The sequence below is a fragment of the Stegodyphus dumicola genome, chromosome X1, assembly GCF_044657685.1.
Source record: "Stegodyphus dumicola isolate Sdum_Otavi_A_Nest chromosome X1, ASM4465768v1".
NCBI lineage: Eukaryota > Metazoa > Arthropoda > Arachnida > Araneae > Eresidae > Stegodyphus > Stegodyphus dumicola.
The window spans coordinates 16,906,057-17,116,270 of NC_140780.1; the positions used below are offsets into that span (position 1 = coordinate 16,906,057).

A 210,214-nucleotide genomic window follows, 5' to 3' on the forward strand; every position below is an offset into this window, starting at 1 on the left:
GAGAAATACCTTATAATGTTACCGAAGATTGAATTGAAGAAATTTAGTAGTGATGCAAAAGATATTGTGGTTAATAAAAAGGGATTTTTACACCCTCTATCTCTTTTGTTACTTTTGACTCTTGTGCCAGAAGTCGCTTGGCTAAACTTCGAGATTTAGATACTCTGCCTGATAGCAAAATGGACTAGATCTTATACGTTTGCGTACAGGAAGCTTGTATGAAACATTTAAACTAAATGGAAGTAAAAGTATGTATATAAGGTATTTCTCCCACCTTCTTGGCGTGCATTCGTGGTGTAGTGGTTCTGCACGTTGGGCCGGTGTTCCAGAGGTCCGTGGTTCGATTCTCGGCGAAGGCGGTTGCTCATTTTTCCATTTCCTGTGCTTCCAAAAAAAAAATGCCTAATATCTCTCTGTACATGTATAATTATTTGAAGGAGTTTTTGTTTTTGTTATTTTGTTATACTTGACAATACATGAAGTAAACCGTTTTCTTTGCTATGTAGTTATTCAAATATAAATTCATGAGGTTTTGGTAAACCGTAACTTCTCTCATTTTCTTTTTTAACACCAAGTTTTCGAAATATTTTCGGCTAATTTAATTAATCAAATAAATAAAATAAGAAAATCTGAAAGCTTTCAGCTTTTATAATATGCCCACAAGAACGACTTTTTTCATTTACACACACATACACGTTTTGAGAGCATTTGGGCTAACGCCCTTTGAGCTAAAAATATTAAAAAACAGCGTATATTTGGAATTTCCGATAGTCAGTCTCGCGCGCTGGAGATAGAAATGTTTATTTAGTAAAATTTTGCTACTGATAGCTTTGAAACCGATGATTTTTTTAATCAAAAATTCATGAAAGTTTTACAAAATAGGATTTGGATTGGATTGGATTATTTAATTATGGCAAAGCACACGAAGGCTATCTGCCTAAAGGGAGGGATGCCTTCGTGGAGGACTTTATAAGGGAAACTGGCTCGTATACACGTTACCCATGGGGAAAACCACGAAAACGCCCATGCAGCTATCCCGTTCGCGGGATTCGAACCTCGGACTGAACTACCAGAGTTCAGCGTCTTTACCGCTCGGGCGCTGGTGGGCCTTATAAAATAGGAAATAGATAGTAAAGAAAATTCCAGATTCGAAATTCGGGCTCCCAGGTGCACATATTCGGTTGGAGGATTACGTTATATAAAATTTGATAACTCTAGGTACCATTGTTTTTTTTTTTTTTTTTTTTTTTTACGATGCGAGAAGCATACATACATTCATGTAGATTCTTCATTATTTAATTTCTTTAAATATAATATCGGTCGATAATATTTGGAGGTAACAATCTGAAAACTGATTCGACGTTTTTGATGATTCTACGCAAAATGCCGTTTCGAGATTAAACAGCAATTCTGGGTTAACGCCCCTTTGGACTAAAGAGTTGTAAGCAAAACGTCTTTTATATTAAGCGAAGTTTAACGATGCTGTCTTTGGGGGAAAAAAAAAAAAAAACTCCGCTTTACAATTAATTTCTTTTACAAACGATCATCACAATTTGAAATAAAGATTTGAGGCAGTTTCTAATTAAAATAAAGATGCTCTCACGATCTAAGTAGAAACATCTTTTTTAATCAAATGAAACATCTTAGTCATTTAAAACCACCAATGTCTGGGTGATTTTTATTCATTCAGCATTCCTTTCATGTTTACCCATCTCGAATGTCCTTCCGGACACAAATTTCTTTTACTAAGAATCTTGCTTGAAAAAATGTTTTCTTTCAGTTGACAGATAGCTGCAGCACGCAATGATAAATCGCCAATCCTGGGAAGCCAGCTAACAGTTAGTTCTCGACTGGCCTACTCAGCGTTAAGTGATCGCAATGACTTCCCGCTTTCTTTAGCACCGAATGGGTTCAATTTAGAATTGTTCCGCCGGAATTGGACTGAATTAACTATGGCTTACATCAGAGACAGATTCTTGCGCAGGCAGAAAGTATGTCTTGTTGTGTCAGTGTTTTTGCTAATTCTTGGACTTTTGCAGTTAAGTCTTGGTGTTTTGTTTTCACTCAAATCTCATAAACGCAAGTGCCACAAAGTGAAACACATGTTAGTTGGTGTTTATCTTGTAGTAGCTGGGATCAGTGGCATCGTGAGTTACTGCCCACGGCGAGCACATAATCCAAGCAAAATTTCAAGAGCAACTGGATCTAGAGGATCAGTTGCTGTATTTGTTATTTTTTGCGCTTTAGTATCAGCAGTGGTTATTTTGGATAATAATGCGCTGAATTGTGTTTCATCGCATGATACCCATTCCCATGAAGGTAAGTCATTTTTTGGAAATTGTTTTTTTAATTGTAAAGTTGTAATCAATCAAAAGGAAGGAAAACGCATTTTCTGCATTACAATTTATATCGAAAAAAATTTCCTGTTTTTTTCCTTCGTGCATCCTTAACTCTAATTAATTACATTAAATATGATTGATTAATAAAACAGCAAAAGTGCGATTATTGAGAATTCGACAATTCGAAATTTTCAGTAATCCGAACTCTCCACCGACGAAGTGTATTAAAATTAATGGTAACTTTACTCGTAAATTTGAATTTTCGATCACTGAATTCTTTTTCTGCTTCTTTGAGTTTCCGCTTATAGAAATTTGACTGCGTTTCAGAAGTATTTATTTTAAATTTTAATTAAGAAACTGTGAGTTTATCTGCTACATAGTTATGAAATACAAGGTTCTTCTAATGTATGAATAACAATAAGTTAATTAAATATTGTGTTTGTTTCTGTAATAAAGCGTGGTTTGTAAGCATAAATTATCTTGAATGAAACTTCAACCCGAGTTGAATAAACATTAAATTTTTGTCTGATATTTCGGTGATAAATTATAATTGATAATATACAATAAGCTAAGATCCTACGGAATATGAAGGAATAAAAACGAGAACACATTTTATTGGTCCTTTAAATCTGTTTATTATATGTAATATCAGTTCAAGCATTTGGAAGACTCGGTGGCCCAGTGGCAAAGAGCATTGAACACTGGTAGTTTGACAGCATTCGAATTTCTAAGAATGCCTTCACAATATGAAGTGTAAATTCGAGCCGTTAGTTTCGATTAGAAAATCCTTCACGAAAACGTCGCTTCCCTTCGACAAAAATCTCGTCTGCTTTGCCGTAATCTTCTAAAGCAGACCAAATAGAAGAGTTAAGTTACTACCACGAAATGCTTTCTGCAGGCAATATCAATGTGATTTTTCACTGTGCCATCCATGCTGGCATTTAAGAGTTAATAAAGATCTAATTTGTAATTTAAAGTGAATTGTGAACTATTTCAAATACTTTAACGCTATTTCACGCTTTAACTGGCATATTAATTATATCGAACTATGCAGGGATTATATACCTATAGGCAGGATTGCCTTCGTTGAAGCCTACCTAAACTATGGTTTAAGCCATCACCAGCATGAGAATCGTATGGGTTGCCAAATGGTTCCCTAAACCGTAAAGTTCATGACAGAAAACTTCTGGTTCCTTAGGTAACGTTATTTACATAGGAAGGAGAAATAAGTTTACTTGTAGTCACAGGAAACTTTAGCTGGAGGATTATTTCAGGAGAACTTTTTTAAACAATTTATTACGTGCTCCGCCATTAGGCACTACATGGAAATGGAGGGGTGTCTTTCTATGAGAACCGTCTGGTATTCACGTTATACATGGGGAAAATCACGAGAACGCTCATACAGTCAGCCCTTTCCATGAACTCGAACCCCAGACTACCAGTGTTCAGCATCTTTTACCGCAGGGCCGGTGGTGCACCATTTGAGGACTTGCCTAACGTTACGTACAAGTAGAATAACAACGACCTCCTGCTATTCGCAGTTCGAGGTCGGATAGCTAGTCATTCGATGGCAGCGAATCGATTGGTTTGGTTTATTTAATTACGGCAAAGGCTCGAGGGCTATCTGCCTAAGGGAAAGGATGCCTTCGTGGAGACAGCCTGTTCGCGGAATTCGAACCTTGGACCGAACTACCAGTGTTCAGCGACTTTACCGCTCGGCCACTGGTGGGCACCGCTGCGAATCAAACGGAAAGCAAATTAAACAGTCTTTTTCTAGCCTTATCTCATTGTATGCTTTTGGGTGTGAACTGCAACTGACTGTTCCACCAAGGATTAAATTTTTGGAAATAAATTGAAGCTATTTCTATGTCATACTTTTAAATGAACAATAAATTGAAATCGTTTGGTTTCCGTCAGTAGTTTATAAAAGGCTCACTTTTTAACATGTATTATGATATATGTTAGGCCTTTTTTATAGTAGAACATTAAAATGAAAAATATTTATTGAAAGCTCACACTGCAATTTTTCAAATTATAAGACAAAAATAATGAATATATTATTCAAATTCTTTTCATAATCAAACCAAAAAAATTATTTCTTATTTAGCATAAAAATATATAAGTTCTGGTATCATTTTGCACTAGAAATTCCATGGAAAATGCACATATTTTTTTTTTTTTAATTGTCAATGGATGCTGTCTAATAACTTTGAAGTTAATCTATATACAGGTGTACACCTTGCTGAACAGAATTTTGGACGTAGGGTGGTAGAAAAGCTCATGTTTTAGAAGTGTATGAATATAAGGTCTGTGTCACAAATGCTGCAAGTAAAATTAAAGTTTGGAAAACGATTACTTTCGAAGAAAGCCTAATTATTAGGCTTATGTGTAATTATGCTTATGAGTTATAAGGCAGATAGAACTACTTATAACGTGCCACAGTTATACACATTTTAGATCAATAATTTCAGACTCCTTCAAAAGTTTTCAGTATTTTTATTTACGAAATTGCTAGACAACTGCATTTTTATACAAAGTTTATGTGACTAATCATCTGTTAGTCAAAAATCAAATAATTAGAGAGAAATATAAAAATTACCATTACTCTTCGATATATGCATTAAATTATTTTTTAGTGCACATATTACAGTTTATTATTGACTTATTTTATTCAGAAAAGATTTGAAAAAAAAAAATAAGTCTTAGGAAAGAAATATTTCTCTTTCTTCATTAAAATAATGTACTGTCTCTCTTTATTTTGGTTTCATCTCAATTCCTGCAAGCCATTTAAATCACCTATACCGCGCCTTTTCAATTGGAATCGCTTTGTTTATGATTTTAAGGGAGTTTTTCTTTTCTTGAATGATCACTGTTTACCTTTTAGTTTTGATTTCAATTGACATTCCTTTTTAAGCTCAAATTTAAAAGAATTATCTTCTTAAAGGAGATTAATGTGAAGAATTTAGCAACAATTTCTTCAGAATGTATACATCAGTTATACTATTTTCAAGTATAAAACACGTTCTCAGATTTTTAACAAAATATGTTTGAAGAATTTATTCGAATGGATATTACCTTAAGAAAGAATCAAATGCCAAAATTTAATTCATACTTAAAATTAAAGGCAGCCGCATTCACATAGATACCAATTTGGTTTCAGCAGACCTAATTTATTTATTTATTTATTGTTTATCTGTGCCATACTTTTCTTCCAAAAGGAACTACCGTAAATTTTAATAAAGGACGACCGAATGAGTTTTGGTGATTTAAATAGTGATTACGTTTATCAACTGTTTTCAGTTAATTAATGCTGATGAAAATGCTTCAGTACATATGGCTTGTGTAACGAAGAAAGTAACGACTGCAAAACTATTTTATAGAACACAGTTATACACATTTTAGATCAATAATTTCAGACTCCTTCAAACGTTTTCAGTATTTTTATTTACGAAATTGCTAGACAACTGCATTTTTATGCAAAGTTTATGTGACTTATCACCTGTTAGTCAAAAAGAGAGAAATAAAAAAGTTACCATTACTCATTTAATGTTAGCTTTTTTCTCACAAGCCAAGGTGAGCTGTAAACTAATATTACATACAGTGGCATATGATATGCATCATAAAATTTGAAATTTCTGTATGCAAGTTAGTATTTTCAAATCAGTATGTTGTACTTTAAAACAAGGCTCGACAATCCTCGCTCTTCTTTCACAGTGCTTTTCAGCATAGCCAATGCAAAAAACATACGAATTTCATTTGACGGTTTATTTTCTGAACATGAAAATGGGCACAAAGCATTTTTGGCATATTACTCAGCGCAACGATTAACTAATAACAGTGGCACATTTATAACTTCGTCATCAAAAATTGCTGTAGAAATCGCACAATTCTCGTGGCTTATCGACATTCATATCAACGGATGGAGTGCTAAGAAATGAAAACGTTGGAGAATTTTTTAATGTCAGTTTGGCAAAAAAAAAAAAAAAAAAAAAAAAAGGCGATCTAGCTCTTAATCATCATGCAATTTAACTTTATTTTCAGATAATATATAGAAATTTAAAGGGATTCCTGATTTACTGAGTAAATAGTTTTTGGCGTTATTTCTCTCACTGTAAAAATTATTCATAACTAACATACAAAAATTAAATATGTGAATTACATAGAAACAGAACTTAAATCTCCAGTACCTGCATTTAATAAAAGCTCGTCCCGAGTTCAAATCCCGGTGAATAGGACTTTTCGTTGTTTTCCTTACGTGTAATGTAAATAGAGCTTGGTAGATAGCCCTCGAGTTGGTTACAGCCGAAAACATCGCGGCAAAAACATCGCAGACGAAAACGTCGTGCTACAAAACATCGTGGGCGAAAACATCGCAGTTCTAAAACATCGCGGTACAAAATATCGCCGTCGAAAATAAAGCGGTTCAAAAACTTCGCAGTTTAAAAACATCGTCGTCGAAAATATCGTAGTAAAAAATAAAGTATCTACAAATCATCGCATGACGATAACATCGCAGACATACTTTTTTCAGGTTTTAATAATAAATGGATATTCCCGTAATGATTTGTGAGCGCAAGATGGAAAGAAGGATAATTTTTACTTTCATATTTTTTATTAATCAATAAATTTTTTGCTGAGAAAATAAAAAGGAAACTTAAGCATAGAAAATTAATGCAACTTAAAACACTTAATAGAATTTTAAACCGACATAGTTAACTAACAAAGGCCATCAATAAATCGTTTTTTATAAAGTTTTTACTGGTAATTTTTCATGAAAACTATAATCTATAAGTTGCATTTAATTTTCTATGCTTAAGTTTCCTTCTTACTTTTTCAGCAAAAATTTATTAGCTAATAAAAAAATGTGAAAGTAAAAATTCTCCTTAACATCTTGCGCTCACAAATCATTCTGGGAATATCCATTTACAATTATTAAAACCTGAAAAAAGTATGTCTGCGATGTTATCGTCATGCGATGATTTGTAGATACTTTATTTTTTACTACGATATTTTCGAAGACGATGTTTTTAAACTGCGAAGTTTTTGAACCGCTTTATTTTCGACGGCGATATTTTGTACCGCGATGTTTTAGAACTGCGATGTTTTCGCCCACGATGTTTTGTAGCACGACGTTTTCGCCTTGCGTTGTTTTCTCCGCGACGCTTTCGTCCGCGATGTTTTTGCCGCGATGTTATCGGCGGACACCCTCGAGTTCTTTGTCGTTTAAACTAAAGAAGCCAATCCAATAAAACATTTTCGAACTGTTTCCCATTCATGGAGCATCTACAAAATCAATGAATTACAAGCTGCAGGATTTGAGCCTTTTAAAGTGAATCACAAATATAATTTTGTAGATCCCGATACACATACTTAGAATACCGAAAGGCTAAGTTCGGCAAATTGACGCAATAAAAGCCACCGTGTGACCGTTTAGACGAATTTATGTGGCGCCGAATTCGCAAAGATGACGGACTGTTTTGCCGTTATGTTAAATGCCATTAGAGAGTTTTGGTCGCCGGAAAGATTGGCGAAAGTTTTTATGAATTTGTTTGTCAAATAATTTAAACGCTTAAATTTATATTTATTTACGTTTTTTATATGTTGTATCTGTAATTAATATCACTCTGTAACTAAAAGAAGGATGATCTGTAGTTATCTAACTTAAAGAAGGCCATGTGTTCCTTCCAAATTCCAACGGAATGATTGGTACAAATTTGAAGGGACCTCCGCTAGCTTTTATGGTCGACGAGAGGTAATTTTCACTATCAGCTGGAAAACATAAGAACCAAGACATCACATGTTTCGCACACACTCAAAAAAGGGACAGAAAGTTTGTTTTTTGTTTGAATACTACTTTTTGTAAATCAAAACGTAAGGTGTAATAAAAGAAGCGTGATATTCAAGCCACAAATATTTTATTATATATTTATATATATATTATAAATTTTAATATATATTCAAGCCACAATTTAAATATGAGATTCCCATATCACATACGGGAAAACGACCCTGTCGAAAAGCGCAGAATGATCAGCACAAGACCACGACATTCATCATCAAATGACTCTGTCGTTGGCTTCAGCCTTGAGCACCATATAGGTGACAACCCGACTCTAGTTCCGTCCGCAATTTTGAGTGACAGCACCTTGGGGGGATGGGTACCAATGTCTCCCACCCTTCTTTTCCATGGAAGTAGGAAGTTACCTCCATGTTTCCTACCAGCAACCTCTCAAGAGGACTTTTGGCTAGCCGCATAGTTAGAGTAATTCTATGCTATAAAGACACTATACATTAACAAACATCCATGCGTTCTCCGTGATTCAAACCCGGGCCTTCGGGACGGCAGAGTGTTGTAACCAGTATCCTGGCTGGGCAGCTAAAAAAGCGCATAGAACGGGCGGTGTACGGGTGAACTACTAAATAATTAAACTTCAGTAGCAACCTATCAGTTCAAACCTCTATTTCTAAATGATTTAGTGGAGTTTTATTTTCCCGACAGCAACTTTTCTAAAATTTTTGCTGTAAAGAAATCTTTGAAGTAAACTGAAGCTCCAAAAATATATTAGGGGAAGCAAAAATATATTTTAATTTTCTAATTCCTCCTCTTTTCGTGGAAATAAATTTAGTCGGTTACGGCGTTTGATAATATGGACACAGTATAGGTTTGGAGGAAGGACTGTGTGCATGATTTGCCACTATTGGGTCTCTGGCATATTGTAGGAGCTAAACGGATGGAACACTTTATCTCTGGAGCTTCAGTGTATAAGGGATATTCCGGTAGCCCATGGATTGGCAACACTGTGCCAATCCTCTGATTATCGCCCGCAAAGATAGCCTATATGTATTTTGTTAGACCCAACCCACAGCTGTTATTGGTTTCTTCGCTATAAAAATCGAAATGCAGTATGCATTACACAGCTGATGAAAATTCTAAACCATAGTTTCCCAGACAATGAATCGCTATTGAATTTTGCATCAGTCTACACAAAAGCGATGAGAAAGAATTCAAATGATCAAACTAGCGTATGATGAAGAAGGCAAGAGAAGACTGAATGTTCAGTGGACGCTCGTTAATTTGAACTTAAAGATTCTCAGAAAAAGAGTTCGAATTATCCGAATTTCGAATTACCGATATTAAGAGAAAATATAACTTTAAAAGTGTATCCCTGAAGAAGTAAAATCTCCTGGTATGTATAACCCCAGAAAATATATTATGCTATGCTATCAAAATGAAACATATTAAAAAGCAATAAAGACTTACTTTAATCATAAAATGAAGCAGCAGATATGCAGTACGATGTAAATTAAAAAAAAATATATAAATTATAAAATAAAATTAAAAATATAAATTAAGGAAAAAGTGTAAAATTTATGTTTGGTTTTGTTTGTTATGCTTACATTTTTCAGCCAGCTTCTCGATTTAAAGTAAACATTTCAATTTATTTTCAGAGTAAGGTTTAATCTGAATAATAATAATCTTTCAGAGTTTTTACCGAATCCATTAAGGCTTGATCATTAGGACGCTTAACAGTCTCTCCATTATCTTCTGAATCCGACAAGGTCTCTTCTCGGAGCGGTTTTATAATGTTTTCTACAGACTTTTATGTCTTCATCTGCCCTTACATAATCAGAAAAAGTAAAAAGTAACGTTATCACATTTAAATTTTATGAATTCAGGAAAAGCTGCATCAATATTGTCACATTCTTCGACATGATTGTTCTCTTTGGCGTGCATGAATTTAGCATGACGAAAGCAGTTACTAATTGTGCTTTCTTTAACAGCATCCCACGCAGCTTACAGATCATTTAGAGCTCTCGGCAGACTAATGTTGCAGTTTTCACCACCCTCTAAAGAATAATTGATTTGTTGTAAGAGTCTTTTACGATAATTCGTTTTAAGATTCTGGATTATTCTTTGATCCACTGGTTGCAGCTTCACAGTTTTATCTGGCGGCAAATATTCAACTTGTATGGAACTCAAATATGGAAGGTTATTGTGGCAGGTTGCGTTATCCACAAATAAGAAAATTTTACGCTTTTCCTTCGAAAACTTAGCTATTTCTTTTAACGAGTTACTAAAGATTTCTTGAGTCATCCATGCTTTTGTGTTGCATACATAATCAACAGGCAGTGTTCGAATTCCGTTAAAACACAGCAGATTCTTGCACTTTCTAATCCCTAATAATTTAAGCTTTTCGCCCTTATCCATATTAGAACAAACTAAACCTGTGATCCTCTATTTACTACTTTTACCTCCTACGCAAGCGCCTACCAGCGGCCGACCGGTAAAGACGCTGAACACTGGTAGTTCGGTCCGAGGTTCGAATCCCGCGAACGCTGGCTGCATGGTTGTTTTCGTGGTTTTCCCCATGTCTAACGTGTATACGAGCCAGTTTCCCTTAGAAAGTCCTCCACGAAAGCATCCCTCCTTTTAGGCAGATAGCCCTCGTGTGCTTTGCCATAATTGAATAATCCATCCATCGTCCTACGCAAGCATCCCACCAGCAGCCGAGCGGTTAAATTGCTGAACACTGGTAGTTCGATTCGAGGTTCAAATCCCGCGAACGGACTGGCTGCATGGGCGTTTTCGTGGTTTTCCCCATGTGTAACATGTATACGAGCCAGTTGCCCGTAGTAAGTCCTCCACCAAGGCATCCTTCTTCTTAGGCAGATAACCCTCGAAACTTTGCCATAAATAAACCAAACCTACTGAAGCATCCATCCCCTTTAAAATGTAATGTCCTGTTTGGAGAGAGCCTACCAGCGGCCGAGCGGTAAAATCGCTGAACACTGGTAGTTCGGTCTGAGGTTCGAATCCCGCGAACGGGCTGGCTGCATGGGCGTTTTCGTGGTTTTCCCTATGTATAACGTGTATACGAGCCAGTTTCACTTAGAAAGGCCTCCACGAAGGCATCCCTCCCCTTAGGCAGATAGCCCTAGTGTGCTTTGCCGTATTCTCAATACACCAACACCTGTTTGGAGAGAGTTTATAAAAAAATGCAGTTTCGTCTTCATATAAAAAAGTGCAGTTTCGTCTTCATTAAGAATTCGGCAAGTAAGTAGTGAAAAGCTGTAGCAGTTTTTTACTGAAATTAGTGTGTGCGTCTTCGTTTATATCACACCTTTTACCACATAGAGTTTGATAAGAAATAGTGTGTCCTGACTTTAATCGAGAAAGCTATCCATTGTTGCATTTAAAATCTTCAGTACCCATTTCGACTTACCAATTCATCAATCTTCGTCTGAAATAGGGGGCGATTTATTGGAAAATTTTGCGATCTCCTCTCCTGAAACCATAACAATAGAGCTTCTTCTAGACCTTCTTGGGACGTATTTCTCATGCCTTTCCGTCGTCTAGCAAATTAAATTTTTTCCATGAATTTAAATTGATTCATTGTTTTTCAAATAAGTTGACAAGGTATTTTTTTTTAATTCCATAGTCAGCTGCTAACTTTGTTTTAGATTCACCATTCTCTATTTTCTTTAAAATTTCTTTTTCGCCAAATTAGAGTTTTGTACTTTCCACGTGTAGACATCCTGAATTTTTATCCGTTTACACCACACACTGAGGAAGAAAAACTAGAGCACGTTAAATTGTCTGCACTGCAGGGTTAACTGACTCAGCTCTCTAGAGTCTGTAAGTAAAGATTAGTTTTTCTGAAATTTTAAGAAAATTCACAACAAGTAAACAAGTGATTCTCTCCCTACTCCGACATATTCATAAAATTTCTGAATAAATCCAAGGCTACAGGTTAGGCCAAAGAGCTTTGTCCGTTAAACACGGAGATAAGATTTTACTGCAAACAATAGATAAGATTTTACTGCAAACAATTTTAGCCCTTTATTAACGTTGTATTAATTATTAACGGTAAGTTCTCAATTGGTGATTTACCTCATGTACATTTTCATAAACGTGGCTTAGTGAACTAACTCATGTAGGTAACAGTAGGTGCAAATGTTCCAGCTTCCAGTTACTACAGTGGCACTTAATTCACCGGATTCTCTGGTGTATTTATGGCACCGTCACTAAAAGCCTTGCAAAGATAGATATCCAACAAGCATTATGAAAAGTGACTGGACTTCCCAGCTTAATATATTGTCCTAACAACACATTGCTTACTAAATACCACATCATTATTGAAAGTTATTCGGGGTTCGTGAAAGAGCTACACGTTATTACTTAGGTTTCTCCAATATTTTGGTGTTTAAATATAGATGTTAGATTTAAAAACTTGTGTAATGATTATTAATCCGTAGTTTACAACATATCAATCTAATCAGTACGCTATACGCATACTATTTCAATAACAACTGTCACTACCGTTTTAAGTGCAGTATAATTTTCCATTATATCTGTATGTTAGGTAAATTGTCAGTTGACAATTTGTGTGGCTTCGTCCCGGGAGAAACACATCTGTTGTAATGGTGGGTGGTCAATAGCTGGACAACAGAAGAAGCTTCAGTATTTGACTGTGTGAATTTTTTACTTTATAGAAGGAAGCTTAAAATTCTTTTCACGAATTTCTAATATTTTGCTAGTCAAGTTTGGACTATGCAAAAAACAAGTACAGACGACCTTTCTGGATAATTTTACTGAAGTTTGTTCCCTTCTTTTCAAAATAATAATAAAAAATATATATATAGATATATCTGGTGGTGGTGTGGTGTATTTAATTATGGCAAAGCACACTAGGGCTAGCTGCCTAAGGGGAGGAATGCCTTCGTGGAGGACTTTCTAAGGGAAACTGGCTCGTGTACACGTTACACATGGGGAAAACCACGAAAACACCCATGCAGCCAGCCCGTTCGCGGGATTCGAACCTCGGTCCGAACTACCAGTGTTCAGCGACTTTACCGCTCGGCCGCTGGTGGGCCTTATAGAGATATCTGAACTTATAAGCAAGTACTATAATAAATTTTTCTTAATTGCATGAATTGGTGTAAATAAATGGATCTTTATACAAGGTAATAATTTTTTTCCTTAACGATCTGTCATGGAATTTTTAACTAATTCATTCTGAACATTCTTTTATGATAGTTTCAGCGGATTCCAAGCTGTAGTTTTCTGTATGGAATCAGTGAACGGTTAGGTTAGGTTATTCGAATATGGCAAAGCTTATGAGAGCTATCTGCTTAAGAGAAGGAGGGCCTTTGTTGAGAACTTTCTAAGAGAAACTTCTTCATATTTACATTACACGTGGAAAAACCACGAAAACAGCCATGCTGCCAACCCATTCGTAGTAGGACCCAAGCCGGATCGAACTCCTAGTAATCACCGGTTTTAATCCATCGGGCACTGACGGGGGCATCTTGCAGTGGAATTTAAGGTACAGAAATAAAAATGTGGTAATTTTGTTCGCGTCTTCCGATGTAAAATAGAATAAAATATTGTGACACAATTTTGTCATTAAAAAGCATAGTTTTCTTAATAAGCTCTGTTTCCTTAATAGAATTGTTTCGTAAAAATATAAACAAGAATTTGTTTCATAAACAATCCGATGTTTCATTTTTGTTATTTTGTTTTTTTATCTAAGTGCGGACCGTTTCATGATACCGCAAGGAGTTTTTTAGGTCAATCTGCAAAGCAAATATTCTGTAGAATTCCAGTCATCACGATCAACTGGGACTATATTTCATAGTGATAGCTGAACAATCCCTATAACTGTGTTATATATACACACACATGTCCATAAATTAAGGATAATGCGGAGTCACGCGGAAATCGAACTCTAAAATAAACATATCACCTGTAAAATCACTACACACATCTTCAAGAATCATATGCAAATTTCAGGAAGTAACCAAATGACACCGATGGTACGTCACAATGATGAGAGTGTAAGAGAGTGATGTATAAGGAATACAGGCAAAGAAGTAAAATTGTTCGCACGCGCTTTATAAGCATTTCAGTGCAATAACCGAATAGTTATGACACAAAGGACGCATTTGGATGATTTTTTACGTGGTAGAATTATCGGCAGTCTGGAATGTGGGCGTACCCAACTGGAAGTATCAGACGAACTTGGAACTGCCCGGAGTGTCATCTCCAGGCTTTGGCAACGATTCCAAGATTACGGTAATGTGAGTAGACGTTACAGCACAGGTCGCCCCAGTGTTACAACGCCGAATGAGGACCGGTATTTGGAAGTTACTGCCAAAAGAAACAGGCGGAGCACAGCCTCAGATCTGTCTCGTCAGCTCTCTTCAGCCACTGGCACGACAATTTCAAGGCAGACCGTGCACAGACGCTTAGGGCAGATTGGTCTATATGCTCGTAGACCTGTCAGATGCGTTCCACTTACTGTAACTCACTGTCGCCTGCGGTTAGCCTGGAGTAAAGAGCATGCATTGTGGACACCGCAACAGTGGGTTTGTGTGATGTTTTCCGACGAGTCCAGGTTTAGCTTGCAGTCTAATTCTCGCCGGACTTTCATATGGAGAGCTCCAGGTACCCGTTACCACCAAGAAAACATCATTGAACGACACCGCTACGGTGGTGCAGGAGTGCTCGTTTGGGGTGGAATTATTCTGGCTTCCAAAACTGACCTGCTTGTTCAAATTGGAAACACGACAAGCCAAATCGATCGGGACGTCATTCTGGAACAACATGTGCGTTTGTTTCGGGGCGCCATGGGCGCACATTTTGTGTTTATGGATGACAACGCCCGTCCTCACCGTGCACACATCGTAAGCGAATGCCTTCAATCGGAGGATATCACCCGTATGAACTGGCCAGCATTCTCACCGGACTTGAATCCAGTAGAGCACGTGTGGGACATGCTTGGCCGACGAGTTGCAGCCCGTCAACCTCCTCCTACATGTCTACCGGAACCCGGAACTTCGGAGAGCATTACTTTTTGAGTGGTGTAATATCCCCCAAGATCAGATCGATAATTTGATACACAGCATGCCTAGGCGTTGTACGGACTGTATTGCATCGTCTGGGAGACATACAATGTATTAACCATCATACCAACCATGTAATATTGGTTTTTTGTAAATAGGTTTTTTTTTGTAATTTGCTCCAGGGAGAAAAAATCGCTAATTTTTTTAATAATATCAAACATATAGCATCTCTTTTTGCTCTTTACCTTTTGCTTAATAAATAAGCTTTACAAATAAGTCAAATTTGTTTTGCTTCGAACTCTTCCTTTGCCTGATTTTGCATTATCCTTAATTTATGAACATGTGTGTAAAATATAATGCAAATGAGGCATATTTCGTTCGTGCTTTCGTTCGAAAGCATTCCGGTAAAATAAAATTATGAATTTAAAACCCAATCCCTGTGTCTCCCACCCCTGAGGAAAACTGCGACAAAAAGCTAAAGAATTCTTCCTGATTTTATTAAAAACCTTAATTAATTAAACTACGGATATTAGCACCAAAACAATGCAATTAAATTTTTATCAATTGCTTAATTAAGTACAAGATAATGCGCGTATGATTGTTAAAGTATACCGTCATATTCACGTGCTATCAGGATTTTTTCAAATGTGGTGGTCATACAATAACATGGACTGGTTGTGCAATGTACATTAGTTTACAGATCGAGTTTTAGCTAAAAGACATCACTCGCTAGTGAGAGTGCAAACAGTCCAGTGTCTGAATCTTAAAAAAAAAAAAAAAAAAAAATCTTAAATTTTGTTCCTACTAATTTAAAATTTTTCAAAAATAATTATAATTTACATGTTTTAAATAATATACACCAGACTGGATTTGGTTTGGTTTATTTAATTACTGCAAAGCACACGAGGGCTAACTGCCTAAGGGTATCTTCAAGATATCTTCTGCATCTATAACATTTGATTATTTTTAAGTGTTAAATTACAAGCTGCTTTTTTAAAACATCAGTATCTAATGAGAACTAGAAGAGGAGAATCGAAAGACATTTTATTTAATTTTCCATATCTTTATATTAATTAACTTCAAAAACATGTTACAGCTTTTATTACTTCCACGGAAAAAAGAGTTTGGCTCGAAAATTCTTTCATCAAATGATTCTCATCAGTCATTTGTTAATCTTTCTGTTCTATTTCTATTCAAATTTTGTTGATAAAATTATCTTTAAATCTAGATTTTCATAATTTCAAAAATATTTCCTTGTATCTGCTACAAAGAAGGAGATAGTCTCTTTATTAATAAAGTATTTTATATCATAGTACACATTCTACTATTACTTTTCCATTTCTTTACATTTATTATAGGACATGTTATCAAATTAATCCTTTCTCCCAATATGTAAAACTTGGGACTTTCGTGTTAGAAGTCTTCATTTTGAAAGCTTTTCATAGCAACAATTTGATGCTTTTGTCATTTCCTCGGTGGACAGCCTTAAGTCGGTCATATGCCCCGGTTTTAACTTCTGGAGAACGGGCTGGCTGCATAAGCGTTTTCGTGGTTTTCCCGATGGCCAACATGAATACGAGATAGTTTTTCTTTGAAAATCCTCCATGAGGATATCCTTTCTCTTAGGCAGATAGTTCTCGTGTCTGTACCGTAATTAACCCCTTGGGTACGGATTTATTTGAGAAAATATTTGCATGTGGAACGGATATAATTTTTTGTTGCTTGGAGTAGAATGTTAAAAGCAGTACATTTTACGTAAGAATTTATTTATTTCTAAAATATTGTTGACATATGTAGTATTAAGATGTCTTCAAGTAATTAGAATTACAAAACAAAAATAAATTAATAAAAACAAAATAAAACTAAATGAAATAAATTCAAGCTATAACAAAAAACCAATTACTAATAATTATGCAGAGTGTGATATTTTTCAAAGCAAGTAAGTAAATGCAGTGTTACTTTGCATTGTTTGCACTGCTACATAGTCTCTTTCCTAATATTATGCTTATAACAAACACGGCACCTTTTTACAGGGTGTTGCTTGGACTTAGTTGATGGAATGTTCTCAGGAAAGTGTGCCCAATTTTTCGCTGCCAAACGAAATGGTTTGTATCGCTACTTGACGGGCGTCCACGACGTTTATAATTTGGCAATGACAATTGCTCCAGCAATTCTTCGGCAATATCGGCTTGGTTTGGTTGTGCAGTTGATTTTAGAATATAAAACATGAGCATTATAAAAGGCCATATCTATTAGATAAGAAAACATTTTCTTATAACCCTTTACACATTTTCTCATAACTGGGAAGCACGCTAGCAATTGGTCTTGTTTATCAACGCCTCCCATACCTTTATTATACTCAAGCACAGATGCCGGTTTTATAATATTTTCGCTGTCGCCGCCTTCATTTTTTCTCCTTTTGCCTATGTTTATCAAATCAGCATTAGGAAGAACAAGCGAATTACGTCTCTCGGACGTCAAATGTACCCAAGAGTTTAATTTTTGGTTTGACGTCTTAGACACGTCATCTGCTCTTAGGGGGAAAAAAGTGAATGACGTGTCTCAGACGTCAAATGTACCCAAGGGGTTAAATAAGTCAAACTAGTCCAAATCTTTTTCTCAGCAGTCGTTCGTACCTCCTAATAGCTCAAGAGGTGAGAGGAACTGGCACTGATAGTTTGTCCGGCTCCCTATTATCAAAATGGCCGCACGATGTTCTGTTGACGCTCAAAGTGAATGCGAACGAGTTTTTCTCATTAAAATCTTTTCATGAAGGTATACCTTTTAAGATACATGACCCTCTATGATGATGCTATAATAAATGACTCAATATTTGAATTTCGGCGAAGTTTTATATGGGAGCTAACTTTCATTTAGGTGTCGCGAACAGATCGATCCTGAGGATGTCAAATAATGTCGCGGATGTCAGGTTTTATTTTTAAAGAATAACTTATTTAATTTAATGTTTCATGCTTCATCTGTTTGTGCCGAGTCATCGATTAGTTAAACAGTTTTAAATTTTCTGATTTTGATAGATGACTCTTAATTTCTTTTCCAAAAAAGTGTCAATCGCAACAAAAAAACAGGTTGGCCACTCCTGCTGTAACATATTTTGCTGATTACAATTTTTCTAAACTGAGAATTTTATAGCATTGGTTTATTTATTTTTCTTTATGTTTGCAGTCTTTTTGAAACATGCCCTCTCTTAACCTTTCTTTAGTAAAATCAGATGTTTTAAAACTTTTTCATTTGTATTACTTGCCTTAGAATCAGCGTATCGAAATTTTAAGTTATGTTCTTTTATGCCAGTTTTGGCATTGCTCCTAGTCATTCAGATGAGACATATACCTCCCTGCTGTCCTAAGAACATAAAAAGGAGCAACGGGATTCAGCAACATTTATAGCTAGGAAATCTCCAGGGCATTTTATTTGTGTTTAATACTGGTTTTGCATATGACCTGGAGGAATGTAAATATTATATTAATGCAAATCAAGCTGTCAAAAATTTATGATCCATCTTAGAGCTTTATTAGCTAGCAAATACAAGAAAAGATGTTCTATGTAGAAAAGATGATTATTTTATTTTAAAAATGTAGACAGGATATCCATATTCATCAGTAAACTCACAAAATTGTATTAAGGCAATCCAAAATCGATCGAGGATTGAGTCCCATAAAAATTTTGGGCTATTTGTAACGACTCTTACCTGTTAAATAAGCGAAAGCTAGTTTTCATAGAGAGTTCATATAGAAAATCATCCCTTCCCAGCGCAGATAACCTAGCTTGGGAGCGCTGTCACAATCATTTATAGCTTCCAAAGAGTAGACAGATTTTTTATCTATTCAGTTCAGATTTTATTTAAACTTATTTTGTTATGTATTATTCCATTTGCATGACTTTGATAAACTTATATTTTATACTTGTGAAATCCGAGACTGGTATAAAATTACCAAAAGAATATGAAAAAATTAAAAGCAAAAGGAGCAAATTTAAATTTAACCCTGGCTGTGCTAAGATGTGCAATCTTCTTAGAGGAAGTAAGACCAAAAGATCAGATCTAAATACTTTCACGAGGTGTCGGATATCAAGAGCTGCCAAACATTTCTAACTTTGATATTTTAAGACAACTTACAGAAGAGAAACAGCTAATAAACGTTTAGTTTCATAAAATGAAAAATCAGTCTGGTAAATTAAAACACAAATAGAAAAAGAGTTACTGATATGCGTGAGATAAATACGTTGTAGCCAGTCTGAATGAAAACGAGACCTTCAGTTAGCTTGTTTTTGTTGCGTTGTTGAAAGAGCTTGTTTTTCACAAAGAATTATTCTTTGCAAACAAAAAGAAAGTTTTTCAGGACACATAATCTAATTGTTACAAGCGAACAGTACGAAATGTAATATGTGATATATGAGCTTTGTGTAAACTTTTAAGATCTCCATCTCATTATTCTATTCATTGAACTTGTTATTTTAATTTTAGTAGGGCAAAAATTAAAATTTATGGTAGTCTTACTGCACATAAATAATAAAATCTGTATAACAAATATTTTAAAATCCAATGCTTGTATTTTTTGTTATTAGTAGGTATGTGTTTTCTTTGTGCATCACTGCATTTATACATAAAAAGGGAACTTTGTTTCCAATTAAACTTTAATGTTAGCTTGTTTTAAAACCTGCAGGCTACTCAAAGAATCAAGAAATTTTCATTCTCAATTTGCCTTCCTTTTTATGACGATCCTGTTACAAACTGCATTTACGTAAATACATAAGATTCATTTATAAATTCACATATGCTAAACAGAAACCCAAATATAATTTCAGAGTTTAAGTGCAGAATAGGAAAATTGATATTTGGAACGAATTTGAAATACTTGAACAGATATACAGGACCTGTACTTGGATGCTGGTTACTCGAATGCTTGAACAGATAAATAGTTAAAAAAAGTTCTTTTCTTTTCTTCAGAACAAATACGTAAGTCGATTTTAGAAACATTTGTTATTTTGATGAGAGAAAAGAATACAAAGCGGTTTTCTGATCTTCTGAGTTAAAAAAAAAAATGTGATACTTAAGTTTATTTTTAAACGTGATGTATGAATTCAACGTCCAAATCAATCTTTTTTCTAATCGTACGATGATTCATAAATTATTTATGTTCCTACATAAAGTTTAATTGACGATACCATCAAATGGAATCAAATGACAAATATGATTCTTAGTTTTCAGTGAAGAATCAGTCAGTGATGCTCTACTAACAACTTCTGAGCTCTTCTACTGAAATCGGAAATCATTACTTTGTGAAGTAGTTTTCGACTTAATGTAGAACTTAGTAGACTTTCGACTTTTTTCATCTACCACTTGTCCTTTAGGGCTATCAGATGTTAAGTCTTACTAAATGGTACCGGTGGAGTTTGCAGTGTAGAAGCGGCCAGTGTGAGCTTTCCGGATTTCAGAGATATGGTTCGTAAATTTATTCGAGTGCGTATATTATATTCTAGCTAAATTGGTAACCTTTAGCAGCTAGAATCCTTAAGAACAGTTAGTGTCTAATCGCTTGGTTCTAATGCTTCAATAACAAGTCCATAGAAGGGGTAAATTACCCCCTTATTCAACTCAAGAATATTCACAGGTGGCCCTTCTCGTTCTTACAGAAAGCGTGCACTTGGGCTTTAACTTAAGATATAAATAAGAAACAAGTGTAATGCTAGCTAAACTAAACACCATCCAGAGCTTCACAGAAATAACTAGCAGAGTTGGCCCTTATTCAAGTTCACAGGCGAATACTAATATGCACATAAATACGGCCGAACGTAGTAAGATTAGGCAACGACGTGGGCAGAAGACGTTCTACTAAGAACTTCTAAGCTCTTCTACTGAAGTGACAAACACTTCAACTTAAATACTGGTTCTATCTGATTTACATAAAACGCGATCCTGAAAACTCATTCTGGTAGGGAATTGTAAGTAGAAAATAAAAAATTAAAGGAAGGCTGATTCAAAAATAAAAATAACTATTGGGTAATTAAAGTAAACCCCTACAACACAATTGAGAAAGGAAAACGAAACTTACTGACGGAGCCGTTAAAGGGGATAGTTATATCAAAATGAATAACTGCGAAAACGTGACTGTTAAACTTTATAATATTTGTATTATATAACTTAACTTCGGCACTTGGGGTAAGAAGAAAACCATATAAGCAAAATATTTGCAGCAGATTTATTATCTCGAAACTTCTTATTTCGTAAACAAATGCAAACTAGAGACCAGTGGTACCAAACGCATAAATTTGAAAAGTTGATCAATGAAAAGAAGTAGTTTTTTCAGAAGTGACAACCTTCATATTATTTACTTGCTCTAATGAAAAAAACATTCTCAGATGCTTGCGATCCAGACGCTCTGCTTACTACAGCAAAATATGGTTGTTGTTCAGTTATAATTTGGACTGAAAGTCAGCTATACTTTATACTGTGGTTTACGAGTGATCTAATTATTATTTTATCAGAAAGAATGAATACCGGGAACAGCATAACAATTTTAAGCCAATATATCTACTTTAATAGCCCAGGCTCCGTTTCCATCAGGTAAGTACATCTTTCAAGTTGATAATGTCTCCATTCATTGAAGTCGTAATTTCAAGAATGTGAAAATGAAATTGCTCACCTTTTCTGACTTGCATAATCACAAGACTTGAAATATCATCGGACCACTGTGGTTTGTGCTTTTCTCTCCCAATATGCCTCACAGAACTGGAGCAGTTTTCTATAGGAGAATGGTATAAGATATATATTACTGTCATTCAGAACGTACATTTCATGTTTCCATTCTAAAAGGATTTCAAGCAGGTTTGGTTAACAAAGGTGCTTCTACATCGTATTAGGTACACAGTTCTTCTTTTTAGATGTTTCCGTTAGTTTGGATGATTCTTGTATCCAACAAATGCACTGGAATTGACATGTTATGTTCAATATCTGTAAACACGGCTTGTGTGACTTCTTTTAGATATATTTTTAAAATGTGAAATAAATACACGTTTGTATTTAAAAACAGTCCTCTGAAAAAGGTGTGGTATATCAGCGGCTGATCGGTGAGATTGCTAAAGGTTAAATTTGAACAAAGGTCGAGCCATCAAACCTTGGTTCTAATCTTTGTGAATAAGCTAGCGGCACTGGAAATCTTTATAGTTGTTTGGGAGTTTTACCTATATGTAACGTGGATAAGAGCCAGTTCCTCTTAAAAAGTGCTTAACCAAAGGCATTTTCGCTTAAGTAGGTAGCTCTCGCCTGCTTTGCCATAATACAAATAATCTAATCCTCAAAGGAAAAAAAAACTCTGCTTAAAGCAGAGGGTACTCAGATTAGTGATTCTCTACATATATGCCATGACGGTACGCTTAACTGAATAACCGTGATCTTTCGACATATTGATTTAGACTTTCAATTTTTATTACTTTATTAATACTCGCAGTAAAGTTGAGATTTTTTTCTGTGTGTTGTTTATGTATGTTAAGAGGTGACTTTGTAAGCGGCAAACTAATATGCAAACCATCTGAAAAGTGGAACATTTTAATTCTCTATTTAGATTTCATCATTTTCATTGTGCTAAAATGCCGTTCAGCTAATGTCGGACATTAACTTACAAATGATATATCAACGCACACAACATTTTCAGGATGCAGTATTCAAATTTTCTATTATGAGTTTTCTTTTTTAATTTCATTGAACAGTTGCTGGTTCACACTAATATGAAGCTGGAAATGGGAGGAAAACTTTTGCCGTCTTATATTCCACCGATTATAAGATACTGGGATTGCTCATGTATCCCGAACTGACAGTACTGAAGTATCTAAAAATAAGGTTTCCTTAAACAGAATATTTGAGTCTTATGTTCAAAATGAAAATGGAAACTAATTCTTAAGCACTACTGCGGATTCTAACTATCTGGGATTACCTTACATATCCGCGAACGGGGAGAATAAATTAAACATTATTGTAAATGTTGACAGTTTAGTGCAACTTGTCACAGAATAACATGCATTAATGTCTTCATGGTAAAAATACAAAAGGTTTCCGCGTCGAGCCTTATATATTTTTACTATGTAGAACGATATATATATGGTTCTATACTAATATATATATACAGAGAGAGCCAATTTAGGCGGACCAAAAGATAACTCTCCTGAACTGGTGAATATAAAATCAGAGCTGGAGTCGTTTAGAACAATGAATCTATGCTCTGTTCAGAGAAGAATTGAGGTTCACTTTAACAACATATTCCAAAAGCTTTTAGCCCACCAGCGGCCGAGGGATAAAGACGCTGAACACTGGTAGTTCGGTCCGAGGTTCGAATTACGCGAACGGGCTGGCTGCATGGGCGTTTTCCGTGGTTTTCCCCATGTGTAACGTGTATACGAGCCAGTTTCCCTTTGAAAGTCCTCCACGAAGGCATCCCTCCTTTTAGGCAGATAGCCCTCGTGTGCTTTGCCATAATAAATAATCTAAATCTTTTTAGATCAGAAAGGAAGCGCATACACGTATATATAATCCCTGAAGAAATACATAACAGCTTTTGGTAGGTAAAGACTACCTCTTCTCAATTTTGGATAATTTATTATGACTTCATTAGCACAGCCATGCCTTTGATGTTACCAATGAAGAACTTGAAATTAATGTACCGAAAAGTTATATGGTGTTTATATTTGGTTTTAAATACAAAGAAGTAGTGATATTTCAGAAAAGCAATCAATCTGATTTTTTTTCATAGAATGAGCAAAAATCAAACCTAATTGCCACTATCCAATCCAATTTGATCAATCTCTTTTTACGAGTCAAATAATGGCATGAGGCCATACAAAGACGTGATACTGCGAAGTCCATTTCCCATCGAAAGTTTGAAATTTAAAATTTAATTTCAGTGTTCATCGAGTGAAAACTACTACAACCTTACGTAAGGAGGTTTAGATACGAATGTAGGTCTGACTTTTTTTTTGTATGAACGATCACATGCATTCACATTCAGCGAACAAGACTGGTGAATGGCTTGAAACCGGAAGGCATTAAAGCTAATAATGTAACCAGACAAAACACCTGATTTCGATTCAACAGTAAACTGACAGAACTTATGAAGACTTAACGGCCATTTCTCTAGAAAACATGCAACATTTTAGAGCTCCTGCATAACAAAATTCTCCTTCAAAGGTCTCAGTTCCTTTAACATCATATTAGTGAAAAAGTATAACTTCCTCCAAATTTAATTAAGCACTTTAAAGAAAATTACGAAGTCACCTTATGATCTGTGCATTTAGGGATTCCTTTTTATTGTCAAATGCCTACATTTCAACCCAGGTATCTATCTTTAAGTTTTAAGTAATTAAACTTTCATTGCAACATCTTTTACTTTTACTTATTTCATAGTATGGTTTTTGTATCGTATCCGATTTTTTATTTTGTATTTATGTGATACAATACTATGTATTACCTAAAATAAATTCATTCATTTTCATTCAACAGGTTTTACGAAATCAGTGTTTTATGCGTGTAAAGATAATCTTGTCTTTCGCAAGTTGAGCACTAATGTTAAAATGTTAGAAACATTGTTTAGTGTATACAGCTTTTTAGATTTGCCTCAGGTGATACGATTTTAGGTCTGAGAGTTACCGTAAAAAATAAAGATGCTTTTAATGGAAAAAGTAGTAGTCACATTGTGGATGACTCGGAAACAATATCTCCAAATTAAAATAAACGGGGGTCTTTGAATTTGCACCATGGAAAAGTAGTCCAAGGTTCATATGAACGAAAGGAATTTTTAATTTTAATCAGCTTACTTGTTGTTGTGTTCTACGCTAAAATTGAGGTTAAATTTATCATCTAATAAATGTAGACATAAAGTTGCATATTAAAAGAAGTCAATTTTGATTACATAAGAAGAACTTAAATTATGTTTAAAGCCATTTAGATTTCCTCTGAGCTCGAGGTCAAGTTTTCTTGGTAATTTATTGTCTTCCTTTATAATTTTATTCATTTTAACTTACAAAAATTTATTACTCAATAAATACAGAAATTTATTTCTATGTTTATTTTATATTTATTTTAATTCGCTAGTTTGGTTACCATCCATAGTTACCACCAATCATGGCCAATTTTGTTTAGAAACTAGGTTCTAGATCTAGATGCTTTGTCACATTTAAGTAAATTTTTAATAGAAGGAGGCAATATGAATAAAAACAACCTTTGGGCACTTTTTCTAGGAAAAGTGCTTGCGAAGAATGCAACTATGAAAGTATACTTGTAGAAATACACAATACTGTTGGGCTGTCAGGTTTTGCATACATCGTTTTTTGACCTTAAAAAATAGCTGTATTGTAATAATGTTAAGAGTACGTAGTTTCTTCAACGTGAAGTGCTATTTTTTTAAATACTAAAGTATCACTGAATGGATTTTTTTAAAATGATCCTTGTGATCAGAGTCTAATTAAAACATGACACACCCGTAAAGGTTCATATTCCCTTTTTATGAGCGCGTACCCAATTTGCAAATAAAAATATTTTAAGAGGGATATTTATAGTGCACAGATGTGGCCGATTAGGCAAGTGGCCAGTAAACTAACGCTAACGAAATATTTGCAGATTTTGCGTTTTTATTTTTCCCTATTTTCGTGCACTCTAAGGAGGAAGGCTCAATGAATTGTAATCTGGCGTTTCATGGAAAACTAATAATTCAAACTTTTTGTGTATAAAATAATTAATTCACCTGTGACATCCTGTAACTTTTTATAGTAAATATCTGTTTCATCAAATTACTGTCAAGAAAAAAATGTTAAAAGGCATTTCATGAAACAGCTTATCACTTTGTCCATAGTTATATGGTCCTGTTAGGAACTCACTGCTGGTGTTTTTTTTTTTTTTTTTTTTTTTTTTTTTTTTTTTTTTTTAAAATATTAAAACTTTTTAGATATATTAATAAAATCTGAGTTAAAAAAGTAATTTATATTATACAGCTAAAAGCCAACACCATTTTTATGATGATGTAATAAATTCTTATTATATTTTCGTGAACGTGAAAACGAGTAAGAAGATGCAGAACTCTTGCTTTAAAGACGAAGCACTATGTGCAAATATTTATCCAAGAAATATAGTCTTCTTTATTAATATACTGCATCATTGCAATATTACCTCATACCGCACCTTCAATCAATTGACCACACAGATCAGTTTTCTAGAAGAGGGTTTCCTAGCTACGGTATATAAATCATACAGTGAAAACGATGATGTCTCATAAAGGTTCCATTGAGATGGTGTTTAATTTTTCAAATTTTATATACCATAGGCTCTCGCGTATAAACCTCCCTTTTTTTCACAAAAAGCAGATGGAATTGAGGGGTGTCGTTTATACACGCGAATGATTAGAAATAGGTTCATAGAAACGTATGGCCACACAGAGCTTATATAAGCTCGTATTTAACGATTAAGTGTAAAATCCATTGATTGTGGGTGAGCATCACATAGGATTGTACAAGATTAGTTGTAGCTAGTTGCAGATCGTTTGAAGGAAATTGTCTGGCAAACGATTTAGCAACGATGCACATTTTAAACTGCAAGAAGTGCTAATTATATAGGAAGATGTTCCTTTTGACCGATAATGAAAATTCGTTTCAGTGTGAGGTGTGTACTGGTGGTATTGTAGACAGTAGATAAGCTGTCCTTGGTTTATCATCGAGAACCTTTTTTAAATTAAAGGTAAAAATGCCGCTTATACACGCAAGAATCCAGTATTTAAAAAATATATATATATATGTGTCATTATAAGTAGCTTGTATACGTAATTAATAACATAGTACTAAAGTAAATTAATAAAATTATATAAGAAAAATTTCAAACTGTTTTTCTCGACCATACAAAATTATCAAGAGATTTGCATTTTGAGAAGCATTGATTTAAGCCATAGTAAAACAATTCGACGAAACTGCCTTTATTCTAAGCAGTAATTTATTCACGTATGATTCTGAGCCGCTATCTCTTAGCCGCATTACATTTGTTTATGGCATTTTGGGCGATTATCCATCGCAAACCCATATGCTGATGGTATGGTTTATCGCAAACCCATATACTGATGGTACGATTTATCGCAATCCACATGCATTTAGTTATTCTGAAAACAGGAAAGAAGAGATAGAAAAGAACGATGTAATAATAAAATAAAAATCGGGCAATTAAAAATTAGCTGATAATTATAAACGAATTCATAATTATTTAGAAGTACATATAATGATGTAACAAAAACATTAACTTCAAACTTTTTGCTACCCTCAATTTGGCAGTACAATCCTTGGCAATTACCCTCCCGGGCAGTACAATCCTTGGTCAGAAGCATAATTCGATACAAACAAAAAGCAATTGAACAAACAAATAACATAACTAAAGAAATAAACATTTACACTACATACAAACTTTACACAGAAACTAGGTAAGAAAACTCATGCACAAGAATTATGGGTACCCATAAGAATAAGAAGCACTGAGTACTATGGCTTATGGGGCTAACCTGTCATAATGGACGACCATGGGTTTGGAATTGGGGGATTTATGGATTCGTATCCTTTACAAGCAGAAGTATTCGGGTTTAGAATCAAGTTCTTGTATACAAAATCTGCACTATGAGACGCACACTTGGTTTGCAAAGTGGGTGAATTTTCTTGCAATACTGGAGCGCACTGCCTAAGCTGTATATCAGCTTCTTCATTCTGTGCATCACATGCACTTTCAGATGGTTCAATTCTTGCTAACTGCGACTTCGTAATTTCACTATCAGTTTTGCTGAACTTAACAGTCGCATTTTCACTTTCTTCCACTTCCAGCACTTGAGAATCAGGAACTTTATTTACATGAATTATTTCTTCACCTCTACAAACAGTATTATCACCGTCTTCCAGTTCAACTTCGGACACTTGAGGATGAGAAGCGTGTTTCTCGTCATTTTCTTCATCTTTTCGTTCTCTTTCTTTAATCTCGTAAGATGTTTCATCCTTTATTTCTTTAGCTTTTTCGGATACTTCACCAGCTACTTCCTTCATTTCTTCATCCTCTGATTCTTCAGATGCCACACCTATCATTCCCGTATTTTTTTTTATGGCTCCAGTTTCTTCTGTAAGCTCCACTTTCAACTGTTGGAGTTGCTCTCGCACCTTTTCTTGGCCGACATTTAATATAACTCATGAGTTTAATATCATTTTTTATATAACGCTGATTTTTGTTGTTTGACTTCTGAATTAGTATTTGTTCAGCGTGTTATTGTCTTAATTGAAGTTATATATTATCAGCTGAATATTATTTTTTTATTTCCATTGCTGGAAAGGCTTTTGAAAACTTGTCCCTAGGAGATGCAATGGAAATGGTTAACTTCGGTAAAAAATTCTGACCGTTATGCACAGAGAGTTTCAACGTAATTGCACTACTAAATATAAAAAGTTAGCCGTAGATCTATAGGTTCAGTTAATAGGTGCATTGCTTGTTTATAACCTTATGTATAGATAAATTAAAAGAAGCAGATCTAAAAGTGCGCTGAAGATAATGTGTACAAACCTGTGCAATATTAGCAATGTCTTAATGAAAGTATGTAATTTAACTTATATTTCTAAACGGCGGTATTTATTTGTCACAACTAAAATTTTAAAATAACTACATCTGGTAAAATTTTTTGATTCAGGGTAATGGGTTTTGAGATGATTGTGTGATTAAATCCCCCGGGGCGTTGACTCAATAGAATTTCTGGGAAGTATTGGCTAGGATCTGTACTTAAGCTGTTTCAACCACGGGGGGGGATATACAATCTATCGACCTCGACCAATCAGGTGCCCTCTCAAGATCATGTGACTTCTCGGACTGCCTACACGCAAGTGTACTGATCGACGAGTTATGTTTTTAAAGTTTGAACTTTACTAAATTCATGAACTTTCATTGTTATTTTCGCCTTGTGCGATGATGTACAAGTGTACATCTTTCATGTTTTAAACCAAGTAAATGTCTAAATGGTTATAATTTTCATTGGACTTTAAAAACTCTTAGTAGTTGAGGCTAGAAGTAAAGATACGATCCAAGGGTATACAATCAGTCTTCACAGGACTAGAGCCTCCGTTCATTCGGAGGTTGGTTCGGACTTGGGATCGTATTGGTACTGTCGTGTCCGTATCTTCTGTTGTTTGTGGCATGGAAGTAAGAAAGGACTTGCTTCCTACCTTCATGGTTTGTGGAGGTAGATCGGAAATTACCGACCGAGACCTCGGGGTTTTGACCCCATTCAATTCTCGTGACTGGGACTGACAGAGTGGACAGAACACAAAGTCGAATTTATGTTTGCCGTGCAACATAAATTCGAGTGGTGCCCGGCGGCAAAGGTGTGATAGCGTTTCATGTTTTGCATCGTATTTCTTGCTTTGCCCAATGCTTTATATAAAGCCCGGGGTTGCGCCTGCGGGGACGAGGGTCACTGGACCTTAGATATTTTAACCCCGAGAGGCAGTTCCCTTTGAGGACCCAGGACGGGGGTCGAAGTCTAGCGTTCTGCATTATTAAATATTTCTAGCGCGGTTGATCTGCGACGCAAAGTCATAGTTAAAAAATTGAGCCATATAATGCAGCCTTTGTAAATTGATAAAAATAAACGAAAATCTAGCACATTTAAATTTTTGCGCAAGAGTTGTCTAACATATTTAATTAATAAGTCGTTTCTTTTCATACTAAATATCTTCAATAAAAAAGTCTGAAGTCTATAACATGCAAATTTAGCCTTAAAATATTTGTCCAAATTCTAGTGGCTGAAAATACTTTCACCCGATTTTATTACCCGATCGTCATTTCCTCCATAGACTTATCAAATCTCAGAAGAGAGATTGTTAATTATTTGATACATGAAATTGTGGTTTAGGAATATAAAGTGTCACCAGGGTTTAATAATTTCGTAGCGCGCTTGTAAAATTTTCTGGTAGAAAGTAAACTTCTTAAAGGAGTTATAGCATCTTCAATTAGAATTCGAAATGTTAAGCAATCAATAGATCGGAAAATAAAACTGAATCAAACAGTTTAATTTTTGTATATATTGCTGTTAACAAAACTTTTACCCCAGAGCTATATTTGCATTACGCTTTGTAATTGTCAAGAACAGGAAGTCAGTGGATATTAAATACTAACCTCCCGTCTTCAGGAGCCCAACGGATGCCGCCGAGAAAGTCTAGAACAGTAGATGATGTTAGAAGAGAACGGTGGAGTTGCGCTTCTGATGCGATACCGCCATCTTGGAATCGTTTCTTGAATTGCAGTGGAACATTTATTCGTAGTTCATTACTTTAAATTTATTTTTTTCGCTATTTTAGGTGTAAGATTTTTTTCCACATTTCCAGTGAAAGGAAAATTAGTAAGAAAGATTTTGAAAGAGAAATTGGAAAATTGCACAAATATTTTTCCAGTTTCTCTTTTCTCAGTTCTTTATGTTACAAACATAATTTTCGCTATTTTCTTTTTCTTCCCGCCTTTTACTAAATTAAATTTAGTAAATTTCACTCCAAATTTTGTGTTATATGCAAACATAAATTTTATTTTTACATTTCTTTTGTAAAACTTAAAATATGGAGATAAATTTTTTTTTCACTTTTTACTTCAGAATTTTTTAAGTTTAACTTATCTTATTTTGCAAGAGTAATATTTTACAAATTTAAATTTCTTTTAGCTTTTTAGTTAAAAAGTTTTTTAATATTTCCATTTTATTTATTTTACAAAAGTAATATTTATTTTTGTAAGTTTTTCTTTGTTACTCTTTTGTTTACACAAAAGCATTTTTTTTTTACTTTTTCTTACTACTTTTTTACTTCAAAATATTAAATTAAAATTTTTCCTATTCCTTTATTTCTTCTTTGTTTTTATAAATGTAAATTTTTTATAACTGTAAAATTTTTCTTGCGCATTTTTTATTTTACACTAACTCCCCCCCCCTCGTTTTAAGTAGTTTTTTATGCTGCATTTCCATTTCTGCAAAAATAAACTTACACAAGTATTTTCTTTGTCTACGAAATTTAAGCTGGAATTTACATGCTTATCCATTTATTCTACAGGCCTTCGTAGATATTTTCTGTAACTTTAAACAGGTACATGCTCATTCTACACAATTTGGTTGGAAAATTACGTTTCTTATTTTCTTATGCTACTACTATTATTAAATCGGAGACACTCAGAACCTTCTCTATTTATTATATTGTACTAATTACTAATGACTGTAATTTTTTTAAATACTATGCAAAACAACACGTATTCTATTTCACACAGCTTACTTTTGTTCAAAGGATTCACTAACCTGTGTTTACGCAAATGTAAATCTTAGTTTCTACTTTCTGGTTACACATTTTTCCTTGTGTTTAACTTTTATCCTTTTTATTTAACTTATTCTTTTTATTTAACTGAAACATGTTCATGTTAGATTTCTAATTCCATTTTCCGAGAGTAAATACACACTTAGACAAATTTTTTACTATAGATCTGACTCTGAATCAAATTTTGTAATTAAGGAATAATAAATTGTCATGGGATAAAGTCTGCTTAAACCAACACATGTGCATTCCTTCCTCAGTTTAGTTGAAATGTATACCAGAATTGGTTTTTAAAATTTGCTTGGGGGCGCAGTTATTTGGGGATCAATTTAGGACATGTAAAATCTTTAAAGCTTTTATTTTTATTAAAGTCGCTTAATGCTGTACCCATCATTTGCATTTAATGCATGAATTGGAATCTACAATAAAATATTGTGAGTGTGTAGTATATAAGCTAGGAATCAGGAGCTGGTTATTTTATCTCAGTTTCTTTACAGCTTATGATTTTTACCATTTTCAATTTCGGTCATCAGTAAAAGTCCAATATATAACATTTAATATAGTTTGACATAGCCAGAAGCTCCTACGCTAACTTGCACTGAAGTTACAAATTTTTATAGAAAAACTTATTTGAAACATAGAATTAATTTAATTATACAAAATTTAGTTAAATATATCCAATTTAATTTTTTAATGTGATATTTTTTTACAAATACCTTTGCTAAGTAGACTTGGATATTTCTTAAAGAACAGTTGAAGATGTTTACTTTTTGTTAGCTGTTCATAATGTATAGTTATTAGCTAATATTTTATGAATTTATTATTAGCTTTATTTTGATTAGGTATTTTTTTACGATTAAAATTATTCATATTTGCTTAAAATTCTAAGCCCTTCGTGAATTTCGCTGAATAAAATACAGTGAAAGAGGGTGATTAATAAACGCATAAAATTATAGCTGAAGTATTTTAGAAGTTTGTGTTTTCTTCACAAGCATGAAACTTAATGAGAAATGAAAATTTTAAAACATCATGCAACTGATTACAGAATTGAGGTAAAGCATTCTCGGCGGATTTCGTTACATATAAAGCACTAAGTAAGAGCATGTTTTCCACAAGAGACAGCTATTCGCTTACGCGTCAAACTATTACGCTACCAGCGTATCACGGACTCTAAAGAGACTACTATATTCTAAAGTATTCATTTATTTAATAAAACACCACTCAGGTATATAAGATATAATTAATCTTCAGTAAGCCTAACTAACTACAGAAACATATTTTCCTAATTCTATGAATTGCCCTGCTGCTACTTCCAAGAAACCAAACTAACAACAATTATTAGTGGCCAAAAATTAAAAGTAATAAGTATTGTAAAATTAAGACACAATAACACGCCGAATAAATACTAATTCAGAAGTCAAACAACAAAAATCAGCGTTATATTTACCAAATTTTCACAGGACTAGTTTCGATGGTTTTACCGAACCACCATCTTCAGCTGCAAAACCGCAAATGAACCAGATAGGAAATAATGATTAGATAAGATAAGAAAGCCTGGACAAGAATAAGCAAGTGACGCCATCTGTTGGTAAAACCAGAACTAAAACATAATTTCTTTAAAGGCCGAAGGCAAATTTGGATTGGAATTAGGATCGTTAACTAGAACAAAGATTTTTATGAATGTGAAATGCCTCTAGAAAATCCAGTTCTCCAATGGAAGATGTTTTTTGAATAATTTTGGCAGCAGAAAAACTGAAAGTGTGGTTTTCGGACCAACAATGTTGAGCAACAGAAGACTTCTGTGTTTCCTTTTTTCTAACATATGCCTCATGTTCCTTGACGCGAAATTTTAAGGCTCTCTTAGTTTGGCCAATGTAAATTAAACCACACTGGCAAGGAATCCTATAAATACCCCAGGAATTCATATCCGGAATGGGGTCCTTGAGTATGGAACTCGGAATTTTATTGATGGGAGAATAAACAACCCGAAAGTTAAATTTCTGCAAAATATGTGCAACTTTATAGCTAATTGATGGAAAGAAGGGAATGACAACAGAATTTTTATAATCTCCTAAAACAAGAGTGTGCCTTTTAGTGTGTTGAGATGAGAATTTTTTAACTGCTTGATTAATAATGTTGGGTGGAAAGCCCCTGTCAATAGCTATTGCTTTTAAATAATTTAGTTCTTCATCAAGGGCTAGTTTGGAGGAGCAGACTTGAGCATGGAAAACATAGGGATAAAATGAAGCTAACTTTTGTTTAGTCGGATGACATGATTTAAAGTGTGGTGGAAGGCAAACCGATGAAGGTTTACGGTAAACCGTAGTACTGAAGTTGGATGTGTTACGTGTGACCAGAATGTCGAGAAACGGAAGAGAATTGCAAGTCTCAAGTTCAAAAGTGAACTGAATAGCAGGATCAATAGAATTCATTGTTGAAAGAACTTTATTTAAATCATCTTTATTACCTTCAAACAGAGTAAACTTCCCGGCATGGTTCCGCTACGTAGACGATACTTTTACCCTGTTTGAAGGTAATAAAGATGATTTAAATAAAGTTCTTTCAACAATGAATTCTATTGATCCTGCTATTCAGTTCACTTTTGAACTTGAGACTTGCAATTCTCTTCCGTTTCTCGACATTCTGGTCACACGTAACACATCCAACTTCAGTACTACGGTTTACCGTAAACCTTCATCGGTTTGCCTTCCACCACACTTTAAATCATGTCATCCGACTAAACAAAAGTTAGCTTCATTTTATTCCTATGTTTTCCATGCTCTTCAAGTCTGCTCCTCCAAACTAGCCCTTGATGAAGAACTAAATTATTTAAAAGCAATAGCTATTGACAGGGGCTTTCCACCCAACATTATTAATCAAGCAGTTAAAAAATTCTCATCTCAACACACTAAAAGGCACACTCTTGTTTTAGGAGATTATAAAAATTCTGTTGTCATTCCCTTCTTTCCATCAGTTAGCTATAAAGTTGCACATATTTTGCAGAAATTTAACTTTCGGGTTGTTTATTCTCCCATCAATAAAATTCCGAGTTCCATACTCAAGGACCCCATTCCGGATATGAATTCCTGGGGTATTTATAGGATTCCTTGCCAGTGTGGTTTAATTTACATTGGCCAAACTAAGAGAGCCTTAAAATTTCGCGTCAAGGAACATGAGGCATATGTTAGAAAAAAGGAAACACAGAAGTCTTCTGTTGCTCAACATTGTTGGTCCGAAAACCACACTTTCAGTTTTTCTGCTGCCAAAATTATTCAAAAAACATCTTCCATTGGAGAACTGGATTTTCTAGAGGCATTTCACATTCATAAAAATCTTTCTGTTCTAGTTAACGATCCTAATTCCAATCCAAATTTGCCTTTGGCTTTTAGAGAAATTATGTTTTAGTTCTGGTTTCGCCAACAGATGGCGCCACTTGCTTATTCTTGTCCAGGCTTTCTTATCTTATCATTTTTCCATTTATCTTGTTCATTTGCGGTTTTGCAGCTGAAGATGGTGGTTCGGTAAAACCATCGAAACTAGTCCTGTGAAAATTTGGTAAATATAACGCTGATTTTTGTTGTTTGACTTCTGAATTAGTATTGTAAAATTATAAGTATAAAATTAAAAGAAAGTAAATACAAATTACATTGTTTTGAAATTCAACATCATTTTATTTGGCAGATAAACTTTGATTTAAATTCTAAAGTAAAACAAGAATCCAAAGTAATCAGCATTATCCAAATTAAATCCTTATATGATGTCAAAATGAGCTTTTATAGCTATTTATGTCACATTTTGCGTAGGAGGAGTAAAGTGTAACAGGTGAACAATGTATTTTACTGTTCGTTTATTTCAGTTACGATGCAAAAGGCTTTCTGAAACCTTAGTGTCTTTAATATCTTTATTATAATGTAACCTTTTCGCTATATGTTCATTTGGCAATTCAAATGAGATCCGCAGTAATTGGACGGAAAATATAACGAACTAGAAGGTTGATTCTCAATTGATGTACTCATCCGTTGACTCCGAGGCCTCCACAAACTTCGTGTATGGTGGGATTCAAAATTGTGCTACCCAAAGAGGCTGAAAAGGTTGAACGAATACACGATGAACTAGACACTGTTCTTAACGTAACGGGCTAGTTATGGCCGTGCTTATTACGTGACTTAGTCTACGCCGGTGACTTTTAGATAAGAACCAACTACACGGTAACAACTCTGTGCAGTTTAGGCTGTTTAGTTCTATTTAGCATTCATTAATTTAATTTTACATTTTATATTTTAAGTTCAGGCTAAAAGTGTTAGCTTCCTGTATGCCCAAGAGGGGTCGTCTGTAAATATCTTGAATTCAAATAAAAGGGTATTTTAACCCTTCTTCGGAGTTATTACTAACGCAACAAGAACTTAGCTAATAGTCGCTATTGCTATGTTCTAGCAGTTAAAGGATTTTATTTCAGCTAGAGAACATTACAACTTATTTATACTTATAACTTCCACTTATTTATACTTAATTTTATTTTGTAAAAATTAAGAGTAATTTAATTAACAATTTATTGCAAGATTTTGAATTTAAGAGGAGCGCTTTAAAATAAATCTGCAATTCGATGGACTGCATTATTTACTTATGGCAAAGCACGCAGGGGCCTCGCTTCATCCTTGTTTCTATCAAAACCATGAAGGGGAATGGCAATCAGAGGGTATTTTATATGTTTTTCTTCTACTCGTTAGGTTCCACTTCTACCTCTCGATTGAACTTTCGAGTTTTTATGAATAAGTGCCTCCATCTTTACGATTTGGTGAATCATGTTAGAGATTGTGTTGCTAGAAATGGTAATATCAGATATTTTCTTTGGGCAGTGTTGGAGTATGTTCTATAATGACTGTTTTCTGAAATACTTTTAATAAGTATTTCTGAAATACTTTTAATAAGTATTTCTGAAATACTTTTAATAAGTATTTCAGAAAAAACAGCATTAAATTTTGTAATTCGCAGAAATAAATTTTGTTATGCGTCATTATTAATGTCAACGATTTTATTAAGTTCAGGGAAAAGTTATGGACAAATTCAGGAAAAATTCGCTGTTTGCAGTTTCCAAGATTTGAAAGGATTTTTTTTCCAAGAAAACAGCTGTTCATTTGAAAATGTGAAATATTAATGCTTTTCTTATCTTCAGAAGAAAAATATATATTAAATATGTTTCTTGTTTTAATTTATTTAATCTTTAAACGAGTGATGTTCAATTATAATATAATATTTGCATTTCAGTATCCACATTTTCATATTTACTTAACCAAGCAAAACGAACAGTGCTTTGATATTTCCGCAAAACTCAAATTTTTAAAAATACTCTTAAGCAAAATTTGCACGTACAGGTAGTGTTAGTGTTGAAACCGTGCTTCTTTTAATATGCTTAGCGAGTTTGTTCTATTTGAAAATTTCAGAACTATCTTATACTTGTTACAAAGGTAATTTTAATACATTTTCAATAAGATGTAAAACGAAAGTGGGGTTAAACGCTGAAATAAATTGAATACTACTTGGAGATACAATATATAATTCTAAACGCTATGTAGAAGTAACCGTAATATACATTGTTATAAATTTTGTGTTACTTTTTCACGTTTCGTTTTTTATGCAACTGTATGGTAATCAGGATTTACAAAAAAAGTAGATGAGGAAAGAAAAAAAGAATTTTTTTTTTTGGGGGGGGTCTACAATTTCCAATGTGACAAACTTTTGTCCATGTAAAACATTCCACCAACAGTTACCTAAATGTGTAAATTATCTTGTGCGTACCGTCTATCTTTCAAAGGAAGCATTTTATGCGCAGTAACATAAATGCATGAAATCAATATTCAGTTCAGTGCCTCAGCAGTACCAATACATTTATTTCTAGAGCCATTTAAGTGAAGATTACATCATTTTTTTATTAAATGTTGATAAAGTGTGTTACTTATGAAGATACTGAATGTGCAGTGACCGAAGAAGAATAAAAGGCCTCTTCTGATGATTATGTAAACGCCTTTTAACATGGAACTGAAATCGATTTTTGTAACCAAAAACATAATAAGAAAATTCAAATAAGTTTCAGTAGTCCGGAAATTGCACTATATGAGGCAGCTAGATGAGTATGCTATGTCCATTGTAATGTTTTAAAATAACCGCTTTTAAAATTAAATTATTGAAAGATATCGTCGGAATGTAAATGCATCATGAATTTGCATTATATTGAAGGTTATATTTTGTTCTACCGAAATACCATCAGGACATGTGTTGACAAAAATGCATACTTTTCTTGGGTATAAATGTTCACAATGTGAAGAGAGTAACGATGAATAAATGAGAAAATAATTTTCTTTAAAAGAATTTTGAATTTGATATTATATCATGACATAAACGCAGGAAATTATTTTTGTGTTTTTCGAGAAATAAAATAATAATAATAATATATACTCCAGAAAAGATACACTATTACTGACACAACTATTTTATCAATTTGAGGATTTGCAAGACTCGGCAAACAAAATTACTGATCTCCACATTATGAATGTGTGAAACACAATCAAATTAATGAAAACCATCGTAACTTTTCTCTCTCGTTGTTGTTAGGTCTAGAAGCTTGCTTAAATTCAAATCTATCTATCTATCTATATAGTTAAAAAAGTGCCCGAGTCTGATATTATTTCAAAAATGAGATTGCAGTTATTTATTGCTGTTGCATTTTTAAGCTATCGTTACTTTTTCTCTCCCTCTTTTAAATTTTGTTTTATTTCTTGTAAAGAGGGAAACATCGGTAGTTATTCTTTTTTAGAACTGCTGTATGTTTACGTTGCGTCAGATCCCAGCTTTAATAATTCATGAAACGAAGCAACCTCAACAGCGGCGCCTTACAGAGTTTCCTGTATCAGCGTTTTCAGCAAACTTCAAGGTGAAAGACATTTATTTAGCACTTTCTATTGCGTAGGATAGCACACCGACTAATTATGTACCAAACCCGAACTCATCACCTGTTATTAAATGTGCTTCGTTTTAAGATTAATTGATTTATTTCACTTATTCTTTTTGCAGAACATTAAAATCTAGTTTTCGAAATACCCTGTTATTCTGAATTTAGTTTGAGAAAGCTATATATTACCATCCACCGAGAATTGGAGACTGACTGACGAATTAAAATGTTTTATGCAATTTCCGCAAACCCACGCGCCAATATGAATACACTAATACCGATCTACACGTACTCTGAAGCGGATTTCTAAAGAACAAAATTTTAAGTTTTTTTATTCGCTTAACTCATCTAGCTTTCAGTTTAAATTAAGGTATTAAAAGCTTTTGAGGTTGATTTTCTGTTTCGTGGTAGTAATAAAAATTTAAAATGCCAGACAATATTAAGCGTTATACGTTGGATTAAGAATTTCTTCTGTATGGTAACAAATGGTAAAATTATAAATTACTTATTACTCCAAAATCCCGTAGGTGCAGCAATTTTTTACATTAGAAATGTGTAAGTCGTAGTCTTCCCATTTTCACATCCTCTTACGTAGCGTTACCAGGATATGTGCCTTTACGCAGCCTGACAAACTGCTAGTTCTCAACGGTGTTGCTATTCGACTACGACGATGCAACATCGTTGAGATTTGACTTCATTTGACGAGGCATAAAGTCTTTATTTTGTCTTTAAAATTAAAGTTTTAGATTCCTTAAAAAATTAGTTTATTTAAAAGCAACTGTGCTTACTTATTTTTGTTTTATTTATTTACTGATTTATTTTTTACTTTGTTATATTTTTATTTATTTTTGACCCCTCCGGGGTTCATACATTTTTATCCGGGTGAAATCATATTCACCATATAATGTTGGAAATTCCAAATTTTCCTAAAATACTTCCCTTAAAATTCAAAATTACTTGCCTTTAGGTGTTATTAACCTCCGCTATTCCAATCTGTGCAATCTTTAGTTTTCCGAATTTTAAAAGTTTACTAAGAGATATCGATGGGTGTAAAATGCAAGGTTAAGCCTTCAAGGATCAAAGTAGTAAATGTTCTTTCCTCTTCTCTACGGCATTTGCAGAGAGTTCCTGTAATGCATCTAGTATTGTATTTTCTATGCGAAATGCACTTGGACAATATTCTTTCTCAAAAATATCTCTCGAAAATAAGAGCGCGAAAAGTGGGCTGTGGCAAAATATTTGTATTATAATATATTCTAGCAGATAGATCGTGTGAACAATTGTATCATTACCAAATTACCCAATTAAATTACGCAGTTTAGTGCAGAATAATCATTTGCACGCCATTTAACACCGAAATCCTCCGGCTTAAATAAACCATGCACACTGATATTTTATTTCGACAAGTATAGGTGAGTCGGAGATACTTTATATACGAGATTTTTATTGTTGTGGTATTATTGTTCTTATTTAACGCATTGCATGCGCAGCTTAGACGCAGCCAATTTCAATAATATACACTCAAAATTTGAAATTTTATTTTGAGATCAGTAAAATAATGAAATCATTTAGCTTGAAAATATCGAAATTATTTTAGAGAGGATTTTAACATACCTGATATGGCAATTAGGTATTAAAAGTTACTTGCCGTAATCCATGTGACGTAAGATGTTTAAATTTTCATTTCAAAATACTGTTGCATTACATATTACAACAATAATAAAAAATAAATAAATAAATAAATAAAAAGACTCATTTAAAAAACCATGGGAGGAAAAAAAAAAACAAGCTTGATAATGCTTTTCTGAGGCAACATGGTTACTAATTGAGCTTTTATCGTCCGAAACCGTTTTTTGTGCTATTACACATATTTCACATGCTGGTATTCATAATTAAAAGATTATTTCACATGCTGGTATTCATAATTAAAAGATAATTATAAAAGCTGACTGCTCAGATACTGATTAAATTCCCTTGAGATAATCATTTATGCTAATTGTATGCTGCTCAATACAGAATCGTATTGCTACGCACAAGATATGCAAATAAGACGAAAGCGGGCAAATCTTTAAAGGAAGCCTATGTGACGTCGCTCATATACCTTTACTAAACTTAAAAGTTATTGTAATGGCTACGCGGTTAAAAAGGCACAATTTGACAAATGGAAACAGAATATTTATTAAAATAACACTAAGGCAGTGTTTCCCAACCTTTTTTGTGCTATGCTCCACATAATCCTCTCTAAAATTTTTAAGCTCCCCCCAGCATATACATAATTTTTAATATTTAAAAATTGAAATGTTCTCGAAAGAAACTTGAATGATAGCTTTTAGGAAGAAATTATTACGAAATTTTGTGAGCAAACACAGTAAGTGAACTTTAAAAACACGGAGAACTGAAATTCAAGAAAAAACTCATTTTAGTGAAAGTTTTTCATTTTAAGTATTAGTAATTTTTATTATTTAAATTTAGCGAGTTACTTGCGCTTGATACTTGCTGCAAAGAAATTTTATGTCAGGTTCCAATTTAGATAACTTGAGTCTCAAGTGTCTCGGTTTCATTATATCCAACCGATTTCTTTTTTCTTTTTTTTTTAGCAGCAAATCATTTATGGCACTAAATCCGCATTCAGCAAAATATGAAGATGGAAACGGTAACAATAGTTCTCTTGCAAATTTTGTTGCATTTGGATATCTGATTCTGGTTTCCTTACAAAGCTATGTCATCGTTCCTTTTATATTAAATAAAGTTTTAATTGACTCATCATTTTGCATTTCTGCGAGTTCTTTTTACTGCATATTTGAAATATCAGCCAAATCCACTAGCATTGGCTGCATCATCCAACTCGGAAAATCAATTTGTTTTAAGTTATAAAATCTTTTAAAATCAGCCGATAAAATTTTCAGATGATCGACAATAACAAGTACACGTCACATTTTTGGAGCCAATGAGACTTTTCAAAATTTTTGTGGTAAATAGTATATGCCTGACATAATTCAACAAAGATAATGAAACCAAATATCTTCCTTTTGCATCGACATAAGATTTTATTTGCTCCTTGAAGTTGTTTATTTAATAAATTTAATTTTTCAAAGATATCGGCTAAATAACCCACAATTACCTTGTTATCATCCGTTAACGGATTTTTCATTTTAGGTTTGTTTCGGTCCGAGGTTCGAATCCCGCGAACGGGCTGGCCGCATGGGTGTTTTCGTGGTTTTCCCCAAGTGTAACGTGTATACAAGCCAGTTTCCCTTAGAAAGCTCCCCTTAGGCAGATAGCCCTAGTGTGCTTTGCCATAATTAAATACACCAACACCATTTCAGGTTTGTCGCTTATAAAATAACTAAGAGTATCAAATAGTTCCATAAATCTTTCCAAGCAGTTCCCTTTCGACAGCCTTCTTACTTCAGTGTGAAGTACAAGTCTCATATAGTCTTCATTTTGTTCTTCATAAAATAACTTTAAAAGACGTTCACATTTGGTCCTAGCTTTAATAGCACTATTATAACTTTACTTATACACTTTATAACTGAATTTAGTACTTCATTTAGAACAGGGGAATTGTTTTTAGCTAGGGGGTTTTCCCTATGAATAACACAATGCACAAAAAGCATTTCTGAATTCTCATCTTTTATCAATTTTAAGCAACCCTTTTTCTTATTCCGTGTTTTATTTTATTTTTCAACCATCATATTAGGAGCACCATCTTCAGTACAAGATGTATTATATTTTTTATTGGTATATTTTTTATATCTAAGTAATTTTTTAGCTTACTATAAATATCTTTGGAGGTAGTGGTGCTTTCTAATGATTTACAGAAGAACATTTCTTCGGTAGAATCCCCTTTATGAATATATCTTGCATAAGTTACAAGTACGGCCTCACTGTCTCTCAAAGTTGGTTTATCCATTTGCATCGAAAATTTTCTTATTTTCAGCTTTTCAACAAGTTGTACTCGTATTTCAATATCCTCATTTAATCTTTCTTCTGCAAACAATATTGTTATTTAGTGGCATAGTTTTAACATCTGTGTCATCTTTTTCTAGAACAGTTTTAAATGCTGATATTGATGGCTTGATTCAATTCTCCCCTATAGTACGGTTTTTCCCAGATTAAGCGATGAGTAATGAAATTTGATAGCCTCAACAGCACGATTAACAGTTACATTATGAGCTAGAGACTTTAATATTACTCTTTTTTTCAAAAATTTTCCTTAAAGTTTGAAAATAATTCAAATCTGAATTAATATCAGCATTATGTTTCGCCTTCAAATGTGCCTCAAGACGACCTCGTTTCATTAATTCATTGGTCAGGCATTATTGGCATAAAAGACAAAAATTGACCGGGTATGAAACCAAATTTTAAATATTCCTCCGAATACCAACGAACGTTTTTTTCTTGCTTGCACCCCTCATTTCACTAAGGGCTGAAAGAAATAAATATTAGATCAATATAAACAAAGCTGCAAGCAGCTGTTGTTGCCATTCAAGGAAAAATAATATACCGGTTGCCATTCCTGCAGTAAAAAAGTAAAATAAATTCATTGGCTGAAATGTGCGAGAAACGTCTAATGTGTCAGTTATTTCAATGCCTTTAAAAGCATTTAAATGTCCATGTCTACAGCGAGAATTCTTTATAAAATATTTAAAATGCACCGCAATTTAAAAACTTTTTTACGTATACATCACTTACATTTTTCTTTATTTTGAGGAATAAAAAATGAAATTTCGAAAAATTTTGACTTCATGAAGCATATTTAGAATGTCCTTTGTCCCCTTAAACTCTGGACGAGCCCATTTTCGAATTGCCCCCCTTAACAGTCACATTGCCCCCTTGTGGGGCGTGGGCCCCACGTTGGGAAACACGGCACTAAGATATATAATTTAACTCGGAGCAGAAGATCGCTCCTACAGCATAGAAAAGCGAGCATCTCGCTCCTCCGCGGCAAACCTTCAACTACTTTTAAATCTGGAAACCTTTTGGAAAAACAGGCGAAACGCAATAAACGCGCGTTATTGATAGCCAAACAGTCGCCAGGGGCTACATCCCGGTCGTAAGATTGTTGTCGATGCTGCTAACAAATCAATCATCATTCTGGAAATCGAAATTCAACAACTGTTTGTTATCAATGAGAAAAAGGAAAAAAAATATAGATATACATCTTAACACTTTACACTAAAAATAAAATCTCAACTAATATAAATATTTGCAATGAAATACCTACAGTTGCACATAATTTTACTGTATAAACAGAGATAACACATTTTTTTTCTTAACTTGACCTAATGGCTCCAAATATTCTATACCAATATCTATATTATAAGATATCTATATTATAATATAGATTACATCTGTATTATTATTCTATACCAATATCAATATATGTATAAGATATTGATATTCTTATACCAATATCTTAATTCTTAACAAACGAAAACAAGGTGATGTTTTTTATAGACATGTTAAAATGTACCCATGCTAGTATTACTCCAATTAGGAAAGTAAAATTTACATTCTTACTTTTATATATGAAGATCAGAATAAAAACATTATCAAAATTTGTCTGTTCAAACTACTTAAACGAGTATGTAATTAATCCTACGTTCTCGTTTATTCGCGCTTTGGCGAAATAGACTCTTCCAAGTTTTCTCCTTCGGAATTATTTTGTCTAAAATGCCGATGTTAGATTCTTCTCAAGCAGGATTCATTAAGATTTCATGTATTTCTGGAGTTATTAAACGAGACATATTTAGCTTATCGGTCACTGCAATTAAAATGGCCACAAAATTAAATAAATTACTTCCATGATTCTTTTAATAAATAGGCACACGGCAAACTTTTGCTTCAATCATTTGTCCGAAAGCAGCGGTTAGCATGATTTTACTACCTACTCTGACGTCTAAATCTGGGCCCACCAGCGGCCGAGCGGTAAAGACGCTGAACACTGGTAGTTCGGTCCGAGGTTCGAATCCCGCAAACGGGCTGGGTGCATGGGCGTTTTCGTGGTTTTCCCCATGTGTAACGTGTATACGAGCCGGTTTCCCTTAGAAAGTCATCCACAAAGGCATCTCTTCCTTCAGGCAGATAGCCCTCGTGTTCTTTGCCATAACTGAATAATCCAATCCAATCTAAATCTGGAATGAATGATGAATGTACGATCATTATCTGCGTTCCAGAGTTCACGATAGCTTCGATTTTCTCAGAGTTGATAAAAACATCTGCTTTTTGCAATGGTTGGGCGGATACGTTCTTCGAATTCGGGTCGTAGGATGGGATGACTCTTCTTTAGCTACTGTGGTTTCTTCTTTTGATGTTCTGTTTGAATTTCTAGAAAGTTGTCGGATTATCCTTTTCTTCCTCTTTATTGCAGTTTCATTCTTTCTTCTTTCGTCTGGGCAATTTCTTGCGATGTTTTGATAGCTGCCACAAATATAACATTTTTATCTTCTTGCGGAAGATCCTTCTTGTTTTGAGTATTCTCTTCTCATGTGTGGGGAAATATATTTATCTTGTATACATGTTGTATCCATAAATGTGGGCGGTCGTTTAATTTCATTTCGGACTTCCTCGAAATATTTTCCTTTCTCTGCGAAATAGATATCACATTCTTTAGTTAATTCTTGCGGCTTCAACCATTTATTTACTTGGAGTATTGCCACGTGTGCTGCTGTTTCTCCATCTAAAGCTGGTAATAATTTATCAGAAATACTTAATTCTTCGAGTGCTTCAAAATCTTTTACTTCTCTTGATTTACAGTTATAGTCTCATGTGGCGGTCGGTCGTGAAGCAAACTGGATACGCGTTTTGCCGGAATAACATTTAGTTTTAAAGTTTTATAAGCAGGCTTGAAGAGTGGGTTAATATTCCTTCAGAATAAGAGTTTTCACTGTTTCGTAATTTTGCAGATCTTCTTCCTTTACATAAACGAGGACATCTGAAGCTTTTTTTCCAATTAATTTCAATAATATTTCCGCTTTGAGTTCTTTTGGAATTTTCGTGTCATTAAGTTCTCCTTCGATAGATTTCGGCTCTTTAAAAATTAAAATAATTCCTAATGTGTCCATCTAATAAATCAAATTTTTAGCTTGTAAGTAACATTAAAAACAGGAAATAGAAATATATATAGATAATTGCAGTGTATGTATGTGTATTGAGGATCCTGCTATTATTACATAGCTGTATTTTTGATATAAAGTATTGTGTAGAAGCACGGGTTACCAACATTTTTCATGCCCTACACTCTTAAAAACTTTTGAATATGCTGTCACACCCTCTGTAAAAAAGAAAGAAACAAAACCGAAACAAAGTTGTAAAATCAAATCTTATTAATAACCAAAAATGAAACATGGAATTAAAAAATATTACAAAAATTAGCATTTTCATTTAAAATGTGACTTTTTATTCCTTTTTATTAAATAGGAGATTTTCAGATTGTGACATTTTGTTTCTAACAGCAGTTTCCCATATCTGCTTGTGCATGGAAGTGATTTCTGAATTTTATTTCGATTGACAAAAGAGCACTAAATCCAGACTCGCATAAGTATGTCGTCGCATATGGGATGAGCGCAGTTAGTGCCTTTTCACTAAGATTTGAGAATATATTCATTGCCGAACACCAATATTGTTCCAAAGTATTGCTTTCAACTTGCATTTCAAGAACACGATTCGTGCGCAGTTCTATCAGTACTTCATCATCCGATATATTATCCAAATTGAAAGAGTAAAAGTTGATAATCCATGTTTCCGAAGTTTTCACTCTTCCTCCTTTAAAATAGCCATCAAATGACTGATAATATTTCCAAATAATCCATAATTTCTTCACATACGCTTGTAATTAGAGATTTATTGTTATCACCTATTCCTTCAAGTGATAAAAAATTAGAAATATTCTCTCTTCTAACTCAATGACACGTTGTACGTTTTTTTAAACCATTGTATCTTCTCTCATCATGTGAATATGGTTACGTTTTGGCGTTGGATAGATACATTCAGGTCATTCACACGAGTGAAAGTATCACTCAAGCAGGTTAGCATTTGGATGAATTCTTACGATTCTGTTTCTCTAATTAGATCTTACTCTCTTTCCATTAGAAAAGCTTTGACTACTTCTTGCAGTTCAAAAAGCGCGTTAAAGCATTCACGCGCGATAGACAGGGAACTTCCATATGGAAAACCAAAACCGAATGTTCACTTCCAAATTCTTGACAAAACAACTTAGAGGCAGTGTTTCAGAGCACAACCCCTAATCCAGTTGATGGTCTTTGCTGATGTATCAAAAACATTTTTCACCTTTGGAGGTAATGCTTTTGATACCAGGGCATGTCGTTGAGGAAAACAGTGAGCAACTTCTAATTGCGGAATCTCTTGTTTTATCACTGCAAAAAAATTCTGATTTATTTTGAGATATAGCACAGGTACGATCAGTACGAATTAGTAATTTTAGATAGCCAAATCGTACGTCTCATGAAGTCCTTCACATACTGGAAAATGTCTTTTCCTTCTGTGGATGTTTTCACCGAACCGGAAATCTTCCATTATGTGCATACCTTACCAATGCAATGAGCCGACTGCAGTTTGCAACATCAATTGTTTCGTCCAGCTGGAGACAGACTTTTAAGAGACTAGCTCTAATACTAGCGATAACTTGATTCAGAATTTTCAAACTCAAATCACTAATTCAACTATGAATAACATTATATGATAAAAGCCCTAATTTAAGCTTGTTTGAGGCATTTTTTCCCAGAACAATTGTTGCACACGGTTTATTAACATTTCTGCAACTGCATGAGGCTTCTTTTGGCTACTTTATACGCCACGTGATATGAAGCCATCAGCAGTGGATTTTCAGTTGCATAAAACCTAATTTTGGAAGGGTTGCTCGAAAGGTAAATCGGACTTTTTTAGCTTTCAATGATTCAACATCATGGCCTGCGAGATCATGGCCGGTAGTTGAAATGCTCTAATAGTTCAGACGACTTCAGATTTGTGTTTTAAGATAGCGCCACAAAGTATCCACTGGGATTTCTAACATCGCAAGTTGTTCCGGTGCCAAGTGAAACAAAACTTCACACTATCACAATTCCATTTTCTTCTCTTTTGACGTCGTGAATGTTTAGTGATAATTTTAGAAATATAACCTAAAATTATGAATCAAATTAATTAGAAAAAACAACATACATACACATTATTTGTTAGAGAGAAAAAGAGAAAGAGCTGGGTACGAGCAGAGAATCGTTACAGAATACACTCACAATTAACTAGCGTACATTACATTGCAAAATGCGACTGACATTAACAGTATGCAGGTCAAATCTGTTATCGACGCATGCGCTGGAAATATGTTCTGCATGCGCCCCAATATTTCGCGTGTACTTTTAAACAATTATTTATTTTACACAAAATCTCGTAGGCCCTATTGTTTATCTTATGTAAAATCTGACAGGCCGTAGAACCTTGCACACCTGGTTGAGAACCACTGGTTTAAAAGTAAAAGGAATAGAGAAGACTCCTGTAACGAAAATGCGAAGGACTTGGATTACGCTACGTTAAAGTTGGCATTTCACGGTCATAATTGCCCTCTCTTCATCTAGAAGTTTCATATTTTGCTACTTAATAATTTATGTGAAGATAAATAATGTAAATCAGTAGCTTGTAAAAGTGGAACTTGTATTATAAGAAAGACAGAAATTGTTCAGGATTTTAAAATATTTTGCTTAAAAAATGTTAAAAGCTAAATCTAAAAATATACAGGGATTGGAGAATTAAATTTTAAAAACTTAACGAATATAGCACTACGAATTTCAAGTTTACGTGCTCATTTCTGGTTGGATGCCTTGACTGATTTTCGAATGTATCAACAGCAGCAGATTGTGAAGTTTGACTCTGCAGCTATTTCAGAAGTACTAACTTCAAAATTTCAAAATTATAGGGCAGTGGGTTGCATATCAGAACTCAGAAGAGAACAAACTACTGATGCTCATCGAGATTGTGTATCTATTCCCAAGAAAGCAGATCTTCGTTTAGGTACAGAGGCCTATAATGTCCAAGATTGTGTCTGTATACCTAAAAAAGACAACTTTATTCAGTCGCAGTAATTGCCGCGGTAAGAGGAAGTTATGTGAAGTGCATGTTAAGAGTCTAGAAAAGAATTTTATTAAAAAACATGAAACTATCGTAACTCAGATTATAGCAGAAATGAATAGTCTCCTGAACTCACTCACTTTTATGAAATTTACTTGCCAGGTGCTTCACAACGCTCATATTTACAATACGGCATCTATATCAAAATTTTTGATAATCGGTACTCATACTAAGACTAGTTTCAGCGATGTCGTAAACGGAAATCTTAATTTTCTAAAGCAATCAAACAGCGTATTATTCAGAGACTAGATCGCCTTTACTGTCTTCCCAATTAGCGAGCGTTTACTTGCGGAGAACCCCATCAGAGGTGTATGACTTGAGCTGCCTTGTGCTTACAGTGAAACATTGAGATAGACTAGAGGTGGTTTGGGCCGCCACGTCATAGAAGTACTTTGGAATACTGATTATTCTTGATTCACCACTTTCAAGGACACTTTATTTCCTCAAGAGGGCTCAAGAAGATTTGTTCAAATACTTCATCTCGAATGAGTTGCCAGGTAACAGGATAGCAATGCACCACCGGACATTCCAAAATTGGCGACAAAAAGATTTGAAGAATATGAAAAAGAACTTGACTAACTTTTATGTCCTACACAATCCTCTGATCTTACTTACACTACTAACCTGTTTGGAGTAGGTTGGAGGACAAATTTAGAAAATGGTTTCCTCTTTCGTCATCAGGAAGTGAAATAGGCACTGTTTTGCTGAAAGGTTAAAGCGATTATTTAGAATTTTTGGAGCGAGAAACGTTAGAAAGATCAGCTGTGCCTTAGCCGAGATTCAAACTCCGGTTCTTTCGATTGCCAGACGGACATGATGCTAATTACATAACGAAAACACACAGTGGGGAAAACGAAAATTCCTCAATGACTAAAATGTCTTTAATAAGTGTGCAAGACTTCAGTCAGTCAACTTTCAAGAAAAGTAGCTGCAGCGTCGGTTTCGAAAGAGCGCCTATACCGTATTATCAATGAACTCGAGATACAATTGTTTCAGTTTCATTCTCCAGCACCTGTAAGTCAAGAGTAATCCTTCTTTGGCCAATGCTAGCAAAGTTGCTAAAGGTGCGAACCATTGACAGTAGCGTAACTTCTTGGTGTGGAAAGGGCTAATAATACGAGTGTTTTCACAATTTTCTATTTACGTCATATAAATGGAAGCCAGTTTCCTTTACTGTGAACGTACCCCTCCTTAGACTAAAATGTCTTCAGAGCTCCGCCATCATTATCCAACGTATTGTCGTTAGCTGAACGACAGAAAAAGAACTTTGAGAATTTGAATTTTCGATTAAATTTAGTAGTAATAGCACAGCTTGCTGCTACGTTTGTAGTCCATATACTATCATTTTAAAATTAAATATTTACTTTTTCATTTTGTTGTGGCGTACGAAGAATTTTTAAGTATTTTAGAAATTCTCAACCAGGAGAGAGAAAATTTCGCTATATAAAAAAGGATTTTCTCAACGTTTACATTTTTCAGTTTAATAATATAAAGTGCTTACGGTAAGGAGTTAGTATGAAGAACTTATACATCATACCTACAAAAGTCCTTATGCGAGCTTTATTTTCTCACAGTGGTTACACACACTTGCTTTTAATTACAAGACATATTTTAATTGATGAAAATATCTGTTTTAGCATTTTTAATTTTAAGAAATCAATTTTGAAAAATTGACAAAATTTTGCTTTTTAAACGGTCTTCTGATTACTATAGTTAAAGTTTACACTTAGTATAAGAACTAAAACACAAAATGTTTCACTTTCGTACCACAAAAGATGATCGAGATATTTTATTTTAAAATTTGAGATCAAGTTCAGAGGTCGTGCTCAAATTAAAGAGCTCACTGTTTGCATTTGTACGTAACTGAAAATTAAATATCAATTTAGAAAAATGTTAAGAATGGTAATAGGTTATATAACGAGCATTACTACGCAGACCGTCGGGATCAGTATACAAATTTTTAAAGGATTTAGAGATTCTTCGTACAGAATTTGTGCTCTAGAAAACAGTGGCAAGCTTCCATATAGTCACGTAACTTATTAGCAACATTATTTGCATAAATTAAAAATGAAAAATATTTGTAATTTAATTATTTTTCCTATTTCTATGGTGATTCGAGTTTTAAAGAAATAAATAAGTAATGTAATAAAATAAGTAAAATAGGAAAGAACTCATTTATTACTTTAATAGAAACAATTAAGTTATTTATTACTTTAAAAGTAATAATTAGGTAAAGCAATGATTAGGTTTCTAAAATAATGTTAATAACGTATTATTCGTATTTGAAGCTTATAAACTAATAAATGTAATAATTCTTTCGTCATAACCCACGTATTAAAGTTATTAAGGAATCTTATACACTAGTAAATCATAAAAGAATATCACTGGATGACAATAAAGGGAAAAGATTCAATATCGAATTATTAGAAGCCATATAAGACGACAAATTTCTCACTCCTCAGATGATAACTTCACTGATGAATAACTTATATTACCACATTTATGTTTAGTGTTTCTGATACGAGTAGTTTTGCCCGAGATTCATCCAGCGAGAAAAAACATGATCAGCTGTTTCTTTAAAATGCAACAATTTTATTACAAAATGCAGCTGAAGGCTTCCTTACTTATCCTCTATTTTACAAAAAACAGTGAAGAAGCTATTCTTGAAAAGATGGAATGAAGTTTCCTACATCTGTCCATTTTGAAATTATATGTCCTTTGATGTTACACTGCACGGGCTGCTACACGTTTTTATTATGACCATGAAGTTTTCTTTTCAGTGTAAATGATAGTGTGCGTGTGTACAATTGTAAAAGAAAATTCGGTAGCAGAAATGTGTTATGTGCCGTTTAGGTATTTGGAAATGTTGCAAAATGCAACGTTTACGATTACATCGAGCCAACGCAAAAAGAGGGGTAGTTCGCAATTTTTGAAAGTTTGCCTTGAACATGTTTAATAGTACTACTGCATGTTTAATAGTACTTTATTTTCTAACAGTGTTACATATTTTAGACATATTTGTCTAAAAAATGTAACACTGTTAGAAAATAAGTCCGTGTGTACATACTGAAATTTAATACATTTAAAACAAATTCTATTACTTTTTTCCCCAGATGGGTTTAACAAAATAAAATAAGCATAAAATACCCATTTTCCCCCTCATTTGTATGATGTTTCCTGCCTCATTTTGCTTTTTTTTTTCATATTAAGTCTCTTTATAACTAGAGAGTTTTCTACAGATTTTCACGAATGTTCATGTAAATTTCCGAAAGGAAATATTGAATCTCGAGAAGTAAATTAGTAAGTCAGGAATTCCTGAATCTCTGTTCTGAAGCAGGGCTGCTATTGCAGAGCATGTGTAGATAAATACACATGCTAAGAAATAAGTATCACAGCCAGGAAAATACAATCACTTTTACAATAAATAAAATTTGCTAATAAAAATACAGTGGATTTCGGAATGTAAAAGCGAATACCAAATATTTTTAATTAAATGTGTTTTAATTGAAAGATCTGTTTGCTTCCTTAAAGAGTAAAGGTCACAGTTATTAAACATTTTGTATTTTAGTATTACCTAAAGCAATAAAACTAGGTTTTTCTGTTATAAACTATCAGTATGAGAAAAATGTCTTCTGGGGAAATATACAGTGTTTACTCGCGTAATAGTTGCACTTGTTTTTGCTAATTTTTCATTGTGAAAGTCTAGGTTCGACTATTATGCTGGGAAATATTGTACACTGGGAAATATTGTACAACAAAAGTGTACACAACATTGTACACTTTTGTTGATTTTTTTCTCCTTCGAAACGAGGGTGCGATTATTACGCGAGGACGACTATTACGAGAGCAAATACGGTAATAAGCTTTTTTCAGGTTGGTTAAACGATTATGATTTCAGATTGTTTTAACGAATATGAAATCACTTAAGTATGTGGAGAATACACATTCACAAAAACCAGAAAACGGGTGGCGCACGAAAAATCGTGTTCCGTTGTTGCGACTATTGTAGATTACCTTATAATCAGTATAAAAGCCATTAAAACGCAGGTACAAGAAGTATGTGAAGGAGCAGAGTGAGACGCATTCTTGGAAAAAAAGTGCAATGGGGGATGAACGGTGCAGGCAGTCGTGTCGAAATTTTGTTCGTCACTCTGTACTTCTATAGTCTTGCGCAGATTTGACTAAAAGAGGATAATGAGAAATACTTATATAATTGAAGATATGATATCCATTCAAAGCTATGCCAAATACGTACAAATGGAGTGCCAAATACATTACCATCTACACGCTTTCTGTACGCCGGCGATTCTGTTTGATCGAAGTACACCTGGGTCAGATTTGCAGTACATTGCAGTGTATCTTAGTGAAGTTTCAGAGTAAAAGCATTCTCAAAAGGCAATGGTTGAACAGAATCTTATTCTCCAACTTTATGTTATTATATCTGAATTTTACAATGTTTTAAGCTAATAAAATACAGTAATACGTATTTCCCCGATAATTATTTTAATAAATGTTTAATTTATAATGGTTTATTAAAATTTATTTTTAAAATGAAATAATTTAACTTTTGTGGATACATTCACAGCATTAGTACTGGTGTGCAAAATCTTACCTAATGTAAATTTTCACCGAATGAAATCAGAAAACCTGATGTGCAAAATCTTACTTGATGTAAATATTAACCGAAAGTAATCAGAAAAGCGCGAAATACAAACCCTCGTATAAATAAATTTAATTTTAGAACCTAATTTTTGAATGTGCTTGTGTTCCTAATACACGAATAATATATCAAAAAGACGTAGGTCTGATTTAGTAAAATAATTTATATAATGCAGATTATAAAATAATTAATAACTATGTGTTATGTATAATTCAAGCATTGTTTTGTATAAATTTAAGTATATGCTTGAGATGCTAAAAATATCCATTATTCAGTGTTAGTCTGATAGATTTTGTAAGTGATATTATCATAGCTAAAACATTCTGTTGTAGCTATCTTACTGCAAAATCATTCCTGGTAGGGGTTATTTTCCTTTCGTGCGAAAATAGAGTTACAGTAAATTACTCTCTTCCAGCTCAACTGTCTTTACTTTTATTAGATCATTTTTCATTCAAACTTTTCTTCCTGGAATTGATTATCTTGATTCGTAGGCTTCTTCCTTGTCTTGAAGCTTTTCGACTTTTCACATATTCGTATTACTTTCAAATGGTTATCACGTGTTTAAGGATTCTTTATCTCTTGAGTCTGCCTCATCTGTTAGTTGAAAAAAGGAAACGTGACACCGAAAGCAAGTATGAACTTTTAAACAGAGCAGCAGCTCGTTAGAAAATGAGTTCCCCCCTTTCTAACTCTCCATTTCAATGAGAAGAGAAAAGCATTTTGTGGATCTCTTTGCAAAATGTAATTCAAAATTTTTCAGCGAAGACACTACGCGATTATCATTCTATCTCTTACTGCAGCTATTTTGTTTGCTTCGTAAACAACGCATCAGAAGAACCTCTGTCCATTTTATTTAATGTTTTTGAAGGCACAAGTGGACATTTTGCCATTCGATTATCACGTACAGTTGCACAAAATTCTTTTTCTTTCAAACGAACAAGTAACCCATAAGATGTGAAAAAACTATCCATGCATATCCTGTAAAATTTTGGGTCGTTTTCCGTAGCAAGCTTTCCACAGCGCGCTGAGAAAGAGGTTCCTTGCATTTATCTTGAGCCCCTTGATAAGGAATAATATTGAAGGGGTGTCAGCATCCATAATGTGTATCCGTATTTTACTGGTTTATTCTTGCGTGTGCAGTACTATAGAAAAGTTTCATCTGACGTCATAGCTTCGAATGCCCACAGTGAAAGTATTAGGATCCCAGGTCAAAAAGAAACTTTCCAGGCTAATTTCTATTTAGAATGTTTATCTATTTGATATAAAAATAACACCTGCTACTACTATTACCAAGGAAACATCACATGAATGAAACTTCTTTTACTCAGAAAACCCTATTTAGAAGGTTGTGTGAAATTTCTTTTGTAATGTATTACAAAAGATATCCAAAGAAAATTCCAGAATACAGAAATCAGTAAAACGAATCAGTAAAAAGTGTGCTCTTATGAGAGAAACGGTTCGAACTCAAACGTTTAAGCCCTCGGTAAAATTGTTAAAATTACGGTCTTATGGCCAAGATGTTTCGATGTTAGGCTTTTCCCATTTTGAATTAAAAATGCTGTCTTATTCAAAATTTAGTCAGTAAATGCCTAAGAGACTAATGAAGCCTTTATCCCTTGAGCTATCTGCCTAACCGGAGGGGTGTCTTCGTGGAGGACTTTCTAAGGGAAGCTATTCACATTACACATGTGGAAGGCAAGGGAAAGGGCCATGTATCCATCTTGTTCACTGACACATGAACCCGGATCGAGTTGCCAGTATTCACTAAATTAGTACTATACTACTTTGGTAAAACTAATATAAATTGGTAAAATTAATATTATACTAATTTGGTATTTTCATATTAGTGCTTCTCAGACCTGAGTGCATTTGCCTTTTAATAATACCACTTAGGAACGAGTATTTCTTTACCTTTTTTATTAATTTCTATCTTTCTAACGCTGTGAACTAATGTTTTTCTTTTTTCAAAGAAACCGAAATACACATTTGTTCTCTTGACAAATCTTAAACTTTGGACAAATCTTAAACTTTTAATGCTTTAATTCATTCTTATTTAATAAATTTGTAGTTTAATCCATAATACATTCCATGTGACAGCAAAACTCTGTATCAAAATATTTTTTTACATGTTTAGCTTATTAATGTATGTATTCTGTAGAAGCACAGAAAACTCTAAAATGCTGCTACACTGCTCCGGAAATGTAAGAATGTAAATTCAAGATAAATCTGACTTTGAAGATTTAATACAAAGTTTATTTGACAGTATTTTGTATTTAATGAATAAAAAGGAAGAATATTGTATTCCTATAGTAATTATTTGAATCAATTAACTTCTTAGATTAATTAATTAGTGTTAAAATTTTGGGGGCTAACTAACAATAGTGTACATGTGCTGTTAGCCGTTGGTTACGCAAACCTTTAGAAATAAGATTTCATGGAATTCATTTAACAGATAACGCTATGGACTTGGAGAACTTTTTTTTTTTATATATATATATATATATATATATATATGTCAATTTTTATCCAATCAAACTTAGAAATATTGACGTAGAGTTAGGATTACAGACAGACTGTGTGAACAAGTTACCGAAAGGAGAACAATTAGAATGTGGAGAAGGTTGGTAAAGTACTGGTTCTACTACAACTGCTTCTTCGAAGTTAAAAGAGGCCCACCAGCGGCCGAGCGGTAAAGTCGCAAAACACTGTTAGTTCGGTCCGAGGTTCGAATCCCGCAAACGGGCTGGCTACATGGGCGTTTTCGTGGTTTTCCCCATGTGTAACGTGCATACGAGCCAGTTTCCCTTAGAAAGACCTCCACGAAGGCATTCCTCCCCTTAGGCAGATAGCCCTAGTAAGCTTTGCCGTAATCTCAATAAATCAATCAAATCAAATCTTCGAAGATAAAACAGGCGCCCACCAGCGGCCGAGCGGTAAAGACGCTGAACACTGGTAGTTTTGTCCGAGGTTCGAATCCCGCGAACGGGCTGGCTGCATGGGCGTTTTCGTGGTTTTCCCCATGTGTAACGTGTATACGAGCCAGTTTCCCTTAGAAAGTCCTCCACGAAAGGCATCCCTCCCCTCAGGCAGATAGCCCTAGCGTGCTTTGCCATAATTAAATACACCATTACACGAAGATAAAACAGCACGGATAACATAGCCTCGAATAGCACGATACCCTCGAGCCTTACATACCTTACTTTCTGTTCGCTGAATTTTCTAATAGCTGTCAAGTGAGATCTAAAATTAATTAAAATTTCAAAATAAGTTAATATGGCTACAAGAATAATTTTTCGTTCCTTCTGAAAGATGGAAAATATATCCTTTTTAGCATTCATTCAATCATTTTTTTAACATTTCATTTTCAACGATATATTTAAAATAATAACACCCTAGTTATGTAACTGTAACTACTGAACTGGAGGTGAAAAGCATTTTATAATTCTTTTTTGAAATAGAAATTTGAGTTCTAATTGCAGGTAATGACAGACAAAAATTAAGCTAGCATGAAATAAATTGTAATGTTACATATGAAAAATAAAGCTTTTCTAATCGTTTATTTTCATTTCAAAACTTTACTTTCTAAGCTTGGAAAACAACGAGGCTAGGAGCCATAGCTGCGAAAACGCGACTAGTGTTTATACGTGTGTTAAACCAATCAATAAAGCTAAGCATTTCCTTTTTTTAAAATTTTACACTTCTTTAAAGCTTTCGTGCATTATACGCAGGTTTTTAAAAAAAAATTATGAACTTTTTCATACTATGTATGTTTCATATATCGCAAGTGTCAAGTGAAAATCGAAATTAAATCAATGTTTTAAAATTAAGCCAGCATACTTTTCATTGAAAAAAAAAAAAAAAAAAAAAAAAAACCTTGTACGCATCGGTTTTATTTTAATTAACATATTGTTTCTTATGCTAAAAATATTTCCTGCACTTCTACTGTTTTCTTAACGCCACCAGAATATATCAATAAAATAAGCTAAAAATCTGAGAGAGAATTCGAGAACATAATCTGAATCCTCTGTATGATGAAACTCTTCTATTCATCTGCATTTAGGGCTGTTGGTATGAACAGGTGAGTGAGTCTGAGTGAAATTAAGTTAGTAGCTGTGAAATATCGGCTGTTAGGCTTTAGTATTATTAAACTAAAATTATTTAAATACGTAATTTATCTTGGTCAAATTAAAATTTTTAACATATAAATAATTTGAATCACCATTGCTTGGGTATCCCTCAGGCAGAAGTTAATATTCTTGACTCTTTTAGTTCTGAAATTTCAAGTTCAAATAAATAAATCCGTTAGTTGTTTTATATCCGTTGTATTTACTAATTGCGCTCTGGTATGGAAAGATTAGACGGAATTAGTATTTATCCGGCAGTCTAGAAGGTTAGGCCATTGTTTAGATGTTTAGAGTTAGCCAAACTGATTTTAACGTTATACATGTACTGATACATTGCAGGATTTGATTGATTTTAACGTTATACTTGTACTGATACATTGATTTTAACGTTATACATGTACTGGTACATTGATGTTTAGAGTTAGCCAACTGATTTTAACGTTATACATGTACTGATACATCTTAGCTTTTGACATAAGTTTAATTGCAAAAATTATCGCAATTAAACTTATGTCAAAAGCTAAGATGACATTTTTCAATTTGCTTTGACACAAAATACTAATGATCTGATTAAAAGCTTAGAAATTTGCTTCTGAAATGCAATAATAAGAAGCTGTAAATATAATGGGCATTAATTAGTATAAAATATTTTAGTTCGCCCTACTGGTATAGTGGTAAGCGTCGCTGACTGCCGTGCCGAACGGCCCGAGTTCGTATCTCGGAGGAGGCAGGGATGTTTGTAAATGTATAGTGTCGGTGAGCATGGCGGCACTCTAAATATGCGGCGAGCCGAAATTCCCCTCGTGTGGTTTGCTGGAAGGGGAGAGGGGCGGGAGACTCTCGGAGCCGTCCCTGCGGGGTGCTCTCCATCAAAATTGGGGGCGGAACTGAGCTGAATCGCACTGTCACCTGAATGGTGCTCAAGGATGGCAAGGTGTATTCTAGCGCTCCCTTGCCACGAGGAATTTCGTGGACTTGGGCCGACTTCGTCAGATAATGTGAGCAAAACCAAATATTTTAGAAGATTTGATACAAAAGGGAAATAAAACCTGAATTTCTGTAAATTCAAACTCATCGAATAGAATCTAATTGAGGAAATATCTCCTAAGATTTCTCTTTTTTCTGGTCTTGTTTAAAATACAGAGAATTTCAGCAAAAATATGTCATTTTAAAAAGCATTTTCGGTAATAAATTGAATTGAAATATAAAGAGCAGAATAAAAATTTGACATTAAGAAAATCTTCATTATTTTATTATGTTACAGCCAAAGGTCTTTTTTTTTTCACTTTCTCTAATATAAATGCTTTATGTAGAATAATATAAATCATAAATTGATTCAGGTTAATGAAACCTATGTATAAATTAACTGTTTGCTCTTTTTTAATAGAACCAACCAGCGTCTTCGCAATTCTCGGCTTGGTGGAAGTAACTGCAATGCACTTAGGCCACCTCCTAAGCGCTTTGTGCATAGGACTTGCATGCCCCGATCTTCATTCGAATAAAAACGGATGGTCCAACAAGTCGGAAAAGCTCTTGAACAGTAATGTGAAACATAAATCAGCTAAACAGGTATGAAACGTCTTTTTAATTTTGAGAATATGTAGGTTACCCCTTTCAAGACCGCCCACAGCCAGACCTTTCAAGACTTCTGCATAGCCAGATTTCTCACTTGGAATACGTAAAAAATGCCCGCTTGGAATACATAAAATATGCCCAAAGAACTGTACTGTGTGGCTCATAGTTTTCGAGATAAATGCGAAGAAAAATATGACATCATATCCGGTGCAAGAAAGAAAACTTTATTGGAAACATCCAATCCTATCCAATCCAATCAGAACAATGAGATACATTCCGATGACCTCATTGATCACGTGACTTATGTATATCTTTTGTAAACAAACAATGCAGATGACCTCAGAGATCACGTGGCTTATGTACAGCTAATGCAAACAAGCAAGGTCATTCTTCCTCTTCTTCTCTTGCGGAACGTATCTCATTATCGCTGTTACCAGCTCACTAAAATTATCCGAGTGGGCACCTGAGTTTCAAAGTGTCTGGGCAGGTAGTGTGGGGAGGTCCGAGGTGAGAGAAGAGGGAGTAACCATAAGTTACAAGGTTCGGGGAGGAGCTAAAGCCAAACAAATAGCAAACGGGGCGGAGCCTAGGAGCAATTTGCTTTGGAGAGGTCGAAAGCGCAAAGACTACATCCTTAAGTAGTTATTCCTGATAAGTAAGGTCCGAAGACGTGATTGAAATGAAGTAATTGTTAACATATAGCATACAAAATGCAGATACAAATCCACATACATTAAAATACGTTATATATAAGATATTATGTAGTTGTAAATGCATAGCAAGTGAGAAAAGAAAAACATATTTACAGTATATACACTATGTATACGCATGCTATGTCGGGAAGTTTAAGTCGCGGGTGAGGTGAGCGGCTAGTGGTCTCAACTCTTTATCTTCCTCCAGTATCACATAATCAAACACCTTAAGGTTTTTCATATGAGGGCAGTTCAGAGCTCTCGTAAAGAAGTTACGATTCAATTTAGGCAAGAAAGTGAGGATCGGTTCAATTTTCAGGTCTTCGTGCAGAGTCCTGTTCAAGACGAAGAAATGCGCGTTGGTCATGGTCCGAAGAAGTTTATTTTGAGTAATCTGCAATTTTTCTAACTCCTTATCTCTGAAGGCGGCCCAGGCCGGCGAAGCATAGGCGAAGATAGGGCGGATTACTGCAATGTATAAATGTCTCTTCCTTCTTAGGTCCAGTTTCGAGTCCTAGTTCAGGAGTGGCATGAGGCTCTGAATAGCCCTTATCGTCTTGCCTCGAACACTGATGATATGGTCCTTCCAGTTAAATTTTCAATTGATGACAACCCCAAGGTAGGAAGCCTTGTTCACCATTGGAACCTCAGTGTCGAATATTCTAAGTTTTGTCGTTATTGCAGTTCTGGTGTTCCTCTTCCTGATGAGTAAGAGTTGTGATTTTACTGCATTAATGCAAAATCTCCACTTACGACACCAGAATTCTATCTGGGGCATAACTCTTTGCAGTTTCATTATGGCAAGGTTGGGACAAACAGAATTTACCGCAACGGCGGTGTCATCTGCATAATATCCTAAGAAGTAATTGTAATCTAAATTGGTCTTGGGCAGATCAGCGACGTAGAACAGATAGAGTATGGGACCAAGGATACTACCTGGGGGACCCGGCTCTAATTCTTTTGCTGTACGAAGTGTCCTTACCAATTGAGACGTGGAAAGGTCTCCCAGTCAAGAACGAGTGAACGAGCTTGATACGTGCTGGTGAAAAACCAGCGCTAATGAGCTTAAAGATGAGCGCCTCGTGCCAGACGCGGTCGAAAGCTTTCGCCACGTCCAGCATGAGTAAGGCGATGCTTTGACGATTGTGCAGAGAGCTTCCAAAATACTCAGTGAGTCTCACAAGTTGTTTGGTGGTGGGCAGTGATCAGCGAAAGCCAAACTGCTCTGCTGGTAATTTATCTAAGTAGGATTCCATCCGTTTAAAAATGACCCTTTAAAAAATTTTTCCGAGTCCCAGTAGCAGGCTAATCGGTCTGAAACCGTCAGGCTTTGTAGTGTCTTTACCTGGTTTGGATAGGACGCTCATTTTCGCACTTTTCCATAAACTTGGGAAATAGTTAATTGTGATGCAGGCATTTAAGATACCTGTATATCTAGTAATGATACCCGGAGGTAAGAATTTAATTGCAACATTCGTAATGTTGTCATACACCGGTGCTTTCTTATTTTTCAGGTGTTTAATAATGTTAAGTATTTCCTGGGGACTTGCAAGTTCTAGAACATTTGCCTTACTGTTTGCTTGTAACCAGTCCTTAATACAGTATCTAACGTCGTAGGTAAATTCCATATCACATGGATCGTTGTTTGGCTTGAACTGGTCAACGAAGTGCTCAGCTAAAATGTTAGCCTTTTCTTTATTTGTCAGGGCAGTTTTATTATTCGCTCGAATGGGCTTGGAGATCGAGAGTTTGTTCATAAGTTTTTTCACAAGAAACCAAATAGCACTGTTATTGAGTTCAATGTAGCTCATAATTTTTTCGTCCCAAGTCTCTTTTCTGAACTTTCTAATCCGCTGTGTAATGGTCCTATTAAGCTTATTAAGCTTGGCGTGTCGGTCCCATGATCTGTGCCAATTTTTCCTCAGTCTGTTTCTTTCACTCATTAAGTCCCTGATATGCAAAGGAAGTCTGTCTGTACCATGATTTATCGGGATCAACTTTGTGGCCTTATTGCAGGCAGTATTTATTGTATGTTTAAGCTGATACACAGCAAATTCGATACCTTGTGTAGTCCTGAGACTGCAGGCACTGGGCGGATGCTTGGAAAGGTAATTACTAAACATTTTCCAGTTCGTGATCTTACGTTGTTCGGTGTTTAAGTCTTTAGTGGTACCTAAAGTGGCTACGACAGGTACATGATCTGAATTTAGGTCGTGGAAAACTTCAATGTCTACAGGAATTGAGGTTATGGTAATAATTAGGTCTAGAATATCGCCTTTATCTGGTTGATCAGGCAGATATGTGTATTCTCTGGGTGCATAGAAGAAGATGGGATATTTGCAGACAAATTCAAATAGCCTTTCACCATTAGGGTTTGACTTCCTGCAGAACCATTCCTCGTTTTTGGCATTGAAATCGTCAGCCAGAATCACAGGTCTATCAAGCTTCAAAATATCCTAAAGTAGGTTCACGTCTAACAGCCGATGAGGAGGATTATAAAAAGAATTAAAATATACAATACCATAATATGGTAACAGTATAGAAACTGTAATGAGCTCTAGCCCGTTATTCCGGTAATCACTGATGAAGCATGACCGAAGGGTGTTCTTAACGTACATAGCCACTCCGCCACCCCTATGACTTAGCCTGTCGCATCTATAACTCCTGAAATTTGGAATTTTTAAACTCATGTTCGGCGTAGCATGCGTCTCAGTAAGCATAGCAATGTCGATATGTTGCGAGACCAAAATGTCGTTTAACTCTGGAAGTTTACCCTGAATGCTTCTAGCATTCCACGTCATAAATTTAATGGGTGCTCTGAGAGGGGATTTACTCCCCAGTATTAGCATTGTTGGAAGTACTGTTCTCCTGATTAGGTTGCGTGATCTGTCTCACCTGTTGTGTGATATGAAAGCCGGCCTTTTTTAATAACAGAGAATAATTCTGCCAGATTTCCGAAGATATTTTTGGCTTCCTTTATCAAATCGGAATAGGCCCCCACAGACAGGGCTTGTGCATATGTTTTATTTTCGATAACTCTGCTACCGAAAACGTTTTCCTTTCCTTCTTTTTTCTTGGGGAATTTCTCACACCCCCTAAAACTGGCGGTGTGAGATTGTCCACAGTTCACACAGCATAAAGGTACTTCGAGGTTGCCTTTATCAGGGCAGTCTTTGGACTCATGATCCTTTCCACAGCGAACACGTCTGGGTGTGGCCAAAACCCTGGCACCTGAAACATTGGAGTGGGCCTTGACGCCCTTGTATTCCTGAAACCTGACTCTCGTATCACACAAGTATCTTACATTATATGTTTTCTTTGAGCTTTCCGTCCTAGGCACAGAAACAAGAAAAAGTGGGAGTTTCATAACCTCCGCATTACGATGGCGAGACATTTGCTTAATGTCCTCTACTTTGAAATTTGCACTTTCTAAGTCAACCCTGATATCATCGATTACAGTACGGGATGTTAATGCTTTAATCACTACTTTATTATGTTTTTCTTCAGACAAAACGTAAGAGTGATGCTCTACTTTAAGGTCATTTAGTATTCTAACAATTGCTTTATAAGTTTCCGGATTTTCGGCATAAACCAGGAATTCGTTGTCCGTAAAATTTAAGTTTATTTTGATGAAAATGCCTTTTGATATTTTCCCAATACATTGTGCTCTCTTTGAGCGTTATTGGTGGGATTTTAATTTAATGGATAACTCATCCATGACGGCTAAATTATTATTTGTATTAGTATCCGTGCTAACTATTTCATGGTTATTAGTGTCCATATCATGATTTTCAATATGTGTGTTATCAATCTGTGCTGCTAATTGAGTAACCGAGTTGTCAGTTTTGTCACTAATGGGTAAATTGTTTGTCCTGATTTGTGTCATGTTTGTAAATTTAATTTTCTTAACATGGGAATATTTGCTTCTCGTTCTGACTGTCTGATCACCCTTTCTCCTAACTGGGGTTTCATCTTCAGAACTTGTAACCTGGTCTACTGGGGTTTCTTTTTCATTTTCACTAGTCGAAAAATAATTCAGTTTGATTGGGTTTCGCCCACGTTCATTATCCTCAATTGGTTTTCTATGATCATAAACCTCGTGAATCTTTTCCTCATAGCCTGATTTTTTTCGGGATTTCTGTCGTTTTATCCTTAGTTAATTGATCATGAACCGATTGTAGCATTTCTAACATACTGTGTAAAAATTTAAATAACTTACATTTAGTATCCGTGAAATCTCCGTTTTTCACTCTTAAATCCTCTACGTCCTTAATTTGCAGTCTAACCGCTCCTAGTACGGCATCCATGTTCGCAAGCCAAATCCAAAAAATTCAGCGACCCCAAATAAGTAGAGTCCTGCACCCTGGAACCGGGCTTGCTCGAAGGCCTCTTTGGCAGACAGATGTGCAGGCGAAAATCCCGTAAGGCCTCTGACAATCACCTGAAGCGAAAGCTTGGGGGTAACTATACGGGATATCACGACCAAAACCTAAGTAAAATGCGCACTGCAAAAATCACCTAAAATAAGTGATAAGTCAATTAGAATACTTACTAACAGATTTTAAGATTATATTCGTAAAAGCAATAAGGCATATAAATCACCAAACCAGCAATTATAGGCAGTATGGCACAGTCAAACACTAATAATCACATGCAATTACAGCGGTGAAGTAGGCCTAACCAGAACCACGAGGTATGAGGGTAGCTATACTGCAAGTAACTATTTATTCGCTGAACACCTATGCGACTGGGCCAATTTGAAACAAAGTAACAGAGCTTATGCAAAGTGAGACCTTCATGCTCGCTGTCACAGCTCCGAGTATCCTTGGAAACATCGGTATTGGCATATGTTTATATAAGAAGATGTTCAAAATGTGTACCACGCATAGCGAGGCAAGCATGCGCGCGCCATGGAATGACGTCAAGCCGTCGTTTGAATTGTATTTAAAATGCTTCATCTAGCAGTTACCCGGTATCTACTTTGCATTGCCTACTTTGTTTGGACTATAATCATTGTTCGTGCAGTTGCTCTGCCTAGGGCATGACAGATAAAGATTACCTCTACTCAAGATGAATTATTTTACTTAATTGTATATGCAATTTTGTGTCTTTCTTCTATTTCAATAGATAAGGACACAGCCAATCAGATGTCACCACCCGTTCACGTGACTATGGTCACTTCCCTTTACATACATTCTACTGTTCGTCTTGGACTCAGCTCATGTATTAGTTTACCTCAAGGCCCGCAGTGGAACATCACATCAAGACAGCTGGAGCACGTCGTGCAATAGTTGTACGACAATCACTGCATATCAACGGTAGTTGGAGTTGGAGGGCGCTACCGGTACAATGCTCTGATTCACAATTTCATGAACTTAGCAAAGTGCTCCCCGGATTTTGCAAATCTTGGACTGAATATGAGTTTAATTGACTCAGCCAATCAGGATACTGCTCGCCATAATCTCTTTCCTCGCTACTTCATATAGAATGATGTCACGCCTGTCATATGTACTCTGTTTAATGAATTTGTGAATACTTTGTACATATTTTAATGTATGCACATATAATCAAGATTTATTGACTTACGAACCTGTAACTTAATTGTGTATAAGTTGTGAGAAAATGCTATTATTGCTTAAACCTGCAACGGAGGGGTTCTGTTTTGCACTCTCAACGCCTCTTTTTTTGGAAATTTCTTTCAGGAGAATTCATTATTATGAGCCCATAAGGCACCAACTCAATCGAGCCGGAATATGTCGCACCAAATATGTGATATTCTTGGCTGTCAGAGGAACTTGGAGCTACCGGTAATCTTCCCATGATGACAATGTACTTAAGCACGGTACAATGTACTTACCGTTAGTGAATATTGTGACATGTACGTGATTGGCTGGGTATTTAGTACCCTGGCCGCTGGAGTGGACATGGGGATCCGGTTTTATGGCTGCCACAATCATCAGATCCGACACCTTTGGATTTATTCCTATGGCGCCTTCTGAATTGGTCTATCGAGACTTTAAGTACTACAGAAAATAACTTAGTAGCTCGTTTTCATGCTGCTTGTACTTTGGTGGACACGCTCCTGCAATAAGTGCAGTCAGTCATTTTATGACGCGCATCCCTTGATAGGCGTGGTGGACGTTTCGAACATCTTCCTCTACAAACGTATGCAAATACCAAAATACCGTGTTCATATTTCCAATATTTTTTTCTTGCATTGGATATGACGTCATACTTAGCATTTGCATTTATCTCGAAAACTGGGGCCAGTACATTGTATTTTTTTTATGCATTCCAAGCGAGGAATCTGACTGTGCATGGACGGCCTTGATAGTTCGCAGTGTCTAGCATTAAATTATATATCACTTTTAATTTTTATGCTTCACATATTTATTGCAGTGCATTTGGTTATTAGAACGTTTCTCCAAATGAATTTCATGCTCATGTGTTATAGTTTAAGATTTCCATGTAAAGACCAGTTCATTTTAATGCTCTGTGTATTTATATTAGTTAATATTTTCTCATCTATTCATTTCAAATATTATCTAATTTAAATTTACTTTAAAAATTAACATAAAACTCTCCCATTATGACGTTGAATGTAGTTTCATAATTTTCACATTAAAAGCGCAATGGATCAATAAAGATGAATTTATTAAAATAGTTGGCTGGATACAAAAACAGAACTGTGGTCTTTCAGAATTCAAATGTAAATCAGTTATTACGTGCATCGACATTATTATATTACTCAATCATGTAAAAATTAAATATTCAGAGTGAACTAGAAGTCAATAAATATTTTTTCAAAAATTATATTTCAGCAAATATGCAAAGCGTAACGTGCGTAATTATGCATTACAGAAATGTGTATAATTACACGTTACATTAAAAGAACTTGACTATGCAAAATAGTATGCTAGCAGACCACGAAATACCTTTAATAAACGATAAATGTGTAGTCAGTATTATTAGTTATTAAGACGAGTTCATATGTCACAGATAATATGAAAGTCTGTTAACTATTAAATAGCTGAACAAGAAAATGCAATCATTACTTTTAGGAATCACTCATACATGTTCTCGGACAACATTTACCTTTGCCAGTGACGTCTGATGATCTCTTTGTAACCTAGCTTCAAATACACTGCTGGCCATTGAAATTGCAACACGAGGAAGAAATGATCTGGCGAACACCAAAATCACATGAAAGGAAGAAGTTGGGATATGCAAATGATTAGTATTTCAGCGCATTTAGACGATGCAGGAAGGAGAAATGACATCTGAAACACTACATAAAAGAAAAGTTGTGTAGTGGATTTCTTATTCGGAAAGTGCTTTGTAAGGTTGGAGTTTGCTCAGAATATTGTGTTATGCCTCGAATAAGAAGAGGGAATGCTTACTAGTAAGTTTCGGAATTCAATTAGAGGCAGGATAGTTACCTATCTAGAGTGTAGATTATCGTTTCGTGATATTGTCGGTCGCTCTGGTTGACATCCAACCACTGTTATGCGAATATGGTCAACCCTGCAAAACCATATGACCACATCGCGGATCATTATGGGCATGTTTGCAGCACTCTCAGTATTAGCTCGTAAGGTGCGTCGATGTTTGCAGCAGCGTGGACAGCCATTACTTCAGGTTGCAGCAGGGCAACAATTACTTCGAATTCCTTTGATAATGCAGCATAGAGAGAGACGGCGACTAAGGTGCACCAGACGACAAAGCTGGATACAGGAGTAGTACAATTTCGCCTTTTCAGACAAGTCCTGGTTCTACATGCAGTATTCTGATGACCGTATACATGTCTGGAATGTCTGAAGAGACCGCACGTGGCCTGCTTGAATTCGATATCAGCATACGGGCCTTGCACCTAGTGTGATGGTGAGGGCAGCCACTGGGTACACAACACCCACATCTCTAGTTTGGATCTAGGATAATTTGAATGCTGAGGGGTACATTTCTGACATCTTGTGTCCAGTGGTTGTGCCCTACCATGGAGGCCCCCAAACGCCATGTTGTAACAAGATAATGCAAGACCACATGTTCTACATCGTGTTCTGACCTTCCTCGATACACAGGGTATTCGATTACTGTCCTGGCCTGCACGGTCTTCAGATCTATTACCCATTGAAAACATCTGGTCATGGGCTGCTGAGAAACTGGGTCGCCACCCCTCTCCAGCTGATACGGTTGATGAAATCTGGCATAGACTTGAAGCAGCATGGAATGAGTTGCCCATTTCTGTCATCCAAGCCCAGTTTGACTCCATGCCTAATGGGCATAAGGGTCGTTTTAGCTGCCATTGGTGGCAGCTGTTTCTACTAATAAATATCTTTTTTGTATTTGCTTTCCTTCATGGTGTTCAATTTTAATGGCCAGTGGTTTAGCTTTGTAGTTAAGAATCCTAGAGTTTCAGGTTCGAAAACCTGGATGACTGTTCACCGAATGCGAAATTTATTGCTCTAGTATCTCCAAAATTTGAAAGTAAGAGTTCTTTGGAAGAGAATCAATATGCGACGAATTTACAAAAACGTTATGGAAGTCAAATCCAGGTTAGGAATGCAGCTGCTTCGGAATAGTTAGCATAATGGTTATCAGTGGACAATGGTAGATAAACACTTAGCAATATATTTTAAGTTCTAAACTGCAACGCCGTCTAGTGGATATAACTGCAAATAAAATTACTTCAATTAAATTCATTTTCTCCTTAATTTCGTTGTAAATACGTTATAAATTCATTGAAACACAGACGTTATTAGATGTTACTGACATTTTAGGTCACTCTGCGTATTGCATAGTACCATTTGTCCAAACTGATTGCGGTGCGCACCAGCGGCCAAGCGTTAAAGTCGCTGAACACTGGAATCCCGCAAGCGGGCTGGCTGCATGGGTGTTTCCCTCATATGTAATGTGTATACGAGCCAGTTTCCCTTAGAAAGTCTTCCACGAAGGCATCCCTCCCCTTAGGCAGATAGCCCTTGAGGCTTTGCTGTAATTAAATAACCTAATCCTAACCAAATTGATTGCGGTGGCAAAGCTAGTTTACACAATACCTTTTTTTTTTTGGCATGGTTACCATTTTAGGCAAACAAAGGTAAAAATTACCGGAAGCATTGTTAAGCAAAGGTATATTGACATTACATTATACTTACTTCTCCGCATTGTTTAAAGTAATGAGTGATCGTCTTTTTAAGTGTATTTATAATTCTGCTGCAGCTGTTAATTATCTTTTGTTTCACTACTTGTTAAGCGAGGGAGTTTTTGTGAAAATGGTTAAATGCCTCTTTTCTCTACATTTTCATCAATAATGTTACTTTTAAATACATTTTAAGAAATCTGAAAATTTTATTTTCTTTTTTATCACTCTAAAGACATAATATAGAATGATAATTTCAAAAATACATATTATTTTATTTCTATGGCAACTACTATTTTAAATTACTGAAAATAGTGTCCTCTACATGAAGAGCAAAAACTCATGATAAAAATTAACAGTACTGTATTTGAAACTCATAAATATTTACAAAAATGACAATTGCGAAAACACTAAATAAATTTAAAAAGTATAATATCTGATATATAACGGCAAGATCTTAAGTTCAGAAAAATTCTCATGGACGTTGATTTCCGTTGTACGGCAAAACATTGTAAAAATTTTCTAGAGTCTGTCATTTGTATGTTTTTAATAATTTTGCAACTTTCATATATATTTATATAGGAAGATACGTTTTGCAGAATTTTTAATTGACATAATTAATGACAATTAAAATTTGCGGAAAGGCACTTGAAGTCAATCAGTGCATGTAGTTACTTGTAGTCTCCTCTTGTACTGAGATTTATTTCAGAAATTTGTTTGTAATATATCCAGAGATTACATGTTTCAATATAAAATGTATATTTGCTTGTACAAAATTGAGCAGCGAAAAACATTAGTTTAAAAAAGATTTGTAGGCCAGATTTTTGGATTTAACGATCCAGTATTTATCTGCCGATACCGTTAAGCCGGGTTTCGAACAAGCGGGGATTTACTGTGTCAGTCTTTCATTATAGACCTCTGTGGCATTTGGGGTTGATTTAAAAAGAGAATCGCAGTTTTCAGGGAATATCAGTTAAATTTTAACCCTATAAGTTCACGAAAATAAGACACAGGATTCGTTTTGGGAACTAAAATGACATTAAGGGAATACGGGCGTGATCATTCTAAAATACCACCAGCGTAATTTGTATCAGGTTCCCTAAATTAATCAACTGAACTCATGCATCATATCAGCTATAGGAAAACAACTGATACTGATTTTATTTTTGTTAAAAATATCTGCATATATTGGTTATTATGCGGCACATTTAATAAGTGCAAGAAATTTGTCGTAATGCCGTAATACATACCTGCAGTTCCAACAAACTGTTCTGTAATGTTAGAATAATCAACTAAATTTCATACATAGGAATAATGAGTCTACAAAAACCGACCAGTTTACCACTTAGTTCACTTTCTTCAGTATACTGCGATTTCAAAATATGAAAAAACTTATTAAAATCTCAAAGGAAAGTATTATTGTTTTAACTAAGCAAATCCATGTCCTGGTAAGGCCCACCAGCGGCCGAGCAGTAAAGTCACTGAACACTAGTAGTTCGGTCCGAGGTTCAAATCCCACGAACGGGCTGGCTGGATGGGCGTTTTCGTGGTTTTCCCCCTGTATAACGTGTATACGAGCCAGTTTCCCTTAGAAAGTCCTCCATGAAGGCATCCCTCTCCTTAGGCAGATAGCCGTAGTGTACTTTGCCGTAATTAAATAAACCAAACCGACCATGTCCGGGTAAAAAAAGCGCTTTAATTGTGAGAAATATTTGTTGCAAGCCTCGAGCTTAAACATTACGATCCAGTGTGAAAAAAGTGCTCACTTATTTCTTGAAAAATTAACTGCTTTCATTATGAAATAACTGCAAAAATCCGTGGTGTTGTATGTTAGAGCGATACCATTACAAATTCTTTTCGCTACAGTTTTGTATTCTTATTTTGAATATTTCATTTTACGTGCAAGATTTTACATTTAGCATCTTGAATTTCTTGAACTAAGAGGTTTATAGTACCTGTTTCGCTTAATGTTGTTTCGTGTGGTAAATAAGAATCTTAATAGTGAAGGTCACCTTGCACTTTTTTAATGTTTGATTTTTTATATTTTTTGCTTAATTAAGAATTTTATAACTCTAAATTTTTTAGGGTAAACTCTTTTTTGAATGTAATCTGAACCCTTCAGATTGCTATTTATTTTAAGTTTTTTTTTTTAGTCAAAGCAATTCCACAAGAAGGAATCACTTGAATAATTTCTTAAATGCAGTAATACGTTTAATTACCTTAGTTTAAATTACCTTAAGTTAGGAGGGAAAAGAGAATTATGTTTATTATTTCAATTTACGCCGAATTTTGTTTAGCGAAAATCCCTCTTCATCGAAGTTGGTGAAGTAAACTTGGACTGAATCGATAAGAGGAGTTAGTTTCTGTTTTTTAGATTAAGTATTTTTTATTTTCTAATTTCTCAAAAGTTAATGCTTTTTATTGCATAAACTAAAAATGATTTCGAGTATCTATTAAGTTTTTGTAAACCAAGTGGCAGATTTTAAGGATTGCTTGGGGAAAAAAAAGAACAAGAACAATATGTATTTAATCAATGCAATCTTCAGGAATATCAATGTATTGTTGTTAACGTATGGTAAGGTCATTTATCACCACATTTGTAAAAATCAATGCCGCTTGAAGTGATGAATTTCTCCACTGCTGGATAAATTGATGCCTCATTTCCAAAGCATTTATTGAACAAGTAAATGGTTCAAATGCTAGAAAAAATGATAAAGGTTTAAGGAAAAGTCAGGAAAGTGTGGAGAATGAGACACAATTTCTTATCAGAAATTGTTAATTTGCTGCATGGTTAACACTGCCGCATGTGGTTGGGCGTTGTCTAAAGTAATAACTTTCTAAGTCACAGATTATCTTTCTTCTTTAATTGGTTAAGGTACAATTTTTCGTGCATTTGCCGTATATCTGTACAATATTGGATTGCATTTATCATTTTACTTCGTGAAAGGAATGAATAGTAAATAACACCAGCAACATATAGCAAATATCTTCTTTGTAGGCAAAGGTGCCTACGAGTCCTTTCTGGATAGTCTTTTACTCCCAACCTTTGTTGGCGTAATGTGCAAATCTGTCGTAGAATATCCCTTTCTCATCTATTGTCACAGTTTGTTGTAGGAACCTTTCTTGCATTATTCTTAAGAGAGGAAAGTAAACTACCAAGCACCATACTTTGTTTTTCATCTCCCAAACTTCCTTATTTTGCCCTTTTATTGTCATTTGCCATGAAAAAGTTTAAAAGCGTATATGTAGTGACTGGATTATCTCACGTAGAGTTTGTCGTGGATCTGATTCGAATAAATCCCTTAATTTGTTGGAATCAATGGAGGAAAGACATTGATCACAGGGTTCGTTTAGTAGCCTCAAGTCTCCTGAACGTAATTTCCAAACCAACGGCGAGTGGATCTTTCATTAGTTCCCTCTCCACCCAGTGCTTTTATTGATGTTTCTTACTGTAGCCCCCCCTGGCAGAACTGGAACTTTGGTATTATCGCAAACACCTTGGTAGAAGTCCCCACACTGTAGAAAACATGCACATAACAATTTTTAGGTAACCATATCGATAATTGTAAAATTAAATGAGCAACGTCGCAATTTTCGTACATGCTGTTTAGGTTGTATTAGAAGCTTTAATGGCACAATGCGATATTTTTGGTTTTCAGCTGAATTTTGAAATATACGCTTGTGCAATTTGCCTGCGAAGGAAGTGAAACTTTGCAGGAATAATATAGTCAAGAATAGCTTGCCATTTACTACAGATGTCAAATTTATATTCTGTTGGAGTAAATTATCGAGTGTTATATTTTGCTTGAAAGAGAAACGACCGATAAGACTGGAATGACTACACGTGGGAGACACCATTTGTAAGTAGTTTTATAAATTGCTTTCCATAATAAATATCGAATAAACTATGCACATAATAGTATGGATGATATGGAATAAGTAACTGTCTCTGATTAGAAATTACCATTATTCTTAAACAAATCGCCAAATTACGCCAAGGTGGTTGCAAACTAAATTACCCAGAATTTCCTAATTTGAACTCGGCATAGTAGTCCGAATTGATTGCGTTCTGTTACTGACTTGAAGTCTGTAGTTCAAAGATCGTTGAGCGAAACACTACTGGTATCGCTTGTTTTTTGGAAATTGTAAAAACCTGATGTCAACGGCCATTCTATTTGCAGCAAATCCCAATACTTTCATCGATGATGTCAATTAAAAGTGTTCGTTATATACTATTATACTAAAAATTGTGTCAAAGTGTGCATCATACTAAACTGCAAAAAATAGAAGCAACAAAGATTTCGATAAATTATATGTATTTTTAAAAATCAAATCTTGCAATACATGCCAAGAGAATTATCATTCTTTGAAGAACAGAGTAGTTTTTTTATCCAAGACGACAGAAGAAAAATTGACAAAATACCGCTTATCTGAGTCTTCCCGTACAAATTAATTTATTTATCTTGCTTTAATTATACCTTAGGCAACTTGGCTTCGAAAATATACGCATGTTTTTGATTAGCTAAACATACATGTTTTTTGCTGTAATAATCTAAAGATGAGCATTATTTCCTTTATTTGATTTAAGTAAATAATAATTGTAAAATGTAAGTTTTGAAGTTTATTCTTAAAAAAAAAAAAAAAAAAAAAATGTTGAAAAGGAATTTTTAACAATAACAAATCTTGGCATTTATTATTCTAAAAGGTAACTGAATTAACTGAAATGTCTATACTCCATTTAGCTCCGATAAACGGGATTTTAAGTTTAATCCTATTTTAACTGTAAGTATGAAAGCTAATATTTATATTTCGTAAACTGCTCATTTTTTGCAGTTTTAAAAATGACACATAGATTTAAATAAATAAGATAGGAATACATATATATATATAATTTCATCTCGCATTTGAACGGACTAGGCAAAAAGATTTTTCTTCATTTTCTCTCGGTATGACACAAATATGAGCTAGTTTCTGTAAAGAATCATGGAAGAAATCATCACTGCAGTAGGCAATAGCCATCAACTTCTAATTAACCAACATACTCACAATGTAAAATATTAGCAATAAGTAAAACATTTTGGCTTCCGCAAGGATTTTCCAGATGCAACGTACTATCTAAAAACGAAAGCTGTTTCATTCACCAAACAACTTTACTCAAAATACTTACTTTCTTTCGTATCATAGAAAAACTGAAAATTTTCGTTCTACGGTTCCAAGGGATGACCTTTTTAGCTTTATTTTTGTGTGATCAACTATAATCCAAAATGGCTTAAGTTTGACTTCGTGAAATCATGCATATCAACTTAACATTTAATAATATTAAGAATCATAATTATGTATGACTTACTTTATTTGACTGAAGAATAACCAATAATTACTTTATTTAACGTGAATTATATATATTAACAGATGATTGAGCGATAATAATGTATGATTATGAGATAATTGTTCCTTTTTCGTATTTCTGCAGGCTCTACATTTACCTGAAGCTCGAACACACATTCAAGAAGCCGCAGGAACTGGAGATAAAGTAACCGTAGTATCTTTACCTGAAACTGACGGCATAGTATACGCAGTTCCTGAAGAGCAGTATGTCATCAGACGTGGAGAAGCAACCTACATGGCACCACCAGGAAACGTCAACTTGACAGCGTTTTTCCCTACTTACAGGGTTCAGCAAGAATAGCACCTTTTAGTCACTGTTTGTATTTTCATAAATGACTTTACAACAAGGTTCCATTTTTTCTCTCTTCCATCCTTCAAAAATCATAATATTCTTTATGCTGTTTGGTTTCGAACTTTGCAAATTTAGTTACAGTGTGATTAAAGACGAGCGATCAAATTAAGTGCTGCATACCTCAGTCTAAACAGAGAAAAATAATCTTCTTTTTATCTTTTTTTAAGATCTGCAAGTTTCTGAAATTAACTTTTTCACTTACGTAAAAATGTTTATACACCATCTCCACAAAAGTCTTTGTGCTTTTTTTATCTTGGGAAACGTTTGTCATAGTTACAGAAATGTTTCGAATGACGCACATATTTACATTTTTAGATTTATAAAATAAATTTTATAAAAATTACAAAACCCATTTTTTTATATTGCTCCCAGACTTTTTTAAGTTAGTGAAAACTTACTTATTCTGAAAAATAAAACACAAAGTGTTTGTCCTCCATAAGCCAAAAATTGGCCGAGATAGTTAATTTTACTTTCAGATCCTATTCAAGAACAATACATTGTTTGAAGAGCAAAATATATGCATTTGTATGTAAATAAAAATTAAAGATAGCAGTTTCGGAAAAGATAATTTCTGATGTTAATGGATTAAATGCTTGTTAAGACAATTTTCACTGCTATGCAAATTGGTTTAAAAACCTTGATAAACATTTTTTTTTTCCAAAACATTCACAAAATCTTATAAAATTCATTTTCCAGAAAATAATAATAGGCTTTAGTATTGGCACATAACCTAATATGTGATATGTTTTGCATAAATTAGAAAGCAAAAGTATTTCTAGTTTAATAACTTTTTGTATGTCAGTTAGCAATAAAACTGCATGAGATTATAACTGAAATCTTATAAATCACTTGTGCAAAAATTCTTTTGATGTTACCATATTTAAATTTGTAATAAAGAATTAAACTGTAAATTAAAAAATGCTACATTCTACTAAATCACAAAAGAATATCATGTTATGACATTTAAAGAGAAAAAAAAAAAAAAAAAAACCTCTACTTATTCTAATTTTTAATCCCTTCTGGCAAGCTGAAAATATAAGAAATTTTAAATTAAATATCTCAATCAATTTTTGTTGTAAACAAGTCCAACTTTTCTATAAGGAGTACAAGCTTTCACTTAATATAACTACAAGAATCTGGGTGCCATGTAAAAAGTTACATTTCGTAATTTTTAAAATTAAAAATACCTATATGTGAATATCTGCGTCATTTGAAACATTTTTTTATAACTAGAAAGCTATAAACAATTTTAGTTAGAATTTTTATGTAGACTTTTACTAATAAGCTTTTTGAATCTATGATGTACATCATAATGTGTAAATCTATTATATTATCATGAAACACATTATATCCTTACACTTAAAATCGTTGTTTGATTTTAAATTCATTCTGCATGAAGTTTTAAAAGTTTCTATTTAATAACTTCAAATTGTTTAGTTACAAATCATTTTTTTAAGATTAATCATATTACTATCTAATTCTGTCTATCATTAAAATTTCATTGCATGTCCCTAAATGTGATATACTTATATTGTTATTGTTTATGACTATAATATAGCTTCCGATAAAGGATTTATCTAATCAAACTAAAAAATCACTTTAGTTAAACTATTACTAAGATACATTTATGCTTTTGATTGGAATGTTGTCCTTTGAAAGCAAATAGATCAATGAAATGATAATTTAATTTTTTCCCCATAGCATTGCCTCTGTTTTGGATTTAAGCAATTTTAAACATTAATTTAATTTTAAATAATAAATAAATTTAATTTTATTTTGATTACAAAGTTTTATCATGTAACAGTGGCATGGTGGGGCAAGGTGAGACGTCTGTACCCGGGGGCAGCTTTCGAGGTGGCGCCAAATTGATGTTATCAAATTTTAGAATGAAATGTTTTCCATTCTTGGCACACAGAAAGGGGGCACAAAATCTTCAGTTGTCCCTGGGCGCTGAAAACCTTAACTACACTTCTGTCATGTAGACATTTAAATTTAGAAACTATGTATTTCAACATGTTAATTGAAATAAAATGGATTATAAATTGCAAAGAATAGTTTTTAAAATAGCATCATTATTACACTTTGACAAGAGATTAGTTTGAGTAAGTATAACAAGCAACTTCTCAAAAATTAATACTACGTTTGTTGAGTTTTATACAATCTTCTTCAGTACTTGTATTAATGAAAAATACATATTTCTGTAAATTATTGAATACTGTTTATACTCTGTGCAATTAACTTTTAACTGATTGTCTTCCATTTTTTTAAATTTTTAAATATATGTATTATTTTAAATTGCACATATTATACTGAATACATTTTTCGGCCTGTATTTTGAAAAATTGGTGTGAATTATTTTTACTAAATTTATATATAATTATGTGCTTTTACTATCAATAATTGTATGTAAATATATATAATTACATAACAGATTGAAAGCTTTAGAAGTTTTCGCGACTTGGTAAAAATTACTCATCTCCCAAAGCTCTTTTATGCACCATACTTTCGGAACTTCTGGACTAGAGTGCTCAAGCAAGGAAAAAGGTTTAAAGTTTTTTAACAGCAACTTGTTAAACTAAATCCTTAAAAATGCTGGGAATGGTTAAAATTTATAATTCTAAATACTATAATTTAAAATTTACCCATTCAATGTCTAATAATTGATGCAAACACGGTGAGGTATGTAGTATAATGGAATCGACCAGCCCAGATATAACTAATATGAAAGTGGCTACTCCACTCGCAGCTTTAAAATATCTCACCTGGTGAGGCATGGATTCAATGAGATGTTAGTAAAAGTCATTGATATCATGACTGCAATAGAAAACTCTATAGTATTCATAAATATGTAATTAGCGTCAAGCTGCTAGTAATAATCAAATTAAATCAAAAGTGCTCGGTTAGAATCTTGTTCAGCAAATTTCAAGGACTATTAGAAGATATTACTCACTATTCTTGGAACCTTTTGTAAACTTTTATCTCCGCGTCACAAGATGTTGAAAAACACCTTCTCGATCAGGGCAAATTGTATTTTGATTCAGCCATGATGCAAGTTAGATTGATACTTTTAGAGGCTGTAAACACTTAAAAGATTTTGGCACCTCCTGATACATTTACGCCAACATTTTCTTCATTCCTTCCCTCACTGTCAGTTTTGGTTTAGCTCTACCAGGCTTCCATGGTAAAACCAGCAATAGTAATTTTTTTAAGTGCTGTCTTTTTTGAATACTTAAGGACCTTTCTGTCTCACACAATGTCGTCTGCCGGGATTTGTTTTTAAGAGCATGCCAAAGAAGTCCATCAAATGACCTGAACACCAAGTTTATAGATATGAACTTAGTGGTCTATTTGTATTGATTTAGCATCTACCATAAGAAAGTAACTATGAAAAATTAGCCAAACAACATGGATCAATGTCTCTCCAGGAGGCTCACTATACTGTGAAGTCATTGCCATATTGCCATGTCAAGTTACTAGAACAAGCTATGGGTGCCCCCAATAGGTCAAGTAACTGCACCATGATTTCACAACTTTTAGCATAACATGTATACTTCCAATGCAAAATATTGTGTTTTAAAGAAAGCTTCCGTCATCGCAAATGTCATCTGTGCAAACAGTTCGTGGTGGCGTGTTTAATCATATTTTGCCAAAAGACTCTTCGCATTTGAAAGGAAGATATTTGTTTTAAAACGTTTTATGAAATTTGTATAAAAATTATTGTTACCATTAAGTGCAAGGTGTTTGAAATAGAACACATGCCACCAGATTAGAACCATCATTTACTTCTGGTTCTGTTGCAAAAACGTCAGCAACAGAATGTTACCAAATCGTGAACAGCTTTAGGTACTAATGTTGTATCATATGATACTGTGAAGGCTTGGTACCGAAAGTTCAAAAACCAGGAATATGAAAATCAAGAAGCACAGCGCTCCTGCCAGCCTACTGATGTCGATAAGGCCTGCCTGCAAGAACTTGTGGGAGAAGATAAGTAAGCAACCACTCAAGAGCTTGCTAAGATGTTAGACATAAGTGCCATGTCCATTTATCACACTATGTATTACATACACTCGATGTACAAGTTCAATTGCTGCATGCTGCAGGAGCTTACTCAAGCAGATGAGAATATACGTATTTGAGCCTGCACTAATCTGCTCGAATATCAATGCAAGGATGCTATTTCTTGACCGGATTATCACTTGTGATGAAAAGTGGATTTAATTCAACAACACAGGCATGAAAGTCAATTGGCCTGCCCCCAGTGAGCCTGTTGGCATCCTCGCAAAGTGCAGTTTCACTAACAAAAAGATCATGCTTTACATCTGGTGGGATTGCCATATTATCCAGAAAAAGTATCTGGAAAAAGGTAAAATCCTCGACAGTAAGGTGTATTGAGATGCTAGTCTGTGCCAATGCTGCTATCAATGACAAACATCGAACTAAGTTCCAGCTCAAAAAGGTAATGTTCCATCAAGATAATGCAAGAACACGTATATCTGAATTCACTGGCTGGACTCTGTATGCACTTTAACTTTTTTTCACACCTACAGCTACATCTTGCTGGTGCTATCTTCGATTCTGCATAGGATTTCCAAAATGAAGGTTGATCTGTTTTTGGACTCGTGGCCACCAAGTTTCTGGGACAAAGGCTTTGAAAAACTACCAAAACACTGGCAGAAAATCATACATTTGCATGATGATTACTACCTGCACTAAAGGTACTGCTTTTTTTTAAACTTTATTAAGAACATTTTTTGGCAGAAAACTTTCATTACAACCAAAAATTATCATCATAAATAGATCACACATGGAATAAATTCAAGATATTTACAAATAAATCACTTTATTTTGACATATCTAAACACATATACAATAAACATAAGCTTTCCAAAATGTATATAAAGTGAAAGAGATGAAATTTTTATTAAGACATCTGTATACGTATGTATGTGTATTAATATATATAATACACATGTTTATGCATATACATGCACAACAACGAATAACTTCCCAAATTGTCAGACACAAACCTCAATTAATAAGAAATGCATATAATATAGTTTGTGGGACACTTACCTTCTGCTTCATAATTTTCAAATATTTATGGAAAATAAATTTTGAATAATATAGCCTTAGTATTCAGTTACTTATAGTGAAGCTTTTTAAACTGAAAATATGCAATATTACAGTATATTTCCAACATTTAAATATTTCATTTCTTTCACAATCGATTTGTTTGAACTTCAAAATTATATATTTGAATCAGAAATAAACTGAAATTTTACTCATTTCCACATACAGTAAATGATAATCTTATATATAGTATTGAAGACACTTTTAAACTAAATCAATCGGAAAATTTAAAATTTGTAAATGAAAAATTGGTATTGTATAAGCACAGTTTACAAACTGAAAGTTCTGACTGATGATGGTTATAGAATATTGCCAATATTAATCCTGGAGCATGCAGTGATGGTTAGAATGCATCAATTATTGTTAATGTCAAGACAAATTTTTGGTACTTCCTAGATGCCAGGAAATTATGGTCACACTTAAAAATGAGTTTAGACTATAAAGCAAGCATATATACACACAGGGTGTTTCAGCAAATCAGTTATGAATTTTCAGGAAAGATGACGGAACCTAGATGGAAAAACACATAACAATGCACGATCAGAAACACTTTCCTGGTTGAGGTAGTGACAACACAAAACACAAGAAAGGAAGGACACAAAAAGAGTGAGAATAATTATTATGCTTAGTGCAGCAGTGGAAACTAAGAAATAAGAACAAAGACAATTGTCATCAGAGAGGAGTTTGAAATTATTACCTGCACTGTAATGCAAGAACCGTGCATCATGCATTTTCCATGCATAATTCAGATCTTTCATGCACTGGAGATTTGTGAGGCTTGCATGACAGTCCAAGGTCGTAATTTTGAACACCTTCTTTAATGACAATTGGGTTCTGTTTTTGTTCTTATTTGTTGACTTCTGCTATACTAATCATAATAAAACATGTTTTGCCGCAGTGTTCATGTTCTTCCTTTTTTGTGGCATCACAACTGCACCAATAATGTGTTTTGAACCAGGCACTGTTACGTGATTTTCCATCATCTAGGTGTACTCTACTGAAAGTGTGTAACCTATTTGCTGAAACACCCTGTGTATATTACTCCAAAGTTTTATTTCTACAATTTTAAGCACATCAACTTGATTTGTATGGCAAGGTATTAATATTGCAACAAAAACCTGTTTCCTATAACAAGCTTCAAAACAATTCAATAAAACTAGCATTTTTGATGAGATTAGCAATTTTCTGACATATTTCTTTGATTTATGTTATTTGTCTTTATAAGTACATCATCTCATTAAAACAAAATAATGACTATAATCATATAACAAAACAGTGCTCAAAAGCATACCTGCTGAACCATATCATATAATGCATCATTTAGTATTAATTATGTTATACTACTGTTGAGATCAGATTTTGTAGCAATGCAATCTAAGTTCTAATTTTGCAACCACGAAACATTTATAGTTTATAGGTTGAATTAATATTACCATTTCATAATATATTCTAAATGAAAATAATAACATACATGCAATCATTTTAATCACAATTCTCTGCGATACTGTTCCAAAGTCACACAAATAGTATGCCTAATAATGAAAGATCAGGAAAACAAAGCAATACAATCATAAAAATATTCTGCTAAATATGCAAATGTTATTTATAAATCTTAATATAATAAGAACTACATAAAATATTAACTAATAACAATCTGAAGGCATAAATTTTATTTCAATGAAAACAGGATTTATATAAATAAAGTATTTCAGAGTTGAAAACAAAATTCGTAATTATGAAAATAAAGTAAAAAAATAACAGTTCAGTAAACTTAAGAAAGCATATCTATGGCATATAAGACACAAATTAGTAATAATGAAAATTATTTGTGTTATTTTTAATAAATGTTTATTTATAAACATTTATTAAAAAATGAAAGCATGATTAATGCTATGATTACATAATTTCACTCAGCATTACCTTGATATAAATTCTTTGCATAAAAGACAATATACACAAATGCTAAAAGTCATAAGATAGTGCATATTATTCAATTATCAGCAGTAATGATGTACCAAATAGCTTCTAACATGATCATGGCAAACTGATGTAATCATCAGATTTTAAACATGGAATGACACAGCAAACTAATACCGCATTCAGTCACTCAAATTTAAGCAATCTATAAATTCATCAATCATGGCATCGTAAGTATCCTGAGAATACTCACAGTATGAATTACCACCAACAATAGACAGTGCAAGTCACTATCTAACCATTTAATAATTGTGACCCCCAACTTCTTATAAACAAGAACTTAAAATGTCTAGGCAATAATGAGTGGCTATTACGACAGTATGGCTTAACATCTCCATAAGGTGACTTGAACTGACAATGTAGAGTCCATTGTATGTTCATCACATTTTGTTCAATTCAAAAAGGGCCTCGTATAATACTAAGTAAGTACTGCATGACTACTCGCACTTGGAGGCTTTCAATGAATATTAAATACATTCAATTAAATATTACTCCACTGTTGCCAACATAAATGCTAAAGTCAATTGCTGGTGATAGTTTATATTTTGAAAAAATATTTTCTTCCCCATATTCAATGATATAATTTAATGCTTTGGGGTGCCTTTTATTTTTATGGCAGGTTTCAAAATAAATGTCTGATTTTATACGAGAGGCATCTTCCCAAAATGCAATTCAGACAAGCACACACATGTATGTATACACACAATCACTATTCCATACAGATTTGGATAACAGGGAGGGCATCGGTAAGTTCATTATTAAAATATACTAAAATTTTGGGCATTTTACACATTAATTACTTAAAACAAATACACAAAACTTAAATACAAACTATAAAAGCAGTGCATATCTGCTAATAAAGCCACTTTAATTCAGTAGGTTGCATCAAGCAAAGAATATGCACAGTTACTAAAATACAGAAATTCTGAGGAGAGATTAGTCAGATACTGTAAGAACACCTATGTTTATATTTTATGAATGCATCAATGAGTAATTTAATACAAACGGTGATCTTACTAAAATTATTTCATGATGTCACAGAAAACTTTTAAAAGCTAAATTCCACAAGATAGGCTGATATCAATAAAATGGTTGTGTGGAATCCGTCTACACACACATTTATCACAATAAAAATGATGTCACTACTTATCAAAACTACCTGCTAATGACAATTTAAAGAAAACCTGTAGTAACTGCCCATTTTTCATAACATAACGTAATAAAATTGAGCATTTTTCATTAAAACATCATGCTTGCTCTGGCACTAGAATGCTTTAAGATAATTGCTGAAACAAAAGTGCAAATTCAAACATACTTACATAACTTCCATTTTTATGCCAAAAATTACTATATAATGAATATATAACTTTTAGCAAGTTGAATTGCAAACTAAATGAAAAATACCTCTAACATCTATGGCTATCAACAGGTTTCAAATACTAAATACATTCAGTACCTTTTCATATGAAATATGAGCAAATTTACAGAAAAAACTGGGAACTGATAGTTTTGAAAACAGAAACAAATGGAATGATGGATATAAGTTATGGATTTATAATACACATGACACAAAAATAAATATTAAACTGTTAAAAAATTTACTAATTTTTTACAGCTGCTAAACATCATAGATTAGCAGACTGTAAAAAATTCACAGAAAAAAAAAAAAAAAAACAAAGACCACAATGTAATTATTACCACAATCAAGCTATCATTGTAAAAGTAATCACAAATGTACTTAAAATATTAAATGGAAAAAATAAAGCCACCCACAACAACGATAAGAGTTGTTTTGGCACTTTTAATTGAGAAGAGAAATAATTCCTTACCAACTACGATAATAATATATCAATAACCAATTAGAAATTACAAAAAGGCCCCCTTATTAGATGTAAAACTTGCACAAACCCTAATATGTGAATATCCTTAGTAAGCTTAAAAAATTATTGAATCAAAAATTCAACAGCTATATATATAATAAATTCTAAAAATTAGCAAAAGGACTAGATTAGCAATATCAAGCCCTGCAAAAATCAGATACAAAAATAAAACTAGGAAATCTGATATTTTATCATAAAATTTTACTTATGGAAAAGATACCGCTAACTGGTTTGACTACCACTTCAATAAAAGAAAGGAGAAAGATAACGCCTGTTTATTATGTTTGGAAAGACCATTCTACCGTTATATTAAAACTAAAATTTTCATGCTAATTAATGATGAAAAATTTTTTGTAAATAATACTTAAATTCTAACGTGAAGAAATTAACTTTAATTTATATATGGGTGTTATGAATAGTTGTAAAAATAGTTACTGTAATTTATTAATTTTATTTAGTTACCATGATTATATTTACCAAGATTAAAGTAGTATTTCTTTAATTCTCATTAATATTAGATGTTAAAAAGTAAGTGTGTATACTTTTCCATGTAGATATGTGAATGGGTAATTGTAATAATTCTTTAGAATGAGATTATAACTAATGCATATTTTAACATTTTAACAATTTAGGAGATCAAATTAAAATGTTATAAATACGTCATGACATAAGAATGATATAAAAAAATGAGTTAATTGGTTTCAGCATAAAAGATGAAAGCAGGAATCTATTATATTTAATATCAAATAATTATCAGATGTTCACATCATTATTAACATTCCGAGAATAAAACACTATTACTAATGGAAGAAAAGGGGATTTTTAACAATGAGCTAGTTTTAAATTTGGGAAATGTATAATGCAAACAAGAATATAGAAAATAATTTAAATAATGCATTTTCCAGTTTAAATTTGCATACCATAACAGCATATAATACTCTCTATTTTTTACTTGACAATAACATTACATACTGATCCATCAGAATATCATGATTACATGTTTTATTTCCTAAATCCTAAAACAAAGAATTATAAACCGAAAACTACAATAAACTAATGTAAATATTTATAATCTTTATAAAACAAAACATTATTCTAAGTTAGGTTCAAATAACCAAAAATCAACAGTGTAGTAGAAATTGTTTACTATGCTTTTCTTACTTTGATATACATTGGATTTCAAAACTGCTCAGAATAATGATAGTAAGTTGACTATTTGACAAGAATGAATATCCCAGAGACTGAAATCAAATTACACAATCTCAATTAAAAGAATATTTAAGAGAAATCCAGCACTTAATTAATTAACATTAATTAATTAATAACCTTAATTAATAACCATTATATAACAACCAGTATTGTTACTATTCATCATTTTCATGTATTTCCTTTAAAAGCACAAAGGAAACGGTCTAAATTATTTCACATAAAACCTTTTACTGTTGTTTTCAACGACACATGATAATTAATTGCTACTTTTTTTCTATATTAATAGCTAAAACTCTCCTATTGAATATTCTGGGATACACAGTTCTATAACAAAGCACTTGGAAAAGCTCACCTGTAAAAATAATTTAGAAGTTTTAAGTGTTAACTTATCTAAACCACGCATGTGCACGTGTTGACAAAAGCACTTGTTGACTTAACCCAACGCATACAAATTACTACTCAACTGAAGAACTATCAAAGGCTATGGATGCAAATTATATTACATTTGGATCATTTGTGATCAATATACTCACTGCAATGAAATTTTCTCAGTCAGTTTTTACATACACAGCAATGTTTTATTTTTCCTGGAATTGATAAATTTTCATTATGAAAATGGATTGGATTTTGCCACAGTAAAGCCAACCTAGGGGAAGGATCTATTCATAAAGAACCTTTGAAGAAAACTGGCTTGTATTCACATGACACATGGGGGAAAACCATGAAAATGCCCATGCAGCCAGCCTATTTGAAAGGATTTTAATGATGGTTAAAATACCAGCATTCACATCCACTTGACCATTTGTGGACCATATTTTATAATGGGATTTCCTGTTTTATAAATACAAAACTTTGACATAACTTCCCCCAAGACAGTATATATTAAATTGAAATTTAGCATACTTTTGCCAAGATTTCCTATTCCAGAAACAGAAGTCATGCTTTGTTCAGAATTCCTGTATAATAGAAACTTTGAAGTAAAATGCTTCCTAAAACGAGGTTTGAATTTCTTTGATAAAATGTCAGCTTCTTTAATCATAATCATTTCACAAAGGCATATATCACAGATATTTGCACTGCCTGTTAGAGAAAATGAATACATCCAACTTCAAAATGTAATCGTTTTCCACAAATACTTTACATTAGTAATTCGTTGACAACTTTTCATATACAAAATACTTTATTTGACAAAGCATGTAATTAAAGAGATGGTTGTAATATAACACAAAATATGTAAAATATATTTCTCATGTAACATATTTTTGCTGAAATAAAAGAAGACAAAATATTCCACTTAATCACATACGTCCTGATAAAAAGGAGACCTGTATGCTGTCTTGATAGATCAAAGTTGCTCAGCTTAACGGACAACACACTATGCTTTGAATGAAAGTAACAAAGCGTGGGAAATGTATTCTTCCTTGGAAATTCATACAGAAATGAGTCATTTAAATTGCCTTAATAAAAAAAATCTGCATATCTGTACTGTAGATGTCACAGAATTCTTGAATGAGTTTTACCCTATTCCTCATCCAATGATTCTTTACAGAGGCTTGACATTGAACTTCCTTGTGATATTAAAAACTTACAAATGTATAGGTTCTAAAATTCAGTTAACACATCAGGTCAACTCACTGTACTCAGTCCATCCATGATTGGGTGCTCCTAATCGAAGAATTCCAACTGATCTGTCTTTGGAAGCTGTGATTAAAACTTGTTATATGTTAAGGTGTAATTTTGGAATAAAATAACTAATCATAAAATAATCTGAAAATTAATGAACTTGAAAGCCTGCTTAAGTTCAAAATAATAATCAGACTTCTTTTAATTTGGTAATTAGAAACCAAGACAAATTGACAACAGAAAACAAATCAAATAAAATTCAGTGTAATTTCTGCAAACTGAAAAAAATTCAAATGGATGGGAAAGGGGAAATTTCAGAGTGGCTTCAAAAGCAAAATAAATGCTTTTTCTGCATCATGTGATAATGAATAAATGCTTCTCTAGCACCATTATATATTAATAAATAAGTAAAGAAACCAGGTCAATTTCTGCTAACTTCATCAAGATATAATGCAATGTAAACTTTAACTGCTGAAAATGCTTAGTTAAGCAGTATTTATAATATGCAAATACATCTGATTATGGGAAAAATACAAAAATATAAGGATACATTCATCATATGGGGATAAATCCATATCTTGAATATCACCTTTATGTGAATATACTTCCCCAAGGTACATATGATGGTCAGGGTACCTCCGATATCTAATAATACATCAAATAAAGATAAATTTAAAAAACTTGGTATTACTAACATTAACTAAAGCCTGTAAAAAATTCATCCCATGCTATATTTACTCATACGTTCACACACAATACCAATTAATCAATCAGCACATGCAAAATGTAACTGACATTAAAAACTACAAAATATACATAAAATTTTCTAGCGATCTAATTTTGAAAGAGCTCTTTCTTTTAGTTCATTGACAAAGCAGTAGTACTGAAACACGTGTCTTGATTTGTTACGCCAGTTTCAAAGGCCACACACCGGGTGCATCGGCAAAAATTAAGATCAAGCATACCAAAGTATGAAACTAAGTAGCATTACATTTTTTCCCTCCTGTTCCTTTTTTACTCATGATTCCTAACTGAATCACAGCTTCTTTCATTGTGATTACTGAACACACACACTTAAGTTATGCCTTTTCAACTTGGTCTAGTGATTTCTAAAGCAGGGTTCGGCAACCTTTTTTATGAGCAAGGCATAATTCAGAAATATGGGACTTTGGCAAGCATGGCAGGTGCTGTAGGGCAGTTAAAATTATCATAAGAATGAATATTTAAATAAATATATATCAAAACAGTATTCACTTATGTGGATTGTGAAAATCGCAACGTTCAGTCTTGTTACTGCAAAACTGTTCATAAATGTTGCTAGCCAAGCAAAAAAAGTGCAAAGTGTTTAGTTGTGCAACTGAAATAAGTTGTTGAAGCACAAGAATAAAAAAAGTAAATTATTTTCTTAATACCAATCACTACAAAAGCAATAATTGTATCTTTTTGTAATCTTATAATTTGAAGAGAAGAATTTGTATGTTGCTTACAGCTTGAAATACAAATTCAAGAAATAACAAGTTTAAATACAAACAAAGGTTATAGATATAAAGCGTAGTGAGCAATGGTTGGAAACAGTACAGTTCATGTATGAATTTTTACTATGACTTACAATTTTACTAACATTGTTTTGCCGGTACTACATTGTTAACCCTTGTTCTAAACCAAAAGATTTAAGGTAACAACAAAAGCAGAAAATTTGCAGAGCAAAATAGAATTCACTGAAAATAGCAAACACTGAAAACAGCAACAACTTACAAATACAATACACAACATTTTCACATTGAAACATGATCACATTTAAATTGAATCAATTTGCTTGAAACATTTGATCATTAACTTTGTATTAAAAAAAATTTAAAGAGAAATTTGATTAAATGTAGAGTTAGGGCTTACTTTCGGACAATTCCTCCATCACAAGCAGTATAAAGAAGTCCACCATTTGAGGTGTACCTGAAAGTTTAAAAAAAAGGAAATTGATTTTACTAATTCAAACTTTAACCAAAAGCTATTTTTTTACTTATTCATGGATTTTTAATCAGTGCTTTTAATAACTTTTCAAAATAGTACGAACAAGCACTACATGCAATAAAGAAAATGTATTTTACTTGTTTACTTACTTTTTTTTTTTTTTTTTTTTTTTTACAAGAGACTTCAAAGCATCAATTATTTGTTTCAGATATGAGAATACAACATATATTTGATGCAACTTTCATTTAATAAAAAAATTCAGCATGAATTTTGTAAATTTTAATCCCTATAGTCAATGTGTATTTTGCAAACGCCTATAGTTGGTTTTAATGATGATGTACCTATATTGGAAAACATTATACACAAGCTTATACCAACATTAAAAAGACATGCTCTGTTCACAAATGGTGTACTAGCACATGAAAATATATAAGAAGGGATAATTTTACAAAAGAAATTTAAAATAAAGAAAAAGGATGAATGCTTTTACAGAGCTTTTTCAGTGTCAAGTTTGGTTGTCTGAAATGTTATCAAAAGTTACATATCTTGTTTACTTCATATATTTTATTTGTTTACTTCATATATGTGGTCTGGCCTGTAAATAAAAACATTTGTGAACTTGACTCAAATTTAACGAATGAGTTTAATTTTGTTCATAAGTTTTGCCCCATATTTTTTTAATAATTTATTAAAACATTTTCTATATCATTTACAACACATATGGACTGCTATGTTCTAATGTGGTATTTTATCTGGTTTTAATGGTGTCACATATGATTTACACACTATTTGAAATGTTAACATTTTCATACGAATGAATGAATTTCATTCACTTTCAATAAAAGGCAACTTTTAACTATATGTATATGCATCATATGTAGCAAAGTTAATCAATTTCTGTTCAGAACTCTGATCAAGAATATCTGCACAAATAAACTGAAAGACTGGCTTCAGCTCATACACTCCACAAGTGAATTTTACTTTTACTCAATATTATGCAATAAATGCAAACACCATCCCAACTTAACATTCATTTACAACTTAATAAAATTTAATGACTTGTTAACATAATAATGGATGAATTTTTATACATGTTGTTTTTAATATTTATTTAGCCTCCTTGTTATGTCTGCATTTTGTCTGATACCACATACATGGCAGTGGGTGTTTATATGAAAGGCAACTAAATAAAAACTTTATTCACTTAATAGAAAATATCATATTCTAAAATTTAAAAAACTTGTATTTAAAAGGAAATTCCACATGACAATACAAAGACAACAAACTAAAAAATACATTGAAAACAGATGTACCATGAAATTTACAATATTTTAAAGCAAACTATATTACCGTAATTTCCAAATTGGTACATTTCCATGCTCTCTCAAACGCTCGTGCACTCCAACATCTGGTATATAACCTGATATTATATCTCCGCCAACCATCATCCAACCTTGATTTTGGGTAAAGGAGGAAAAAAAGCAATAAAAACTTAAAATATGGAAGGCTGAGCCTCATAACATAAATGCAAAAGCACATATAATATACACAATTTAGGGGGAAAAAATTGGCTGAGAACTGTGTAAAAGAAAACCAATAAAATTATATAGTTTAAAATAAAAATATGAATTCTCTGCATTTTAAATTGTTTCTTCTAGATAGTTCCAAAACTAACTCTTTTAAAAGTATACATATAGTTTCATATATAATTACTTATTGTTATAAACACAAAAAAGTTTTGCTCCCAAATATGAATTTTAACATTTTTGAATTTATATATTTCAAAATTATCTTAAACCAATTTTTTATTAAGGATATTTTTTTTCACATGCTAAAACACATTGCCTATTTATTATCCTACATTTCAGACTCGTCAATTAGTCGCAGCCCCTTTCTCTTTTTGAAGTCTGAGATACATGCAAGTTCTTTCTACAGTTCTCCAATCTACATCTAAATAAAGTAATTCTAGAAAATTAAAATGTAAACTTTTGCATCTTTCTTTAATAAATAAAGCTTTCTAATAGCCAGTAGTATTAATGCAACTGTGTCTCTCCCTCTCAGAGTAATTGAAAGATGATCATAAATGCAACAAAATTCTCTTATCTCTGATTTTTAGAAGTAATAATATAATGATTCAGCTTTTCAAGTTATTCATAATGTGTGTCTCTTCTGTAAAATACCTTTGGTGAACATATTTAATATTACACATGCTTTTATGCTGATTATCTTGAACACCTGATTGACAGGAATAAGTCACAGTGTTTTCTAATTTAATAATTATTGCATTTTTCTTTAATAAAGCAAGAAATTTTACGAATTTATGCATTAGATAACAATAACTGCATTTCTTCCTAATGACAGATAAACGAGCTTACATCTCAAATTAATTTTACACTAAAATTCCCTAATAATAAAAAATATATCAAAGTTCAATGACACGAATTGCCATATACACTGATAGACATTTGCTAAGGGCAGATCACAAACGGCTATATAGCATGTAAAAAAATAAGGGTGGTTGGATGCCATGAGGCAACAGATCATCATTAATGTACCACTAGGCCATTCCTAGTCTCAGTTGGTAGCACAGAATGATGTACAGCCCTTCATCATATAATCCCAGCTCATACGATGGCATTACATGTCGGATATCGGTCCCTTTCTTATTTTCTGGACTATATGCAGTACCACTCTCACACCAGATAAACTGACATCTACAATTCAACAACAGACTCTAGTACACAAGCCCAGGAGTCTTCCCTTCCATTGCAATGCTGACAACACCATTGCAAACAGGCAGAAAAGTGATGTCTAGACCAACGTTTTGACTAATGCATACCATCTAAACAAAAATTTAAAACCTTTAGTACCACCACCACTCTTGAACAAAGCTCAGATTGCATAAATTTTTGAGTGATAGAGAAAAAACTCAATCAGGATGTTGGGGTTTTAATTGTTGAATTTAATAGTTAAAAATACTTTGCTTTTCTGCATACAACCTATTTTTCTCTTGCATACTACAGGTTGAGAACCCCTGGTCGGTCAGACAATGGAATGTGCACAGCAGGATAGCGGGTGTACAGTCAGTCCTCATTGATGCAAAGATGTGGTTATAGTTTTTTGGGAGATTCAGTTCCCAGTAGCAGCAAGAAACTGATTTCCTGCCTCAGTAGATGTGCTGCTCCAGTTCTTTGTTGTCAACAGTACTACATACCTGTCTTCGGCAGGTATCTCAATGTGAACATTTCATCCCCTGTGATATTTGTTGCAAATTCCGTTTATTTGAAATGATTTCCACAGCCTTGAGACACTATGGCTGACAAAAAAATTCCCTAGCAACATCTCTTATTTTTTATCCTTCTTCAATCTTGCCAATAATACTGGCACATGTAAAATCATTTAACTGCTGTTGAAAAGTAATACTGAAAATCGGAAGTTCATCAATTTATCTTTTCCCATTAAATTTTGCTTTTGAACAATGGTCAAATATATCTCAAATCCTTTATATTGCTTATCAGAGCTAACACGGGACAAACAACTTTCACAATGCAAAATTTGCACATGCACAACACATCTTAACTATATCCTACACTTATGCTAATTTCCACATTTTCCTGCCTTCCATTTTGTGGTTGAGATCACTGTTATCGTCATCTGTCCTTAACAATTGCCCACCAATGTACGTATACTGTCTGAAAAGTTTCCGACCTAATAAAGAAAAGATATTTTTTTTCTCCAAAATTACCTTTTTTTTTTTTGACACAGTCTCCTTGTAAGTCCATAAATGTTTTCCAGTGATGCTTCCATCCTTTTAACACACCCAAATAATATGTGGAATCTTTCTATGTAAAATCTCCTAATTTGATGAAAATTTTTGTCCTCCAAGTGCTTCTTTTAGCACTGAGAACAAAAAAAAAAAAAAAAAAAGTCACTTGGTGCTCGGTTTGGTGAATATGGCATTTCAAATCGTGATTCATGGACTTTCGTCATTGCAACCACTGAGGTGTGAGATGGAGCATTGGCTTGGTGAAACAAAATTTTTTCTTTTGCAGATGTGGCCATTTTTCCGCAATTTCTGCCTTCAGCTTGTTAAGTAACGCTACACAGTATGCTGCAGTAATGGTTTTCCCTTTTCAAGATAATCTCATGGCTGTCCCAGAAAACTGTTGCTATTACTTTCCGAGCAGACGGAACAGTTTTTGCCATTTTGGGAGCCAATTCTTCATTTGCAGTCCACTGTTTTAACTGTGTTTTCATTTCTGGGCTGAAATGATGAATCCAGGTTTCATGTACAGTGATTTATAGTCAAAAACATTCCAATTTATTGCGCCAACAGAAGGTGCAAATGTTCATTAGGACACATTTTCGGTCCAGAGTGAGTAAAAGCGGTACCCAACGTGCAAGCTTGCGCATATCCAAATCTTGGTTCAATATGAGGCAAAACAGTCTTTGAACTTGTTAATAGCCTCAGCTATCTCTCTAACCGCGATTTGATTGTTGTCAGCACCATCTGGTGAATTTTCGCCAGCGGTTGCAGTTTTGGGCGCCTAAACATTCATCGTCATCCAAGCTGAAACGGCCACGTGAAAATTCAGCTGCCCAAAGTTCACAGTAGTAAATGATGGTGCAGAGTCCCCATACACTGTGTCCAACTCCTCTTTAATCTGAGTAGGTATATTACCTTCAAAAACATGTATCTAATGACAGCATGATACATGATTTTTTTCCCATTTTTACAAAAACGGCCACATCAACTCACAAACATAATTGTCAAACAAAAAATTCACATTCAAAATAGCCGAAATTTTGATTGGTAGTTATCAAGTGATGCCCAGCCACAACTTCTACCACATTTGCAAAGTGCAATTTCCTTCGTGGCATTTGCCCCCCACCCCGAAATAAGTTCCTCCCCCAGAATTATGGAATACTGCCAAACATTCAGGAATGTAATAATGGTCATATGATGACATTATACACCTATGTTATGAAAGCACAATACTAAACTGTACAGACAAACACTGTGGATATAATTTAGATTTGGATTTTTTGAATAATTGCAAAGCATACTGAAGTATCTACTTTCATGAGAAGATAGGAAACTGGTTTTAAGGTAGTTGGATCCACTTTCCAAAAGCCATGTTCCCTCCCTGCTAGTGCAAGGCATTAATACCAATGAAATTTTTCCAAAACAATTGTGTATGGCAGGCAGTTTGAAATGGCTATTTTACAGAAGTTCACAATTTCAAAATAGGGGGAACGAAAGAAAGAGAAAGACTGTGTAGATAGTTGTAAGAATGAAATGAAGAAATTAATTTAAAACTGGATTCCATTTATAATGGACCTACAATTTACTTACTACTGGTGAAAGGAATACCAGTGACATATCAAGAAATGTTACACAGGATGTTAAAACTACCCCATATTTTGAAATGTTTGAATTATCGAAATAGAAGAATGGGGGAAATGTGGATATATGCCCATTATTGAAAGAATAATAAACTTAAGTACATAAACATATAATTCTCACTTATTTTATTTTAATGACATCTCACTATATTATTCAAAACCCTTTCTTATAATTAACACTAGAACTACATACATATGCAAAATTAACAGAATTTGCCAATTACATCTATTTTTGTGAAATGTACTGAACCAAAGGTACTAATTACGCGGCTAAAGAATTATGCAAATATCCAGAGTCAAAAATATCCCTACACATGCATATCTGTGAAGGTATGATTATGGAGCGTACATAAGCCCTGACGAGTTTCTGATGATTTGTGGCACATACTCCTTCACCGCATTTGTTGCGTTTTTCCAAAGGGTTAAATTTTGGAAGTACTGAAACAAACTGAGTTGCCATGAGTATATGGATGATTGAAAAGCAGGAAGAATTGTTGGCAGATTGGGGGCATGCCAACCACAAGTGCCAGTGGATACAGATGGTAATGTAACGCCCAATGTCATCTGCAATTTGTGGAAACTATTTCAGGACACTGACTCCATATTTGAAAGTCCTGCAGATGGTTGACCAAGATCCACAACAAAACAGGATTGTTATGTAGCATGTTTTTTAAATAATGACCATTTTATTGTATACACTAACAGGTGGTGTGTGCACTGCAGTGAGTGCTCGCGTTGTGTTCCAGGATCCCTTGAAAACAACTGTGCTCAGTAGCAGCTGCATAGGTAACCTATATGGTCTGTTCTGTGTCTTTAAAATGTTCAAAGAAAATCAAATCGCCTGTCCCATGTGAGATACAGTTAGTGATTTTTTTTTTTTTTTTTTTTTTTTTTTTTTGTCGGCAAGAAACCTGTATGCTGCAGACAATCACTTGCAGATTTATGAAGTTTACGGAACTACTGCCATGAGTGGATGCAAAGTGTGCAAGTGGGTCAGAGACTTCAACGCTGGTTGCGACAATGTCCATGATGGGCCCTACTCCAGTCGTCCATCTGTGATATCTGTGACATACAATATGGTGGCTTCAGACGAAGCGAAAATTCTTGAGAACAGATGCCTTACCATAGACACTCTTTTAAATGAATTTCCTGATGCGTCTAGGTCAGTGCTGCACAAGATTATTTCTGAAAAGTTAAGCTTTAAGAAACCATGCTCCTGTTCGGTCTCTAAACTACTAACGAAGGACCATGAAAACATAAGATTTGAGTGTTCACTGCATTTTTTTTTACTTGTTATAATGAAGAAGATTGTTGTTATAGGCCATGTTGAGTCGGATCATAACAGGAGACGAAACATGGGTTTCACATGTGACGGCTGAATGGAAGCAACAGAACATGGAATGGAGACACACATACTCCTGTAAGGATCAAGGCCAAACAGACAGTCCCAAGATTCCCCAGTCATGGCGTCTGTGTTTTGGAATAGACATGGTGTTTTGCTAGATCACCTTCATGCAACACAAAACCACAAATGTGGTAACCAACAGCCAAACCCAGCGAAAGCTACACAGAGCGATTCAAAGCAAAAGATGTGACATGCTGACAGATAGAAATTTGCTACTTCATGACAATGTAAGGATGGCCTCACACCACAGTTCAGACCCGAGCTTTATTGGACTCTTTTTGCTGGGTAGTTTCGGACCCCCTACAGCCCAAACCTTAAGCCAAGAGATTTTTATTTTTTCTGCAATCTCAAGCATCATTCACTACAACAATGATGAAGTCGTGAAACCGGCTGTGATCTTTTTATCAGAACAGGCAGCAACTTTCTATTAAGAGGGTATTCAAAATCTAGTTCTAAGGTATCATAAGCGTTTAAGTATATTGAAAAATAGAGAAACGTATGTAGAATCCAAAAATAATTTTGAGTTTTGAAAATTTTCTTTCATTTGGTTTTTATTTTTAAACGGTCCTTAAAAAACACCCCATGCATTTAGGACTCTCAGTGGAGCGACACAGGAGTGCTACAACTTCACAGTTCTCATGTGAGCTGTATACTGTCACTCGAACCCAGGTTTCACGTTCTATTGTTGCTCGAAGAATTCATGAGAACTGCATGGCAGAAGACCTGCTTTTTGCACTGCAGGACACAACAGAACTCATTTAGAATGGCACAGACAGAATGAGGCTTGGATCAGACTTCAGTTGAGCACCATGATTTTTACAGTTGAGTCAAAATTCAGCCTGGACACTGAATCTCAGTTTACATAACTCAGTATCAACCCTCCCTTATCAGGGAAAAGGATCATTATGATGGTGGAGGTGGAATGGTTTGGACAGGGATTATATTGGATGGCCACATACTCCTGCATGTATCTGGCATACTTCCTGACTACTATAAGGTAAAGAAATGAGACTTTAGAATCTTATGTCCGACTTTTCAGGAGCACAGTCAGGCCTGAATCCCTGTTAATCGATGACAACAATTGTCCACATAGGGTTCAGCTAGTCGATGATTACGCGGACAGTAAAGACATCCACCACATGGATTGGCCAGCCAGATCTGCTGACTTTAATCTTAAAGAACATGTCAGGGATGCTCTTGGGATGCAGTTTTATCTCACAATCCATCTCCAAGAACTATCCTGGAGTTGAAAATGATCTTGGAGGAGTGGGATTGACTGCCACAGGGACTCCTCAAGTGATTTCTGTTCAGTTTGAGCTTTACTGATAATCATGCATATACAAAATGATTTTTGAATGGTAGATGTCTTTCTCTTATAAATGTATATCCACATCAAATTTTAGGAGCTTCACTGCTGTTGATGATAATAAAACATAAAATAATTCTAAAATACACTAATTTTAACACTTTTGAATAAAATATTCGAGTCGCATCAGTAAAGCTTATGTATATATTTCTAAGAAATGGAATTAATGGATTTTTACATAACAATATCATTCAGTTTGCACTACTCAGTTGCTGACTCTCTGAATTATCATGAATAATAATCAAGCTCTGAATACTTCTGAAGACTGGGAAATAAAAATTAATAAATACATTTTAAATTTAAGAGATTTACAATTTTATGGTTTAAATTCATGAGAGTATGTTACTCTTTTTTACAAATATCAATTACGAAAATAAAAAAAAATACTGCAGACTTATTTAAATTATATGGTCAAAAGATTACTGTAATTCTTAGACAAGCTACTCAGTTTACAAATAAATGAACAAAGTTTAATTTTTATAATCATTACTTAGAGCTGTGTGGAGGGAAAAATTAAAAATCATACGCAATAAAATACTTACTAGAAAAACCATCTGCTGCTCCAGTTCCATAGGTTTCAGGAGTAGGAGCTATGGAATTAGCACTGTGGCCAACTTCAAAACAATGCAGATACCGCCCATCTAAGGTAGTTACCTGTAAAAATGTATATATAAAACAAAATACAGTCAGAGTTACTAGGCACAGCTTTCACATAAATAAACTTTCATTTACAGATAAAAAAAAATCAGTATCTTGATATGTCATATCATCTATCTAAACAACTCAATCACTGCTAGAAACTGTAACTGAAATTAAAAAAGAAAACAAATTTTAACTCAGCAGCAATGAAGCATGTATGTAATTAAATAGTACCGCATGTGAAATGCGGTAATAATATAAGTCCTCGCAATTCTGAAACAACTTTCATTTAAAAAAAATTAATCTTAAAAGTTTAGACACATCTGCTTTACGCAAATATGCAGTTAAGTAAATAGGTTGGCCAACACTACAAATTACATCAGCAGCAAAGTGTTAAGTATTTTTTTCACTGCCAGGATAAAGCTGCCCAGCTGTTTATATGCAAATTGATAGGTAGGGTGATTAAGTTGAAATTAGAATGAAGGTTTACTGCTGAAACTGTCATGTCTGCAAAAATAAAAATGCATCATTTATCATGCGACTGATATGTTGGTGAAAAATATAAAGCAAATTCACATTATAGAAGGGTAAACACAGCAAGAGTGATGACAAACAGATGAATTGCGAGATCCACGTCAACCCCAAAAAATGTTTCATAGAGGCACACTTCTGGTAAGTACATGACCCCCTAACACAGATTTTTTTTTTCCTTTAACGTATTATAAATAAAAAATAAAGAATGAACTGAGGAAAAACTCACCCTAACTAAAATATCACAACAATGACATGCATGGCTTAATTATTAATAGGATTTATTTTATATGAACATACTTAAATAAAATTAGCAGGTGAAAATCTAAAAAGCATTCATATTATTGTTTTGAATACAAAATTAGATTATTTCAAATTAAATCAAAACAACTGTTTTCAAGTTTCATATGCCATGTACAATAAAATATATGCACTTTGATGTTTCAGATTACAATACCATTAATGCAAATTATTAGTACTAACATAGTTTTTTTCATTAGGAATTCTTTGCATATGATTCTCTGGTACAAATCACATGTTATTTTGTTTTTACCTCTCCATATATGATCGAACACACATTTTGCTTATTTTGGCATGCATTCTTTCCAATTCAGCTTTATTCAAAAACACACCCCAATGGCTATCATAATAAAATGTTTCGAAGCCTATTAAAAATGAATGCTACGGGTCTTTCTTATGATGAATCTGTCATGATGTTATCAAACTGTATTCTTCAGCATTATTTTCTGGTGATAGAAATGCAATAACATACTTTTCTCTATTTAAAAATGAACTCAAATAAGTTTCTATTAGTCTGAGGTCAAAAAGACTCATTTCCCTGCAGCTACTGACAATAAGATTGAGAGGGTGGAAAAATGTACAGCCACATATATGTCAAGATAAATATCTTGCAAAGAGGAAATATGAACATAGGAAGAAAGTTCTTTTGGTACTTTTAAGCACTTCAGAAATGAGATCCTGTAAAGTACACAATTCTATGACCATCTCTTCAATATTAATGTGCGACTGATGGCTGTTTACTGTACTCTCAGTTACTGTTGTCAGCATTAAAGTAAATTACATTTTTTTGGGGGGGGGCTAATGAGCCCCTAACTTTCCCAGGTCATAAAGAAATGGTCAGTATATGTTCCAAACTATTTGAACTGCTCAAATTGTAGCTTCACTGAAGTAAGCATTTGATATATAACAGGGTTAAATATAGATTTTCAAAGTGCTTCTGTGAACCCATGGGAGCTTTTCTGGCATTTTCCTAATCGAACATTCTTTTCTTTTGTTTAATTCTAAGGTTTAGAAGAAGAGGGAAAAAAAAAAAAAAAAAGGTTCAACATCTATCTTTTCTGTTCATTCCTGGACCTCAAGCATAGTAATGCTTTTGAATCCACTACCTTTTCTAATAATTAGTGAAGAACTCTTCCAAAATTTTTAAAAGTTGGATTGACTCTTTGAGATGACAAATGTGAGTGCTCGGATAGATTTATTTACATTTAGAAAAGAATATACCAAATAACCAGTGAAGTATGAAGCACATAATCTGATATTTGAAATGAAGAGCCTCACATTGTTCGAAATCATTTTTAGACTTGTATTCTTAAAACACATTCATGTCTAAAATAAGTCTCAGAGGAAGACAATTGAACAAACAGATATACAAGGGCAATACCCAAAATAATGACTCCTATATTTTTCGATATACAAACAACCATTTATTTTCTATAATACTTAAATCAATTTGAAGCTTGAAAACTGCCTTATTTTTCTACATAATCGTAATTGCGGTCAATGAACTTTTTGTTGATGCTGTGGCAGTTTTACAATGCTCATGTCACACCAGCTCACAACCATGTCCTTCAGGATGCACTGAACTTCACTTTCACTTCGGTGTCGGGTGCTATGTCCGGACTATATGGTAGATCAATGATGCTGTTCCAACCAAAGTTTACAAGATAGTGACAGTTTGAGGGGCAGCATGTGGGTGAGTGCTGTTGTGGAGAATGGTTATGCCTTTGATCAATGTTCCTCTTTACCAGTTCTGAATTGCCCTTTTGAGATTCTTCAGTGTTCCACAGTAGCTGTCAGCGTTTATTATGTGCCCAGTAGGTTGACAGTCAATAAACAAATCCCCCTATAGTCCCCAAACACAGTTGACATGAATTTACCAGCAGACTGTTTGTTTGAACTTTTGTGGCTTGGGCAAAGAGAGATGGCACTACTTGCATCACTGTATTTTGGTCAGTTGTGAAGTGGAATGTCGAGGTTTACTGTAACCTATGACAATCAAGTCCAAGAAGTTGCCCTTTACATCTGCATTGCAATGAAGAAATTCATGGGAAGAATCAACTTACTGCCAATGGTGGACTTCTGTCAGGATACAAAGTACCGATCTTGCTGTCCCAATAAAATATTTCAAAATTCTAATGGAAATGTTACAGTATCTTCTGATACTGCAACTTTTCCATTCAAATCCTGTGGATGGTGCTTTGGAAAACTGCAGGAACCAACATGCAGAGAGCATCCACACTCATCCTCCAATCTTAAAGCATGTTTTCCTTAACCTTCATGATTTTCTCATCAAAAATCGATGATCTACTACTCCTTTCTTGATCGTGAATTTTGGTATGACTGGCTGTAAATTCCCTACACCATTTGCAAACATTTCTTACATCCATGCATGATCATGCACACACTTCCATAAATCGCTGATGAATTTCAACTGGATGAAACCCTTTACATTTAAAAAGGGTACAACTGTGTGATCTTTGCACTTGGCAGTAGTGTTCAATTGGAGCTCTATCTTGAATGGCTGCAAAGCCGTGACTAAGAATCCCAATGATGAGCATGCATCCTTATTTGGGAGTGCACGAAGAGCCACTCACAACAGTAAGGGCAATAAATGTACTTGAAGTGTCATTACTGCCCCAAACAATAGGAGACCTTATTTTTTGGGATTGCCCACATAATGGAATATAAAACCATGAGTAAATAAATAAAGAAAGGCAAATGAAATGAAAGTAATTAAATTAATGATAACAAGGGAAGTCATACCAAAGATACAAGAAAACTGTATGCATAAAATTTTGAACATTATGATACAATGAAGCTGTTCCCTTATTTTGGCTTATAATTCATTTAAAGGCATTATGACTCAAATAGAATAAGTCTGCAAACACTCCTCTTACTGAAGAGATAAAGAATTGGAGAACATGTAAAACTCAAAATTTGTTCCTCCTGTGCTCAAGTTTATTTATATATTTTGTTCTACATGAAAGTGAAGCATGCATTAAGTAGCCTGAATGAATGTCCCTTTTATTAACTAATAAAATGATATTTTAGTAGCATAATTTTCTACTTATTTTGGGATAAATTTGCAAAACACAGAATCAAAGCTCATCTTGAATCAGTTCAGGTGTGGTGCTCCTGAGATTATCATCTCAGTTTAAATACAGAAAGAGTATTAGAACCAGACTCTGGTAGGCAATGACTGAATTTAAGCCCTGATTCTGAAAGATCAGTGACAATCTAGTGAACATTGAGTATTAGAATATACATATTTTCATGGGTTCAAATCAAGCTTCCCATCTTGTGATGGAGAAAGCAGCTAAGAAGCAAGACCTTCAGCTCAACTTCCTTACTGAGAAAAGACTACAGATACACTGGATGATCATAAACAGAGATACTGTGTTGACGTATCAGCATAACTCAGTCTCAAATTTAAGGAGTGACATCCTTACAGAACATGTAATGTTTCATTATTCAAACTCAATCTACCATTGAAGACCTACTACAGTCAAAAGTCTTTAATCCGGACTGGTCAGGCGATTCCGGATTATAGATCATCAATTTAAATCTGGTAAGATGGCATGCAGAAATTATAAAATTAAAAATATGAAACCATAATTTATGAAATAAAGAGCATCAAAATTTACAAAAAAAAAAAAAAAAAAAAAAAGCTTTATATTTACTTGTTTACTTTATTAAACATCTCTTTCAACGAGCGCATGCGTAAGGCATACATTACACATAGTCAAAATTAGAAAATTGCAACCAGAAAACAATTTGATGTGTATTCGTCATATTTATAATGACGAGGAATTTGATTTAAATCATATCAGAGTACATCGAGATGAAATACTACATTTAGTAAGGAATTATAAGGCGAATAAAATAAAAACATCTGCCCTGAAGATAAGGATAGTGCTGACAGATCAACTTCCAGTTCATTGCGCACCGCGTCATCTCTCCCCCCCCCCCGCAGAGCAGCGTCAAATTTATAAACATATTTCGGAATGATTAGAGAATCAAAGGATATGAATTTATCCATTTTTTGCAGCAATTCCACTTTTTGTTTGATGGACATCGAAAAATGCTTTCGCTCTGTAGATGCTTTGGCAGCTCCAGAATCGGAAATTCTTTTTGACATAATCGAAAGTTCAAGCTTACTTTTATAAAATTGCTCTAACAGTCTGCAAAAAATAATAAACCGGATCCAATTCGAAGATTAAGGAACAACGCAATCTGCAATATTAACTGAAATAGATAATTAGATCATTTTAGCTTAGCTTATACCGTCCGTTATACATTAAACGTGCATGCGTAAACATATTATGCGCATGCCTAGACGCATATGCGCATGCGTAAAGGTATTATGCGCATGCGTTGAAGCATGCGCAGAAAGTTTGTAGCTTTGAGGTCTGGATTATAGATCATTCCGGATTATGGATGTCCGGATTAAATGCTTTTGACTGTATATAATTCTGAATATGAGCCGATCCATGTGTAAGCTGAGAGTGCATTTTTCCTTCAGAAATTCATCCCACATTCAGAATTCATATATAGGCTGAATTTAAAATTCTTGTATACGACCTGTGACATCTCTGTTAGTCTTATTTCCTGTGCCACTTTAATTTTGTCTGAAAGATGAACAGGAATTGAAATTCTTATATGGCAAATTTCAAATTACTCATGATAACATTTGCTGAAAATTGTAATGAAGCGTAGCTGCTTGGCACTTCTCAGTAAATGAAAAACAACTTCCAGAGTGGACAAAGCCAGGTGTAAATTTTGTCAACATTTAATTTTGGTGATGATCGAACAAACCAGCAATACTAACAATTTCGAAAACAACTCATTTTTGTAAAAGAAATATTTAGTTTCATTTAAAATTATTTTTTTTTATAAACTTTAGAAATATAAACTAAAGAAATGAAAAAAAGTGTGATGTTTAGTGATTTTATCACTTGCACATGTTCAACAGAAAAAGGCCCATGTTTTTTTGCGAAAACAGAAAACCCATATACAAGCCGATCCGTTATTTAGTTCTAGAAAAAGTTCCAAAAATTCTTGCCTTATATACACGGAAATATACATTACATGTTTATCTTTCATACTGGCACCAATATCATAAATCTGACCTGTAGAGTTTTCATGAAGATTATTCTAGTTTGAAATTTCCAACAACAGTGATGTTATCCTTAGCAAGTAAAATCTGGGGTTTCCAGAAACCCCATGAAAAACTCTACATGTGTAAGAGCTTTTCCACTTGCTGCATTCATATCTGGCCTTCACAGACATTTATTCCTTATGACCTACATCTGATAGCAGCTGACAATGATCAAATAACAGTTTGTCATAACTACGTAGCATTTTATCTCTTCTCTAACCTATGTTCCTATTAAAATACGAATTTCATTTTGAATTTCTTTCCTAAATGGTGAGCTTGCTTCATTTGCTTTTTTTATAGCTCTTCAGATGTGCTCCTGAATTACAGGCTTAAATTGCCCAAGTAATTCAATGGTCAAGCTGAAGAAAATTTTAATTTCCTTCTCCAAATAATTTGTTGGTGGCTCCATTCAGAGCCAAGCTAGTGATTGCATGATACTGAAGAATTTTCATTAGTCTCTTTAGAACTTATTTAGACAGTTTTGATATCTAACATCTATTTCTAACTGCCACATAAGTGGATTGCATAAATCTTTTTTTGGGGTCTTCATCTCTGTGCTGGAAGCATGATACTCAGATTTGTGCTTTTTCTGGCTGCCTGCATATGATAGAACTTGAACAGTTTCATCAGTGGATACTCAATTGTCATAACATTATACCTGAGATGTTTCCTCAAGTTATTCTCACCATGACGTGCTTTCATCATCAACATTTTTATTTCCTACCATGAGATAAGTCTTCCCAACACTAAACATTCCAAATTTTTGGCTTCCACAAAATGTTTCACATTTTAAAAATGTAGTGTCAGGTAATTTTTTTAATTTCTTCTTCTATCCTATAGCCATATCTAGATGGCTTTATTTTCTTCATTTTATGATTACTCTAGCAATAGTGAGCAAAAGAGGAAGGCATTAATGATAATACAGAAATAGACAGGATCTTCACTTGAATCTGTATGTATTTTTTGTTTAAAATAAGTTGTGAAGAGATTCAAAGACAGTGTATTTAATATTTTACCATACAGCAAAATAACTGTTACAGCAGATTGATGCAAAATAAAAGTAAAGGCACAAACATAGTTTTAGACAAGAAAATAAGATTAATTAAAGTTTAGCTTGGTAAAATTATAGCGATAGAAGATAAACAATCCCCTCTTTAAAGAAAAAACATTTAAATATTCACAAGCCAACATATGTGAATGTTTTACCATGTTTTGCCCTATGCGCTAAGATGTCAACTTCTGCAGGCACAGGTGACCTTCTAATATATGTAATATGTGTTTTTTGTTTCCCTAATGTGACTGGGCTGTACAATAAGTCACTCCTTAGCACACTTATCATCAACAACTGCATTTCAGTTATTGGAGCACTGATCATTATGAGAACTGCTAAGTTAGCATCTCCCAAAAATCACTACCTCAGGCAGTTACCCTTACTGCCTATGCTTGAAGCAAGTTCTGCATGGACATTACCTTAATTCCTTAGCTGATCAACAATGTCTTGGAGAAAAAATACATTCTTACTTGCCTGTGTTCACTAATAAAGTTTTGAAACTGTTCCTTCCATCATTAAATTTTGTGATTTAAACATGGCAGTGAGGTCTGTCTGCCAGACGAAAGGGATATCTTCCAGGATGGCTTTCTATGGTAAACTGCTAATGTTCACAGCAAAAAAAAAAAAAAAAAAAAAAAAAAAAAAAAAAAAAAAAAAAAAAAAGCATGAAAATCCATCATGCAGTTAACCTGTTGGACTTCAAACCCAGGGTGAATTACCAATTTTCAGACGTTTCAACCACTCAGGCACTGGTAAGGCATGTTGTTTTGTGTTTCATACTTTCAGTAGTGTAATTTATCAAAAATATATATCACCGCTATCCTTAAAATAAAGCAAAAAAGTACTACACTGCTTTCAATTATGCTGCAGCATGAGAGACGCAATCTGACTACAGTTTATTGTCAAATGTATTTGCCCTTTAAACGTTTTCATGCCCAGAGACAATCTGAAAGCACTTTACAATGTTCATTAATACTGAAATAATTTTATTCAGCTTTAAAAATAGATTCATTAATATTGAAATAATTTTATTCAGCTTTATAAATTGCCTTCATCTATTCTTATAAAACCAGGATTACATTTTAAAAAGATAACAGAAAATGCAAGACATTTTTAGACAGAAGTTAAAAAAAATAATCAGAAAACTGAAGTAATAGGAACATTTATGTGATTGTAGAGAGAAAGAGTATGTGTGTGTTACTTGATCTCAAGGCAGAAAAAAAAATTAATTTGCAGCATCTAGAGAAACTCATGTTCAATTTTATTAACAGGTCACAGAAAACTAACTGACCAGGTATTTGTTTGAAAGCTTTAATTATAGTTGTATTATGTCACTGCAATGGCTTTGGAAGGACTGAGGAATTAGCCCTTCAAATTAGATATGGTGCTTAAGACACAATTCCTTGATGCATCAAGACAGAAAATATTAAATTGCAAACTTATTAAATAAAAAGCAAAGAGAACATAATCAAGTCTATGTTTGATGAAAATAAGCAATCAAGGATAACATTTAAATATTGAAGGGGAAAAGTTATTCTTAGGATCACTTGAAAAATGCAAGTTTTATAGCAGACAGCAAGGTAGTACACTATTAATAACTGCAGGAGAATTTAGCTTCAATGTTAGAACTCATCCTTAGTTCTTGAAAGCAAATAAAAGTTAGTTAACAAGTTCGCTGCCAATAGATCCATGACATGTAGGGTCATGCACACTGTTAAAAGCCAGCTTCTTTCACTTACTAAATGCTTAAATATGTCAGAAATATTGGTAAAGAGCAACTGGTTTTGTGCATTTGAAAATATTTTATAATTGTGGTAATAACTAAGATTTTCCCAGTACATCAAACGCCATTATTATCAGCTGCTGGCCCTTTGGAACCAAAAATTGTATTTCTGTAAAAAATTCATGATGAAGGCAACAGACAAGGGATTAAAGAAAAACGCCTTTGTTCAATAGAAGAAAATGAAAGAAAACAATTAATGAGTACAAGGATAAACCAGGCCTGTATGTAGAATGTTTTGACAAATACCATTCTTTACCTGTAATAATCCTTTACTTCTTTTTGCCCTCTAGGTGAAAGAATTTACTTATGATAAATAAAGGTTTCATTATTTAATATGCTTAATACTTCATTACTTAATATGCCAACAAAAAAAAGCTTTTACAATTTAAATTACCTTAGAAAACAATGATGTAATAGACTGCAATAGGCAGGTCCTTGCCAGAGGATATAATTATCAAATGTTATCAAAGACACAAATCCTATTACAGCCACTTTTTCGAGAAAAACATTTTACTATTAAACCCATAGATTGCACTAAAATTAATGAAAAAGTATTACTGATATAGACGGTTGTACATTATGCAAAGAAAACCTGATTGGTGACTGGGATTAATCATTTATATTTGGAGGCCCCCATTTAATATAAAAAAACACTCTACAAATATTGTTCTCATTTTGTGGGCCTCTTAATGAGTGAAGATGACGGTTTTAGTATGATAATACCTCTACACAGCATACCATTTCAATTGAAAGGTGGCTTACTAAATAATATGTGCCTGTCACATCTGGACTGGCTAACTCTAAGCTTACCCAGGAACAATCATTTCTAAATCATAACACATAACAGATAGCAGTATGATATTACTACTTTCATTTTAAGGCATAACCACCTTAACTGAAATCATTAGACTTAATCAGAATTTAGAAATATAAAATGCATTAAGCTTTGGCAACCATGTGTATAATAGTTAAATTCAATAAGCAACATCATTTTCATGAGTTATCTTTTGCTTGTTTTCTAAATTCAAAAGGTTTTTACATACATATTACAATAAATTTTGTCTTAATCTCAATTTTAAAATAAGCACTAGTGGAACTGGCCTGCAGTGCTAAGAATTACAGTACAATTTCTCTAAGAATACATTACTTTGCTGCAAAAATTTAAAAAAAAAAAAAAAAAAAAAAAAAAATGTTTTGAATCTATTCTTTAAGTGATAACCATAAATTCAATCAGAACAAAAGGAATGGAAACCCACTTGTACACAGCATTATTATCAGGAAAATTAATTGATTAATTGATTATCAGGAAAATTCCTTAGTTAAAATGCAAAGCATGCATGTAATTTAATTAAGATTTTCTTAATCTGATACACAAAATATCGCAGAATAAGTGTTATTGTACTCTGTAATTTAATGTAGTTTATATAAAACCATTTGTATTATTTAGTAAACCTTAAGAGCTATTTTGTCTAACATCTGCTCATTCTTAATCGACTGATTTTTTTCCAGCTTTGCTTGAAAATAGTGTACAGTTTGGTTTCATATATGTTTAACATCACCCAGACAATACTTTTTTTCTTTCAAATTTCTGGTAGAATCAAACTGTACTTCATAGAAATACATAAAGAGGATTTGTGATTTTTTTTTAATTAAAAAAGAATTAAACATTTCTAGGAATGGGACAATTGAATCCCTGATTTGCACAAATCTTATAAGATTTGAGATTCAAAAGCCTAACTTAAAATATTGTTAAATAATTCTTCATCACAAATTTCTTAAAAAATAAGTTTTATCCAGTGGCATTTGTTTAAAAGAAAGAATGCAACTTTTGCATTTTTATTATATCTGCAATACGAATATAACCTTATGGTGATCCTGAAAGCTGCATTCTTAATTTTCTGGAAAGAATTGGGCACTTCTTATTTAGTGTTCCTCTACTGTTAACTGTTGAAATAATCTTTCTCCTTTAAACTTGCTTTCACTTCAGAAAGACTGTGAGAAAATGTAAAAAACATGAAGCATTATTCAAATATAATTATCTTATTATTCAAATGTTTCCTATAAAATTCAATTGAGAAAATTTTCTTCAAGGGTTGTAATTACATATTTCTTTTACTAAATATCATTTATATTGTTTTGAAAAAAATGCATATATATTTATAACAGCCACATTCTTAAACTGGTTTTTCGTTAAATGTAGATTCTGCCTTGATCAGTAAATTTAAATAAGTTTTCCCCATTTTTTCTTCTTACAAGACTTTACGATTCGGATTCAGATTTGACAAAGTTTTAGGTTTCATACCATCTTTTAAAAATAACATAATTTGAACACAAATTTCTGGAAATAAAAATTTTGGATCCAGATTACCTTGCAAACGCCATCACAAGAAAGGGAAAGAATAGCACTCTGCTGGCTTCTAACAAAGGGCCAACTACTATGGACGAATGTGATATCTCTTATAACATTAGTGTGTAACTGAAAGAAAGCAAGCATGTAATTATTATTCCATTTAGCAGACATCAGAATGCATAAAACCTTTTAAAATACACAGCAAAGCATAAATTTTATCTTCATGCAAAATGTAAACATTATCTGTTACTTGAAAGAGATTACAGTAGTTTTAACAATGCTTAGTAATTTAACCCTTAGCGCTCTGTTGGCTCCGCTATGAAGCGGTCCGTCATTTGTTCCGTAACTCCGTAGGCTCCACTGCGGAGCCGTCCGTCATTTGTTCCATAACTCCATTGGCTACACTGTGGATCCCAATGTTTTTAGCGTGATTAGCCTTAAGATGTTACGGAATCAGCGGCATTGGCAATTGTTATCTGTAGATAAAACATGCTCAGTCTCGCTACTGTTACAACTGAAACATTATTTCACCCATTTTATGGTCAGCAACATGAAGAAAAATAATTATTGTGACGAGAATATAGAGTCGAGTGATAGTGAAGATGTGTTTGATTTCTCATTGTTAGAAGATATTGTGGAAGACAATGTTGATTATAATTCTGACACTTCATGTAGTGGTTCCGAAATTATACTACCAAAGAGACGACGAATAGTAGTTATTGAAAGTGAAAGCGAAGTGTCGCCAGAAGACTTAGATGAATGGCGCGATGTCACAGAAGAATTAGATATTCCAGACAGAATACATTTTAGTGTATCGCAAAGGTCATTGAACCACAAATTCCTACAAATATTGTACAGCCAACACAATATTTCAAATTATTTTTCACAAACGAACTGGTAAATGAGATTATAAAAGAATCCAACAATTACGCAGAAAATGTTCTAAAGAATAAAGAAATATCTAGTAATTCTATTTGGAAAACGTGGCGTGTGGTGGAAGAGGATGAGTTTTGGGCTTTTATTGGAGTTATCATTAATATGGGTACGATAACCCCTGGCAAATATGCAGGATTATTGGTCAGTTATGGAGAATAGTCATATCCCTTTCTTTGGTAAAATATTTACATGAAAGAGATTTATGCAGATATTCTGGATGCTGCATTTAAAAACACCGGATCCTGCGAAAATGTGCCGGAGTTGCTGGTAGGCAGTGGTACAAAAACGTGCGGAGCGCTAAGGGTTGATACAATATATTGGAGTGAAATGGTACACAAAACAGATAATGCACTCCTAAAGAAAGTAAACTTTTCTCATGATTTACATTACTCTCTTCAAATTTTGATTTATCTTGGGCCAAATATGAAATATGTCATAAAACATTAAATAGAAATCACTAAAGTAACAAGTAAGCAAGAAATGTTTCAAATGCATTATCCACAAATTTCTTGCATATCGATGAATTAACGATACACCTTCTTATTACACTGTTTAAATATGTTTCTTTTTATTTAAATAATTAGCCAATTCTTCTTCAGTTACATTACACATTGCATATAAAAAAATTGATAAAGAATCCATGTCTAAAAAAATTTAGCAATTCAACTAATTTACGCAATATTAAGCAATTCAAATTAGCTATTTTATTCTCCTCCCCCCCCCAAAAAAAACACCACATACTGGTAATACAAACCAAACTCATTAAACTTTCAGTTCTGATACACATCCTTCCAAAAATCGTTCTGTCTTACTGTTCTCCCATTTCTCATAAGCTGAAGCATTATTTGAGATCATAATGATTATGGCATCACTTTTTGAAACAATCACAATTAATGCTTTCCTTAAAAAAAATTTTTTTTGCAACAAACATGGTTGCAAAAAATCCTAACTTAACACTTTTGTGTCTAACCTTAATGCTACAACAAAGAAATCACTGATAACTACTCCTATTCCTTTACTACAACCTTGCCAATGAATTCTCAAGCTTAAGCACCTATTTCAAAATACCAAACTGGTTTTTCACTCTAACAAGATTATTTCTTTTATTCAGAATCATTTGAAGAAAACATGCCCTTTTATATTCCTTAACTCTTATACAGAAATATAAAGTCTAGCATTTCAATTAAAAAATATGCTTTTTCTTTAGTCACTAATAAATGCTTTCTGAAGGGTGTTTTTTTTTTTTTTTTTTTTTTTATAATCATGTTTGTAAAGCAGCTGAAGCACAACTTGTATTCATGTATCTGTTTGTAAAGCAACTGATGCACAACTTGTATTTATGTATTTGTTTGTAAAGCAGCTGATGCACAACTTGTAATTATGTATCATTTATGTCTATGATTATTAGAAGGAAAATTACTTTATAAAATAAGATATTCAACACCAAAATTGCACAACTAGCATGAAATTTAATGCTGACTGCAGTTTCCCTCCAACTATGGACCACTTTACAAAGCATTGTTGTTACAGCTAACACTTGCAGAAGTTGTAGTACTTGGTCCAGAGATGAGTGATGGGACTAAGTACAGGTTTCTATGTTTTATACAGAAAATGCAGTACAATCTTAGCAATAAATTCCATGCTTATTTGCACTAATATTCTGAATATTTCTCTTTATCATAACTATTATGCTTCAGAATTTATTAAAATGTTTTCTTTTGAAATCTGGCCACCAGCGGCCGAGTGGTAAAGTCGCTGAACGCTGGTAGTTCGGTCCGAGGTTCGAATCCCGCGAACGGGCTGGCTGCATGGGTGTTTTCATGGTTTTCTTTCCCCATGTGTAACGTGTACACAAGCCAGTTTCCCTTAAAAAGTCCTCCACGAAGACATTCCTCCCCTTAGGCAGATAGCCCTCGAGGCTTTGCCATAATTAAATAACCTAACCTAACCTAACCTTTGAAATCTTGTAGCTTATCTTTTGTAGAAAAACGTTTCATTTGCTTATTTATTTATTTATTTATTCTTTCTTGTACAACTGAATAAATGCACCTACTGAATATTTATCCCATTTCTACTCTCTACAACTTCCCCAAATTTTGTAGTTATATTATACATACACTGATTACATCAAAACTGCCACTTTAATTAATTTTCAGTTACGCATAAGTCTCTCTTTTAATCTGATTATTTCTCTTTTCTATCCCCAAAAGAGTAACACGTTTATAATAATTCTTTTCCAAATGGGTAATTTCAAAACTATTCCCTATCATGATTCTTATATAATGCTAATCATTATATTATATAATCATTATTCTTATATAATGCATTATCTTTTATATTTTAGCATTTTTTATTCCAAAAATTTACTGTTGTTCTATGAAAAAAAGTTCTTGATGGAAATCTCAAAAGTACAGTTGAAAGAAATTAGTCCAGGGAAAGAGCAGTTTGGTTTCCAGTGAACCCACTCTTTGTTCAGTTCTTTCTGCTTTACCCCCATCTCTGCATACCACTCTTGATTCATGCCAGTTCCAATTCATCAAGGTCGCTGTCAAAGAGTGTTGAATCGTTAAAAAGAGCTGATTCACTTCAGTAAGAGAATGCTTCCGATCTGATCCCTTAAATGAGCCGTTTTGTCCATCTCTAATTTGCAGGTTGCAGAGTTCAAAGGTTTGTCATGAACTGTCTTAGAATATAAAGTAACTGATATTTGTTAGTTATTTGGTTGTTCACTGATATATTGAAAACAATCTACTAGCACCTTTAGCCAATAAAATCTGATTTTTTTATTTGTGCTGAGTATTGTTCAGAACTCATGCTCGAAATAGCATAAAACAGACTGTCATATGAACTCTGATAAGAAAGAAGATATAATTGATGATTACAATGTATTACTGCTTATTTCACCATTTTGATTATGATCATACATTCTACATTGTCTGCATGTAGATGCTGTTCTTTGGACTGAAAGAAACCCTTACACTCTCTTTCAGCCTTTTCAAAAAAGGTGAACATGTGTACCCATAATCCTTCGAAGAGAAGACATTCTATGAGTGAAAGCATAGTATTCTATTCCATTTTGGTTGGAAAGGCAAACAGAACCAACAATTCGAATTTTTGGCATCACCTACTACTGTATATAAAAGAGATAATTTAAAGAGCTTTAACAGAGGAGAAAAAGCTAAGCATATAAATATGAGCATAAAAGCTACCTTGAAAATTTTGATATTGATGATATTTCGCCATGTACAGAAAAATTATTAACAGAATTATAGCATGAGAGTTATGCTACTCATCTACCAGGTTTAGTGATTTTAAAAGTAATTAGAGCTCAATAACCCATTAAATGTTTTATAACTGTATATAAAAAGAGATTGAAAGCTTAAAATATCATTTTATGTACATTTATTAAAGTACTATAAAACAATTTCAACAAATAGAATTTGTCAGAATAATGCTAGATTTATTTGCTTTCTCTTACATCATAAACAAAATCCAAGGGAAGTGGCATCCTAAGATCAAACAATGTAAGCCCCTAGAAATAAAAAAAGTAAAAATTAATGCATAGGCAGAAAAATAATTAAAGCAATTGGATTTCTGCACAAGATACATACTTTTCCATTAACACAACTACAGACAGCCATATTAGGACAGACTGGATCTGCAGCTAATCCAGCACGATCTCTTCCATTAAAGGCACCTTTACAAAAGTTTCAAAAAGTGCAAAGTTTTAGTATTTAAGTACAGAAATAATAAGTGAATGAGGATCATTCAAAGAACTTACAGTTATCATAAGACATAACTTGCTCTCCTCTCTCCACATCTATGACAGCTAGTCTTCGAGCAGTTGTAGATGCAAGGATCTGGGAGAATTTTCATTTCGTTATAGATGATACAATGAAAAAATGAGTACACATGTTTAATTGAGAATGAAAAACTAAGCAAATATTTCAGTCCAAAAAAATATTTGAAACTGATACTAATCTTAACTTCAGAAAACAATGACTTTGCAGTAAATTACTATATTTATTATTAAATGCAAAATGGAAAATATTATACAGAATTATGACTGATGAGTTTAAACATTCCATATAAAAAGTTCTAAAAAGCAAAAGTATCAGCCTCCCATAGCAATAAGATTCACAGATGACACCAATATTATGCAGCTACTTGAAATATCATTTGCATCAATACAACATTCTTCTATCAACACAATTCAAAATTATTTGAATAGGTTAATACACCAAAATTTATTGTGCCCACTGTAATGATAAGCCAACATTCATTATAATTAACACATTTCAGATAAAAGCTTTTTAAATTCATGCATATTTGAATTAAATCTAAATATTAAAAATATACCAAGTCCATATTTAAGTTTATAAACACAAGCATGTGATAGCTAATAAAAATTGGTTTATTGTCATAAAATTTTGCACACTGATCCCAAACACTGAGTAACATATGAAAATAAACAAGAGGTAAATGTTTTGTGATATACAGTCAAAAGTCGTTAATTCGGACACCCATAATCCGGACCTCAAAGCTACAAACTTTCTGCGCATAGGCGTTTACATGCGCGTAAGACATTTACAGCTACGAATATGCATATGAGCATGCGCATAATACGTTTACACATGCACGTTTAATGTATAACGGACGGTATAAGCTAAGCTAAAATTATCTAATTCAGTTAATGTTGCAGATTGCGTTGTTCCCTAATCTTTGAATTGGATCTGGCTTATTATTTTTTTGCAGACCGTTAGAGCAATGTTATAAAAGTAAGCTTGAACTTTCGATTATGCCAAATGGAATTTCCGATATATATTTGCTAATATGTAAAGGATCTACAAAGCGAAAGTATGTTTCAAAGTCCATTAAACAGAAAGTGGAATTGCTGCAAAAAATGGATAAAGGCACATCCTTTGATTATCTAATCATTCCGAAATATGTTTATCAATTTCACGCTGCTCTGCGGGGGGAGGGAAACAACGCGGCGTGCAATGAATTGGAAGTTGATCTGTCAGCACTATCCTTATCTTTAGGGCAGATGTTTTTATTTTATTTGGCTTATAATTCCTTACTAAATGTAGTATTTCATCTCGATGTACTCCATCTTTGATATGATTTAAATCAAGTTCCTCGTCATTATAATTCGCTTCCGATAGTGAAAAAAGTGACACAGATGTTATTGAAAACGAAAAAATTTCGATTGACAAATTAGTCGGTATTCTCGACACTGCAATTATAGGACTTGAACAGCGGAACTTTGTAACTAAACAAGAAATTATGTCTGTTTAACAGAATTAAAGAGAAAGTATTATCACATGAAACGAAGCAACTTAAGCAACTTACATTGAAAGAAATGTTTAATAAAGTAAACAAATAAATATCAAGCTTTTATTTTTTGTAAATTTTGATACCCTTTAGATCATAATTGTTCTTTATTTCATAAATTATGGTTTCATATTTTTAATTTTATAATTTCTGCATGCCATCTTACCAGATTTAAGCTGATAGTCTGTAATCCGGAAAAATCGATAATCCAGAATCGCCAAAGTCCCGACGAGTCCGGATTAACGACTTTTGACTGTACTAATAAACCAAAAATGTCAAAACACGATGCCTCTATTTCCAGAATAGTCAACTAATAAGAAAATTGGCCATCTCTACACAGCTTTGCATGCCTAACAGCAGCTCCTCATGCCGTAAATGAGGTTAATCCGTGCTCGTGGAAACTAATTTCACTTCTCAAAAAGCGAGAATTTTTATACCAGAAGGATTCTAGCAGGCTCTGCCTAGACCAGTGATTTTCAACCTACCTTGTTCCATGTATCCCTTTCACCATCACTAGAAAATTATTCCCTCTCTCTCTCTTTTCCAAAACGAAAAATACATATATAATGGTAACAATTAGTTCTACACACCATCTGCATATCACCTTTACGCCTGCAGCGAGAGTGAGGTGAAAGAGGAGAATGACATACAGACAGATGTCGATCCCATGCGAAGGTGGTAACTATAGAACCGTATGATTCCAGGCAGTGGTGGTAACTGAACTGCGTATGATAGCGAGCACGAGTAGGCACCAGGCAGCTATTTAAAATATATAAAAGTTATGTAAAACCTTGTTTATATCCAATGGCACAGTTATTCAGTTTAATCTGTACTTTTTCCGTTATTTTCATTAAATGTCTGTGGTGTGGAAAATGTTTGGAAATGTTATTTACCCTAGGATATCATCTTCAACTTCCCAACCACAAATATATTTATTTAGATTATTTTTTAATGTATTTTATAAATTGAACAACATAAAGTATAGGAAATGTTGATAAATACCAAAACTTAAATAAAAGAATATTTTTGTATTCATAAACTAAAACTTAACCCTTAGCGCTCCGCACGTTTTTGTACCATTGCCTACCAGCAACTCCGGCACATTTTCGCCGCTGAATATCCAGAATATCTGCATAAATCTTTTTCTTGTAAATATTTTACCAAAAAAAGGGATGTGAATATTCTCCTTAACTGACCAATAATCCTGCATATTCACCAGGGGTTATCGTACCCATCTTAATGATAACTCCAATAAAAGCCCCAAATTCTTCCTCTTGCACCACACGCCACGTTTTCCAAATAGTCTTACTAGATATTTCTTTATTCTTTAGAACATTTTCTGCGTAATTGTTGGTTTCTTTTATAATCTCATTTACCAGTTCGTTTGTGAAAAATAATTGGAAATGTTGTGTTGGCTGTACAATATTTGTAGGAATTTGTGGTCCAATGACCTTTGGCAATACACTAAAATGTTTTCTATCCGGAATATCTAATTTTTCCGTGACATTGCGCCATTCATTTAAGTCTTCCAGCAACTCTTCGCTTTCGCTTTCACTTTCAATAACTACCATTCATTGTCCCTTTGGTAGTATAATTTCGGAACCACTACTTTGAAGTGTCAGAATTATAATCAACATTGTCTTTCACAATATCTTCTAACAATGAAAAATCAAACACATCTTCACTATCACTCAACTCTATATTCTCATCACAATAATTATTTTTCTCCATGTTGCTAACCATAAAATGGGTCAAATAATGTTTCAATTGTAACTGTAGTGAGAGTGAGCACAATTTAACTACAGATAACAATTGCCAACGCCGACAATTCCGTAACATCTTAAGCCTAATCATGCTAAAAACATTGGGCTCCGCAGCGGAGCCTGCGGAGTTACGGAACAAATGACAGACGACTCCATAGCGGATCCAACGAAGCGCTAAGGGTTAATAGCTAAATAAAAGATTGAATGCATACCCCCTGAAAATATTAAGTCCCCTCAGAAGTGCATTCGCCCCTGGCTCCTGGCTGACAGCCCATCCTAGAGCATCCTAAACATAATCTATAAGATTCACGTCCAGCTACTTTGCTCACTATATCATACAGTAAAAAGTGTTCCTCCAGAAAATCATACATCAACTGAGTTTCACTGCTCATAAGAATAATCCTATCCAAGAGCTTCCCAGAAAATCTTCACACAAGGTAAAAGAATCTCATCCTTATAATGATGTGTGGTCACAGTGCCCACATAAAACAGATGGAGTAGCATGCAGCTATCCAACATAATGCCTGCCCACACAAAAATTTACCTTCAACAGAATAGGTGAATATTATATATGATACAGGGATAATAGTGAACTCCATGCTCCCTATAAGAGCGACATACTTATTCTGTATATTGTATCTTGATTCATCACTGTAGAGGATGTATCTCTAATCTTGATGTACCCAAGAAAGATGTGCCTAGCTCCATAAAAAGACATCTCTTCAGCAATCTGCTGAAGGGAGCAATACTGCTCATGACTGTATGCAATTTTCTGAATGTTTTTTGTTTGCCTGAAAATTTATGCTCCAGATGAAGAAATGTGGTCTTAAGGAAATTCTAGAACTCATCTCTCTACCAAGGTTTGCATTTAACGTTTAGTTACCAACTGTCTGGCTTTTTGATACTGTTTTTAATATCTGATCCACATTTCTTAAAATGTCTGGAACTTTTCTTAACAAGGGTGTTTTTTATTATCTGGTCAACTCTGCTGTAGTTGAAAGAACACTTTTACTGTATAAGCCATACAAACTTGGCAATACATATTTTAAATCTGAATGCTACTTATACTGTTGTGCAGGTGGAGAAAAGCAGTACTAATACACAGAGCATCTGGTATCTTGATTCGAGACATTATAGTCACAGTGACATGATTTTGATATTTTTATATTTCAGACTAAAGTGTTAGTTGGACACTGGTTAATGGAATTTTCAGGTGTTTGCATGTTTGTATACCTATGTAAAAACTGATTATAAATAACTTGAGATTAATATAATTATATTTTATTACATCTTTTAACATTATAAAATTTATTAGACTTATGATAATTGGATATATTTGAAAGAACATCGATGGCATTTTTTTTTTACATTTTACTAACAGTTAACTTTATGAAGACTTTCTTTTATGGCTCATTTCATCACATACTTGCTCAGTCTAGATCCTTAGTACACAGCAAGCAGATTTTTATGTCGAACGGCATAACTTAAAATAAGAAGTAAAATCATAAGCAGCATGCTTTGTAAAAAAAGAGTGGCTGTTGCAACCACAGCTGCTTGCTTAGAGAGAAACCTGCTGAACAGAACACACCTGAAAGCTTGATGTAGGCACGGTAGGCAAGTCAGTTACACGCTATCTGTTTGACACAGTTAATGTCGTGAGGTTGTAATCCAGTTAGTACAGTTTAAGGTTCCAATAAGCCACTAAAGCACAGAGCTGGTAAATTGTTTATTATAAATATTTAAATATTTAAGGCACACTAGTTACAAAGAATAAGTTTTACATTAACTTTTACATTTTTGTTCTGCATCTTGTAACCATGGTAAGGATTAATGAAAGATAATAACTCACTTCAACATACAGAGGTAACTTTTAAAGGTCAGCAGTTACATGCAAATAATTAAATTTGATAGTTATATATTATTATTCATTATAGATTGACATGGCCACTATTAAATTTTATTTAATTTTTTTAAATATTTCTTAAAATTTATAGAATTTAGTGATGCACAAAGCAATAAAATTTAGAAATGGCAAAACTTTTAGAAAAACAGGCACTGGGAGCAGAATTTAGAAAGACACTAAGCAACAGAATTTAGGTGTGGTGTGGTGTATTTAATTATGGCAAAGCACACTAGGGCTATCTGCCTACAACAGAATTTAGGACCCACAGATATTGCATCAGGTGGGAAAATGCCTAGCACCAGCCCTGTGTGTGATGCACTGAGACCTATCTTTCTTTTATAAATCTTTTACTTTGTCTGTTTTCAATATCTTTAACACATTGAGTCCAGTGCCTGTTCCTGGTGACCATCAGTGAACTTTCCTTGTGGCCTAGAGAGAAACCTGGCACCTGTCCCTAGGGATGGATGGATTATTCAATTATGGCAAAGCACATGAGGGCTGTCTGCCTAAAGGGAAGGATGCTTTTGTGAAGGACTTTCTAAGGGAAACTGGTTCATATACACGTTACACTGCTCGGCCGCTGGTGAACTCCCAATCTCTAGGGACTGGCACTGGAATTTTTGTTTCGCTGGCATCAGTCCTCAGGACTGACAGTATTAATGTTAAAAAATAAATATAGTCTCAATGAAATGTCATCAAATGTAGTTTTAATGAAATTTATTGAAACATTCTAAACAAAAATACGGCTTAGCTTTACACATATTACAACATAACAATTACATGTAACCACTTTTTTCGCAATCTTTGGGTACCAATCTGGATTAAGTAGATTTTGTAACCAAGATAACAGGCTGAACTGAAACGAGCCGGCAGTTGGTTACCAGCTGAACGTAAAGGATAGTAAATTTGGCTGCGAGCTCAACGTGTTAATAGAAAAATTCCTATCCATAGATGCTAGTCCATGTGAGAAAATTAGACACATTTTTGATATTATCCATGCTTGTGTCTAGTGAAAAGAAGAAACAATAATGGGAAAGACTAAGAGAATTAAAAAAAGACCTATCAGAAATAAAACATTCAAAAATTTATGTTTTCATTGGGCTTCCAAATGTTTTCCAAAAAGTAAGAAATTCATGACAAATTTTTTGTAAAATACATCCATTACATGTTAATACCATGAAAACCTTTTTCACTTTGTCATTTTTCTGGAATCTTCTGTAATCATGGATTTAAAATCCTTCTAAACTTTCCATTGAAATTTCTAATATCTGAAAGAAAAATTACCCCTACCATTTCTGTAACAGCAAAAAAAGACAGAAATATTTTGAAAAAAAAATCAAGTGTAAAATTAATTTTATAGAGAAAACTGACATGTTCCGAGACAATTATATGGGAAAACTCTTAACCGTGAAATAATTTGGAAAATGACATTTCTAATTAATTGCATAGCTATTTTGTCTTTGCTAACAATTCTTTCATAAACTGTGCTTTATAAATTTATTATCTTCCTTGTTTTTCAGATTCAAAATACTGTATAATAAGTCAATAAAATGGAAAGTATACTTTATAATGACACCAAAAAATGTTTTATTTTAATGTCATTATATTACCATTATTTTAATGAAATTTTATCAATTTTATGTTGTTTTTTAAAAAAAATCATCGAAAAACTCCCAGATATCGGAATCAAAATTTTCAATACAAATTGATCTTAAAATCGCCAAATTCAGAACCATTTAATAAAAGGATTTCGAAAGGCTTACATTTCATTTCTTGCCACAAAACTTAAGTACTATTTGTACTATTTGTATTAGAGATATGAACAAATTATGGCCCATTCAAAAGATAATCATATTTTTCAATGAATCGCAAAACAATATTTCTTCAAAATGCTCATTCGTACTCAAAATGGCAATCGTAAAAACAGACAGAAATTTTAGATAATTAAAATTAAGGACCTTATCTTGATTTTGGCCAGAAATTAAGGACTTTAGTTCTTAAACTAAAAATCAATTCCAAAAAAACCTAAGGGCTTAGCCCATGTGACCTGTTATATGTAATGTTCATATTGGAACTAAGAATCCTAAGAAAGCTACACAGCCTTTCTGTGCTTTGCAATATTCAAATAACATGACTTCACTCTAGGCAACCATAAAAATTTTTTTGCCTGGCAGCTGATGATGCCAAACAAAACGTCACATCGTATGCCATATTTTTTCTATGCTTTGAATTCACTTCAGCTTACTGGAATTAAACATAACATTCTCTTCCTTACTGATGTCCTTACATAAATGAAAAAAGCACTTAAGTTCTCTTTCTCAAAATAATGCATCTGACATGGTTGGCACATACCTATTGCATAAGATTGCAAAAAAAGTGTGTGAACTGTGCCACATACCAAGAAACTCATCTCAAATGAAGAAAAAAAAATTAAATAACTTTTCCAATCAATTATCTAAAAATTCACCTACTAATTAGTGTTACTTTCACTGCATATTATGGATTAATGCATTTAATATTAGTTTTTGATGAATTTAGTAATGCAGTTCATTTTCTCCATATATAAATGCCCTTTTTAAAGACACATTTCTGATTCACTTTACTTTTTCTGCATTTTATTTTGTCTTAACTTACTACAAAAAAATTAACCTGAAAGCATTCAACATTACAATTCTTAGAATATCTCAGAGTCATAGCCCATGCATTTTTATCCTTTTTGAAATCAAACAAGATCATAAAAAATAAAGTAATTTATAAATCAAAGATCATAACTAGATAATGTAATTTTAGAGTTCTGCTTATGGAAAAGTACTTTGAAAAATATATGTAAGACTGCACTTATTTAATGAAGGGAGTGGGTGCAGAAATTAAAAGAATCTTAGATGATGTTGTTGATATTATAAATCATCCATATAAAATAATGGGCCAAGAGAAAATGTGAAGGAACATAATCACTATGACAATGGATATTTTTAATCCTAAAATATGCTATAAATTTGAAATACAGCAATTTATCAAGAATATTAAAACTGAGTGTATGCTACAGGCTGTCAAATGAAAAAATAAAGAACAACGATGAAATTGTACCTTAAACTCCTATTCAGCTTCATTAATAAAGATTAAACAAAGTATGGAAAGTGAGCATAACCTGGTATTTACACAAATGTTGCCTTAACTTGGTTTTCTTCTAATACTTCCATGCATGTGTCTTCATTCGTATATATATATATATATATATGCACTTTATTCTCTTCAGAAAATAATAAACTTCTTATAAAGAGAAACAGATAATTTAGTAAGAAATTTTTACAGCTTTATAGATTCAATAATTCTACATTATCTTTTTAACAAAGACCTGCATGTCAGCAAGTAATAAAATGTGAATGGTAAATTCAAATATCACATTTTTAAACCTCTTTCAATGATTTTCCTGTAATTCAGATATTATATCCCATTATTTCAATTTTTGTCAGAACACTTTGACAAATATATGTAAATATTGACAAATTTTAAATTAAATAGGCAACTAATTATTAAGTAAGCTTAAAAATGTAATTTTTAAAGTGGCATGTTAAAGTTTCAGAATGATGAAATCTGAATTAAAAACTCACACAAAAAATACAAGTTCAGACACCCACAGTTTCAGTAAAATACCACAGCATTGGTGAAGTTAACAAAACTTCTCACAAACAAACAACAGCATGTGACAATTCACAGATAATTTTTAAAAATAAAAGCTGCTTAAAGCACACACGCACATAAGACACACACAGACTATTTAATAGACAAAACTGAATAGAAGTTTCTTGCACTGAACTTCTTTCAGGCACTTCTAAGATTCTGAAGGAAATCAGCAGATTATAATAAAAACAGGACGATAGTGTCATAAATAATATCCCAATTTTAAAAACTTTCTTAAAGAAATTTAGAAAGCTGTAAAGTTATAACAAATATACAAAGCTGCATTGTTAAAATAAAATAATTATTTACCCTAGATCCATCACTGGTAAATCGAACAGCATTGACATTTCGAGCTAATCCTAATGTTGATATCTACAATAAAAAGAATGCATTACATAACAGTAACATAACATAACAGTTAAAAAAATATTTTTAGTTCTTTTCTGTTAACAAAATGCTACTTAGAATCAAACACAAACTTTGGCATAAAAGCTAACTATATAGCAACTCTAACAATATGTGCAGCTTCATGAAAAGAATGATTTATTTTATTAAATCCAGAATAAATAGAAAAAAAAAAAATAGAGAAAAAATACATAACAGATTTACCAATAATTTCAAATTACACAGCAGACATAAACCTGTTACTGACAAAAATTATATACTTCATTTAATATTGCTGAAAACATCTGAATCTCCATGAAAGAGCCACTACATGAATTTCATTCAATAGAAAATTAGGTAACAGCAGTTAGTGATGCATAATTTTGTCATTTTGTGTTGCCTCACAACTTTACAACAGTTCATTTCTTCAAAATCAAAATACCAACAAAAAAAAGCAACTAAAAAATGTAGTACGGAAAATTACTGGATTGACGTTCATTCTTGCTTTTCATTCAAAGACACTGCACAGCTACTTGTGATGTGATATAAGTACACCTCCACAGTTGGCACTTTAATACACAATTACAGCTGCTGCTTCATTAACAGAAAATAACCAAAATAAAAAATGCAATTCACAAATACCTACATCATATAAAGCATTTTTATAACTGGCAGTATACATCTACAACCAACAGTTGTAAAAATACAGGCTGTATAAGGACTTTTATAGACAATGTTTGTAGGAACAGGCAGAAGCAGGTAATAGGACACCAGAATTCTACCACTGGTCACACAGGTATAGTCACATCACACTAACTATTGAGCAGTTCTCCCTCCAATTTAGAGAGAACACACACAGAGGATGGTGTGGGCCAACAGGTCCCCCATCCCACTTCTCCTACCATCAACATCACAAAAGGGCTTTTGACTTGCTATGTATTTTGAGTACCCCTTGCTGCACAGACACTCAGCAGATGCAAACATGAACACCTTCCCAGGGTTTTGAACTAGGGCCCACTGGTACAGCAGTCAGCATCACCAACTATTAACCAGTTCGGTGGGCAACATTGTTTATAGCACTACCTCCGTTATATAAACAAACCAGTTTTTAAAAGACCAAAGCAGCAGCACTATATTTTAGACAGATGTTGCCTAAACTAAGCACAGTAGAATAATCCAAATTCACCGTGATCATTAGTTTGGCTTATTAGTTGTAAAATAAATAAAATCATTGAACACCAGAGATTTTATGCCCATTTTTATTTCTAGTAGAAGTCTAAGATGAAAGTTTTAAACTAAGCATTAGATACTTAGATTCCAGCCTCATGTGGTTCTATTTAGCACAATTTTTGAGTTAATATAATTTATTCACTGCAACTTGCTTTGACTTAACATTACATAAATTTAAATTACCATAATCAACAATAAGCCTAAATAGAAATTTATCTTTACTGAAGGAAGAAAGGGGACAACAATCACTGCAATTGCACATTCAAAGCTATATCAGATAAAGCACCCATCCACAGCAAAATGCTAGAATCTAATATTTTTATTATTCAGACAAAATTAGATGATTTCATTTACTTGTGACTTTTAATTGTCATAATAAACATTTTGAGATAGTTAACATAAAATAGAAAATTCCAATGAATCAAATTCATTTTCCTTCAATATACAAACAAGCAGAGCACATTTCCTCATATTCATTTATGAAATAACTTTGAAATAATATTTACAATTTATACAGAAACGTAGTTATTTTTAAAATGTAACTAATCAGGAAAAATGTGATAATTTTTTTTTTTACTATTATTATTTCTTCTAAATTACATAATTGAAGGGACAAATATACTCACTTGATAACACATCAATAACTCCATCCTCTGAGCAGAATATAAATTGACCTTCCCATCATATGCACCAGAGCAAAACAAATAACGATCCTAGGTCATTAAAAAAAAACAAATATTCAAAAGAGTTCAACTCATAAATAATATTCATGCATAAACCATCACAACAAAAAAGGAGAGGAAATGCATTGACCTTAATACAGAGTTCCACTGATTTAATTTAGCTGTGTAAATAATTAGCTTTATTTCAACATGTGCATTTTTCTTCCCTAAGGTTTAGGTTAGGCTATGCATATATTTCATAGCATATTAGGACCACAGGCTGAAGGGAAGAGATGCCTTAATAGACGGCTTTCTATAGGGAACTGACTATTATTCCCGTTATAAATAAGTAAACCCTTATAATCAGCTCTGTTTCAAACTACTAGTATTCAGCAGTATTACCTACTTAATTACACTAGGAAGAAGGCTTTTCCTCCCACAAGAGATAAAATTTATTTTAACCCATTAACTGAAGTTGCATTTTCACAACATTAGTCAAAACTTTTTTTCATCTTCTATAAAATGTTTTTTTTTCCCTTATCAGTATTGTATATTGCAGATAAAGCTTCAATGTTTTGTGGAAACAAAATTATTCCTCTCTCTTAAAAACTTTTTATGAAAATAAAAAATCATTTTGGTATTTTTTTGCAAATTTTTTTCTTTCAACTTAGAGTACATCTCATTGAGATGATGATTTTATTATACTTGCCAATTTGATTTCAAATGATTTTATCATACTTGCCAATTTATGACACTCAAAAATCAGGAGATTTTTCACAATGTTAAAAAGACTTTTCTAAATGATAAAAATATAGTTTTTAATAATGAATTAATTTTAAAGTTACTAATTCTTAAATACAGCAACACAAAAATACCTTACACATAAAAAGCATTTTTATTACTTGCATCGTTTAAGAAAACAACAACAACAACAAAAAAAAAAAAAAAAAAAAAGAGACACTTTAATCAGTTTTCGTACAAATGTTACGACCAGTGGCAGATTTTGCTTTCATTAAGAAAGAAACTTCATAATTTTGTTCATAGCAATTACCATGTAGGACTGCTTTCGCTAATAAAAGTTTTTCTAATGTGTCATCACTAATATTAAATCTGAATTTAGTCCTCGTTTTCGCAAAAACACTGAAAATCATCTCACACTCTGCATTACTATGGGGAACTGTAAAAATGGCCAACATAATTCTAGGCAGTTCACTATATTTTAAAATTCCATCAGCACCTTTCAGTTTTCCAATTAAACTCCACTGGGTGTCAATCCTAGCTGACTTTATAACTTCATACGAGTTTTCTAATTGTAAACTGCAAAATTGTGACTGCAATATTATCAGCAATATTATCAGTGGCAACATCAATATCATCATCTTTCATGACTAAATGAAGTAACACAGAAAATCTGATCAAAAAGTACCTTATATAAGAAAAAGATGCATGTGTTAGGTCAGAAACATCAGCAACTTTAGCATGCAAAATCACTTCATTGTTGACTGGAAATTCATGTAGTATATGTAATCACATACTCGACAGAAGTAACTTCTAACATGAAGATAAAACTTATTTTTGTTTTCTGAAAGTTCTTCCACTACTTTTGTAGTTGCAGCTCCTATTACCAAATTGGCCCACCAGCGGCCGAGCAGTAAAGTCGCTGAACACTGGTAGTTCGGCCCGAGATTCAAATCCCGCGAATGGGCTGACTGCACGGGCGTTTTCCCCATCTGTAACGTGTATACGAGTCAGTTTCCCTTAGAAAGTCCTCCTTGAAGGCATCCCTTCCCTTAGGCAGATAGCCCTCGAGGCTTTGCCATAATCACACACACACACCTATTACCAAATCTTCATCTTTCTTCTGATTTTCTATTTCACCATAAATCACATCATACATAGAATTACAAGAAAAACACAGACTGGTTTTACAAACTTTGATAAAATATCTTTAAACAGCTCATAAATCACTGATTGCAAAACATGAATTAATGGAATTCTGCTTTGAAGAACTGTGTTAACATCAAATGATAGCAAAATGAATTGTATAAAAAAGGCAAAAAGCTTTGTTAAGGTCCGAAGGAAAAAACATAAATATTCGTTCTTCAAAAGATAAACTTACAGTAATCGGAAAATGTTTCGTGTGTTGAGCAATTTTTTTTACTTTGAGAGGAATTTGTATCAGCTTTACGCTTATATTTTGCAGTATTATTTTGAGAACTGCGAGTTGAATTGCTGAATGGTACAGAAATTACTTTATTTTTCTCAAACCTATTTTTAACAATGGAAGTAATAATTACATCTCTATTTACTTAAGGTATTTTATAACTTTCAATAGAGCCATTTATCTTAACTCTCGAAGCATTTACTTCTTTAAAAAATGCAAGAAGTGGGTTCCATTGATTGAGGATTCTAGATAAGCATTTCTTTAAAGACAGCCAGTGTGTACAAACGTTTCAAAATTTTTCTCATTTCAGTATTTTGCAGCTGTTGGGAACTGTTTCAATTTTTCCTTCCTTTTAGAACTCCTTTCAAGATAATAATATATATCAACAATGTGTTCATCCACATTTACTGGTAAAGAAGCTGCCCATTTTTCAACTGCTAAATTTAAGAAGTGACAGGTGCACCTCATAATCTGCAAATCTGAACTTTCCTTTCTTAAGATGCCTGCAACACCAGTCTTCAAGCCTACTATTACTGGTGCATTATCGGCACCAAGTGCTAAGCAATTTTCCAGAGGGCCTGCATTTTCTTTTAAAGTTTTAATAATTAGCTGTACTTCCTTCTAAAGTGGGGACAGAAAGTAAACTGCACTCAGTTTCTGAAGAGTCTGGATTAAAAAAAGAAACAACAATTGGATACAGTTTTGAATCAGTATTATTGCTTCCATAATACTGATTCAAACGTATTATGTAGAGAGGCAGAATGGAGCTGTTTTAATGCAACCAATAGCTGAAGATTTATTTTTCAAACCCATTTCTTTAACAATTGTACCTGTTTTGGTCCTTGCAGTTGAGTATTTCTTAGCAATTTCACTATCGGGAAACATTTTTCTAAATAAAGCTGCAGTGTTATCCGATGCATTCAGTGGCAGGTTGTGCTCCAGTAAAAAGGCAGAGAACAGACATTCTGCATTAATAACTTTTTGGTCCTTTGTTTCCGGAGAAAAATTTAATTTTTTTTTTTCAAAACAACTAATGTTGTCCTTGTGTTTTTGTGTACGTACATGTTTGAGAACATCTGCCCTTCCACCTTGCGAAATCGAAAAATCGCAACGACAGGCAGTACACATCGCAAATTTATTACATTTCCTGGAGGAAATAATGGAAGGAAAGTCAATCGTGTACTATTTTTGAAACGTACACGAGTATTTCACCTTTCTCGCGGACATAACAAAAGATGATAATTTATAAAACTATTTCCCAAAGGCATGTGTACTCAGGACAAGATGAACGAAATAACTAAAGAACATCCAAATAACAGCCTTGAGCTTGCTTTGTGCTCATTGGCTAATACATGACAGATGACATGCAGTGGAGCTCGATGCCCATTGGAGGAGAACTGGAAAATGACATTTCTGGATATGTATATGTTCTCATTCTCAGCAGAAATTCTCATCTGATTTGCAAGGTTTTGTTTTAGATATAATTTAGAGAAAATTCATTTGCTTTCAGACGTCCAAAATCACTTTCTTTTTATTTATATAATGAAGTATTAAGCCAAGTTCCATAAAAATCGTGAGAAATTTTAAGAATAAGAAAAAGTCGGGAGAAATATATTATAAATCAGGTTGGCGGGAGAGCAGTCTAAAATAGGGAGTCTGCTACTTAAATCTGGAGAGTTGGCAAACTCTCTTTTATGAACACATGACAGTCTTCTAGAAACATTAGATAATCAAATAGAGTCGAAAGATAAGGTTATTATTTTGTCTTTGCTGGAATAAATAAGCATTTTTGAAAATGTTGCAGAAACGCAACGTCAGTTCAAAGTGGTGTCCTTATGACTGTATACAAATTTCATAGATAGTGATATTTTCTTTTACAGATTCCGCAAAACAACAGTTCCAAAGTAATGGACTTTCAAGACAATGGTTTTTGACATTAAATGAAGCATTAGAATTTATGAAGATGTTACATGAAAATGATACTTCAGAATTTTCATTATCAAATTCACAATGATATAAATATATATCATTTTGATATATACTCAGAAAAATTTGCAAAGAAATTGAATGAACTTAAGCTAGGTGGAGACGTTGTAACGCATCTCTTCAGTGTGGTGGAAGTTCCATCAAATCATTACATATATTTTGACAATTTTTTTATGTTACATATGAGGTTGTTGGAATTGAATGGAGCTGGGACTTCATGCCACTGAAAAAATTCATGAGAACAGATTAGGAAAATGTCCTACTGCATCCATAAACAAAATGAAAAAAGAAGAACAGGGAACATATGACACTGCATTTCATAAGGAGAATGGCATTGTAGTAGTTCGGATGGAATGACAATTCCGTCGTAACTATGGCAACTAATTTTGATATGATCGTTCCACCTTCAGTACATAAGAGGTACTGTATCTATGAAACAACCCAAACTCATCGCAAATTATAAGAAATATATGGGTAGCGTCGATCTTCTGGACAATTTTGTTGTAATGTATAGAATGCAAGTAAAAGGTAAGAAATGGTGGTAACCTATTTTCATGAATTTTACTGATGTAGCTAAAACAAATGCATGGAAACTTTATAATACTGCTGTAGACACCAAAATTTCCCTGTTAGATTTTCAAAGACATGTTGCACTGGCATTGCTGAAAACAAGGGAGGAATATTTTGACAATTTGCAGCCTTCACCTTCATGTACTCATAGTGTTGACCAACCATCATTCTTTCAGATTTTAGCTTTAAGCGAAACAAAAAAGGAATCCCACAAATCAGATTATCGAAAAAATTCAACAAACAATAAACAATAACTGTTTGTATTAAATGTAATGTACCTTTGCACAGCAAATGTTTTAGAGATTTCCATGTATCCTTAAAGTAATCGGTTTTGAATGAAGTTGCGTTTTCGCAATATTTTGCATCTTATGTATAAAATACATATATTTTTTTCCCCGTGACATTTTTTTCTCTTAGACTAATACACCCAAAAAATTATTTTTGTTCATTTCCTTCAAGTGAAAGTTAGTACAGTCATTAATGGGTTAAATATGAATAATGCTATTTATCATAAACTAGTGTGTAAAATTAAAGGTTAACAGAAATCAATACTGCTTGTCAGGTATGAAAAGATGCACTGCTTTCTACACCTGTAACAGAGACACAGGATATTTATTACATGATAAAGAGCTACAAAAAAATCCATAATATACATGTATTCATACTCACTAAAAAGGACAAGTAATTACATCTTGATTACCCACAACAGAAAGAAAAAAACATGTAATCTCCATGATTTGCTATACAAGAAATGAAACTTTTACTGCAGAATTAAAGTGACTCTGAATTCAATCCCATTAATTCATCACAGATATTGTACCAATGGCAATACCTTTAAAAGCTTAAAAATCAAAATATTTTTGATTCCCTTTTCTATCTTTCAAATTTCCAAAAATTTAGCCTTGTATCAAGAAGCACTACAGGAATCTTTACAACATAAAACGAACATGGAAAACTGAATGGTAATGTAATATATAACCTATGTCGATAAACACTATACTTATGAACATATAAAATTAGTTACATGTGAAATGATTTTTGAAATTTAAAAGCACATACAAACAAAGATAGGTGAAATCAATATATACAAGTATAACAGTTTTATTTTAACAAATAAGAAGATAAATAAATTGTTAACACTTAAAAAATATATAAATTCATAAAAAATGTAGATAAATGAAGCTCTGCAATTAAAAAAAGAATTTACAAAATCTACTATTAAATATTACACAACATACTTTTTCATTATCAAAAGTAGCATACAGAATCCTGTAACTGCATCATTTAAATATTTAGCATATATTTATGATTTTCTTTAAAGAACTACTATTCAAGGATGCAAATTAATAAGAACTATTTTATAATTCAAAGCATCACAATTAAAAGTGCAAAATACAGCCAGAGAACACAGACTGTCTTGCTGCTACTTTGATTATTTGTCCTGCTCTAACTCTTTGACAGCTTTCAACCACAAAGATTTTTCAAAATTACTGCAAGGAACTATTTCAAATCAATAAACACTGAAATCAAACCCAGGTGTATTTAAATACCAGTGTCTCGTATTCTATTAACTTACTACCTGAAGGTTATGATAAATGAAGACATACAAATACAAGATAAATTTTGTTTCCAAGAATTACATTAAGTATCACTCTAAAATAGGCCCACCAGCAGCCAACCGGTAAAGTTGCTGAACACAGACAGTTCGGTCTGAGGTTCAAATCCTGTGAACGGGCTGGCTGCATGGACATTTTCATGGTTTCCCCAAGTGTAACATATATATGAGCATATTTCCCTTAGAAAGCCCTCCACAAAGGCATCCGTTCCCTTAGGCAGATAGCCCTCGCAGCTTGCTGTAATCACATAAACAAATCACTCTGAAATATATCAGTTCTTTCTAGATAAAAAAACTGCTTTACTAGTTTCAAATTTCGCATTAAACTTCATATAACATCATGTGAGGGCACTTACCATTACTTACTAATTTACAAAAAATAAATAAATAATAAATAACATTTGCAAAGAACATTATTATAAAAATTTGATAAATGTCAACTTAAATGACTATTTAAAATGGTTTTATTAAAAATTTAACTCCAATTATTTTTTAATGCTTGGAAGATTTTTAATGCTTCCAAGAGATGGGAATTAAAAAGTAACAAAATAATTGTTCAACCTCAGTAAAATTCGACTACTGAAAAACATAAATAATGTAAATGTCATCTTAAAACTAAATCTGTTTAATATAAATTGTTACAACAAAATTCACATCATTTTCCAAAATGAGATTTGCACATTTCTCTTTAATAGTTAAAATTCTAATAAGAGACTGGGGAAATGAAATGTCTTTAGCACAAAAAGAATAAAAAGGACGTAAACATGCATATAATAATTGCCTTCCAAAAACTATACCTAATGCCATTTTTTAAAAAACAAAGGTTCCTATATAAATTTAAATGCTTTAAAAATGCCTGTATTCAAACCACATTTTGATGCTATACATTCAGTAATACAATACAAGTGTTCTACAGGTTAATTTGTATATGCATACTCAAAATTTAGCAGTATTATCAGGTAAGATTAACAACTGCATTACTGGGAATTAAAATTATACTTCTATGATATATCTACCAATGATAATTAACTGGAACTATAGAAATTGAATTATTTAAAGCACAGCAAAGCATTTGAACTAGAATTGTAAAGAAACCAAATAACGGTTACAGTTAGGTATTTATTCTAAGGCAATTCCTTCAGATCATAAAAAAATAAATAAATAAATAAATAAATAAAAATAAAATAAAATAAATAAAAATAAGAACTGAAACTGAAAAGTACTGAAGGAAGACAAAATTTATTGTAATTTCTCCCAAAATAACCTAAGTGAGGAAGAAACTTGTTTTTCTGAAAAAATTCGCTTATAAAATAATTTAAGTGAGAAAGACTAAAAACTCTAAGAAAATCACTTTGCTGACTGGCAAAAGTGAAATCACATTCATTCATTTGCATTAGAGCATTATGTGAGAGTGCAGACTAATTCCCTTCTTCCTTCAAATGAGATTTTCCTTTTGTTTTTGTATGTCATATAGACCTATCGACAAATGGGAATTTCAGCATTTACTTGGAACTACGAATCAATGTTCAAGTTTGTAACTTTGTATCTAAAATGGATGTTTGTGTTCCATTTCAATAAAGTGTTGATATTTAGAACATTATCAAGTTTGTTTCTCTGAAAAAATTCAATAAGATTAAGGTAGTCATCATGAAATTTCAAACCACACCATAAATAAATTAATCCCATTAGAATAATTTTCATGAAAGGCATTAACTTTTTCACATTTTATTAATATAGGTCAGCAATATTTTACTTCCAGACACCACAGATAATTTTTAAGGTATTAAAAAATGTGTGGGAGTATGCTTAAATGTTGCCTCTACATACATTCTAGTGATAAAAAGTTTGCAGAAAAATGCTTACAGGGCATTTTTTTACAGTAAAAAAACATTTAATGACCTATGAAATTAAAAACCATTGGAACAAACAAATACACTTGCTCCAGTACCACATTCCTGCTCCAGTACCACCTCCTGATTTCAAAATTTCAATTCAAATATAATGATATTTATTTAAAAATTTTTTGAAAATAATAACTATTAATTACATTTTAACATCTGCACAAATTCAAAACCTTTAAATATGCTGTTTAATTTCAGTTACTTCCTTTATATTTTATCCAGTGCATTTTGTAAGAATATAAATTATAAAAGAGTACAGGCTATAACGTGTTTCAATAGGTCAGTTCTTGCTTTTAACATTAAAAGTAGAAAAGTTATGGCATACTTCACTACATCCATTTTGGACAGTTTGGTCTATTTCAGAAAGTAAAACTGAATAAAAACTTTTAATTATGAATTATCATCGACCTACAAATCTTGAATTTTACTAAAATGCTGCAATATTAAAAAGAACATAATGGCAAAAGAAAACATTGCACATAAATTTACTTTGGGGATAATAAACAAATTGCAGTTAAATTTCATTCACAACTAATTTATCGGGTCAGTTCATAAGTTCATGCACATTAAGAGTATGTGTGAAGTTCACTATGATGCATTTACTAAAACAGTACAATTTTGAACCTGTTGGAACTTGTCATCGTTTGACTAACATATTATTCAGTTCATCACCAACTTTCGTAAATATTGAATGCATTTTAGTACCCATAGAAGATGAATGTACAATAAAAAATTTTAAGTTGGAAAAACCAGCATTGAGGATGAACCCCGTTAAGGACATTTTGAACTGTTAGAACCAAATCAAATGTATTCAGAAGTTTATAGTGAAAAGCTTTGCCGTCTAAACTCAGAATTGATCAAAAAATGTCCACGATTGGTGAATATCAAGAAAGTGCTGTTTCATCATAACAACACTAGACCACATACGGCTCGAACAACGCTGCAAAAAATTAGTGCATTTAATTGGGAGCTTTTCCCACATCCTGCTTACTCCCCAGATATTGCCCCAAGTGATTTTCACTTATTCCGTGCCTTACAAAATTTTTTAACTGGGGAAAAAATTAAATTCTAAACAGGATGTACACAATGAACTTTCAAGTTTTTTTTTTTTTTTTTTTTTCATCAAAACCAGTCTTTCTACAGCAATGGCATAAAAAAAGCTGCCTGTAAGATGGCGAGACATTTTAGATAATGGTAGAAAATATATAATTGATTAAAATGTTAAATTGTGTTTTTTTATATTATTTAAAAATTTACCAAAAAATGTGCACAAATTTATGGACTGACCCAATAATTACAGACATCATCACTCCAAAATATACAATTAAGGAAAAGCTTATACCATCATTGGTATTCTTATATTTCAAATTTTTTAGCAGATACTTAGAACCTACTTTTACTACATAATAAATATTATACAGTCAAGAAACTTATTCAAGTTTTTTACATTCATAAAAGTCAATCACACTGCTCATAATTATCAACACTGATATTTTTAACCACTTACTTCAGATAAAGCTTTAATACATAATTCATAGTTAATGATATGTTTCATTAAATTAAATATTTCACATTCTGAAGTTTAACTAGTTTTCCACCAAGTGCATAGTTATAATTAAGAGAAAACTTTCTCAAGTCTCAGCCAAAAATGAAACTATGTAACATGTTTATATTAAAGTCTGATAATTTCTCAAATGTTTTGCATTAAGGAACTATATATCCTTAAAGCTGGGATAAAACCAATGCCTTTACAAAACAAAATTTATGTTAATACTCACCCTAGGACTAAAAGCAACACCTCGAACACTGCCCTGATGAAACTTCAAATACTTAGGGGTTCCTTCTTGCTGCATGTTGCTCCAACTTATGCAGTGAAGATGTTTGAGTACGTCTAGAAAATAATCATATACAATAAATTTGTAAACTCGAACCATAAACAGAATACTATATCCTATTTCATAAGGATTAAAATATACTGTGCGCAAAAGATTAAAATAAATTTTAACTTTAATATTTACAATATATAGTTAATATTTCTAATTAAAAGGGGCTGGATATTACAATTTAATAATAACTGTAGCAAACGCTTCAACCAAAATATCATTACTAAACTTCAAAGTTAACATTAGAATAGCATTCTTTGGTAATCTCTTATTATCTGCTTCACCACCTAAAAACTTGCAAACATTATGGCAACTTTGGAGAGCATTCATGAACTTCTTGGTAACTAATTTTTTGAAAAAGTATTGCATGAAAGGCAACAGCCCTCTTCAAAATTGTGGCACATTAAGAATTCCACACAAAGGCACTCAATCATTAAAAAAGTATGAAACATCATAAGCAAAACACTTAATCTTTTCAAAAAAATCCTTTTTTGTACTGTTGTTCTTCCCATGTACACACCAATCTGTTTTAGTTTTAAAAAAATCAAGAGACTTGCAAAAACTCGATATCTTGCAATATCAGCATAGCACATGAGCCAAAACAAACGTAAGTTAAATGTACACCTGCACTGACACATAAATACTTTTTGGTGACATCAACGGGTTGCTACATTACTATTTTGGTGACATGCTGCTTTGTCACATGAATATTTTTATGCAACTTTTCAGTGGGGGTGGGGACAATCGAAAAGAATCGATTGTTTTTAGAGAAAAATGTTCTGCATCCCAAAAGTGTTGCCGACTTTTGAACTACAGATTACATTCTTTTTACATGTAAAATATGTAGGCATGGACTACACAATGGTATTATAAATTTTAAAAGCTTTAAAAATTCAAAATTAACCCAAAAAAGAAAAATTAAATGCTATATAAAAATTTCCAGATAATGAAAAATGCTTTCAGTGAACAAATATGAAAGATTACGAATGAAAAGCACTCTAATATATACAAAAAATGTAACAAAATAATAATACTAAATATACATACTGGAAACAATAAAAGGAATTCAAAAACAACAAAATATTTGAAGTCAGACAAAGGGGAAAAAATTATTATTACTTAATGTCTAATGACGAAAGAACGCTGAAAATAAATAACTCAGGAATGATAATAGATAGAAGTATGAAAGCAGTGGAATGTTAATTAAAAAGCTGTAAGTATATTTATCATATACTTACAGCTTTTTAATTAATTACAGAAAGCTAAAAATCTCAGTTACAAATTGTGCCAATATATGGCACGCATTATTATGCAATGTACATAGTGCGTAATGCAACCTTGTTGCATTTACATAAAAAATGATTAAAAATTCCTTTTACACAATACAGATTACAAATGAAGAATAAAATTGTCAGTAACTCTCTGAAATGTATCACCTGAAATCAACACACAAGCTTGACAAATAGCATCCTCCAATTAAAGTGTTAAAAGGATTGTTGCAGTATACAATATCCTTCAGTGTGCCCCACAAAAGTAGTCACAAGGAAGTGACAGTAAATACAGAAAACAATCCATGCCTTCTCCCTCAACTGTCGAATAGTTCAACGCAATAATTCTGTCATTCAAGTATTAGTCCAAAAAGTCAAAAATATCTAGGAAGAGCCCCATCCTGCATGAATCACGCAGTGGTTGGTCAATTGTCCAACGCTTGTTGAGTATAGAAAAATGTTTTCAAAAGCCCAATATACTGGTCAGTCATTATCATTTTTCACAAGAAAAGAATCCAGTGATGCCTTTGTAGGAGACTACAGCTCAAACAGTAAGTTTTGGGCAATGGAGTGGTCATTTGTGCAACAAATATGGGGTTTTAGTACCCTAAAATTGCCAACTGCGTTTGTTAACACCACCTCCAGATGAAAGTGTGCCTCATCTGTAAACCACATTTGGCCAACATCGAAAACAGAACTATTAACAAAGTCAAGCATCTTATTAGCAAAATTCCTCTTGTGGTGATTCAGCTCGAACTGGTATGGCATGCCTGCATTGAATTTTGTACATGTGTTATGTCTCCCACAGAATTCTGTACATGCTAGAAGGAATGATTTCAGATTCAATTGTAAGTCTGTAGACATTTATTAGGATGATACTCAATAACTGCAGCAAAAGCTGTTACATTTTCATGTCTTTTAAATAGCTCACAAATTGTTTTTCCACTTGGGCATTCTGCGACTTGAAATTGTGTATGAAAACTCCTTGTGGCCCTAGGGTTGTGATTTAATCCGTGGTACACTAAGAGAATAAATGTACATTCCCCTACTGAATATATCACTTCTAAAATTTCTTTCACTATATGCTAATAATAGTCATGTTTCAACAGTGAAATCTTTGATGACTGGTCTCTTTCAGTGCCTAAGCTTTCTTTACAGTGATCTGTAAATCCACGAGCAGCGCCATCTATAGACACATTTTGTAACTAAAATTTTGAGTATCAGATTCTTAGCAGTTTTTTAATAAAGATATTACCCGGTCCATGCTTCTATTTATCACTGTTTCCGAGGTATTTATTTTCAAAGTTAGGGGTCCTTTGTTAAACACCCTATATAAATTTCATTTTTGACATATGAATGATTTTTTTTCATCAAACCATGCAGTTTTCTTTCAAATTCTATAATTAAGAAAACAGACAATTTTTGCACTGTTTTCTGAAATTTATTGAGTGCATGATTAATCTGTACCTGTCTGCAATAATCATAGCATTTGTTATAGAGTTTTGTTAAATTTCATATGTAATGTGATCGAATGAGTGATTAACAACATTCAGATGATGGAATAAAGTACAAAATCATTAGTAGATTAGGAACAAAGCAATCCCAAATTCATGTTTCAGGAAAATTCAGTGTTGTCTACAGTTTGTGGACACCGTTTCAGGAGGATGGATTCATACTAGAAACCCTAGTCAAGGGCTTCTAAGAGCCAACACCTAATAAAAATCAATATTTGGCAAATAAGAATTGCTACAGCCCCATGTTCCTTTGCTGGCACTGAAATCTTAGTTTTAGGGATTATAGTCTCTTGTAGGCTTCATGAAAGATGCTTTTTTCCAGAAGACCTGTTGTTTGCATCTTCATTATCCCCATATAAGAAGTGCATTTGGCATGGTGCAGTGAACATCAGTTGGTCCTAACTCCAATGGGTTTGAATTCTTTTCAGTGATGAGTCTAGATTCAGTCTAGCTATTGATTCTTGACACACCTTCATATCTACAGACATGAAAATTTACACTATTTCTTCAATATCATGGTGAGGGACTACCATGGCAGCAGAGATGTCATGATCTGAGCAGCCATCAAATAGAATGGTTGCACATGGCTACATATTTTCAATACAGGATCCCTAACTGCAAACGGATATACAGAGTTGATCTTAGTTTAATGTGTGTGATTTCTGAGGTATGCTGTTGGCTCTTAGTTGCCTTTTACAGAAGGAAATGTTACATTCATGCAGAACTTAGATGGCAAATGAATATCTTCATGGTGAAAATATTCCGCGGATAGAATGACCAACCAGATACCGACACAAACCCAGTTCAGCATGTCTAAAATCCACTTGGGAGGACAACTGCAATTCACCAATAGCTTCTGAGAAACACCAATGAGGTAACATATGCAAAAGTAATGTGTGCAACTACCACAAGTACTCAATTATTTCATATATACTACAACATGCTGTGCAATCTATGCTTGGCCTCATTTTTAAGAGTGATCTGGGGATATCTGTCTTATATATTCTTACGATTATTAGTAATACCCTCTGCTCCATAGCGCACAAAGTGAAAAAAAAATCTGTAATAAGGGATGAATAAACTTCATTTTATTAATCTACATCTTTGAAAACACAAAGCTGTACTCAATGTAACTTTAAAAATATTATAAACACATTTCAAAAAGCTTCCTTATCTGACACTACTATTCACTGAAAAGGAATGCTGCTTCCCAAGTCACTGATGCTATTTAATGCCCAAATGTCATTTATGTTGAGACCAATCACAAGGCAGAATTTTCCCTATGTTCACAGCATGGCACGGTTGCTTATATCACAGCATGGTATGGCCATTCTCAGTCCATCAGCATGGAACAGTTTCCCTTGCAGCCAGGGCTGTGGAGTTGGTTGCAAAAATGTCAGACTCCTGGAATTTTAAAGACTCCAACACCCTCATACATATGTAAAAATATATACATGGGTTGCAGCTTATTTTTTTAATATAAAAGAAGTAATAGATGTTACAGAAAACAATTCATGGCATGGCAAATTGTTTATATTAATTAGCATTTATTATAAAATGGAAAACCTGGCATTGGTAATTTCTAAGAAAGAGTATAGCTTCGGCAAGATCTTTTACAAAGGACCATAGATCCAATTTGATGAACTTCAGAGCTGAGAAGTCTTTCCACACTGACTTGAGTAGGAGGAAGTGCTGTTATTGTTAGGGATACTTCTTTTAACTTTTCAGGCTAGATTTTTTATAAGTTCCAAAAGAAGTGTCTTGCAAGAGCAATCATATTTCTCTAATCATATTTTCTTCAAAGGTCGTTTAGAAATTTTGTTTGTATTTTTTCATTTTAAATCTAAAGGCTCTTGGTTCTTTATTTTCATTTACTTTGCCTAAGCCTTTTCAGTATAAATATTTCTCAAAATCTAATTCATCACTGGAAGAGGATGTTAGAGACTCAGTTGCAGTTTGACTATCCTGATTTGAATACTCCAATTGTTTTGAGAATAATTTCATTCTTAATGGAAATGCATGGATGGCTTCTTTCTTTATTTATTTTATTTTGTTCGTCATCCAACAAAATTCAGTGTTTTGGATCTACATACATTGAACCCAGCAAGATCTCATTGGCTAGCAAACTAGTTTCTCTTTTCTTCAATGCAGAGAAATGATTCCTTCTGCAATAAAAGAACAGAAATTCCTTCTGCAGAAAGAACAAACATCACATTCTTCCATTCTCGCCTCCTGTTAATTCTTCGGATTGCAGCTTTTTTTGTGGCAGTATACAGTGTAGAAAGATGAGTTTCCAATTCCACAAGATCATTCCATAGGCTTTCCATTAGTGAAACATTAGGGTTATCTACATCTTCTAAAAGTTCTTAATTCTAACAACTTCTATATCATCATATATGTACTTCTCCATCACATTGCTTAACCAATAATTGCTCCTTTTCCTGCTCGCTTCCTAAGAATGGCATCAATTTTGGGAGTTCTTGCTTCTTACTTAAATTGTAACTAAATGAAGCAGTTTAATCAATAATGGCAAATATCACATCTATCCTCCTCCCTTATATTTATTTATTAATATGTCCATAAAATAGAAAATAACTATTTATTAATGTATATAGTCCATAAATAAAAATAATAACTCAGTTTATAATTAAATCTTTTTTCAATTCTCCTTAATTTCATTTCAAATTGAAACTGTTCAACATAAACTGGAGGAGTCAACTACTTTTAGAGACTCCGACTCCTTTTCCCCAAAAATCTGCCTAACTCCGATTCCAGCCCTGCTTGCAGCGAGTACAGACAGCAAGAAAAGTTGCTCATGATTGGATTTGCTGATATGAGAAAGAAGTGACAGAACATATCAGAACAAAAGTACAACATCAAGTAAAGAAGTACAACATCAGAAAGAGCTGACGAATGAAAACTTGAAAGAATTAATTCATCTGCAGAGCAAGATGACGATGAAGAAGAAACTACAATAGAATCAACAACAAGGACACTAGATAACTTCGAGAAATGTTTTGAATGGTCCAGAGGTTAAACAAAAAAGCAACAGATGTATGATGAAACATTAAGTTAGCATTAAAGTTACATGTACAATAACAGAAGCCTTGCAGCCTCTCTAGCGAACATTTAACAAATTGAAAAAACACACAAACACACACACAATCACTCACAATGTCTTTCTATGTAATTAAAAAAAAAAAACAAAAATATTAACCATCAAAGACTCTCAGCTATCAACATGTGCTTGCATGACATCATTCTGCCATTATCTTTTTCCCCAGCTCAGCCTTCTTTAATGTGTAAAATTGATAATTCTTATCCCATTTTCTCAATTTAACGTAAGCACACCATCATTACAATATCTAAGCAATTACCTTACTTTCTCTCTTCATTATAGATATTGTATCAATCTTAAACTGTGGGTCATCAAAAATTTTAGCAGTTTTGATATTTCTTTAACTTATAATAACTTTACAATTACCAAGTATTTTTACACAATGTATCTGAAAATAAAGATAAGACAAAGAAAAAAATGAAAACGTTTCGAAGTATTCTTTTATAATATAAACGTTCATTTTTCTCGCTTTGCACATGATGCTGTCATTTTGCCTGTTACTTATTTTAAATTTTCATCGTTCTTTATCTTAAAATTAGAAAAAGTTAATGACCTAAAACTGCAATAATATATTAAAGTAAAAGTGAAAAAAATTGACAGTTTCACTCGCATGTGTGTTGGATTTGAGATACTTATTTAGATTTGAGATACTTATTTAGATTTGAGATACTTATTTAGATTTGAGATACTTATTATACTTTATACATGTGTGTTGGATTTGAGATACTGTGTGTTGGATTTGAGATACTTGAGATAAAAATATATCCATGCATAGGGTCCCATGCATGGATATATTTTTTGTAAATATTATAGGGTCCTAGGGGCTGCGACTGAAAAAAGTTTAAGAAACCCTACTGTACAGAATAAGAAGTACAGTGTCTTAATTCCCGACTCACCTTTTACAAATCACCTTAAATCTGTAGACTTCCTTATTTAATGTATCCAAGGGAGAGAGCGAAAAAGCATATTGTAAAGTTTGCATTATTGTATTGACAATACATTATATGAAGTGATATAAAGTTCAGTATATTTAATTTTTATTAATGAATATTGATGCCACCTTACTGCGCCAGATTTATTATTAAATGTCATTGTTTTACATATACAGTCCAGAAATCTGCAAAGCTTGGGACCAGAGGTTGTGCGGATTTTAGTATTTTTCGGATTTCAGGACAGAAAAAAATCATAATATTCAGACTAAAAGTGCAAAATAAATAAGGTGTATTAGATATATTTAATTAAATTATTATATACATTATGACAATAATTTATTATATGCATTAAATTATATATATATATATATATATTGATTATAATATATTATTCATTTACATTAGTGATTACAGGGATATTTAAAAGCATTAGGGATGTATTCAATAGACATATAAACATAAGGGATATTAATAAAGCATAATTTTTTTTCCTCTCCATTTTTTAAACATTTTTCTGATGGAGGTTTGTTTTAAAACTTTAATGTGCTCCAGAGTAAGGTGTTTTTTTTTTTTTTTTTTTTTTTTTTGTGTGTGTGTGTGTGTGTGTGTGTGTGTGTGTGTGTGTGTGTGTGTGTGTGTGTAAATTTATATAGAGTCATAATCTCTTGCACTGTGACACAGCTCTGTTATTCTAAAAATTTTAAGTATTTTTCACGTTGTTCCAGAACTTCATTAAAAGATATTTTCTCACTTCTATCAAATTCACTATCTGTGTCAGTGTCAGAATTGTCTTCTTGCTGCGGTGAGTTCAAAACAGAGCCAATGATTTCATCATCGGTCATCTGATATGCTAGTGTTGGCTCATCTGAACACATTATCCATTCAACAATATCCTCTTCTTGCAAAGCCTCCTCATTTATTCTTTCTTTTGTATATAAAAGCAATTCTCTTGCTTTAACCGTTGCTGCACTGATCAGAAAAATCACTGTCATCACTCTCAATTTCAATAAACAGAGAAGATGGCTATACATTACGCCAGGCACTTACTAATGTTGTTTGGGAAACAGAATTCCATAATTCAGCTAACAAATAAATGCAGTCTTTGATGGTGAATTCTTTTTTACAAATCACATAGTGGAATAGAATGGTCACTTGAAAGAATTTTTTTCAAAAACTGATTTATAATGGCATTTAATTCTGTGTATTATGTCCTGGTCCATTGGTTGGATCAATGATGCAGCATTTGGGGGCAAAAAAGGGGCAATCACATTATCACATGTTAAAATGGTTGCATCTGGATGTGCAGAGCAGTTTTCTAACAATAGTAAAATCTTGTAATTTGATGGTAACCACACACTGTTACAATATCTTCTAGCCTTTTTAATGAAATGCTTCATGAACCATTCAGTCAGAAGTTGTTTTGTGAACCAGGAATTTTTATTATTCCCGTAAATCACAGGTAAGGATTTTACTCCTTTCAGAGCTCTGGGATTGGTGTTCTCCGGGATTGGCTCTGGGATTGGTTACCATAATCCAAAGATTAACCCACTTTTCCTTTAGACGGATAGATTTTCTTTTTCTTTGCTTAAACTAAATTCTACATGAGAGAGTAATTTTTTTTATGCTTCACTATGCTTTATAATTTTCATTATTCACTAATGCCTTAGTTTACCACTTACATTGCCTTTTAATTTTATTGTGTTGTGATTAATTTGTCCTTTTATTTACTTTCTTTTTTAAAAAAATTGATGAAGTTGAAAAGACTTTAACATGTTGTAAATTAGACTTACAGAAAGTATTAAATATAAATCAGATTTTGGTTTTAGTCCTGAGGTGGTAATGCTTAGCTCGTAATAATTTTGTGGTATTTGTGCCGGATTGTTAGTTTTTAGTCCAGAGGGGCATTTTGCCGAAAAGGACCATTAATTTTGTTGTGGCATTTTTTATTGATTCACTCTTCAAGTTGTTGCCACCAAATATTAGAGTCTGTATTATAGTTAAAGAAATTAAATAATGAAGAATCTGCATAAATGTATGTATGTTTCTTGCATTTTTATAAAACAACAGTACATAGATCAAATTTTGAATAACGTACATTTCCACCTGAATATGGGTATATGGAAGCCCAAATTTGGAATTTGTTTTATTATCTATTTCATATTTTATAAAACTTTAACCAATTTTTAGTTAACAAACCCGACGATTTCAAAGTGAGCAATAGCTACACTGAACGAAAAAAAAAGTAAAAGGTAGGAATGCAAATTAAATATAAAATTTTGAGTAAAAATATATTTACGAGTGCGGCTTAGCAAAAATTGGTGATTTTTGGCGGTACATGGTTACCGAGTTTGTGCTATTCTTTGACTTGTATTATGTAAGAATAATATACCAATATAAGCGTAGCAATACTTAACTGTATATTATTATTTAGTCTTTGTACCAAAAATTGCCACTACACAAAGAGAAAATAACAAGTAAAAAAATTGTGCAATTTTCCGTTTTGTATCCATGTACACATCGACCTATTTTTGCTTAAAAAAAAAATAAGAGAATTGCACAAACTTGGCGTTGCGCACTCCTTTGACTTTATCGATGTACACAATGTATATAAAAGTCAAAAGAGCAGCCAACAAAAAATATATAATCTCAATAAATTACATTTTAAATCCAGCAATCAAATAACATAAAAAAGGAAATTACATAACAAAACTAGCCTATAGCAAAGCACCAGTTACCATGGGTAAAAATATATTTACGGGTGCGCCTTGGCAAAAATTGGTGATTTTTGGCGGTACTTGGACACCCAAGTTTGTGCAGTTCTCAAAAATTGCCGCTGCACAAAGCCAAAATAACTAGTCAAAGAATTGCACAAATTTGGTATCCATGTACACATCGACCTATTATCACTTAATATCAGAGAACTGCACAAACTTGCCATTGCGCACTCCCTTGAGTTTGTCCATGTACACATCGATCTATTTTCACTTAAAAAGTCTAAGCAGTAGCCAATTCTACACTAGAGCCAAACAAAAAAACATAGAATCTCAATAAACTACATTTTAAATCAAACAATGAAATAACATATAAAAGGAATACACTTACCTTATTTAGAAATTTCTGTGTCTTCAGTCAAGCAAAACTCCTTAACAGCATCCAAAAACTTCCTAAAATTATCTGAACTACACTCATGTCCATAAATTAAGGATAATTCGGAGTCACGCAGAAATCGAACTCTAAAATAAATACATCACCTGTAAAATCACTACACACATCTTCAAGAATCATATGCAAATTTCAGGAAGTAACCAGATGACACCGATGGTACGTCACAATGACGAGAGTGTAAGAGTGTGATATATAAGGAATAGAGGCAAGGAAGTAAAACTGTTCGCACGCGCTTTACAAGCATTTCAGTGCAATAACCGAATAGTTATGACACAAAGGACGCATTTGGATAATTTTTTAACGTGGTAGGATTATCGGCCGTCTGGAATGTGGGTGTACCCAACTGGAAGTATCAGACAAATTTGGAACTGCCCGGAGTGTGATCTCCAGGCTTTGGCAACGATTCCAAGATGATGGTAATGTGAGTAGACATTACAGCACAGGTCGCCCCCAGAGTTACAACGTCGAATGAGGATCAATATTTGGCAGTTACAGCCAAAAGAAACAGACGGAGCACAGCCTAAGACCTGTCTCGTCAGCTCTCTTCAGCCACTGGTACGACAATTTCAAGGCAGACCGTGTACAGACGCTTAGGGCAGATTGATGTATATGCTCGTAGACCTGTCAGATGCATTCCACTTACTGCAACTCGCTGTCGCCTGCGGCTAGCCTGGAGTAGAGAGCATTCATTGTGGACACTGCAACAGTGGGCTTGTGTGATGTTTTCCGATGAGTCCAGGTTTAGCTTGCAGTCTGATTCTCGCCGGACTTTCACATGGAGAGCTCCAGGTACACGTTACCACCAAGAAAACATCATTGAACGACACCGTTACGGTGGTGCAGGAGTGCTGGTTTGCGGTGGAATTATTCTGGATTCCAGAACTGACCTGCATGTTCAAATTGGAACCATGACAAGCCAAATCTATTGGGACGTCATACTGGAACAACATGTAAGTTTGTTTCGGGGCGCCATGGGTGCACAATTTGTGTTTATGGATGACAATGCCCGTCCTCACCGTGCAAACATCGTAAGCGAATGCCTTTAGTCGGAGGATATCACCCGTATGGACTAGTCAGCGTTCTCACCAGACTTGAATCCAGTAGAGCACGTGTGGGACATGCTTGGCCGACGAGTTCCAGCCCGTCAACCTCCTCTTACATGTCTACCGGAACTTCGGAGAGCATTGCTTTTTGAGTGCTGTAATATCCGCCAAGATCAGATCGATAATTTGATACTCAGCATGCCTAGGCGTTGTACGGACTGTATTGCATTGTCTAGGAGACATACAACGTATTAACAATCATACCAACTATGTAATATTGTTTTCTGTAAATAGTGTTTTTGGTAATTTGCTTCAGGGAGAAAAAATCGCTAATTTGTGTTAATAATATCAAACATACAGCATTTTTTTTTTTGCTCTTTACCTTTTGTTTAATAAATAAGCTATACAAATAAGTCAAATTTGTTTTGCTTCTAACTCGTTTTTTGCCTGATTTTGAAATATCCTTAATTTATGGACATGAGTGTAGAATCTGTATACTAGCATCGTCACATAAATTCACAAAAATATCCTCTGTAGTGCCAGTATCCTCTGACGTTCAACCATATGCATTTCCTTTGTATAAACAGGACACTTATAATGGCTACTAAGTGAACCTTCACTTACGCACCAGTCAGTTAATGCTTTTTTTCCCTTTCGTTCCAGATCGTACGGAAATTTCAAATTAATCTTACCATATTCAGCCATTCTACCATCTAAACAATGAAACAAGCAATGTACTTCCTAACCACACACTCCACAAAAGCCCATACAAAACATCCCATGATGCAAAACTTCACAGAATAATGCAAACGTACGTCATAATAGGTTTTCCATACCCAGGCCATTTTACGGTGTAAACTACAAAATAACCAACGTACTTCCTAACAAACATACAAACAAGCCTTTAATTTTTTCCCATCATTCAAGTTTACCGCAATCAAGCAACCAATTATGTCAGAATAGGGTTTCCCTAACATTCAACTACTCAAGTTACCATAAATGAAACAACAACTTGGCCCCCTTTACTTTGATTTACAGATTTTAAACTACAAAGGAATTAAAATCTATGATGAAAGAAGAGGGTTGATCTTTACATTACGGTAACTGGTAGTTTGGCGACATTTTGGAGGCGATAAAGGTTACTACCTGGGACTTTGGTAATAATGTGAGCAGTACTGAGTTCCGATTACGCATTATTTTGTGTGGGGGAAATGAGAGATCATGGGATATGTCATGTGATATTAATGGACGAATTACAGTTCTTTAATCGGAAAAGGGGGGAAATCGGGAAAAAATCTGGAAATTTTGTATTTGGCTTTATTCTGTGTTGTGTGAAATAGTGTTTGTGAATTTTTGGATCCCATGGCCGTAAGTAAAGTGAATTCGAAATGGGTATTTAGTGGTATTGAAAAGGATAGTAAGAAATGTTTTTTAAGGTTGTGTGAGAGAGAAATAAACATGTTTTATTATGTTATTTAATTTACCTGGTATCTTGCTTTGAAAGATAAGTATGATTTTAAAGATTCTGAAAGAGAATGAAGAAAAGTGTATCCGCCACGTAACGAAGATTCTGAAGGAGATTAGGTAAGTTAGTATTTTTAATTATTTTTATGCATTGTTGGAAATGTAAGGTGGAAAGGAATTTGGTATTATTGGGAAAATTGTTATTAGCAATGATTTAGTTTAAAGTAATTAGGATTGTAAGGTAATTTTTATTAATTGAATGTATGTGCTCATGTATATTTTAAGTGGTGTTTTTGAATTTAATTATATTTTAATGAAATGATAGTTATTTTGTGAATTTTATACTTGTAGGAATTTGGTGTATGTTTAAGTTGAAATAAATGTGCATGGAAATAATTTAAATATTTGATAATAAATATTTGTAATGCTTCATGTATGAATTCGTTGGTGACGTGTATAATGTAATAGATGATTTAGAGGTAAAAGTTTTTGGATATTTTATTTATTTTATATGTGGAAATGTTCATATTTGTAAAGGGTAAATACTTTTTCGCGATCATGTAATTTCATATATGTTCTTTTTACCGGGTTTAAAGATTGAGAAAATTGTCATGTATTTTCGTGAAATTTTTCGAATTTATGAGAAAAAAGCAGTGTACATGGATATAGTGAAGAGTGTGCGCAATGCCATTTTTGTGCAATTCTGGGATGTTTTTTTAAGTAAAAATAAGTCGACGTGTACATGGTTCAGTGATATTTTAATGAAATGATAGTTATTTTGTGAATTTTATGCTTGTAGGAATTTGGTTTACGTTTAAGTTGAAATAAACGTGCATGGAAATAATTTAAATATTTGTAATGCTTCATGTATGAATTCGTTGGTGACGTGTATAATGTAATAGATGATTTAGAGGTAAAAGTTTTTGGATATTTTATTTATTTTATATGTGGAAATGTTCATATTTGTAAAGGGTAAATACTTTTTCGCGATCAGGTAATTTCTTATATGTTCTTTTTACCGGGTTTAAAGATTGAGAAAATTGTCATGTATTTTCGTGAAATTTTTCGAATTTATGAGAAAAAAGCAGTGTACATGGATATAGTGAAGAGTGTGCGCAATGCCATTTTTGTGCAATTCTGGGATGTTTTTTTAAGTAAAAATAAGTCGGCGTGTACATGGTTTATGTGTATGTGTTATAATAGAAGAATGTAGATAAGAAGAAAAGAAACATGTCTTTACTTCGTGAAGACAAAATGGCGGCGGGGAAAAAAATAGAGGGTTGCTGTAAGGGAGTTGGTCGCCAAATTTTCGCCAAAAAATCGCCAAGTTACCGTAATGTAAAGATCAACCAAGAAGAGATTTTAATTTTCATTTCATTAAACTCATCGTTTGGAATTCCAACATATCCAAGAAAATTATACTTAATACTATTGATACGCAAATTCTTAGAATCAGAAAAGTTTGCAACGAAACAGATTACCTTTAACCTTTAAGAGACGGGGCAGTTTGGGAAGGTTTCACTTAAAAAGACGGGAAATCCAAATGCATTTCCATTTCCTTTTTAGGTGCCATTGTAAAGGGAAACTACTACTCTTTTGCAACTTTTCCTGTAGGTCGCCTTTGGGGGTCACCTTTGTTAATTTTCAGATAAGAGACTAGGGAATAAAATATAAAAGAAGCTGTTCTCTTTTCTGCTGTTTCTTTTCACTAAACTAGGGAAGATTTTGTAGCTAAATAATTGTCTTGTGTTGGAAAATTAACTTTTGACATTGCATCATAATGAAAATACGCCTTAGCAGCAAATACACGCCTATAATCAGTTCTATGTCTATTCAGTTTTTATTTGTATCCAAACCGAATGTAGTTTAGAATTACATGTACTAATTAACATTTTTAATTTATACTCGAAAATGATGTTTATTTATTTGTTTCTTGTATAAATCGGCAGTTCGCTTTTATTTGTTTCCCAGCATTGGGTAACAGCTTATGTTTATATATCAAACAAATCCCGTAGTAATTTTCTTATATTAGTTTTGTTTACTTTTTTTATTAGTATTCTTATTCAGTTTAATTTATTGATTCCCCCCCCCACTGTATTGTAAGTTATTTCATCTTTCAACTACATTGTTGTTCATTCTTGTAGTTTTGTGATAACCGCTTTTGGTTGATCTTTACAATATGGTAACTGGTAGTTTGGCGACATTTTGGAGGCGATAAAGGTTACTACCTGGGACTTTGGTAATAATGTGAGCAGTACTCAGTTCCGATTACGCATTATTTTGTGTGAGGGAAATGAGAGATCATGGGATATGTCATGTGATATTAATGGACGAATTACGGTTCTTGAATCGGAAAAGGGGGGAAATCGGGAAAAAATCTGGAAATTTTGTATTTGGTTTATTCTGTGTTGTGTGAAACAGTGTTCGTGAATTTTTGGATCCCATGGCCGCAACTAAAGAAAAGTTTATCGGACACGTAATCAAGATTCTGAAGATTAGGTAAGTTAGTATTTTTAATTATTTGAGGATATTATTTTTATGCATTGTTCTAAATGTAAGGTGGAAAGGAATTTTGTATTATTGGGAAAATTGTTATTAGCAATGATTTAGTTTAAAGTAATTAGGATTGTAAGGTAATTTTTATTAATTTAATGTATGTGCTCATTTATATTTTAAGTAGTGTTTTTGAATTTAATTATATTTTAATGAAATGATAGTTAATTTGTGAATTTTATGTTTGTAGGAATTTGGTATACGTTTAAGTTGAAATAAACGTGCATGGAAATAATTTAAATATTTGATATTAAGTATTTGTAATGCTTGCGGTATGAATTCATTGGTGACGTGTATAATGTAATAGATGATTTAGAGGTAAAAGTTTTTGGATATTTTATTTATTTTATACGTGGAAATGTTCATATTTGTAATGGGTAAATACTTTTTCGCGATCAGGTAATTTCATATATGTTCTTTTTACCGGGTTTAAAGATTGAGAAAATTGTCATGTATTTTTGTGAAATTTTTCTAATTTATGAGAAAAAAGCAGTGTACAATGATATATAGTGAAGAGTGTGCGCAATGCCATTTTTGTGCAATTGTGGGATGTTTTTTTAAGTAAAAATAAGTCGACGTGTACATGGTTTAGTGATATTTTAATTAAATGGTAGTTATTTTGTGAATTTTATGTTTGTAGGAATTTGGTATACGTTTAAGTTGAAATAAACGTGCATGGAAATAATTTAAATATTTGATATTAAGTATTTGTAATGCTTGCGGTATGAATTCGTTGGTGACGTGTATAATGTAATAGATGATTTAGAGGTAAAAGTTTTTGGATATTTTATTTATTTTATACGTGGAAATGTTCATATTTGTAAAGGGTAAATACTTTTTCGCGATCAGGTAATTTCATATATGTTCTTTTTACCGGGTTTAAAGATTGAGAAAATTGTCATGTATTTTCGTGAAATTTTTCTAATTTATGAGAAAAAAGCAGTGTACATGGATATAGTGAAGAGTGTGCGCAATGCCATTTTTGTGTAATTCTGTGATGATTTTTTTTTTTAAGTAAAAATAAGTTGCCGTGTACATGGTTTAAGTGTATGTGTTATTTTGAAAAACGCGTAAGGAGTATGGTATTGTGCACTTTTTCCCAATTTTGCAGTGAATATTTGTCATGATTAAGCAGTTTTGTTTGACAAAATTTCTAGCATAAGTGTAATTCGGCTACTAGATTGTTGGAAGAAGTGTTCAGTAGATAAAAAGAAAAGAAACATGTCTTTACTTCGTGAAGAGAAAATGGCGGCGGGGAAAAAAAATAGAGGGTTGCTGTAGGAGAGTTGGTCGCCAAATGTTCGCCAAAAAAACGCCAAGTTACCATAATGTAAAGATCAACCGAAAAGTGTTGTAAGAAAAGGGGATCTACATATAATATGTAGACATCTATATAAATCTCTTGCAGATGCTTAACTGCATAATTAAATGACCTATCAAGCTTTCAAGAACTTAGCAACATTATTTTGATTAATCCATACATCAATGAAATGATTTATCTTAATCTCAAAGCTTCAAGCTGATATGCAATCTAATTTTGCATAACAATCAAACCCTAATATGCTATGTAAGTGAAAATAAAATTTAAATTACTAATGTTAAGAAAACAGGAGAAAGTGTGAAAGACTGAATAAAAAGTACAAAATATCTTTATAAGGACACACTGAATACTTACCTCAACACATGGTGGATATACAAATAAAAGCTAAACTGAAATTATGTCCCGTATTTATCCGTCAAAACAGTGAATTTGCAAACATTCAGGAAAAATAAAAGCACTTCCAGTTTACGAAATATGAAAGTAAAAGTCAATTTGAGTCAGCAAAAGTAATAATGAAATAAATACACTGAAATATTTCTCAACAACACTTGAATGAATTGTAAAACTTACATTCAAACTATAGCAGATACAGCATTACAATTTATTATCTGGCACATTTTGAAGGAAAGTTTCTATTCATAAAAATAGCAAATCAATCGAAGGTTAGCCAAAATGACTAGTCAAAAATTTTCTTCAATTACACATTTCTAAAACTTAGTATTATGACTTATACAAAAAAAAAAAAAAAAAAAAAGAAAAAAGAAAAAAAGAAAAAGAAAAGAAAAACACACACAACAGCAGCTCTTGTTACCAAATTGATATATCGAAATTAGACTTTAAGGTAGATCAGTAGATGTATGTATATAGATAGACAGATAGATGTATCAGAAAGCATATATATGCACACATCAAATCTTTAATATGGAAGCTTAGTATTCAATGCAAGACAAAAATTTCACTTTAGAATTTAAGCATAAACTACAATTAAGAAAAACAACTTATATTCATAGTCAACAAACCGAAACAGTTTTACTTTTCTATCGCCTGTGCAATGTTTTGAAATTACAGAAAATGCTCATTGAAAGCACTTACAGCAGCTGGTTCGTATTCAACACCTGAAAATATGACACTAGCTCATTTATACCAGGCTTCAATTTTCAGTATTGTCATATGTCTGGACAAATTGACTGTGATTAACTTGATGCAACTGTTCCCATTACTCTTCGACTCAGATTAAAATTTATAAATTATGCGTTTATTTCTATTCCATCGTTAGCTTTCGCAACCCTTCGATTACACGTATAGTTTCACTTCGCTTTTCCGCTTCTATAGAGGGAGCCAGCTGTTGTAAACACAACAGGTTTTCTTCTTAACGTGACTAAAATATTCAAGCAAGAATATTTGCGAAATCACTTCCTGGGTAACATTTTTTAAGAATTTGCAGACGAAGAGGAAAGAAAATGTGGGTACGCGTGTTATGAACAACAACGTCCGTATGTGCTGTGTTTACCATGGAGTGTATAGCAGATGTACCCCTAAAATTAATTGATTTTTCGAATTTAAAAATTTACAACAAGTCCAAAAAATTAAAAAGTAGCCTTGGAGGTGTTGATGTCAACAAGAAGTATCTTCTTTTTGTCAAGGAAAAAATGTGAACAATATTTGTTTTCCATGATTGCCTCTTTACTTTATTAGAAATATTAAGTGCATATTAATTAGTTGAAAAATACTCCCGAGGCCTTGAATAACGTTTTTTACACTTTTAAATATAAGCGTAGCAATACGTAACTGTATATTTATGGATCTTGAATATTTGTTCTAAATAACTGAAACAGTCGAAATCATGAAAAATCTGCTTATCAGCATAAAAATTAATTGAAAGCCAGTTTTCTTTATGAATAATAATTTCATTGCTATAGAACATTTTACGCCAATAAACTTTCATTGCTACAGAATATTTCAATTTCATTGCTACAGAATGTTATGCCAATAATTTTATCATGGTGTTGTGAACTCTTTATTATTATTATTATTTGTCCACTAGCCCAAAAGAGGGCGCTACCAGCTTTCTTCCTCTTCTCCACAAGGGCAAAAGTCGGACTGGTTAGTCCCAAGGAGGTTAGAATAGAATAAGGCTCCTATATACCAGGCTGAATCATCAGGCATTCGCTATCCCAAGTGGGAGATTAAATGGCGGCTGTGTAGTTACGGTGCAACAATTTTTTGTGTTTTTTTTTGTGTAAAATGGGCGGATGTGCAGCTATTAATTGTTCAAATCATTCACGGAAAGGTCATACATTGGTAAAATTTCCTAAAAATGAAGAAAGAAGAAAAATATGGGTAAATAATTGCCGAAGAGACAATTGGAAACCTGGTCCAAGCGCTGAAATTTGCTTAGTAAGTATAATGTTAATTACGCCTTGATTTAGAGTTTATATCTTCTCTGATGTTTATAATGTGTAAGTAAAGTGAAATTCTTGTGTACAATAACCTAAGTATCTGCTAATTTCTGTAATAATAGCTATAATTAAATTAGTCTAGGGTTAATGTACCCGTCGCCAAACATCGCCAATGTGGAAAAGAAATCTCTTCTAATATAAAGCGCAAATTTTGTTTTCCTGTGCTAATTGTGGAAATTATACTAATGTAACATGAAAATCATTAGCATATTGAAATTTATTAAAAAACAAATCATAATTTGGAAAGTCAAGATAAAATCTGAATGTTTGCTAAAGATACGAGCGCCATCCAGGAAGTAGATTACGTTTCCGTCTGTGTCCGCTAGGGGCGGGGCTAGCGCGGCCATCTTGGGGTCAGAGCGTTGCGCAGCTCAGTCTGCATCTAGCCGTGCTAGTGAGAGGTTCGTGCTGTGCTCCGTTCAGATACTGTGACGGTTTGAAATGTCTGCGTTAATTGAAAATCCCGCGAGGTGCGCTCAGTAATAAGGTTTCTGACTGCAAAAAACTGTAAACCGATAGAAATCTATCGGCAGCTTCGTGAAGTGTATGGGGACAACATTATCACTGAAGGTGGAGTGCGTCAGTGGGTCATAAGATTTCAAAATGGCCGAACCAATGTTCACGACGAAGATCGAAGTGGGAGACCCGGCATAGTGACCGCCGAACTTCTCGAAAAAGTCGATGCTAAAGTCCGTGAAAATCGAAATTTCACAATAACGGAACTTTCTTTGAGTTTTCCACAAATTTCGCGAAGTTTGTTGCACGAAATCATCAGCGAAAAGCTTGGTTACCACAAGTTTTGTGCAAGATGGATTCCAAAAATCTTGACAGAGGACCACAAAAATCAGCGAATGGCTGCAGCGTTGAACTTTTTGGACGCTTACCATAAGGATGGTGACTCTTTACTCGATCGCATCGTTACTGGTGACGAAACATGGGTGAAACATGTGAACTGTGAAACGAAATTGCAATCAATGCAGTGGGGGCACACAAGTTCTCCCCAAAAACCCAAGAAATGCATGCAAACAATGTCGGCAAGGAAGATGATGGCGACTGTTTTTTGGGACAGAAAAGGTGTAATTTTGGTGGACTTCCTGGAAAGAGGCACTACAATAAACTCTCAAAGGTATTGCCAAACTCTCCAAAAACTCAGAAGAGCAATTCAAAACAAGCGCAGAGGAATGTTGAGCTCTAAGATCTTGTTGATTCTCGACAACGCCCGGCCCCACACGGCAAATGTCACTCGTAAAGTTCTTGAATCTTTTAAGTGGGAGTTGTTTCCTCATCCGCCGTACAGTCCCGACCTGGCACCGAGCGACTTCCACCTATTCCCAGCAATGAAGTGGCTGGCTATGCAGCGTTTTGATGACGACGCACAGCTGCAAGAAGAGGTAACGAAGTGGTTGAAGGCGCAGGCGGCCGAATTTTTCGACGAAGGAATTTCCAAGCTCGTACATCGCTACGACAAATGCCTTAATTTGTATGGTGACTATGTAGAAAAGTAGTATTTGAGTGTGGCTTTCATCTGTATATAATAAAATTTGTTTCCTATACTTTGTTTATTTTTTTATTCCAAAACGTAATCTACTTTCTGGATAGCCCTCGTATATGTAACATTATACTATAGTTGCAATATCGTTGGAATGATATATAATTTTTTTCTTTATTTTATAATCACTATTGTTAAAAAGTTAGATGAGTTTTTTATGCACGGTGCCCACTAATGTTTCTTGGTTAAAATAACTTCCAGAATTTTGACATTGACATCTGAAGTCAATAGAATAAATTGAATAGTATGAGACAAAATATATATAATCTGACTTCAATAATTGCAAGTACCATATATTTATAATCACAGTATTATACAATTTGGCAATGGAGTAAAGATTTAGAAATGAATGCAGAACATTCAAATAAGCACAGAAAACTTGTGAAACTGCATGTGTATTTTTCAAAAATAATTGTAGTGTTTTTAATGCATGTGTAGTGTTTAATGCATGCATAACAATCAAATAAATCTGCCTATAATGATGAATTTCAAAGGCCAAGCCAAAATCCTTTCATGAATTTGATACTTCTAAAGAATGTGATCTCGTCAAATTAAATCCTCATGACATTGATAAACAGTTATTACTGATATGTGTTACAAAGCAGATTTTTATACATGATAAATATTTTCTGAAGTGTTATTTTGTGTTGTCATCTCTAAATAAGAAATTGCCTACAAATTCAGAAAGCTACTGAACTACGTTCTAGAGTTTTTAATAACTTTAATTGGATATGTCTGTGGGGATGTAATTTAAAAAATTGTCGTTTAAACTGGCCTTGATGCTTTTTAAAATGCATGTTGGCACTGTGCTTCGAAATTAGGCCTATGTTTTGAATGATTAGAGAATTAAAAATTAAATATTTCAATTAAAGCAATAAACATTACTACAATTATAACAAGAATCATAGTCTGCTCTAATTATAAATGTATTTATCGGCCTAGTATCTTAAAAGTTGGATGAAGTGAACTCATATTTTCTTATCTACTGTAAGAGCACTATAGCAAGAAATATAAAGTTTTATTTTAGTTGTTTATAATTTTATAGCAAAACACTACTTCATTTAATTTTTGGATAATGTTCTAAAGAACACTTTAAATTATAGGCAAAAAATAAATATTGGATAATTAAATTCTGCCCAAGCTTACAAGATGCTGCTGCTGATATGTTAGACATGGTTTGTTTATTGTTTCAGTTTTTTATAATACTGGGCCTAATTTAATTACCTGCATATTTATTTATTGCCTATACTTACTTACAGTTCATGCTTGCTGCCTTTGGCACAACCTCACTGTGTGAAACACTTTTCTCACATTTCTTTCGTGTGGTTTGTTTTTTGTACTTTTATTTATTTTGTATACTTTTTATTATTACTTTATGTATTTACAGGATCATTTTGAGGAATCTCAATTTGAGTCACTATGCAAAGATAGTTAAAAACTAAGAAAAACTGCAGTACCAACACTCTTTAGCATTCCAAATCCACCACCATCTGTAACTGACAAGAGGATAAGAGAAGTAAGATGTCCTAAGCCAAATACTGAAGTGGTAAATTATTTAATATTCTCTAAAAAAATTGTTGAAAAAATCATTGTTATTACAAATATATTAATTAAGTTAACCATTGTTTAAAAAAATAATCACAGCATAACATGTTTACTATTTCTTTTTGAATTTAGGAAACTCTACCTGCTTCAAATGAAGAGTTGTTAAAAAAAAAATAGAATTCCTTGAGCAACAGCTTCAAGAAAAAGATGCAAAATTGACATCATTTTTGTCCGATGAGCAAGTAGGAACCCTTGCTGTGCAGTCAAAAAGGAACTGGTCAGAAAAGTCCATTATAAAAGGACTGAAGATGCGATTTGCTTTGAGCAAACATGGATATAATTACCTCAGAAGTACTGGATATCCAGCACCATCGTACAGTACCTTGAACAGGAGGATTAGGGACATAAAAATTAATTTCGGCATTTTAGAAAATTTGTTTTTTTTCCTCAAGACAAAAGTTCATTCATTGGATGCTCTTGATAGGAACTGCTGCCTTTTAGTTGACGAAATGGAAATAGCTTCATATCAAGATTTTGATACATCGTCTAAGTCATTCATTGGAAATGTTACGTTAGGAAGCTAAGCATTACACTATTGTAATGCTTAGAGGCCTTAAAACATCATGGAAACAGATTGTTGCCAATGAATTAACAGGGCCTTCAACATCAGGTTCTGACATGAAAGATCTAATTCATAGAACTGTAGTAGCAGCTACAGAAATAGGTTTAACTGTAAGAGCCTCTGTTTCAGATATGGGAAGCAATAACAGAGCAATGTGGTCGTCATTGGATGTGTCTGTCTCTAGGAGAGATAGGAAGACAAATTACAACATTGGAGGACCTGATGTTTTCATTCACAGTATTGCAGATGTACCACATCTCATTAAAAATATGAGAAATACATTTCTTTCAAGTATTATAATATTACCAGAGGAATTTCGCCACCAGCATGCCTTGCCATCGAGGATAGTATCTTCAGTGTATGTGAAACGACTCTGGTCAAGTGAGATAGAAGCAGATGCTGCCCTGAGATCTCTACATCACTTGAACAGAGTTCATCTCTTCCCAACACACTTTTCCTCGATGAATGGGGCATCTGCTGTGCAATTGTTTTCTGTAAAAACAGCTATTGAAAAAGCAGGTATTTTACACCAAGTTGCAAAAGAAGCATTAACTTCTGCATGGTGGCTGAGACTTGTAGCAGAATGGTTTACAATTATGACTACAAGGCATCCAAAAAAAGGTATCACTATCAAAAATCAAGATGAGAAATTTAATATTTTATTGAAATTCATTCATGTGACTGAAACTGTTCAGTTTGGGAAAGCATGGAAGCCATTTCAAACTGGCATTATTATGAGCACATTGAGTGTTGTGAAACTCTCAAAAGAATTATTTTCCGAGGGGTTTACATTTTTCTTACCAGGCAGGTTGACACAAGATGCGCTGGAAAATGCCTTTTCACAGATTAGACGAAAGTTGGGTGCAAAGCCTACTGCTTTGCAAGCCAAGAGAGCACTGAAATTAGTGTGCCTATCACAGTTCATTTCAGATATCAATAATCCAAATTATTGTTCTGAAAGTGACCACAGCCTCTTTGATGCTTCTGAATTAGAGGTTGCTATCAGAAAGGAGGTCTTGCATCCTATCTCCAATTCTGTAGTGCCATCTACCTCTTCTGCAGTGGCAGTGAAACGTCGCTTGCCCTCAGCTGTGGAAGAAAATGATATACATTACATCGCAGGAGCCATATATAATAAGTTGTTGAAAAAAAAAGCGCATGTGAAAATTGTAAAACAGCTATGACCATTTCAGAGGACATGCTGGAACCTGACATACCTGAGCATCGCACAATTCTTACAAAACATAGCAATAAAGGTGGACTGAAGGTCATCTCTTCAGGAATGTATCAAATATGTAGGGAAGCTGAACGAGAATTTCAAAAATGTAAAGATGTACTCCTTCGTTTACAATCAGCCATCACAAAAGAATTAGTTGAAAGAATAATTGATAAATGTACGCATGTGGCCATGCCAGAATGCTGTAATCTTAAGAAAGTAATTATTGATATTTTTTTTATTACTAGATGCAAAGGCCTTACACAGCATCTTATCAACGAAAGAGCCCATAACGTTTCATATTCATCAGCATCGGCCAATAAGAAACAAAAAGTAAAATAATTTTAGAAGGTATGTATGTTTTATATTAAATAATTTATGTGTTTTATGTAATATGTATTACTTTTTCGTAGGCTACGAGTATATAAATTTCTGTGTTTGATGTTATATATGTTACTTTCTGCTAGGCTATGAGTATATTATTATGGTATTATTTTCTTGTTTCTAATATATAGAAATATAGCATATTTTCCAGTATCAAATTTCAGTTCAGTTTTACTTAAAAGTATGGGAAAGCAGATTTGTTTCATGCATGATCTTTATAATACTGGTATGAAATGAATGAATTTTAATCTGTAAACAATTTTTTGTTAATATTGAAATGTGTTTCCTTGGGTACATTTTTAGGCACTTGTGGATCATGTCAGATAACATGCAATAGAAAAAAGATGTCCGTGTGCATAAATTTTTCATTATGTTACTTCATTTTATCTAAATTTCAAGGATAATTCTTTTCATTTTTATATGGCATGTTATTAGTATAAAGGCTAGTGAAAATAAATTGGTATGTGTATCTGTTTTTGAAGTGTAATGCTTAAATAAAAAGATGGTGTGTGTTTCTTCATTTAAATAAAATTTCAAAGATAGTATTTTTCAGCGTTGTACTGTTTATTTCTCAATGTAAAGGGTAACAAGGGGAAAAAAACTGGTATGGTACATCTGTTTTTTAATCATGATAATTTTATTTATTTCTTTAGTGATGCATATATATAGAGAGAGAGAAGGTATTTGGTCCAACTGAAGTTATAATAAATCTAATTTTACTAGATCTCTCCCTCCCCTCAGGTGTAGAAAATTTTCAAATGCAGAAAGTTTATTTGCAGAATTAATTCATTTCTGATAAACTTATTATCATTAATTTTTTATATACCATGTTATTAAGTTACACGTATGACTACTGTGTAATAAACTTGTATTTAGGGCAAAAAATTAACTGTTTTGCAGCTGGTGACTAATATCATATGCTTCTAAGAATATTACTTTAACTTTTTTCATAACTTTTGTATTTCAGGAACATGAAACTGTTATTTTGATATACTTAAATAATAAAAGTGTGTATCTGAATCAATTAATGGATACAAATATTTTACAGTTATTTTTAGAAGATATTTGCCATATCGCTTCTAATAATTCATAAAGTATATTAAAATATAGGTAAATAATTTGGTGCAGAATTCAAATTTAGGGTTTGAAATATAGTGAATCATGAGACTAAATGATTTTTATTGTCATGATTTGCCTGGGCTTAAGAATGTACTTTTCGCTCGGTGGAAATTATCATCAAACTGTCCTGAACAGGCTTTTTGTTCATAATAACTTCCAGGCTTATCAGTACCTCCTTTTGAGTGGAGGGTATACAAATATAGTACCCAATTTAAATTACATTGTGATTGTAATAATATTGTGGTATTAAATAAGTGATTATAATTACAATTTAGATAATTGCTTTGTAATTATATTACATTGTATCTGTGAACTCTTAATTTCATTACTTTATGCAATTATGTTGTAAGTGCATAATCTAATTGCAATAATATAATCTATTCATAATTACAAAATAATTATAAATGCAGTTACATCTTAAATAGAGGCCATTTTAATACTTTTAAATTTTTGCAAGATAACTTCCCATTAAGGTTCATTTGGAGGAAACTATGCAAATACTAAAAAAGAAGTTATGTTAAATTTACATATTTTGTACAGTAGTTTCTTGTTATAATGCTGTTCAATATATCTTCAATACTTTTGTAAATTTAACGACATTCTTTGCAATTACTGTGGGGCTTTAAAAAGAAGTTTCTTAGTTATGCTTTCTAATAAGAATGTGTTAAAAATTAAGTATTATGTATAATAACTAACAATTAAAAAAACTTGACTGCATGAAAATGCTGTTGCTGTGTAAAATAAAAAATAAGCTTTCTTTTATGCTTTGAAATGAATTACATGTGGTTAAGTCGTCCTTTTACAATTTAAGAATGTGGTTAACACACATTCTTAAATTGGACAGGTTTTATCTAAATTATTAGTATAAAATATATAAACTATGCTGAATTATTTTGTAACATAACTCAAATTACAAAATTCATTCTATATACGTTCAAATTTATTATCTTTTATGGAATAACTGTTTTTTAATTTAGGTAAAAATTGGATTTTTAGAAGTATTACAAATACAATGCAACACAAAGGTGATCTGATTGGAGAGGAAGGACTTTTTATTACGGTTTCTAGTTCGTATTTATATTACATTTGATGAAAGTCATCCAAAACACAGAATGCTGTACTTTCTTCTTCCATATATGTTATGAAATATTTCACACATTTAAAAGAAAGTGTTTCTTCAGAGTCTTGCACAATTATTTCCATATACCTCAGACTAAAATGACAACATATTCTTAAGTTATTTTTTTAGTATGAATTTACAGTGTTTTTATGGAAATTTTTGTTAAAATGTCATTAAGATAAATTTATTTGCACACTCTACGCTTTAACTATTTCCCCATTTGACACTATTGAAAGTTTTTATTCATATCTTATTTATTTTAGTCTGCTAACGAAACTGAAACATCTAAAGAATAAGTTATTTTGAATATGTTTACAAAATATACGCGAAATTTTTATTTAAGTGAAAACGTCTATATACTATTCGAGAATTAATTATCCGAAAAGTTTATGTGCGCTGAATGCCGCGCGTCTATAAAATAAATCTTTAAAAAAAAAAAACAGCAGACATTCAGCCAGCGTGTGCGATAAACGCGCCAAAATTGGTAACGCGTTCCCTCCCTCGCCAAGAGAGAAAAGTTGGTGATTCAGCCTGGTTTAGAGGAGCCTTAGAATAGAAGGAGGGAGAGTTCGCAGTTTCCTCCATTATCGGGGAATGAACCTCCACGGAACAAGCAGCGTCCATGTTTGTTACTTCAAAACATTGCAATACGGTAGTGAAACGTACGTGTTTGTAAGCTGTTCTATGCATACATTTTCCAGTAAAAATATGTTAAATTTATAATGAAATGCTTCGCTATTGTTAGTTTTTTGTTTTAAAGTTATAAAGATGATACCTGTAATTTACTAAGTACAGAAAATCATTAAGAAATATTTCGAAATCTAAATGCATGTGCATAACATTAAAGCCTTTAAAAATTATTATTCTGCATAATTTCAAGAATTTGTTTAGGTTTTATTAGCAACTTCTCGGGTGTTATACTTTCCAATTGTTTCTTTAAGAAGTGATATTTCTGATTTATTCGCAATATTATTATAATTTATTAAAGAATCATTTTTACCTGAAATTAATAACAGATAATTATCTAAAAAAATGGTAACATGTTGCTTTTTTTTTAAATGAAAGTTTTAAATCAATTCTTTTCACAACCAATAACCTTATATCAACAAGAAAATAAATATTAATAAAATAAAACAGATTTATGTCAATTCAATGATTTCAGTTTATGCGCGTTTCATATTTATGAATCTCAAAGAAATTACCTTGAAATATCTTTCCACATGTTCAATTGTGTAAATAATTTACTTACATTTATCGCTATACTGCCCAGAAATTTGTAAGCTTCATAATCTTGTAAATCATTTTAACAACAGAACAGTTTATCTTGATCAAATGCACAAATTATATTCGTAACAGTTCACAAAACTTAAGAATGAATAGTAATTAATACATAAAGAAAAGCGTTGCTTTATTTAACACCTTCACAATTCATAAAAATAGTAACAATTGATTTCTTACTTTTCATGAAAATTATAAAACGAATTATCTAAGCGTTCAAATTATACAGTTTAAATTCTAGCATATATCTTTGCATGTTAAGGAACGAAGATACCAACTGTAAGCAAAAACATTAAAATGTATTTAACATGTTTGGATTATTATTAAGTCATTTTTGTCACATCAGGAAAGAAAACAACATGGCATTGTGATATTTTTTAACATATTTATAAAATTCCATAAAAAAAAGAAAATCAATACTTACGAGTGAACAGTAATCCCAGGAATATTTTTCGAAAATTTATTTGTGCATCCATATCCAATATAAGCTGACATGCCTCAAAAAGAGAAGGGAAAAAAATGTTACAATTACAGACTTCCTTGCACAAGTCACAGTGATAACAGTAACATGGCCGTCAAGCTTCACCTTTTAAGTTGAACCTTCCCTCCTTCTATTCTAACCTCCTTGGTTAGTCCAAGGAGGTTAGAATAGTTACCTCCTTGGGTTAGTCTGCTCCTGGCTGCCGTCGGTGAAGCACGCGCTCACCTCTCTTCCGCTTCACTTTCATTACGTGACGTTTCATTCGTGCGAACTGTAATCAATGTGACTGTATCAGTGAATGTGTGTTAAAATATATACCTTTTTCTAATGTTAAAAATCATCTAAGCTATCATCGTTTTATCTGCAACAACCCAAAAATGGCAACCATACACGAAAGCCATAGTGTGTTTTAATATTTTAGCTGTTATAACAAAGTTTTTAATCAACACATATAAATATCGGAAAGTCAATTCTTAATACATTTCATTGTAAATATTAGAGTTAAACTAGATGAATGTAAGAAAGACATAGATCTTCTCATATTCCTTATCAAATTTAATCGATTTTGATGAACTTATCTCACGTCCGTATAGCTGTAATATTACGAGCATCAGTAATACTGAAGCAATGTTTTAATACAATAGGACGTTTCCGTTTAAATTTATACTTAATTTTTATTTTTATGGGAGAGTGCTGAGTTTTTTAAATTAAATAATAAATTATCACGTGTCCTTAAGAGTAAGTTTTCAGAAACACGAATGCAGCCTTTTGTCAATAGATAGCGCCGACCATTGCATTGGACTTCTGACGTCAGAATTACATTTGGCAGCATTCTGCCGGAGGACAAAATGTAATTTTTTGCCAAAGAGAGTTGAAGCTAATGATCCGGGTAACCATAGCAGCACCGCATTAAACGCCTTAAGCTATGAAAGCCAGTTATGAACACCATGTGGAATACTGGAGAATGAAAAAGGCTTTGTATGGGGTGTATCAAGGCCAACTAGAGCAGCAGTGGCGTAGCTAGGGTGGGGTAAGGGGGACATCTGTCCCCGAGCGCAGCATCCAGGGGGCTCCAAATTGATGTTAAGAAATTTTAGAATGAAATGTTTTCCCTTCTTGGCACACAGAAAGAGGCGCATATTTTTCAGTTGTCCCCGGGCGCGGGAAACTCCAGCTACGCCTCTGCGACGCAGAAAGAAAATGCATTTGGTGATCGTCTTAGAAATTACCGTATTTACTCGCGTAATAGTCGCAATTTTTTGCCAATTTTTCATTGTGAAAGTCTATATGCGACTATTATGCAGGGAAATCTACTGCACAATATTTTACACTTTTGACAATATTTGTTCTGCGTCAAAACGGGTTGTGCGACTATTACACGAGTAAATCGGTAGTTGTGCAATGTTAAGCGCTGTAAGGAATTAATACTTTCTGTTTGTTCATTGCTTTTTGTAGATTTATTAAATTTCATTTGCAATATTTAAAAACGTTGATTAACTTTTCGATAGGATTATAAACTCTAGGATAACAATTATTAATAATCGAAGCTATCTTTTTTCCCCTTGGCATTGAGAAAAATTTTATTCTTGTCTTATTCAGGAATTTTGATCTAACATTATCAAATTTTTAACACATTAAAAGCAGTAGGAGCGGTGAAGTAAAGATATAGCTCAATCGTATCTGTGTGATAACTTAAGACGAACACCTCTGGAAATGACCTGTCTTTCTGAAAATGCACATAAAACATTTCTTTGAATATAATTTCTTTTAAAATCGTCTTCACAGAAAACCAAATCTGTTGGAAATGTTGAAGATTGTCTTAGAAAATGTATATTTTATTGTGTAAATTTCTTTAATTTTAATGATAAATCAGAGATTGAAGTAGTCATACATATGTCAGGATTTCGATGTAGCCGAAACTATCAATATTTTTAAGTAGTGGGCCCCTTAAATATCAACTAAGCTGACGAAGCTATCAAGGGCCTGGAATACGGCCGAGCGTAGCGTGTAGCCAAAAGTTGAACGCGCGCTTGACACAATCTCTGGTTCTCTAACGAAGTCTTACCTCATATTCATTAAGTGTTATACGATCCGGAGGTCTTTACCACTCTATTTTGTCCTTTTGGAATCCTAAATGAAAAAAAAAATCGAAATCCAGAAATTTGGAATGCCTGTACACAGCCGTGTTGCATCTCCAATATTGCGTTGAAATCTAATTTTGTGGCAGTGTAGCAATTAAAAGCAATATATTGACAAATCTTGAAGCGCTACGGAAGTAGCGTCTAACTGTTGTGCAGTCTCGACGAGTACTATTTTATCGTAATGTTAAGCATGCAGTAGAAGAATTGGACAATGTTTTAACAAAGTCAGATCAGAATTAGTTGAATGGATAGGCGGTATTTAACAGCTTCTGCTGCTTTGACCGTCGCTTTTGGAAAAATGCCCTAAGGCGTTGGTAAGTAATTAAGGTAATTAGGTGATTAACATCGCGCCGAAATATGCGAAGCTAAATCTTAACATTAAATATCGCGTTACCTCCATTGGTGTTGTCCAGTTCGACAAAATATATGAGGTGTTTTTCATAATTTCTTTCGGTTTTGCGGGTGAATTGCTTGACCTATCTTACGGGAAATTTCCTGTAAGTTAAGTTTTTGAAAATAGCTTCTTCAGGTATTATTTCTGGGATGTTTTTGATAACTGCTTTGGTAGTAAAAATAAAAAATATAAAAATGATAGCTTAATTTAAATTTCGCTAGAGCAGTAGTTATGTTTCGGTAATCTTCAGCATTCTTCGGCAGTGGCGTAGCTAGGGTGGGGCAAGGGGGTCATTTGTCCCCGGGCGCAGCATCCAGGGCGGCGCCAAATTGATGCAACGAAATTTTTTAATGAAATGTTTTCCATTTTAACACACAGAAAGGGGTGCAAATTCTTCAGTTGTCCCTGGGCGCTGGAATCCTAGCTACGCCACTGTTCTTCGGGTAAATAAAAATAAGAGTCTGCGGTGCTGGGCTTCGTATTCTTCCGTACGTATCGTTTTCAAGGTATTATCAAGTTCTAGCCAGTAGAGGGTTTCTTTAGTAATCACTATGGGTGGAATTTTACTGTTGCTATTTAAGGAGATGTTTCAGTTTTATTTTCGAGGGAGATTTCTCAGTTTAAACTACTGAATTGGTTACTCTGAGGGATTTCAAAATTTTGCGTACTAGTGTCCATAATTTTTGCTGTTTTTCTTCGGATCGACCATTCAGAGCTGTTCTCTGCAAGTTTTCCACTACCATTAGTTTCCATGATATCTTGCATCAAATTTGGAGAGATTTTCTTGAGCGATTCCTGTCTTTCTATTTTTGGGCGTCACTCCTTAATTTTTCGCATTTTTTTCTTATGTCTATGCCTAATATACGTTTCTTTTTCAAAAATTTCCTTCCATCTCGGATCGTCCTTGTAATCATGAGGTTTTTTTTTCCATTGCTATAAGTTTCCATAATAACTTCATGAACTTTTGTAAGTTCATGCCATTCTAGTTCACAATTCGGTAAGGCTTCTATCAAGTCATTATTCACTATTTCCATCGGGCTGGTGAGAGCTACTACTTTATCAGGCGGTTCTCTTGCAGACATCATGAGAGAGAATTTGCAACAGAAAATTAAAAACAAACTTACCGCGCTCGACAGGGTGCATCCTTCAGGTACCAAAGCTACCGTCGTAACAAAGTCAGTAGAACTTCGATTTAAATACAGCTCTTACTAATTTGCCTTAACCGCCATTCTAAAAACATATTCTGGTAGGAAATTGTAAGCTGAAATTAGGAGGGCAGGAAAGTAGCTTTAACTAAAAAAGATAACTGTTAAAAACTTAGGATATACGTTACAACTTTATTCTGTTTGTTTTTGTGTGAATGTTTATGTATGGTGTGTGGATTTTCGGCTTTGCATACCGCCAGTCTTACTTATTGTTATGGTCTATTTCGGTTAATAACTTTCTGTGCTACTCGGCGCTCGTATTTGGTTTTTCCTGTGGCTTTGATTTGTCTAATTGCTGGTTGATTTACGTGATGCTTTAGTTCTTTTTTTGAGAAGGGCTGCCGGCTATCTTTTTTTTGGTTGGAAAGGCCACCCTCCATTAAGCCATAAGGCCGATTTTAGTTGGCTAGGAGAGCTGCAACCTTATATACTAAGTACCTGTATTTGAGGTGTATTGCAGATACCTGTTGCATAAGTAATCTTTAATGAGAAAAAATATGTCGTGCGAACAGTTGAGGGAATGTAGAATTTTTAGTCTGTCTCTCCATTGAATAGAATTGAATGTAGATTGTATATCTAGTGATAATATTAAAGAAGTTGATGGTTGGATCTATTAGATTGTAGACCTTCTTGTATAGTTTGTAAGGCTCGATCGACAGATCTGTAAATCCAAATTGGTTTGCATTAATTATTTTATTGTAATGAAGATGGAAATTTAGTCTTATAATATTAATTTTTCCAATAATTTGCCGAAAGCCGCAGGAAAACAGATCGGACGGTATGAAGAAGTATTTTTTTAGGTTTATTTTTCTTATGAAGGAGAACAACTACCTGTTTAAGACGTTCGGAAATGTTGCATTTTTCCAGCATGCATGAATAAAAGGTAAAATCAAATGTTTGCTAATGAAAATTTGTTTTAGTTTAGAAATTCCTGAAAATTCCGGAATTTTATTATCTGGAATCATTTCTTCGTGACGTGGAAAAAATTTTGAAATTATTTGTCCGTAGAGGAAGAAGAATCATGATAATGACAGCTGAGGAGATGCAAAGATTTTATTGTGTGCGATTTTAAAAGCTGATCGGAAAGGTTGTAAAGTTTTTCCGCCTATTTAATTTTTGCGATCCTAATATTTCTTTATAAATGGTTCTTGTTTTGTTGAACTGTTGTTTTATTTTTAATCTTTCCTCTTGTTAAGTACATGCCTTATACTATTTGCTCAAGGGTCTAACTTTGCTTCTTTCAGAGGTTAAATTTGAATTCCACCAGCTGATGTTTAATTGTTTTTTTAAGTAGATCTCAATTTGTATCAAAAACTGCAAAATTCTATTATCTTGACCTCTTTTGAGGAAGCTGTTTCAAATGAGTCAATAAAATCCTTTCATACATTGAAAGTTTTTGTTATAAAACGACCATGACTCCTGTAATTTGTTTGAAATATTCTTTTCATTATGAAGTTTAATTCTGGCTGCAGCTGAAAAGTGATGTATCTATGGTCACTTGGACATTCTTTGTCTAAGATATTCCAGTTATTAAGTAAAGAAATCAGATTCGGAGAAACTAAAATAAAATAAGGCCAATTCAGCTTAGAGCAGAAATGTTGGTAAATGCTGAGTTAAGAATGTTGGTTGACTTTCAGGGTTGTTTATAGTAAGAAGCTATTTGTCTTGAATGAAGTCCAATAGTGCTTTCCCTCTGTTATTTTCCGATCTAAGAAATCCATACCGGACTATGAGCATTAAAGATATGAATTCCATATAGAGATATGAATTCGCTGGGATATTAAGGGGTTCTAGTGCTAATAAAATTTCTTGTATGCCCCCCCTTTTTTTTGAAGGAAGTACGCATACGTAGGTAAAAGTAAACAGCTGATAACGTAAATTTTCCAGCTTTATTGTAGTGCACATTGTAGCACTAACGTTAATGGGGGTCATTGGTCCCAAATAGATTATGACAGCTTTAGTTGAAAAAGATAGTAACTAAAATTGGCCCGACGGTAATTCTGATTTTCTCGGGGCTGAAATGTAAGGTTCTTGGGCAAATATCAAGTCTATGTTTGCATCATCTTCTATTTTTAATGCATGACGTAATTTAATGCAGGCTAACTTGCAAATTTATTTGCAGCATTTTTTGAAGATGAAAACTGAGAAAGAGGAGAGAGCTCTTGAGGTGAATGAATAAATTATGAAAAGTATTGAGAATGCATTAGTAGAGTGTTCTTGATTTTATTCTGTTGACTTCAATTTGATATATACGGCATTTGACATCTTATTCACTATGCTCATAAGCTGTGTTAAAGAACTTGTTATAAACCTGACAATTGACAAATGAAGGATAAGTGGAATTGTATTCTGAGTAGTGGTGGCGTTCCCTACAGTATAAGCAATGTGTCCAATTTTTGCAGGAGAAATCTTGGCAGTTGGTACATCTTTTGATTCCATATAATATTCAGAAAAGCGAATGGTTCTGCAGCCTTGAGACGTGTTATTTATTTAGTAGAAAATCAAAAGTGGTGGAGAGCATTCTATGACCCATTTTTCTGTCTTTTTGAAGTGTTTTTAAAGAAGTGATCTGGGACGTCACCAAGGGAGTATAAAATATTTTAAGCATCCTTCTCAGTATGCTGAGTTGGAATGTTATGCAGATTGCATTTAGGAAGTCCAGGTATAGATATCTTGACTTCCTTGTCTCTAATTGGGCTATTTTAATGAGATATTTTAAAATAATTACATCACTACGATTATGAAATTCAAAGGTGATACCTCTTCCTTTAAATTTGAGTATTTTTTTAACATTGATATGCAGATTATTGAGTGGAATGTGTTTGCCTAAGTTGTCAAAGATTTTTTCTTTAGTATTATCACCTTCTGGAAAAATAACTAAAGCTGGGATATTCTTCTCCTTGCATTATTATTTTCAGAGATGTCTGGTCTTGGGGTAATTATTGTAGGAATGAATTTTTAAGTGAAATCGTTGATTGAACATCTTTCTTTAAAAGATTGTTTATTTTGAGCAACAATTTTCGAATTTAAAGAGATATCTGTCAAAAGACAAGAGTTACAGATAGATAAGTTATCAGTGGTATCTTCTGTTATGTTATAATGATCAAGATGGGTGAAGATGGTGTTTTATTCCAGAAGATGTTGAGTTAAATTAACCAACGATTTATTTATTTGCAGTGACCTATCAACAATGGATTCTTTTCCAATTTGAGCATGAGTTGATATTTATTCTGATTTCTATTTTTATTTATAAGAATTGAGTTCTTCAGAGTGGCATTTTTGAGATTATAAAAGATGATTTTGAATTATCATGGAGTTGTTTGAAAATAAGTATAACTTAATGCGTCGTTATGTAACATGCTCTTTGAAAGAAATTGAAAATCCTTGGCTGCGAAATATTCGCCGAATTTCACGATTTATCTCTCGAGATGTTCCTTAATTTTCAATTATTCCATCCTTCCCGCGATGCCACGAAATATTCAACAAGAAGAGTAATATTGTAAGAATTAATTGAAGAAGCAAAATTTACTTTAACGAATCTTCATATAAAATAACACTATTCCTAATATTTGAAAACCATTTTAAATTCGTTTTAGTTATGCTTAATTTCAATGCATTCAATGAAGTGCTGATCTAATATATAATGAGATTATTCAAAAAATATAAGGTATACGCATTCTTTTTCTATGATTAAGTTCTATAAATTACCCCAAGTAAATATCAGTTCAGCATTCAAGATTTTACGTAGAATGGTTCAAAATTGGTAACTGAGGGAGTTTTAAAGATATCCTTAATGCTCTCTGAAAAAATATAGAATTATTTTACCACATTGAAGTATAACCCTTAGCTGAATATTTATTAATAGTATTAGTCAAATAATTTATCATTTAAATTACACTTAGCGAAGAGCCAAACATTGAGAAATTTTTCGTTGAATGCATTGACTCCTTATGGTGTCCAGACTCTACAGATGGCTGTTGAAAGCTTTCAAGGTTTTGTTGGCTTGATTGGCTATTGAAAGCGGTGGCTTGGCAAATGCGGTCAACAGCAGGAGACTGACATTAATTACGGAAGGGGAAAGTAAACGGCTGTGTCCAGGATCATAAGGGGAGATATATTTAACAAAAAAGTGTTTTTAGGTCTCATTCAGTATCAGTATATCATTAACGTAATTAATGAAAGCCATTTGAAACCAAAATAGGATTTGCATTAGTAAATTATAGTTCAGAATAATGGCCCCCATTGTTCTGATTATTACTGGAATAATTTAAAGATTAAATCCGATAGTATCTTAAGATGTTTTTGCAGTTGGAAAAACAAGAATATAACTCATTTTGATTCACCTTTCTTTTCTTTATGAATGACGAATATCTGTTTGCCATACACGTGATCAAATAGGAAATAAGGGTTTAATCCGTAAGATTATAAGTATTGATTAACATTTCCTATAACTACTTCTAATTGAGGGTTTCTAAGAGCAACCCCCTTAATCTTGAATTTCAGCTTTTAATTTTAGACTAAAATATGAGCACAGAATCTACCTTTAAACAATGCGATTTTTTTTTAACACTGTGGCATGAGAGTGCCTAGTAATAATAGTTTTAGCGTCGCTAAGAATCATTTTCTGGATTCTCATATTGATTTTTTTCCAAAAAATATTAAAAGCTGCAATTGACGAGTATGAGCAATGCATAATACATACATATATAACGTAAGCTTACCATAAAGAAAAATGAACCCACAACAAAAGCTGATCGACTGCTATTAAACTCTAAAGAGGGGTTTATCAGAGGGAAAATGGCAATTAAAATTCCATTTAATTGATTTTAATTATTTATTTACTGTATCGATTTATTACTTATTGTAATGGATTGGAATATTTGAATATGAATTAGCTGAATACTTAAGAAAAATATTATGACTGCGAGAATCGGGAAAAAAAAAAAAAAAAAAAAAAAAAAAAAAAAAATTCTTGAATATTTGCTTTCTTATAGAATGCAGATGAATTCATTTTTACTCAACGAAAATCAAAATTTAGTAGCTAATTAATCTGTCCTATATCGAGCACTTTACTTCAGTGATCCGTATTAATGTGCGCTGTTTTTAAAAAAAATTAAATGCTTCAAGAATAATTAGAAAAGGGCATAATTCTCTTCTTTACCCTTAAATTCTTCAATAAAAAAACTGCATTTTCAGCTATAACCAAGTGAAATAATTTTCTAAATATAATTCAGTGTAGAAAAAAATAAGATACATAAAGGTCTAGGAAATGGAATCGGCGTTGCGATTCTCTTTAAGAAATATGGTGAAGCTTAGCAAAAAGTCTACGAAGTGAAGTAATTCCGTAGAATATTTTCTCTTTATGATTAAATTGCACTCAATTATACTTTATAAACGACATGTAAATACTATTTAATGTATATGTGTGGATGTGTGTGTGGCTCACTAGCGGCTGAGCTGTAAAATCGTTGAACTCAGGCAGGTCGACCCGGGGTTCGAATCCGGATCGACGGGGATGGCTGTATTGGCGTTTTCGAGGTTTTCCCCACGTGTAACGTGCATAAGAGTCAGTTTTGCTTAGAAAGTTCTCCACGAGGCACCCTTAGGCAAATAACCGTCGAATGCTTTGCTATAATAAAAAAAAAAAAAAAAAAAAAAAAAAAAAAAACCAGACCAAACAATAGATATATAAATAAGTAGCTTAAAAACTGCTATATTTTACGTATACTTATCAAGTAGTATTTCAATATATATAATGATTAAAAGAAAGGAAAAGTCGGATCCTAACTGATTGTATATAATGTAATCCCTATGAAGGCCCTAACAATTCTTTCTCACTTAAAGTCGTAACCCAAAAAGAGAACAAATTAAACTTCAGATACGTATACAATACTGAATCTAATACAAAAAATACAAAATATAAAAATAAATTATATATGTACGAAACCTAACTAACTATTTATATTGATATTACGTAAATATACGTATGGTAATGAACATTGTATAATAAAGATATTTTATACCTTGTTCTATATTTGATTCCATTTATATATACCTATACATAGATATTTATAATTTAAGGATTCCATTTAAGGATTATAGTAGTAGTTAAAAGTACTACATATAAAACACAAAAGTGCATCAATAATGTATTTTTCAGTATTATTTAACTTCCTTCTTAAGAATTTTCTGCAGTCTAGTTTGCGTTATTTTATTCATAAGTCTCAAATAAAAACAACTATTGTTTATATGTCATTAGAAAATTAACCAAAAAGCAGCGACCACAATGTAATTGAGAAACAGTCCTTAGCCGTGAAAAGGTTGAAAGCCATTCGGTTATGACTATTATCTCACATACTCAGCTACTTCGCATACATGGAACATAGCATTCGAAATGAAAAACTCAATATTTACTACAAATTCATTCGTGTAACAAATATCTGTCTTCTACACCTATGGCTTTAAAAAAAGATGTTATTTATCTTACAGTTTATCATTAAGTAATACATTTTCATTGTACAAAATTGCATTCATTCGAAGAATTCAATTTGTATTTTCCTCTGTATAAAACTGAATGTAGAGAAGTTAGATGTTTAAACGACTCCCAAGACCACGAGCAAGATTATTCCCTACTTTTCAGCCCCCCCTGTGAAAAAAAGGGGTTCTAAATTTACGACCTGACCGCATATAAGGGTATTTCATTGAAAGCTTTCGACGTTTTATGATCCTAAATTGCTTTAGGCAGGAAGTATATGCAGTGGCTAATCGCACCGACGGTCCGAATAGCCTCTTAGCTAATCGCACCACCTACGTTAGCACATGCGCCTAATCAGCCCACGTACAGCCATTTTACGCCGATTTAGCCGTAAGGCAGGTGGAGTGTTGTTAACCGTAACTCAGCGATAGCGAGGGTTGTTAACACTTTCTACTTATCTTCCTCGAATGCGATTTCTTTGTTAATTAAATCAGTTATTGTTACTGTCTTAGTTATTGTTACTGAAATTTACGTGTTGTTACTGTTACTGTTTATTGTTATTGTCTTAGTTATTGTTACTGAAAATTACGTGTTGTTTGACATAACTTGAGGACGATGGATGTGACGAAAACAAATTTCTTGCTTTTGAGTGTGGAAACAAGTCTTCCATATATTTTGAATTTGAAAGGGCAAAAGAACTGTATGAAAATCAAAATTTTGCTGTTTTGACTAAAACGAGAACAGAAAAATTTCACGAGGGTCATAAACATCGTGAAACATATTCATAAACAGTCATTATAAACAATTATATTCATATTCGTAAAGAGTTAAATTCTTTTATATAACAGAAATTTTTATGCAAACTTAGACCCTAGTCTTATAGCATAGAACTGTCCAAATTTATTGTTGAATAAGAAAACGTATTGAAAATTCTTATATATGCATTACTTTTTCAGTGTCCACACATGTTTATAGGTTCAAATGTCATATTTCGAAATCAAAGTTATTTATGAAATAATATCTTATAATTCATTCGCATGTGCAAATTTTTCAATCTGAATCACTTACATTAAACTATTTTTGTCTTTTAAATTACATCCCATTATTCATTTAAATTTAATTAATTAATGTGTTTGTACTAATATTTCAAAGTTGTTTGAAATATTTTTTGTGTTTTGAAAATGAAGAGTATTTCCATAGAAAAATTAAACAAGCATACAAAATTGTTAATAACCAGTATTATACGATTAATTTTTAATTTAATATTTTATTTTATCGCTTTTAACTTATTTCATGTCTAAATTTTCTACGCAGACATACTCTGTCTAATTTTTAATGTCCTTTAATGTGCCTTTTCTCAGTTAAAGAGGAATGAACAAAAATCTTGATTACGCAAAACACATATTTGAATCTAAATGTATTACATAAAAACCTGCTTTATATATATATATATATATAAGAAAAGGAACACATTTCCCTTTCTAATCTTTTGAAAGTCGTTAACGCTTAAAAATGTTAAACTACGTCAACGTAGTAAATGGCCTTTTTTTTTTAAATAAAAAGAGACTCACTACAACAGACTTTGGCAGTTCGCGTGCTTAGGATTTCTTTTCGATTCGGGTCAAAATGACGGATCCAACAACTCAAAGCGCATGCGTGGTTAATGTTAGTGCGAATAGCATCGGCCAGAAGTACCGGGTGGCCATAATTAAACTGACAGTGCTCACAGTGTTCTGTAGCGCGATCTGTCTGCGAGAAAGACGCCACATTTTGTAGGAAGATTAAACAAGACGGGGGACGAAGGATTGCGCGAAAAAACAAATTAGTTCCAAAAGTCACCGCTAGGGGAATATTTGGCGCTGTGTAATAGAAAATAGTGTGTTAACAAATGCAAATCAATACGGAAATTACCTTTTATTTTGCATTCAAATGAGGTTCAGTGTGGCTGCCGTTGTTGTGGACCACATACTGCATTCTCTGCACAGTATGCACAACAGCAGAAAGTAACATGTCTGCAGGAATCTCCCGTACAGTCCGTGATATGTTATCCTTCAACTCTTTCTGTTGTGAATTTCTGTCGTAGCATCTGTTGCACCCGTACAGCAACTTGTGGAGGGGCTCCATTTTGCATGAAAATGATTTCCCCCAGGCATTGTCTTTGCTGAAGTGCCGGAATGACAAAGCTGTTCAACATGTGGCGATATTTCTCTGTGGTAACAGAACAGGTTTTCCGGTCCTGTCAGGGTAATGTTCTCATAGAAGAATGGACCTACGATAAATTCCGAAGTGAACCCACATCAAACAGTTACCTTTGGTGAATGTAAGGGAATTGCTGTGACTGCACGTGGTGATCTGTCATCCCAAATTCGGCATTTCTGGGTATTCACAGTTCCATTCTGGTAAAAGTGGGCTTCGTCTCCCCATAAGATTTTCCACGGCCAAGCATCATTCACCTCCATTATGGCAAGAAAGGTGAGAGCAAAAGTCAATCGCTTATCATGGTCGGGGTACAGTAACTCCTGTACACGGCTGATCTTGTACGGATAGAAGTTGATAATCTTTCGTAAGATTTTCCATACCGTACTGTAAGGCATATCCATATTCCGAGCTACTCCACAAGCGCTAGAGGTGGCAGCAATATTGTCTGGTCCTCTGTCGACAATCGCCGTGGCAACTGCTTCGATTGTATCCTGTGATACAGGTTCTCGTCCTTTGCCTGACTGAACATTCAGAGAACCTGTTTTCTCAAACATCGCAACCATTGCTTTTAGCCCATTAACTGACACAGGAGCGTTATTTTTACGCATTTTTTTGTGCGTTCTAAAAGCATGAAGAGCTGCTGACGCGTTGCACTGGTTGAGGTAAAAGAATTTGACCAGTAACGCACGCTCGACTAAAGAAGGAGACATTGCACACAAACTTTCAATCCGATTGATTCGAAACGTAATACATTGCCTTTTAAAACCCAAGCAGCTGGCACTGTGCGAATGGATGTAACGTGAAATTTGAATAAAGAACTTCTTCTGCTCAGCGTACGTGATATTGCAGATCACGAGACTTTATGGGTGTTTATGTAGATTTTACGCTTTTTTAAAAGTGTTGCCATATTGCACTTGAACTAAATCAGAAAATGTGCATAATAAAAGGTAATTTTATTCCGTATTCATTTGCATTTGTTAACACTCTATTTTCTATTACACAGCGCCAAATATTCCCCTAGCGGTGACTTTTGGAACTAATTTGTTTTTTCGCGGAATCCTTCGTTTCCCGTCTTGTTTAATCTTCCTACACAATGTGGTGTCGTTCTCGCAAATAGATCGCGCTACAGAACACTGTGAGCACTGTTAGTTTAATTATGGCCACCCGGTATATACATTTAAAACCCGTTCAATTATCGGCAGCATCGCAGGCGCAAGGCGCGCTCCCTATATCACCACAGAGTCCCCCCCCCCAGCTTCTTTGATTGCAACTCAAAGAAAGGACATCAGATTATGAAATACTTCAGAAGATGTGTGCTGTCGAGTTTTTTCCTACAATAACAAAATAAGGATATAAAATTAGAAGCGATCAAAATGCCATTCAACATAGGACATGGTTAAGCATATACGTAAAATATTAATACATGTATGTGACAAAGCAAATTTCTTCCCCAAGGAAACTTGCTTTTTAAATTACAAATTTAAAAAAGCAAGTTCCCATGGGAAGTAAACATGCCTTCCCTATCTTGTGTGAAACTTTGTGTCTTAGAGTTCGTTAGATCAGATTTATTCCGTTGAACTTTCTGTAAGTCTCTGTCTGGCTTCAGTTCAGGCAAATCAGAGTACGAAAGCAAATAGGCTGGTTTTACAGTCTATAGACACAGCAGATTTAAGGCCCGTTTATTTCAATTGTGAATGTTTTGTCAGTTTAGGTAAGTACCTTAGATATCCGAGTTTTACTTATTGTAATAATTTTTCCATTATTAATTTGATTTGTGTTTTTGTTAAATTTAAATCGTAATTTGGAGTTTTAGATTTATCAGTCTGTAATGCTAGTCCCTCTTTTTTATTATAAGCAGATTTGAATTTGTTAATCTGTCCATCACTCAACTAAAATTACTTTTTTATAAAATTAATCATTTATTAAGGACCAAAAATTGAGCATTATATTGTTTCATTTCCTGATTAGATATAACACCGTTTTCATTTAATTTATTTAATAATGTAATGATTTAGTTATATAATTTCTTATTTATTTTCTTTTCATATTTTATAATTTTTTTTGAATATCTAATTGATAGCCTGTACCATATTTGTCTTTAGTGGTATGAATATGTTCTAAGGCATCTATATAATGTTTAAAATGATCAAATATATGTTTATTTAATTTTGAAAGAGATTCAAGATATGATTTTATATCTTTTTTGTGATTATATTTCGCCGATTCTGAGGATCTTTTATCTCTTGCAGCCTTATCGTTTATTTCCTTTGCTTTTCCAATTAAATCAGTTATTGTATAAGATATTTCTCCCGTCGTCTTAGCATGCCTTCGTATAGAGGTCTGCACGCTGGGCGTATATTCCAGAGGTCCGTGGTTCTATTCCCGGCGAGGGCTTTGCTCATTTTTCATGTCTCCTGCTTCCAAAAAATACCTAATGTTTCTACAGTAGCGTCCGAACTAAAAGGGTGGATGATGATGATTCTCCACACCCAGGATTTGGCGATTGGGTCCCCTAAAAACCACAGTCGCCTTTTAAAAAGGGGGAGTATATAAAGTATTTCTCTCATCTTTCGTAGTATGGTGGTCTGCACGCTGGGGGCGTAGCTCATTTTTCAAGTCTCCTGCTCCCGAAATACCTAATGTCTCTACAATTGTTTCAAAACTTTCTTCAGTTATGACTTTTAAAAAGATTTTTATCTGAAGTTTTATCAAAACGAAATAAATGAATGTTTTTCTTAGTTTGAGTACCTATTGTAGTCTTGAAATAGTTTTTCAAAACTATCTGCATAATCTAATTCAGGTAAAATTCTTGAAGACTCAGCCGGTAACAAAGGAAATGATATATTCTGTATAGCACCTTGAATGTTTTTAACATCTTTACTTGATTTTTCTATTTCTTTAGTAACAGGTTTATAAATTCCTTCTAATTACATAAGTTTAATAACATTTTCTAGTTTTTTTTTGTCCTTAATTTTCTTCCATTCATGTATACAAAAGAAATTTTACTTACAGTGAATTAGAATGAAAAAATAATAATTAAACATTATATTGTACGCGAAGAAATTCATTATTCAAATCAACATCCTTTATTACCAAAATGACCTTTTAGATCCTTAATTACAAGTCCACCAGGATCGTGAAAGACAAAAGTTTAACACTGAACTTAACATAAGGTTCATTTTGACACATTATGTGAATGTGAAACACAATTATATGATCCAAAATATCATAAATTACAATAAAAGTATACTATGTTTGAAAAGATGATATAAATTGCTCAATGAAAAAAAGAAAGAGAAAATTATTTAAAATTTAAAAAGAAGTAAAATTTACTTTGGATTCAAATAATTTTATTACTCTAATGAATTAGATCCATTACTTCAAAATTTAATTTTCCTTATATATATATATATCTTATATAAACTTCGGATATATATATATATATCTATCAAATTTATTATTTACCATCTATAAGTATAAGAAATAACTAATTATTTTATATTTCTTAAGCTTCAACGAATTATGAGATAAATAGGTGGTGTTAATGAATTGTATAAAAAATGCACACAAAAACCATATGATATTTTTATGTTAGAATTAGTAAATCCAAAAATGAGATATCAAAGAAATTTCGATCCTATACGAGTAGGACAGTAAAACCGAAGATGTCCGTCTCTTCGCCTGATGGAAGAATATTTAAAAAAAGATTCTATATATTTATAGAAAAAGTTTTAATGTGAATAAAAAATTAGCATTTCCTTATCAATAAGTAAGGTTATTATGAGTGGTACAGGTTTATAAGCATATCTTCATATTGCTTTCTAAAGTTTATCAGCTGAAGCTGTTGATTTTACTCTAAAAATAGCTGAAAGAAAAGAATATAGACACTGTTTAAATTTTTATATAGAACTTCTTAATTCATTAAAGACAAAGCAATTCCTGAAGAAATATATAAAAATGAAAAACATTTTATAAAACAATTTAAATTTAATGCTGTTCACAAATATATGAAATAAATGCAATTGAAAGGTAATAAATATTATTCTCAATAAACGGTTTCTAAAGCCCTGTTCACATGATCAACTCAAGTGAATATGAAAATTTTTGTAGCTCAGGAATATGGCACCAGATCTGTGTATGCAAGCTGTTACTTGTGTATTTCTTGCACTTGCACCAAAGGGGATAAGGTAAACAAACATGTACCCCGCTTTAGAACATTGTGAAGATGGCATACTATCTTTGGAGCAGGATCGATCAACTCAGTAAATGAATAATTTATTCCTTTTTTTTTTTTTACTGCATCACTTAATTGTGTATGAAAGAAAGAAAAATGAAAGAAAAAAAAGTTTCTTGAAGTAGCCAGTTCCACTACTTTAATAAAAAAGTTTATTACATCTCTGCACTTAACTATTATTAGATCTCTGCACTTAACTATTATCTTCTATTATTAGATGTTTAGCATAGTTATAAATAAGAACTTAAATCTCTGCCCCTCTTCCTTTACAGAACCAGAAATTTCAAACTCCCAATCTCTTTCTCACACTAATGCAAAGCATAGAATCTACATAAAAATGTTTAATTTTTCAAAATTATTCTTTGTTCCTTGGTGCAGTGGGAGAACTATTGCTCTAATATAAAAGTTTTTGTGACATTTATTTAAAAATCCAGTTTTTCAATGAAGCTTTTTATCTTGTCACTTTTCAGACTGTTGTATTTAGAAAATCACAGTCTAAATCAATAAAGGAGACAAAAAATCATTCCGCTATATCTTGAAACATCAGTTTTGTTGCATACCACCTTCATTTTCAAATATGAGAATCCGAAATCATGTCATAATTTGCAATTTAGTTAGTCTTTACAACTCATTCCTCTCATGTACTTCCCCAAGAAAAAGTCAGTCTCCCCTACAGGGACTTTCACGGTGGATTGCGGCACTTTTTCAGTGAATATAAGTGAATAAAAGTAATTTAATATGTACCTGTGGCACACCACCAAAATACCTGCTGAGTGCTACCTAGTGGCATGCATGTCATAGGTTTACCATCCCTGCCCTATACCATATTAATAAGGCATTAGTTCAAATACAGGTCAATCACTGCATGGTGTAATTATAAACCTGAACTTAATGTTCATAAATCAAAGTGCTATAACATTAATTTAAACAATTTTTCAAAGTTTACTTAAATTACATGAAATGCAGCATTCTGTAGAAACTAATTAGTTAATGAATATGTAGAACAACTGAACTTGGATTTCTTTTAAAAGTATTGTAAGAATCAAACATAGTAGTTATGAGTAGTTATGCAATGTCAACAGTATAGCGCATGAGATACAAGAGCCGGTCAACTTTAGTTTTTTCTGTATGCCTGAATTACAGGAAAGGTATATTATGAATGTTATGCAGTACATGCTGCATAAATAAGACAGCCCTCTAAAAATAATCAGTATTCCTACAAGACATGATTATACTCCTACTGAAAACATGAATATCAACAAGGATGCAAACTCATGCATGTGTAACAGAAATATTCCAGATCTAGACATGGCAAACTGTCAAGGTCGGAAATCAAAAGCACTCCTTCACCAAAATAAATGATTAAATACAATTAAACGGCAAAAATTTACAAAAAGGAATTCTTTCTTCAAATAACCAAAAATAAATACTTTTAGATATCAAATACACTGGTGTGCAAAACTTAAGCAACAGTGTTCTTTTTTGCATAACTCCACGAGAAATCATCTGAGAGACATGAAATTTAGAATTAAGAGACAGCATTTTGTATTTAAACGATGACGAAAGCATAATTGCGCTACAAATGAAGACAATGCATACAGTATGAAATCAAACAAAAAGAGGCTTTATTGAACTTATAGTATCGTTATATATGATTGTCTGTACAAGAGGAAGAACAACAAGCAAATGTTCCTTACTATGGGATATGCCCTACCCTTACTGCAATGGTTGCTTCGAACGGTCTCTCCCTACTCAGCACCTGATTGTCCAACAGATCTTGAGGTAAGAGTGCCCATTCCTCAATCAGCATCTGTTTCAGTTTCTGGGTGTTACCCGGAGGATGTAATCGTGCCACAAGGCTTCTCCCCAAAGCATCCAACACATGTTATACGGGATTTAAATCAGGGCATCACGCTGTCCAATCCAGTCGAGTAATATCTTCACTTTTCAGTAGCTTCTGAACAGCAGGAGTCTGGTGTGGCCGTGCACTGTTATCCATAAAAACGAAATCTGCTCCAATGGCACCTCGGAACAGACGCACATGGGGAAGGATCACCTCCTGACAATAGCGATCTCCGATTACAAAACTTCTGTCGAAAACGTAGAGCTCTGTCCGCCCGTTCAGCATAATGCCTCTCCAGACGAGATCTTCAGGACACCGTAACGGTCCTTTTCCGTGATGTTACTGAGATTAAACCGTGTCTTTACCTCTCTCCAAATCAATTTGCGTTGAGAATCGCTTGTGACACTAAAACGACTCTCACCCGTAAGGAGGATACGACTCCATTGATGAGATGCCCAGTTTTTGCTCTTCTTGCACCACTGTAAACGGTGATGCCGATGGCCAAGTTTCAAAGGGATGCAGCGTTCAAAACGGAAGGCAAATAAGCCACCTTTGTGAAGGTGTCTGGACACAGTAAACCGCAACACTTGTCGCCCCGTTGCTGTACACAGTTGTTGAACTATGGAGTGTGGTGACTGCTTTCGGGCTCTTTTCGCCTGCAGGACAATATATCGATCATCCACTGCAGTTGTTTTTCTTGGGCGGCCACCACCAACCTTTCTAACAGCCGTGCCTATGGTTTGTAAGGCTTTCCAACCACGCGAAACGACACTTTTGTTGATTCCGAACTCTTCAGCTCTACTGGTAACACTTCGCCCCTACTCCAGATTTTCGATCATTCTTCCACGTGTGAAGTCATCCAGATCATTTCTTCTAGCCATATTTCACGAAAGAACTCCATGTACTTGCAGCGAATGTCTTTAATTGCGTCTCCATCCTTCCTTTTATGGCAGTCTCGAGTTGAGCGCGCCAACCGTACGCGTTTTGCGTACGCTCACGTAGCCTGTGACGTTTTTTTCTTGACATTTGCATACGCATGACCTTTCTACTGAATTACTTGTTCATTGTACTGAACGCAAGAACCCCTTTTCTACAATTTAATGGCTATCTGATTAAAATTTACATTGTTGCTTAAGTTTTGCACACCAGTGTAGATACAAATCTATTTGGTATCTGAAACTGGCATCAATAGGTTTTTAAATGCAAACAGTAAAAAATTACTCATACATTAAAAATATTTGTAGCATTTCAAATATTTTATAGAGAAATAATTTAATTCCGTTTTCATACAGTTGTTAACAATAAAGGCAGATTTTGCTTTCTTAAACCCACGAGAGCATGCGCACATTCCAATGGACCCACCCGATTAAACAAACCTTTCTCAACGCACGCTTATTTCATGCAAATTGAGGTCCACTGTAGTCATGTCTGAGGGTCGAGCTCTTTATGCTTCCAAAAATTTTTCACAGGAGCTTTGCTTTGGAGTCTTGATTTTGATCGGATCGGGCCTTGTAGACCTAGCGCACCATTTGTATTACTACACTGGTGTGCAAAACTTAAGCAACAGGTATTCTTTTGGCCATAACTCCACAAATAATCATCTGAGAGACATGAAATTCAGAAATGAGAGACAGCATTTTGTATTTAAACGATGACAAAAAAATAGTAGCGCAAAAATGAATACAATGCATGCAGTCTGGAATCAAACAAAAAAGGCTTTATTGAACTCATAGTATCGTTACACATGATAAGAGGAAGAACAACAAGCAGATGTTCCTTAGTATGGGATATGCCCTCCTGTTACTGCAAGGGTTGCTTCGCATCGTCGCTTCATACCCAACACCATATTGTCCAACTAATCATGAGGTAAGAGTGTCCATTCCTCATTCAGCGTCTGTTCGTCTGTTGGGTGTTCCCCGGAGGATGTAATCGTGCCACAAGGCGTCTTCCTAAAGTATCCCACACATGTTCTATGGGATTTAAATCAGGGAAGTACGGTAGCCAATCCATTCCAGTTGTATCTGCACTTTCCAGTAGCTTCTGAAAAACAGGAGTCCGGTGTGGCCGTGTATTGTCATCCATAAAAACGAAATCTGCTCCAATGGCACCTCGGAACAGACGCACATGGGAAAGGATTACCTCCTGACAATAGCAATCTCCGGTTACAGAACCTCTGTCGAAAAAGTCGTCTGTCCGCCCATGCAGCATAATGCTTCTCCGGACGAGAACTCCAGGACCACCGTAACGGTCTCTTTCCGTGATGTTGCTGGGATGAAACCGTGTCCCGACCTCTCTCCAAATCAACTGGCGTTGAGAATCTCTTGTAGCACTAAAACGACTCTCATCCGTAAAGAGGACAAAACTCGATTGATTAGATGTCTGATTAGATGTCAAGTTTGTGCTCCTTGCATCACTCTAAACGGTGGTGCCGATGGCCAACTTTCAAACGGATGCAGCGTTTAAAACGGCGGACCTTCTGCGTCTGGACACAGTTAACCGCGACACTTGTCGCCCCGTTGCTGTACACACTTGTTGAGCTATGGCGCTTGCTAACTGGTTTCGGGCTCTTTTTGCCTTCAAGACGATATATCGGTCATCCACAGCAGTTCCTTTCCTGCGGCGGCAACTACCAACCTTTCAAAAACTGTACCTATTGTTTGTAAGGCTTTTCAAGTGCGCAAAACAACACTTTTGTTGATTCCGAACTCTTGAGCTGCACTGGTGACACTATGCTCCTCCTCCAGCTTTTCGATCATTCTTCCACGTGCGAAGTCATCCAGGTGATTTCTTCTAGCCATATTTCACGAAAGAACTCATTTGTACTTGCATCGAATCTCTTTAATTGCGTCTCCGTCCTTCCTTTTATTGTAGTCTCGAGTTGAGTGCACCGACTGCAGGTGTTTTGTGTACACTCACGTCGCCTGTGATGTTTTGTTCCTGACATTTGCATATGCATGATTTTTCTACTGAATGTCGTATTCATTGTACTGATCAAAAGAGCCCCCTTTTCCGCAATTTTATGGCTATCTGATTAAATTTTACATTGTTGCTTAAGTTTTGCACACCAGTGTATTACATAGTTGATTTGTGATAGTATAGAAAGCAACAAATATATCATGTAATTTATCTTAGAAGGGAGAAATGCTGCAAAAGTTCTTAGATGCATCAACTGGCGAAGAATATATTAAAGAAAATGAGGATGCAAGTGATCATGAATGTTTAGTTCATATGATATTGATACTTAGAAACTGATACAGATTCTGAAAACGAGAGTGAGAATGACATAAATTCCTTTAATGGAAAAAATTATCAGAAATGGTAAAAAAATGCAGATTTTGCCCAGCGAAAAAGCACACAAAAACGAAAACCCGCTATGTGAAAAATATTTGTATTTGGAACACACAACACTTTGGTCAAAGATTTGCTAACATTTGTTGCTGAATTTTTTCTCGGTGTCTATAGTACCAATAAAGAAAATAAATAATCAATACCGAAAAAACAACAGAGCTTATGAAGAAAATAAACAATCAACCCAGATATATAGTATTTTTTCCCTATGCTAATATATAATACGATTTTCTATTCCTTTAAGAAAATTTATTTCATAAAAGCATTTGGAGAAATTAAAAATTTTAATGCACATACCTCTTTTAAGTTTGATCATTAAATTTACTATTGGCATAGATGTAACACTTTTTCTGATGATTTACAATTTTTTCTTCAAAAATCATAAACCCAGTGCACACGTTCGCGGGTTAAGAAAGACGCATTATGATTTCGCCCATAGCAACTGTGAAGTAGTTTTTGCTGATGCAACTTTTTGCAGCTTTCATCATTCACAAAGAATCTAAATTTAGCACTTCCTATAATCAGAATCACGAGAATTCCCTCACACTCAGCACAAAGATCTGAAGACAAAAACATAAATACAGTATCTGCTGCTTATTAAAATTACTGACATTTCAAACATATTTGGGTTATTAATTATATCTGTTTTAAACTTTTGAAGCAAAATAATAGCTAACAATTAATTCAATAACTATTTCTAAAATTAAACTATTTACAAAATCTTGAAATTCATTTTTTTAGTTTTTTAAAATAAATTCTTATAATTACATTCTTGATGAAATTTCACCTTTTACATACAAATATTCCATTGCTTATTTCATATTGTTCAACAACAGTTTTTAAACTGTATTCTTAATTTTGTAAAATTGCTGGTTGCCTTTTTAATCAGCACTTTTCAGTTCATTAGTTTTCCTGAGTCTCTCCTGTGCTTTTCTAGACTTGACTGATGATGGGATGTCGTCATTTTTTTCTGCATTTGTCACTTTCTGCAGTTCTTTTAATATTTTCATAGTCAGATTTTACACATGTTGTCTCAATATTGTAGTGAATTGAAAGATATTCTAAAAATTAATCTTCATAACTTACCTCAACTGATAACCATAAAATTAACTATAGTTTGCAATTTCTCCTTCATAAAAGCCACGCTTTCTAACTCTTGCAGTGACCTCTGGCAGAGATATCAACTTACTTACCTCTCTGAAGTAAATTCTGTTTATTTTCTGAACCTCTTTTCTGTAATGACATTTGAAAGCATTTATAACACCATCGTCTAAAGGCTGAATGTTAGAAGCTGTAGGAAGATACACTAATATTGGATAGACAATAAATATGGATATCATGACAATATTTCACCTTGGATCTTTGAGCGATACTGCGAATTTTGAGTGACGTTATTTTTTAGAAGGTTAAAACTAAACATATTGTGAGCAGAAAGCAATGAAAACATATTTTGTTGCGTAATTTTTTTCTTACAGCATATATATTGCATAAGACATAATTTTGTCAACTGTAATAAATGAATATTAAAAGTTTAAAAGCATTGGCCCAAACTGTTTATATGGCAAAATTAGGAAATGCTTTAAGTGACATATTTCATTACCTAGAACACAATTAAATATTTTTTAAAGCTTAGCTCAAAGCAATAAATTAAAAATATTAAGATAATTATCATTACTTGATCATTGCTTGATAAAATGTTAATACAAAATATCATAATAACCATCATTAATTTTCTGGGTTGAATAATTAAGCATGGCAAAGTGCATAAGGATTATCATTTTTTTCATTCCACAATTTGGTAATTTAATATACAGTCAAAAGTCTTTAATACGGATTCATTGGGACTTCAGCGATTCCGGATTATCGGTTTTTCCAGATTATAGATCATCAGTTTAAATCTGGTGAGATGGCATGCAGAAATTATAAAATAAAAATATGAAACCATAATTTATGAAATAAAGAGCAATTATGATCTACAGGGTATCAAAATTAAAAAAAAAAGAAGCTTAATATTTATTTCTTTACTTTACTAAACATTTCTTTCAACGCATGCATGCGTAAAGCATATATTACGCATAGTCGAAATTAGAAAATTGCAACTAGAAAACTATTTGATGTGTATTCGTGATATTTATAATGATGAGGAATGTGATTTAAATCATATCAAAGACTGAGCACATCGAGATGAAATACTACATTTAGTAAGGAATTATAAGCCGAATAAAATAAAAACATCTGCTCTGAAGATAAGGATAGTGCTGACAGATCAACTTCCAGTTCATTGCGTGCCGCGACGTCGACTCCCCCCCTGCAGAGCAGCGTGAAATTGATAAATATATTTCAGAATGGTTACAGAATCAAAGGATATGCCTTTATCCATTTTTTGCAGCAATTCCACTTTTTGTTTTATGGACATCGAAACATGCTTTCGCTTTGTAGATCCTTTGGTAGCTGCAGAATCGGAAATTCTCTTTGACATAATCGAAAGTTCAAGCTTACTTTTATACAATTGTTCTAACAGTCTGCAAAAAATAATAAGCCGTATCCAATTAGATGATTAAGGAACAATGCAATCTGCAACATTAACTGAAATAGATAATTAGACAATTTCAGCTTAGCTTATACTGTCCGTTATACATTAAACGCGCATGCGTACGCATGCGCAGAAAGTTTGTAGCTTTGAGGTCCGGATTATGGACGTATAGGACTGTATAGGTTTCATATCATCAAAAATTTAGAAAAATCATATCAAAAATAACATGAGTTCTTTTATTCCAAGAGATCAGTGAGTGCTTTCGAGTTTATAAAATTGATATGATTTTATCTCCCTTCGGAATAATTTTCCTTTTAAAAATGATCATCTTCATTAGCTTGTCACCATTTGCGGTACGAGCTAACACACATATAAATGATGCTCTTTCATACTTACCTCACCTCGTAAGCATGGATACAGTTTCTGCACCAGTTCTGTTTGCAGGAGAGTCAAAAGCTAATGGTGTTTCATCCATATTTATTATCTGTGATAAGAAGTTTTTTTTTTTTTTTTTTTTTTTTTTTGGTCAGTAATATCTGTGAAATATTTTAGAAAAGATGCTTTTTTATTGTGGCAGTCCATTAGTAATAGTTGCCCGACTGTTGTTCTACTGTCAATATTGTCATTCCTTTTCCTTGTTGTACCTTTATCCAGTCTGCAAAGTCGTCCGCTAGATTTGGCCACCTTACAGTACCACGTCTTTTGGCTCATTTCTGTTGTGCCATATTTTGAAGCTCTTTTTTAGTTCTCCAATGTCGAATGCATCTCTCATCCACTTCAAACTCTCGAGCTGCTGATCTATTTCCAGTTTAAGCATGGGAAATTACAATATGGCTAAAACCAGCACTATAGTTTCTGTGCCATTTTCAAATATTTCCTGCTTCCTTCTAACTTAAAAACTATCCAGCACATATTTGTAGCAAAACTGAGATGATCTGTATCTGGCAGAATGCCAAGAAGAATCGATTCGTGTTGAAGAATGAATATGTTGGAGTTCATTATTGCAACGCAGGTGGAGTCGTGTCCACATTTGGAAAAAAAAAAAAAAAAAAAAAAAAAAACACATAGTAGATTTACAATGGAAAAGGCAATGGGAGGGAAGATAATGGATCCTGGGAGATTCATTAAATGGCAGAGAAGAAACAGACTATTCAAACTGATGAGAATGCTGAATGAAAAGAAGGAAGAATGTTGTTGTTCTGAGACCTCATTTAGGGTAAATAAGGCACATAGGTCCGTTCAAGGGAAAGAATGTAAACAACATTCGAGAAAGCAACTGAGTAGTCTTTTGTGTGTGAACGGCACCAAGATCATCCAAACTATGCACAATATCTTGAGAAATATTTTTTTTTTTGAGTGCGCGTTTAAGTTTTAAACATGTAAACACCATGGTGTTTCTTTCGAAATTACAGCATATTTGCAAATCCAATACAGTTTTGGAGATTTTACGGAGTTTGAAAGTTCTGCCCACTTATGCAGAAAATTTCCCATTAGTAAACAGAAATTTTATATTTAATATCTTTTTGAGATTATGTAAAGCATATCAGTTTTTATTATTATTTTCACAAAACATATCTAGAACAATAGATTCGTATAAACTTTTTTCGGAAAAAATTGAGATCTTAAGTTTGGACAACTTTCTTTGTTAGAATTCATATGTACCCAGATTTTGTGCAGAAGATTGTTTATAGACCTCACAATTAACATAAACATCCAGAATAAAAAACATAATTCATTATACTTTTAGAATAATTTATGCAACTAATTAAACTACAGCATTAAAATAGCTATTATATAGACACTAATTCAGAAGTCAAACAACAAAAATCAGCGTTATACCTACAAAATTTTCACAGGACTAGTTTCGATGGTTTTACCGAACCATCATCTTCAGCTGCAAAACCGCAAATGAACAAGATAGGAAATAATGATTAGATAAGATAAGAAAGCCTGGACAAGAATAAGCAAGTGGCGCCATCTGTCGGCGAAACCAGAACTAAAACATAATTTCTCTAAAAGCCGAAGGCAAATTTGGATTGGAATTAGGATCGTTAACTAGAACAGAAAGATTTTTATAAATGTGAAATGCCTCTAGAAAATCCATTTCTCCAATGGAAGATGTTTTTTGAATAATTTTGGCTGCAGAAAAATTGAAAGTGTGATTTTCGGACCAACAATGTTGAGCAACAGAAGACTTCTGTGTTTCCTTTTTTCTAACATATACCTCATGTTCTTTGACGCGAAATTTTAAGGCTCTCTTAGTTTGGCCAATGTAAATTAAACCACACTGGCAAGGAATCCTATAAATACCCCAGGAATTCATATCCGGAATGGGGTCCTTGAGTATAGAAGTTGGAATTTTATTGATGGGAGAATAAACAACCGGAAAGTTAAATTTCTGCAAAATATGTGCAACTTTATAGCTAATTGATGGAAAGAAGGGAATGACAACAGAATTTTTATAATTTCCTAAAATAAGAGTGCGGCTTTTAGTGTGTTCAGATGAGAATTTTTTAACTGCTTGATTAATAATTTTGGGTGAAAAGCCCCTGTCAATAGCTATTGCTTTTAAATAATTTAGTTCTTCATCAAGGGCTAGTTTGGAGGAGCAAACTTGAAGAGCACGGAAAACATAGGAATAAAATGAAGCTAACTTTTGTTTAGTCGGATGACATGATTTAAAGTGTGGTGGAAGGCAAACCGATGAAGGTTTACGGTAAACTGTAGTACTGAAGTTGGATGTGTTACGTGTGACCAGAATGTCGAGAAACGGAAGAGAATTGCAAGTCTCAAGTTCAAAAGTGAACTGAATAGCAGGATCAATAGAATTCATTGTTGACAGAACTTTATTTAAATCATCTTTATTACCTTCAAACAGGGTAAAAGTATCGTCTACGTAGCGGAACCATGCCGGGAAGTTTAAAGTTTCAAACAATTTTGATTCATAATAATGCATGTAGATATCAGCCAGGATGGGACTGAGGGGGCTTCCCATGGCTAATCCCTCAGTTTGCTTGTAATATTTATTTTGGAAAACAAAATGTGTTTGTTTCAAACAGAGTTGAGTGAGAGAAATGAGCTCATCAATTTCGATGCAAGAGAAATGAAATTCGCGAAGTCTGGTTTCTAGACATCTTAATGCACCCTCCACTGGGACATTGGTGAATAATGATTTTACTTCAAAAGAAACCATGAGTAAATTACTAGGAGAAATGTTTTTAACCTTTTTTACAAACTCTATTGAATTTTTTATGGTGTAAATGTTATTGTCTAATAGAGTGGAAAATCTAGAAACTAAATGTTTAGCTAAAGGATACGAGGCAGTACCTAAATTTGATACAATAGGGCGGAAAGGAATACCACTTTTATGAATTTTGGGAAGAGCATATAATCTGGCACAATTCGCAACAGATGGGATAAGCGAATGTTTTAAGTTGCTTGAAATGATTTGCGAAGATTTGATCGCAGTTTTTATTTTGGATAAGTCCGAAGGTGAAGGATCTTTAGGGATCGAATTATATGGTCCTTCGTTTAAGAGTTTAGTGACACCATCGATGTAAGTGTTCTTACCCATGACGACTATCTGGCCACCTTTGTCGGCCTTTGAAATGATAATATCCGGGTTAGAATGAATTTCGCGCATTGTAGCTCTTTCTCTCACAGTTAGATTTGGTTTCAAAGGTTTATTATTGAATTTCACATTATGAGCGATAAGATGCCTAATCGTGTCTTTCTGTGAATCTGAAACTTTACTGAACTTGAAAGCTTTTTCGATAGGAGCCAAAATCTTTGGAATCGAGGGTTTACAGGTTTGTGAGAAGTTAAAATTATATTTTAGAATTCTCTCTTGTTCTTCTGAAAGACTAACATTAGAAATATTAACTATTGGCTTGATGTTTACAATGGGAAGATTTTTTGAACTACTTGAACTGGAAGACTGTAAAAGAAGTTTTTCGAATTTAACTGCAAGGGTTTTTTTTTATGACGGTTAACTGCATTCTCCGTTCTAGACCAAGACTTTTGTTCAAGGGCAGTGAATTTTGGATATGATTTAGCGAGTTCCAGATGAAGCTTATAGAGTTCATGTTCAATTTTGGACAATTGTTGACGTGTATCCCTTATCACGGACCGAAGTAAGGCAAGCTTGCAATTTAACAGAATTCTTGAAACGCGACTCGAAGGTTTTTGATTAGATTTGATTTGAATAAAATTGGGGATCAATTTTTTACATTTACATTTAAGTAAAAAGTCAAGATGATACAGGAATTTTTGCCGTTTCAGGCGTAATTTAGTGAAACGATTAACGGATGAAGGCATGATAAACAATGCAGAAAATTAAACTAAATTAACTGAGTAATAATAAAGTACACACAAAACAGCAGAAAAATGGGGTCACTGAAATGAATAGAAAACAAAACGTTTGTAAGCAAAATGCATGAAGTCAGACAAGCAAAGCACAATATCCAAATGTACAAAACATAAACATAACTTGAAAATTGCAAAAATGTACTCACCGAAACTCCTACAATCACAAAATGGCGGCCACACCACGTGCAAAAAAGAAAGCAAAATGTAAGCCTGTTTGGGGCTTCTAGTATAATTAAGACACAATAACACGCCGAATAAATACTAATTCAGAAGTCAAACAACAAAAATCAGCGTTAATTTACAAAATTTTCACAGGACTAGTTTCGATGGTTTTACCGAACCATCATCTTCAGCTGCAAAACCGCAAATGAACAAGATAGGAAATAATGTTTAGATAAGATAAGAAAGCCTGACAAAGAATAAGCAAGTGGCGCTATCTGTTGAAAGAATCTGTTGAAAGAAGAAATGATTAGGCATCTTATCGCTCATAATGTGAAATTCAATAATAAACCTTTGAAACCAAATATAACTGCGAGAGAAAGACCTACAATGCGCGAGATTCATTCTAACACGGATATTGTCATTTCAAAGGCCGACAAAGGTGGCCAGATAGTCGTCATGGATAAGAACACTTACATCGATGGTGTCACTAAACTCTTAAACGAAGGACCATATAATCCGATCCCTAAAGATCCTTCACCTTCGGACTTATCCAAAATAAAAACTGCGATCAAATCTTCGCAAATCATTTCAAGCAACTTAAAACATTCGCTTATCCCATCTGTTTTGTGTGTACTTTATTATTACTCAGTTAATTTAGTTTAATTTTCTGCATTGTTTATCATGCCTTCATCCGTTAATCGTTTCACTAAATTACGCCTGAAACGGCAAAAATTCCTGTATCATCTTGACTTTTTACTTAAATGTAAATGTAAAAAATTGATCCCCAATTTTATTCAAATCAAATCTAATCAAAAACCTTCGAGTCGCGTTTCAAGAATTCTGTTAAATTGCAAGCTTGCCTTACTTCGGTCCGTGATAAGGGATACACGTCAACAATTGTCCAAAATTGAACATGAACTCTATAAGCTTCATCTGGAACTCGCTAAATCATATCCAAAATTCACTGCCCTTGAACAAAAGTCTTGGTCTAGAACGGAGAATGCAGTTAACCGTCATAAAAAAAAACCCTTGCAGTTAAATTCGAAAAACTTCTTTTACAGTCTTCCAGTTCAAGTAGTTCAAAAAATCTTCCCATTGTAAACATCAAGCCAATAGTTAATATTTCTAATGTTAGTCTTTCAGAAGAACAAGAGAGAATTCTAAAATATAATTTTAACTTCTCACAAACCTGTAAACCCTCGATTCCAAAGACTTTTGGCTCCTATCGAAAAAGCTTTCAAGTTCAGTAAAATTTCAGATTCACAGAAAGACACGATTAGGTATCTTATCGCTCATAATGTGAAATTCAAGAATAAACCTTTGAAACCAAATCTAACTGCGAGAGAAAGAGCTACAATGCGCGAAATTCATTCTAACCCGGATATTATCATTTCAAAGGCCGACAAAGGTGGCCAGATAGTCGTCATGGGTAAGAACACTTACATCGATGGTGTCACTAAACTCTTAAACGAAGGACCATATAATCCGATCCCTAAAGATCCTTCACCTTCGGACTTATCCAAAATAAAAACTGCGATCAAATCTTCGCAAATCATTTCAAGCAACTTAAAACATTCGCTTATCCCATCTGTTGCGAATTGTGCCAGATTATATGCTCTTCCCAAAATTCATAAAAGTGGTATTCCTTTCCGCCCTATTGTATCAAATTTAGGTACTGCCTCGTATCCTTTAGCTAAACATTTAGTTTCTAGATTTTCCACTCTATTAGACAATAACATTTACACCATAAAAAATTCAATAGAGTTTGTAAAAAAGGTTAAAAACTTTTCTCCTAGTAATTTACTCATGGTTTCTTTTGAAGTAAAATCATTATTCACCAATGTCCCAGTGGAGGGTGCATTAAGATGTCTAGAAACCAGACTTCGCGAATTTCATTTCTCTTGCATCGAAATTGATGAGCTCATTTCTCTCACTCAACTCTGTTTGAAACAAACACATTTTGTTTTCCAAAATAAATATTACAAGCAAACTGAGGGATTAGCCATGGGAAGCCCCCTCAGTCCCATCCTGGCTGATATCTACATGCATTATTATGAATCAAAATTGTTTCAAACTTTAAACTTCCCGGCATGGTTCCGCTACGTAGACGATACTTTTACCCTGTTTGAAGGTAATAAAGATGATTTAAATAAAGTTCTTTCAACAATGAATTCTATTGATCCTGCTATTCAGTTCACTTTTGAACTTGAGACTTGCAATTCTCTTCCGTTTCTCGACATTCTGGTCACACGTAACACATCCAACTTCAGTACTACAGTTTACCGTAAACCTTCATCGGTTTGCCTTCCACCACACTTTAAATCATGTCATCCGACTAAACAAAAGTTAGCTTCATTTTATTCCTATGTTTTCCGTGCTCTTCAAGTTTGCTCCTCCAAACTAGCCCTTGATGAAGAACTAAATTATTTAAAAGCAATAGCTATTGACAGGGGCTTTTCACCCAAAATTATTAATCAAGCAGTTAAAAAATTCTCATCTGAACACACTAAAAGCCGCACTCTTATTTTAGGAGATTATAAAAATTCTGTTGTCATTCCCTTCTTTCCATCAATTAGCTATAAAGTTGCACATATTTTGCAGAAATTTAACTTTCCGGTTGTTTATTCTCCCATCAATAAAATTCCAACTTCTATACTCAAGGACCCCATTCCGGATATGAATTCCTGGGGTATTTATAGGATTCCTTGCCAGTGCGGTTTAATTTACATTGGCCAAACTAAGAGAGCCTTAAAATTTCGCGTCAAAGAACATGAGGTATATGTTAGAAAAAAGGAAACACAGAAGTCTTCTGTTGCTCAACATTGTTGGTCCGAAAATCACACTTTCAATTTTTCTGCTGCCAAAATTATTCAAAAAACATCTTCCATTGGAGAACTGGATTTTCTAGAGGCATTTCACATTCATAAAAATCTTTCTGTTCTAGTTAACGATCCTAATTCCAATCCAAATTTGCCTTCGGCTTTTAGAGAAATTATGTTTTAGTTCTGGTTTCGCCAACAGATGGCGCCACTTGGTTATTCTTGTCCAGGCTTTCTTATCTTATCTAATCATTATTTCCTATCTTGTTCATTTGCGGTTTTGCAGCTGAAGATGATGGTTCGGTAAAACCATCGAAACTAGTCCTGTGAAAATTTTGTAGGTATAACGCTGATTTTTGTTGTTTGACTTCTGAATTAGTATTTATTCAGCGTGTTATTGTGTCTTATGTAGATCTTCTAATGAGCACTTCAATGTAAATATACTAACTTTTTTTATTTAATTATGGTAAAAGCAATATAGCAATACTTATATTTGAAGCAATACTGATATTTTGTCACATTAAGGCATGGTAAATTATAAATTTAGTGATATTTATGACTATTTCACAAAATTTTTCTAACTGTGGATGGACAGGAAATGATAACAGATGATTTCCGTGCACAAATTTCTTAAATATATTTTCAAAATTTGTTAAATTTGTTTTCTATCCTAACCTTCTAATACCCATGGTAGCATATTTCCTACCATATACTAAATGGCACGTTTTTATAGCAGGAACGCCATAAAATGTAATTTTTATATAAAAAAATTATAAATTGAAGCTTCCTCATGTATTATTAGGCATAGATGGCAGCACCAGCTTAAAAAAATAGAAGAAGCATGGATGCAGCAAACAATGCAAGCATGTTTTCAGATGTCAGTTGTTGTTTATTTTACAAACATTTTATTAATAAAACAGTTAATAATTACTATTACAGTATTATAAACAGTTAATAATTTTTATAGAAAAAGAGTTAATGTATCACACAGTATAACATATTTTTTACAAAATTACCGTTTTTAATGCTAACATGTATTTTTAAAATCTTGCTACCATGGGCATTCGTGTGTCTAAGCCTAGCACTTCTCTGAAGAAAATATGTTTTTACATTGAATTTAGTTCATGATCTTTAAACTTTGTAATTTTACAGATAATATAATCTTAAATACAATTTATATATTTAAATTTTATTAGTTTAAATTTTGATATTTTTCAATTTAAAAAATATTTTAAGATATATTTTTCCTGTAAAAAAAGTTTCCAGAAAAATTAATTTTGAGATTTAAGTTGAAAAATAAATTTAATCCTCTATTAAATCTCAAGTTCTTTTTAATATATTTGCATTTGATTTATTGAATGAAATATAAAAAAATAATTGAATAAAATTTTGGGAATTTTGAAAAAAATCTTGAATTTTTTTTTCAGCCATGCACTTTATGTCCATTTTTCGACAGAGTAAGAGGAATAAATGTGTTTAAAAAACCAGAAGATGTTATAGCATATATGAATGATTTGGAAAGTAATTTATCCGATATATCTGATGACGACTCTGATGATGAATATATGCCTACACAAAGATCTGATATCTTCCATGAAGAAAGCTCAAGATGATGAAGACCAAGATCATAATGAAGATGTAAATGACCAAAATGCATTAAATATTGAAGAAAGTGTCTATCTGAATAAGCGCTATAAAAATTTAAAAATTCTCTGCAGGAAAAAAGAACCTAATCTTATACCTTCAACAAATAATGATAACTTTCCTGACCCTACCGAACCTCTTCCATCTGCTCCTGAATATTTTCAGATGTTCATATCAACAGATATGATAAAATTATTAGTTGAACAAACAAATCCGTATAGTGTTCAACAAACAGGAATTTCTCTTATGGTGATGGCAAATGAAACAGAGCAAGTAATAGGAATAATTATTAGAATAGGATTAGTCCAGATACTTCATATTAGAGGATTTAAGAAGAGGGAATAAAGTATGAAGCAATTCCAGAAGTAATGTCTAGAAACAGATTTGAAAAAAAATCCTAAGATTCTTGCACATTGCAGATAATTCACAAATTGATAATGATGTTAGAAGTGACAAATGTTGGAAGGTACGACCGTGGTTGTCTAAACTTAACATGCTATCCGTTCCAGATGAGACCAAGCAGTCTATTGATGAAATAATGATTCCATTTTGTGGGAGAATCCACAATATATGCCTAAAAAACATAGCAAATGGGGTTTAAAAGTGTGGGCAATCAGGCATATGTTATGATTTTGATGTTTACACTGGAAAATCTGAAGGTTACTATGGAGATCAAACTGCCTACGCATTAGGCCTCGGAGCAGATGTTGTGATGCAGTTATGCAACACTCTAAATAACCCAACAAAAACTACTATCTTGGTGAATAACTTTTTCTCTAGAATATCATTATTATGTGAATTATTCAAGAAAAGTATAGGATTTGTTGGGACTTATGAAACAGAAAACAGGCTCATGAAATGTAAATTAAAGAACAAGAAGGAATTGGAAAAAGAAGGCAGAGGATCCATTGATTAATCTGTAAAGAATGGAGATAGCATAGCTGTAAGATAATACGACAGTAGATGTTGTACTTTGGTATCAAATACTCTAGGCATGGAACCTCCGACTACCGTGAGAAGGAAAATAAAATTAACAAAGAACGATGTCAAAATACAATGACCGGCACTTATTCCTTCCTATGACAGAAATATGGGAGAGGTTAAATGACATGATGTCATTCAAATACAAGAATCCCATAAAACCAAATTCATGGTATATGTATATATTTTTGCATATAATTTCTATGGCATCAACTGATTCATGGCTTTTGTATTGACAATACTGTAACCAGCTGCAGAGCAAACACATCTGCTATTGCAACTTTTATAATGAATTAGCTACTAGCCTTACCACAGCAGGCAAAACTCGGGGACCGAGACCACTTGGGATTTAAAAAAATTTCAATTCAAAGTTTTTCTGCTGCTCAGTGGCACACAGCACAGAGAAGGATGGCGAACCTCCCTCCCCGAGTCCAAAAGCACCAGTGGAAAAAAAAGGGCTCGATCAAAACATGAATCACCAAAGGTAAATAATATATATTTATGCACACATAAATATAAATATTGCAACCTTAAATATTTTGTTTTTCAATTATTTATTACTTTTAGGATCAAAGACCTGATGGTGTGCATCACTGGCCAGTGTATAATTCCATACAACAAAAATGCCACTTATGGCCCTAGAGGAATATTTACACAAATGTGAAAAATATCTTTGCTTTAAAAAGGACAGAAACTGTTTTAGAGCTTATCATTAGGAAATAACTGTAAATAAACTAACCAAAATCTAAAAAAAAAAAAAAAAAAAAAAAAAAAAAAGTGTTTGAAAATCACTTGATTTGTACCCTAATCTGCCCATGGTAGCATATTTGCTACCATTAAAAAAAAATTTTTTTTCCACAATTTTCCACCATGTTTGTTTTATTTGACCTAAATTAACACTTACTAACAAATAATTTTTTGTCTGGAAATTTCTTTTCGTAGGCATTAGAGGGTTAAAGCACTTAGCTAGTTTTTATAGTATAATTTCCGATGTACGATGTTCCACAGTACAGTTTAAATGTACTTATCTCCAAATTGTATCTTTACACACAGTAAAATAATGATACTTTATAAATTAAACAATCAAGCTGGTTTCCTATTATGAAATGGGCAAAATACAAAATTATCACAATACAGTCAAAAGTCTTTAATCCGGACTCGTCGGGACTTCGGCGATTCCGGATTATCGATTTTTCTGGATTATAGATCATCAGTTTAAATCTGGTAAGATGGCATGCAGAAATTATAAAATTCAAAACATGAAACCATAATTTATGAAATAAAGTGTAATTATGATCTAAAGGGTATCAAAATTTACCAAAAAAAAAAGCTTAATATTTATTTGTTTACTTTATTAAACATTTCTTTCAATGCACACATGCGTAAAGCATACATTACGCATAGTCGAAATTAGAAAATTGCAACCAGAGAAAACTATTTGATGTGTACTCGTGGTATTTATATGATATAATGACGAGGAATTTGATTTAAATCATATCAAAGGTGGAATACATCGAGATAAAATAGTACATTTAGTAAGAAATTATAAGCTGAATAAAATAAAAACATCTGCCCTGAAGATAAGGATAGTGCTGACAGATCAACTTCCAGTTCATTGCGTGCCGCGACGTCGCCCCCCCCGCAGAGCAGCGTGAAATTGATAAACAGATTTCGGAATGGTTAAAGAAACAAAGGATATGCCTTTATCAATTTTTTGTAGCAATTCCACTTTTTGTTTGATGGACATTGAAACACAGTTTCGCTTTGTAGATCCTTTACATATTAGTATATATATATCGGAAATTCTATTTGACATAATAAAAATTTCAGGCGTACTTTTATAAAATTGCTCTAACAGTCTGCAAAAAATAATAAGCCGGATCCAATTCGAAGATTAAGGAACAACGCAATCTGCAACATTAACTAAAATAGATAATTATAGCTTAGCTTTTACCATCCGTTATAAATTAAACGCGCATGCGTAAACGTATTACGCGCATGCGTGAATGCATTATGCGTTCACGCATGCGCAGAAAGTTTGTAGCTTTGAGGTCCGGATTATAAATCATTCCGTCTTATGGGTGTCCGGATTAATGACTTTTGACTGTATTTGTAAATCCAATTATTGAAATAGCAACACATTATTCAAACCCTCAACCAAAATTTCTGAAATTCAGGATCTGGATTCTTTTTTGAGTTAAACAGTACTCTCTACCACATCAAAATATTTTCTGAAAGGATCTGAAAGTTGCCAGCCATTTATAAACATCACAGAAGTGGTAAGACAGTGAATGCTTTAAAATAATCCATCTCTGCCACTTGGAGAGAACTGACAAGGTAAAACTATTGCTATTAAGCCACAATTCACTTGTACCAGAAAAATTACAGCTTCTTGAGATCTTTTCCGTACGTGACTGCTTATCAGAAGAATTCAGCTGGTAACTAGAACTTACAACCAACAGTAAAAATTCTGAATTGTGCTGACCCGTATACAGGTCTGTATATAAACAAGCTGCGATTTTAACTGAAAACAAAAAAGGACATCCTGAATTTCTTGTGTTCAGAGATTACATGAGCTAGAATATATGAAAGATCCTGTTCTTTCAATGATGAGATGAATATCAGTTTAGAAACATTCTAGACATGCTTGCATTTGGAGGAAGCCAGAACATGAAACACTTCCATGAATATTTAGGAAAAAAAAAAAAAAAAGTTCAGATGTGATGGTATGGTTGGTACAGGTAATCGAATCAGGTACAGTACAAAGTATGTAATCCGGACTCGTCGGGACTTCGGCGATTCCGGATAATAGATCATCAATTTAAATCTGGTAAGATGGCATGCAGAAATTATACAATTAAAAATATGAAACCGTAATTTATGAAATAAAGAGAAATTATGATCAAAAGGGTTTCAAATTTTCAAAAAAAAAAAAAAAAAAAAAAAAAAAAAAAAAAAAAAAAAAAAAGAGCTTAATATTTATTTGTTTACTTTATTAAACATTTCTTTCAACACGCACATGCAAAATGTATACGCATTTCTTATGCGCATGCGTAAAGTTTGTGGCTTTGAAGTCCAGATTATAAATCATTCCGAATAATGGACTTCCATATTACGGATTTTGCACTGAATTTTTAACCCCACCAGTGCCTGGGTGGTTAACATTTCTGGAAACTGGTAATGTTCAAATGCAGGAGAATGGACTGATTGCATGGCTAGTTTTTCTCATGTGTAAAGTGATACAAGCCAGTTTCCTTTAGAAAGTCCACCATTAAAACATACTTTTCCTTAGGCAGACAGGCTTTGTGTGTTTTGCCATATTAAAAATACCTTATATATTTGGTTCTATATACTCAATAGAAAATATATTCCTGCCCACAGATATCGAGATGAACTCCTTGATACCCTACGTTAAATTTTTAGATAATAATGCATACACTCACTGAATAATCTGTTGATGAATGGAAAACAAAAGCATTCAGCAAATAAATAGGTTGCCAATCTGATAGGAATATCACAGAAGATATGGAGCACCCTTGTAAAAGCTGTTGCAAGGCTAAATTCTCATCCTAAAAATCTGAAGACTTAGGTGAAGCATTGTCCCAAGTTTTACGAGTCCTGGGCTAATGCCTATCCCATGTAGAACTGTATGCATTATACTGCATCTTTCCTATGACTAACATGCTGAGAAGATGGGACTGAGAAAAAAGGCCAAATTTAATTTCGAGTTCCAAAAGAAAAAGGGGGAAGAAAAGATTACTTCTCCATGCAAGATAAACTACTTTAGATGTAGCGGAGCTGCTGTGAAAATACTGTTTTGGTTTTTGTAATGAATTTGCTATTTTTAGTAAAATGTTATTAAATTGTTTCATTTCCCCATGCAATGATGCGCATGACAAATTTGAAGAGAAAGCTAGGCCGGAAAAATTAAAAATAGAGGAGCACGCACATTTAATAAATAGATATCTCGTAATCGTACACTTTTGCTTTTAGATAAAATACCAGAAAAATTCGCGGTGCATTTAAAAAGCTTATCTAAGCGGCAAGAAAAACCACTCAATTCGTTAGTAGCTATTTTATGAGTTTTGTTCAGAAAACTGCTCTTGTTTACTGTAGTGAATTCACGGTGAAATCCGGTTAGCTTTCTCTGTTTTGAATCAGTGTTTGCAACTTTTGACAAACTTGTGCTACTAAAATTTTGGTATTTGCGATTTTGTGAAATCCATCATTTTCTTATGCTACTTTTTGCAATTTCAAAAATTTTTTTTAATATATCGTAAAATCCTTTTATATTAAAATAATGTATCAATTAAAATAATTTATATTAAAAAAATTATTTAGGTTAAATAGAAGCTGGTATCTGGCAATCTGATTTACATGTGGGCTTCCCTTTTCAAGGCTGCACAGCTTGACTCCAGTATAACGAGAAAGGGGTAAGGGGAGTGAAAAAAATGGAAAGAAAGAAAAAGAAAAATGCTTTGGGACCTCTCACCACCCACCTTCATCCTCCATGTGTTTTAAGAATGAGTCCCCCCCCCCAGTTCTGTGGTGATAATGAATCGAACCAAAAAACTTGAACCTTGCATGCCATACATTGGGTATCCAAACACATAAAGAAATGAAATTCATACTCCTGTTTCTAATATTGCTAAGAACTAAGTGATGGAAATGACTTAAAAATCAAAGCAACAGCATTTTTTTAAATAATAACATAAATAAATTTAACAGTGAAAGAACAAGACGTTCTTAAGCAATTGGAAACAGATCTACCACACAGAATGGAAAACTCACTAAAAAGCATTCCCCAATTCCACAATTAAGAAAAAAACTATGAATTAAAATAATCAAAAAATTTAGTGCAAAAGCGCTAACCGTCTCACAAATTAATTTAAAAATAGAAACCTAAATTAAATGAGAATTAATTAAAAAAGAAATGGATATTTAAACAACTGAAAATGAGCAATATAGTTTTAAAATTTTCGTTAAAGCTACGGGACGTAATTAAAAAGACTAAACATCAAATGCAGTCTATAACTCAAAGAACCAATACACGGTAAATTTGTGATGACGTCATAAAAATCACGTGATCTTTGATGTCATCTGCGACTTTTTTAATCTTCTCTTGCTGCATTAGTTGAACGTTTTTGGTAGTTTAAAAGATAACTAAGGTGACGTAATGGGATATTGTACAAATATCTGAAGAAATTTAAGCATTTTTGTTTTATTTGTTGTGATAATAATAAATTTTATTCATTTTTCATCAGACTTGTGCATTCAATTCATAACGATCCAGTACACACCCAACAATTTTTGGTGTCAGGAGTGGGGTTTGAATGCCAATATCTAGAGCGATGGAAGAGCAATTAAGGCAGTTGATTACTGCATTCCAAGAAAAGATGGAATCTGGCCAAGCATCTTATAAAAAGAAATTAAAGCTGGTCAAGATTCCGTTACAGAAGACATGAAACTTTGCCAAGAATTCGTTAAGGTAGAGATAAAAGCCGTTCAAGCAGGCCAAGAAGAAATGAAAAAGGAAATTACTTGCATAATAGAAAACAAATTTGAGGCTATAGAAGTCCGAACAGACACAGTTGAAAATAAAGTTGAACACATTGAAGATAGAGTTTCTTCTGTGAAAGAACAAATCAAAGGAAAAGTTTCGGCCGTCCAACAACATATTGGAAAAAAAAAGAGTTTCTGCCATGCAAGGACAAATCAAACAACAAATTGAAGACAAGGTTTCTGCTGTTGTTGGCAGAGAAGTTGACACAATAAAGAGATGCATAGCCACAGCACGAAGCAATTCAGAGGGTTTAAAATTTTTCCCAATGCCTGCTCGTCCCTTTCTGAAGGTATCCACATATGATGAGAAGACTTCTAGGCAAATGTATAAGACACAATTTTCAATAGCGGCGGAAGCCAACAGATGGGATTTCCAAGCTAAGGTCTGCCATCTCACCGCTTTGCCAAAAGCAGACAGGCTCTGTCCGGTGGACTGGAGCTGTGCTTTGGGGAGAAATGTTTGAAAGATTTACAATAGACTTCAATTAAATTCCCGCCAACAGAAGTCCATCGAATCACTGTAGGATCTCGCCACGGATGTTGAAAGGCTGTCCCACCTCGCCTTTACAGAGTGGCTGAGAGAAATGAGGGAAATTCTGTCCCTGCAGTACTTCATCGATGGCATCTGGGATCCTGAAATACAGAGAGCTCTGCGAATGGTGGATGTCAAGGACTTAAAAAGCACTCTGTTGTATCCCTGAAATTCGAAGCAGCCCAGCAAGCAACTCGCAGAGATCGCTACCCAGTCAGAGCTGAGCGAGTCCATGACCCAGTGGATCAATTGATGGCTTGTTTAGATGATTTATCCAGAGAAATTAATGCTTTGATACAGAGTAGGAATGAGAACAAAGTGGCTCTAAGGTGTTGGAAATGTGGTACTGAAGGGCACATAAGATGGCATTGCAGAACACCCCAGAACCAGGGCACGGAAAATAAAATGGATGATTTGACAAGACCAGTGAATGCCTTGAGACGGAATATTGGTGAAAAGAAACCGACCCTAAAGTGCTGGAACTGTGGTGTTAAAGGCCACCTACGAAGGAACCGCAAAACACCCAGAGCACGGAAAACAAGGCAAACGATTTAAACAGACAATTAAATGCCATGGGACGGGAAATGAGTGACAAAAAACCAAAGTGCTGGAACTGCGGAGCTGAAGGCCACGTGCGAAGGAACTGCAGAACACCTCAGAGCACGGAAATTAAGACCATTTCCTAGCAACGAAGGAGGAAAGACATGAATGACCATATCGAGGAATGGAGGTTGCCAGAGAATGAAAAACACAGCTTTAAAGCACTCAGAATTTCGACAGTGAGTGGCAACAGCAATGAACTATCCATCAATGGGCATATAGATGGAGTTCCTTGCAATATGATCATTGACACAGGAGCTAATGTTAATATCATTTGGAGAGATTTAGCTCAACAGTTTAAACTCATTTGGATGCCATCCTGTGTTATCCTCTAGACTGCGCCCAGTGATAAAATCGCCATAGATGGGAAGTTAAACGTTAACATCACATTTGGAAGTGCTGCCTACTATCACACGGCATATGTGGCAGATATTACAGATCCCTGCATACTTCAGATTGGACATTTTAAGAAAATACAATTTTTTCTTGGAATTCAAAAACAACAGATTGCTTTCAGCATCAGAGGGCACAGCTATCCATCATTAGAAAGGATCCTCACCTGGAAACGCCGACATCTTCTCTGAAAGACCCTGCTCAGAAAGCTACCGAAATTATACTAGGCTAGAACAGAAACCAGACTACTGGCTATTCTCCATGGCAGATGCTCATTGGTTGTGACACTCGTCTTCCATCTGATGTATTGTTTGGTCACCCTCCTGCATCTTCATCACCTGAAGAATATGTCCAGGCCCGGTTTGAAGGGATGCATCATTCTACATGAGAGCGAGTCAACTTGGTGACGGAAAGGGTGAAGATCTGATACGACATAAGATCTACTGGACATCAATTCAACAAAGGAGACAAGGTGTGGTTGTGGAACCCAATTTGCTGGAAAGGAATCAGTCCGATTTTAAGAAAAATTCACGTCTTCAAACTCGTCCGGATCCTGAAATAATTCAAGTGATTTTGCCGAGGTTACTGCCCCAAGTGCAAGACTTTATTGAATTAAGAAATCCGACTACACTGGAAAAGTTATTTGAGCTAGCAATCCAGTTTGAAAGTAGTAGAACGGCGGACGTCGAAAGAAGACGCCAATATCAACAGCGAAACCAATTTGGTACGCCAAGACTACAGCAAACTCAAGCACATGGCTACGGAGGCAAAGCGAATCAGTGGGCAAGGAAACCCGAGCATTCAAAAACAGCCAGCGAACGTCGACAGTTCAATAGCAACCCAGAAAAAAAGTCTCAAGGCCAGTGGAAAAACGGATTTCTGCTGACGAGAGGGTGCGGAAATCCGAAGGCCACGAAAACCCCTCTTCCTACAAGTTAAATACAGTAATGGTGAAAAATTTGACTCTTCCGAAGATTGAAGTCTTGGTGAATAATATCCCGGCCACCGCACTCCTGGATACCGGCGCGCAGTGTTCCTGTGTGGCAGAGGAGTTTTTTAGAAAGTATTTTCGCAAATACCGCATATATAATGCGGATAATACAACAGTGTTAGCGGCGCAAGGAGAAAAATGTAAGTGCGTAGGTAAAGTACCTTTGTATATCCGTATCAAGGACGAACAAGTAAAGGTGATGTTTTTTATAGTAAAGAATCTGCAAGCACATTTAATCTTAGGGATAGATTTTCTTTCAGACGGACAAGCAACACTGGATTTTAATGAAGCGTCCCTTAAGCTGACAATGAAACCAGTGCGTGTAGAAAAGGTTGAACCGCCAAGGTTAAATCTTGACCACCTGCCTAATGACGAGCAAGATAGAATCCGACAAGTGGTAAGTGAATTTGCTTCGTTATTTAGTGTTATTCCAGGATTTACTCAGGTTACTAACCATAGTATTGACACCGGAGATGCATTGCCAGTTCGTCAAAAACCATACCGGTATGATAAGAATAAGGAAAAAATTATAGAATGGCATATTACCGATATGCTACGTAAAAAGATCGTAACGCCCACTTCAAGTAGTTATGCTAGCCCGGTGGTTTTATGTAAGAAAAATAATGATTATCCTTTGGAGCATCCAAAAAGGTGGAGATTCGCTATTGATTACCGTAAATTAAATTCCATAACGAAATATCCGGTATATCCGTTACCGATCATAGAAGAAATTTTAAGGAACATAAAATCAACCAAATTTATGACGACTTTAGACTTAACGACTGGTTATTTTCAAATAGGGGTGAGGCCTGAGGACGTGCCTAAGACTGCTTTTATAACCAAGTCTGGCACTTATGCATTTTTGCGTATGCCGTTTGGCCTTTCAGGCGCCCCGGCAACATTTCAACGATGCATGGACATTGTGTTAAGACCTGTTCTTGGAAAGTCCAGATTTATCTATTTAGACGATATCATTATTACTAGTGATAATCTCGACCAACATATACAGGATTTAAGACAGGTGTTTTCTTTATTAAATGAGGCCAGTCTAAAAGTTAATGTCGAAAAGTGCAAATTTGCAGCCCCTGAATTAAAATATTTAGGTTACAAAATATCGCAAAAAGGGATCGAGACAGATGAATCAAAAATAATCGCTGTACAAAAGTATCCGACTCCAAACACGGCAAAGAAGCTCTCTTCTTTTCTAGGACTTTGTTCATATTATAGGTCCTTTATAAAAGATTTTGCGGCTATCGCTGAGCCATTGTTAAAATTAAAAAGGAAAAAGGCAAGATTCTCGTGGACGGCCGAAGCCAATAGTGCTTTCGAAAAATTAAAACAAGCATTAACCCAAGCCCCTGTGTTGAAATTTCCTGAAAAGGATGAAAATTTAGAAATTTCAGCGGATGCTTCGGATTATGCGGTAGGAGCGGTACTTTCGCAAAATCAGCAGCCCGTGGCATTTTTTAGCCGAACTTTAAATCAAACACAAAGAAACTATTCCGCGACCGAGAGAGAGGCACTTGCAGTTCTGTTAGCAGTGCAAAAGTTCCGAGTCTATTTTGGAAAGGCGCCGATAACAGTATACTCTGATCATGCGGCGGTAACTAGATTGTACTCAGGGAAAAATTTATCCCCAAGGTTAATAAGATGGGCACTCAAGCTGCAAGAATATAATCTGGTAATCAAGCATACCCCTGGAAAGGAAAATATCGTAGCAGATGCCCTATCAAGGATTAAAATAGACGAACAAGGCAATACCGTAAAGATGGCAATGCTGACAGCGTGTACAATAAATTCCCGAGAAACTGTAATAACCGAACTGGGTAAGGATCCTGAGTTTGGAAGTATTTATGAGTATTTGAAGGATCCTGGAAATTTTAGCCACCAAGATATTGTGGCGATAAGAAATAGGGCGGCCCATTACGAACTAATAGATGGTCTATTATTTTATACAAAAACTACGAATTCCAACAACGAATTTCGACCTGTTATCCCAGCTAGTCTTAGATTAAATATCCTGCAGGAGCTCCATGACAGCCCTTTAGCTTCTCATGCTGGTATTCGAAAAACTATCCAACGCGTACGCGAGGCAGTCTACTTTCCTGAACTGCAAAAGTTAACAAGGGCGTATGTCCAGTCCTGCCCAACATGTCAAGCAGTTAATTATATTAATTTCCGCCCGGCCGGGTTTCTAAATAGTATTAAATCCGAATTTCCAAATGAAATAATTGGCATCGATTTATTGGGCCCTTTCCCAAAAAGTCAGTTAAACAAAAGTCGCTATCTCCTTGTTACGGTTGATCATTTTAGTAAATGGACCGAAATTGTTCCCTTAAAACGAGCCTCCGCGAAATTAGTTACCGATTCTATTTTAAATAAATATATTTTAAAAAACGGGGCGCCCCTAAAAGTTATATCGGATAATGGTCCTCAATTTGTAAGTAATATATTTGAAGACATGTGCCAAAAACTGGGCATACGTCATTTAAAAATGGTCCCGTATCGGCCGCAATCAAATATAGCGGAACGGGTCAACAGAAATATAGTGAAAATTATCCGTAGTTATGTTAAAAATTTTCACAAAAGCTGGGATAACTATGTCAATGAATTTGCTTTCGCCCTTAGGACCGCAAAACATGATACAACGGGCAAAACTCCTGCTGAGTTATTTTTAGGTAGAAAGATTATAACGCCGTTAGATAAATTATTTTATGTGCAACAAAGAGCCCCAGAATTTAAAATGGGTGATATAGAAAAACTAATAAAAGAAGCAAAAAAGAATACGGAAGTAGCACAAAGAAAACAGAAGTTATATTATGATTTGAAACGACGGGGAGTAACTTATAAAGTAGGGGATGAAGTTTTAAAAATTAAGCATTCACTTTCTTCAGCACCAGAAGATAAAACTGCCAAATTTTTTCCACGATTTGAAGGACCATATGTTATAGAAAAAATAACTCACGCTGTTGTAGTGTTAAAAGTCAGAAATGGTGAAACCTGTTCCGCAAACATTGATCAAATCAAGCCCTACTTCGATCGTAATAAAATGCAAATCTTTTCAGATCTTTTGCAGGATCCGGCACGGCAGACACCGCAGGTACAAGTTCCAAAGGTGGGAAAACGACAAGTACAAGGGCAAGCCAATGAGAGACAGAAACAAGTGAAAAGAAAATTGCCCCGCGGAAAAATTGAATGCAACAAGAAAAAGAAGCCGTTCCACCGTCCAGAAAACAGAGTTCACGAACACCCCCAGAATGAAGAAGGGAGAAGGACGACGTATGTGAAGAGGACCAGGAGAAATGACGGCAACTATAACCCGGCTTTAAAATGGAAGATCTACTCATCCGACAGAACTCTCCGCAGCAAAAGTCGCCGAACTGCGGAAGGGCCATCAGCGGCGGAGGAAAAAGTTAAAGGAAAGTTTGAACGGCCAGCAACGAGGTCCAAGCAAGAACACGGAAGAAATTTCCCGGTTCCGCCAAGACCAGCTGCCATCAAACGGCAAAGACCACAAGCAGAGGAGAAAAGGAAAGTATTCAAGGGTGGCCGAACTGGTGAAAAACGGAAGCTTCCAGAGGAAAGCACTGAAGGGCGAGCCCGTACAAGAAGGAGGATAAACCAAACTACTATCTGCAGTACCTTTAAAGACTGGGCCCAGAAAAGGATGTCCGAATATTACAAAGATAAGTAAAATTTTATGTTACTTTGCAAATTTAAGTTAATCTTTCATTCTTACTGCAAGTGGCAGATTTCAAGAAGTTTTACCTCATGCGAGGTCTACCTTTATCGCCAAAAGGGCGAGAAATGAGTTGTGACCGATTTTCGTATTATGTTTTTAAATTACTCGTGCGTAAAACTAAAGTTGATGTATAATAGCGTTGTGTAAAGACTTAAATATTGTAAAAAGTTATTGTATAAATTTTATTTAAAACATTCTAGCAAGAGAGAAGTTTTAGTCTGAAAGACTTTTTGAAATGTATTATTTCAATGTAGAAAGAATTGGCACTTGCTTTGAAAAGAACAGAAGTTAACAATGTACTACTAATGTATGTTTTCAAATGTGTAAAATTAACGGCATGTTGATACGTTCTTATATACATGTGAACTGTTATTTTAAATGTTAAGAAATACCGTGATATGGTAAAAGTGAAAGTAATGTTAAAAATTTGTTATTCGTGTGACTGTAAAGATTAAATCATGGCGAATATGTGGTAAAGGTTGAATGATGTAGTTAGGCTCTCTGACGCTACACTTTAGAGTTAGCCACTTTTAGAATAGTACCTCAGGGTTTAGAGTTGAAATTAGGGTGTGTTAAGAGGTCTCGTTATGTTGAATTTTAACACGTTAGTGTTTTGATTGTAGGAGGAAGTGTAGCACACGTAGACAGAAACACATTCGTGTTTGGTGTTCTTTTACAACACATGTCAGAGAGCATGGGGAGAGATAATTAAAATAGTCATGAATGAAATAAGAATGTTAAGAGCAGTATAATTCTATATGTTACTTGCCATGTCATTGTGTAACATTTCATTAAACTAGTTTTCCCAGAATTGAATAAAAGCTCCTGGTTAGATGCAGTACAGATGAAAAAAAGATTGTTGTATATCCTGGGAGCTGCTATTGTAACAAATTTCTTTCTTTTAAATTTTCTAGTTTCTAACGAAGTTATGTTTGTAAAAGGTTGGCCTCGCGTTAGATTCTAGAGCTAAAAGTTTTCAACAAGGTCGTTTTAGACCTCAGTTTCAAACTAATTAACTCTGGCGGGAAGTATGTAAGGATCTTAAGTTTTACTAACGTTTATTTTATTTTAAATCTTTACTATCACTTCTTATTTTCTACTTCCGGCCAGAATTATAAGCGTCAAGGTTTTTATGCAAAGTTTGTCTGGCGAACGCCAAGTATTTAAGTGTGGCCTTTTTGCCAAGCGAAAGAGAGGAAGCAGTGAGTCCACGCAGGCCGCTTACCTTAGAAGTTACGCAGTTGCTGTTTGCCTTCCAGGCCAGAGGTTTTAATCCTCTTGATAAATTAAAACGTATTGTAGTGTTCACAGTCTCTGTGCTACATACGCTTCCTGTTATTATAAGGCCAATCTTCCACGTGTATTATTCTAAAGTTAAATTAGAGTTTAGTTTTATTTTTATACTTTTACGTTAGACCCCGAGTGGCGGGTCATTGTATTCCGAAGTACGGAAGTTATTGTATATAGAGAAAAATAAAGGGTTTTGTATACCCTTCGTCTGTATCCTGTCTACTTACCACAATTAGTGAACATAGCTTTAGTAAGCTCTCTGTTCCGAGTCAGG

General features: G+C 33.6%; 2 protein-coding genes across 2 annotated transcripts; one reads left to right on the top strand and one right to left on the bottom strand.

The window, feature by feature from the left end:
* Positions 1–1,852: 1,852 nt before the first annotated feature.
* Positions 1,853–76,597, top strand: LOC118183392 (uncharacterized). Its single transcript, XM_035352906.2, has 3 exons — positions 1,853–2,319; positions 58,793–58,974; positions 74,279–76,597. The coding sequence occupies exons 1-3, from the start codon at positions 1,953–1,955 to the stop codon at positions 74,492–74,494; spliced, it is 765 nt and encodes a 254-aa protein (XP_035208797.1). The 5' UTR covers positions 1,853–1,952; the 3' UTR covers positions 74,495–76,597.
* A 2,771-nt stretch (positions 76,598–79,368) lies between these two features.
* Positions 79,369–152,043, bottom strand: LOC118183391 (uncharacterized). The gene is made up of 13 exons (XM_035352905.2): positions 151,804–152,043; positions 134,229–134,341; positions 124,179–124,265; positions 122,248–122,310; positions 113,039–113,117; positions 112,869–112,954; positions 112,736–112,789; positions 108,340–108,447; positions 97,052–97,163; positions 89,683–89,785; positions 88,258–88,314; positions 86,915–87,009; positions 79,369–86,454 (listed from the first exon to the last, which is right to left on the bottom strand). The coding sequence occupies exons 2-13, from the start codon at positions 134,301–134,303 to the stop codon at positions 86,363–86,365; spliced, it is 1,011 nt and encodes a 336-aa protein (XP_035208796.1). The 5' UTR covers positions 134,304–134,341; positions 151,804–152,043; the 3' UTR covers positions 79,369–86,362.
* Positions 152,044–210,214: the final 58,171 nt, after the last annotated feature.

What these genes read in the sequence shown, in the direction of transcription:
- LOC118183392 (XM_035352906.2), top strand. Translation starts at nt 1,953, where the DNA reads ATGGCTTACATCAGAGACAGATTCTTGCGCAGGCAGAAAGTATGTCTT. An exon ending in TGATACCCATTCCCATGAAG is followed by an intron (nt 2,320 to 58,792) that starts GTAAGTCATTTT and finishes CTTTTTTAATAG; the next exon opens with AACCAACCAGCGTCTTCGCA. An exon ending in AACATAAATCAGCTAAACAG is followed by an intron (nt 58,975 to 74,278) that starts GTATGAAACGTC and finishes GTATTTCTGCAG; the next exon opens with GCTCTACATTTACCTGAAGC.
- LOC118183391 (XM_035352905.2), bottom strand. Translation starts at nt 134,303, where the DNA reads ATGCAGCAAGAAGGAACCCCTAAGTATTTGAAGTTTCATCAGGGCAGT. An exon ending in GTGTTGCTTTTAGTCCTAGG is followed by an intron (nt 124,266 to 134,228) that starts GTGAGTATTAAC and finishes TTAATGACCTAG; the next exon opens with GATCGTTATTTGTTTTGCTC. An exon ending in GATGGAGGAATTGTCCGAAA is followed by an intron (nt 87,010 to 88,257) that starts GTAAGCCCTAAC and finishes ATGTATTATTAG; the next exon opens with ATATCGGAGGTACCCTGACC.